Source organism: Manis pentadactyla, chromosome 10 (genome assembly GCF_030020395.1).
Source record: "Manis pentadactyla isolate mManPen7 chromosome 10, mManPen7.hap1, whole genome shotgun sequence".
NCBI classification, from domain to species: Eukaryota; Metazoa; Chordata; class Mammalia; order Pholidota; family Manidae; genus Manis; species Manis pentadactyla.
In genome coordinates, this window is record NC_080028.1 from 79,583,225 (window position 1) to 79,806,504 (window position 223,280).

The following is a 223,280-nucleotide window of genomic DNA, read 5'->3' on the forward strand; positions in this document are numbered from 1 at the left end:
TTGTCATTATATAGGCATGATTGATTACATCATTGACCATTGGCGATTGATTCAACCTCCAAACCTTCTCCCCTCCCTGGCATTTGGGGGTGTGGGACTGAAAGTTCCAACTCTCTATAATCACACGGGTGGGCTCCCCTGCCAACTAGCCCCCATCCTTAGGTGGGGGTCCCAAAGCCACTTCATTAACATAACAAAAGATGCATTTAGCATTCTCATCAGTTAGGAAATTCTAAGGGTGTGTGGAACTCAGCACCAGAAACAGGGACAAAGACCAAATATACATATTTCTTCTTAAAAATCACAATATCACACAGGGTTACAAACCAAATGTCACATGCACTGCTTGACACAGCGTTTTAACTATATTTGTTAATTTAAAATTACTTGCCATACCACATAATCAGAGTGTTTGCATAAAAGTCCCAACTTTGGGCTTCTCTTGAAAAATCGAGTGTGTTGGCAACCCTGGGACCTGCCTACTCCCATGGAGACAACAGGCTAGGACTAACCCCTGGGAGGTCAGATTTGGGCAAGGAACATAGCCTCAGCCATCAGAGGAGGGTGGGTAAAATTGTAATATTTCCAGAATATTTCACCTAGCTTTAGTGCATCCTCAGGGGTGGAGAAAAGTATGGCTTTGGTGCATCTGCATATCAATAGGCGTTCCTCAGGGGTGGATAAAGGTTCATCTCCAGATCAATGGGTAATTACCTGGGCAACTGAGGGCTTATCTGAACCTGAGAGGGGAGGGCTGGTTGGCTTCTGCTGGAGCAGGAGAGAGAAACGGCCCTGGACTGCAGTTTGTAAGCAATAAATGGGTTTTAAACTTTATTTCTCCCTTTGACTGATTTCGGTTTTAGAAGTATTTTGCCTCTTCCTGGACTTACAAGGAGCAAGAACTCATTGCTGTTACATTCTCTCCCATTTTATTGAGATGTAATTTGCATACAATCAAATGCACAAATCTTAATCATTCAGTCTAATGGGCTTGAACGATTGCATATACCCAAATGATTACCACCCAAGTTAAGATGACATTTCCATCACCCCAGAAAGTGCCCCTGGTCCCCTTCTCGTCATTTCCTGTCTCCCATTCTGTGATCTGTCACCTGTCTCCTTTCTGGAATCTCACAGAAATGGAATTGTACGGTATGTACTCCTTCATGTCTGGCTTCTTTGGCTCAGCATGATGTTTCTGAGATTCATCCATGGCATTTGTTCCTACTGAAGATTGCTATACTTTCTGTGGGGTATGAAGGCAGCAGCAATGGCTTGTCCGTGCACCTGTCAATGGATGTGGAGTTTCCACATTGGTGCTATCATGAGCAAGGCTGTGTGTGATGCACATTTGTGTACAAGTCTTGGTGGGAACATAAGTTTTCATTTCTCTTGATAAATACCTAAGAATGGAATTGATGGCCTGTAGGGTAAGGGTATGTTAACTTTGTAAGAAACCTCCAAAAAGTTCTCCAAAGTGGCTGTGCCATGTTCTGTCCTATTCTTCATAGCACTAAGGTAGGGCAGGGGCCTGGGATGAACTTTTCCTGCCTATGATGAGAAATGCTGAGATGTAAACAGTATGGTAAGAACAGGAGGGACCCCATCTTAAGGCTGAGATTCCATTTTAATAAGCAGAGAGTTGCTAAGTAAGATTCCTAACATAGTCTCTGGTAATCACACAATAACCCAGCAGCCTACCTTCAGGAGGGGCAAGCAGCCTTAACTGATACGTCCCCACTGCTTGAGGGTAACCACTACCTTGGAGAAGAACAGGATAAACAAATCCCTTGTGCTGGGTTTATTTAGCAGAATCAGCTGGAGGACTGACAATAAAGGAAAGGAGACACGGTGTCTCTCACTAGAGATAAGCACCTTGAGACCACAAGCACCTTGAGATAAGTCAAGCCTACGCCCAACAACTCCTTTCTCAAAGAGTGTTTTTTGCCCCCTTCTTCAAAGCTTTAGAAGACAGAATCCCCAGCCTTTCAGTGCGCCTCCTCTCTGAGGACGCTTCCCTTTCCTTCCCTTAAGTGCATACTTTCAAATACAGCTGCCTCACTGCTCACATTATTTCAGTTTTTCTCTTTGTTATTTTAGTTTATTTCCAAGCCTTCACTCTGTCTCCACTTTGCTCCTAATAAGTAGGAAGGGGCTGCTAAGAGCTCAGATTTGGGCCTGCGTGTTTCCATTGCCTGGGTGACCCCGACAGAACTGCTGCTGTGCAATCTGCTCTCAGTAGCCTACCTGAAAATCTCCTTTCCTTGGGAAGTTCTCAGAACATAATCTCACTCCATCCTGTGCTCCGCGGCTCCCCCAAATCCTGGGGTGGTTGGGATTAGACCCCATGCTGTGCCGATCTAAGCAGACACCGGACTCCAGGTGACCCTGGTGGCGAGATGATCTGCCGTAGGCCAAGGGCTTCCCCTCTTTCCCTCTGCACTCCTGCTCTCTGCTGCCTGCAGGGCAGCCGCCATTCCCTGCTGCTCTCGCTTTAATGAACTCCTCCCTTACCTACACTCCTCTGACCTGCTCGAGAATTCTTTCTCACGCAGTCAAGAACCCTCCCCTGTCCAGGCTGAGGTTCTCCTAGCGCTTCACCTAGTGTGCAGGGAGAGACCCCCCCAGATTCTGCCCAGCAACAGCACCATGAGGGTAGAAATCCCTGACAGAGAACCTGTCAGAGGTTATAAGCCAGTGGTCACTGGGCCACATCCGGCCCTCGCAGATTAATAATCATGAGACTTTGTACAAAATTCTGGACTTCTTATTTTTCTAGAACAATTGGAAGGTCCAATCCCACTGGGCCTGTGTCCCCACGGTTAGAGCTGAGTCATGGCTGTCCCTTTCAGCTGGGACACATGCACTCTAGTCACCCGCAGCCCCACCTGCCTGTCTCACTCACCGACATGCCTCCTCTCCAAGCACTGTGACCCTGGAACATGCCCGTGGCCCCCTGGACATGCCCCAAGCAGTCAGGCCCAGATCCCCAGCTGGTGGAACACTGTACCCTCCATGTCACCCTGCTGCCTCCCAGGTATCATCGCAGTCTTGTGCCATCTGTTCCCTGACCCAAGGTCTGTCCCCCTTCTCCAATCCCAGCTACTCCTTCTGTACATCTGTGCCCCCCACCCCGGCCCTGGGCATGCCACTACCCTGTGGGCCCTTGTTCATGCTGTTATCAGTCCAAATGCTGGTCTTTGCACATCTGGGCCCCCCTTCTTCCAGAGGGACACATCTCTCAGCCACTCTCCATGGCTCCTCTGGGTTCTAATCCTGCCTTTGCTGCATACAGCTGGGTTGCTTGGGGCCAGTTCCCCACCCTGTGTCCTCATCAGTAAAATGGGGATAGTCATAGCATCCGTCTTAGAGGTCCGTCAGGAAGACCAATGAGCTCAGACAGAAGCGGAAGCCCTCAGAGCAGAGTTTGGTACATATTCATTATCACTGTTTGGTGCCAAGGCTGCACCCCAGGGCCCAGGCTGACCAAATGAAGTAAAGACGTTGGGTCTGCAGTGAGAGGGGGTGGCCATGCCTCTGCTCCAGCCAGGGGCTGTCCTGTGGCCATGTGGGCCTGCTGTGGCCAGATCTTCAGGATGTTCTAGTAACTAAACAGTGTTTTGTGTGCTTTAAGCCTCCAGGGAAAGCCTTCTGCTGTCTCCCACGCCTGCCCTGGGGTCGTGAGCCAGACTTGCGCTCCTGTCTGTGGGTCGGTCACTCCTGACAGCACCTCTGGGCTCCAGACCCTGGGGTCCACCTTGCCCTGCCATGGTCTGGAAGGCACACAGGAAAAGGGGCTGAACAAAGGGTGGTCACTATTCCTGCTGCAGCAGCAGCAAGGCCACGTCAGAGAGTGCCCTCCTGGGACTCTCCCTCTGCCCCTGCCTCCCTGCCAGCGTCTCCCCTCCCCCTTCCCCCAGCTCGTCCCCAGCCCGCCCCGCTGGCGTGGAGGCGGGCCAGTGGAGGAGTGGTGAGTGAGTAGGACTGTGCCCGTGGCTCCCGAGGCCCCCTCTCCCTCCCGGCCATGGGCCTCTGAGCAGGTGAGGGCCCTGATGGGGGCCATGTGGGGGAGCTCAGGGCATGCCATCTGCCCCACAGGGGCATGCTCAGAGTTCAAGTTCAAGGGTTCAGGGCTGGGCTCAGCCTCTCTTCTGCTCCTGGGGAGATCATTCATGCTTCCTCTAATCCGTGCTGCAACCGAGACTGGAATTTGGAGTTTGACCAGCGAGGAGGCTGTCAGCACCATGCCGTGCAGGAGGTAGGGCCACCACCATCCTCACTGTGGCTGCGAGGCGAGAGGGGCCCAGGTGTCTCCCTTCTCAGAGCCATCTCTGCCTCCTGCTGCCTTGAAGCCATCGACGGGCTCCAGGGCAGGTAGGCCCTGTATCCAGGGGAAGGTAAGACTCCCTACCTCCACCTCAACCTGACACCCATTCTCCAAACTGGGAAAGCTGGTCTGGTGCCAGCAGGAAGGACTCTAGCTGTGAGCCATGGTGGGGATCTAGGGCGACACCAGGCACACGGTGTCTTTTGAGGGGGTGGATACAGCCAGTGGCACCAGTGTGATCCCAGCTCTTCCACTTAGTAAGTTCAGGACATTGGCTGATCGTTTTGCCTCCTTGAGCCTTAAGCTCCTCATCTGCCAAATGGGAACATGAATCTCAGCCCAGCCCAGTTCCCAGGTGTGGTGTACTCACATGGACCCAAAGAGATAATGTAATGAAAATATCTGTACAAACAGCAAAAAACTAGAGGGACATATCAGCATGATTGCAGTGGCTGTCACAATGTGCAGGGGTACAGAGTAACGGTTCTGGAAACGCCACATTTGTTATACAAATGTTTATTGAGTGCCTGCTTTGGGGACACTACATGAGCAAGATGGACATGGTCCCCACCTTCATGGAGCTTACAGTGTAGTGAGGACAGGCAGTAAGAGACTCGTACAAATCCAATGTCACGCTTCATTCAGTGGTGATGCAAAGTCCTGTTTGCTATGATGGCAGATGACTTAAGGACCCAATTTAGATTGAGGCCAAGAGAAAGCCCCTTAGGGGGTGTGGCAGCAGGGTGACATCTGAGGGGTGAGGAGGAGTTCATCAAGCCAAGTGCATAGAAAAGCATTCTAGGCAGAGGGAATAGAATGGCAAAGAACCTGAGTCCAAAAATAGTGCCCAAGGAACAGAAAGGTGGGTGCTGTGATGGCCCTGGGGTCGCACCAGAGTACATGTGCACAGAAAGGGTCTGATCTGATCTCTGTTCTAGTTTCCATGGGAGGGGTGGACTAGAAGGAACCAAGAGTGTCAGCATGGCAATGTGGGAAGTTCTTCCTCTAGTCTAGACAGAGGTGATGGTGGATTTGACAAAAGTGAAAGAATTAAGTGAGGGAAAATGGATAGTTTCAAGCTATGCTTTGGAAGTAGAATAGACTAGATCTAGGGGTCCATAGATTCTGGGAGCTGAGGAAGAAACACTATAGATTCTTTGGTGCATGTTTGCATGGCACAGCACCCGTGGTGTTGGGCACATAGTAGGTGCTCATAGATCACTTGATGAATGAGTGAATGAATGAATGCACAACTTAAGGCTGGCCCTCAGCTTTCTGGCACGAGCAGCAAGGCGGCTGCCGTTGCTATTTAGTGAAACAAGGAGGTCTGGAAGCTGTTGAAGTGTGACCTCTGCTCTGTATTTGGTACAGTTGACATGCCGCCCTGGCCTTTGGGTGCACAGATCTGGGGTTCCCAAGGTGCTCCTGTGATGTCTGTTCTCTCTAGAATCAGGAGGCAAGGTCATGACTGAAGGGGCAATTCGGGCGGAGAATCCTCCACTCACATCTGTTTACCTTCCATGGACTGTTTGGGAAAAGCTGCCTTATGGTGTCTAGAATTTCTTCCCTCCTTACTAGGGCTGTGGCTCCTCCTAATGCGATGGGGACAGTCCCGGCCTCTGCTTCAGCCCCAAGACCCCCGGAATCTGTCCTCTTGTCTCTTTTTCTAGAGACACACTCCTAAAGAACCCCAGAGTACCCACTGGCCTTCCACAGTTCTGGGTCCTGACGGTGCCTCTCTGCCTTGCAGACCTGGCCGCCTCCGTCCGGTTGGGCAGCTTCCCCCAGCAGCGTCGGGCATCGTGAGCTTGAGCCAGCCCCAAGCCCAGCTTGTGGCTGTGGGCTGAGCCGTTTCCTCCACTGCAGGCGAGCACAGAAGAGTGGCAGGAAAGAGGGTGAGTAGCTGCCGTCCTGGAAGGTGTGGCCAGTGCCTGCCCTTGATGTCACCTCTGGAAATTTTCCCTGCCAAGGGTCCACGTGCGGAGCAGCGTTAAGAGCTCATAGGTTAAGCCTGGGTTGGAGCCCTGGTTCAGTCATTTACCAGCAGAGTGACCTTGTGCTCAGGCCTCGGCTTTATTTTCACCTCTTCAGTGGGGTTAATCAGAGACTGACCTATTAGGGGCACCATGTGTTTAAACTGAGATTCACACACACCCAGTATTCTGGGCCTAATCATGTTATGTAATGAGCTGGCTTTATGCTTTGAACAAACCTGTGCCATGAGTCTGATTATTGCCCCCACTTCACAGATGGGAAAACTGAGCCTCAGAAAGGCCACTTGCCCAAGATCCCAGAGTTAATAAGAGGTAGAGACAGGATTCGAACTGGGCAACACAGTTATAATGTCTTCACCCCTTTTATCCTGACACATCCACTTCCTAGAGATTTGTTGCCTATAATTAAAATGTCTGAGCAGATGGTCACTGACATTTTTGGTCAGTGGGGTGTCCTTCCCTGGCCTGTCTGTCTGTGGGTATCTCTCATTCTCTGTCCCCACTAATGTGTTTGATGCCACACAGTTGGTGCCTAAAGAAATGTTTATGGAAAAGAGGAGAGAGAATGGGAGTGGGGATGGTGAGGCAGGGGAGGCGGGAGGAAAGGGAGGGTGGCAGGGAGGAGAGGCAGCCTACTGTCCCCCGCCGTGGATGCGCACGCAGAAGCCAGCCTCACGGACCAAGTGTAGCAGAGACAGTCAGAGTCCCCACGTCCCCTGCACACACGTTGCTCAGTCTTTTCCTCACACTGGGGCGTGGAAAATTCCCACATCTGCTGTGGCAAATTATGTAACCGGCCAAAAGGGAAGAAGAAAAAGGGTGAGCAGCCTCCCGCTTGCTGAGCTGCCTTTGTTCCCTGGTCTGCGGCTGAGGGGCAGGGTGTTCTTGCAAACAAAGCTGTTGTTATAGCGCCTGATTTGCACAGACTCCCGTTATTCCGGCACCCCTGCGCCCCCCCACAGGGAGGGTCCCTCACAGGAGGTGAAGTGGAGCCCACCCCCAGCTTGGCCCTCTTGGGGCAGTGCAAGGGGCAAAGGGCGCTTGGGGTCATTTCACTGAGAGGCCCTGTGCACATACAGCAAAGGGCCAGTGCCAGGGAGCCGTAAGGATGGGACCAGGTCCACCTGGCTCATGGCTTTGTCCTCCACGCCTGGTACACAGGCCGGCACACAGCTGGTGCCCAAAGAAGTATTTATGGAAAAGAGGAGAGAAAGAGTGAGTGAAGGAGTGAAGCAGGGGAGGAGAAAGGAAAGGGCAGTTGGCGGGAGGAAAGGCAGACGGACTAGCCAACACGGGCTGATACAAGGAGGTTCAGCGGGCTCAGCGCCGGCTTCAAATCCCACGTCTGGCATATGTTGTGACCTGGAAGCAAGTGGCATGGCCAGGACTGGAACCGAGCTCCCTTCCACCTCTGTGCCAGTTTTCCACTTGTAAAATGGTCAGGTAATAGTGCTCATCTCACAGGGTGGACGAGGACGAAATGAGACAGCAAATGTAAAGCGAGCCCATGGCAGGCACTTGAGTGAACAGTGCCCACACTGGAGGGCTCCGCCTGGGGGCGCATGGCCAAGGCAGCAGCCCTGGGGCTTCAGCACCTTCTCTGGTCCATGCTCCTTCTCCCGCCATGGACACGTGGCCAGTGCCTCCCAGCGGCAGGGCCCCCAGCTCCCTGGGACTCAGGAGGAGCCTGGAGTCGGCACCAGCCTGCCCGGAGCTGAGCGGTGATGAATAACTTGTTTATCTGCTCCCACCCCTCTCGGTGCCTGGCAGGCAGAGGCCTGGAAGGGGTAACTAGCTGGGGGAGGGGCTAGGGACAGAGGAGGTCTGGCTCACCAGTCAGCCCAGGGCCCTTCCTCCCTCTGTCTTCCCGTCCGCCTTTTCAGACCTGCTGCGTTCTAGAGCAATCCACCCCACTCCTCAACTCAGCATCCACCTCCACCTCGAGCTGCGTCCTGAGCTCCCTGCCCAAAGTACGTTGTTCTGGAAACAGCAGGTTGAAATGCAGGCTGTGAACTCAGGCAGATACGGGTTTGACTTCTGGCTTTGGACATGACACTAACCTGAGCCACAATGTCCCTGCTTGTGAAGTTCATTTACACTGCCTACCTTCCTTCGCCCTTGGGATAACCCTAGGGACCATCTAGCACACCCCTCCCGACGTCTCCAGAGGCTGCTTCCCTGCTTACACGCTCCTTTATGAGCCTTGCTCCACCCTAGAAGGGGTCTCCAGCCCCAGCTGGGTAAGTGTCTGAGCAGAGTTTGCCCAATACTGGCAAGTCTGCCCTCCTTCCCCATCCTTCTTCCTCTCTTCCATCCATCTTTCCTTTCCATAAATGCTGTGGCTCATGGTTGCTTGGGTCTTCTCTTCAGTGGAGAGGGCCGCCCTGTCCCAGGTCTGGGAAGCTGCGAAGCTCCTCCCAGCAGAACAGAAGCTAGGCCCAGCCCCAGGGAGAGTTCAAAGCTGTACTTAGCAAGGGAAGGGACTTCAAGATCATTGAGCGCCCCCCAAAGGCATCTTCTGTAAGTGAACATCCAGCTTCCTGGGGTGCTTAAGGCAGTGGTTCTCAGCCCAGGGGACATTTGTGCGGTCCCTTCTGAGGGGAGGGTGCTGCTGGCTCTAGTGGGTAACTCGCAGGAGTGCTGACCAGCACTCTGCAGCCCGCACCCCAACAAAGGATTATCTGGAGCAAATGTCAGTAGTGCCAAGGATGAGAAACCCACTCAAGAACAAGGCGCATCCTGCCCCAGGCTCTTAGGCTGTTCCATTTAGGGGCAGCTGTCATCAGACTCAGGAAATAGTTCCTCAGTCCTCTCTTATCCAGTCAAGTAATCACCAAGTCCTATTGATTCCAACCCATATTATTTCTCTAATCCACTCTTTCTTACCCTTCCCTGTACTTCCTCTGGAGTTGGGTCATTACAGAATAACCTTCCTGTTCACCTTTTTGCTTCTGGCAAGCCACCCCTTTCACCCTATCTGATCATGCCACTTTCTCATTCAGATTTCTTCAACGGCCTCCCTTAACTTAAGCAAAGGTGTAGGATGGAAGCGTAGCTGCCCATCATGAGATATTCTAGAAACTTATGAGAGCATTTTTGGTTGTCACAATGATTTGGAGGTGCTACTGGCATTCAGTGTGTAAAGGTCAGAAACACTAGACACCTTGAAACTCACAAGTGTCCCAGGCAGCAAAGACCTTCAGACATTCCATCAGACATTCCAGTGGGCAGAAAACATGCTGATCATTATCTGACACAAGAACCTTCCAGTTTATGTAAAACACTAAGTGTTGGGTTTTTTTTAAACATAATAATGTACCTGCTTTTATATTTTCACAACAGCTTCTCAACTATCTTTCAGGGGGCTCTGTCTTAAACTGAAAACATGGTACCTCATGGCAATTGCTTGGATTTCTTCACAACATTTAAAATCACAAAGCATGTTCACAAATTTAAACATTTGGTGTATACACTAGTTTCAATGCCAGGGTTTGTGGGCACATCCGCTCTTTATTCTTTGCTTCTTGCATAGAACGGCTTCTGATTTCCTTATTTATCTTAAAGTAAAAACTTAGTATCAGGTGAAAGTATCTGTGGTCCCTTTGTGTCTTCCAGAGGCATCAGATGCAGAAGTTGGCTGGTGAAGCATGCAGAAGTTGGCTGGTGAAGCATCTGTCACTTTCTTATAAATTGCCTTCCTTTTATTTCTCTTTTATATTAGAGTTAGAGCACCCTACTGATTTTTTAAAATGCATTTAGGTAGGTAACATTAACTCTGAATTTCATTTCAGTGTTCACTAAAAGTGGTATTACAAAATATTTTTTATAAAAGCAGAAGATAATATCTGATAGGCTGAGAACTACTGATCTCATAAATTCAAAATGCTTTGAATAGCATCAAATGGTGGATACAATCACCTTCATTTCTGATTAGTCTCACTGTCCATCTATCTTTGCCAAATCTTAACACTCAGGCAAGAATCTGGTGGGTCCTTAAATATGGACTGCTTATTCACACCTCTGTGTCTGTAGATGGTATTGTCCTGGCCTCAAATGCTCCTCCATTCTTGCTCATAAATATAGGGCCACTTACTCAATCTTCAAAACTCAGTTTATATGCTGCCATATGGATTCCCTCATTAAAATAACAGCAGCTACAATTTATTGAGCACATTCCTGCACAACACTGTGCTCAACACTTCATAAGCGTTAGCCCACAGCAACCCATGAAATACAAACTCTTATTGCTCCATTTAGGGAATTTGTCCAATTTCACCACTCAGCATCAGTGAATTGTGGAGCCAGCTGTGGGGCTCCTAAGCTTGAATCCTGAACCCACTGTCTCCACACACTGTCACCACGTGAAACATCATACTGTGTATTACCTCATGCGTGTGTTTTTCCATTACTGGGCTGCCCATCATGGCTGGCAGGGACTGAGTATTTCCCTTCCCAAACCCCCAGAGCGGAGTCACATTATAACACAGGAAAAGGTCAATGCTCAAGTCACTTATACTTCAAAATCACCCTTGGGAATTTTATTAGCTTCCAATTGTTGCTGTAACAAATAACCAGAAATTTAGTGCCTTGAAACAACATGAGTTTATTATCTTTGAGCCCTGGAGGTCAGAAGTTCTAAATGGTTCTTACTGCACAAAAACCAAGGTGACATCAGAGCTGAATTCCTTCTGGACTCTCTAGGGTACAATCTGCTCATTTGCTTTTTCCAGCTTCTAGGAAGCCACCTGCATTCGTTGGCTCATGGCCCTATTATTCTATCATCAAAGCCAGCAACACAGGGCCAAATCCTTCTACCCTGTCATCTCTCTGCTTCTCTCTTCTGATCCTCTCTTCTACTCTGAGGGACCCTTGTGATTGCATTAGGTTACCTCAGATTATCCAAGATAACCTCCCTATTTTTTTATTTATTTTTAATTTTGGTATCATTAATCTACAATTACATGAAGAACATTATGTTTACTAGGCTCCCCACTTCACCAAGTCCCCCCCACAAACCCCATTACAGTCACTGTCCATCAGCATAGTAAGATGCTGTAGAATCACTACTTGTCTTCTCTATGTTGCACAGCTCTCCCCGTGCCACCCCTACATTACACCTGCTAATCATAACACCCCCTTTCTTTTTCCCCGCCCTTATCCATCCCTTCCCACCCATCCTCCCCAGTCCCTTTCTCTTTGGTAACTGTTAGTCCATTCTTGGGTTCTGTGATTCTGCTGCTGTTTTGTTCCTTCAGTTTTCCTTTGTTCTTATACTCCACATATGAGTGAAATCATTTGGTACTTGTCTCTCTCTGCCTGGTTTACTTCACTGAGCATAATACCCTCTAGCTCCATCCATGTTGTTGCAAATGGTAGGATTTGTTTTCTTCTTATGGCTGAATAATATTCCATTGTGTATATGTACCACATCTTCTTTATCCATTCATCTACTGATGGACAATTAGGTTGCTTCCATTTCTTGGCTATTGTAAATAGTGCTGAGATAAACATAGGCATGCATCTGTCTTTTTCAAACTGGGCTGCTGCATTCTTAGGGTAAATTCCTAGAAGTGGTATTCCTGGGTCAAATGGTATTTCTATTTTGAGCTTTTTGAGGAATCTCCATACTGCTTTCCACAATGGTTGAACTAATTTACATTCCCACCAGCAGTGTAGGAGGGTTCCCTTTTCTCCACAATCTTGCCAACATTTGTTGTTGTTTGTCTTTTGGATGTTGGCCATCCTAACTGGTGTGAAGCGATATCTCATTGTGGTTTTAATTTGCATTTCTCTGATGATTAGTGATGTGGAGCATCTGAATTTCTTCTTTAGAGAACTGTCTATTCAGCTCCTCTGCCAATTTTTTAATTGGATTGTTCACTTTTTGTTTGTTGAGGTACGTGAGCTCTTTATATATTTTGGATGTCAGCCCTTTATCAGATCTGTCATTTATGAATAGATTCTCCCATACTGTAGGATGCCTTTTTGTTCTATTGATGGTGTCCTTTGCTGTACAGAAGCTTTTCAGCTTGATATAGTCCCACTTGTTCATTTTTGCTTTTGTTTCCCTTGCCCGGGGAGATATGTTCATGAAGAAGTCACTCATGTTTATGTTCATGAGATTTTTGCCTGTGTTTTTTTCTAAGAGTTTTATGGTTTCATGACTTACATTCAGGTCTTTGATCCATTTTGAATTTACTTTTGTGTATGGGGTTAGATAGTGATCCAGTTTCATTCTCTTACATGTAGCTGTCCAGTTTTACCAGCACCATCTGTTGAAGAGACTGTCATTTCCCCATTGTATGTCCATGGCTCCTTTATCGAATATTAATTGACCATATATGTTTGGGTTAATGTCTGGAGTCTCTATTCTGTTCCACTGGTCTGTGGCTCTGTTCTTGTGCCAGTACCAAATTGTCTTGATTACTGTGGCTTTGTAGTAGAACTTGAAGTTGGAGAGTGAGATCCCCCCCCACTTTATTCTTCCTTCTCAGGCTTGCTTTGCCTATTTGGGGTCTTTGGTGGCTCCATATGAATTTGAGAACTATTTGTTCCAGTTCATTGAAGAATGCGGTTGGTAATTTGATAGGGATTGCATCAAATTTGTATATTGTTTTGGGCAGGATGACCATTTTGACAATATTAATTCTTCCTAGCCAGGAGCATAGGATGAGTTTCCATTTGTTAGTGTCCTCTTTAATTTCTCTTAAGAGTGTCTTGTACTTTTCAGGGTATAGGTCTTTCACTTCCTTGGTTAGGTTTATTCCTAGGTATTTTATTCTTCTTGATGCAATTGTGAATGGAATTGTTTTCCTGATTTCTCTTTCTATTAGTTCATTGTTAGTGTATAGGAAAGCCACAGATTTCTGTGTGTTAATTTTGTATCCTGAAACTTTGCTGAATTCCGATATTAGTTCTAGTAGTTTAGGGTTTTTTATGTACAATATCATGTCACCGGCAAATAGTGACAGTTTAACTTCTTCTTTACCAATCTGGATTCCTTGTATTTCTTTGTTTTATCTAATTGCCATGGCTAGGACCTCCAGTACTATGTTGAATAACAGTGGGGAGAGTGGACATCCCTGTCTTGTACCCGATCTCAGAGGAAAAGCTTTCAGTTTCTCTGTATTCAGTGTGATGTTGACTGTGGTTTTATCAAATATGTCCTTTATTATGTTGAGGTACTTGCCCTCTATGCCCATTTTATTGGGAGTTTTTATCATGAATGGATGTTGAATTTTGTCAAATGCTTTTTCAGCATCTATGGAGATGATCATGTGGTTTTTGTCCTTCTTTTTATTTATGTGGTGGATGATGTTGATGGATTTTCGAATGTTGTACCATCCTTGCATCCCTGGGATGAACCCCACTTAGTCATGGTGTATGATCCTTTTGATGTATTTTTGAATTCGGTTTCCTAATATTTTGTTGAGTATTTTTGCATCTATGTTCATCAGGGATATTGGTCTGTAATTTTCTTTTTTGGTGGGGTCTTTACCTGGTTTTGGTATTAGGGTGATGTTGGCTTCATAGAAAGAGTTTGGGAGTATTCCCTCCTCTTCTATTTTTTGGAAAACTTTAAGAAGAATGGGTATTATATCTTCTCTGTATGTCTGATTAAATTCCGAGGTAAATCCATCTGGACTGGTGGTTTTGTTCTTGGGTAGTTTTTTGATTACTGCTTCAATTTTGTTGCTGGTAATTGGTCTGTTTAGATTTTCTGTTTCTTCCTTGGTTAGTCTTGGAAGGTTGTGGATATTGTTCCATTTGGATTGGTCACACAGTTCTCTTAATATTCTTTCATTCCTGGAGATCCTTTTGTCTCTCTGTCTCAGCTTCTCTGTGTTCCTGTTCTCTAATTTCTGTTCCATTAACTGTCTGTTGCATGTCATCCAGTCTGCTCTTAAGTCCTTCCAGAGACTGTTTTATTTCTGTATTCTCCCTCCTAACTTGATACTTTAGCTCTTGCATATTTCTCTGCAGGTCCATCAGCATGGTTATGACCTTTATTTTGAATTCTTTTTCAGGGAGATTGGTTATATCTGTCTCCCCAGGTCCTCTCTCGGGGGTTGTCTGGGTAATTCTGGACTGGACCAAATTTTTCTGCCTTTTCATGGTGATAGAGGTAGTCATAGGCAGGTGGCACATATGTCAGCCGGGAGAACAAAATTCCTTCCTGCTTGCTGGTTGCCCCGCTCCTCTCTGCTGCCTGTGTCGGTCACCCTCCCATAGGGAGCAGCATCCGGGTTAATCCTCTGAGCCACCCCAGGTGGGGCAGCCCAGAGCACTGTGGGAAGAGACAGGCATGTCGGGTGTGCTCTCCTGCAAGATCAGCACCTCTTCGCACCCTGCCCCATTTTCTTCTGCCTGTGCCAGGCAGCTGTGTGCTGGCGGTGGCTCCGGGTCTGTCCTGGGTGGCTACACATCAGGAGCAGGCTCTGGGTGGCTGCTGTGGGCACCGCCCCTCTCAGGCTGCTCTGCCAGGGCCGCGCAGGAGGGGGAATGAAAAGGAGGCTGTTTATTGCTGTGAGGGGCTTCAGAGCTACGCTGCCTCCCAGGGGGCTGGGGTGTCCAAAGCCCCTCAGAATTCTTAGCCTGCTGGGCTGAGTGTGCCAGACGGTTCTGTCCAGCTGTGAGGCCCCTGTCTGTTTAAGACTTTCAAAAAGCACTCATTTTTCTTTTGTCCCAGGGGAGCTGGCTGTGGGGACCTGCTCGCAGATTTTACTTTTCTGTTTCCCTAATATCCAGCACAACATGCAATGTGTGTCTGCGCTCCCAGTGCGGATGACTAGGGCTGGGTATTTAGCAGTCCTGGGCTCCCACTCCCTCCCTGCTCTGACTCCTTTCCTCCTACTGGGGAGCTGGGGTCGGGGGAGCGCTTGGGTCCCGCTGGGCCACGGCTTGTATCTTAACCCCTTCGTGAGATGCCGAGTTCTCATAGATGTAGATGTAGCCTGGCTGTTGTCCTGTATCTTCTGGTCTTTCTTTTAGGAATAGTTGTATTTGTTGTATTTTCAAAAATATATATGGTTTTGGGAGGAGATTTCTGCTTGCCCTACTCACGCTGACATCTTGGCTCCTCCCTCCATCCTCCCTATTTTAAAGAGAGCTGACTAATAACCTTAATTCCATCTGCAAATTTAATGGTCCTTTACAATTTAACTTAACATATTCACAGGTTCTGAGGATTAAGATTAAACATCTTTGATGGGGACATTATTCAGACTACCACAGAGGAACAGTATACTGAGAAAGAGCTTAGGATTGTGGTTCAAAGCATGGATTCTGGAGCAAGATTATTTGCCTTCAAATCCCAGCTCCACCACTTGAGCTATATTACCTTAGGCAAGTTACTTAACTTCTCTGTGCTTCTGTTTTTACCCATCTTTAAAATGGAAGTCATAACAATAGTGCCCCCTTTGCAGGTTTGTAAGCACTTAGAATAATACCTGGCATGTAGTAGGTGCTATAGAGGTGTTTATTAAATATACACAATACACAATGTTATGGGCCTATGCAGCATTGGAACACAATTGTAGTGTCTGGCTGAGACTCAGACAAAACTGTTGGTTTGACCCTCACCCAACTGTGGGGTAGGTACCTTGCAAAAGGGGAATGACTCAGGTGTCTTGTTTTTCTCTCACTCCTGGACACGTGCTTGTTAAGGGAGAGAGGATAGTAAAACCATCCATACATTTTAAACAGTCTATTTTTCTTAATATTTTGCCAAGTAAGTGGTTGAATTGATAAAAAAAAATTAGCTGTTGATTTGATGTGGTTTTCCTGTAAACATTTGTTGGATGAATGAGTGAACAGAGGGATAGATGGATCTGCGTCCCTGAAGGTCTCTCTCCACCGCACATTCCTCTGCATGTGTCCACTCACATGCATGATCCAAGGAGGCAGTGGTGGGCAGGGTGGGGACAGTGGCCCCAGGTTCTGGCATCTGACGGGCATTTGCCCTTCCGCAGGGTTGAGAGTTTGTTCAGGACCATGGAGAGCAGCCCCAGCAGCCCTCAGCCCACGCAGTCGAATTCCCCGGAGACATTTCCCCAGAGGAGCATGGAGCCAGCTGACATCGCAGTGCTGGTTCTGTACTTCCTCTTTGTCCTGGCTGTTGGACTGTGGGTAAGCCAGTCCAGGGAATGGGAGGGTAAGAAACCAGCTCAAGGTCAGAAAGTAATCTGAACTTTACAATTAACAAAAAATGCATTAAATGTTGACTGTGTGTCAAGAAAGTGTTAGGCGATTTCACTTAAATTATCTCACGTAATTTACACAGTTCCCTATGAGGAAGATACTATTACTATCCCTATTTTATAGATAAGGAAACCGAGGCTCAAAGAATTTAAGTCATTTATATCTTAATAAGTTAGCAGCACTGGAGTTAGAATCCATATCTCCTTCACTTTGAAGCCCATGCTCTTTTTTTTTTTAAAGGCAATACAGTCATATAATTCAAAATAAAAACAACTTAAAATGACATACTGTGAAGTCTCACTAACCTTCCTTCCACAAGTAGCCACTGTTATTAACTTTTTAGTTCATTAGTGTATTCTTCCAGAGTTTCTTTACGCAAATCTAAGCAAATACCACTGGTGTACTTACCTCTCTCTTAAACAGAAGGTAGCTTATTACACATTGTTTTTTACCTTGCTATTTTTGACTCATCAGTGCCTCTTGGAAACTTTTTTCATGTCAGTACATAGAAACTTCCTCACCTTTTTAAAAGTTGCATGGTATTCCATTAGATGATTTTACTGTAACTTATTTAACCTGTCTCCTGCTGAGGTCATTTGGATTGTCTCCTATCACTTACTATTACAAATTACACTGCAATAAACAAACCTTGTACACTCATTATTTTGGATGTGTGTAACTATAGCATAGGATAATTCTAAATTCTAACAACCTATGGAATTGTCAGATTAAAGGATATATGCATTTTTAACTATAATAACTTGTGCCAAATTGCCTTAAGTGCAGTACACATCATTCATATATGAGAGGAAAATCTATTTAATCACATCCTCACTAACACTGTATTATCAAATTTTTCTTTTGCCAAATTGACAGGGGAAACACAGTATCTCAATATATTGTTAAGATGTGTTTAACTTATAATAAGAGAGTCTGGACATTCTTACAATATGTTTAAGGACCATTTATTTCCTTTCTGTAAAGTATGGTTTGATGTCTTTTTCCATTTCATTAGGTTCTTGCTCTTTTATTTTCAATTTCTAGGAACTCTTCATATATTAAGGCGATTAGTAACTTTGGGATGAGGATGGTGCAGAGGAGGTGCTACTATCTGGTTTTCAGGTCACTTGTTGCAAAGGCCTTGAAAACTATAAACCAAGGTGTCCCCACGTCAATTGACTGTTTGTAGATCATTTTTCTACTCTTACTCCTTAGCTTTCCATTCTCCAGTTCATGAAGGGGATAAAAGGGCTAGATGTTCCAAAGATCCTAGATCTGACCTTTCTCTGTCTACCCCATCTTAGCAGGACATCTGAGATGGATGAGACATTTTTAAGGGGAAGAACTTTTGTGTCAGACAGCCCTGAGATCAGGGCCAAGGGTAGGGTTAGTGTTGCTGGGAATGTGTATTTTCCTTGAGGTCAGCCTTGAGATCAGGGTCAGGGGTAGGGTTGGTGTTGCTGGGAATCTGTGTTTTCCTAGAAGAACCAGGAGACTCTGATGTGTTACTAGATTGAGAAGCCCTGGATTTAGATTACCCCTTTGGCGAAAGGAGTTCTTTGTTCTTAAAAAATACTTCCTGTATTCAGCAGGAATGAGCCACAGTCTGTTCTCCATAGCAAGATCATTTGCAAGGATAAAAAGGTACCATTTCATGTCACCTCATATCCAATAAGAATTCAACATTCACACCCAGAGGCTCAGAACAACATATAACTCATATACTCAACTTACAACTCATCTTACAATGCGTTAAAAACTTATGCAAGATCATACAAACTATGTAGTGGCCAAAATATCTCTATTAAAACACCTTTAATGTCACAAAGCTCATTCCTTCTAAAGATGGTTTTGTAGCCAGCTAGGAACACAGGCTCCAAAGTCAGGCTGATCTGTGTTTGAATTCCTGGCCCTTCTGCTGTCTAGAAATAGGACATTAGACAGATGACTACCCCTGAGTCTCAGTTTCTTCATCCATTACATTGGCTAAAGACACCAACCCCAAAGTAGTTGGTAAGGATTAAAATGGAATAATGCTTTAAAGTGCTCAGCATGGTGTCTGACACTATGCTAGTATGACACTGTGCTAATACATTCAATAAATGGTACCCATTATGAGCCATGGGTTTAAAACTCAAATGCTTAGGAGGGCTAAGTAGGTTCATAAATGTGTGAAGCAGGGAGTTTTAGGGGTTGTGTTACCCTGAATAGTTTGTGTCTCTGGTAGAATCATTCAAATTAAAATCTTCTTAAAAACCATGGGCCAAACAAAATATATTTGATGTCCAAATCTGGCCTGCTGGCTTCCCCATTCATACTCCATGGCCTAGATCATTTGGGGGTGCCTCTGATTGTTAACATCTTCCCTCACCCATCCCTCTTCTTTGTTCCAGTCCACAGTGAAGACCAAGAGAGACACAGTGAAAGGCTACTTCCTAGCCGGAGGGGACATGGTGTGGTGGCCAGTAAGTGGTCTTGGTGCTGATGTCTGTCTAACCTTTGCTCTCTGGGGTCTCTTTGGTTGCATGATGTGTGGGAGTCACAATCTGAACTAGAGAAGGCTTAGCTCCAACTCAAACTTGTTTTAAAAAAATGAGAGCTCATTTGCCTCTCTCTGTGTGTCTTCTTTATTCTTTCAGCAGAGTGGCAGAGGTGGACCCATAGCTGAACATCTCCTTCCCCCAACCCCCTGCTATACACACATCTCCCTGGGTCACACACACCCAAACTAAGAGACCAGCAGAGATGTCCTATTTCCAGATTCTCGGGAGAGAGAGAATGTGATTGGTCCAGCTTGGGCCAGGTGCCCGGGCCTTGTCTGCTCTAATCAGCAGAGATCAGAGATTAGGGTCATTGGGTACAGTCTTGGCCACTTGGAGTTCTACTGTAAGGAAAGCTATCCACTTTGTTAAGTCAGAAGCAGAACTGGGGAATAACGCAGGGGGCCTGATTCTCATCACGAAGCATTCTCTACAATACCTGTCCTCCCCCTACCCAGTTTGCTGCATATGGTTGTTCAGGCTGTGCACTGCACAACCCTATGGGGCACAATTCACATTTTAGGCATAGATGTGCATATTTATTATGCCATCTCCTGATAGGTGGAAGTAAAAGAGTCTTGGGGAAGGAAAGTATTTTTCTAATTTGGAAAAAGGTGCCAGTTAGGCAAGGGATGGCCCTGCCTTCTCTACGTCTTCTGTCTTGGCCCCTTCAGAGTGTGGGAAGAACTGGTTGCAGGGGGAAAGTCCTCCAGAACTGAGATCCGAGATCTTACCTGTTCATAACCCCACAGGTGGGTGCGTCCTTGTTTGCCAGCAACGTCGGAAGTGGACATTTTATCGGTCTGGCGGGGTCAGGTGCTGCTGCAGGCCTTTCTGTAACTGCTTATGAGTTAAATGTAAGTATTTTACCAGAGCACAGACAGCTCACCATCTGCCTCATAGGTAGATCCTGGGAGTCTGTTGTATGATGCCCTGCACTTATAAAAGTAGAGCTGTGCTTTATGAGAAAAACACTGGGAAGCATCAATACCACCTCTGGTCAGCAAAAATCTGTTTGATCTGCAAGTGTCAAGTGGTCTCCTTGGGATTCCTTTAAGGGGGGGATAATGAGGCCAGGACCCCAACAAATAGATGCATGGAGAAGGTGGCTCAGAATTTCTCCCTTGCAGATGCAGGAGGAGGTATTGTGGGCCTGGAGGGTGTTGCTGTGTATTAGATGTCAAGTGACCATCCTCAAAATTAGGTGGTTCAGTGGTTCCTGACCTTTTGGCCACCCTGCAGACACACAAGAGATAGGACACACTTTCCTGTGTAGCGGGGCTCATTCAGGATATGATTTTCACTGGTGCGGAAGGGGGTGCACTTGTTAATAGTGATATTCATCTTTGTAATGATGACCATTTTACAAGTGCTTGCTCTATGCCACAGATGTAAGGACACTACATGCATGATCATATTATGGGATTCAGTTACAGGGTACAAGCAGACTGCCTGGGGCCACATCCTAGCTCCAACACTTACCAGCTGTGTGACCTTGGGCAAGTTACTTAACCTCTCTGTGCATCATGTATAAAATCGGGATACTACAGGTACTGCTGCATAGAGTCATTGTGAGGATTACGTGAACTAATGTTTGTAAAGAGTGTCAGAGGAGGGCCTGGTATATAAGCTGCAGGTCACCTATTTCCTTACAACAACCAAGTGAGGCACTGTTACTTCCATTTCACAGGTGAGAAAAATGAGTCTCAGAGACCTGTGTAAAGCCTTCCAGCATCACCAGTACTCACTGGCATGGCCTCCCTGGCCTAACAGCCTGTTTTAACCACTGCCCAAGGAGGGGAGGGAACACAGCTGGAGGAAGGGGATGACCTGGGGTTTAGAGGACACTGAACTGGGAGTCGCAGAGAAGCTTCTGTTTCCACTGTTCCCTACTTCATCTCTTTCTCCTGTTTAAACATGGACATACGACAGCCAGGGAGGGTGAGCTACTCAGCAAGTAATAGACTGAACCAGAGGTGGCGCCAGGCCAGGCTAGCCCAGGATGCAGAGGGAAACCCAGATGGGCACCTTGATGAGTAGGGAGCCAGTCCTGACTGTTTTCTCTGGCAGGGCTTATTTTCCGTGCTGATGTTGGCTTGGCTCTTCCTGCCTATCTACATCGCTGGACAGGTAAGTCTGAGGGCCAGGGGCCTCTGGCACGCAGAGGCCTTTTGGGAAGGTGGAGCCCATCCTTTAGACAGTCCCTGAGAGGCCCCAGAGCTGGTGAGGGCTAATGCACATGTGAGACTATTAGGAACCCTGGCCTTTGCAGTTCCCACCTAGGAATCAACATTAAAGATACCCACGGGGCTTTAGAAGCTAGAAAAAACGTGGGCTCAAGAATAATTTTTTTAATGCCAAAATACAAATATAAAACTCACGGTGCCTTTTATATGTTTAAGTCATAACATGTTACTGCTTTCAACTTAAAAACAAAACAAAACATGATTCAATGGATTTTTTCTTTGCACCAAACTATAAATAATTGAGTTATTTCTGGCTGATGTGAAATGTCAAATTCTTGTTACCAAATAATGGTTTCACTTTTTGAAAAGGTAATTTTAAGAATCATTTCTGATCTTACTGCCCGCTGTATGTCATCCATACTATCCAGGCAGAATTTTATTTTGGATGTCCTACCAGACAGGGCAAGACAATACAGTAGCATAGTGTTATTCTTAAAGCAATAACTTTAAGTTATTAAATAACTGGTTTTAACTTTTTATTATGGAAATTTAAAAAAAATACACAAAGTAGAACTGCTTAATGATCAGAGAAATCATTTAAAATCACTTTGCACCAGAAGTAGCACAGTCCTGTGTGAAGGGCAGTGAGGCAGGGATAAATCACCTCACTCGGTGATAATGCTGAGTGTGAATAAGCAAGGCCTTTGGTGAGTGGGGGCTGAGTTGGCCCAATCCCACCTGGGACTAACCCCACAGAGACAGATGTCTGGGGCATAACAACGCTGAACTGAGAGGGAGGGTTTCTATACCAAAGCATCAATATTCACTGAGCACCTACCATGGTAAGGCGTAAGCATGGTGGAGATGCTGGTCAGTTCACAGGCAGGGTGGCTGGATGTTCTCAGCTGACAGTTTCCATTTTCTCTGACAAGTGGAAGATCCTGTCACCTGTTGAGTGAGCGAGGAGCTTGTGGGCTGAAGATTGAGAAGAGTCATGCAGACTTGCAATGACTGCAGTAGCAAAGCCCAGGAGCAGCCACAGAGTCTATCAGTAGGGGTCTGAGCATCCACAGGAGGGAATGAATATTATGCCTTACAAGAGGGTGTAGTCGATAGAGGTATGCTATCTGTCAAAGGCTCTCCAAGATATGTTAGTCCATCAAAAGTTCCCTGGACCTAGATGTTCTATAGACAACATCTTACAAGTAGTCAAAGGAACGATTAAGCCCATACTAGATAATAAATGTCAGAGTGCTGAGAAATTATTAAAAACAAAACTACCCGATCCATTTTTATTGAGAAATAAAATAAAGCACAGAAAAGTGATAAAATACAAATATGCAGCCTAATAAACTATTGTGAAATGAACAACCAGATCACGTCATCAAACAGAATCTTCCCGATGTGCCCTTTGCACATCACACTGCCTTCCTTTCTCCTTTAACCCACTTAGTTCCTTGCTTTTCTTTATAGTTTTAATTATGCATAACTAGACAGTATGGTTTTTAATTCTACTTTTTAAAAGGCTGTATGTGCCAGTGGAATCAGGGTAACATATTCTTTTGTTGCCTGTAGCTCATGTGTTCATTTCTACTGCTCTGTAGCATTCTGCAGCAGGATTACACCCCAATATATTCACCCATTCTTTTGCTCATGGGCATTAAGGTGCCTCCCAGTGTTAGGCTAGGATGGACACTGCTGCTATGACCCTTTTTATACAAGGTTCCTGATGTACATAAACACTTGTTCATGAGAGAACCTACATATAAATAGAATTGCTGGGTTGTTGGATGTGCTTATCTAGTTTTATCTGACCTTATCTATTTGTCTGGCTTTGGATACTGCCCAGCTTTTCCCCAGAGTAGTTCTAACAATTTATACTCCCACCAACAGTGTATGCAAATTTCCTGTGCTCCATTGCTCCACATCCTTGCAAACACTTGGTATTTTCCAACTTTAACATTCTTGATCATCTGATGGGTTTGTAGCAGTATCTCCCTGGGCTTTCAATTGGCAACTCTGTCTACATATTTCCTGGCCAGTTGGATTTCCTCTTCTGGGAAGTTCCTTGTCTAAGACTTCTGCCAACCTTTTTGTTAGGTTATAACACTTCTCACTGTTTTGTAGTTCTTTATATACTCTGGAAATTAACCCTTAGAGTGGTTATATGTGTTGCTAGTATCTTTTTTTCCTACTCTGTGGCTTGCCTTTTGACTCTTTTAATGGTGTTTTTGATAAACAGATCACAAGTGTAATATAGTCGCATTTATCACCTTTTCCACCTTTCACGTCTTGCTTAAAAAATCTTCTACTCCCAAGTCATAAATATATTTTCCTATGTTATCATCTAGAATGTTTCACATTTATGTCAACTATCTGCCTAGAATTGATTTTTTTATTGAAGTATAGTTGATATATGATATTGTATTAATTTCAAGTATATAACTTAGTGATTCAACAGTTACACATACTCTTTTTCATAAAAGTGTCATTGATATACAATCTTATGATGGTTTCACATACAGCACTGTGGTTTCAACATTCACCCATATTATCAAGTCCTCACCCCCTCTATTAGCAGTCACTGTCTATTAGCATAGTAAGATGCTATAGAGTCGTTACTTGTCTTCTCCATGCTGCAGTTACACACATTATTAAATGCTCACCCCAACTAGTACAGTTACTATCTGTCAACATAAAAAGATACTACAGAATCAAAGGCTGTATTCTCCATGCTGCACTTCCACCCTCATGACCAACTTATATTATGATTGAGATTTTTGTGCCTTATCCCCCTCACCCACCCAACCCACCCACCCCGACTCCTCCCTCATGGTAACCACAAGCCACTTCTCAGTGTCTATGAGACTACTGCTCTTTTGTTCATTTTGTTTTGTTTTTAGATTTCATGTGTCAGTGAAATCATATGGTATTTTTCTTTTTCCACCTTGCTTATTTCACTGAGCATAATACCCTCTAGGTCCATCCATGTTGTCAGAAATGACAGGCTTTCTTTTTTTGGTGGCAAGATAATATTCCATTGTTCTATGTACTGCATCTTCTTTATCCATTCATCTATGGATGGACACTTTGGTTGCTCCCATATCTTGGCTATTGCAAATAATGTGGCAATAAACAGAGGGGTGGGTGTGTCTTTTCAAATCAGAGATTTTGTTTTCTTCAGGTAAATTCCCAGGAATGCAGTTATTGGGTCATATGCTTCTATTTTTAATTTTTTGAGGACCCTTCATACTGCTTTCTGAGGTGGCTACACCAATTTACATCTTCACCAACAGTGCAGGAGGGTTCCCCTTCCTCCACCTCCTCGCCAGCACTTGTCATTTCTTGTCTTTCAGATAGTGGCCATTCTAACTGGTGTGAGGTGATATCTCATTGTGGCTTTGATTTTCATTTCCCTAATGAGTGATGTGGAGTACCTTTTCATGTGCCTGTTGGCCATCTGTCTTTCTCACCTAGCACTGATTTTTGTCAACCACATTATAATGATAGGATAATGCTAAGAAAAGTAAAGATCAATTTACTTATGAATATGGAAAGTAAACCAAACTTCTTAGGGGGCCACCTGCTCTCTGTTCACAGTGTTCTTCTGTCAGTTCATTCACTGAAGAAGCATTCCTGGAGCTGAATGCCAGCTGTTATCCAGCTCCTCGCAGTGCCCCATCCTGGCCTGGCTCTCTGCGTTCTCAGGCCATGACAAGGCTTTCCCTTCTTGCTAGAAAGTTTTCCCTTTCTTTTGTGGGGTGGCTAACTTCTCTTCATCTTTCAAATCCCACTCTAAGCAACAATTCCTCTAGGAAGCCCTTTCTGGCCTCTCTGATTAGGTTAAATCTCCTCCTTCCCTGAATTTGCTAAGTTGCTGTTTTGCATTTGCTCATGTGACTATTAATGTGTCTCCCATGAGACCAGGGTTTCTCAGCCTCAGTGCTGGAGACATTTGTGCTGACGCATTCTTTTGCTGAGTGTGTAGGTGTCGGGGTGCACTGTATGATGTTTGCAGCAGACCTCATCTCTACGCACTAGATACTAGGAGCACCCTCAGCCCCCAAACCGTGGCAGCTAAGATGTTTCCAGACATTGGCAAATGTTCCCTGGGGAGGTACAAAATCTTCCTTAGTCAAGAACCACTATGCTAGATGTGTGTCTCTCCTGTTAGACTGCAAGCTCCAGGAGGTCGGGACCCATCTGTTTTCTCCTAGAATAGTGCCTGACATAGTAGTTGAGCAATAAATACTTGATGAAATGACTCAACAGCAGGGGTCTTATATGAATTCAGAAGGAATGAGGAGTGAGCCAACACCCAAAAGAAGAAGCACCAGTTAGGGACTGGAAGTCTCGGTCAAGTTCCAAAGCAGGGGTCATCAGAGCCAGCAAATGAGAGAACTGCACTGATGGAAAGTCTGGGCATCAGGGGTGGATGAGGCCCTGCAGATGACAATGGGCAGGTGCTGGTCGGAGAAATGGGTTGCTAACGTGGAAATGCCCAGTCATTGCTGGGGCTGATAAACTAAGATACTGTACAAGGTGTCGTTCTCGGCACTGTTCTTGAAGCTGCTCCAGACTGGAGAAAAGTCTAGAAAGAGAGGAAGTCAGCGAAGGGTATGGAATCCCCACGGAAGGCTGGGTCGGGCTCTGGGGTAAGGCATGGGGTTTTACATGGGAGTGGAATGTGACTGGGAGAGTACACAGGTGCTGGAACACCCTCCTTGCCCTCCATCCCCAGGAAGAGAGGGGTGTGTGTGTGGAGGGGGGAAGCTTCCAGCAGCAAGGCCTCAGGAACAAGGGTGGCCATCTCCCAGGGCAGCTGTCATTTACTGCATTTATTTCCTGTTAACACTCACCCCACGACAGCCAGAAGGTGGTTCCTGTGCTAACAGCCAGTCATTCCTCATCTCTTTATCTCTCTCTCTCTCTACCTTGCTTGCTGGCAAATTGCCTTCTTAGCTACTTTCCAACAAACAGCCTAACTGTTGTTGCTTGCCATCTGTCATCTAGCTTCATATTTCTCCCAAGAGTTTGATTTCTAGATACCAATGCTGCTCCCCTTCCGATGACTTTCCTCCCTCCTTCCTCTCTTAGCTCATTAGAAACTTCCCATGTGCAGAGATTGCACTGCTCTCTCTAGATTGAAACAAAGGTTGACCCATAATAAAGGCCATCAGGCAATGACAGGAGTCTAGCTCTCAAACAAGACCAGCTGGGAGTTGCCATTCATGGATGAGATAATGAATCTATCATAGGAAAATCCAATCCAGGGAGGTCTCTCTGAGAGCTAGGTGAGATCTCAGGAGTGGGTTCTTGATTCTGATAAGAATGAATGCACCAGTAGGTCAAGCAGGTCCAGCAAAGACTAGTTCAATAAAGCAAAAGTACACACTCCAGGGAGTGCAGGCATGCACGGTGGGGTTCGGGTTGGGTGGTTTCACAGCCGGAGTTTAAGCAGGGGGTGGAATTTTCTCAGAATAGGGAGGCTATTTCCAGGAAATAGGGTGATGCCCCCTTTTTGTCCTTAGGTGGTCTGCTTGGAACTGTCCTGGTGCCAAGAGGTGGGATTTTGAGTACACTAATGGGTGTATAATGTATTTGGAGGTGAAGTCAGGGTCTACTTCTTCACCTATGTTGGAACCAGCCAATTTTGGGCAGGTCTGTTATCTACACCCTCCTCCCCACATCCCATGGGAACAGTTTACAGGGAATGTTTAGAATGTAAAGGAGCATCTAACCCAATGTAAACACCAGCCGAAGTCCCCAAGCCCCTCCCTGCTCGTCCCTGGCCATCTCTACCTACTGTAACAAATCCATTTGAAGAGCATGGTTCTCAGTCCACTTACCTGATTAGACTGAAGTTCTTATGCCTTCTCTCTAATTAGCTCTCATACCATCACCAAGGCTGTGTCCCTTCAAAACAGTTTGATTAGCTCTCTCTATGTGTTATTCCTTGATAGAGTTCAGTACGACATGCTTTTCTGGAAAATCCCTTCTGTGTATGCCTTGCAGCAAATCAGAGGGTTCAGGCAAGACATTCATGAGGGTCAGAATCCCAAATTGCCCTTTTGGAGAAAGAGGGAGGAAAGAAAAGCTTTTCTCTTTTTTCCTATTTCAAAATGTCCATTCATTCCTGGAGTTCATTTTCTTTTCTTGGACAATGTTTATTATTAAAAAATTTTCAAACATACATCAAAGTGGAAATAATTTTGCACTGGACACCCCTGTATTCTTGAATACCCTTATTCTACGATTAACGATTTCATCTTCTCGAATCAAGCGTGGTCATCGAATGCCTCCCAATCTGCCCTCCCAGCTTCTTCTGCCTTCACAATCTGCCTTTAGGATGGATGGCCTGCCACTCATGAGCTCCTGATTGAGACTTGTTGGTCTCCTCCTTGCGTTACACTTGGGGACACCGAAGCAGCAAACAGCCCGGGGGAGGGGCTGCAAACGTTTCTGCAGATATCATTACTCTGTGCTTCCCTATCCAAGATCTAGCACCTCATGGAAGAACAGTTGTTTGAAGTCCCAGAGTTGAGACAATCTCAACCCTAAGGCTGGGTGTGAGACCGGGAAAGGATACGGCAAACCTCAAGAAAAGGGTCACTCAAATAATGCTTCTCAGCACCACGGCCCAGTCCCCGGGGTGTCCCACATGGCTTTGGGTCACCCACCCTAGGGCATGAGGGAACTGCCATCGTTCAGGGCCTCCCTGGTGAAAGCGGTCTCTGCTATCTCTGGGGTCTGCATATTTTGCTATTAGAATTTCTGGGCTTTTCCTGATAAACTGACTAAGGGCTTATAGTAGAGTAAATAACTCAAAGTTTGGGACATGGACAATTGGAGATTCTTGAGATGATTTTAGGCGTTAGACATGGGACCAGCAACACTGGATCATGCGGGGAAGTTATTTCCCTTTCCGCTGCCTTTCAGTTGTTTGAGGAACTCAGGGGAAAGTCTCATGTTAGCGCTAGTGTGCCTTTCACACCTGTCCAACACTTCTCCTGCAACTCTTTATTTTATTTTTAAAGAAAGAATGAGTGGACTCTGGGCCCAGAGTCTTTGCTGTGCACCAGCAAGTTGCTAGAAAAGAACAGAAAATAAACAAATTGTTATGTTATGCATGTGTTTCTTTTTGCTAGTTCCCTTAAATTCAGGATCCATTTTCCGTTAGAGTGGTGATTTGAAGTTCTCTTTTTAGGTAAACTTAAATATAAACAGCGAGTATGTTTAAAGAAAAACATTAAGCAATTAATAATACAGGAGATGGCAAAAATTGGGCTGGGGTTGATAGGCAGGTAGCTACCCCTGCTCAGAACCCTATTCCTTCACACCCCACCCCTTGTCCTCATTTTCTCCTCCCTTCTTAGGTCTGTGAGAATCCCTAGAAGACCCTCTGTACGTCCGAGGTCGGGGAGGAGGGAGTGTGTGTGGAAGGGTAGGTGCCCTGAGGCCATGTGCCCAGGGTCAGGTAGGTGTTAAAGCTCAGCTCTGGCCGCCAGGTCACCACGATGCCAGAGTACCTAAGGAAACGCTTTGGCGGCAACAGAATCCCCATCACCCTGGCTGTGCTCTACCTGTTCATCTACATCTTCACCAAGATCTCGGTAAGGCGGGGACGCCGCCCGGCCGCCCTCCTCTAGCGGCGCGAGAGCAGCATCCCAGCGGCCGGGTGGGGCGGCCGACCCCGCGCACCGCCGCCTCCCGCAGGCCGCTCGGAGGGGGACGCGGGCGGGCGCAGAGGGAGGCCGGAGAAGAGGCGGCAGGAGGCCTCGCCCACTCCTGCCACAGCTTCCTGGGCAGCATCTCCGGATGCCGAGTCACGGAATGGGGCTCCGAGAGCCCCGCCAGCCCTGGGGCAGGGCGGTTGTCTGCCTCCTGGGATCGCGTGGTGATCAGCTGTTAATCAGATGTGCTGACGGCGCCGTTGAACCTGCGCAACCCTGACCTTTGAATGGGCAGATCTCTAGAAAGAGGCCAAGGGCAGATGCTTGCAATATCCAGGACTGCACTGCTCAGCTGGCCTGACTCGCAGAAGTGGTCTTCTCTTCCAGCTGGGACTCGGGCAAAAGCTTGTCCTCTGTGAGGGGGCTATGGTGGGGCAGAGGAGTTCCATTCAGTCCAAACAATGACAGACTCTGCGCCAGCTTCAGCTGTGAATGCCAGACGTAGAATAACAACATCCTCTGGGCACTAGCCTGGAGGGAAGCTGCAGATGTGGGGAAGCCTTCACAAGGGAGGCTGCGTAGGAGGAGTCTGCCGATTAGAGAAAGGGGGATTCGCATCCCTCATGGATGGACTAGAAGAGGCAAAAGGTCAGAGGAATGGATGGACTGACTTGCCGGGGAAACAGAGCATTTCCAAGGGTCTGGAGGACTGGAAGAAAGTAACAGGAAGGAGGCCACACAGCTGGCACACCACCAGGCCCTGGCATGCAGCCCTAACTTATTTAGACATTATCTTGGGAGTGATGCAGAGCCACTGGAGAGTTTTAATGGGGACCAGGATGTGACTGTGATGGTATTTCTGAAGGTTGCAGTGGGGCAGAGGGAGGGTAAGAAGACCAAGAGTAGAAGCAGGAAGACCACTGAGGAGCGGTTTCAGATGTAATTGCCCACAAGGCTCTAGTCTGAGACCCCTGATCTGGGAAGGGATGGCTGCCAAAGAGACAAACATATGACTCTTCATTGGTGCACATGGTGTGTATGGGGTCACGGGGAAGACAGTGTAGGTTTGCTGGAATCTAGGCTAGGAGAACTTGTGCTGCAAATGTCTACTCATTCATTTGTTTGTTCATCCATCAACTTCATGCCTCTACAGGTGGACATGTATGCAGGCGCCATCTTTATTCAGCAGTCTTTGCACCTGGATCTGTACCTGGCCGTAGTGGGGCTATTGGCCATCACTGCTCTATACACTGTTGCAGGTATGACTGAACAAGGGGTGATGTTGGGAGAGGTGGTGGGCATGAGCTGTGAGCCACCCCGTCTTTTCCTGAGCCATGTTCAGATGATGCGGTTTGTTAAAACCATTTATTCATCACACTTCAATCTGTTTCCCCAGAGGATATGATTTCTCTTGGCCTTTGTCCAAAGGAAGAGGGTGGCCTGATAAGAGGGAGGATTTAAAAATGCACCACAACTTACATATACACAGTGGAATACTATTCAGCCATAAGAAAAGAAATCCTACCATTTGCAACAACATGGATGGAGCTAGAGGGTATTATGTTCAGTGAAATAAGCCAGGCAGAGAAAGACAAGCACCAAATGATTTCCCTCATTTGTGGAGTATAACAACAAAGCAAATCTGAAGGAACAAAACAGTAGCAGACTCACAGACTCCGAGAAGGGACTAGCAGTTACCAAAGGGGTGGGGCATGGGAGGGCAGGTGGGGAGGGAGAAGGGGATTGTGGAGTATCATGATTGGTGCACGTGGTATGTGTGGGGTCACGGGGAAGACAGTGTAGGTCAGAGAAGACAAATAGGGACTCTGTGGCATTTTGCTGTGCTGATGGGCAGTGACTGCAATGGGGTATCGGGGGGATTCGACAATAAGGGTGAATGTAGTAACCACGTTGTTTTTCTTGTGAAACCTTCATAAGAGTGTATATCAATGGCACCTTAATAATAAAAATCATAATAATAAATGCACCACAACTGCATACAGCTATTCCATCTATTTAAGAACTATTTATTGAGAACCTACATAGTGCTGAACACGTGTACTCTCATGCACTATACAAAGCTAGATCAAAGCTAGGCTGGGGCCTGGAAGAGTGGCTGGAGTACAGCAGCACCTTGACAATATCTGTTTCAAATATTCACCTTTTCATCTTCATCTGCTCTGGCTTCACCATTCTCTGCCTCCTCTTGGTATAATATAATTAATTCCACAAATATATCTATATACACACACACACAAATATATATAGTATACACACACACATATATATATTATACACACACACACATATATATTATACACACACACACACATACACACATATCCATGTATATGTATCACCTACGATATGCTAGATATCATGCTAGGCAATGGGATACGGCAGTAAACAAGATAGACAAAATCTCTACCCCAAAGGAAATTAGAGTGGGGATGGGGAGACAAGTAAGGCCTCTCTAAGGTGATATTTGGACCAGACTTAAATGATATCAGGAAATAGAAAAGAGAGTCTCAGGGAAGAGAATTCCAGGCAGAGGAGAGGGCAAATGTAAGACTGAGATGAGAACATATTTCGCTTGTTTGAGGAGCAATGAGGGGGTCAGTGTGGCTGCAGCTGGGTGAGCAAATGGTTATTCAGGTTGCGTCCCGCCTCCAGGGGGCTGTGCACACAGACCAGAGTGAGCGGCACGCCCATCATCAGGTGATGCTACAGCACCACTGGTGGGAGTGAGGCTTGTGTCCCTGAGCCTTGAAGTTAATAAAATAGGCCTAGATTTTGTTCTGCGCACCATGAAACACCACTGGAGGCTCTACACAGCAGACACGTGACAAAATCTAACGTATGCAAAGGCCCCTGATGAAGAAGGATCTTGGCTGAGGTCTCAGCATTCATAGAAGCCATGTGCCTGGAGCCCAGGGAAAGGGAAGGCTTTTGCAATAGGCAATTTATCTTTGTGTTCCCTCGTCTGGGGTCTGTCACCCTAATTAGACTGTCATCTCTATGAGGACCAGGGACATGAAGTTTTGTTTGCCAATGTATCCCTACCACGTAGAACTAGGTAGGGCACTCACCAGGTATTTGGTAAACAGTTAAATAAAACTCTAAACATCAATGCTGGTATAGAAATGGTGGTGGGTTTAAGTGGTACCAAACTTCAGGATCTCACCTCACTCAGGATGGCTAATTTCATGAGAGAACAGTGGAGAATTGGGGCCAGAATCTAGGCCAGGTGTCTCCCCGTTTGTGCCAGTGCCTTATTCCTGCTGGTGAGGAAGGAGGAATCATAGGAGAACACCACGCCCATGCATATATTTTTTATTGCACTGTGACTTTGCCCGCTAGGAATGACTGCCCTGCCCAGATGCTGATAGATTTGCTATCATTATTTTTATTACAAGGATTTCTCTAGGTGGCAAAACTGAGAATCACCCGAGGCCAAGGAGCATAACCCCGTTCAGGAAGCTTACTAGGGCTTGGAATATGTCCTTTCCCAATACTAAAAATGAAGACTTTCAGAGCTTGGGACTGTGGCCCAAGCATCGCTTTCTACGTAAGTTAGAAATTACTGTGTAACAAACCACCCACAGACATAGGGCCTTAAGACAACAATGGTTTATTATTCCCCACAATTCACTGCATGGGTCATCTGGGCGATTGTTCTGCTGGGCTCACCTGGCTCAGCTGAAGTGTAGTTGGAGGGCCCCTGGAGCAGCTGGCTGGAACCTGATGACCTCACCCATGCGGCGGGCTGCTTGGGCTCAGCTGGCCTTTCCCTCCACGTGGGCCGTCATGGTCCTTGGGCTAGACTGGGCTTCTGAAAGAAGCATGGTGGTCTCAGGGCAACACAAGAGCAACAGCAGAAGCCGCAGGGCCTCTTGAGACCTGGACTTGGGGCTGCACAATATTATCTCCACCATGAAAGGAGCAAGAAAGCCACACTGCAAAGTGGGCCTGCCCACAGGAAGGAGATACTGTGGCCCTCCCTGCAAATGTCAGCACTCAGGATCTCTCCAGTCAGGGGCTGAGCTTCCAGCTTCCCTCTGCCCCTCAGTTAACTCCTCCCCGTCAGAGTGCCTGACCTCACCTCAGTGCTCTCCCTCCCTTCCCTGCAGGTGGCCTGGCTGCTGTGATCTACACTGATGCTCTGCAGACTCTGATCATGCTTATAGGAGCACTTACCCTGATGGGCTACAGTAAGTGGGGTCCCAGGGTCACTTGGGTGGATGACAGAACCTCCCTCAAGCAGGGACGTCTGCCCTCAGCACTGTGATCATCAGACTCAGCTGTCAGAAGCATACCACTTGGGTGTCCCCGGTGCTTTGGCTGAGAATTGTGCTGGAAGAAAACTGTGCTCATCATGGAAACACAGTTTTTTTTAAAGTAAAAATTAATAGCTCTTTCTATATTGATATGGATGAATGATTAAATAATTACAAAGGGGAGGGGCACAGGGGCATCTCTTCCTTACAGAACAATTCCAATTAATAACTGCAGAGGGAGTGAGGGAAATAGAAAATCACCATTAGGACACCACAGTAAAAATTGCTAGAGGCAAGATCCAGTAATAAATGCTAAAGGTAGCAGGTGAGAGTTTATGAGGAAACAAGATATTTGCAAGGTCTCAAAGTGTCACATCCAGTGAAGAAACCCAGCACGTACCACCGTGACTAAGTGATCAAGGCTAACATTCCCAGTAATAAAGACACACTGACATCATGTGGCTCCTGACACTGCACACTGAGAAGGACACAGGACACACCAGCACCTCTGTGTCATTCTTGCCCAAAATATATAACCTCAACTTCATCACGGGTAAACATCAGACGTCCAAATTGAGGGACATTTCACAACATATCTAACCAGTATTCTTCAAAAGTGTCAAGGGCATGAAAAATAAGGAAAGACGGAGGACCCACACAGAGTAGAAGAAACCAAGGAGACACAGCAAATAAATGCAATGTGGGATTCTTGATGGGATCCCAGAAGAGAAGACAGAGAACATTAATGGCGAAATCTGAACAGTCTGTATGTAGTTAACAGTAATGTACCAATGTTAATTGCTTCATTTTGAGAACTGTAGTATGCTCATGTGAGGTGATAGCATGAAGTGGCTTATGGGAAAACTCTATACCCCTCAAACAGCTCTTCTATATGTCTAAAATTATCTCAAAATAAAAAGTTTAAAAATTATTAACTATTAAAACACCTGTGAACCAGGGGTATTAGCTCATTTAATACTCATAACAACCTAATGATATTGGTATAATTGTCACTTTCTTGATTGGATGAGAAAACCAAGGCCAACTGCTAAACAACATGCCCGAGGTCACAAAGCTAGCATTCAAAGCCAGGAACAAACCCAGGCAGACTGGCTTCAGATGTCATACCCTTCATTGTCAGACTGCCTGGTAATAATAGTGGGGAGATAACCCAGTTGTAACCTTTGTGGGAAGAGTCTAGGGGCAGGGGTCAAAGAGAATAGGCAGGATTTTTACCTTAATATTGTGGCTTTATGCACCATTTGAATTTTGTTTCTGTGTTACTTGTATCTTTCAAAGATGCGAAGAAGTAATCAAGGGAAAATAGTTTCACAATACAAACAGCAAGAAAAATTGCTTATTATTAACTCTAACAAGAAATGTTTTGGACCTTCAGGAAGAAAAATGTCACTAGTACATATAAAGAGGAAGTACAAGTAAGTAATAAATATATGAGGGACAAACGATTCAGCCTCACTAGATAAATGCTTGATGTGGATGCTAGCATCAATAGCAAAACTTTGACCCTCTCAGTGCTCCAGGAATGACTCATGACATTTCAGATTTTGGAGGCAAGAGAGAATCAAAAGATAAATCTTCACGTGATCTGTTATTCATAGCCACAACTCTAGATCTTTCTCCATGAGAGTATGGGGTCTCAATGGGGAAGTTCCATTACTTAATAGATTACATAATCAGTCAGGAGATTACAGAAGAACCCTTGATAATCTTCATCAATCTGTTATATCTAGTAGACCTCCTTCCCAGGCATTTGCAGGTTTTCACATGTTGAAAATTAATTTGACTATATATATGGGTTTATTTTTGTGCTCTCAATTCTGTTCCATTGATCTATGTGTCTTTTTATGGTGACACCATACTGTTTTGACTACTATAACTTTGTAATATAGTTTGAAATCAGGACATGTGGTTCAGTTTTCATATGATATATCTAGATGGAAATATATTTATCTTGCTTGGGATTTTCTGAGATTTTTGAATTGTGGTTTAACTACATTCATTTTGGATAATTTAGGGATATTATGTCTTCAAACTTTTCTTCTCCCCTCTTCTCTGCCTCTGGAATTCAAATGTCACAAATCCCAAAGTTCAGACCATCTGATACTGACCCACAGCTCTCTTTTCTCTTTGTATTTCAGTATGGTCAATTTGTGTTTCAGTGTGATCACTTCCTTGGCTGTGTTGAGCATATCAAGTCTACTGATAACCCCTTTGAAGGGATTTGTTATGTGTTACTGGGTGTTTTTCCCTCTAGCATTTCCATTTGACTTTCTTAGAGTTTCTATATCTGATGAAATTACCCATTTGTTCATGAATGTTGTCCACCTTTCCCACTTCAGCCTTTAGTCTATTAATTATAGTCATCTTTAATTCCCTGTCTGATGCTTCCAACACCTGGTTCATCTCTCAGTTCATTCATTACTTTGTCTCTTGACAGTAGGTCATTTTTTTCCCATTTTGTGTGTGTCTCATGTATTTTGTGGAATGTTGGACATAATGTGTAGGACAGTAGACATTGGAGTAGATTATATTTATGTTTGGAAATGGGCATGCTGCTTCTGCTGGGTCACTGATGGGGGAGCCACAGTGCTCAGGAGTTGAGCTGGGTTTAGATTTTTTGCTGTTGCTCTGGTTGCCTTCAGTGCACCATCAGCTTAGAATTCTTCTGGCACCTACTGTGCTCAGGATGCGGGTCTGGCTTGCCGGGGTCCTTATCAATGTTCATGCTTCCAACCCCAGCTTCTGCCTTCCTGTGTATTTGTGATTTGGAGAGGTCTCTGTCCAGGCTCTCGCTCCTCTCTCAGACGCAGATTGTTGCTGCGTACTCTCCAGTGCTTGCAGCCCTACTGCTGGGACACACGAAGGGCGCCACATTGTCGTGATCCTGCCTCAGTCACAGACAGGCCCTCTGTCCCTGGTCCCGGTAAGCAGTGAGGCTGTCTTCCTTCTCCCAGCAGGAGACTGGATCTGAGCCTAGGACAGTCTCCTGTGTTTACCCTGAAGATAACTTTGCTTTCTCCTTTTCCTTCCCCATCATGGGTCTGCACCCTGGGGCAACAGTTTGCTGCCCTTCCTCCCATGTTACTCCAGGATCTGTTTGAAAAGAATCAAAAATACAGTGGCAAATCAAATCAAGGAAAAGGGAGACAAACAAGCAGTGTAACTTGGAATGAGAAGAACTAAACGCAGAGAGAGAAAAAACAGATGATAAGAATTTAATATGCAAGCTTTAGGCTCATAAATATGAAAACTTGCTTGAAATCCATTTTTTCTAGGAAAATATAAATTACTAAATTTGACTCAAGAGAAAGTAGGAAACCTTAGCAGTCCAATAACTTAAAGAAGAAATTAGAACATTTGTTTTAAAAAAACACTCAAAAAGGGGCCCCAAGAAACACTAGCTACAGTCCCACTGGAATCAGAAACAGAGTGCTATTTTTGCAGTGGGAAATAAAGCTCATAAGATACATGAATTGGAAAGAAAGAGACAAAATTATTGTTATTTGTAAATGTTATGTCTTGTTACCTAAGAGACACTGAAAAACTGACCTAAAAAGGAGATTAGTAAAGTGGCTGAAATCAAGATTAGTATTCAAAATCACCGACTTTCCTTTATGCCAAGAGGACTCTGCATTTCATTTGGTACCCTGATGTCTCTGACATCAGTGCCACTCAAAGTGTGGTCCACAGACCAGCAGCATCAGTGTCAGCTGGGAGCTTTTTAGACAGGCAGAATCTCAGGCCCCACAGGGCACCTGCTGAGTCAGAATCTGCATGTTAATGATTCCCGGGTGATTCATGTGCACACCCTTGCAGGCGGTCCCTTCCCAGTGCTTCCACCTGCTATGATCTACATGCTGGGTTAAGAGCACTCGGATGAGTGGATCCAATTATTGATAAAAACATTATCTGCCCTCCCACCCCCACCACCCCAACTACCACAAAAATCACTATTCAGGGAAATAAAACATGACAAAAATTTATCATCACAATATTTTTTTTGCCCCTTGTAGCCATTGTCATCCACAATATTCAGCAAAGATAAACCAGGATGCAGGTTGTATATCACTCCTGCCCACGTGGTACCACCAACTGCCTCTTTTCCACACACAAAAAAAAAGTTTGCCAGAATATAATCCAGTAAGAGCAACATTATTTTAGGGATAACCTTGAATCCTTCCAATTAGTGAAATGAAGCAAATTATCTGCCGCCATAGTGCTTTATTATTTTTTAGAACAGCTCATGTTTGTGCCAGATGCTGGCATTTTATGTGCCTGATGGCATTCAGTGCTTGCTCCAGCCCAGTAAGATTGGTGCTGCATTATGCCCACTCGCAGTAGAGGAAACCAAATCTCAGAGAGAGGGAGTGACTTGCTCAAGGCCATGAATTACTTGAACCATCTTGCAGTACTGTAAATTGAGTGCAGCTGAGAAGTTCAGCCATGAAAGCATGATTCCTTAAAGGTGCGGTTTCTTAACCTGGGGTCCATGGGTAGAATTCAGGGGGTCCATGGACTTGGCTGAGAAAAAAAATCCATCTCTATTTTCCTAAAGCTATATGTGAAATTTACCACTTCTCAGTGGTAAATGTAAGCACCAAACCACAGGAATATCAGTGATACCTGTGACTTTGATATCACAAGATACCCCAGATGTTTTATATGATGATTTTATCCAGATGATTTTACAGTTGTTACAGAGGTATTGACATGCTATGGGTGCTCATGGCTACTTTGAAACTAAATTGTGACAAGACCTACTGCTAAGTCTTAACGTTTAATTGTGCAAATCAAGTATTATGTCATGGTTTATGTTTTGATGTTTTGATGACTGCTTTCAATGCATCAGTTTCCTTTACAATCCCTTGCGTTTTGTATTGTGCATTTAGCAAATTCTGAGAAGCAATCCATAGTCGCTACCAAAGGCATATATTTTAAAAAGGTTAAAAACCTTTAAGGGGACTTTCCTTGGTAAGCAGAATTTCACCACATCCAGCCATGCCCTCATCACTTGCTTGATGGGTCTGAGGTCCTGGCAAATCTGGGCTTCCTCTGATTTGCAGGTTTTGCTGCAGTTGGTGGGATGGAAGGCCTCAAGGAGAAGTACTTCTTGGCCCTGCCTAGCAACCGGAGTGGGAACAACAGCTGTGGGCTCCCCCGAGAAGACGCCTTCCATATATTCCGAGACCCGCTGACATCTGATCTCCCATGGCCCGGGATCCTATTTGGAATGTCCATCCCGTCCCTCTGGTACTGGTGCACGGATCAGGTACACAGCAGTGCTCTCTGGGATGCTTGTCTCCTCAGGGTGGCCGGAGGCTGGGGGTTTTCTCCTCCGTTTCTCTTCTCCTGTTTGCATCCACCTCCCCCACTGCACTGACTACTTCCTTTCTACTGCTGTACATGTTATTTTACCTCCTGCTCTTCCTCATGTAATAGCAAATCCAGAGCTACTAATATTTGCAAAGGGGAAAGCTTAATACATCCCGCTGAATGTCTGCAAAGATCCAGTAAGCAGGGAGATGATACATTTTAAACTGGAGGCTAAAACTGAGGTGGGATAGCATTTGCTCACCGAATAACCACTGGGTGTCCTCTGTGTACGAGGCACTTGGAAATCCTGCGGCAACAAATTAGACAGGGCTCTTGTCCCTTGTGGACACCTTCTTATAATGGGGGCAGAGAGGCAATAAATAAGTACATTGTGGGGAATGTTAAAAGGTGAGAAATGTCATTTAAAAACAAAGCAGAAGAGGGAAGCGGATTGAAAGCATGGGAATGCAATTTAAACAGGGCAGTGAGGGGAGGTGTGGTGGAGAAGTATCCTCTGAGCGGAGGCTTGGAGAGGAGAGAGCAGGTGGGCTTTCTTGGTGTGATTATTGGGGAAGAGAGAGCTCACTGTGAGGGAACACATATGGTGTGAAAAAAGAAACAAGATGAGCAAAAGGCACAATAGTGTGTCTAACAAGCCCTTTGTTAAAAGGGATGGCAGTGGATAGAATCAGTATTTGCATTTGCTGTGTATGTATAAAGAAACTAAATGGAGCGGATACCCATGGGTGGGGAGATGGGCATATCGGCCAGGATGGATGGCAGGTTGCAAACCCAACGATATCTCTCCAGTGGAAATGTGTTCTGTTACATTAAAAATCAGAGACCTGTGTGCCATTTTGGAAGCTGTATTGCTTAGCCATGGCTGATGAGAGTTTAATTAAGGGTCATGGAGTTGGACCACTGACTTGATGTAGGGGATACTGCAGAGCATGAGGCCCAGGTCCCCTCTCAGGCTGCAACGCCGCTGAGTGAAGAGCTCAGCATGAGGCAGGGTCTGGTGCAGTGCATAGACCCTCTACTTTAAGAGAGAGACCCTGTGCTCCTTGTTAGCAAACCTCAGGTGGGATAGACCTTGGGAGGCAGTTCAGATCTAGGCTCACAGGTGGGCTTTAACCTTAATGGGCCTGAAGTCAGGTTCAGGTGACACAACCTTTTTAACACCTCTGAGCCTCTGTTTCCTCATCTGTTCAGTGGAGTCACTAATGGTTATTAGTGAGGAATTCGGTCACAGCTCTTTTCTGCAGTGACATTTTAATAAACAGGCCATTAAAAGTGTTTATATTTTTACTGTGGCTCATGTAACAGCTCTTGACACAGCTCACCAGCTTATGCTTATTTATTTGTACAAATATTTCCTGAGGATCGTCAAACCCTTATTAGCTGGGGTTCCAGTATGCACCCCTTGGGAGCCACCTCCAACCCACGCCACACTGTTCAAGAGCTTTGAAGCTTAGCCAAAGAGGACTCAGTCTCCTTCCAAATGCTAAGCAGAGCAAGAGGGTCCAGGGACCCTCACCCTCCTGGGCCCTCGATTCTGGTCTTGACCACACGGTGTTGCTGCCGAGCTGGATTCTGAAGAGTCCAAAGACCGTGTTGGTTCACTGAGCAGTACTGCCCTGGGAAGTGCGCATCCTGGCCAGCCCTTTATCTAGGCTCATATCAGAACAGGAGGAAGGCAAAGCAACACGCAGTGTTCACCGACTGAGAGCACATCCCAGATCTTCCTAGGCAGACAGAAGAGCTAAATAACAATTGATAAGAGTAACGATACTTCAACATTTATCAATGCTGTACCATTTGGCAGCCACTGATCTAACCATTTTCTATGTATAAACTCCATTCATTTTCATAACATTCCTATGAGCTCTATTCCATAACTTGGGTCTGCATGTTGTCCTACAGAAGGACACCCTCCTCCCAGGGCTTGTGGGTTTTCAAGCAGTACAACTCTCTTGAAACTTACTCACCTACCTCTTCAATTCATATTTGGAGGCTCCACGTCATGGGGACAGAAGCCAGAATTCTCTTCGAGCATGACTTTGGATCTGCAGGAGAAAGGGCTCTGCTCTCCAAAGCTGTGAACTCTTTCCCCTCTGCTTCCAGGCGGACTGGCTAGGAGGGAAGCTTGCATGCCTCTTTCCACACTGTAGTAAAGCAACAAGAAGTATTCTACAGACTCTAATATCCTTACATTTTACTACCACATTCTTTTTTTTTTTTATTAAAGTATCACTGATATACAATCTTATGATGGTTTCCCATAAACAGTGGTTTCAGCATTCACCCATATTGTCAGTATTGTCAAGCCCTCACTGCCTCTACTGCGGTCACTGTCCATCAGCATAGTAAGACGTCATGGAGTCATTACTTGTCTCCCCTGTGCTGTATTGCCTTCCCCGTGAACTATATTTTGAGTGCAAATTATAGTGCCCCTTAATCCCCTTTTCCCTTCCTCACCACCCACCCTCCCCAGTCCCTCCCCTTTGGTAACCACTAGTCCCTTCTCAGTGTCTATGGGTCCACTGTTACTGTATTTCTTCAGTTTTTCTTTGTTTTTATACTCCACAAATGAGTGAAACCATTTGAACTACCACATTCTTAAGTGCTCTAGAAAGTCTCAATAGGTATATGTTTGAGTCATGAGCAATGACAGATAAGAGTCAAACCAACTTCTAAACAAGAAAAGCTAACTTCCCAGCTCTGAATTGAGGCTCCTCACTGCTCCTTACCTTTCCTCAAATAAGCCAATTCCACATTTTAGAGTCTTTCCATTACAGTATCCGAACAAATATAGTTTGTGCATGTAAGGGTACACTTGGTTGCAAGGGCCAGAGTGCAAATCAGACTTAAACTAGCTCAGGAAAAGGGTGGGGAGCTTATTAGTGCATGGAGTCCAAACTGCAGGTGGTTGAACTTGCCTTCAGAAACTGCTGGAGCATATTCCGGGTTCCTTCTCCATCAACTTTCTGTCTCACCGATTGGCTTCGTTATCTCCAACTGCAGACCAACAGGAAAGAAGCTGATAACTCCTTAGGTCCCAAATCCAAAAATTCTGCAGAAAGGCTCTGATTGGCCTAGCTTGGGTCATGTGCCTACCCCTGGATCAGCCAGCCGTGTCTAAGACTATAGGGTGGCCATATGGAGAGGGGGTGGGTTTCAAAAGAAAGGACAGGACACTCCAGGAAGTCTGCCCCATTGATGTCTGCTATTAAAAAAACGGGGGCAATTCCAGCTTTGCCCTGCTCACCACACCACAATGTCAATGATGTGGCATTTCATTCTTTGTCCATGGTTCACTGAACCAGCTCATAAAGGCTCTGGTAACTCACCAAGGCCCCTATAACTTTTCCAGAGGCTTCAGGACCCACAGCCTAAGAAAACAGTAGAGAAAGTTCTGAGCTAAATTCAGTCTGATTCAAGTAGATTCGATCTGAAGGCTGCAGGAGGAGTTTTGGCGACCAACCTCGTACTCAGAAAACACTCTGGAGCAAGTCATTCCCTTGGAGTGGATAAATCCTTTTCTTTTATTTGACATTTGTATATGTTGTAAAATGATCACTGTTATAAGTCCAGTTGATGTCCATCACCATACATAGTTATAAAAATTTTTTTTCTTATGATGAGAACTTTTAAGATCTACTTTCTTAGCAACTTTCAAATATACAACATACTATTCTTACCTTTAGTCGTGAGCCTGTACATTATATCCCATGTCTATTGTTTTTTTTATAACTGGAAGTTTGTTTTATTTTTTTTTTTGTAGATAATAATTTTTTATTGAAGGGTAGTTGACACACAGTATTACATTATATTAGTTTCAGGTGTACAACATAGTGATTCAACATTTATATACATGATAATTCTAGGTACCAGCTATCACCATACCAAGTTGTTACAATATTTTGACTATATTCCTTATGCTATACATTACATCCCGGTTACTTATTTATTTTACAATTGGAAGCGTGTACTTTTTTTTGTTTGTTTGTTTGTGAGGGCATCTCTCATATTTATTGATCAAATGGTTGTTAACAACAATAAAATTCTGTATAGGGGAGTCAATGCTCAATGCACAATCATTAATCCACCCCAAGCCTAATTTTCGTCAGTCTCCAATCTTCGGAGGCATAACAAACAAGTTCTTACATGGAGAACAAATTCTTACATAGTGAATAAGTTACATGGTGAACAGTACAAGGGCAGTCATCACAGAAACTTTCGGTTTTGCTCATGCATTATGAACTATAAACGGTCAGTTCAAATATGAATACTCATTTGATTTTTATACTTGATTTATATGTGGATACCACATTTCTCTCTTTATTATTATTATTATTTTAAATAAAATGCTGAAGTGGTAGGTAGATACAAGATAAAGGTAGAAAACATAGTTTTGTGTTGTAAGAGAGCAAATGTAGATGATCAGGTGTGTGCCTGTAGACTATGTGTTAATCCAAGCTAGACAAGGGCAATAAAACATCCACGTATGCAGAAGATTTCTCTCAGAACAGGGGGGGTGAGGTTCTAAGCCTCACCTCTGTTGATCCCCAATTTCTCACCTGATGAACCCCTTCGACTGTGCCTGTCTTAGGTTGTTCCTCCCTTGAGGAATCTTACCCGTCTCTGGCTAACCAGTCATCTTCCGGGGCCATACAGGGAAATGTGAACTTGGTAAGTGAGAGGGAAGCCTTATTGTTTGAAAAGGTTAGCTTTTTACTTCTTTGCATATTTATGCCCTGTGGCTTCTATGCCCAGCATTTGTCTTGAGGTATCTTTACCACTTGGAGGAGTTATGATACTCGGTAAATTTGATATGAGGCACGAATTCTATTTAAGGGTTGTAATTAGGAAGGAAGAAGAAAAGCTATAGAAGTAGCAGGCGGAAGAAAACATGGGAAGATTGATTATTTCTTTGACATATCTTCTTGTAGAGTAACTTCAGCGTATATAGGTTTTAAGCTACTACTTAAATTGCGCACACACATTAACATAATAGGAGTATAGTTACATAACCAAAGCATATCTGTAATTACCAGCCATCTCCAGTGAAACCAAGAAAACCAGTTAGGCACCTTAGGCATTTGTGAAAACTTATCTATGACATGGTGGATATTGTCCAACTGAACTTGAACAGTCTGAGAGAAATCAGACAAATTAAAACAACCCATTCCTGGGGACTGTTCACATGCCATATGTTCTTTTAACAGTAAATAGTCTGTAGTTGTAAGACTTTGGAGCGCTACAATTTGCACTTCTCCAAATTCTTGGTTGAGTTCCAACAGTATAGATCCAGTCAAATTTGTTGTTTTACTGTATGCACAGGCCAGCTTAGATATCTCCTTCCTCATCCCCATGGCAAGTCCAGGAACGGGTGGGATGAGTGCATCTACAGCTGTAGCAGTGCGTGGATCTTTGTTGGGGTTTTTTGATGATCATCTTCTGGCATGAGTCTTCCAGAGAGTGCAGATGTTGGAAGTTCTTTTTCATATCATATCTTAGTTCATTTTCGGGGCAGCCCAATTAGGCTTTGATCCTCTGTATAAACACAAACAGACCCTTTGCCTACACTTTTATATGCCCTTTATACCCTTGTGTAGAACTCGTTGGAGGTTACCACACAGGAACTGCCCTTTTTTTTTTTTTTTTTTTTTTTTGCTTTGTTTTTGGTATCACTAATCTACACTTACATGACGAATATTATGTTTACTAGGCTCTCCCCTATACCAGGTCTCTCCTATAAACCCCTTTACAGTCACTGTCCATCAGCATAGCAAAATGTTGTAGAATCACTACTTGCCTTCTCTGTGTTGTACAGCCCTCCCTTTTCTCCTACCCCCCCATGTATGTTAATCTTAATACCCCCCTACTTCTCCCCCCCTTATCCCTCCCTACCCACCCATCCTCCCCAGTCCCTTTCCCTTTGGTACCTGTTAGTCCATTCTTGAGTTCTGTGATTCTGCTGCTGTTTTATTCCTTCAGTTTTTCCTTTGTTCTTATATTCCACAGATGAGTGAAATCATTTGGTATTTCTCTTTCTCCGCTTGGCTTGTTTCACTGAGCATAATACCCTCCAGCTCCATCCATGTTGCTGCAAATGATCGGATTTGCCCTTTTCTTATGGCTGAGTAGTATTCCATTGTGTATATGTACCACATCTTCTTTATCCATTCATCTATTGATGGACATTTAGGTTGCTTCCAATTCTTGGCTATTGTAAATAGTGCTGCAATAAACATAGGGGTGCATCTGTCTTTCTCAAACTTGATTGCTGCGTTCTTAGGGTAAATTCCTAGGAGTGCAATTCCTGGGTCAAATGGTAAGTCTGTTTTGAGCATTTTGATATACCTCCATACTGCTTTCCACAATGGTTGAACTAACTTACATTCCCACCAGCAGTGTAGGAGGTTTCCCCTTTCTCCACAGCCTCGCCAACATTTGTTGTTGTTTGTCTTTTGGATGGCAGCCATCCTTACTGGTGTGAGGTGATACCTCATTGTAGTTTTAATTTGCATTTCTCTGATAATTAGCGATGTGGAGCATCTTTTCATGTGTCTGTTGGCCATCTGTATTTCTTTTTTGGAGAACTGTCTGTTCAGTTCCTCTGCCCATTTTTTAATTGGGTTATTTGTTTTTTGTTTGTTGAGGCATGTGAGCCCCTTATATATTCTGGACGTCAAGCCTTTATCGGATGTGTCATTTTCAAATATATTCTCCCATACTGTAGGGATCCTTTTTGTTCTATTGATGGTGTCTTTTGCTGTACAGAAGCTTTTCAGCTTAATATAGTCCCACTTGTTCATTTTTGCTTTTGTTTTCCTTGCCCGGGGAGATATGTTCAAGAAGAGGTCACTCATGTTTATGTCTAAGAGGTTTTCGCCTATGTTTTCTTCCAAGAGTTTAATGGTTTCATGGCTTACATTCAGGTCTTTGATCCATTTTGAGTTTACTTTTGTATATGGGGTTAGACAATGGTCCAGTTTCATTCTCCTACATGTAGCTGTCCAGTTTTGCCAGCACCACCTGTTGAAGAGACTGTCATTTCGCCATTGTATGTCCATGGCTCCTTTATCAAATATTAATTGACCATATATGTCTGGGTTAATGTCTGGATTCTCTAGTCTGTTCCATTGGTCTGTGGCTCTGCTCTTGTGCCAGTACCAAATTGTCTTGATTACTATGGCTTTATAGTAGAGCCTGAAGTTGGGGAGTGAGATCCCCCCTACTTTATTCTTCTTTCTAAGGATTGCTTTGGCTATTCGGGGTCTTTGGTGTTTCCATATGAATTTTTGAATTATTTGTTCCAGTTCATTGAAGAATGTTGCTGGTAGTTTCATAGGGATTGCATCAAATCTGTATATTGCTTTGGGCAGGATGGCCATTTTGACGATATTAATTCTTCCTAGCCACGAGCGTGGGATGAGTTTCCATCTGTTAGTGTCCCCTTTAATTTCTCTTAAGAGTGACTTGTAGTTTTCAGAGTATAAGTCTTTCACTTCTTTGGTTAGGTTTATTCCTAGGTATTTTATTTTTTTGGATGCAATTGTGAATGGAGTAGTTTTCCTGATTTCTCTTTCTGTTGGTTCGTTGTTAGTATATAGGAAAGCCACAGATTTCTGTGTGTTGATTTTGTATCCTGCAACTTTGCTGTATTCCGATATCAGTTCTAGTACTTTTGGGGTGGAGTCTTTAGGGTTTTTTATGTACAGTATCATGTCATCTGCAAATAGTGACAGTTTAACTTCTTCTTTACCAATCTGGATTCCTTGTATTTCTTTGTTTTGTCTGATTGCCGTGGCTAGGACCTCCAGCACTATGTTAAATAACAGTGGAGAGAGTGGGCATCCCTGTCTAGTTCCCGATCTCAGCGGAAATGCTTTCAGCTTCTCGCTGTTCAATATAATGTTGGCTGTGGGTTTATCATAGATGGCCTTTATTATGTTGAGGTACTTGCCCTCTATTCCCATTTTGCTGAGAGTTTTTAACATGAATGGATGTTGAACTTTGTCAAATGCTTTTTCAGCATCTATGGAGATGATCATGTGGTTTTTGTCTTTCTTTTTGTTGATGTGGTGGATGATGTTGATGGACTTTCGAATGTTGTACCATCCTTGCATCCCTGGCATGAATCCCACTTGGTCATGGTGTATGATCCTTTTGATGTATTTTTTAATTCGGTTTGCTAATATTTTGTTGAGTATTTTTGCATCTACGTTCATCAGGGATATTGGTCTGTAGTTTTCTTTTTTGGTGGGGTCTTTGCCTGGTTTTGGTATTAGGGTGATGTTAGCTTAATAGAATGAGTTTGGGAGTATTCCCTCCTCCTCTATTTTTTGGAAAACTCTAAGGAGAATGGGTATTATGTCTTCCCTGTATGTCTGATAAAATTCCGAGGTAAATCCATCTGGCCCGGGGGTTTTGTTCTTTGGTAGTTTTTTGATTACCGTTTCAATTTCGTTGCTGGTAATTGGTCTGTTTAAATTTTCTGTTTCTCTCTGGGTCAATAGTGGAAGGTTGTATTTTTCTAGGAAGTTGTCCATTTCTCCTAGGTTTCCCAGCTTGTTAGCATATAGGTTTTCATAGTATTCTCTAATAATTCTTTGTATTTCTGTGGTGTCCGTCATGATTTTTCCTTTCTCGTTTCTGATACTGTTGATTTGTGTTGACTCTCTTTTCTTCTTAATAAGTCTGGCTAGAGGCTTATCTATTTTGTTTATTTTCTCGAAGAACCAGCTCTTGGTTTCATTGATTTTTGCTATTGTTTTATTCTTCTCAATTTTATTTATTTCTTCTCTGATCTTTATTATGTCCCTCCTTCTGCTGACCTTAGCCCTCATTTGTTCTTCTTTTTCCAATTTCGATAATTGTGACATTAGACCATTCATTTGGGATTGTTCTTACTTTTTAAAATATGCTTGGATTGCTATATACTTTCCTCTTAAGACTGCTTTTGCTGCGTCCCACAGAAGTTGGGGCTTAGTGTTGTTGTTGTCATTTGTTTCCATATATTGCTGGATCTCCATTTTGATTTGGTCATTGATCCATTGATTATTTAGGAGCGTGTTGTTAAGCCTCCATGTGTTTGTGAGCCTCTTTGCTTTCTTTATACAGTTTATTTCTAGTTTTATGCCTTTGTGGTCTGAAAAGTTGGTTGGTAGGATTTCAATCTTTTGGAATTTTCTGAGGCTCTTTTTGTGGGCTAGTATGTGGTCTATTCTGGAGAATGTTCCATGTGCACTTGAGAAGAATGTATATCCCGCTGCTTTTGGATGTAGAGTTCTATAGATGTCTATTAGGTCCATCTGCTCTACTGTGTTGTTCAGTGCTTCCGTGTCCTTACTTATTTTCTGCCCAGTGGATCTATCCTGTGGGGTGAGTGGTGTGTTGAAGTCTCCTAGAATGAATGCATTGCAGTCTATTTCCCCCTTTAGTTCTGTTAGTATTTGTTTCACATATGCTGGGGCTCCTGTGTTGGGTGCATATATATTTAGAATGGTTATATCCTCTTGTTGGACTGAGCCCTTTATCATTATGTAGTGTCCTTCTTTATCTCTTGTTACTTTCTTTGTTTTGAAGTCTATTTTGTCTGATATTAGTACTGCAACCCCTGCTTTCTTCTCGCTGTTGTTTGCTTGAAATATGTTTTTCCATCCCTTGACTTTTAGTCTGTACATGTCTTTGGGTTTGAGGTGAGTTTCTTGTAAGCAGCATATAGATGGGTCTTGCTTTTTTATCCATTCTGTTACTCTGTGTCTTTTGATTGGTGCATTCAACCCATTAACATTTAGGGTGACTATTGAAAGATATGTACTTATTGCCATTGCAGGCTTTAAATTCGTGGTTACCAAAGGTTCAAGGTTAGCCTCTTTAGTATCTTACTGCCTAACTTAGCTCGCTTATTGAGCTGTTATATACACTGTCTGGAGATTCTTTTCTTCTCTCCCTTCTTGTTCCTCCTCCTCGATTCTTCATATGTTGGGTGTTTTGTGCTGTGCTCTTTCTAGGAGTGCTCCCATCTAGAGCAGTCCCTGTAAGATGTTCTGTAGAGGTGGTTTGTGGGAAGCAAATTCCCTCAGCTTTTGTTTGTCTGGGAATTGTTTAATCCCACCGTCATATTTGAATGATAGTCGTGCTGGATACAGTATCCTTGGTTTAAGGCCCTTCTGTTTCATTGTATTAAATATATCATGCCATTCTCTTCTGGCCTGTAGGGTTTCTGTCGAGAAGTCTGATGTTAGCCTGATGGGTTTCCCTTTATAGGTGACCTTTTTCTCTCTAGCTGCCTTTAACACTCTTTCCTTGTCCTTGATCTTTGCCATTTTAATTATTATGTGTCTTGGTGTTGTCCTCCTTGGATCCTTTCTGTTGGGGGTTCTGTGTATTTCCGTGGTCTGTTCGATTATTTCCTCCCCCAGTGTGGGGAAGTTTTCAGCAATTATTTCTTCTAAGATACTTTCCATCTCTTTTCCTCTCTCTTCTTCTTCTGGAACCCCTATAATACGGATATTGTTCCTTTTGGATTGGTCACACAGTTCTCTTAACATTGTTTCATTCCTGGAGATCCTTTTATCTCTCTCTATGTCAGCTTCTATGCGTTCCTGTTCTCTGGTTTCAATTCCATCAATGGCCTCTTGCATCCTATCCATTCTGCTTATAAACCCTTCCAGAGTTTGTTTCATTTCTGCAATCTCCTTTCTGGAATCTGTGATCTCCCTCCGGACTTCATCCCATTTCTCTTGCGTATTTCTCTGCATCTCTGTCAGCATGTTTATGATTCTTATTTTGAATTCTTTTTCAGGAAGACTGGTTAGGTCTGTCTCCTTCTCTGGTGTTGTCTCTGTGATCTTTGTCTGCCTATAGCTTTGCCTTTTCATGGTGATAGGAATAGTCTGCAGAACTGGGACGAGTGACGGCTGGAAGAACTTCCCTTCTTGTTGGTTTGTGGCCCTCCTCTCCTGGGAGAACAGCGGCCTCTAGTGGCTTGTGCTGGGCAGCTGTGCGCAGACAGGGTTTCTGCTTCCTGCCCGGCTGCTATGGAGTTAATCTCCGCTGTTGCTGTGGGCGTGGCCTGGCTCAGGCAGCTACTCCAAAATGGTGGAGTCGCGTTGGAGCAGGAGCTGCTGGGAGGCTATTTATCTCCGTAAGGGGCCTCCCTGCTCCCTGCAGCCCAGGGGTTAGTGTGCCCAGAGATCCCCGGATTCCCTACCCCTGGATTAAGTGTCCCGCCCTGCCCCTTTAAGACTTCCAAAAAGCACCCACCAAAACAAAACAACGACCACAAAAAAAAAAAAATTTAAATTAAAAAAAAAAATGTGGCCACTCGTTTTTCTTTATTCTCCGGTGCCAGCCTCAGGCATCTGCTCACCGGTCTTGCTGCCCTGTTTCCCTAGTATTGGGGTCCCTATCCCTTTAAGACTTCCAAAAAGCACTCGCCAAAACAAAACAGCAAAAAAAAAAAAATGGTCACTCGCTTTTCTTATGTCCTCCAGCGCCCAGCCTCCAGTGCCCGCTCACTGTTCTTGCTGCCCTATTTTCCTAGTATCCAGGGCCCTGCACTCTGGCCCGGATGGCTGGGACTGGGTGTTCGGCAGTCCTGGGCTCCGTCTCCCTCCCGCTCTGCCTGCTCTTCTCCCGCCGGGAGCTGGGGGGAGGGGCGCTCGGCTCCCGCGGGGCGGGGGCTTGTATCTTACCCCCTTCGCGAGGTGCTGGGTTCTCTCAGGTGCGGATGTGGTCTGGATATTGTCCTGTGTCCTCTGGTCTTTATTCTAGGAAGGCTTGTCTTTGTTATATTTTCATGGATATATGTGGTTTTGGGAGGAGATTTCCGCTGCTCTACTCACGCCGCCATCTTCCGCCCATCCTCCTCTGTTTTATATTTTATACTATTTTATAACTGGAATTATTTTATTTAATTATTTTATAACTGTAAGTTTGTACCTTTTGACCCCTTTCTCCCATTTGCCCACCTACACTCCTCACCTCTGATAACCACGAATCTGAGTGGATAAATCTTGACAAGACCTAGCCTCACCTTATTCAAGGGACAGGCCTTAGTGAGGGGGTCAGGGTAAGACCTAGGCATGCTGTATACAGTAACGATAATACAGGCCAGACACTCCAGTGCTGTTGGGAGCAATATCTCAGACCCTCTCTGTCTCTTAATTTATCACTCCTGCAAAGACTTTATTATTTCCAGTTCTCCTCTATTATCCTTCCTGCTCTTGCTTTCTTTCCTTGGCCCTTTCAAGACCCTTGACCTCCTCCACCACCAGGATGAAAATCATTCATAAAAACCAGCCATAGACAATTACATCTGCCCAGGTATTCCCCAAAACCACCTTCCTGCTGCCTTTATTAGCCCAGTGTTAGCTGTTTTCATATTTCTGTACTGTAGACCTGTGGCTCTCTGGTCCAGTTTCCAAGATCTGATTCCCTCTTCCATTAGGGTGGGGGGGGCCTGTTTGAACTTCTTTCTCTGGTTCCATCCAACACCAATAGCATCCGATGGTGATGACAATAATCACTGCTTTTTTCACATAAGACCTGCTAGGTGCCTCCAAACAAGTGCTGCTATTGCCCCCATTTTGCAGATGAGAAGACTGCACCCCATAAAGGTTGAGGGACTTACCCAAGCTCACAGAGAGCTGGTGGAGCAGGGACTCACAGTAAGACTGCGCTTTTATCCACTGTGTTCATTTGTTCCAACTCACTTGATACAATCAACTTGCTTGTGAGTTTTATCCAGAGCTTTGTGCAGGAGACAGCCCGCCCACAGCTGCATTTCTGTGTAGAAGCCCACTGCCTGGTCATCAAGCCCACCACCAGAGCTCCCCCTGACAGCTCTGTCCACCCCCTCTCCACCCCCATGAAGGGGCACTTTGTATACATTTGTTGGAGGAAGAGCAAATGAAGATAAGGTGGGTGATGACAGATGCCATGATGGATGCAGATACGGCTTGCTAATGCTCACTCCTCTCCACATATTTATATTACATCTTCGTTCTCTTTATTCACTTCTTAAAAATTTCAACTGAGATGGTACTTATAAAATGCCACTCAACTGCTATCCCTTTTAGGACAGTTATAGAAAACAGAGCCCTCAGTCTGGACAACCAGCCCATGGCTCCTCTGAGTTGGGACCGGCTGGCTGGGTCATGTCCAGTGGGCACAGGTGCTGATCCTTGAAACTTGTCCACTGGCTTAGTTTGTGTCACTGTCATTACCAAAAGTTGCACATTTTACCTTGCTTCTGATAATTTGGATGCCTTCTAGCAATTGCCTGACAAGGTCCAGGTCCTCGGGTTCTGCAGAGCCCCCAAAGGTGCCAAAGGTGACATTTACTGTGGGGCCTAAAAAGTTACTACGAGTGTGGTGTGGGGCTGAGGGCAGGTCTTACCTTTTGACACTCTTCCCATTAAGGATTCTTTGCTGATTTAGTGAGGATTCTTAGTTGTTTGTAAGGGAAAAATAGTTTAAGCATAAAACTGCATTTTTAAAAAACTTAGAAGACCGAGAAGCCAGAGATGGATAATGACAATGTTAACAAGTAAAGTTTACTCAGCAGTTGCAATGTGTCAGACACTATTCTATTATTCCAAATATATTTACTTCATTTAATTGTCAAAGCTATCCTGGTATTATCCCCTCCCCCATTTTATAGATGAAGAGACTAAGGCAAAGAGAGGGAAAGTTGCCCAAGGTCACATAGTCAGAAGTGGGGAGGTAGGATCTGAACCCAGGCTCTCTGTCTCCAGAGGGGGCACCATAAACCAAATCTGGCACAGCTGGATGGAGGGCTCATACTATGACATTAGAAACTGTTTTTCTCTCTCTTCGATTCCTGGTTTGCTTTCCTCTAGGATGACTTCAGTCTCAGGGAAGCTTTCCTGCTATGATGGCTGAGATGCAGCCAGCAGTCTGTGCTGCCTTCACAGTTAGCAGTTCCAGGAGAGGCTGTAGTTGGTAGGGTGCCTCTTCCCTTTGCCTCTATTAGGAAGAAGTTCCATGGAGAGTTGTAATTGGCCTGCTTTGGATTCACTTTTCCCTAACCAATCATAATAGCAAGAGAAGTGGAGTAATTCTATGGAGAAATCTTATTGGCCAGGTCTAACCCCAGCTGGACCATAGAGACTGAGAATAGGAAAGAGATGCTTTCCTTCTCTTTCCTCAAAGAGAAGCCAGGCAAGCCGAGATCCCCAGCCCACCATGCCTACCGCAAGGTTATGCACACTTAGTTTGCCTTAGGAGAAAGCCGTCTCAGTTTCAACTGCCCTGCTGTTTTCCAGGTGATTGTTCAGCGGACTCTGGCTGCCAAAAACCTGTCCCATGCCAAAGGAGGCTCTCTGCTGGCTGCGTACCTGAAGGTGCTGCCCCTTTTCATGATGGTGTTCCCTGGAATGGTTAGCCGTGTCCTCTTCCCAGGTGAGAAGTGGTTGGGAGGAGAGGTTACCTGCCTTTGAGTCTCAGACCAGTGAAGCGTTCTGTACATATCACTGAATGCCTTCAGAGATACGACTGGAATCCCTACCTAGTGATGTGACAGAGGTGTCTCCACCTAGGCACCTCCTGACCCTGTGCTGTTGCCTAACATTGGTTCAATGGGAACATCCTATTGATGTCCCAGGCTCGTGGAGTGGTGACTCATCTGGGGCCTGGCTACAAAACTGTTTATTTGGAACCACAAACTAGGTTAATATGTTGTGATTGCAGATGTTCATTCCCTAAAGTCTCATGTGAGAGGTCCTCTCATGCTTTAGTGTTTGAGCCCAGTGGTTGGTGAGTTTGGCCCAGTGGAACCCTCTGGGGGATGCTTAACAAAAATCAGGGATATCAAAGCCTCTAGGATATTTGCCTTTGAGTTCATTTTTTTTGATTTGGTAAAGTGATGAAGTTTGTGCCAGGAGGATAAGCAGAACTGGGTTTGGTGATGTGACTGGGAGCCCCTGTGATGTCAGGAACTAGTGATCTGTACAGAAGAAGGCTCTTTTCTGCCTCAAACGGTGAGCTTTCTCTCCCATATTCAACAAGGTTATTGTTAACTCAAAAGGAAGATAAGGTTGAAGGTTCATCCCCCTATGCCTTACCCTACATGGTGTCATGCAGAGGTAAAGAAAGGGTAGGATGAAATGATTAGTTAATTGGCCCAGAAGTTTTGTCAGAATAATTTAGGACAGTAAGTATTAAGAGGAAAGAGTTGGGGAAGGAAGTGGGGGAGTGGGGCATTGTCTGTGGTGCTAGACTCTGGGCTCATGTTCTTCCACCAAAGAGGGGATGAAGAATGCAGGGAGGCACTGGTCCTGTTTCCAGGGAGGGGGCACAAGGCATGGAAAAGCCAAGAGGAGAATAAGAAGTGGTACTTGGGATTTGTGGTGACTTGAAAGAAAATGTGCAGCTTGTGGGCTTGACACATGAACAAAGAATATGGCTTAAATCCACCAACATTCTTTGTGCTGAAATCTAGTCCCTGCATGAAGAGCTTCACCGTGCCGTGTGGTGGTGATGACTGTGGACTCTGATCTGAACTGCCTGGGCCTGAGTCTTGGCTCTGCCACTTACTACCTGTGTGACCTTGGATGAGTCACTTAATCTCTTGGCCTCCTTTTCCTCACTCTAAAGTGGGGATAATACTTCATTAAGGCTTAAAGCAGTTCCTGGCACATGGCAAGCACTATATAAGTGTTCACGCTTATGGTTTTATACCCACGTCATCTCATTTATTCCTCAAAACAGTCTTATGAATTAGGTACCATTATTGTTATTTTTATTTATAGGTGAGGAAATCAAAGCTTAGAGAAATTAATCCATCCTTTATTTATTCTTCCATGTATTCAACAAATACTTTGAGACCAATTATCTGCTAGAGCTTATTCTAGAGGACCCTGGGGATCCATAAGTGAATAAGAGGAATCTGGATCCCTCCTAAGTTAAGTGACTCACTGAAGTTACTTGGTCAGGGCTAGGTGAGCCTGGATTTGAACCCAGGTGCATTGCCTCCAAAACCTGACTCTTAATCATGGTACTGTTTCTCTCAGCAAATCACATCCTAAGCTTTGGATCAATGCCTTGAAAGGTCAACACCAAGACCCTCTCATCACTCTTAACAGTCAGCTAATCAACAATCATTATTAAATGAAATAATATAATGTCATGTTCCATGCCCTTAAAGACTTTGTAATGTGACAGATGTGTCTGGTAATTGTGAAGAAATAAGATAAAATATACATCAAAACACTCTTGCATATGGTACCAGCAACAAGTGCAAAGGAATCTAAGAGAGTGAAGGAGGGTAGAGAGGGAGGTGGGCATGGTGTATCTGAAGGCCTAGACAAGCACTTGTGTGGTCCCTCGCCCGGCAGCATCACAGTTGCCTTGGAACTTGTTGGAAATGCGAACTTCAGGCCCGTTCCAAGACCTGCTGAATCAGAATCTCTAAAAACATCATGAGGTTTTAACAAACCTACCAGGAGAGTGAGAAGCCCTGGTCTAAAGTGCCGGGCCTGGGGCCAAGCCCCTCTACCTGTCTATTTCCACTTCTCGCTCCATCTCAGCCCCATCAGCTCCCCACTGAATCTTCAGCTGGGTCTGGAACTGCCTAAAAGTTTGCTCCAATCCTGAGCTTTCATGAGCCCAGACAACACCCTCTTCCACTTAGTCCGACTGAGAAATGGCACCCTTTTCAAGGATCTCTAGTGGAAATTAAGGGAGAAACCAAACAATGCTCTAAATGATAAAATGCAAAGGTGTAGAAATGTACTTATTAATGCAGCCAATCTGCATGCCACTTGAGCTTTGGAATAAACCAAGGGTTTGAGCACTATCACGACACTTACTAGCTGTATGATTGGGAAGCTTTTTAGTCTCTCTGGGCCTCAGTTTACTTGTCTTTGAAATAGGTGTAATAACAATATCTTCCCCGTGGAGTTGTGAAGACTATATGAGGCATATGTACAGTGTTTATTTGCAGCATCTGAGTCATAGGTAGGCTCCAGTGAACACTGGCATTTGGAAGAAGGATGGTTTCTGCTGTTTGGATAAAGGAAGCTCTTGGCCGGAGGGTTCCTTATGTCAAGTATCAGAGGGTCTGACAAGAGAACACACTCCATATATGAAATGGTTGATTAATTAACCCAAGACTGGCAGGAAGATGTTTCTGAATAGGGGGTTAAGGATCACAAGGCTGTTGACTCCATTTATAACTTAGATGAGTCATCGAATTTCCCTATGATGAACATATTCTTTAGACTGAATGGACAAACATAGCCGCATACACATTCTTTATGAACTGTGTCTGTCACGTGATGGCTGAAGGTTGCATTCCCAGAAGGTTGAACAAAAACTTTGTAGTTAATTAACTATTTCAGGGAGAGTCCTGCTCCTTCTCAGTGTACCTTGACAGGAGGTTTTAGACAAGCAGCAGAGCCTGTAAGACTAGGGCACAAGCAAGATGTTTGCCCACCTGGGAGATGCCTTATAGTATCCTGGCCACAGAAATGAAACTGTTTTCTGATCTCCTAAGCTTTTTTGGAAGAGTCAGAAAAAGCCAAGAACATCAACCTCCCAAAAGCATTTTTCTCAACAAGATGGTCCTTTTCAGCACTTCTCATTCAATGTCACTGTTGGTCTGAAGTCTTCATTTTGCCTAAGGATGAACCAGAGGTTTGGGAGCATCTACTTCTATCTCATAGCAATTGTTATTGGTGTTATTAACGGGAGCCACAGCTCCCATTCCTCTCTCATTGGTGGAGGGAAGGTCCAGCCTTGAGAAGATGGCATGACAATGGCCAGTGGGGAGATTCTACAAAGACCAGGGCCCTAGGGCTTCCCCGTGGATGAAAAGCCTGGGGCTACTCGCACTTCACTTCTTAGGTTTTATGTTACCTTAAAAAAGAAAATAAAGATACAACAATATTGGATTTTTTAAACTGTGGTATACTTTAAATGATTACATTGATTAAATTAACAGTTTTAAGGCAGGTAGAAATGTAGAGACTAAGTATACGATCTCATTTGTAGATACTGTCAAACCTCTTCATTTGAGGCCACTTATGAATTCGAGGCCTCAGCTAACTAGTCATCATGACATTGACATTGCATTAGAACCAGGGGGGAAACCGGCATGAGCAGTGAAGGGCTCCAAGTTCACTCCTAAACTGAGGTCCAGGGAAGTTTTCACCTGCCATGGAAGATGGGCTGGAAGGCACCTTGAATGAGGAAGGACCAAAGCCTTTGGACTGAACAGAGGGAGGGCCTGGGAGTTACCTATCAGAGTTTTTCCTAGATCCACCTGGAAAGAGACCTGACAAGTACTAAGTGGTCTAGCTGGTAAGAGTGGTGCTGAGGGAGCAGAAGGTGATAGGAAAGGTGTCGTTCACACTGAGGTGCCAAACCTTCAAGAGCACACGGAGAGTTCTCAAGGTCCTGGTGGGCAGGATGAGGTCATGGGTGCGGTGACCCCCAGACTCATGAGGGACAGGAAAGCATCCGTGCTCTTGGCCTGCCTTCTCTGGGGAACTGGATGGGGAGTCGGGAGGCCTGGGTTTTGTTTCTGCCTCTGACATGACCTTGCTTGGTGTTTATTGTCAGGTCCCCTCTGAGACTTTCTCTTCATCAGTGACATGGTAAAAGTAATCTCTTCTTTCCTCATACAGTTATGAAAAAGGGAACAAGAATACTGGGGGAGCTAGCCTCTCCCCAACAAAAATTTACTGAGCACCTACTCTGTACCACACACTAGCATAATGTTTTTTTTTTTATTAAGGTATCATTGATAAACACTCTTGCAAAGGTTTCACAAGAAAAACATTGTGGTGTCTACATTCACCCATATTATCAAGTCCCCCCACACCCCATTGCAGTCACTGTCCATCAGCGTAGCAAGATGCCACAGAGTCACTACTTGTCTTCTCTGAGCTATACTGTCTTCCCCGTGACCGCACACACACACCATGTGCACCAATGATAATACCCCTGAATCCCCCTCTCCCTTCCTCCCCTCCTGTCTTCCCATACCCCTCCCCTTTGGTAACCACTAGTTCCTTCTTGGAATCTCTGAGTCTGCTGATGTTTTGTTCCTTCAGTTTTGCTTTGTTGTTATACTCCACAAATAAGGGAAATCATTTGGTACTTGTTTTTCTCTGCCTGGATTATTTCACTGAGCATAATACCCTCTAGCTCCATCCATGTTGCTGCAAATGATAGGATTTGTTTTCTTCTAATGGCTGAATAGCATTCCATTGTTTACATGTACAACATCTTCTTTATCCATTCATCTACAGATGGACACTTAAGTTGCTTCCATTTCTTGGCTATTGTAAATAGTGCTGTGATAAACATAGGGGTGCATCTCTTTTTCAAACTGGGCTGCTGCATTCTTAGGGTGAATTCCTAGAAGTGGAATTCCTGGGTCAAATGGTATTTCTATTTTGAGCTTTTTGAGGAACCTCCATATTGCTTTCCACAATGGTTCAACTAATTTACATTCCCACCAGCAGTGTAGGAGGGTTCCCCTTTCTCCACAACCTCGCCAACACTTGTTGTTGTTTGTCTTTTGGATGGTGGCAATCCTTACTGGTGTGAGGTGATATCTCATTGTGGTTTTAATTTGCATTTCTCTGATGACTAGCGATGTGGAGCATCTTTTCATGTGCCTGTTGGCCATCTGGATTTCTTCTTTAGAGAACTGTCTGTTCAGCTCCTCTGCCCATTTCTTAATTGAACTATTTGCTTTTTGTTTGTTGAGGTGCGTGACCTCTTTATGTATTTTGGGTGTCAACCCTTTATCAGATCTGTCATTTATGAATATATTCTCCCATACTGTAGGATGCCTTTTTGTTCTATTGATGGTGTCCTTTGCTGTACAGAAACTTTTCAGCTTGATATAGTCCCACTTGTTCATTTTTGTTTTTGTTTCCCTTGCCCGGGGAGATATGTTCATGAAGAAGTCGCTCATGTTTATGTCCAAGAGATTTTTTCCTATGTTTTTTTCTAAGAGTTTTATGGTTTCATGACTTACATTCAGGTCTTTGATCCATTTTGAGTTTACTTCTGTGTATGGGGTTAGATAGTGATCCAGTTTCATTCTCTTACATGTAGCTGTCCAGTTTTGCCAGCACCATCTGTTGAAGAGACTGTCATTTCCCCATTGTATGTCCATGGCTCCTTTATCGTGTATTAACTGACCACATATGGTTGGGTTAATGTCTGGAGTCTCTAGTCTGTTCCACTGGTCTTTGGTTCTGTTCTTGTGCCAGTACCAAACTGTCTTGATTACTGTGGCTTTGTAGTAGAGCTTGAAGTTGGGGAGTGAGATCCCCCCCCCACTTTATTCTTCCTTCTCAGGATTGCTTTGGCTATTTGGGATCTTTTGTGGTCCCATATGAATTTTAGAATTATTTGTTCTAGTTCTTTGAAGAATGCTGTTGGTATTTTGATAGGGATTGCACTGAATCTGTAGATTACTTTAGGCAGGGTGGCCATTTTGACAATATTAATTCTTCCTAGCCATAAGCACAGAATGTGCTAATTTCTCTCATGAGTGTCTTGTAGTTTTTAGGGTATAGGTCTTTCACCTCATTGAGTAGGTTTATTCTTAGGTATTTTATTCATTTTGATGCAATTGTGAATGGAATTGTTTTCTTGATTTCTCTTTCTGCTAGTTCATCATTAGTATATAGGAATGTGACATATTTCTGTGTATTGATTTTATATCCTGCAACTTTGCTGAATTCAGTTATTTGTTCTAGTAGTTTTGGGGTGATTCTTTAGGGTTTTCTATGTACAATATCATGTCATCTGCAGTGACAGTTTAACTTCTTCCTTACCAATCTGGATGCCTTTTGTTTCTTTGTGTTGTCTGATTGCCGTGGCTAGGACCTCCAGGGCTATGTTGAATAAAAGCGGGGAGAGTGGGCATCCTTGTCTTGTTCCTGATCTTAGAGAAAAAGCTTTCAGCTTCTCGCTGTTAAGTATGATGTTGGCTGTGGATTTGTCATATATGGCCTTTACTGTGTTGAGGTACTTGCCCTCTATACTAGTATAATGTTTTTTAAGTCCCCTCTCTGTCTTCTAAGCAGGAGGCCTAGGCTTGTATGTTTGTATCATCATAATAGGTAGAGATAAAGAACTAGAGATGCCAGGAAAGCTAGATGGATTTATGTTAAAAAATCATATTGCTTCCAACATCAACATCCTCTGGAAGAGTCATTCCAGAAGATGCCCATCAAAAAACTTCAACAAAGATCCTGGCGCTGTTGCAGTTGTAGCTGCATTCATCCCGCCAGTTCCTGAACTTGCCATTGGAATGCAGAAGGAGATATCTAAGCTGGCCTGTGCATACAGTAAAACAACAAATTTGACTAGTTCTATATTGTCGGAACTCAACCAAGAATTAGGAGAAGTGCGAGTTGCAGTGCTCCAAAATTGTGCTACTGTAGACTATCTACTGTTAAAAGAACGTATGGGATGTGAACAGTTCCCAGGAATGTGTTGTTTTAATTTGTCTGATTTTTCTCAAACTATTCAAAATCAGTTAGACAATATCCATCATATTATTGATAAGTTTTCACAAATGCCTGGGTTACCTAACTGGTTTTCTTGGTTTCACTGGATATGGCCAGTAATTGTAGGTCTGCTTTTGTTATGTATCTGTATTCCTATTCTGTTAATGTGTGTATGCAATCTAATCAGTAGTTTGTTAAAACCTATACATGCTTATATTACTCTACAAGAAGTTATGTCAAAGAAATAATCAATCTTCCCATGTTTTCTTCCGCCTCCTACTTCTATAGCTTTTCTTCTTCCTTCCTAATTACAACCCTTAAATAGAATTCGTGCCTCATATCAAATTTACCGAGTATCATAATTCTTCCAAGTGGTAAAGATACCTCAAGACAAATGCTGGGCATAGAAGCTACACGGCATAAATATGCAAAGAAGTAAAAAGCTAACCTTTTCAAACAATAAGGCTTCTCTCTCACTTACCAACTTCACATTTCCCTGTATGGCCCCGGAAGATGACTGGTTAGCCAGAGACGGGTAAGATGCCTCAAGGGAGGAACAACCTAAGACAGGCACAGTCGCAGGGGGCCATCAGGTGAGAAAACGGGGATCAGCAGAGGTGAGGCTTAGAACCTCACCCCCCCTGTTCTGAGAGAAATCTTCTGCATACGTGGATGTTTTATTGCCCTTGTCTAGCTTGGATTAACACATAGTCTACAGGCACACACCTGATCATCTACATTTGCCTTCTTACAGCACTAACTTATGCTTTCTATCTGTATCTTGCATCTACTTACCACTTCAGCATTTTATTTAAATAAATAAATAAATAAATAAATAAATAAGGGGGAAATGTGGGATTCACATATAAATCAAGTATCAAAATCAAACGAATATTCATATTTGACCTGATTGTTTATAGTTCATAATGGGTGATCAAAACCGAAAGTTTCTGTGATGACTGCCCTTGCACTGTTCACCATGTAAGAACTTGTTCACCATGTAAGAACTTGTTCGTTATGCTTCAGAAGATTGGAGACTGTTGAGAATTAGGCTTGGGGTGGATTAATGATTGTGCATTGATTCCCCTGTACAGAATTTTATTGTTGTAAACAACCATTTGGTCAATAAATATGAGTGGTGCCCTCTCAAAAATTTTTAAAAATAATTAATTAAAAAATCATATTGCTGCTCAGGAGAAAATGAACTGGTACCGAAATGCAGAAAGAGGAGGGAGAAATTCAGAGCCAGCATGGTTATCAGGTTTTCATGAGTCTAAAATGAGGAACAGCTGTTGAACTATATGAGCTATTGACAAGGAGGTAGGAAAAGGGATTAAAAAATGTTTGCCACGTGTCAAAGGATGGCATTCTCCTTTGCACCTCTGAGAAACTGCAGGGAAGTTGTAAATTGTTTATGTCCTGTTTTCGGGGCTCAGGGGTAGAGCCTGATGAAGACCACGTGCTGAGACTGGCCACCAGTGGTTGAGCTTTATGAGGTTACAGTGACAATAGCTGGAGTGTATTCGGCCCTTCCTGTGGATCAGACTCCATACTATGTGCCTATCATTGGTCGGTCCTCACTATAATCTTACAGAAAGTTATGCTATTGCCCCAATTTTAGATATGGCAACTGAAGTTCAGAGAAGTTAATAAGAAGATTATAGTTGATGAAGTCTAGGCTGCTCTTTATTTCACTGAGCTGTAATCTTACATATGATAATCCTGTCTCCTGGGGCTGCAGGCCTGGCCTGGGGCTCTGAGGGTCTGTCTGCTCAGTTCTGGGCCTTGCTTCCTCCGCAGATCAAGTGGCCTGTGCAGATCCAGAAATCTGCCAGAAGGTCTGTAGCAACCCCTCTGGCTGCTCTGACATCGCGTATCCCAAACTTGTGCTGGAACTCCTGCCCACGGGTAATGTCCCCTGGCCCCTACATCGAGTCCCCTAGAGCACCCAGAGAGGAGGACATCGGCCAGCTCTGATCTGAGCGAGGGTTGAGATGGGAGGGTGGTGGAAGGGCATGGGCTGAGGGACTGAGCCCCAGAGCAAGGGCCCCCAGATGAAGTGCAGGCCCTGGCTATCCTCAGGGGGACGCCACCCCTGAGTTCTGCTTCCTCAGAGTCGAACCTGCTGGGACCAACTGGCTGTGGGCCTGGGGTAACAGGTCATGGGTAAAGACAGTAGCTGTTAGCAGAAGAAGCCCGAGGCCCACAGACCTCCCTTCTGCCCCCAGGCCTCCGTGGGCTCATGATGGCTGTGATGGTGGCGGCGCTCATGTCCTCCCTCACCTCCATCTTTAACAGTGCCAGCACCATTTTCACCATGGACCTCTGGAACCATATCCGGCCCCAGGCATCTGAGAGGGAGCTCATGATCGTGGGCAGGTAAGGCCACCCTGGGTGGGGCCAGCAGGGGAATCCAAAGTCCAGATACTCAGGGAGGAGAAAGCTGAGCCCACCCAGAGGCCAAGTCCAGCCAGCGTCTCCTCCCGGCCGGCTCAGCCTCCCCTGATGGCAAAGGAGCAGTACATTAGGACTCCATGTATGAGTGTCATTCATGCATTCATTCAAGGGCTGCTCAGTGGGTGCTATGTGCCGGGTGGCCGGGCATGTAGCAGTGAGAAGCAAAGACTCAGTTTTTGCCTTCATGGTGCTAGAGCAAGAGAAGGGTAAGTCAGCAGGCCGTTACAATCCCAATGAGCACTAGGACTGGGAGCCAGGAGACCTAGGGGTTCAGAGGAGGAGCCCACAACCTGGAGTGGGACCTGATGGATGAGCAGTAGTTGGCCAGGTGAAAGGGAGGGGGCTGTTCGGGGGACTGGGGAGATGGTGTCTCTACCAAGGCTTCTGCAAGGTCTTGACATCTAATGGAGGGAATGGATAAGACCCAAATGAGTGGCATGTAAATTTTATGTAAAACACATGCTGATAAGCTTTCAGGGGCTCTGCCCCTCAATGTGCACCCTGAAGGCTGTATCAGGGCTAGGGAAAGAGTTCTTAGGTCGGACACCAAAAGCATAATCCATAAAAGAAAGATAAATTAAACTTCACCAAAATCTGTGTTTTCAAAAGACATCATTAAGTAAATGAGAAGACAAGTGGCAGATGGGGAGGAAATATTTGCAAGCCATATGTCTGACCAAGGACTTCTAACCTAGAAGAGTTTACAAAACAAGATTGTGATCTAGAAAAGCAACGTGAACTACTGCTGCCCCCCCACCCCCCACCCCCGCCCCGGAATGGCTGTGATCAAAAAGACAGACAAGGAGGGGGAGAAATCGCTGCCACTCATACACTGCAGGTGGGGCGCGAAATGGTTCAATTGTTTGAGACAGTTGCGCAGTTTCTTAAAAAGTTAAACATAAACTTACCATCCAACCTAGCAGTTGCATTCCTGGAAATGAAAATTTATGTCTCCACAAAGATGTATACACAGATGGCCATAGCAGCTTTTTAAACAATAGCCAAAAAATGGGCATTCCGAATGCCCACTGGCCAGTGAAGGATAAACAATGCTATACCCACTCAATGGAATACTTTTCAGCAATAAGAAGGAATGAAATTCTGTGATACATGACACAAGGATGAACTCCAAACACATGCTAGATGAAAGACACCAGCTGTGAAAGAGCATAAGAATAATACCCATTTATTTGAAATGTCCAGAAATGGCAAACCTATAGAAATGGAAGCAGGTAAGTGGCTCCTTAGGGCAGGACCAGGAATAAGCTGTAAGTGGACATCAGGGAACTTTCTGGAGTGATGGGTGTTTTAAAACTGGCTTGTGGTGATGGGTGCACAACTCTATACACATTTACCAGAAGTTACCTTTTTGTACACTTACAGTGGGTGAATCTTATGTATGTAAATTAAACCTCAATGAAGCTGTAAAAAACAGTGAGAAGTAAGTGTCCAGGGGAGAGAGTGCTAATGGGGGTCTCTCCCCGCCCGGCACCAGGGTGTTTGTGTTGCTCCTGGTGCTCGTCTCCATCCTCTGGATCCCGGTGGTCCAGGCCAGCCAGGGCGGCCAGCTCTTCATCTACATCCAGTCCATCAGCTCCTACCTGCAGCCACCTGTGGCTGTGGTCTTCATCATGGGGTGTTTCTGGAAGCAGACCAATGAAAAGGTAGCTCTGCATCAGCCCCCACTCTGCCGGAGCCAAGTGCTGCCCATGAGGAGGGGAGAGGAGGGGAGCGGAGCGGATTGGATGGGGGACTTAATGCCACGGGTGTCACTGGGGAGGCTGAGTTCTGTGGAGGGAGCTCCAGGGAGGGGAGCGTGTTACCTGGCCTTTGAAAAAAAAAGCAATGGGGGTTCTGGTTTGATGCACTTTGTCATTAAACAGGAAGCTGATTTAACAGGGGATGAGTAAGTTATGCATACTTCATTAGTTATATATGAAACATAAACAGATAAGTTGCTCCAGCCCTTTCAAATCACTGACCCCTGCAGTGACCCTTGCTAGAAAGACAAGCTCTTGAGACAGGCGGTGGAGGTTTCGGGAGGCCAGAGCCAGCAGCCCTGCTGCCCTGGACGTCTCTAAGATGGCCTTGCTCTGATTTGCAGGGTGCCTTCTCAGGTCTGATCTCCGGCCTTCTCCTAGGCTTTATTCGGCTGGTCCTGGACTTTATTTATGTGCAGCCTCGGTGCGATCAGCCAGATGAGCGCCCAGCGGTGGTGAAGGATGTCCACTACTTGTACTTCTCCATGATTCTGTCTGCAGTCACCCTGATCACTGTGTCCACCGTGAGCTGGTTCACAGAGCCACCCTCCAAGGAGATGGTACATTTGGGTTTGATGCTCTATCCACTGAGAGCCTGCATTGCAAGTGACAGAAAGCAAACCCAAACTGGCTGAAGCCAAATGGGTTGATTGTTCAAAAAGCTGCAAAAATACAAGGTTGGGCTTCAGGGACAGATTGATTCTGGATGCAGGAAAGAGCATCAGAATCCATCCCTCAGAATCCCCCATTCTCAGGCCCCATGCAGAGCCAGCAGCCTCTAGGGATTCATCCTCTTATTCTTGTTAAGCAAAAGGATAAACATTTTTGTCCCAGCATTTCCTGCCAAGTTTCTGGTTCCATTGAGGGAGTCAGCTCAAGACACATGTTCACCCATGAACCAATTTAGTTCCAGTGGTCAGAGAAATGGGTGAGCTGAATGGCTGACAGATGGGTCCCACAACACCCCAGGACTAGGGCTAAGCTTTGGGGACTAGAATGAGGGAGGGTGAGATCCCAACTAGGGCTGAAGAAGCAAGACGAGGGATGTATGGGTAAAATGTCCTTTGCTTCTGAAGTTTTGGTGGGGTGGAGTGAGAGGCCGAGGCTGGGAGCAGACTCAAACGCGAAGGCTGAACTTGGGGCTGGAGGTCCCCCTACCCACCACAACCATCCCATGATTCCTCTCTGCTCCTTAGGTCAGTCACCTGACCTGGTTTACTCGTCATGACCCCATGATTCAGAAGGAACTGGGGCCACCAACAGCTCCCCTGCCTCTTACCCTCCCCCAGAATGGGACACTGGAGGCCAGCGGCACCAACATTCAGCTGGAGATTATTGAAGAAAATGTGTCCAAAACCCACAGCTGTGAGTTGCCTCTCCTCAGTTACAGTAGGAATTTCAAGAAACACTCTGTGTTCAAGGGGCAATTTTTCTATCAAATCACAAGCCAGGAAAGGGGCCAGCTTGGAAGCTTGGCATCCCCTGACTTCCAGTGTCTGACGCAGCCATGGGGAGGCGGTTCCTTAGTAACTCTGAACCAGTGTCTCAGGTGGGCAATAACAGCAGACACTTGTTGAGCACTTCCTGAAACATGGTTTGTTTAATCCTCATGAAACCCCACAAGGTGGGCTGGAGTACTACTGGCATTCTCTAAATTACACTGGTTTCAAACAGACATATTTTCGTTTAGCTCACCTACTATTCTAATAAAATGTGAGCTAACGTTTTAAAATAGGGAGATTCCACATAAAATTCCAGATTTCCATCTTCTCTTGAAAAGTGGGATGATCTGGCAACACTGGGTCCACAGGTCTGCATGGCAGACATTGTCTGGATCCAAGAAGCAGATGCCCCTTAGACCTGGGATATGCCTTTCATGTAGCCAAGGTCACTATTCTCTCCCTTTCCTTGAGGCTGTGGTTGCTATTTATCATCACATGTGGCCTTTATTTATATGTATATGCATATGTATAAAGTCTAAAAACAACAAAGAGTTTATGAAAATGCCCATCTTCCAGAATTAAAGTCTTCCAGAATTAGACTATTAATTAATGCTTTCCAGAAAATGTGCTTGAAGTATTTATCACAGTGCATGGACACACACCCAGTTGGTCCCCTCTTCTGAGAGACATAGCCCTTCCTATGTCTTTTATATGGGTTCTTTTTAGGTGACATGACGCAAAAGCAGTCCAAAGTGGTGAAAGCCATGCTGTGGCTCTGTGGAATGGAGAACAGGAGCAAGAAGGAGCCCCCAAGCAAAGCAGACCGGGTCATAGGGTCCTTGGAAGAAAACCCCTTCGTGAAAGCCCTCCTGGACGTCAGCCTCATTGTCTGCATTAGCTGCGCTATCTTTGTCTGGGGCTACTTTGCATAATGTGGGGTGACTGCAGGGGTCCAAACTCTCCATTTGTTTCCAATGCCCCATTTTTTTTTTAATGAAAGAAAAATCATAATAAAGCTTCGTTTGTTTTTCTATGAGCCTTCAAAGGTGTTTATGGGCCATTTTCAACATGACATTTAACTCTTTTCTTCTTCGAAAGGAATGACGGTTAGAAGCTGGAAAAGGAGAGAAGCATAAAAACTTCTTTTTCCCAAAAGGCTACTTCTTCACAATCCCTGTCCATCAGGCAATATCAAGAGCCAGCTTCAAACAGATAAATAAGCAAAGACCCACGAACCCTCCCAGCCCAATAGCAGCCCCATCTTCCTGGTGGGGAGTGTTAGCCCTTGAACTTTCCCCAGCTCACCTTCAAAATGCAAGGAATGGGACTTGAATACTATCTCTTGCCTTCCACTCCTGCTGGCTTTGGGTGAAGGAATAGCCGGTCCCCAAAGGTTTCCTCATTGCAATCCTTGCTCCTTGATATTCTCTCTGGGAAATAGACCTGAGTCGGTTCCCTGCATTCTTGTGCTATAAGAAAACCAAGGAATTGTGTGCACTTCCCAAGGTCTGGTGTAGACTGTGTTTCCCTGCTTGATTCTCTGCTGTGCTGCTTCCCCACAACAAGCAACCAGAAGGATGAGCACCTCCACGACGACTCTCTACTGGCTGAGGGCAGTGGGGCTTTTGACCAGAAGAGCAGCCACCTCTGTTCTGGATAGAGCCAGCCATCCTAGTTTCTCTATTCTGGGCCCTGACGGGGTCTGATGGAATGACTTGTAGGGGCTGTGTTTGCAGCATACACAGGTGAGTTAGCTCTGAGACCATCTCTGGAGCAGCCCAGGGCCATGAGCTATTATTCTAGTCTTGGGATAAAGGGAGCGAATGGCATGGATTGGAACAACTTGCTAGCCTGACAGAACTGGAGAATGGAACAGTATCTCAATTTCCAGACTTCAGAGGATATGGACAGGAATCCCTGGGCTGAGGAGCCACCAGCTCACTTGTCACTCAGTGCCATCTTTTGAATTCCTACTTGATGCCCTCAACACCCAGGACTAGCCTGGTCCAAAGGTAAATATATTAGCTTGGGCCCTACCCTTTTGGAGGCCTGATCCAAATGGTAGCTGTGGGTTGGACTAAGGCACACTTCAGCCAGCCTAGAAAAGGCGTGCGTGATGACTGCTTGCTAATGTCGCTACGATCTGGCCCCCCATAACTGGCTCCTGGCAGGAGCCTGAGATGGGTTTCTGAGGAACTGGGCTTGAGGGGAGGCTGAGCGTCCTCTCCAAGAGAGAAGCAGAGGAGTGGAGGCTCTGGAGGCTCCACTGGAGTCCAGAGCACCCTGCCCGAATCACCCCCTAGCCAAGCTCCAGTGGCTGCACTGGCCTGTCACACCCAGGCCTCTGCTGCCTCCGGCTGGGTCAGAAGTGTGTTTCAGTGGGAGTTATCAGTTTGGATGTTCAGCTCACTGCCACCTCGCTCCTGGTTCACTACCACCAGCCTCCCGCTGGCCTTCCTGCCTCTACTCTTGACCATTCACCAGTCATAGGGAGAGAGAGTGAATCTGATCAAGCCACTCCTCTGCTCCTTCAGTGACCTCCCCAAACTCCCAGGATGAAGTCCACATTCCTTACTAGGAATGACAAGCCCCCTGATGGCAAGGCCTCTCTCTGGTTTCAACTAATTGCTCTCCTTCCACAGACTAAGGTTGTATCATATTCATGCTTTCCCACTCCTGTGCCTAACACAGTGGCTGGCATACAGTGGGCCCTGAAATGTATGGCTATAAATGTCCAATAAATGGGTTTTTGCCTCTGCTCTTCCCTTTGCCCATACTATCCTTCTTTCCTCTTCTGGCTAACTCCTATTCTAGGTGCATCTTAAACATCACTTCCTCCAGGAAGCCTTCCCTGATTATCCCATTCCTATTATGACATGTGCCTTCAAAGCAAGTATCACACTATATTATCAATTGCTTGACTGCCTTCCCAACTTCAGGGAAAGTTCCACAGTGGCAGTGTGTCACTCACACTTAGGCCTAGCACAGTGCCTGGTGACGGAATGAACAACGACCTTCAGAACCCAGATGCCCTCTCACCTTCACCAGCCACACCCCTCCCAGGCCCGGCTTCTGCCTATGACCAAGGAACACCCACTATTCCTGCCCCAGTTCAGCTCCCTGGGGTCTGAGCTCATGGGGGTGACCCACTGGCAGGACAGTTATCTTTGGAAACTATGCCACCTCAAAGCCCTCCTGGACAAGACAGTGGCCTCTAGAGCTGCCCTTCTGATCAGTTCTCACCTTCAAGAAAGGCCCACAGTCAGCAAATCATGTGACTCTGCCTCCCTAATGACCACGAGCTGATCTGCCCCCTTCACTCCCTCCCCGCTGCCTCTACGTTAAGCTAGGCTGGTATCAGCTCTCTCCTAGGGACTTTCTGCCTCTAGTCCTGCTCCACACCAGTCTGTGTTCTGTATCAGAGCCACCGGGGTCTAAACTACTGACGGGGCTGCTGCTGCCTCCCAGCGCCCTGAGCAGCTCCCTAGCCCTGGACACCTCCTGGACATGAGCTCTGAGGCCCCTGGTATTCCAGCGCCTCCTGGCCTCACCGGCTTTGTCCCCTGCCTGCTGCCGCCTCCCACTCTGTTTTGTGCTGGCGCTCACCCCACAGCTGCTGCTCAAGCTCTTCCTTCTGTCTTAAGTGCACAGCCCCACCCTCCAATCAGCACCGGGAGCTTAGGCCTTCCCCTTGTGCTCCCTCGGCTCCTCCCTCTCCACACCGGTCTGTTTCCCGGGTGTGCCTTCTGCTTCCATGTCTGTAGGGTTCGCATTGGCTCCCCAGGGTCCCAGGGTCTAGGCCAGTATATGGAAGAGCAAACCCTCAGTATTTACCTGGAGGACACACAGCAATTACTTAAAGACCCCACTTCAATTCTAAGGGTCTTTGTGTGAAAACAAAAATATTGAGTTTCTACCATGAAAGGACATGCAAATGTTTTTCTGGTCAAATATAATTTATTGATGTGCATAAAAACTCAAATTAAATACAAGCAGGGTGAAAGTGGAACCCTGGTTAATTTTTTCATTCAAGAAAAAATGTGGCTCAAATATACCCCTCACTTGTGATGACATTTTGATGTGTGTGGTTGAGGGACCCTGAGGTGACCTTCAGTGATGCCCACCTGCAGGTGTTCATGCCCTGGTGTAATTCCCTCCCCAAATGTGGATGCACCTGGCTTCCAGCCAGTCATATATGGCAGAGCAGATGCGCTGTCAGTCTGTGATTACATCACATCAGGTAAGACCGTCTTGCTAGTCTGCTAGACTGCAAAGGATTGCAGGCTTGACGAGGTAGTGGCCACAGTGGGGAAGCCCACATGTCCAGTAACTGCAGGCAGCCTTTAGGAGCTAAGGATGGCCTCCAGGTGATGGTCAGAAAGGAGCCAGGGCCCCCAGACCTTGTGCTTCCATGACTACGAGGACATGAATTCTGACAACCCAAGGTAACTTACATGTCGATCCTTCCCTAGCCCTGGCCGGCACCTTGATTGTCAGCCTTGTGAGACTCTATGCAGAGGACCCAGCTAAGCTGGCCTGGACTCTTGACCCACAGAAACTGTAAGGTACTAGATGTGTGTTGTTTTAAGCTGCCATTTGTGGTCACTTGTCCTGTGGCCATAGGTAACTGACACAGTGTGTGTGGTTTGTGAACGTGTGTGCATATGGGGTGGAGAGCGTGTGGGCAGAGGAGAGTTCACCTGCAAAGCCACAAGGGGTCAGTAAAGCTGTGTAGCTGAGTGAGCAGGTGGGGACAGCCTTTTAGGAGAGCCTCTAGTAGGAGTCATTTGGTTGCAAGTAATAGAAACAAACCCAAGAAAGTTTATGCAAAAAAAAAAAAAAAGGCAATTTATTGTCAAGGGGCAAAGGCAGGAAACGCAGAACAGCCTCAAGGACCCAGATGGGGTGTGGGTGGGAGGGCGGGCTGCAGAGACACCTCGAAAAGTGGCATCCAGAGACAGGTGCCCTGACTGCACCTTCTGCCTTGCTCTCCCCAAGCTGGCAGCTTAGACGGCCCGGGTCACGTCACTTTGCCTTTTGGTTGCATCAGAACCAGCGGGTCACCATCCAGCGGGCCTTCCCTCCTCCCCAGCTCTGTCACTACAATATTAGAAAAATGGAAGCCTCTGGCTTAGAAACATCCATCAGTGAGGTACCACCCAGCCCAATGCAAGACCCCTAGACTGTGAGTCAGAGATCACCTGGGATCCTGGACTGAAGACAAGGTAGAACAGGCTCTGTGAACAGAGGGTGAAGTTTCTGGAATCCAGTCACTGACTACCAGGCCCACAGTGCAGGTGGGAAAATGGGGGAATTGATCACAAGCAGAGAAGCCAGAAGGAGGGTTGATCTTAAAACCTTCAAGTACAAGCACTTGTGGGACTCACTGGACTCGGGGAAGCACTAGAAGCTGGAGTCCCAAGGGGTCAAGGGTCCACCTACGGAGCCCCCAGGAAACCAGGTCCACCCAGAAGGCCCAGGGGTTTGGTCCCTCCACTGCACCTGACTCTCGGGAATTCACAGGGTAGAACCCAGCACAATCAAGGCAGCCAGATGCCACCCACCCCCAACCCCCTGTCGTCAGTGGCAGGTGGACAGGCGCTGAATGCCGGGTGTGGGGAGAGGAAGGGACCCTGCCCTGGGGTGGCTGGGGGCGGGCGGCGGGAACAGGGGCCTGAGCACACGTGCTGGGCCGCCTGAAGCAGCAGCTCTGCAGGGCAGGGAAGGAGCAGCCCAAGGGGCATGGAGCTGGCAGCACCTTCCTGGCTGCGGGGTGGCCCTGACTTCCCGCTGGACCCCACCTCTCTGACCGTGGGCTGGGTCAGAGGAGGTGACAGCGACGTGGCGACCTGGAGATGCCTCCACTGTGATGTAGTGATGGCCCCAACTGCGCTGAGCCCCCCGACTGGGCTCACCCACTCAAGCCGGACAGGAGCCTCGATGCAGTATTTACCTTGACACACATACAAAGTCAAATAATTATCTTTCTTTAAAAATCGGAGCTGTTGGGGCAGGGAGATTGCTTTGAACAATGGGCGAGTGAAAACTGCCATTCTTAAATAATGAAGGTACAATTTGTGGTCATTCAGAATCAGCAGGAACAAAACCCATGCGACATGCTGGTCCCCAGACACCACCACCACCTCCTCAGCGAGCACGGTGTCCTGGCTGCCTCCTGAGCATTGGCAAGGAGCATCTCCAAGGTGCGGTGCCCAACTGGGGACAGCAGGCTGCTTGGAGAAGTGGCTCAGCACTGATGGGCCAATTGAGACCTCTGCTTTCCCCACAGGGTTTCCTGCAGCTTCTCTAGTTTCTTCCTTCTCTATAGCTAAAGCAGGGTACAGAAAGATCACACATGGATAGGGCATGAGGAGGGGACCTTAAGCAAACATCAATTTATAACATGGAGCAAAATGGGTTTCTAGAGACATAGTTTCAATGTCTTTGGAAAGTGTAGGAAGTACTTCGGGGCACAGGGAACTTTGAGGTAAGAGGAAAAAGTGATTTCCCTGTCCACTTTTCCCAAGTATTTCAATCCTGGGAAAGAGGTGATTTCCAGCCACTGGGAAAGGGAACCCCTTGGAAAGCAATGGCTCCTGACTCGTGCACTGAACCCGTGAGTTGGCCTCCCAGAGTCTACGTGTCCCGAGATGGACAAGGAAGGGTGTCAGGACTGCTACATTTGCTGAGGCACGGCCAGTGCAGGTGTCTGGGGCACCTGGCGGCTGGTGTCACTGCTGTGACGTTGCTGTTTGTTCACACCTGTACAGTCACAGTCAGACCCTCAGGTGTCCCAGTGACAACACGCACATACACACACACAATGCACAGTTCTGCCCCCAAGAATTATAAAGTTTTCATATAAACCACAGAATATATTTAATTCAAATTAAACATGAAACTAGAATAATGTTCGGTCCTTATCAAGTAGCAATTACATCGTTTAAAAAAAAACCCAGTACATTTCTTTCCACATCCTGGCAATCCACCAAGGCACAAGCCACATCCAGTTTGCTGAGGTGACAGATCCAGCAGTCACCATCAGCGCCCGTGGGGCTGAGGGGGCCGGGGAGACACCGACCATACTTCATACAAAATGATTCTGCGGCGAGCCCGCGGACAGGATCCTCTCTCTTGACGTAAAATCAAAGTCCCAGTAGCAGGAAGTAGGCGGCTTGCACAGTGGGTGTATTTTCTTAAATAGATAGTTGATGCAGAGCTTCTCACTCAGTCCAAATTGCCCCTGGCGCCGCCTGCATTAACTGCAGTGGCAGAAGCTTCCTATACATGTCTCGGCAATAATAATCTCTTCCACGCTACATATTTCTGTTCTTTTTAAAACCTTTTGGCGTGATTTCTGCCCCATGTAAAGAAAGCTGACTCCTTCAAGACACAGGTCATTTAGCTTTAAGTGTCGGCCTCCACTTGCTCCTCAGGCTGTGGGAAGGCTACCTTGTGCCCTCCACTCAAAGCTTCTCACTGTTTGGTCTGCAAAGGGAAGTGTCTGCCTGCCCCCGTCCCACTCAGTAGAGTGGGAGGGACGAGGGCTGGGGGTTGTCTTCACAGGGCGGTACTCTCGGTATCATTATCTATTTCCAGCAGAAGGCGTCCAGGCAGGTCTTTGCTTGCTGAGTCCGAATGCAGTTCAGGAAAGATGATGCGAAGCGGGTCTGAAATCCTGGAATTAGAGTCTGGACAAAAACATGAGACATGGTGTCAATATAAGGTGATGCCCTCGAGGCCACCCTAGAACACTCAAAGAGAAGCTGGAAGGTTCAAGAGTCAGCCCATGCACACACATTCCCCTACTGGAGGCACCATCTGCCCTCAGCAGTTGAGTCAAGCCTTTGAGACCCGAGGGGCAGCCACGTGGCACAGCCCCACCTCCAGGTGCTGGTGGCCTTTCTGTGAGCCTGTGGCAGCCCTCAGAGACACATCCTTGCAGGATCTGACTGCTCTGACTGAGGAAAGGATACCCCACTTTTACCAATGCCTCTAATGCACTAAGTGAAATGTCCTGACAACATCTGGGCGGCAGTAATAGATGAACTTCCCTGGGAAAAGCTTGTTCTCTGAGGCCAGTGAGTTCTTGCTCCTGTTGCTAATGCTACGCGCTCACCCTCGGCACTAGGGACATTTGGGGCTGGATCATCCTGGGTGCGGGGGCCGTCCAGTGCCTTGTGGGATGGACATCAGGTCACATCCGTGGCCTCTACCACATGGACGGTACACAGCTCTCTCCCCCAGTGTGGCAAGTAAAGATGTCCCCAGACACTGCCAAATAGCAGATGCTCAATAAATTTTGTGGCTGCTTGGCTGGTCAGTTGGCTGGCTGGCTGGACAGACAGGTAGATGGGATAGTCATCCAGCCTAACCATCTTTCTAACCCTCCCTTCCTATAGCCTCAGATAAAGAAGTAGCTGTGTCTGGAAGACAACACTGGTACAAGAAATCCATTGAGAATTCAACCCCCTTACCATTATCCTAACCCAACAAGACAGGTGCAACCAGCCAGGATCTCTTCTGTGCCCAGAGAGTTTAGAAGAAACTGTGGAACTGCTGTGCCTAGTGGCAGATGCATGAGGCAGAGACTTGTTCACACTAATCAGATTTCTGCTTGGTAATATCTGGGTTTACATGCAAACTAATACCTATCGGCCACAGATCCTTTTCAGAGGACAAACTTGCTATCCTCTTTTTCAATGTCACATATATAATTTTTGGATTTGCACTTTTCTGAATTTCCCTATTTATGATGAACATACATGACTTAAATATTCAGGGGAAAAAAATGTGTGGTAGGAGCACAGGGAAGCCTACTTCCCCTGCCTCCTGCCTGCCCCTCTGCTTTATCTGAGGTTGGCAGGTACATTTTTCTCTCCAGCTCCTCTCTTACTCTTACACAAACCACTTCTTGAAGAAAACAACAGATCCATTTACACCCAAGAAGCAGTAAGATTCACAGCATGTGTGCAGAGCCAGCTTTCAGAATGGGGCTGACCTTCATCGCGATTGCTGACATCACTGAGCAGCCACCACCCAGACACGGTGCTGAGTGCCCCACACAGGTCATGACATCAGCTCACCAACCCCCATGAAAACACCCAAGGCAGCAGGAGTTACCACTGCAGAGGTAAGAAAGGGGGCCTCTGGCACACTCAACTCTTCATGCAGGACCAAATTCTCAACCAACATAAAGCTATCCCTCCTCCCCAAAGGAGTTTGTGTGTCTTTGAGTGAGTGTCCTGGGAGGGAAGACGTATCTGAGGAGATAATGGGTTGAGTCTCAAGCACTCTGGTTCATTTTAGTTAAAAAGGAGGAAAAGGTTATTTTAGAAAGAGACCTGCAGGAACTCTTCTTTCTTTATTTTTTTTTTCGAATGCCTCTAAAAAACTTTCTGGCTATGAATTTACATAAGGCACCATTTTTCATTATATGCATTCCAAGGAGGGCTGGATTTTGACTATATTGCTTGGAGCTAAGTTCCTATGATTGATATTATATTAAAAGAAACAAAAACAAAAAAAAACAAGAGAGGAGGCCCAGGACACAGCCTCAGCTCACAGGCAGAGTGGGAGGAGGCTCACCATTGAGCTGGGTCTGGGACAAACATAACCAGCTTTCTTCCTTTTTTGAGTATCTGAAAGGAAGACCCTCAAGTGAAGGCGGTGGACCCTCTGAGGGCCAGAACTGGCACTCTCTAATTTAAAGGATGGTCCTAGAAATTTACGTGTCACTTCAACAATTCAGAATTTGTGCTTTAGGTTGTGAACCTACCCTTCAAAAAGCCCAAGGATACTGTGGATAGCCACTTTGCCAGGTAACAGATTTCAAATCCTTGAAATGAAACGTCTCAGGCACAGTTGCAGGGTGAATCAACTCCTCCTCCGACCATTCTCTAACCCAGAGCCTGGGAGAATGACTTCCTCTACTCTAGGCTATGAGAGCCTTGCCAGTCTCTAAGAGACTTTGAGTCAACTTTTTATTATTCTTGTTCAAGAAAGATGCTGTTTATATCTCACTGATGTTTACCTTGACATGATTCTGGTATTTATTTTAGAAATAAACTGTAAGTAAAAGCCACTTAAATGTCCAACTGACTTAATACATCTGCTTAATGAAATATTACTGAAATAATGAAATGAAATAATTACCATCATGCACCCTCCTGAACTTTGAGGAAAAAAATAGACTATGAATAGTGTACTTCAATTGTAGAAGGGTGACGTACTGTTTCTAGTTCCCAAATTTTCTTCAACATCAATGGTTTTTTTTTAATGCATCACTTTCATGACATAACAGGGTTTACTTTTAAAAGGAACACTATGAGAAGCAGCAAAGTGTCGAGTTTTTAATGACTGCTATGAGAGTGACTTGGTTTACCATCGCACAATGGACGAATGACTCATGGGTATTCTCAGGCTCACTAAATTAAGAAATACCTTCTACTCCTGAGTATTGTCTTTTTACCCAGTAAAGAACCAATATTAGGAAAAACAAGTAGTGCATCAGAATCAAAATGTGGATGCCTGGGCCTCAAACCTCCTGTGTCTAGATCCTGGAAGGCTGGGTCTGGGCAAACAAGCATTTAAAGTGTTGACATATGAATCTAATACATAACTCTGATCATTTCTTCAAAATAAAAGTGGTAATAAATAGCTACCATTTATTCAGACCCAGTGTATATTACAAACTGTAAGATGCTCTTCTAATTTTATCTGATTTAATCTCTTGAACAAAAATTCTCACAAAATCACCATTTTACTGAACACCCAGGCTGCCCCTTGCCTGGTGTTACAGAGAGAGCTGAAATTCTAATTCAGGCATGTCCAACTCTGCAACGTGCCTTCTTTCTGCTACACCTCAAGCCTGACTGGGATAGGAAAGGATGGAAATCAAAGAAGTAACCAGGTGACCACCTGTCAAACATCTGTGACCACACTTAGTACTCAGGGAAATTGACAACATGCACGAAGGAAGCCCAGCTCCTTTAGCACATGCACTATTAGTAGGGATGCAAGCAGGCGGGGTTATGGTGACCGGTTAGTAACAGGCATTAGTGCACAAATATGATCACAGAGTAGCAAAAATGCTTTGGCCAATCAGGTGCCTTTTCCTTACCATTAAATATTCCAATTTCAGTTCTTACTGAATATGGCAGCTCATACATCTAAATTATTTAATAAAATGTTTCAATTAGAACATTCTTGTCTAAAATCTATTACTTTAAAAACAGCAAGATGTAAACTCTTTTACTTGTGACACTAAAATCCTACTGCTTTGTAGAGTAACAACAAAAAGGAGACTCCAAATGACGCCAGAATCCATCCATTCTCCAGTGCTGGATGCTAGGAGATGGCTGCTGAACCTGCTGGGCAGCAATAATCTACCCCTAGAGTTTATCTTAATCCCCAGGCTTTAATTCAACTTTTTAGGATTAAATGCTCCAAACAAATAACCTGTTTTGGGGAATTTGTCTGTTTAAAGTTTTCCAAGTGAAAACATGATGGCACAGTGAAGGACTGCCTGTCCAAGAAAATTACTTTTTCTCCTTCTTGAAATACCCCATGGCTATATCCAAGAATGGTCATTAGCAGCATGACCTACACTAACAGATTTATAAACTCTAAATGCTGGCCTCTTGTGCACTCCGAATGGCAGTCCAGGGGATTTTAAGAAATTGAAAGTTAATTCTGTAATACAAAGGTAATTGTGGTGACCTGGAATTTGAGTTAGGAGAATTCATAGCATTGGTTGTTTTTTAAATATTTAGCTAATATCTAAAGGAAAAGCATTTTTAATATAAAATTTCACTTAACTCATAAAGTACAGAGCATTACAGTATTGTGGCAGATCAATAGAATAGCTTTCTGGAATAAATACACCCCAGGTAATAACAGTTTTAAAGAACAGATATAATTCTGGTTTGTAGTTTTCCATCTAAATATAAGGAAAGATCTGGGAATAAAATCTGGTGTGTCACCAGTATGGGAGTTGTTAAAAGGCTCAGCCTTAATTAGGGCTTAGTCACTTCACTCATGTAAATAACCTCCACACCCAACTGGGCAACCCCAGACTTCTGGGTTAGTCACCAAGGAGTCGGGAAGGCAGAGTCACGCCTGTGCCCGGCGACATGTTTTAAAGGTTGCATTCTTGTTTTCCTCTCTGGCTCCTACAGAAAGTCTTACTCAGACCAAAGCTGTGAGCACTCTAAGTAGCCTACCAAAGGCTCGAGGATCAGATCTGCTGATTAAGGCAAATGTCCATGTAATGAGAGCCTTCTGTCGCTCAGATGTGGACCAAGAGGCATGATTCACGTGAGCTCCCAGCGCCTTCTGAAAAGCTCATATGGTTTAAGAAAGCAAAATGGAAGCACGCTAGAATGCAAGGGGATTTAGTGTGGGATTTGTGCAGGAAGATGTTTTTTTGGTCCCGAGAATTTCAGACATCAAATTAAGAAGCTCCATGCAGTTAACTTGCACTTAGGATATAAAATTAAAAATTACAGCTCAAGACACAAGGGACACAATTTTCTGTGCTGACTGCAGCCGAGTGAGTCCTCTTTGGTTGGATGTGATGAGCCAGTCAGTGACAGGTGAATCATGCTGAGAAGAGCAGGACACTTGGGAAAGGCTTACCAAATAGGAGGAAGACATTCTCAGTATCTTAATGTAAATGGCTTGAAATCGGGCTCCCAATCTACTGACAGCTACCTCTTGAATTTAGAGCACTGCAGCTCAAAATGCTTAGGATAAAAACAAAAGTGATGTCTATGGGCTAGGAACTGAGGGCCTGAGGTCAAGTGGCTGCTCCTGAGCACAAAGCCAAAAGCACATATGCAAAACACGGCTAAGCAGGAGCATTGAGCTGTGGTGCCAGCTGCTGGGGGCGGTTACAGACCTTATTCCTGGAAACCTTCCCCACCTGTGAGGGCGCTAGGAAGGGCATCTATGGGGAAACAAACAAACAAACCAATGTGGCTCCGCTTTTTAGAAATTAAAGCAGAGGTGTCATCAGAAAGGTTATTACCCATTTATAACACATGCAAATTATGCATAACATTCCTGAAAAAAAATACTGTTGCAAAATAGAACAGTCATTTAACCCTCATCGTTTGGGGTACCAGGCTGGGGTGTGCCCTTGGCTCATTTTCAGCTGAGAAGTCACTCAGTATGGCTGGAGAGCCCAGAGGCAGATTTCAGCTTCTCTAAAAATAGCTCCACTTTGAAAATTTTAAACTAGGCTGTTGTAAGAAATAATTCAAAGCTCCCAATGACCATATTTGAAAACACATTAAAAGAAAAAAGTCTGTCCATCCCATCCTTAAATCAAACAGTATATTAGAGCACCTGGGATGGAGTTTCTTTTTTAAATCATAAATGACAAATGTTCTAGACTGCCATTGGGTAGCCCACTAAAATCCCACTGGGGAGCCCACTAAAATCTGTACAATCAGCACCACCTAAAACAGGTTTCCATGGCAATCATGGGACAATCCTGGTTTTCCCCTCCCTTACCACTAGAGGCTGGTACTCCTGACACGATCAGGCCCTGAGGTCTCCCTTCCCAGAGCAGCTAATTTGGCACAAATCACGTTTTTAAAGGTACACCTGAAATGCTTCACTTACTGTGAATATCTTTACTCTCAGAAGGAAAATAAGTAGTTCAATGAGGAATTCACTAAGAAATGAATTTCATGCTCATGTTGTATATAATACTGTCCACCTGCATCAGGTCATTAGACTTAGAAAAATAAAATTGTAGACAGGTCTTAAACACATGACAAACCTACAAAACAGGAGCCAGCAAACTTCAAGGGCCAGGTAGTAAATATTTTAGGCTCTGTGAGCCATATGATCTCTGAAAGGACTACACAACTCTGCTATTTGAGCACAAAAGCAGCCAGAAACAATATGTAAACAAATGGGTGGGACTGTGTTCCAGTAAAAGTTTATCCACAGAAATAGACCAGGGGCCGGACTTAGCCTGTGGGTGTAGTTTGCTGACCCCTGCTATCAATGGAAGCCTACATGAAGAGGCGTACTAGGAAAAGCAATGTAGAGTGGACAGGAGAGATGTCTGAACCGACTTCGTACTTACCCGTTACTATTTTGGAAGCGGTGGGAGCTGCGCTGGTGAGGCCACCGTCCCCAGCTGAGTGCGCACCAGGAGGCTGAGGGGGCGGGGGCACGCTGGGTCGGTTCCTGGGCTTCGGGACTGGTCTCGGCCTCGGCAAAGTGCCAGTATGTGCCTGTGCAGTCTCAGGGTTACTCGCCGCCTGGGTCTGAGAAGCTGACAGGCTGGAGTTCTGTTTCCCTAGGGGTGGAGTACTGGGGGGCGTTGGAGTCTGGGGAGGGGTGTGAGATGGCTGCTCAAGTCCATGCTCACTGGGCAGAGCCCCGGGGGCGGGCTGGCCCTGGCCACTTGGTTTGGCGTGCACCAGAGGCACAGCCTGCATCGGGGGCTGTGGCGGCGGGTGACTGGGGGCTTGTATGGGAGAGAGGCTGCTGGAGTATCTCCGGGGTGCAGAGAGCTGCGAGGGGGCAGAGGGCTGGCCTGGAGCCTGGCCTGGGTGCTGAGAGGGAGGAGAAGGGCTTCGGGCAGATGGCTTTGGTGACAGGCCAGGTGGATGCTGAGACGTTCCTGGAGAATTCTGGCTCCCAGGATGGCCAGGGGGTAGGTTTCCAGGTTTCGGAGGTGCTGGAGCAGGCTTTTTAACAGCTGTGGAGGGGGAAACACTTTTCAGTGAGACCAGCACAGCGATTGCCCACACCATCTCCACCAGGCGGCCTGGCCAGCAGTGAGCCTGGCTGAAATCACGGGCCCACGGGGTGCAGTTGGGAAGGCACTCCCCAAAGCATGTGGCCCCAGCCCAGCCAGAACACCTGACAAGTGAAAACTGAGAGGTTCCTTCAAAACGCCTGAGCAGCACGACTGCCCAGCCCATCAGGGCAGCGGGGAAACAGGGAGACTGTGAGACTGTCAGACCAGAGGCAGCTAAGGGTGCATGGTGACTGAATGTGGCGGTCCCCTAGGTGAGAGCATGCCTGAAAGAGAAAACAGCTAGTCGTAGAAAAACTGGTGAAATTCAAACAAAACTGGAGTGTAGTGGATAGTGATTAATGAACCACTGCTGGTTTCTTCTCTGTGACACATAAACCATGGAGATATAAGATGGTGACAATGGGGGACACTGGGCAAGAGGTATATGGGAACTCTCTGTTTTACCTTTGCAACTTTACTGTAAATCTGAAATTGTTTCCAAGTAAAAAGCATGGTTTTAAGAAACACGTTATATACATATAGGCCTCTAAAGACCCGTCATTTTCAAAGTTCAATAATGATAAGAAAAATCAGTTAACAGAGGCCACCCCCCGTGGAGTTGCTGCACTAGCCCACTCATCAGTACCCTTGTTCCATGACCTGAGATGGTGGGAAGAAACGGAGAAAACCAAGAAGTGCTAAGGGGTCGGCCCCCAAGCACACTGATCTGCCTGGATACACCATGGCCCCTTGCCCTGAGTCATCTTCTCCTACAGGGCTTGTTTTTGTTTGTACTAACAGCATTTCTACCAATTCCAGAATAATGTGAGCTAAGAGATGTGTTCTGGATAAAAGTACAAATCAGTCTGAGAGGTTGTCTTGGAATTTTTTCTCTAAGGAGAGTTGAATCACATCCTTCTCTCCCAGTGCCAGCTGAGATCAGCATCACCTAAGGGGTGGGAATTTGGAATAGAGGAGGGTGGGATGGAAAACAATGGGTCTGAAGACCTGATTTTTGGGCTGGGAGAGGCAGGTGGAAGGAAATACTTCAGCATTTTAAAATTTCTGTTGAGATCCTACTAATCTTCCCAAAAAGGAAGTGGGAAGTGAAGGAAAGAAATTAACACATATCATTTACCTAACACATCACCAAGTTAGGCCCTGACATACATTGTTTCCTTAAGTCTCATAAGCTCACTACAAGACAGGCATTCATATCCATTTCAAGGTGGAGAAAACTGAGGCTCAGAGAGGTCAAGTATTTATTTACAAAAGGTCACACAGCTAGTAACTAGCAGAACAGAGGATCACATCCATGTCCTGTGGACTCCTTGGGCTCTTTTCCCTCTTCCTCCTTCCTGTGCTGCCTGGTTCTCTGCTCATAGGGCCCAGAATTCAGGAATGACAAGGGTATACAGTCTCTCTGCTATGCTAGCCTAGAACTTGACCTTGGACCTTGGATGACCTTTTCCCACAGAAACAACCAACCAGCTGACAAAGGAAGGGATCTTTGGCATATTATCTGTACTCTGGTTACCAAAAGCAATCTTAGAAAAATCTCTAGTATTCTAAGCAATATTGACTATAAATTCATATTGAATAAAAGCTCATTCCTGACATTTAAGGGTACAGAGGGGCTTAGGAGAGGAAGCATGAGAGTAGTGTGGTGGGGCCAGGCTGGGAGAAAGGCAGGCCTTGTCTAAGACCCCCTAGGAAGGTGCTGGGAGGCTGAGGTGGGGGCCTTCGAGGAAGCCTGAGATCTGTGATTTCAGGAAGCAGGAAGCAGGAGAGACTCCTAATGTGGCTAGCATGCAACAGCTCAATCTGAAAAGGTTATACCCGGAATACAGGACATAATTTCCCTTAAGGATCAGCTGGGATGCAGATGAAGATGACAGTGGCTCAGAGGAGAGGATGGACTTAAGAAAGATAAAGTGGGGGTCTGCAACTAAGCAGTGCACCCAAATTTGCCTCCCTGCCTGTAATTTATACAAATTTCACCTAAAACTTGTGTAATGCTTCATAAAGACAGCACTTTCAAAGACATATCACATTTAATCCCTACAATGCACCCCTTAAGAAAGCATTTTTATTTCTACTTTATATTTGTAGGAATTAAGTTACGAAAGATTTAATTAGCAGCTTTTAACCAGCTATGTGACTTTAGGCAAAAGCTTTTGAGTCCAACACCTTTTCCCACTGATCACATTTGCCTCTCACCATGACCAGCATCCTGTGAGAATATCCAGCTCTGCTGACTTTGTCCATTCCTGAGGCCACTTAGCAGCCTTGTTTGTTCATGCTCCCTGGCATTGCGGGACATCCACCTCTGCTCCACCGGGCCTATCCATCTTTGTTTCTTACTAGGCCTTGGGGACAGTTGGCCCTGGGGGACAGGGACCAGTGTCCACTATTCCCCACTACAGTGCAGTTATCAGTGGCATGCATTAACACTCGAGACTTCAACAGTCAGAGCTCAGCCACAGAGTGGTAGGGAGAGAGACCAACATGTGAATGAGGGAGCAGGGCCGTGGCTGCTCCCTGGCCAGTCCCAGCCCACACACCTCCCTGAATGGGAGCATCTTCATTCTGACATTATTTTTGATTCCTGCTGAGCACACACATTTTTTTTTCAAGAGCAGCATTGCCCCTAAACTTGAGTCAATGACTGAGGAATTGAGATCTAACATGGGAAAAAAAACCCACCTAGTACCCCGGGTTTATTGAGCCTCCAATGGGGCACCTTTATGCAGATTCTCGAGAGTGATCGTGCTCATAGCTGACTTCTGTCCTATGGCTGTAAGGCCCTGCCTCTGGAGTTAAGAGGTGCGGCCTCTCAGTGCATGCTGCAGCTCGTCTCTGCCCAGTGGAATCCCTCTACTACCCGCCTCTCAGAAAGACCCGCCCACATACCTCCTTGGCTTCCCTCAGCACTGTCACTCATCTATGCAATATTATTACAGACTTGTTATATATGTGTGGCCTTCAAGTTTTTCCCCTAAGTATTTAGCATGTCTATTCATTTTCCCAAGTAACTAGAGGTTTTTCAATGGCAAAACTTATTCTATTTCCCCGGTCCTGGTTACAGAGAAGATGACAAAAAGAATATGGACTCAGAATTATATTCCTCGCCCATTTTAAAATTGCTTTTAAAGTGATTTTAAATCATTTCAAAGCAATTGAGTTGTATGAGTTCCTTATATATTTTGGATGTTAACACCTTGATTGGGGTAATCACTTCACAATGTATAAATATATTAAATCATCACATTGTACACCTTAAAAAAACATAAAAGATAAAAAAAATAAATGCAATGTGGGATTCTGGATTAATACTGGAACAGAAGGAAACCTTTACTGGAGAGACGGGAAAACGTGGTTGAAGTCTGAAGTTTTACTAATGGCACTGTGTCAATGCTAATTTTCTGATTTCAATAATTGTTCTATAAGATGTTAAAATTAAGAGAAGCTCAGTGAAGACTACATAGGGATTCTTTATACTATCTTTGCAACTCTCCTGTAAGTCTAAGATAGTATTGAATTCAAATTTTTTTTAATACAAAAATAAAATATTCTTCACTATATACAAAATGCACTTGTCATAATAAACTGTTTCTTAGACTACCAAAAACACAATTCAGTTCACAGTGAGGAACATTCACATTCTAATAAATGCGAGTTGGGAGTTAAGACATAAGACAGCCTAATTCACATGGAATTTAATTGGCTTTAGAAACATTTTCAATGACTATGTCCCTTTCTAGACCAGAGTTTCTCAACCTCTGCAATACTGACATTTGGGGCTAGATAACTCTCTCTGAGTTGGTGGGGGGCATCCTGTGCACTGCAAGATGTTCACCAGCACCCCGGCCTCTACCTGTTAGATACCAGTAACACTACCCTCCCCAGTGTGACAACCAAAAACGTCTCTAGAAATTGCCAAATGTCCCAGGTGGGGGAGAGAAAATCATCCCAAGTTGTTCCAGAACTAAGAGGCAGTTGGAGCTCCCAGACCACAGATATTTACTGAGTGCCCACTCCATGACAGGCACAGTACAAGAGTTAGGGATACCAGATGGCATGAGCTGGGTGAGCTCCCAGCTCTCTAAGAGCTACAATGGGAGACTGGCAATAAGCTAAAAAAAAACTTTAAAATGTTAGATCAAGAAAAATACTCCAATAGAAATAGTGATATGACAGAGAATTACTTGTGTGAGTGGTGGGCACGGGGCTGCGAGGTGTCAAGGAGGGCTCTCGGAAGAAGTACTCTTTGAGCTAAGACCTGAATGATAAGAAGGAACCATGTGTGGAACAGAATAGAGAGCCCAGAAAAAATCCATGCATATGTGGTCCATTGATCTTGACAGGGTACTAAGAATACACAATGGGGAAAGGATAGTTTCTTCAGCAAATGGTATTGGGAAAACTGGATATCCACGTACAAAAGAATGAAATTGGATCCCTATCTTACATATTACACAAAAATCAACTCAAAATGGATTAAAGACTTAAGTGTAAGACCTGAAACTGTAAAACTCCTTGAAGAAAACACAGGGGCAAAGCTTCATGCATCAGTGCTGGCAACAGTTCCATGGACATGACACCAAGAGCACAAGCAACGAAAGAGAAAACAGATCTGTGGAACTACGTCAAACTAAAACGCTCCTGCACAGCAAAATAAATGATCAACAGAATGAAAAGGTGACCTACAGAATGGGAGAAAACACTTGCAAACCATGTATCTGATATAGGGGTTAATTTCTAAAATAATAAGTAACACCTACAAGTCAATAGCAAAAAAACTAATAATCTGATTGCAAAATGGGCTAAAGACTTGAAGAGATGTTTCTCCAAAGAAGATGTACAAATGGGCAATAGGCAAATGGGAAGGTGCTCAATATCAAGACTTAACTATCAGGAAAACTCAAATCAAAACTACAATGAGGTAACACCTCACACCTATTCAAATGGCTGTTGTCAGAAAACCAAGACAAAAAGTACTGGTGAGGATGTGGAGAAGGTAGAACCTTTATACACTCTTGGTGGGAATATAAATTGGTACAGCCATTATGGAAAACAGTACAGAAGTTCCACAAAAAATTAAAAACAGAGCTACTGTATGACCCAGCAAACCCCCCTCTGGTTATTTATCCAAAATAACTGAAATCAGAATCTCTAGGAGATACTTTTGCATTCCCATGTTCACTGTACTAGTCACAATAGCCACAATATTTATCCAGATGACTGGGTAAAAAACTGTGGCATATATATCCTATGGCTTATTATTTAGCCTTAAAGAAGGAAATTCCACCATATATGACAACATGGATAAACCTTAAGAACATTATGCTCAGTGAAACAAGCCAGTCACGAAGGACAACTACTGCATGATTCCATTCACATCATGTGTGTAAAACGGTCAAACTCACAGAATCAGACAATGGAATGGTAATTACTAAGGCTGTGGGGAGGGAGGCATGGACAGGGGTGATGGCGAGCTGATCATCAACAGACATAAAGTTTTAATTTATGCAAGATGAGTAAGTTCTAGAGCTCTGCTATATACAACATTGTACCCACAGTACAATACGCTTAAAAATTTAAGAGGGTAGGTCTCATGTTAAATGTTCCCACCCAATGAAATTAACAAAACAAAACAAAACAAAACAAAAAACCTACAGGAAGATGTAAGCCAGGATGTTCTGGAAGAGAAAACGAACGTGTAAACTCTGAACGGGGAATGAGTTTAGTGCAACCAAGGCACAGAGAGCAGACCAACATGACTGAAGTGCAGTGAGACAGGGAAGAAGTAAAGCAGCCCCAGGCCAGTCCACATAGCAAGGTCTGCATGGAAGGCATTGGAGAATTCCAACCAAGAGATGACATATCTGCTTTGTGTTTTAAAGCAACTCCCCTGGCTGCTCAGCAGAGGACACAGGAGGCATGGGTGGGGACAAGTCAGAGTCTATGTCAATCAGAACCCAGAAAGCCCTGACTCCAATTCAGAGGGCACAGAGGCTCACAGACCCATACAGCCTGGCTTGTACAGAGGTGTGGCAGCTCCCAGAGTAAGGGCTCAGACTGCCCTGTTCCTGGGAAACTTGGAGTGTTCCTGGAGAAACGACTTTTTGGTTGTTAAGCTTCATTGCTTAAACATATTCTTAAATGCCTGCTTTTCATGCTTCCCATTTTTTCATTTCTCTTTAATGATTTTTCTATTAAATGACTGATTTTTCTGTTGCCTTTTTATAACAGGCATAGAAACGAACTGCTAGAAAGCCTTATGACCTGAATTCCTTCACTAGCACAAGGAGGAGGTCTGCACATGTCTTCCCAAGCACATGGAGAAAACGTGGCTACTTACCTCGGCGCAAAGCGTGAGGGCTGGGGCCAGCGGAATTGTGGGAACTGGCTACTGTCTGGGCCTGGTTTTGGCCAGCAGCCATTTGACTGTTGTTTCTCCCGGGTGCAGGAGCAGATGCAGCTGAAGAGTCCTTGGGTTTTGGAGGACTAAGAGGAGCAGAAGTCAAGTCAGATGTCAGGCATTCCCAGCTAGAAAGCTAAGCACGCTATAGAATATAAAATTCCAACCAGTTTTTACCTCAGGCAAGGAGGTGATCCAAAATTCTCAAGTTTACACTGGGCCTATGGAGCTAGAACTTGGTGCCACACAGCCTACATAGTTTATGAGATTCATTGCATTGAACTGTTTTCCAACTACTCTGCCACTCAAATATCATGACAGAGACCATTTCACAGCAAACAACAGGAAATTTTAAGTTCCAGTTTTCTTGCACTTAAATTGGGCAATATTAAAAAACATGAAAGGGCTTTTGGACTTCAAAATAAGGAGATTTTGACGTAAATATTGTAAAAAACTAAGCAAAAGCTGGGCAAATACTAATGCCCTAGATTATAAAGTTCTTGGTTATTATCAATACTCGGGACTTGAGGAAAGAGAAACTCTACGAGGCTAAATGACTGCTCGAAGCCCAAAGCTGGTTAGTAGCAGGGTAGAGATCAGATCTCAGGCTTTCTAATTCCTGGCTCAGAATTTTTTATGCTAAACTTAATAGCTACATTCTGTCAAGGTCACCAAAGAGTGAATGCCATGAGTGAAAGGTACACAAAAATATCTAGAGTATAAAAAACAAAGAGCAAATTGACAACAGGCATTCTATTTGTCCTGCCATGCAGACTAATTATTGTTTTTAATATATTTAGCCTTGATTAAACAAATTGAATGCCACAGGTAAGAGAAAATATGTGAGTTTGCTAACATTTTTCTTTCTTAAAAAAATTTAAGCTAAAACAAATACACATATGGAGCAGCAATTAATTTGTAAGACAACATGGAGCTTGTGATGTGCATATGAAGCCCTAGGAAGTTTGAGGCCTTAGTTATTTTTAACCAAAAAGTGAACTTCCCCAAATTATGTAAAACAGAATTCAGGAATGCAAAAAGCATTCAGAGTTCAGCTATGAGGATTTCACATGATTCTTATCTTTCAAGCAGCTGGTTTCACATACCATGAGGCACTCCCCCTCCCACCCAAAGAAGCTGAGGTGAGGGAGTTCTCCCAAGGCAAATTCATCTCTGTGGGGGGAAAACTGCAAGGATAAATAGGCCATCCCTGCTTTAGGCACTTATTTTACTTTATATATGATCATTTAGTGCTTTCTGGATGGCCAAGGTAGAGCAAATGACAATAAAAATCTCAGCACATACTCTGTACAAGGGCCCATCTTTCACAGCAGCTGCCAATTCTGAACCACCTGAAGTGGCCTCTGGTGGTCACCTGCCTGGGTCAGTGTGGAAAAATGAATCCATGCAAATGAGATAATAATCTCAAGTTTAAAGGAACTTTTTCTTAAAGTTGCTATATATTTGCACCCAACTCCAGGTTGCTAATCCAAAGGTTAAGTCACAAGAGCCTCTGAAGAAAATCTACCTCATATTTTCTACCTTGTACTCAGGTATCAACTGCCCTACAAGACTGAAAGCTGAGGGGTAAGGGGATCTTAGTCACCTAGTATGCCTAGATGAGTGTCCAGCACACAATCAGTACTCAATTTCAGTACAAGTGACTGAATGGGTAGGGAGGAGGAAGGGATGAGTGAGTGAGTGAATGAATTAATGAGTGAGGAAATGAATTAATGAGTGAATGGATGAATGCCAGGAATACTCTAATCTATATTTAAATGTTTACTAGTTAGCACACCAGATGACAACAAGAAAATGAACACAGAGTAAACATCAAACAGGTAAGAGAGATTTATAACACTGTTAAGACACCTATTAGCTTAGCTTCCAGCACCAGAGCAGTATGGCAAAGAATGCAAACAAATGTTGCTTTCTTTTGAAAGCAGGAAGGAAGCAGACAATTTGCAGTCTTTTCCCATCCTTTGACATCCAGAAGAGTGAAGGTAAGCCTGGTTCACTCTATGCTGAGTGATTTTGGGGCCTGGAGGCCATGCCCACAGGCCCACACCTCAAGAAGGTTGGGGCACTGAGCACCCACTCAGAAGCCGGCCTCCTTACCTGTCGCCCGGGCTTGGCCCCTGCTCCAGTGTGCCCGCAGAGGAGGGGACAGCCCCACCCCCTGTGCTGCTTTCAGCCCTAGAGCTCTGGGGAGGGGGCTCTGGGCCCGCTGGAGCCAAGGTGCTGCCATCTGTGGGCGGGAGTGGTGGCTGGAAAGCAGGGGAAATGTGCTTTCTATTTAAGGTGCCACCCCGCCGGTGGGCCTGGAAGTCCATAAGCTTCACACCAAAGCTACATAGAGAGAAGAAACAGTCAACACACCATGCAAGCCGACTACTGAGAAAGAAGTCCATCGGTCCACACGTGTTAAAACCCACATAGAGGAAGGGATACCCAAGTTGCCCAGCATGCAGTGAAGTGGGAAGAACCAGATCAGTGGTCATTCTTATCACCCAAGCAAGCAATTCAACTTGGCTTTAAACCTGAGCAAGCCAAATGAACCTGGAACCGATCAACGTCCTTTCTCAACTTCAGTGCAAGCAGCCAAAAGCACAAAGGCAGGCCTCATCTTGAGTGAGTGCCATCATGTCAGCATGTTTATTTGCACCTAATGCCCATCTCAAATCTGTGTGTTTGGGAACAAGGTGGAAACTGAGTGCAGAAGTCCTACCAGTGACAATGTCAGGTTGTCACACCACACTGCCTCTTAAGTTGAGATGCAGAAACACTCAACTGTGCATATGCAAAGGATATAACACTGGAAAAAAACTAGTTGCTTTTGGGAAGGGGATGGTGGTTGGGGATAGGGTAGAAGGAAGTTTCACTTAAGCCCACTGGTGTATGAACTTCAAAAATTTTCATTTCAACAAATAAAAAGACACATGGCTCTGTGAGTTCATGTTTACTTAGTCAGCTGGTGGGGAGAATCCACCCAAGCAGGCAACTGAGAATTGTTTATTGTGTGCCAACTGGATCCAGAACATTGCATTCTGTAACTTAAAATACAAGAAGGCTAATTTTGTTGTGGGCTGTCTGTCATCAGGAAGTGCTATCATATGTGTGAATGGAGGCTCAGGTAAGTAAAACTTCTGCACATAGTAAGTGTGGGTTTATTATGTGGGGACAGAATAGGAAAGTAAAGCACCTTCCTTTGCTATGGATTAAAACAAACAAAACAAAGCAAACAAAACAGAAAACAAACCTCACTATAAAATTGGGCAATTAAGATGAGAGCTTGTTTAGTTTTAATGTAGAACTACTTCTAGTAATATTATTACATGTATGCAAGAAGAGCACATTGCTTCACTCAGGCCTAACACTCAGCATTCCTGGGAACACAGTGGCATCTCATCACACATCCAGGATAGGTTGGCATCTGTAGGCAAAAATCACACTTACCCTTCATAACTTTTGAAAAACCCCCAGATTGCCCATGGAGCCTAGTACAGAGACACACTGTCTCTCACTAGGTCTGACACAGCCATTTTCTTCCTTCCAGAATTGGCAAATACTGGCATTTCTCCAGATGAACATCAGCTTTGGTGGTTGTCCTCCATTGAGGGACCAAGTTATACCAGGAATATGTCTCTTTAAACACCAAAACATACAACTCACCAGGAGAGATGGGTCATTCTCACATTCACTCCTGGACATATATCCACAATATTTAACTTTTTTCCCCTTTTCTCTTATATTCCCCTAGTCAAGTACATTTAGGTGAATTTTTAACATGTGCACAGTGCCATTCCACAGTAGGCTCATCACAGACCACCAAGCATATGGCACGGATGTCAACTAACAAGCCACCTATCCGCTTTACGGTCAGATTAATGTGTGGAATGAGCTAGAATAGAATCCCTTAAGCCACCTGGACACTAACAGTCATGGAAGCACAGTGGGTCAATGTCACATTCCAAGTTCACTGAGACAGTACCAGACATGGAGGGGCTGATTTCTCTACGTGACATCTACTGCTGCCCTGAGGGAACAGCTCTGAACATACCTCTCCTTCTTCACCAAGTCCCCTTCCATCACCGCCATGCTGGCAGGTCGCTTCCTTTCCAGGGACCCCGAGTCGGAGTCATTTCCAGTTTGGGTTGAGTGATTGGAATTTGGGGTGACGAGAGGTACAAATGCTTCTGATACATTAAATTCCACTTCTGCAAGGAGAAAAGAAACAAGTGTATAGGCATTCCTCATTTTACTGCACTTTGCGTCTCTGTGCTTCAAATATTGTGCTTTTTACACATGGAAGGTTGGTGGCAACCCTGTGTCAAGAAATTGACATCATTTTTCCAACAGCATTTGCTCACTTTGTGTGTCTGTGTCACATTTTGGCAACTCTCATGAGATTTCCAACTTTTCCATTATTATTATATTTGTTACAGTGATTTGTGGTCAGTGATTATGAGCTGCTGAAAGCTCCGAGATGGTTAGCAGTTTTTAGCAATAAAATATTTTTGAATTAGATGTGAATGTTGCATTTTAGACATAATGCTATTGCACACTTGACTGATTATAGGATAGTGTAAACATAACTATTATGTGCTTTGGGCGATCAATATATTCATTTGACTTGCTTTATTGTGACACTCGCTTTATTGCAGTGGTCTGGAACCAAACCTGAAATATCTCTGAGGTCTGCCTAGACAGGAGATGCACAGCACACAGGTGGAGAGAGCTTTCAAACACCCCGCCAGGGCGGAAGCCTCTTTCTCCCATCCGCATACCCTCCCTGTCTCACAAGTGGAAGCCCCAGGCAATCCATCTTCTGAGAATGGTTTATCAAACCAGGGGGAGGTAAAACAGAAAAGCTAGAGACAGGGGAGGAGGGATGACTCAGAGGATAAGTTGACACAACTCTCTGCTTTCCTTTTTGTAAAAAAAGAAATCATGAATTACGGCAGAGGACAGTGAGCATGGATTACTTATTTGCTTCATAAAAAAAATCAGAGATACTTACAGTTTGATACAAAATGCTACATCACCATACTGCCTATAGCAGCTTTGTAAGGCTCCTTTTCTCAAAGGGAATCTTAGGCAAATGCCAATATCCATTAATTTGTTGAGTAAGCTACACAAGTGAGGCATGGTTCTTTCTTTTTAAATTAAGGTATCATTGATGAACAATCTTATCAAAGTTTCATATGAACCTTGTGGTTTCAACATTCACCCATATCAAGTCCTCACCCTACCATTGCAGTCACTGTCTATCAGCATAGTAAGATTCTATAGTCATTACTTGTCTTCTCTGTACTGGACTGCCTTCCCCGTGACCTACCTATATTGTGATTGCTAATTATAGTGCTCTTTAATCACCTTCTCCCTCCCCACCCACCCTCCCCTTTGGTAACCACTAGTCCCTTCTCAGAGTCTGTGCTTTGTTCCTTCAGTTTTGCTTTGTTTTTTTACTCCACAAATGAGGGAAATCATTTGGTACTTGTCTTTTTTCACCTGGCTTATTTCACTGAGCATAATACCCTCTAGCTCCATCCATGTTGTTGCAGATGGTAGGATTTGTTTTCTTCTTATGGCTGAATAATATTCCATTGTGTATATGTACATCTTTTTTATCCATTCACCTATTGATGGACACTTAGGTTGCTTCCATATCTTGGCTATTGTAAATAGTGCTGTGATATACATAGGGGTGCATATGTCTTTTTTAAGCAGGGATCTTGTTTTCTTCAGGTAAATTCCTAGGAGTGGAATTATTGGGTCAAATGGTATTTCTATTTTTAGTTTTCTGAGGAACCTCCATATTGCTTTCCACAACAGTTGAACTAATTTGCATTCCCACCAGCAGTGTAGAAGGGTTCCCCTTTCTCTGCATCCTCACCAGCATTTGTAGAGGCGTGATTCTTGATGTGTGTGAAGATAGTGGTAAAGAAAAGATGAGGGTGCCCTGACATCATGGAACTTATACTCCAGTGGATGTGACAAAGGGCTGTTTTGGGCAAAGGAGGTAAGGGAGGGCCAGACTCCCAACACTTGCCCAACCAGTACCCCCAAAGTGGGCCATGGAATCTCTGAGGATACCAGGATTGTAATAAACACAATTTGAATATCTGTCACCGATAAGATGAAATCCTCATTCTCTGACACAGCCAACTCTGATCTTCACAAACTGGCCCCAGTCAACATTTCTGGCTCTGACACTTTTGCATAAAGTCAGCTATCTGCCTCATGAAACAAAAAGCCTTCCTCTAAGTGGAAAGCTAATATTCAATGTCACCTCTTATATAAAACAACCCCTGGCTCTTTGTGCCTAACATCTGAATTTGTCAAATCATTCTCCATCCACCTATCCTTCTAATTTGCCATGTATTACAGTTTCTCTGCTTATGTGGCCTGCTTCTCCAGTGGCCAAATTCCTCCAAGGAAGACAGCATGTCTTACCAGCAAACATATGGCACCTAGTGGGTATTCAATATACACAAGCTGAATGAATGACTCTAGTGTTAAGTGAAAACAAGTGGAAGACAAAAATAACACGGTTACCATTATGTTAAAATATGAATGCAAACAGTCTAAAAAGCAATATGAAAAAGTAAAACCAATTATGCCATCATGAAGGGATTACTTATGTATTTCCTTCTTTTTTTATTTTTTTATTATTTATTTATTTATTATTATCTTTAAAATTTTTTATTAAGGTATTATTGATATACACTGTTATAAAGGTTTCACATGAAAAAACAATGTGGTTACTTCATTTACCCATGTTATCAAGTCCCCACCCATACCCCAATGCAGTCACTGTCCATCAGTGTAGTAAGATGCCACAGATTCACTATTTGCCTTCTGTGCTACACTGTTTTCTCTGTGATCCCCCACACCATGTGTACTAAACATAATACCCCTCATCATTTTTTTTTAAATTAAAGTATTATTGATATATAGTCTTATGGTGATTTCAAATACATAACACAGGATTTCAGCATTCACCCATATTATCAAGTCCCCTCCAGTGCGGTCACTATACATCAACACAGTAAGATGTTACAGAGTCATCAACTGCATTCTCCGTGCTGTACTACTGTCCCTGTGACCAACCTGTATTGTGATTGGGAATTATGTGCCTTTTAATCCCCTCCCCCCCAACCCAATCTGCCCCAACCACTCCCCCTTGGTAACCACTAGTCCCTTCTTGATGTCTATGAGTCTTATGTATTTCCTTCTTTAAAAAGTTTTTTTATACTATCATACATTTACTGTGTGGCTCTGGCAGTCAGTGCAGTGGAAAGGCTGGTTACCTTCAGGGAAGAACCAGTCAGCATGCTGGATGATGGGCTCAATCACGGCAACCACGTGGACGGATGTGGCTGCTGCCATTTCAGCTAGTGTTCTGCAAAGAAGTTCACAGAGTTAAAATACTTCCCCTAGGCAGCCTCTAGTTTCTGCAGATGATGTTGGGGTGATTCAATTATCTTCGAACAATAAAATATTTAAGTACAAATAGAAAAATGAGATCCACAAGGCCTGGTCCATGACTGAGGCAATGATCGTCCAATAGGAAAATTACCCTGACTCAGCTGTCACTCCTTAGTCTGCACGGCGAGGGCTGAGCTAGAACAATGGTATGTCAAAATGCTGGCTTTCAACTGGTTTCGAACAGGGTTGCATTTTCCCAGTGCAACAGTATTGTCATGGTAGTTAGCTTCTAATCTCAAGATTACCACAAACCAATTTTGCCTTTAATATAACCAAGAGCTACGGAAAACGGTATAGAAATTCCTCAAAAAATTAAAAACAGAAATACCATATAATGCAGTAATTCTACATCTGGGTGTTTACCCAAAGAAAATGAAAACACTAATTCAAAAATATATATATGCTCTCCTATTTTACTGCAGCATTATTTATAATAATAACTAAGATAGGGAAGCAATCTAAGTGTCTATCAATAGATGAATAGATAAGGCAGTGGCACATATATACAATAGAATATTACTCAGCCACAAAATCTTGCCGTTCACAACAAGGTATGGTGATAGACGATAACTACACTTATTTCATGAGCATTCTGTAAAGCACATTGTAAATCAAAATTTTTAAATAAATACATATATAAAACCATGAGGATGCATTGTTTCAGTGTGCCTCTTATTATATCAGAAAACCTGAGCACCCACATTTACACACATTATTAAGCTTGTCATATCTATGGACTGGCCCCACTCTGTGTGTTCAGAAGCATGTTCAGAAGTTAGAAATATCCAAATACAGAACTCAAAAGGAAGAAAATAAATAGGAAACATCCCTGCTGTCAAGGAGCTCACATTCTAGTTCAGAGTCAGAATACCAAAAAGCACGCAAGCTGCAAAGGCCTGACATTTATTGAGCACCTTCCATGCTTCAGGGCTTCAGCTTTTTCCCCTCATGTAGTTTTTATAGCATGGGGACTGTTACTGAGGCTTGTTTTATAAATGGGACACTGAGTTCCCAAGAGGTTGGATCTCTGTCTGGCTGCCCCAAACCTGTCTCCTCTATCATCCCTCTGACCTCTCTTCCCACCAGGAAGACCATGTTCACCCCAATTTCCAAACAAGCAGAAGTCTAGCTCCTTTCAAATTCCAGCTTAAAATGTAAGCTCTGCCTGCAATCTAGCCTCCCTTCCCATTCATTCTTCCCTTCCACCCATCTGGATCCTGACCACTCCCATCTTAGAACCTGTTGGATTGGTGAAGAACTGCCCGTTCATGTTCTTCATCAAGTCTTCTTTTTGAGGACTGAAAATCTGTCTATTGATTTGCAAGACCTTTTTATGTTTCCCAGATATTTTTGGAGGAATTGCCTAATTTGTGAATTCCCATTTGTTTAAGGAGTTTTCTGACATATAGAAGTTTCTAGCTGTTATAGACCCAAATATATCATTTTTTAATGTGTAATTTGCACTGCTTTTATGTACAGAATTTTTTTTCTATACCAAAAGCTAGAAAATACTTACCTGCTATATATTTATGACATCACTTTTTATATTTAACTCTTTGATCTACCTGGAATTTATTTGCTATAGGTTATAATGTATGTAAGTCACCTTTGCATACGTATTTATTCTTAATTTTGCCTTATGATATTGGATCTTGAAAAATAATCATATAAATTCTTTCTGAAACAAGACTGGTCATACGTAAATGAATGAATTAATTAAAGATAGAAAGATTTGATTCAGAAAGTCACCCAGCTGACAGCAGTGCTCCAAGAATGTTGGCTAAATGGAAAGACCAACTTCAGAAGTGCATCCTACACTGAATATGTATCTTGAGTTATATTACTATTCTTCCCATCAGGTGGAAAGAAGTTAAAATAACAGTGTGGGGGAAAGATTACTTACCCTTCATTTTTGGCCCACAGTAAGTTAGGGCCTAACACGATCGCAATGTTGCTGGGAGTCATTTTATTAATGTCACTGGTCTGAGCAAGCTTTGCAAGGAACTTGATTAAATACCTGCAGAACAAAAGAGAAAGTGGACAAGCACACCTTCTGAAATATCTGCAGGAATAGTTATCTTCCTGCCCAGGTGCTCAGTCCTGGATTGCTCAGGTGCTAAATGCAGTGTGACTAAATCAGAATCTGGCTCTGGTTAAGCATTTTAAAAATTCCCTGTATTCTTTGTTTCAGAGAATAGTAGTTTAGAGCTTAGAAGAGGGAAACAACTTAAATGTAAACTTCAGTGATTCGATGTCTACTTGCTATATATTTCGAATCCATTTCTCCTTTATGCCTTATCTGCCTACCCCTAAATAAATTAAGAGTGACAATGGGCTCAATATATTTTTAAAGCAAACATAATAAAAAAGTACATAAATATAGGTATACTGCTTAAAGGAAACTATATTTGAAATGCTTTATAATTATGAAGATATCTAACTTACCATTTAGATATTACTCTCTTATGTACAAGTATAGCACTATAAAAGCAAAAAATTAAGAACCCATCTATCTATCAATAAGGGGTTGATTAAAGAAGTCAGAATATATCCTTACAGTGGAGTACCATACAGCCATAAAAATTATTACGTATTAAATGGAATGATATGGAAACATTTTCAGGATGTATAGTAAGCAAAGAAGGCAAGGAGGAGAATGATGTACACAATCTAAACTACCATTTGAGATGTGTGAGAGAACTGTATGTATATACAATGTGTATGGACATTTGATAGTGTATGCATCAACTCCTGATGAAAGAATATACAAGAAATGGAAAACATTGGCTGTGTCTCAGGAAAAGAGATAGGTAGCTGGGGCATAGGAAGAGGAGAGGAACTTTCACTGTACACCTTTTGAATTTTGAACCATGGCAATGTATTCGCTATTTAAAAAAACAATCCGTAAAACTTAAAAAGAGCAAAAATAAACAAAATAAAATGCTAAAGCTCAAAGTACCAAGAACTGTAGTTTAGTTTCCATTGTAAGATATTGAATAGGGTAAAAGCATCTGCAACTCAAGATGGGTGTGTTAAATGAATCAATAAGGGATATTATAAGTATTAACATACAAGTATTTAACTTAGTAAGAGAACCTAAGACTGAAATTGAAGTTCTAGTAACATGCAAGTAATTTTACCAGAAAAGTACCTGTTGTTTTGGACCAAGTCCTCTCCCTATGCTTCTTCAAAGTTACATTTTCAGTCAAAGGGAAGACAGAGATCGAATTCTAGAAATTTACTCCATAGTTAAGTTTTCTTAAAAACATAGTTATTCCATAAAGTAATATGTAATCTCCATTACTTGAAATTTTGTTTAGTAGGATGATTTATGTTCTGTTTAAATTATGTGCCATACATGAAAGATAGTACAGAAAGTACAAGTATTGATTAATATTTGCTTTTTACATAATGGACAATTTAGACTCCAAATCCAACAGAGTCAACCAAAGTTGTCACTATAATTTTTTCCCAATAGCTGCAGTGGTAAAACGATCCAGGTAGCTTACCTATTAATGCCAGACATGATGCTGATGCTTCAGATGCAACACAATAATACACATCAATTCCATTCCCAGAAAACCCAAGTTACTCTCCACAGCATTTTTAAAATGTGCCAAGCATGCCTGAATTAAATGGCCTTCCTGCTGCAGATTAAATCTTTCTTCATTCCAGAATCACTGCAGCTTGGTGGCTTAGAATGTCAATCATACATACCTAAAGTTAACAAAATTTTGTGGTGGCAACTTCTGACACGTTCTCCATAAATCTTGAAGTTTTTTGTCTTGATCCTGCACACTAATAAAAGAAAATTATCCATAGCCATTTATTAAAACACATTATTAGTAATACCTGTGTTAGTATGCTACATTAACAATGCCTTCATTAACAGAGAAAGCACAGTTGGAAAAAAGCACAGATTTTGGAAATACGCACATTTGGAGTCAAACAACAATGAACCATGAACAGTTAGTGAACCTCACCAAGACTCACTCTCCTAATGCACCCAACTGGGCGCAAGAATGTTCATTCCACCAAGTGACTGTGAGGGTTTGGGACATAACCACATGGAACCACCCAGACCAACGCTTGGCACACAGAAGACAAGATACCGCTGGCAATCTGTCTAGGAAATGAGCATATTCAGGTACAGCTTCGTGAAGCCCAGATCTCTCATCCCAAGTGCGGCCCAGCCACTAAGCTCCTAGGCCCCAGAGCCCCGGGTCTGTCCCTGCGCTCAGTAATGCTCAAATGCTCCAGGCCCAGAAGCAGCCCTTTTCTGCTGGGAAGCAAATATATAAGCTATCCTGCTATAGTTTCAACGTGGAAACTTTCACAGACACAGAAAAGGAAGACAACCCCACCCACCACCTGTAGTAAAGACTGCTGGGAGTTGCCTACACAATGTCTCAATAAAACATCCTCCATAACTGAGCCATTCCTGAGTATTACAGGTAGGAGTTAAAACACAATTATACCCTAGAGGCCTGTTGATGTGTCACCAGGATGGTATGGTGGCCCATGTGGACATTTCTCAAGTATAGAATCAAATCAATATACCAGTAGACAAATAACTGCTTTTAAAAGTTTATTCCCTCACAGGAACAAGTCTGGGAGTCTCAGAACAGAGAGAAGAGTCCAGGTGTAGAAGGAGTAGAGAAAACTACCCAAGAAAAAGCGATCCCAGAACTCTCCCCTACCCGGCCCTGATTGTGGGGTTCCATTTATTCAGCCTCATGAACATGGATACTTACAGCAGGCTGGGCCCCACAGTGGGTTCCCAGGCTATGACCATGACTAAGAACTTACTCTTACTTTAAAAACCTCACCATTACCAGGGACAAAGTCTCTCATTCCACAGCCACAGAGGAAAAGCTCAAACGCAAATGCCTGGTTAAAGTGACAAGAGATGGATCATCCCACTGAAGTACAGCTGACCCATTAACAATGCAGGGGTTAGGGACACTGGCCCCCCATGCAGTTAAAATTATTAATATTCTCTTGAGTATGACAAGGGGTAAAGCTGAGAATCCGTGCAGAACTCAAAACTCCCTCCAAAATTAACTGCTAATAGCCTGATGACCAGAAGCCTTACCAAGAACATAAACAATTCTGACTGACACATATCTTATATGTTATACATATCATATACTATCTATATTCTTACAATAAAATAAGCTAGAAGAAAATGTTTTTTCTTAAATTGTTAGCAATCTTCAAGAATTTTCCCAATATATTTATTGAAAGAAATCCACATGTAAATGGATCCTGCACAGATCCAACCTGTGTTGTTCAAGGGTAAACTATATATAACTGATCAGAGCAAATAGCTTCTTTTAATCATGGCCTATGTCACCCAGGTGACAGTGTCTGGAGATGGAGGACAAGGTAGGAGGGGAGGGGAGATGAGTGAGTCAGAACCATGAGGGACAAGGAGGACAGGCCGGCCAGCCAGAGAAAAGCCTCTAGAACTATTTGAACAAGGCTGCCCTGCTTAAAACCAACTACTCCTAGACAGACCGAAGTGGGGAGGGAGGGTAAGGGATAAAGAACAGAAGCACCATCTTTGGGTCAGATGGGTCCGGGTCTGAATTCCAACTCTGCCAATTACTTGTTATTACTCTGACCCTGCTCCTCCCCAAGCCTCAGTTTCCTCATTTGTGAAGTGAGGATAACAACATCTGCCTTTTAAGACACCAATTATGATTACAGCAGAAAATGGGTATGAAGATTAGTACAGTACTTAGTACACAGTAAATGCTCAGTAAGCATTAACCATTATTACTAACAACATCAACATCTTATCACTGCCCAGATGAGTTTCCACACAGCTCAACAAGCACACTGCCACGGGCCAGTATGACACCTATCCCCAGTCACGGGGCTTTCTTCAACATAAAAGGGGTTTCTGATGAGGCAGTCCATTAATGCAGGTACCACTTAATGTCTCCAGCCACATAATCACACAAACTGAAGCCAATGTGTAAGTGGTGACCTTCCCTCTCTAATATTGATAATACTCAATATTTTTACCCTGAACTTAAGAACTCAGGTACATGTTACTTAACACATATGCTATTTGTGTGTTTTTTTATGATTCCCCATAAGTAAGATGATTTACAAATGGAAAACAATGTTATATCATTTCCTTTAACTCTTCAAACTCAGTGCTTAAACCTACCTTGCAACTTGTGTCCATTCTTCATACAGATTAAAAGTCATCAGGGGTTCAGGCAGTTCCCGTAAATAGGACTTTAAAGCACCTGAAATTATTAACACTCTCTTTAAGTCTGATAAGCGGTAAGACTGGGAATTTCAGGACATATTATTTTGCAAATTGAAATTATCTCAGTCACAATCTTCCAAGATATATAGAACAAACTATGAATTGGCAAGAGTGGCTAGGGAATGAAATGCTCCTAAAACAAATGCTGTCTCTTACAAGATATATATTGAGAGATCAACAGAAAATAAAATTAGCTTCAAAGCCATCTTCTTAATAGATATCATTTCCCCAGGCAGATCGAGGTTTTGAAGGTGAAAAGGGAAGAAAATACAAGCAGGTCTCCAAATACTTAGATCATAAACTACATTTTTTACTCGGTAATCAGAAGGAAAAAAAACAGGAATAGAAGAGATGTGTGTGTGTGTCTGTGTGTGTGTGTCTGTGTGTGTGTGTGTACCCTTTTACAGTTTTATTTGTCATTTCAGTTTTGTCACTTAAACCTGAAAGGAGAGTTGGACTTTTAACTGCTGAGCTGTCTGAGATAAGACTTCCCCACCCACCGGAGGGGGACCCCTTGGAGCTTACCCGCTACAGCATGGGGGTCTGAACAGAACTCATCCAGGTGAGATGTAGAACAGTCTAATGCTGCTTTCAGTTTCTTTAGCTTGGAGGCCCCAGCCCCAATTCGGAAAAGACCCTAAAGACAATGAAAAGCCATTAGTATCAAGCTCAAGGTGTGAGCCATACACTGAGTGTCAGTATGTGGTGGAAGAGCCCTCTGCCCTGCACCGACTCCAGCACACCTTGTCTCGGAGCACAGCAACGTGGGCTGCCCTGCAGGGCTGTAGAGGGCTGGGACCAGGCAGGGGCAGAGTGACAGGCTGGCCAGCATTTACTGAATCTTCCAAGCCCCATTGCAAAAATATCCACGCCCCTTAGAAGTCTACTTAAAAGCTGTATTTTATACTTACACAAGGTTAATTATTATAGATTTTTTTTAACTTAGGGATATATATTTTTTAAATTGACATCTCAGGAAAAATTGCCAGATGAGGTTATGGGTCACTTTCACTGCCCTAAATGTTAAATGTTACTTAGAAAAAGGACAGAAAACACATGAAGGCTCAACAAAGAGGCAGGACTTTGAAGACCCTGGACCAGGAGTTATAAGACTTGGGTTTTGAGGAAAATTAATCTAGACAGGGCTTCCCAGCCTCAGCAGTGCTGGCATTTGGGCCAGGTATTTCTTGTTCCAGGGGCCATCCTTGGTACTGCAGGATGTAGACCAGAAGCCCACCAGATGCCAGTAGCAACTCCTCCCTGCCCATCCCACCCCCACCCCAAGTTGTGACAATCAAAAATGTCTCCAGACTTTAAAGGTCTCCTGAAGGGGAAAAAATTGGCCCTGGATGAGAGCGCTGATCTAGGCTAGCAGAAGCTGGGGTCACATCATGGGGGTGGGGAGAAGTGACTGGAAGTAAACACGGGAGGGCTTCTGGGTTATCTGGGTGATGATCACAGGCCAGCTCAGTTCGTGAAAATTTACCAAGCTGTTCACTTATGATACATACACTTTTCTGTGTGTAAATTCTGCTTCAGTGAAAGGTTTTTAAAAGGATCAAAAAGACTTGTGTTTTGCTTCTGGCTCCATCCCAGTGTGAACTCTGCGCTGCACTCCTTGTCTACACAGGAGAAATGAGACCTGGCGGGCTTGGTGCACAGGTGTTTCTTGGGTAAAGATTTCATACAATAAAGTATGTAAATGCCCCCCAAAAATTGCACAGTACTACACAAATGTAAGATTCTTGCTATAAAAAAACTAAAGTTCACAGAAGCTCTGGTCCATTAGTGCATCATAAAATTCATTTTCATGTGTCACAACCAGAGTCTACAATGAAACGATCATATGACACACAAAAAAGTCCAAGTGTGCTCTAAGTAGGAAAGGGAAATATTATTCCATGAAGCCTGTTTCACTTACAGTGCGCCTACACTAGATGTAATGTATAGGGTCTCAGTGAAACTTTAAAATGTGGGTCACAGTGACAAAAGTTCGAAAGCCACTGGACTTCATGGTTCCAACAGTGGCTATGTGAGAAAGGAGGGTGCTGTGGGCATGGAGACTCGGCATGCAGGACCCTGAGGTCCCCTCACCTCCTCCTTCATGCCTGTCCCCAGCAGCAGCATGACACAGGCTTCGATGGGAAGTGCGATCTCACGCCCACTCCGCTTCAGGTGTTCTTCCAAAGGAGTCCCGAAGGCTGGCTTTTCAGCCCACTTATCTAGAGCAGCAAGCCACTCAGTAAGACACCCAACAACCTCATGGCATCACGGTTATTTTCTCCCCAAACTACCACAAGGAATTTTTTTAGCAGGCTGGTAGAGTTGAAGCTTTGGAAAAAGGGAAAACATCTGTTTGATTCGCTTTTGTTATTTACCATTTATCAGAGCAAAAATATATGCGAAGCTAGGAGGTTACTTGCAGCACATAAGCCCTGCTCATGCCTATGTGGCACCCAAGGAGAGTGCCCCTAGATGTTGCAATGGCACTCCTGCCCCCAGCATCCTGCCCTCATTACACAGGACAGGCGGGCTGTTTCACACTAAAACCAAGGATTCATGAGTGCAGTGTTTTCACTGAAATTATTCTAGCCATGCAGAGCAGCACTGGCCTCCTACCTAGAGGACAAGAAATAGACTCCTTCAATGTGAAAAAAGGAAAAATTCTTTAAAATCTTAAACATAAGCCAAGCATCGTCATACAAGACTGGAGATGGTCAATGTGAACTTATTAAATGCAACATCTCTGTGACACGCAGTGCTTCCAAATCCGTATATGTACCCCCAAACAGGTCAAGAAAATGCTGAGTAGGAAAGAATGCAGTATCTGTGGTCCCATAGTAGCATAGGGGAAGGCTGTGCTAACAGCAGTAAAGCAATATTTTATATTATTTTTTGGGTCATATACTCTGCTTCATTCCACAAAGGATTTGAGGCAGCTCAGCAGAAATACAACAGTGAAGCAGTAAAATAGAAACAGGAATTTGGACAATGGATGCATTTAATTAGAATAAGGAGTATTTGGGTTGGGTTTGGCCTGCCTGTGGGAGCTGCAGAGATCAAGAAGCACACAAAGCTAAAGAGGGAAAACTAATTGGTTGAAAAATGCTCCACTGAGGAACACTTAATTTTTCCCCAGAGACAGGCAGGGTGTCACATCCCTCTCAGCACCATTCATAGACAGCTGTCCTTTAGCAGCTTTGCTGTTTAAATCTTGGATTCTGAGCAGGTGATACTCTAGTGTGTCCTTTTACACATTCCCCTGGTCAGAGCAGGAACAGGGCCATCACTTGATCTGCACGTAGGGGAGGGATGTCAAGTCCCACAAACCCACATCCTGAGAGCCTGTGAAAGTTACCAATGGATGGAAAGAGCAAGTGGGTAGAGGCTGAAGGAAGGGGTGAGGGAAAGGGAGGCAGTGGACGAAAGCAAGGAGCAGGCCACTCTCAGAACTGTCAGGTGCCCCCCTCACCTTGGCCAGGCCCCTGGCCAGTGTAATTCCTAATAGAAAACGCGTCTGGGGATTTTGCCCTTCTCAGAAGATAGAGCTCTGCGGAGGTCCTCTCAGAGGCCAAATCTTACCTTGAATACTCTGTCCCTTTTATCTAAAGCAATGATTCTCAAAAGAGGCAGACAATGGCCACATGACCCTTCCCACAGGGATACATCAGTCACCCAGGGGAGTTCTGCACACGCACCTGCCGTCACCTTCACCACATGCCTGGTGCTGAGAGCCAGCCGGGATCCAAACCCCCGCTGAACTTTCCAGTACACACTGAATGGTGTGCCCCCACCCCCCCGCCTCAGTGTCACGTGAGCAGAGGGCAGATGGGAGAACCACTGACCCAGAGACAACTGCCGAGGCAGACTCCACCCAAGGTGCTGGCCTCTCAAACAACAGACCTACTAGGTGCCAGGCACTGCAGCGGGTACCCAGAGGCACACAGATGCCCCACTCTCGGGGTGAGAGCAATCTAATCGTGAGGAAAATACAGACATACACGTAAACATGACAGTAATTAACAAGACAGGACATGTTTGCTAAGTCAGAGCAAAAAAATGGTGAAATGGTGTAGACAAGGGTCGCAAATGCCATTGTCCACAGGGGCCAGACAGACTCCTCAGGCGCTGACCAGCCAAGGGGGCATGCGGCCCATTATGGGCAGCAGCTGCTCCTCAGCACCAGACCACTGCTGCCGTGGGGGAGGCAGGTCTGGTGCCACCAGGCTTTCTGAACTTTCAGGAGAAGCCAGAAATCAGGACTGCTATGTCAAAGTGTCTGGTTTTTAAGCTAGTTAAAAAGATTTTTTTAAATGAGACATGGCTGTTTGTGACTTCTGGTGTAGACCATAAATGCTAGAGCAGTTCAAGAGGCAAAGTGTTCACTGTCAACTTCAGTTGTCAGAGAAGGCTTCTCAAGAGAGGGGCTTGGAGGGTTCTTAGAGGACAGACAGGAGTGAAACACACCAAGAAGACTGAGGCTGAGAAGAGTCGGGGGCCCTGAGTGTCAGAATTCACAGTTTACTCCACAGCTGGGGCACAAGGTGGTGAGGACAGGGGGTGGACCGCGACAGCAGGAGGCTAGAGGAAGGCACAGCAGCGGGTATAATGGGCAGACCTGGTGACAGAGCGTGAGAAGGGAAGAAGACAGCTCCGAGGTCTCAAACCCAGATGGTCTGGAGGAAAACGTACCTGGGAGGCGAGGCCAGCTGGTGCAGGGGAAGCTCAGCTTGCCTTCTGAGATGCAGTGGGTTTCAGGTGACAGCCAGTTCTCAGAGGGAACTGACACAGAGGAGGATGCCAGGACTGAGGCACAGGGGAGACTGAGGCTGTCAAATGAGGGGTTGAGGCAGAAAGTGGGGACAAGCGGGGGGAAAACACAGGAGCAAGGGCTGGACCTCAGAAAGGCTAACTCTTGGGGCGGGAACAAAAATGGAGAAAACACAGCCCTAACAATGAAAGGAAACAATCAAGTGATATGAGGGCAAAAATTTAAACAAGGAAGAGATGGCCCAAGGCATGTCAAATGCCAAGATGCGACAATTAAGAGGCCATCGGTCCACTAGAAATTGGAGTATTTTTTATTTTTAATAGCAGTGATTGGGACTAGAAGCCAGACTGCGAAGTGCGATGGGAAATGAGTCATTCAAAGAGCCTACCAGAAAAATAGAGGAGGAGATTAAATGGGACACCATGCTGACTACAGGCAGATACCCAGCTGGCCATGAGTATGAGTTCAGGGTGTGCAAGGGCACAGGGGGCAGAGGGGTCATGTTTGTTTAATTTTTTAAAATCATAACAACCCACTGAGTCTTCTGAGAACAGAGAATGAAAAGGAAGAGGAAGACAGCACCAAGATAAGAGGCAGACACAAGGACAGGCAGAGGTGGACAGGGTTGAATTCCAAGGCTCAGGTGAAGGCAGCTGCCTTAGAAAGAGAGATGCATCATATTTTCTTCACTGGATTTCCTCCCCAAGCACCAGCTTTCCTTGTTCCATCCTAGACCTCTTCCCAGCCCCCTTCCAGTTCCCTGTAACTTTCTGATATATTTCTCTAGGGAAATATATCAACAGCCTTGGGAAGAGAATAGAATGAGAGTTAAAAAAAGAAAAAGGACTGCTAACAAAATCCAGTCTTTCTTTCATGCTTGTTAGTCACCTCTTTCACCTCTGAAACACCTCTTTAAGACTTTAAGCCACTCAAAGGCTAAGATGATGATGTTTACTATTTGGTTCTAGGCAGGGCCCAGCACGCAGTAGGTATCCCATGAATGCATGCTCTGAACTTGCCCAGCATGAGTCTGCCTCTTGCAGGACTGAATGTTCTCCAGCAGCTTTATTCCTCTGCATGGTGACTCAACCTCGTCATTGACAAGCCAGGAAACTGGATCACTTAGGAAAAGAAAGCAAGGGCAGCTCATCCTACGAAGAGTCGCTGAGTAAATCAGACACACGGCACTCGCAATACTGAACATCTGGCTATGTGATCAGTCAAGATACTGAATTTTCTAATTCTGTTATCCAGAATCTTTGAGGCAAAGCCAGAACCTGTCAAGACCTCCTAAAGTTTAGGGGAGAAGAGGCATTCTTGAGGGTGCCGGTGTGCGTGCACATCCACGAGCCTGCCCCCCACCCTCCGCACCCAACAACACACACTTGCTCACGCTCTGTCACAATCAGAGTCACCCCACTCAGCACCTGGCTTGATCCTCTTCAAGACCAATGGTTCTGCAGGGGAAACCTAAGCTCCAAATGTTGGGTCTGAACCACAAGCAAAATAGTGTAATAGGCCCAAAGAAGACGGAGCAATTTTCTGCCTCTATGTTTATTATCTCTGTTGGCAGATGCTCTGATGGCAAATCAGAGCAAATGAGAATCAAAAGCTTTTAGTGTTCACTTAAAACTAAACATCCAGGGATAATTCAGTCCACTCATGACTGGTGAGTCAAACTGCAATGTGTTTAAGGATGGCAGGCAAAATATGAATGCTGATAAGAACAAGAGCCTTGTATACAAGACAAGGAAGAGGCCTGAAAGAAGTGGTTATGGGCTTACAATTCAGTGCCTGACGATGGGGGATCAAGAACTGGGCCTCTAAAATTTCTTCTGGAAACTCCAAAATATTTTCCCTAGAATATATGCTCTTGGAGTCAAAGGGCCAGAATTAAGCCCTGTGAAACAAATAACTGATTTGGAATAGGATAACTAGAGGTTAGTTTTGCACCTATTTACAAGACAGAAAAACATACAGGCACTCTCCAGAAGGGTCCAGCTTTCTCTTCAACTGAAAATTTCAGAAGAATTGCATACATTCCATTAGTATATTAATTTGCATTTGGAAGAAATTAGAGAATGCAGCCAGGAAAGATGAAATTATGCTGGGAAATAGTACTCCCCTAGGCAGACAGAGCTTTATCCAAAGGAAATGCATGCAAAGGAGTCAGGGTGAAGAAGAACAGAGGGAGAGGTGGCAGAAGGCAAGAGAGGCATCAGCCAGCACGAGGGTTACATTACCTTGATGGGCGCGCATTTCGGGAAGGGCCTTTTCTAAGACTGCTAATGCCTTTCTATGGTAATCTGCTTGGGCTTCTAATAACTGAGAACAGACCCACATTCAAAAACAAAAGTAACGTTAGCATTGGATGGACACACACACAATGGCTGAGCAAAACCAAAAATGAAATCTTTTGCAAAAAAGCTAAAATGACTCAACTTTTTACAATGTTTTAATATTTTGTCAAGGCAAAGTGCTTACCGTAACAAAGAATTTGCCGTACTCCCCTTCTTTGGCCATGAAGTTGTACATATCTGCTGCAAGTTGATCCTGGGTTAAGTGGAAAAGAAGGTATGTCACTGAAGAAAGAAGAGGTGAAAGAAAATGGCACCTGGGAATTAGTCTCCATGAGCTCCTAGAACAAAATGTGGTGGCAACAGCCCCAGACTGAATGTCCACCAACTGGCTGCACAGCCATACACTAGGACATCAGGAAAGAACAGGAGCTTATGGAACAACACGGAAAGATCTCCAAGATACAGTGCTAACAAACCTTGTTAAGAAGTGAAGTACAGAGCTCTATTTACAGTAATGTTACCACCTAGGTAAAAATGGAAAGGAAAAATGTCACATTTTTTATTGCCATATTTGTAAAAAAAACATCTCTGGAAGAAAAAACAAGAAATTAGGAATGGTGATTGATTACCTGCTGGCAGTGAGGAAATAAGGCAGGAGGAGGGCAGGGGTGGAAGAAAGACTTCACTTACATTGCTTTATACTTCTGATATTTGAACTAATTCAAATGAATTACATAAAAATTAAATAATTCATTTTAAAGTGATAGATTAGGCAATTGGACACATATTTTCAATTTGTATATATACATTAGAATTTATATATATATATATTTATATTTATATATATATTTTAATGAACTGCTTGTTTTCAGCATCAAGGTGTTCAAATTAACACAAAGGCCCTCTCATTTATGAACAAACCTGGAAATGCTAGTTAGGAGTAACAAACATCCTTTCAGAATAACAGGGAAAGTAACCAAGTAAACTCATGGAGCCTCACCCTCAGCCCCCAAAATAGAGAGAAGAGAGAGAGGGAAAGAAGAGAAAGAAAAAGAGAAGGATAAAGAAAGAAAAAGACAGAAGAGAAGGGAAAGAAAAAGCCAGGCACAAGCAGAAGCTGGGCGTGGCCTGGGGTGAGTCTGCTGATCTCAGTTGCCAAGGTGTCCCAGTCTGGCAGTCACACCGGACGAGGCGACGGACTGCGAAGCCTTGGGCTGGTGAGGTGAGGAACTGTACCCAAGGCAGGGACGCACGCAACACACAGAAAGCTACAGTTCTGCAGATACTTACACCCTCAATGAAAGGGTGACTTAGAGAACATTTGCTCAGCAGCACATGGAAATAATTGAGAGTATGTCTGTTCTGCACTGGGCTCTGGGTCTGGGAAAGAACAAAACATCTCCCTGAGATTTCACAAACATAGACCTGCTTTCATGAAGGTTTGACATTTGAGTTTATTAGACTATGTCAGGAATCCTCAAACTGAGAAAGTTTAGTTAAAAATGGCTCCAACTGATAATCTCTGGGGAGACTGACTCCCAAATCCCCAGGAGTCCCACAGATAAAATCCCTCTTAAAATGAGCTCACAGACAAAACTATGAAACACACGAGGAAACAATCCACCACAGAGCGAACTTCCACCGCTCCCACAGAGAGCTCAGGACACAGAGCTACCAAAGACTGTCAAACTAAGTATGCAAAATGGCTAAAAACATTTTAGAAGAAATAAGCTCTAGAAAAGGATAATGCACTATCAGAAAAGGCAGACTTGAAGAATTAAAACCTTACAAATGAAACACAGAGTAAATGAAGTTTAAAACTCAAGGTTAGTTAGTGAAAGAGCAGATCACACAAAGCTAGAGAGAGAATCAGTAAGGCAGAACTTAAACCTCAGGAAAGCACCTGGAGGTTGACATAAAGAGAGAAAGAAACAGAAAATACTTTCAAAAGTTTTCACCATTTGAAATGACAAGCCACAGTGTGGAAGTTGAGAGAAGAGACATCAGGCTAATGCATCAGTTCAGACTCCCCAAACCTCTAACCAAATTTATATCCAATAAGTAGCCAAGAGCCAAGATCTGGGTTAGACCAAACACAAAGAAGACTGTTGGGTAAATGACACTAGCAAACATACAACTCTTCTGAACAGGAATAAGCCAGTGTGAAACTATTTTATCAGAAACATGTATCTGGGTGTCATCTTTTTTTCTTTTTCCCAGTACAGTTTATTTATTTCCCACTTTATTATTTATTTATTTATTTTGGTATCATTAATATACAATCACATAAGCGACACTGGTTACTAGATTCCTCCCATTATCAAGTCCCCACCACATACCCCATTACAGTCATTGTCCATCAGCGTAGTAAGATATTATAGAATCACTACTTGTCTTCTCTCTGCTATACTGCCTTCCCTGTGCCCCGCCCCCACATTATGTGTGCTAATCGTAATGCCCCTTATTCCCCTTCTCCCTTCCTCCCTTTCCCTTTGGTAACTGTTAGTCCATTCTTGAGTTCTGTGAGTCTGCTGCTGTTTTGTTCCTTCAGTTTTTGCTTTGTTCTTATACTCCACAGATGAGTGAAATCATTTGGGACTTGTCTTTCTCCACCTGGCTTATTTCACAGAGCATAATACCCTCTAGTTCCATCCATGTTGTTGCAAATGGTAGGATCTGTTTTCTTCTTATGGCTGAATAATATTCCATTGTGTATATGTACCACATCTTCTTTATCCATTCATCTACTGATGGACACTTAGGTTGCTTCCATTTCTTGGCTATTATAAATAGTTCTGCAATAAGCTTAAGGGTGCATATGTCTTTTTGAATCTGTGATCCTGTTTTCTTAGGGTAAATTCCTAGGAGCGGAATTCCTGGGTCAAATGGTATTTTTATTTTGAGCTTTTTGAGGAACTTCCATACTGCTTCCACAATGGTTGAACTAATTTATATTCCCACCAGCAGTGTAGGAGGGTTCCCCTTTCTCCACATCCTCGCCAACATCTGTTGTTTGTGTTTTGGATGGTGGCCATCCTAACTGGTATGAGGTGGTATCTCATTGTGGTTTTAATTTGCATTTCTCTGATGATTAGCGATGTGGAGCATGTTTTCATGTGTCTGTTGGCCATCTGAATTTCTTCTTTGGAGAAGTGTCTGTTCAGATCCTCTGCCCATTTTTAAATTGGATCCTTTGCTTTTTGTTTGTTGAGGTGTGTGAGCTCTTTATATATTTTGGATGTCAACCCCTTATCGGATATGTCATTTATGAATATATTTTCCCATACTGTAGGATGCCTTTTTGTTCTACTGATGGTGTCCTTTGCTGTACAGAACTTTTTTAGTTTGATAGAGTCCCACTTGTTCATTTTTGCTTTTTTTCCCTTGCCCGTGGAGATACGTTCATGAAAAAGTTGCTCATATTTATATTCAAGAGATTTTTTCCAGTTTTCTTCTAAGAGTTTTATGGTTTCATGACTTACATTCAGGTCTTTGATCCACTTCGAGTTTAGTTTTGTGTATGGCGTTAGACTGTAATCCAGTTTTGTTCTCTTACATGTAGCTGTCCAGTTTTGCCAACACCAGCTGTTGAAGAGGCTGTCATTTTCCTATTGTATATCTGGATGTCATCTTTTTAAATGCAAAGGCTACGGCATGACTTTGTGAACTCTGTCTTAATTCTTACCCACATTATTATTTTGCAAGTCATTTTACTGCAGTTAACTGATCAAGATTTATTATCTTGAAGAGCAAATTATAGCATGACCTTACTAAACTAAAATATCTAATAAACTAAATCCTACCTAATAGGATAAAGAGAACACTTTTGAAAAATGTTGAATAGTAAGAGGAGGGAAAAGTCTAGGTTGATGATTCAAGACTCACCAAAGACCTGTTTCTTTACCACCTCAAATAATATTTGGAATAAACATCTATCTTCATATATAGATGCATGGAGAATGAGATCACTCAACCATCTAATCTGGAATTTATTTTATGAAATGAAAATTTATATTTCTTCCAAGTTACAAACCAATATTCCTAGCAAGATTTAAACAATAATCCTTCCCTTCTCTATGGATATATGATGACCCCTTTACTATATGTTCAACCTTTAAACAGCATTCATTCTAGAAAACCTATACTATTCCACAGATCTATTTTTATGCCTATTGTGCATTGTTTTAATTGCTGTAACTTTATGATATGTTGTGCTACGATTCTCTCTCCTTTTTTGCATATATTCTTTATTTTAAATAGGCTTGAACATTTTTGTAAAGTTTTAAAAAATATCCTAAGTTTTATTCTGACTATAAAGTCAGGTTTTGGAAAATAAATACAGAGAAAGAAGAAAATAAAAATCACTTTCACTATCATTCAGAGTGTTCTGATAGGAATTACAGAAAACACTGGTAATGTGCATTTATTTGACCTTTCAACCATTATTTGCAAAAACCAGATTGATGCAAGTACATATTTATGGAATTATTGTACCTTGCACTGTTCTACTTTATTTCCAGCTTCATCCATCTCTTCCTTTAGGGTATCTATTTTTGATGGAAGCCCCTGGAAGTTGGTTCCTGAAGATTTGTGAGCCTGGTTCCACCTGCAAAACATGGGGATAGTCGGTCTCTGAGATCTAGCAGTACTACTCAACCTTATGAAGTCAAGGACTTAATGGAGACAGACCCTCTCCCCAAACCTGATTCTACCTGGGAGACTTATTCAGTACCTAGGATGCCAGCTTGTCTTGAGTTTGTCCTCTAAGAATGGAAGCAGACAAAAAGAGACATTAGCCTCCCACAACACAGGACCCTGTTGTGCTGGGAGTATCTGTCTGCTCCAAGCAAGATCTACCATGTTTTGTCTCATACACACCCCACTGCTGAAAAGTAAGCCATGAAACCCTTTTCCTATAGTGTCCAATTATGGAATCCTCGCTGTGAAACACTCCCGTGCTCTCCTGCTTTGATATGGAATGTTTCTGTGCCACTGGGAGTCAGTTCCTGTTCTTGAGGACACCATGGCTCTTCCTGCTACCAATTCACCTGTGATTACTTTCAGCAAGTAAAAGAACGTCAGACACATAGCTAGCAATTGGTCACTATGAAAGCACTTTTAAGAATTAAAACCCTTGTAAGAATTAACATTCTAAAGACAATACCTACAGCAAATCTGAAAGATAATGTGGAATATTTATGTTCTTTTTATAGTAAGTCAAAAGGGCTAAAAAAAAAGAATTATACTGTTGCAAGAGTAGGGAAAGTGTATGGGGGGCAATATTCTAAAACAGTTTCCATTTGGTTTTCAAGTGTGCTTTAACTTCTGTTTGAATATGAGTATGTCTGCTCTTGTGAAAAGTTCTAACATTTTAAATTTAAGCACGGATGTTATATAGATGCAGCCCGAGAACCCATGTTAACAAATGATCAAGCTTCCCAGACTGCTCCATTGCCCCCCAAATGCTATGCTCTGCCCACTTTCACATTCCTGATGGGATGTACTCCTCCACAGCAAGGCCTCAGCAAGTCTGCTGAAGCAAACCTGGAGATGCTATGTAGCAGACCGCACAGGGACTTTGGAGTCTGACATGCTCAAGTTTGAAACTCAGCTCTACCTTCAGCAACTGTGTGAGTGTGGACAATGACCTCCCTTGCGCCTCAGTTGCTTCATCGGTAAAACTAAGATGATGAACACCCTCTGCCTTGAAGAACTGTCACAAGGTGAGAACAAATATGTGTGTGTGTGTGTGTGTGCGATGCCTGGCATATAATGGATTCCCACTTAGGAATTAAGTAGTAATTACTAATTAGTTATTAAAATTTTCCTCCAGAGAAAATCCAGAAATAAGTAAAAGTAAAGAAGTAATATTCAACAGTGTCAGTTTCTCTTAATTCCTACTTGGATAAATTGAGTGAATGAGACCATGAGTGCAGGATCGAGAGTGAGTGTTGCAATCCCCCGGGGGACACACGCACTGCAGGTGTCAAATTCCTGGCGGAGAAGCATCTAAGCATCACTCAACCCACTCCAGTGGGGGAGCATTCATGGCTTTGTTTAATTAACCATTAAAACATTCTTCCTTATCTTGAGCAAAGATCTACCTCACCGCAGTCCTGGCCTGCAGGATTCTAACCACATGGATACACATGACAAGGAGAAATGGACTTTACAGTCAGAATCCTAGCTCTGCCATTTATTATCTCCAAGGCATGAGGCAAGTGATACAGATACTCTGCACAGGCTTTTCCCTTATCTGTAAAATATGCCTCTTCTCAAAAATAGGGGTGTTACATAACCATTCACGTGCCAGCTCTCATGGAGGGGCCTCTGCATCGAGTACCCAGCACAGAGCCTGACATACAGAAGCACCTAGTCAGTACCTACTAAAACATGAATGAGCCAATGAAGAGGGATCGGTGAAGAGAATCGGTGAGCTGACAGCTCATGTATGCAGCTCAATACCAGGCATGTGGCAAAGTCCAGTAGGTGGTGACAATTATTTTTACCATGTTAATTCCCACATGTTCCTTTTATCATATTATCCTTTCTTAAATCAGGACATGTCTTAACAATTGATTTGCACATTTAATGGACAGGTGTTTCTTTTTTTTTCCCCGAAAAAAAGCAGATATTAAACCAGTCAGTGGTGCAAGTGATACTCAATAGCATCTTAGGCACAAGGAAATGAAGCACTGTTACAGATTTTCTAAATCTGTGATAAAAGCCTCTGACACATAGAAACTCAGTGAATGACTGCTGTAATTCCATATATTTGCCAAGCAGAAATAACTGTCTATCTACATCACAGGACTGCAAAGAGAATTAAAAGACCTAACAAAGCAGGGGTTGGCAAAGCCACCTGTTTTTGTAAATAAAGTTTTATTGGAACAAGCCATGCTTTGATTTATGTACTGTCCAGGACTGTTTTCATGCTACTACTGTAGAGCTAAATAGTTGCAATGGGACCATCTGGGTTGCAAAACTGAAAATGTTTACTATCTGGCTCTTTACAGAAAAGGCATGTCAATCCTTGTGATGAAGTAAGAGAAAGCACGGGGCTGGTGGCTGCCTCCCAATCCCCACTCTCATATGCCTGAGGAGAAAGTTGGTAAGTCACTGATACAAATGCTCAAGGATAGAGCTGAGCCTGGAGCCCGGCTGAGAAGCACCCCAGACTGCTCTTCTGACATCAGCCCACAGGTGGGCAGCCTTCTTAGTCCTAGGTGAGTGCACGTGATGGTGAAGGTGATCATAGCCACATGGGGTTTTGACTTGGACCCTCAGGAGCTGCTAAGATCACAGATCTATTTATTCCTACACCCTATCTCACAAGCAACACTCTCAGAGCTGTCTGCCACTATCCCCTCTCCCCTAAACCCTTACTTAGGTTTCTTTTTTCTTTTGTCTCCTTTCACCATCAGTTCACTAAGAACAGGATGTTCTAAATTACCCCCACTGCCATGCGTGAGGGAATGAGGCCTAAAGCAGGTGTAAGCAGGCTGTGACTGGGTCTATAGGTCAAGTGCATGAATCTGTGACAAATTCCATTTTGTCCACCAAGTGTTCTTCCTCTCACCTGTGTGCGGATGAGGATGGTTGCTGGGGAAGCGACAGAATACTGCACTACTGGTTATTTTTATGGCTTTACCTTACCTGGCTCTGACCGAATCCCAGTCTAGCACCAATTTAGCAAGCTGCTTCCTCTGCTTTTGGATGTTGGGAATCTCCACCTAGAAAGAAGAACATGCCACATACCAAACAGGATAAGCGTTGGGGGTTTTTGCTTAACATTTCAAAGTTGCAATATTTATTGCAATTTCTTTTCTCATAGACCAAGGCTTTTGTGCCCTCAATATACTCCCTTTATTTCCAAAAGGAAGTGTATGTTGAAGCTAAAAACCTCAATTATTTTACAATGTCAGATACATATGAACCATTCACCTTGCAGCCTGCACCACTTCTACACCACACAGCAAAAACTCACCTCTGCTATGCTGCACAGTGGGTCCACAATCTCTTTCTCAACAAAGACTTCGTGCTGAGAGAGTTCAAGAGCCAGCTGATTCTCAGCATCTCCACACATCTCCAGCATCTTCCTTTAAAAAGAAGACACCACACAACAAGCATATGTGTTCATTAAACTGGGTATCTGGTTGCCCTCCTGAGCCAGTTCCGCTGTTTATGATGGAAACAGAGTGGAGCACCACACAACAGAGCATGAAAAGTATCATAAGTTGACTGCATCTTAAAATGTGAGCCCACAGATTGGTACTTTAAAATTAGAAGACTACCTCTGGTATGTACTCTGTGTGTGTGTGTGGGCAGGGGGTGGGTGTGTAAACAATGAGGTCACAACTCATTCCAGGATCAGGTTCTAGATCATGTGAAAATGAAGATGAGGTGTTCTCAAAAGCACCCTGAAAATCTTTAAAATTGTACATAAAGTTCAATGCATGTTACTTTATGACTGTTAGTGAGGTCAGCCCAGGCAGGGTCTCCTCCAGGGTTAACGCTAGGGGCTAGGGCTGATTTTCTGCTGGCTGACATGTAAGGGCCATGTCACATGAAATCCATGTTTCCTGTGAGCATACAGCTGATGTCACACAAAGTATTCATGCAAAGGATATGGATGTTCTATAACTGTTCCTCCTTCTTACTGCCCCTCTCTCCTTTCCTTCTCAGCCCTCCCCCTTTAGCTCTCTGAGGGGTTCTTGTGGAATGAGAAATGTGTGTGGTAGCCATGGTGCTCTAGATAAGAACATGATCTGTGTGCCAAGCCACGTGAGTCTGAATACAGGCTTTGCTATTTACCAGCTGTGTGGTCTTGAGCAATTTATTTACCTTCTCAGTTTGTCAATTTCCTCACCTATACAATGGGGATGTCACACTGCCTACCTCCTAGTGTTCTGAGGACTGAATGAGTTATCACTTGGAAGGCACACAGACCAGTATTAGCACATAGCAAGCACGCCACCAACAACTGTGGTGATGGTGACAGCAACAACATGAGGAAGAAAAAACATGGAAGCACATTCAGGCTGGAGGAATGTGCCTAGCATGCAGGCCCAGAACCCCCAAGTATAGGAGCACACACAGCACAAAGGAAGGGTGAAGAGTGGGAGGAAACCATTATCCTTCAGAGAACAAAGAGAGACTTGTAGGGCACAGCGTATGGAAGACCCCAGGAAATGGACTGAGGAGACCAAAGGCCATGCCCAGCTGGGAAGCAGGGCCCCAGGTACAGCAGGAGAGGGCAGACAGGGTTAAAGGACCCTGGGCTCATAGAGAAGCAAGCAGAAGGAAGGGTCAACTTTCCCTCTTAAAATGAAAAGATACATTATTAGATTTTTAAAATGTATGTGATACATGCCCAATGTAAAGAAAAAGCTCCAAATAATACAGAAAATATGTGATCTGAGACAATCACCATTGACAATAGGGTGAACACCATTAAAGGAAGTGACTTTTAAGGACTGGAAGGGAGTAGTCAGAGTTTATGAATCTGCGTCAACAGCTGGAACAGGGAAGGGCTGAGTTCTTTATTCCCAAGCTTAGTGGAATAAATATTGACCTATCAATTACTTTTGTTAGTGGCCCTTTCTACCACCCAACTCTAGCCTTGCTGGTAGTAAAGGAAGTTTCTCCAGCATCCAGTAGCCTAGACCTCACTTGTTCCCACAGAGCCTGTGCTGCTCTCCTGGCAGATGAGCCATGCCATCACATTCATGATCCTTCTGTCACAGAGATGGCTGCCACGGATACCACCCATCCATCCACTTCCACTGACCCACGGGGCGCCTGGCTCTCTTCCTGAAAGTGGCCGACTCTTACCCCAGGAGAGACTCTTCCAGCTGGGTTGATGTTTCTTGCATGTTCTGCGCAAGAGCTGTCAGAGGGAGTTTTTTCTGGAAGAGAGAAGACAGTGTGTTTTTCTCATTATTATAGACACCCAGTCCCATTACCTGCTTCAGATCACCATTCACTGATTTCTCCTCCAGGCAAACTGTACAAGAGATAGCTTGTCTGGACTCAGGTTCTGGTGTAAAAAGTATGATTTGTGTGACTCCAACTGTGACAGTTTTGTCATGCCTGGAATAGAGGGATGATTACAGGGTGAGTGTCCAAGGACTGCCTAATGTCTAAAGGAGATATTCAACATCAAGTACCTAGCACCCCAGCACACGCAAGTACTCAATAAGTCTTAGCTGCTATCATTATTGTTGTTGTTGTTATTATTATTATTAATCAAGTGTGTGTTATGTCCAAGGCACTGCAGACATAAGACACTGACCTTGCTCTCTGATTATCATAACAAATAAATGCAATAAAGTGCTCAATTTCAAAGACTTTTGCTAGAATATTCATTCTTAAACTGGCTCTGCATTTGGCTGTAATCATAAAGATTTACCTTTATTTAAATATCTAAAAATATCTAGCTAAGTATCCAAAAAATTTTTTTAAGGTTGGTAAGCACAAAACCACTCATTTTCCAAGCAGAGATTTCTTTTTCAGCTGGAAATGACCAGCTGAAATCATACGATTAATGTCTGTACAGTCAAGGACCCTGAAGCTCAGGGGGGTGAGGTGGCCTAGGGGGGCACCCTGGTGAAGGGCTGCAGAGGCAACCCTCAGTGTGGTGGCCTGAGCCCCAGTTCAGTGTCTTTCCACCACCACCAGCTGATGGCTTATCTTAGAATATGCGTAGAAGAGGCCTAGAAAGTAACAAGTGGGTTGGTTATAACACCATCATCTGCTAACAAAAATTGCGTTTGATGTTGTAGCACCCCATGTCATTTTGCCTTCCCAGTAGAAAGGGCACTCATGTCAAGGACACAGCTTCGATATTGCTGCAGTATTGTTGTGCCTTGACCTCTGCATGTCCACCTGCCTTTCCTGCTTCTGAAGGGTTCCACTGATATACTTATACCTGCATTTGCTTGTACTGTAAAGGATATCTCTGGAAGGCTACCCAAGAAACTGCCTATAGTGGTGGTTCTGGTAAGGGGAATAGGGTGCCTGGGGAATAGGATGGGAAAAGACACTATGTTCTTTTATGTATTCGGGATTTTGACCACGTAAATATAGAGCCTATTCAAAGCAGGACACTGGCATTTAAGAATATGTAACAACAAATATAGTTACCCATCTCCCCTCCCCCGACCTTATTTTCTAATAAATAAATAAGTGGCTTCACCTGCCCCACAAGGAGATAGTCCCAGCTTCCATACTTTTAGACTAGGCAGATATCAGAAAATGGGCAGTGTGTTTTGATCCTGATAAGAGGATAATTCGTACATTTTAGTTATGCTTTTCTAAGGGAATTTAAATCTAGGATAAAGGCAATAATCAAGAGAAATATACTTTGTGCAACTCTGGATCTCTATGGGTCGATGGGGAAAAAAATAATAAAGAAGGGAGTCTACTCTGATAAACTCTACTTGAGTAATCATTCAAGCTCCCAGCTATAAGTGCCCTATGCCCTGACCCCAAAGCCACAATAGTCCTATTTCCTGATGTCCATAAAGCGCATTCTACTTAACACCTGAGCTGGTAAATGAAGATGCTGCCTACTACTATCAAATTCCTCCACAGATGAGGCTGAGCTCTTCCTAGGTGTGAATAGCTTTAGCACCAGGGTTTCCTTTAAAAGGCCCTAAAGTCATACTTTATAAAATTAATGCCAACTGAAGAGAAAGGAGTCATTCAAGGTCTCCTATGGGCGACAGTACAGCTCTGCCATGCTGATGGCCTGGGCTGAGAAGGCCACCTGCTCAGTCCCTCTTCCCTCCAATCCCTGCCCTTCACATGTGTGGGAGCCTCTGTGGGGTCTTCGGGGGGCTCTTTCCATGTACTCTGGAGCCCCGGAGACTGCTGCGATATTCTCCATGTCACAGGACCTCTGTGGTCACCTGTTCTTCTGTTATTTTCATGGCGACTCCTCTTCCCACATGCAGAGCGTAGACATCCTCAGAGCCCTGATTTAGCACTTTTGTTTGACGTTGGAAAAGGAAGGCCAAGGCATTAGGCTTTAGAAATGAGAGCAGGCACCTCTGCCCCTGCTGCTTATAATGCCCATCACCTGCCATTCATTTCCCTCCTTTATTCTGGGCCACCACCTCCTCCAGGAGGCCTCACCTGATTGCCTCTACTCTCCTATGGTGCCCATTCTTGGTCCTCCCAAAATGCCCCATGCATATTTTGTTCAGCATGTTGTTTTATAATTATCCACTTGTGCGCATCTCTGCACCAGGCTGTGAGCACCTTTAAGGTGAAGATTACATCTTATCCATTTTATATCTCCAGGTATATGTACATATATTCACTTTACACTTACTTGTACATAGTAGATGTTTGATAAATACTTGTTTTTTTTTTAATGAATATATGTGACATCTGGGCTATGCTTAAAGCAGCCAAAAGTAACAAGAAGACACACTATGTGAAGGACAATGGCAGATAGTATGAATGGGAAGAAATGGGAGATGACAAAACTGATAAAGGAAAAATGCAATCAAATTATCAAGGGCTTAACTCTGTTAAGAGATCTTGGGCTTTACGCCAGGCAACAGGAACCAGCCAGTGCTCCTGGAAAGAAGCACCACGGGCATTACAGGACACTTCCAGCAAGGAACTATCCCTCCAGGTGCTGAAGAACATTAAGTCCTCTTGGTCCTTAAATATCAGTACTGAGTTCCAGTCCCTATGGCAACCAACAATGCCTCTACAGATTTTCAAATACCCTCAGGAGTGCATCTGGGTCCCTGCTGAGAACAACTAAGCTAAGCTTCTTTTTAGGTAGGAGGATAGCAGGGTCAATTTGTTTTTCAAGACACCAACTCTGGTGATCAGGTTGGAGATAGGCTGGAAAAGAAGGAAATTAGAGGCAGGAAACAGCTCAGAGGTGACTTGACAGTTCAGGTGCAAGGTAAACAAGTCTTGCTTTAAGGTAAAGGTGGTAGAGATGTAGCAGACGTAAGGAATTAAAAAATATATTCACAGAGGATCACACGACTTGCTAAACAAGCAGCTATGGGAGGGTGAGGATAAAATAAAAGGGAATTTAAGATAACTATACATTTTCTAGCTTGCATAATACAGTGTGTGGAATTCAAGATTCAAAACAGAAGGAAGCACTGGTTATGCTTGCTAAAACAGACATTCAAGAGAGGAATTTTTTTGCTTGGTTGAAAATGATTCCAAGTCCCTGGCATAAACACATCAGTTAGAAACCATGAGCATAGAGGAGGAGACTGTGGGAATAAGGAGGAGAGGGACAGAATCTTACGAAGCAATGTTAAAAGGGTAAGCAGAGCAGAAACCATGGCAACGGAATGAGGAAGAGCAGCAGGGGCAGAGCAGAACCAGTGCACTGGGTCTAGTTCTGATGGGCAGGACCTGCAGCGAGCATTCCTATAATCACAGGTGTGTGCAAACTTCCACTCCTTTGATTACATTACTGCAGAAAATTAAGTATTGTGCAAGAGCAGAATAACCCTGCTGTCAAGATGTCGCACAAGTATCTGTTGGAAATATAAGAGTGGCATAGATCATCTGCATACCAGTTCTTCCTTTTGAGACATCAGACACAAACAAAATATAGCAACTCAGAGCTTTCTCGTATGCCACTGAAACTATCATCATCTTCATGTCATATGGGTTTCTGAGGGTTAGCATGTGCTCATACGGTAGGGACCAATGAACAAAAGCTGCTGTGCTCTGCTGGCTGCACATGGGGACCTTCTCTGAACAAATGTAGCCTAGAGTAGATATTTGATGGTCCTCCTTAGAGTCTACCCTTCTTTCTTTCTGTAACAGTATCCTGATTTCTCTTAGGAGTCTCCCCTGCTCTCAATAAAGCCTGTGATCTGGACATAGGACCACAGCCCATGCTCCGGGGCAAGCCCTGATTAGCTTAAGTCAACCAGCGCATCTCTTCTCCTCGCCCAACCTCACCCACTAGCCACAGTACCTAGAAGGGCACAGGAAAAGTCAGGAATGAGAAATATGACTCAGTACAAATTAGTGCAATGGAGAGGACTTCTACTTGCCAAGGGCTTGGAAAAAAAGGTTTTCTTACTCAATTAAGAAAACTCTGAGAAGAGGCATTCCCTACTCCTGCTGGACATGTATAAGGAAGTAAGTTGCTCATGGAAGCTGCTGGTAGCTAACTTGCAACTATGAGGGATGCCCATCTGGGGATATAGCAGACAATAAAGGCAGCAGGAGGGAGAGAAGGAAAAAACGGGGATTCTGATCACATCATTGAAATGCTACACCATGACTTAGCTCAAGTCCATCCCAACTTCTGGGCTTTTCAGTTAGAAGCCAATAAATTACTTCTGTTTTCTAAGTCAATTTAAGACAGATTTTCAGCTTTTTGCCATCAAAGCACTCCTAACTGACATGCCCGTTCTCTTATCAATGACAAATGGCTCACTGAGTCTTTAAAAGCACCTGGAGAAAATCATTGTGAACAGGGCTTTCTGCTCAGCAATGTCTTAAGCACAAAAGAATGTTCTGGTCAGGCAGGTGTCATGAGTGTGAATGGCAAAACAAGGTACAAGTTTGCTGATGCTGCTTGGGAAAAACCAACTGATCAAAGGGTGAAAAGCCTCACAGAGATATGAGAACTATGGCTCTGAGTCACGTCCAATACTCACATGTCTCCTCTCAGCATCAGTGCCATGCTGGCCCTGGAAGCATGCTATCAGGCGCTTGTGGGAATGGTGGCACATTGACCGCACTGTGTCCAGGCGCCGCTCAATCTAACCAACAGAGACAAATGAGCCATTTGCAGGTCTTAAGAACAAACTCAGCCTCTTCCTTATGTGACATTTGCATGTGGGCAAGAAAAGCATCCAACCATCTAATTTCTTGAGTGTAAATGGAAGTGGTTTGCACTCACCTACACCAGGGTTTCTCACTATGACATTTGGGGCCAGGTAATTCTGGGTTGTGGGGAGCTTTCCTGTGCTTCATGGTATGCTTAGCATTATCTCTGGCCCCTACCCACTGGATACCAGTAACACCCTACTCCCCGAGCAGTGACAACCAAAAATGTCTCCACACATTGTCACAGATGCCCCTCAAGGGCAAAACAGCCCCTGGTTGAGGACCACTGACCTCCCTTACACTGAGTGTTTTACACTCCCTTACACTCCCACAAGGCTGAATCCATGTGCAGGGAGAGGGGGCAGTCCTGAATAAAACTGCTATCAGAAAGAGTGGTGGCAGTCAAGTCATACATGGCAGCACAAACAAGGGCCCAGGTCCAGCCTGCAGAAGCACACATGAACAGCACAGGCCCAGACCCACTGCCAAGTGGGAAAAGCCACAAGGGCATTCTGAAGCTGAAGCTATGCCCTGCACGTTGGAGGGGAGCCTCCTGCGCACAGGACATCAGACAGAAGGGTCAAAATGAATGCTGACAATTAATTCAAGATCAGTGTTTTCAAAATTGTTCCTTATTGGGTTTGGGGTGGTTTTCTGGTTTTTTTTTTAATAAACCTCTAAGGTAGAATGGACAGCCAGCAGTAAGAAACACTGACTTAGGGGACCCACGCATCATGATTAGCTTCCCAAAATGTTATTGCTAGGATATAGCTGTTTATGGCAAAGAGAGCTGCTTTTTACAGGAAGGAATGCCAAAAATGTGTATTCTGATGACTCATTAAGAATGAGTGCGGGCCCTTAGGGATGCTTTCTGTTTTAAAGAAAAATCAACAAATTCAAAGCAGAATACACTTTACCCAGTTATGTGGGTTTTTTGTGCCTCTTTCTCAAAGGTCCTCAGCCCACCTGCAGTTTTTCTTTAGACCCAGGCTTGACATCACCTTCCCCAAATCTTGTAATGACCAGATTTTAAAACACTGGAAAACTAATATACACTCCTCATTTGCCACAAAAGGAGGCCAAGAAAGAACCACCCAACTTCACTGTATTTTGACTCCAATTTCCACTAGAATGCAAAGGGTGCAGGGACAGGGGCCTTGGTCTGTTTTGTTTACTGATTTATTCCAAGTGCCTGGAATGCTGTGTGGCACATGAGTGGAAGGTATTTACTCAATATCTGTTGAAAGGACAAGTATATACTGAGTCCCTGTGCAAGGTATTAGAAATACAACGGTAAATAAATTGTGGTTCTTGCCCTCCTGAGATTTAGAGCCTCCTGGGGAAACTCCATAAAAGCAAAATGAAAAGGCAGCCTCTTGTACTGCTCAAACAGGGAGCTGAGCAAAGAGGAGGAATACAGAGCAAGTTCAGGGGAGTTTCAGGGCAGAAACAGACCAGAACAACACAATCTCTGTGCTTCGCCGTCCACTTCCAGTGCTATCCTTGTCTAACTCATTAACTCCTGCTAACAACCCTATGGGGTGGTTGCAGCTGTTAGCCTCATTTTAGTGTTGGAAAATGAGGAACAGGGAGGTTAAGTTAAGCCCTGAGGCCACAAAGTTAGTCAGGGCAGACCTAGAATTCGAATCCAGGTAGCTAGGCACCAGAAGCTGCCCTTTTAAACATTACTCTCCTTCTTTATAATTAAAAAGAACCAAAACCAGAAGGGAAACACCTGCAGCAATTATGGCAGACACAGAGTAAGTTACAAAATAAGGAGTTCCTAGAAACTAGCAAACTCTTCAGGTCCCAGTGGATGTCTGGGCAGAGGGACAGGAGCAAACAGGTGCGGCCTGAGTGCTGTGTGAGCTCTGCCTGCAAGGCCCCCGGGCGTCATCTCGGCCTCAGGAATCCAGTGAGATAACGTGTATTACTGAAGTGGGATGTGGAAAGGACAATACTGACATGAAAACCTAGTTTAGCCTTAACTAAACCAGGTATTTCTGAAAGTCTAAAGATGAATTTGAAATTTATGATAAAAACCAATGAGGAAACACTAAGAATATGATTCTGTAATCTTTTTTTATTAAAAAAACCCTCCTAATCCTTAATAAAAACTTCTAGCCCTCAGAAAGAAAAAACAGGTGCTGTTAATATATATGTTACCTGCAGATGGCTGTCATAATCTAGAAGGATGTTTTGACATGGTGTGATGGAAGCAGCACTTTTCTAAATTATGCCAGCTCCTTCTCTCCAAAGGAGGAAAGAGAAAGTCACCTGGGAGCAGATCTTGGTCTTCAGAGACCCACTTGAGCAGACCTGCTGTAGTCTAGGGAAATGAGGAGCAAAGAGGAGGCCTAACAGCAGCCCCGGGGCAGGAGGGGTGCAGTCCCTCCTGGTGCATTCTGGGGTGGGTGGGGCGGGGCGGGTTTGGGTGAAGGGGTGTGTAAGTCAGGGAAGCCTGCAGGGAGACAGAGTGGAGTGGCGCTGGCTGAGGTCCCTGGCAGGAAATACCCTTCCCTGGGATCGGAAAGAGAGTCTAGGCTGATGACAGACCACCCTAGGGCCTCAGGGTGGTTCTGACAGACCAGACTCTACGGCCCTCAGGAGCCCACTCAGCCCAGCGCTGGAGAACAACAGCGTGAAGAGGGGGCAGGAAGTTAAAGAACTCTAGGCTGGAGCCAACAGGGCCTCTGCAGCAGCTGACAGGCCGGACCTATCAAGGGCACCTCACAGCCGTGAGCTAGCATCCCTCAGCCTGCCAGGGCCATGACCAGGCCACAGTGCCAGTAGGCTGGCCAGGTCAGCTGGGCTTCTTCCCCACCCCCGCCCTAACACCTGGCACTTGAAAGCAGGCTAGCCCCATATGAACTTCAAAACACGACACCGAAGTTTCAGATCTCCTTTTTATCACAATGCAACTCAACTGCTTTTCTTTCCTGCTCAAAACCATGCTAATCAATTTTATTGTTTCAGGTAAAAATAAATAAATAAGCTTTGGTTCTCAGCTATGGGGTTTTTTTTTTCTTTAAACAGAGTACTTTAAAAAGATTTTATTTTGTTACCTGTAATAGATCTTCACTGAGAACTTCTGTTTTCTCGGCTCTGTAGAAAAAATTAAAAGCTCAAGAGTTAGAAATTCAGAAATGAAAAGCAACTCATGAAATTTAGTAATTACTATCCTGGAGTTTAAAACAAAACAAGCAGAAATAAATGATAACAGGGGGAGACACTCCACCAGTTTTACATCAGAGGGCACCTTAAGCAAAACCAACAAAAAACAAACAGGAGTTTGCAGAGAATAGTGACCCAAGACAAGAACAAACAACCCAGACCCAGTGGTTCTCAGACTCACACATGCACTTACTGATTGAAAATGCCATTTTCCAAGTTTGGCCGCAAGAGAGCCTAACTGAGTAGGTCTGCAGCCAGACCCGACATTTTAAGAAGCCCCTCCTGCCCAGAATTCCACGGCAGGAGGCCTTTTGACAGCCTTTGTGAAAAGACTGCACTAGAGAAGCTTAAACTTCAGTTCTTAAAATGACTGTTTCTGAGTTTCACAGCCTTATTCAAAGAAGCCTGCAATGATACATAATAATAATTGAGAATTCCTTTCTTCAGATACCTCATCTTTACTTTAAAAAGAAACAGTATTTTCACAATTTCCCCTTATCTATGCTTCAGAACTACTGCTAACTTCACTGACTTTTCCAGAAAACCAACGTGACACCCAACAATCATCAGAAGAGCTTTCTGAGAGGCTGAGTCTCAGGTGCCAGATCCCAGTACCTTTTAAGAAGACTTTTCACTGCAATTCAAAAGGGCAGCATCATTGCTATGCATAATACCCAGAATTACTACAATCAAAGTGCCATTTTGGACTTCTGGTTCAAACAGTATTTAAGCTCAAACAGTGATTTAAGCCAAGTCATTTAGCATCCCTACCAAATTCCCACTGAAATGAATAGAAAATTATTACAGGGAAAAGAAAAAGTCTGTTTCAGCCCTGAACATTAAGGGAGGAGAGGGAGGGAAAGCCATCAATAAACCAGTAATGTTGAAGCGTTTTTATAAGACATAATGCAGAATGGAAGGTTGCATGATCTGGCCCATGAACCAATGCAAGAGAAGGAAAGGCTGGCCAGAACATGAATAGGACCCCCTAGAATGACCTGAACACACTGCTAAGCCCAGAGCAGCACCAGCTGCAAGAAGTGTGGTGGGGGCACCTCCAGCCTATGCTCAGGTCATAGCACAAGTAAGACTTGGGCCTTACCACAGAGGATTCAGATACCAATTGTCACAGCAGTGCCCCAGTTAATTCGGAGATGCCTACAGGAGTGGCTCACTCACTGGTTTCTGCACCTGACCTGCCTTGAATACCAACTGGGTTCAGAGGAGCAAAGCCTGGAGATGAGATCAAGGTTCTGGCTTCCAGAAGAGGCCAACTCTCAACTCTATGAACAAGTTCTGCAGGCAGCTGGCCAAAATATGCCATCCCAGCCCTTGCTTGGCATGCATGGTGCCAGGCCTGCTGAGGTGCCAAGCACAGGTAGTCATGCCAGTTAGGGAAGTGGAGTAGCTGACTAGGAGCTCAAGCAACCAGCCTCAGAAAGAACTCTGACAGTTGGCCTAGCAGGGACATACATGGCATGAGACCGCCGTAGCTTCACCATTACTCCTGTTCACCAATAGCTTCCTCCCCCCTTAGCAAAACACCACCACTGGATTGTGCAATTTTCACCTTGTCTTCTCTGGCCAGGACCCTGTACACCTCTGATGGAACTCTGAAACCTCCTTCTTCTCTATACAGACAAAAGTTCCCAAGGCCTATTAATATCAAAGTTCAAAAAGATAGATTCAGAGCCAGTATGCTTCCTTATGAACAAAAATATGTAAAAAAATGTAACAGAAGAGGAAAATTTAGTTTTAAAATCCCAATATGGACTATTATCAGGTGTGAGAGAGTCAGTAATAGCTCTAGTAGTTGAAATGAAAATCAAACACAGTACAAATGCAAACAATACAAATCAGGGCTTTTTTTTTAAGTGAGACAGACATTTATGAGCACAGCACTGCAATAGCCACAAAGAAAAATAAAACATGTAAAAACAAAGCAAATATTAACTTCAGAAAACACAAAGTCCACTGGAGAGAGTCCATTAGTCATAGTACACTACTATGCTCAGCTGCAGATAATTGATCAGATATAACAACGTAAATATCAAATGGTAATATATCAAAAAATTATAATACAACTATATTGGAAGGATGAGGGAGCAGAAGCAGAAAGGATGGTTACACAAAAGCCCATTTAAACTCTCATTTATCAAAATAAGAGTTAGGAAGTAATATCTAAAACTTGGTAACTTGAAGGACAGCATCTTACATATTATTTATAAATATGGCTATGAGTAAATGCCAGAATAAAAAGCTAAAATTCCAAAGTAGTTGCCTCTGGGGTTGATAAGTTGCAACTGGGAGAGTGGAGTTAGTAGAGACAACCCACTGTACTTTATGATAAGCCTTTTACTATTATTTGACTTTTAATAAATGTACACATTGTTTCAAATTTTTAAAAATAGCATGTTGGTTATATTTTTCAGTAACATGCCTGATATGGTTTCAAGTGATGCGTGACTTCAAGTGAAGCATAACTCTAAAGCGATGGGCCCAACCGTCAATCTGTACAAATGTACAACGGAACACATACTCAGAGTATCCAAAACATAAGGCAAATCAGTATATTTATTGTCCTTTTTTCAAATTAATAACTAGACCCTTTGCTTTAAGTTTAAAAGTACTTTTACCTAAAAAGTATCCAGAGGCTAAAAAGTCTATGGAACATACTATATGAAAATGTTAACATACTATTTGAAAATAAGTTTACCCTATGTTTCCTGCCTTTGTAGACACTCTGTTTATTGCACTAATTTTTGAAAATTAATTTTTGAAAGACATTCAATGCATCTTCTTAACTGAAATTAAAAATTACCTATAATCAGAAAAGATTAGTTCCCCCACAGCTTTACAGAGGTATAATTGACAAACAAAACTACACATATTTAAAGGGTACAATGTGGTAATTTGATTTACATATACATTGTGAATTTATTACCCCAGTCAGGTTATGAACACATCTTTGGCTCCCATAGTTAGTTTTTTTGTAATAGCTCCTGTGAGAATACTCAAGATCTATTATCTTAGCAAATATCTAATAAAATCTTACTAACTATAATCACGATGCTGTACATTAGATCCCCAGAACTTACTCATTTTCTAACTGAAAGTTTATACCCTTTGACTAGCATCTCCTCATTTCTCACCAACCTCTAGCACCTTTGGCTTTTTTTTTTTTTTTAAGATCCCACATGTACATGAGATCATTACAATATTTATCATTCTCTGTCTGGCTTATTTCACTTAGCATAATGTCCTCCAGATTTATCCATGTTACTGCAAACTACAAGAGTTCTTTCTTTTTCATGGCTGTTTAATATTCTGCCTTCATATAGCTATATATAATCACACACATACCCCTCACAGTTTCTTTATCCATTCATTTATCAACTGAAACTGAAGTTGTTTTCATATCTTAGCTACTGTGAATAATGCTGCAATGAACATGGGATACAGATATCTCTTTGAGGTTCTGATTTTATTTCCTTTAAATATATACCCAGAAGTGGGACTGCTGGGTCATATGGTAGTTCTATTTTTAATTTTTTGAGGAACCTCCATGCTGTTTTCCATAATGACTATACCAATTTATATTCCCATCAACAGTACACAAGGGTTCCCTCTCTCCACACCTTGCCAGTGTATGTAGGCCCTTTGTCCATTTTTTAATCAAGTTATTTGGTGTTTTACTATTGAGTTATATGAATTTCTTATGTATTTTGGATATTAACTCCTTATAGGATATATATTTGTGAATATTTTCTACCATTCTGTAGGTTGACTTTTCATTTTGGTGGTTCTTTCACTGTGCAGAAGCTTTTTAGTTTGATAAAGTCCCACTTGTTTATTTTTGCTTTCGTTGACAGTGTTTTAGTGTCATGTCCAAAAATCATTGCCACGACCAATGTCAAGGAGTTTTCTCTGTTTTCTTCTAGGAGTTTTATGATATCAAGTGTTACATTTCAGTCTTTAATCCATTTTGAGTTAATTTCTGTGAGTTGTGTAAGGCAGGGGTCCAGTTTCATTCTTCTGCATGAGGATATCATTTTTCCCAACAACATTTATTAAAGAGACTACCCTTTACCCATTGCATAGTCTTGGTGCCCTCATTAAAGATTAGATGACCATATGTGTGTAGATTTATTTTGGCCTTCTACTCTGTTCCACTGATCTGTGTGTCTGTTTGTATATCAATACCATACTAATTTGATTACTACAGCTTCATAATATAGCCAGAAATCAGGAAGTGTGATACCTCTAGCTTTGTTCTTGCTCAGGATTGCTTTGGCTATTCAGGGTCTTTTGCGGTTCCATATGAATTTTAAAACTGTTTTTTCTATTTCTGTGGAAAATGCCATTGGAATTTTGATAGGTACCCCATTCAAACAAGGCTTACACTAGGCAGGATTTTTAATTTTAGATAGCTTTAGTTAGCATGAATATTTTAATATTAAGTCTTCCAACTTATGAATATGGGATATCTAGGAGAGATTACTTTTAAGTGACAAATCATGATTCTGGAATGTAATATACAAATTGGGGTGGCTATGTCCTACAAAGATTCCCCCTCTGGCCTATGCTATCCCCATCTCAGTTTTAGGGAACGCCACTGGCCCTTCCCCCAATATGTGGCCCAATGCCCCAATCTCCCTCATCACTGTGACTGTCTGAGGCTCAGCCCTTCCTATCCCAAACTGCTTTGGAGTGCTCATCTTTGCCAGAGATACGGAATTTTTACCTAAGGGAAGTCCAGGAATTATTCAGGATACTGTCTAAGGTGCCTGTTCAAAGGTATTTACACTAGTCACAGAAACTTGATTTTTGCTAAAACCAAGAGTTATCTTTGATCCATTTTTTAAAAAATTCATTAACAAAGCAAAGAGAGGGAGCAATATATTGAGCTTATCAAGGCACCCAGGGACAAAATGATCCAATAACAAAAATAATACTTGGTAAATCATATTATCTGAAATCAGACATTTTGCTGCATGGACCTCACTTTCTTTATATATAGAGTTTTTTCTGCTTTGTCAGAGCCTTCTTTGTGTTCAACATTCTGTGCTTGAAAACACACTTGAATGTTTCCTGTCTATAACTGGAAAAACAATGCGCAGCAGGAAGACACTTCCCACTCACCATTTTACTCTGGGATTTGTTTTTTCCTATGCAAGCCACTGTGTAATTTCATTAGTCACTCAAAAAAGGCTTAACACCAGGCAGGGTTTTTCATTTACTTATCACTTTTTGATAAAGGATAGGATGTTCCCCCCCATAATTCCCAAAGCCAAAAAGCAGCAGTGCTGTGCTTGGTATATGCACTTATCCCGACTGGTTGTGGCAATGTCCCGCCTTCCAATCACGGGAACAGGATGCTTCACTCAGCCAACTTACCAGGCTAGGAGAAAGCAGAAGCATTCCCAGGCTGAAGTGTTCATCTTACCAAAAAAGACAGAAATGCTCCCAGTAGGAGACAAAGGTCAAAGGAAAATTTCCAATTGGCCTGACAATTTCCAATTTAATCGTGCAATGACTTCTGGAGTTTCTGTCAGCACTACACTCAAAGGCCAAACAACTCGATTGTGAACTGCCATTTTGTCTCTTGGGATACTGACTACTGTGTTCAGGGCCTGTACATTTTTTTTTTTGGTATCATTAATCTACAATTACATGAGGAACATTATGTTTACTAGGCGCCCCCCTTCACCAAGTTCCCCCCACAAACCCCATTACAGTCACTGTCATCAGCGTAGTAAGATGCTGCAGAATCACTACTTGTCTTCTCTGTGTTGCACAGCCCTCCCGTGCCCCCCCCCACATTATACTTGCTAATTGTAAGGCAGGGCCTGTATATTTTTATAAAGTATATATTATGGGAGCCATGGAAATAAATGTTCAAGACCACACCTTCAATGCATGGTGTGATCTCCCAAGGGCTAAGCATTACTGACCTCATCCCTGCTAGCCAGAGAGTTCCATGGTAGCAGAGACCAAGTCTATCTCAGCTATACCCACACCCGTAGCACCTCGCTTAGCACTTGCCTGCCACACAGGAGGTACTTAATAAATATACACTGAACGAATGAATGAATGAAAAAGTAAATGGCTGTCACAACAATAAAGGTTTAAAAAAAAATAACTTTCTGGGTTTCAAAAGAGGTAGCAGGAAAAAAATTCAGTAACACTAGTTAGAAAAGCAACCATCCACATGCAGAATCACCTTCCACAGTAAAATTCACAATGCCTAAAATTAAAAGACGATAATGCCTTCCAAAGTCAAAGTTATTTAAGGAAAAAAAAACAAAAAATAAAAAATAAGCCATCCTGTTACCAGGGGTCAGCAAACTATGGGCTGCAGGCCAAATCCAGCTCATCCCGTTTTTGTACATCCAGCATATTAAGAATAGTTTTTATTTTAAAATGGTTGAAAAAATCAAAAGAGGAATAAATGACACCTGAAAATTATCACACAAATAAAGATTTGTTTATGTATTATCTACAGCTGCTTTCACGTTTCAACAGCAGAGTTGAGTTGTTGTGCCAGACACCATATGACGTGCAGAACTCAAAATATTTGCTACCTGAAAGTTTGTCGACCTCTGGTCTATACCAGTGATTCTCACAGGGTGTTGTACAAACCTCACTAATAGGCTTTCCAGAATCACTATGAGGATTGGTATGTGAGGCTGGTCTGGAGGTATATTTCCTCTTCCTAGACATTCCGCCTCATGTTTGAGAAGCAGCTGCCAAAATGAATGGGGGTGGCTGACTCTGATAATGCAGTCCAAATGTGGAGGCACAGCCCAGTGCTGGTGACGCTGGTGACAGAGAGAATCAGAAATTATGTCTCTCCTCCACCTACCCACCTCCACCCACTCATCTCCCAAACAAACACTGAAATATCATAACTATTGTTTTCCTCCTGATTCCTACTTTCAAACATATTTGAAGACACGATCTAAATAAATACAATTGTTGTCAAACTTTTTCTGGAAGGCCAAATAATTTAGGCTTGCAGGCCATACTATCTCTGTTGCAAATACTCAGCTCCCCATGGTAACACAAAGGTGGCCATAGACAACATGTAAATGAATGAACCTGGCTATGTCCAATAATTAAAATTATTTATAGACACTGAAATTTCAATTCACATGACTTTCACATATCATGAAATAGTATTCTTTGTTTAAATTATTTTCAACCATTAAAAAATGTGTAAACCATTTTGAGCCTACGGTGGCTAGACTTAGCTCACAGGCCAGTCTGCTGACCCCTGTTCTATGCACAAGTTAAGTGCGTTAAGTTAATGTAAATGAAGCTCCAATCCTTCTAATCACTTCCAAGTTTTTCTCACTTTGAAAGGGGATTTCTGTGCTTTCCCCACTTGTGTTTTCCAAGTCAAGAGAAGGCTGGCTTTTCAAGACTTCACCAGATTGCTCTTTTTCAATCTTTTCAGCCTTTCTGGGTCCTTGAGAGCAGGAGCTCACCTTTCTACCATCCAGGACATCTCTACCCAAGGATGGCAAATGTGTTACCTGAGAGCCAGTTCTAAACATCAAGAATCTACATACGGCTTCCCATTGTCCCCAAGATCACAGTGCTGTTGGTTGTGGTTTATGAATTCACCCAAAAAATCACAGGACTGCTGGCTTTTTACTTACACATTCACTCTGATATACCAGTGAAAATGAAAAACAGAAATGGGACATGGAATTTTGAATAAACCGATTTTAAATTCTGGTTATCTGCCTTTATCTAAATGCATCTTTGATGCATAAAAGAAGCTATGAGCAATCTAATGAGGAATCTAAATATTGTACAAAGTGCAACGATACAGGGTCACTGCATGTAAGGGAATTTGCATTCGCAGTGAAATTACAGTGGCCAGACCCATTGCTAAGTGATGTATTTCACTCTGCTGGGAACGAGATTCTGTGCAACACTCATCTCCCATTACAAGTGTTTACAAAATCCTCTTGAGCCTTTGCCGTGAGTCTGGATGGGTTCATCTGATTTCACAGTGAGCCAGGGGACTACTGAGTTTTTCCTGTTTTATCTTACTAGATGAGCTGTCTTCTTAAATTTCTGGGAAGGGATCTAAAACCTACTTAATTGGATTATAAAAATAAAGGAAGTCTCCAACACTTAATAAATGAAACAATTTGTTACACATTTCACAAAATAGTTTAAAAAGTCTTAAAAGAGAGTTTACAGAACTCTTAAAGGGATAGTATGGGGAAAAAATGATTCCCATAGATGACACTGAAAAGAAAGAAGATATTTATCAGAGAGAAAATGATCAAATAAAAAGTATTTTGGTAATAGTATGGGCAAAATACACCTAATAGTTCTAGACTCTGAATTATTTTCCCAAATGATGAAGTTTGACCTCATCTTTATAGCTTCTCTAAGATAAATAACATTTATTTTTCACTTTAAACAATGACAATACCCTTAAGATTTTTAACTAAATCTCCATATCATTTGAATTCCAATCAATGGCTGAAGCAAACTGTTATACTGTGAAATAAACTGAATTGAGTTTTATTTTCCTGCACATGCAAACTTATCCTGCAGCTTTTTGTTTGATTAGTCGGCTTCTTTCCCCTGTGGCATATGAAATGGAACCTACTTGCCTCCCTGCTGTAACTACGTTAAGTCTAAAAGCCCCACCAGTGGTATCTGCTGGTGGCAAAGTCGGAAGGAAACTTCACTGCCACCACCACACTTGTGGCTCCCTTCAAGGGTCTCCCAGGGGACTCCAAGTGCCTCCCTCCCCAGCCTGCTCTAGTCATTTATAGTATGAGCTTGGACCTGGAGGTAGCTGAGTTTGAGATTTAAAAATTTATTTAAGCAGGCAAAATCCATGAGAAATATTTTGCAAAGTATCTCAATGCAGACAGTGCATGTGGAGCTAAAACCTATGGGGAGAGGGCTCAGGAGGGGCATCCAGTTTACTGTCAGCAACTCAAGAGGCCTGGAGGAGCTGAAAAGCCACACCAAAAAAATCTAAAGCAAAAGTGCCAAAGGCAAGGCCACACAAAGTCAAGGGCTCGGCTCTGACTCAGGCCTGGGCCACTGGTGGGGAGGTGCTCTGCATCTTAAGACAGGTTTGCAGGCTCTCTTTCCGAATGCTTCTTCCTAAATTGATGCAATTTGACTTTGAAAAGCATGTTCTCATAAGAAGCAGATTATAAAAGATCACTAAATTCTCAGCCCAGCTTACAAGGACCCATTCCACTTACAGCTTATCTAAAAAACAGTCCTAGTAGGCACCTACTGATTTCTCTGAACCCAGGGAACAACAGTAAAAAAAATCTAGGTGGGAACAGTGGTTCTGAACCATGGCTACACATTTCAATCCTGCGGGGGGGGGGGGGGCTTTAAAAATAATACACATGATTCCATTTACATGAAATATCCAGAAAAAGCAATCTACAAAGGCAGAAAGATTGGCAGTTAGCTGAGGATAAGGGTGGGAACAAGGATTAACTGTAAGGGGTCTGAGGGATCTTACTGGGTGATGAAGCTCTTCTCAGTAAGATTTTGGTGATGGGCAGACAACTCTGTCCATTTACTAAGAATCACTCAACTGTACACCTAAGATGGCTGAATTTTATGATCTATATATATCTCAATAAAGTTGTTTAAAAAACTGATCACTACCTGGCCCCCAACACAGAATGACTGAGTCAGAACCTCTGCAGGTGGGGCTGGTCATACTTTCAAGCTCCCCCAGGCTGTTCCAAAGCACAGCCAGGGCAGAGGGGTCCTGCGTCAGACGAGTCAGGGGTACCAACAACTGGGGGGTGTAACTACCAGGATATAGTGGAAAGAGGGTCCAGCAGCAGCACAAAGCAGTCTGAGATGTCACTGTAGAACTGGTCAGAGATGCACTCATTCTGGGTCAAGACTGCCTAGAGTATGTCTGGTGCATGCGGCTCACCACTGAGGTTACTCTCTTGCCTTCACAGGCAGAGTAAGCTGAGCAGTAAGAAACTGATGGATAGCGGATTAAGTTTCATTTTAGGCAGAGGTTAAGGAGACAAAATATGGTAGGAGCTAAGAGTTAGGGCTCTGGAGTCAGATGGACCTGACTTTGAATTCCAGGGGTGTTGCCTGGTAAGCTTCAAATGTGAGTCCCCATCTCCTCCACTGTAAAATGAATCACCCTGACTAAAATAGGAATCACAATGCAACTACTACCACAGGTAGTGCATGTTTAGAAACACCATTCATCTCATTTATCCCATTTATCTTATTTATCTGGTTAATATGGTTCCTGGCACCTAGTGAGGGTTCATGGAGTGTCAGCTGTTCAGAGAATCACAATTTATCTGGAGTTCTTTATTCAGAGAACTCCAGATAAGTCCCAAGCAATAAGTCTTATCTAAGAATGACCTTTCCACAGTTACCAAGCTGTTCTTGCTTCTCCTGGAAGAAGTTACGGTTGATTTGGGACCACACAAAGACAAAAGGGCTATGTCAAACTTACATCAGGAGCAGGGCAGGCTGTTCAATTAAAACAAAGGGTTGGTTGTGATAACACTGCGTGGGCTAGAGGCCACCAAACAGAATCACAGGCACACAATACACAGAAATTTAGAGACCGAATATGTGGTGAGTTAGCAAAACACTTCATCAAAGGATCAATGTCTTAAGCTGCTGTGTCTCTCATGGTTGGTAGTGAGTCTTCGGAAATGCCAGCTCTGGCGGTTCTCAGGTGCACATTTACAGAGCAGCCAAAGAACTCCCTAGATAGAAACCATCTTAGGATGGACTTAGATATTTAGATCTTCATCCATTCAGCCAGCATTCATGGAGTTCTCTATTTCAAGAACTGGGGAGGGAAAAATGGAGAGAAAGGAGCCACAGTCCCCACCTTGGGAGGACAGAAATGTAAGCAACTTTGTTCGGAGTTCTGGGAGACAGAAGTGCCACAGACTGTGTGGCCAGGAATGGCTTCACAGGGAAGCAGTCCATGCAGATCTCCGACGAGACAGAACGCCCCAAGTGCACAGGGGGAGAGACGTAGAGAAGGTCCTGCACTAGGGCACAGGATATGGTGGGGGGTGGGGAGGACCTAGCTGAAAAGGACCAGGAACTAGGAACAAGTGGCAATGGGGAGCCATTGATGGTTTCTCAACAATGGAGGTGCCAATCACATCTGAGTTTTAGAATGAAAAATCTGACAGCAGAGTACAGGATGAAGGCAGGAGAACATCTGGAGGCCTCTGCAGTCATTCAGTGACAAGAATGCAGACCCACAGCCCTAACAGCTCAATTATGGCCAATGACATTCCACTGTTTTAACAGAAACAGTGTGGCAGAATCACTGACTATAAACTATCAACTTGAAAAACACAAAGTTCAAGAAAAAATATTTATAAAATATGGAGCGCTTTGGTCAAGAAATAAGACATAGAAACCAGAAGTCATGGATTATAACCTACTTAATCACCAGATTTCTAGAACTAAATTTTTTTTAAAAAATTAAAGTTTGCATTTGTACATTCTTTTATGAAAGCACTTTCACAAGAATTATTTCATTTAATTACAGTACATGAACCCTTATGGGGCAATTTTTATTATCCCTATTTCATGGGTGTAGAAACTGGGGCAGACATCTACTAAATAAAAGTCTCTGGACCCTCAGAAAGTGTGCGATTTCAAGTTCATTGACTACACTCAATTAATTTCATTCTAGATTCTGGTTCTAGCTCTACAAACTGACCACATGTTCTAAAAATACCTTGCCCTTCCCATTCCTCACTTTACTTAGTATGTGCATTAGTAACCTCACACGACTTTTAAGGGACTACAATAGAACAGCAAACAAGACTATTTGGAAACTTTCAAAACTGTTCTTTGCAAATGTAGGACTGTATCTCTATAAATAATAATTAATGTTACATATTTTTTAAAAAGGCATATGATGCTGAGTGTTTGGCTAACTGTGGACTAAGTTTCTACAAGGAATATATATCACATATGTAGCCCAGAAGTTACACAATTAGCATGGCCCACAAAATGAGGGGAAAAAATATTTCACCTGGACCACTGGGGCTGAGGCTGCTTTTAAGAGAAAACGGATAGATTCTGGGTGGGGAACAACATAAACCTTCACTTGCCCTTTTCTAAAGGCCAAAGAAAAGAGTGTTCCAACCCCACAGCTTGAAGCATGAAAGGATGCTGTAGATGACTCAAAACAGAAAACGGATGTTTTTTTAAAGGCTTTTTCTCAAAAGGATATTCACAATAATGAAATGTTAACTGTGGGGAGCTATGCAGGCCATCACCAAATTCAACCACAGGCTGGTGTCATATATACTTTGCCGTTAACCTTTTCATTTGGTTAGTCATTGCACAAATATTTGTTGGGTTCCTTTCCATGAGCCATCATGAGTAAGACATATGGCTCCTGCTCTGACAGTGCTTGAGGTCTATCGAGGAAAATAAGCGATTATTCTCCAGTGCAATGAGCACTTGACCAGGGAAGCACAGGACCCCTGGAGAGTATCAGGTCATCATCACTGTTACCACAGCTAACACTGACTGAGCTCACAGCTGATGCTGGCACTGTTCCGGGTGCTCAGCAAGACTCAATCCCAACAGTTCACAGTAACTCCATGGGGTAAGCATTATTACCTCCACATTACAGATGAGGAAGCTAAGGCATAGAAAAGTTAAGTGACTTGCCCAAAGTTTCACAGCAAGGCTCTGAATCTGGACAGTTTTGCTCCAGAGATTCTGCTCTTAACTTCTGTGTTCCAGATACTTTACATATATTAATTCATTTGGTCCTCAAGATAATGATGGATCAGTGCTATGATCATACCCATTTTAGAGATGAGAAACCTAGGCATGGAGAAGTTAGTTAACCTGCCAAGGGTTAGAGATGATGGGAGGTCATCGAATGCCAGAAAGGTGTTCTGAAACCACTGATAGCTTTGAGACCTAACAGAGGAGCTGGAGTTATAAGCTTGGGTATTGGATAGCAGAAGAGTACATTAAGGCAATAAGGACAGAGGTGAGAGAGAGCATGAGAGGAGTGGACACAGGGGATATGGCTGGGGGAGAACCCTTGCCTCCCCATGAGCTCTGGTACATGGCGCCTGCTGCAGTCTGAGGGCCAAGCAAGAGAACTGAGAAATGTTCTAGTAGTCTGGGCCTCACACTGAGCACGGGTCCCCCACTGGAGGCAGGCTACGACACCCATCTCTGATGCCACCCAAAGCACAGGTGCGCAGAGCCTGCTGAAGAGCACTGGACACAACTGACAGAAACCCTGCAGGCCTCAGGCCTTAAAATGAGTATCAAGCAGTGCCTCCACCATTCGGAAGGCAAGAGGGCTGAGGCGTTCTCCTGAGGCAGGCACACTAGTTCTACCAAGTTTAAGGGCAAGGCAGGGAACTGAGATAAACATGGCCTGCCAACGGGAAAATTTTAATACCACCCTCAAAAAAGTGGACGCCTATGGGAAGCAGAATGTATCAGAAGCACTAACAAAGCTCAAACTCATGGAACAGACCAGACTGACTGAGTCTCACATGGATGACCTGGCAGAATAGGCACGGCCCTCTCAGTTTCTACACACATTGGCATTCAATCAAAACTCACAACAGGAAAAAAATATATATATAATATGCATTATCAAGACAGAATATAGTCAACAGAACTACATCCAGAAAGAGCCAAGGCACTGGAAGTGTCTTGCAGGGCCTTTAAAACAATTATGATAAATACATTAAAAGATCTAGTGGAAAAGGTGGAGAGAATGCATATGTAGTTGAGGGATTTGAGCAGAGTTTGGAAATTGAAAAAAGTGATCCAAACTAAAATACACAGAGGAAAAACTGGAACAAATATCCAAGATCTGTGGGACAATATCACAATAATTTTAGTGCCAGAGGGAAAAGAGAAAGAACATGGAGAAGAAATACTGAAGAAACAATGGCTGAGAAGTTTCCAAATTTAATGACCAGTATTAACCCACTGATCCAAGTTCAGACAACTCCAAGCAGGATAACCACAAAGAAAAACACACCTAAAAAGATGATGGTCCAATTGTTGAAAAACAAAAATAGAGATAAAATCTTGAAAGCAGACAGAAAACAAACAAGGCATGGCACTTTACATACAGTGGGGGTGACAATAAGGAAACAATCAGATGACAATGGACTGTCATTTTTAAGGAACTAAAAGAAAATTATTTTATCAAATAAAGACATTCCTCAAGGATACATACAGCAAAATAAAAGGTGCTTTTAGAGAGACAAAGGTTAAAAGGACTTCATCTCTTGACGATGTCACCACAAGACTGTGGTGGGGAGGGGTGGAGGACAGACAGAGCGAACTCAGGCGTATAACATCTATACTGGAAGAGTCGGAGGAGGGGAACCTCCTAGGGAAGGATGACAAACAGCTTTTACTTCCCAGGCCAATCCTGATTAGTCATGGCTGTCGTCTGCGGCCCTGGTCAAAGGACTGTGAGGCTGCGCCCAAGCTCCCTGGGAAAGAGAACCCGACAGACTGACAATGACAGAGTGGCAGAAAGATGTACCAATCACTCTAACTATGGAAATTTTTGCCCCAGGCTAAATGTCATTTTTGCCGCCACACCTTAAATTTCACTGTGCAGGCAGATTAGGAACAATGAAATGTTAGTGATTCCATCGACTTTCTAGTAAAGCATTTGGAGAGTTTAACATAAAGAACACTTAATTTTCAGCTTTCAAGATTTTAACTTCTGTCTCTGAGATCTCGGGAGATAAAGGAAAAGTTGTGGCTGCAACTTTGCTAGGCAATTTGAAGTTACTATTTTTCAACTCTAATTTAGACTTACTATTTCTCTGCACTATTGATATTTCAGTCTAGATAATTCTTTCTTGCAGGGGGTTGTCCAGAGCACTGTAGGATGTTAACAGCATACCTGGCTCCTACCTGTTCAGAAGCTTGTGGCAACATGGCCCCCTCCCCCAGTGGTGACAACCAAAACGTCTTGCCAAATGGAGGTAGGGGGAGCAAAACCACCCCGAGTTAGGAGCCATCTGGTTACCGCAAAGAATCTTCATGGTTGCCAGAAAGGCAAAATTGTGGCAGTCTTTCTGGGTGTGAAGAACAATGTACTTATTTCCATGAATGGGATAGAGTTTTGGAGGAAGAGGAAGGATGCTCCTCTGATTCTATAATGACCTAGTAAAGAACTTGTTCGATCAGTGCTATTCCTGATGGTGTATATTTGGGGGAGTCCTATATACTGGAAAATGAAAGAACACAGAAACTTGCTTTACTTCTTTTCTAAAGACTGCTTTTTTTCCCTCCCCTGAGACTTTTTATGAATTGGTGACAGTATTATATTCTTAATTTCCAAGAACTCTTATTGCTTTTTAGTAGTCTACTGTTTTTATTTTAACAGATATAAGCCTTTCTCAGGATTTTCCATACATCCTACTGTCCAGCTTTGACCAATGAATGAACAATTACAACTACACTTGCTTTACTCACCCAAAGACCGCTTCTTAGTAAGTCCCCTGGGACTTTTTCTGAATGGCTTTCAATACCATATTTTTTAATTTCCAGGAACTTAAAAAATATATTTTCTAACATTTCAATGGATTTTAGTGGGGGAGAAGAAATAAACACGTGTTCAATCATCTCTCATAAATGTCTCTCATAATATCTGAAGTTCCTCTCCTCATCAGAGAATTTTCCTACCATGAATACTTTCAGGAACCTGCCAATGGAGACAACAGTTCAATTTGTTGGGCTGTAACCTGTTATTATGATAGTTGTGTTCCTAAGATTTTATCAAATATTCCAAATTATAAAATCAAATTCTACAATGGCAGCAGGGAGGGCTGTCAGAATATGGAGCATGTTAAACTGGCACTGGAATTTCCATGGCATTACTGGACAAATCCAGGATTTCATCATTTTTGGATATCGCCCCAACAGGATGTTGGTCTTTTCTTATCATCAGAAACACTCTCACTAGTGAGAACATCTTATAAAAGCGTATCTCCTTTGCCACCCACAACTCTGAAAGCAGAATGGAAAAATACCCATTAAAGTATGAGTTTAGAAGACACTACGTCCCCAATCCCAGTGCTGGCTCCTCGTGGGTGGGTGAACTGGTTAGGAGGGACAGCCTGCAGCAAGTCTGCTGTGGGCCGAAGCCCTGTCCACCACCTAAAAGCTGCATAACTCTGAGCAGATTATTTAACATTTCTGTGCCTCTATTTCCTCACCGGCAAAATGGAGGTATTAAGAATTTCTAAGTCATAGAATTGAAAGGATTAAAAGTGATAATATATGCAAAGCACAAATTCCTAGAAGGCTCAAAAAATGTTTTTTGTTATGACATAAGCAGTTAAGAGCATAGACTCTGGAGACAGACTTCCTAGTTCTTACTAGTTCTGTCAAGACAAGTTACTGAATTTCTCTGTGCCTCTGTTCGCCTGTAAAAGGCGATAAAACAGCCTTGGCATTAAATGAGTCAGTAGTAGATGACTAGCACTTGGAATAGTACCTGGTACACAGTAAGCATCCAAAGAGATGAAAGCTCTCAGTGCAATTATTTTTTTCTGGAAGGATCTTTCTGGCAAAAACATGGAAGATGTATGAGAGGGAAGACATACTGGAGGGCAGGGAAAACGAGGAAGAGAATACTTAGAGACCCAAAAACATGAGATCCAAGTGAGAAATGACGAAGGCGCAGGGGGTAAGTAGAGGAGGTTAACAAAGAGTTATTACAAAGGTACAACAAACAGGACTTAGTGACATTGTGTGGATGGGAAGTGAGAAGAAAGAGCCCAGACTGATCACCAAGTTCCTTTCTTTGAATGACTAGTTGGATAGCAAGGCTCTTCACCTGGAGAGAAAATCTGGGAAGATCTGAGGGTGAGGTCAAGGAGGTCAGCTCCTGAAAGGCTGAGCTTAGGGAATCTGCTGAATGTTCCAGTGGAGTTGTCCAGTGTGTTTCTTCTCTGTGGTTCTGAAGCACAGAAGAGACATCTGGATGGGAAATTCAGAGCATGCTGTCAGTAGTAGCAGCAGACACAGATTTGGGGGAGTTCCCTCAGAATGCAGATCCTGCAGAGAAGGTGAAGGCTATGGATGGGAGCCTTGGGAACACCATGGAAGGACCAAAGCAGGGAACAGAAACGGAGGCCCCTGGAAGGGCAGGGAAGAAGCCGGGAGTGTACTGCCTGTGAAGCAAGGATAAGAGACTGCTTAAAAATGCAAACTGGGGAAATGCAGAGAGGACAGGGAAAGTGCGAGAAGAAATACTGGAAGCGGAGAAAGGAGGAAGCTGGGGACAGCAGCTGAGGAGAAGGAGCCAGACGGGAGGGGAGCTGAAAACACAAAGAAGACTAGGGAGGGCCCCGGGAAGGGGGCACGCAGGAAGGACTGAGGCAGATAGGAAGCAAAGATGACCACAAAGACTCATAAACTTGAGCGTCCGGGACTGGGAAATGGTGGTAGTATCCAGTTTTCTCTGGAAATTAGGAGGCAGGTCATCCGAGGAGAGTGGGTATGTCTAGAGTAGGGTGGAGTAGGTTTGAAAAAAGTAAGTCTGGCAAAAGCACTTAGGAAAATGGGATAGGAAACTCAGCCAAGGATTGGAAGGCAGTTTTAAAAACCCAGCTGAACTTGGAGGTGGTAGATTTTGGGCAGCCACTGGGTGATCTTTCTGGGCCACACCCTGCATCCCAGGTACAGGAGTGAAGAAGGCAAAAAGATAGATGAGTCAGGCTCGTTGGTATTCTGCAGAACAGGCAACAGAAAAAGGCCAGCCAGACAGAGTTCTGAGTGTGATGCCAAAGAGAGACAGATATGATTGCCTTAGGTCGGGGAAGGCGGACTGAATGAAGGGCAGGAGGGACCATCTGGGGAAGCAACCTGGAGGGGTAAGAGACTGCAGTCAGGTAGTGGACAGACAGAAAGTTGGGGGTAAGATCCTAGAGGCAGTTTTTAAAACGCGATGGTAAATTTCTTACTGGGAAGAACGTAAACGCCAGTTTTCATTCCCACCAGCAGTGGGGGACACAGCCTTTCTCATGTCTCCCAAGATGGCACCCTATCATTATTTTGACCCTTGCCAATTTGGTAAGTGAAAAATGGAGTCTCAAGCTGTGTTCTTCTCTGATTACTTGTAATTTTGAAAAGAGTTTCCTGCATTTATTGGTCACCTGTATTTTATCTGTGAAACTTCTGTTCACGGTATTTGCTCAATAGAGTGCAGTTCTTTTAGTCGATTGATAAGAGAGCTTTATACCTTATAGATATTAACCCTCTCTTGTGGCTGCTCTCATTTTTTCCAACTATTCCTTCACCATAATTTAAGTTTAACGATATATGACAAGAGTTTAATTATTATGTGGTTAAATTTACAGGTTATCTTTCATTGTGTGTGCTCTCTATACTTTTATGCCACAGCACAAAGTACTTCACATATTTTCTTCTATTTATTTTACAGCTTTATATTTTTACACAAAACTTTTAATCTGTTTGGAATTTATTTTGGCATATGGTGGAGAGGTGAAATCTAACCTATTTTCCCCAGTACTAACCTACTGTCTTACACTGTTTCCTCACTGTCTTATGATGCCTCGTTATCTCATGCCAACTTCTTAAACATACCAGGCTGGTTCCTGTGTGGTATCAGGAGCCCTGTTTTACAGGTGTGGGAACACAGCAGGGAGTCTGATTCCACCAAGGTTAGAGAGAGACCTAGTGAACAGAAGGGACTTCAGCTCCTCAGACTCTGTCCAGTATACTGTTTACTATACCCCAACAGCCCTAAAGCAGAATTTGTTAGTTTTTTTAAGCCCTCACCTAAAAGTTCTGAAAACATAACTGAATTAACTGCTAAAAAAAAAAGCTGATTATTAAGGAAAAGTAATTTGATGTGATCACCAAATCTCATCATCGAGAGAATCCCATGTCTGCTTTTTTGGGGAAGGCTCTCATACAGACCTCCAGTGTGCATTTTAGAAAACTGCAAAACAATGCAGACAGACATAGGAGCTGCACATCTGTAAACAGTGTTACTCTAGAGACCAATTCACAGTATGGGAACTGTAGCTCAGCATCTCTCCAATAACTAGCAGACTTCTTGAGCTGCTGACCACATAGATGGGTTTTCTTTAACGGTGGGGTTCTTGTCCACGGACTTGAATATACCTGTGATGTCCATGCAACTATATGCAAATGTGTGCATGGATGACTTTTTTTCTAGGGAGAGGGTTGTTAGAACCTCCATCTATATCTATGGAGACTGCTCTAAGCTTCAAAGATTACAACTAAATCCATTGCTCTTTGACCTGCTAACCACTTCTTTAGAAGTTTATCTTAACATATTGCCATATATATACCATTTAAACTCTCACCATTTCTCAAATTTTTCCAATTCTTTCTTTAGTCTAAAGACATTCCAATTGTTTTCTCCATATAGGTGGACTACTACAAAGTCAGTATTCTGCCTTTAAGACCTCCTGCCAATCTTATGACTAAGGCACAGAATAAAGGCTCAAATATCAGACATGCTGAAATGTGTGTGGCTCAAAAAAGAAGAAAAACGGCTCAGAGATTACTATTGGGAACCATTTGCTTGAGAACATTTGCATTTTATCAGGACATAAACAGTCCTTATCATGTTTCTGGAATGCCCAACAGAAGTGAAATCACATGTTCTTTATACAATATTGCTACAAACAATTATACAGCTACACATTAGTTTGGGGAGTCTAACCCATTAAATCAGGATGAAGAAATCACTGGAATATATAATAGGAAAAGAAAAAACAGAAGCATAACACAGATTATATTAAATACACAGGAATTCAAAGTAACAAAATTATCAGTTGTAACAAGTTTGGTAAATAAATACATATACAAACAATATCACCCATGTTTACCAACTAAACTAATTAGGCATTAACCCGAACAACAAGAACAAGAGAACACTTAGGAAGCATATAAAAGAGATGTGCCATGTTCAAGATATGAATCCTTCCCCCAAGGATTAGTTCATAGACATGCTAGACCAAAAATGCCTGTTTTATTTATTTTTGTATCCTCAGGACCTCAGCCCATAGCAGGCACCCAATAAATAGGATTTGGATGAGTGAGTTCCTAACCAATCAAAATCATAAATGAATTGTTCTAGCAATTAGAAAAGAAGTGATATCAAAATTCATTTTTATACAGAGCCAGGAGAAAAGAACTGAAAAAGAAAAGCTGAAGGAGACCAGCTCTACTAGATTTAAAACACGTTACAGATCAACAGTTATTCACACAGTGTGGGTATTAACAGATACAAGCACACCCAGACCCACAACATCAACGGAAAAGAAAGCCAAGAAAAAGTCAAGGCAGATAAAAGAATTACATGTTTTAAAAAGAGAAGCATTAGAAAACAATGGAAAAGTGAAGAATCATTGTGCTACCTATCTCAGTAAACAACAAGCAACCAAAACCTGCATCACCACAGCCCTTCCCTTCGTCTTTTCTTCAGTCCAAATGTTCTGGTGTTAAATATGTTTTCAAATCCATCTCCATTGTCTAAGCTCAAGCTACCACCACCTCTCACCTCGCCTGCTGCAATAGCTCCCTCATCAGTTTGCTTTTACCTTTTCCTCTTTCTCTTCCTCCATAACCCTAACTCCACCTACCACCAGAGTCGTCTTCCTAAAACACCAACTTATTTTCTCAACCTTCTGCATTTAAGGGCTCCCATATTCTGCTGTAGCGGTCCTCAAACCATGATCCCCCCAAAACTAGGATAGAAGCTTTCCTAATGCTGGTCTTCTACAGGGGAGAACAAAGCCAATCAATGTGCCTGTCTCCAAAAGCTGGTGTTCACAGTCATGGGTATTCAGGTATTTCTGTCCTGCCACGTTGGAATTGTTTGGAGAGTATTATTAATTCTAGAACGTCCAAAAATGCTAAAGCAGTGAGAATATTAAAAGGGTTGTAAGAGTTGATGAGCAAGTATAATGAAAATTAAAGAAATTCAGAGTTACACTGTGAGAAACGATGTCCCCATAGATTTTCAATGCACAACAAAACTCTCACTTTGGAAAATGATGGTCATCAGTTTATACAGGCAAAGAAAATAAGACTATGCTGGCTTTAAAGCTTTCTCAGCTTTGATGAACCAACTTATTCCTTCTATTGGATGGAAATGCATCAAGAGGCTTGGGAATTGAAATACTGCAGTCACTCTGTATCTACAAATGGCCATTAGGTCACTATCGAAATAATTTGAAAAATAAGAATTAGATAAAGTTTTTCTGCTAAGAATCAGATATGGCTGATTTTCTTCCAACTGAGACAAAACACATCAAGTTAAACAATAAAATTTTCAGTGTTAGGTTTCCCCTGAGAATTTTTCTCCCTCTTGGAATTCTCCACCATGTCGTCTCATCAAGATTGCTCTAGTATAACACATCAGAGAAGACTTCGCTGACCCCAAGCACATCTGAGAGACCCCATGGCTGAGCCCATGTTCCATGTGTTCTAGCACTCACTGCATCTAGTGAAGCCAAAATCCTTTGGTGTATTTCCCCAAGGTACAGCTGGCCATGGGTTCAAGTGGCCACTCCAGCCCATGCATCTCAAAGTATCCAATGACCACGTGAAATCCAAGCTAGTGGGTTTAAAAATGTTCACACTGACAGGTGACAGGTGACTGGGAGTTGTTGAGAGGAATTTCTGTGCAGTTCTGTACTTTCATTTATTTAAACATTTGTATTCATTTGAGCACATCTTAGTCTATAATTTATGGTTTAAACCCTTTAGGAGGCATAAATTTGGTGAACTCATGTAGAAGTATACTGAGAAACTATAGAAGAAATGCTAATGAAATATTAAAGGAGAGATCAAATTGACTACTAGACCAATACGTATCTCTGATAAGAAAGACACCTAAAAAGGAGTACTGTGAGAAAGGAGAGTTAGAGAGAAACATCTCAGGACTATTCAAAAGGAGCCAGGCAAATAAAATATCAATAAGCTATAATTAACATGAAATATCAAAACTTCGCCAAGAAGTCTTACAACCTGGAAGGCCAAGATGAACTTTATATTGTTTTCATATCATTTGCCACAAATAGGCTCACCCTATTCAAAATCAATTCCTTATATAAAAATAACAGGGTCAGATTTTCAGCAGCATCTGCTTTATCTAATGAAATTGGTATTAAACCAGCACCTAATCATGAATGTGCTCCCTCAAGATTCCATCACTGCACTATGTATCTGAGAACATGGATGTTAACTTGTTTATTAACCCACATGAATAAACAAGATATGGCATTAGTATTCCCTTACTAACACCTATAGGCAAACTGGCTATATTCAAATTATCTGTCTGTATGTCCATCTCCCCACTCAAGTTCCTAGGAACTGGTTATATTTTTGACCCCAGGCCCTAGCATTTGACAGGTCTTCAGTAGACATTTGTTGAATTGGTCATTGAACAAAATTGACAACTGAATATTAACTCCATTAAATAAAGATCATATAGAAAACTCATAAGGCAATATAAATATGGAGACACATTCATTTCAACCTTAGTGGAAAAAATTAAAATAGGTAGCAAGTTGTTTAAAAGACAACATCTAGTGTTACTAAGGTGATACTGAAACATAACATTCATCATGTCATGCATTACAGTGTAACTTTATTTGGTACATGTAAACTAAATGACAGCACTACCATCCTAGAAGCCAATTTGGTGATACTATGACTACATAAATTCTAATTTCCTACAAATGCAGATTCTAAACCCCAGAAATTCATCAGGAAAAAACAATTTAGAGGGGAATGGTTGTAACGTGTATATATATATATATATATATATATATATATATAAAATATGTGTAAATTAAATCATGACTGGACATATCAAACCAATGTGGAGGCTGAGAGGTCCCACAAAAGGAATAAAATCCAGCTCAAGCCAGCAAAGCCACTTGGAAGACAATTTTGAGTCCAGGTGGAAAAAAATGAAAGCTTGAACTAAGGTACCAGGAAGAATGGCCATCAAGAGGCAGAGACCAAGTCAAAAGATACTAAGGAGGAGGCAGAATTGCCAGACTATGGTGAGAGCCTGGACATAAAGAACATGGGAGATAAAGACATGGACTGACAGGTGTCCAAGTAGGTGTAGTGGCATTCAATGCACTAGTGCAGGTGTCAGAAAAGTCCTCTGTAAAGGGCCAGAGAGTAAACGGCATAGGCTCTGTGGGCCACATGATCACTGCTACAACTATTCAACTGTGCAGCAGCAATGTGTGGCTGTGTTCCAATAAACCTTTTTTATAAAACAGGCAGAAGGCAGGACTGGTCTGCAGGCCAAAGTGTGCTGACCTATGGACTAAGAAATACAGGAAAAGGAGGCCAATTTGAGAATGTAGTGGTTCATGAGTTGAATTTTAGCAGGACATTTAAGGGGAAATGTTCAAGGCAAAGATCAGTGTAGGGATGAAGAGATGCCAGGGATAGAGGCGTAAAACTGAATCATCAGCCGTTAGGTGGTAGTTGTAAGGCTGAGATCACCCAGGAGAATGGTATGAGAAGAGAGGAGATGAAGGACCCTTCCCTGTTCCAGTACAAGGGCAGATATGTGACATCACTTTGGATCACTGTGGCCCTGGAAAGGTAGGAACATTATGATCTAACCTTCCTCAACTTAAGCTTTTTAAAGACACTTATATTTTAACTTGGGGCTTTCATTCCATTTTCCAAGATAAATAACTTTAAAGCTTCAAATTCATAGGTGGAAAAAAAAATTTCCCTCTGGCTAGAAAATGAGACAATTCTAAAAGCATCTGTTAACTTTAAAATTTTATTATTAAATATTTTACACTCAAGATACATATAACACATATGTAAAGTACAATGGATACGAAACAAATGTCCTGTCCCCATCTCAAGCAGAAGTTTATTACCAAAACACCACTGTCCAACTTTTCATACCAGAAGAATCAGCCTCTAACCTAGAGGTCAAAGTAGACAGCCTAGGGCCAGATAAAGCCTGCAGATAGTTTTCTTTAACCTACAGTGTTTTTTTCATTTTAGTTGCCAACATTCAAATATCAAGAAACACCACATGGAAATCAGCATTCCGGAGTTATCATTAAAAATGGGAAGATGTGGCTACACTGCACCCACATTCACCATGGCAACAAGTGGCTCAAGCTGAAAGCAACTATTCCCTGTCAATAAAGGTGCTCAGGAGCTCACCACAGTCCTCACCATTCGCTATTGTCTTATGCCTGTTGCCACTTCACTTACTAGTTTTACTTGTCCTGGCACTTGAATTTGTCACCCTACTTACAGAATGTAAATGTGGTTTCCAACTTTTTGGAGTATAGGAGATACTATATAAAGTAAAAAAAACTGGACCCTGTCAATACAACATTACTAAAAGTAAGACAGGTCCATAATCTCTTATCCAACATTTTGAAATCTAAAAAGCAAGTTTTCTTGTCACTCATTTAGTGATAAAATTTGCCCTCAACTAATATGACGCTATTTAGAATTGTTATGTATTCCATGTACTGTGACATACATTCCTATATTTCACTATAGAAACAGTAACGTGTTTAATTAAGGGCTGTTGCCCCAGACCCTGACGGAGATAGAAAAGCATATGTGCATTATTACTTTTCTAAAATTTGAAAAATTCTGAATTCTGAAACTCATCTCACCCCAAGGGTTTTAGATAAAAGACTGTGGGCCTGTTGTACTTTTATTATCTAAGTTTAAAAAAATACACACACACACATATAAAGCAGATAGGAGTGTAATACTATTTTTAAATGGATTATACTTAATTACTATGGCATCTACCTCCCTTTGAGAAACAGAGATAGAATGACATTTGTAAAATACCTATATTCTGACAAGAATGTGTGGTGCACATACTGATTCTGGGGCCCTATGCCAGAAGTCAAATCCCTGGGGGGACTGCCGTGTACACAGTGGGAACCACTGCCACAAAGGTAATTCCATATTAGAATAATATGCTGCCTTGACATGTAAAAATGATGCCATATGACCACATCCTTTCAGGGTTCTTTTTTTTTTAGTTTTTTCACTCACCTATAAATACCCTGTTTGATGGTCTATGATTACACAATATGTAAGGTACATAATGAGGCCACAGAAGAAGCTGCAAAGATAACCAGATTTCTTGGCTCTATGCAGAGGCTGGACGGAAACCACTCACACTGAAGCAAAGCACAGCTACCTTCCCTTTGTCAGAAATACTGTTCAGAGCTCCCCTAGAAAAGGCAGAGGAAATCAGCATGAGTAAAATGAAGCAGCAGAGGAGGTGAGGGATGTAGGAAGTCACTGCTGGTAGAGTAAAGAAATGATTTGCGATGTCAAATATACGAAGGGCTATTATGTGGAAGAGGGAAGAGACCGATTCATCCTCAGCTCTGGCCTGCTCTGGAATGCACAGGCAGGGATGCAATTTGACTTACCATGAGAACATGCAATGCCCAGTGGGATGGGCTACCTCAAGAGGTAGGGAGCCTTCTACTCCTGGAGAAGATCATTAGATTTCTGTAATCAGGGAGTGGACAGCAAGGAACGTAGCAGAGTGAAACAAGCCAGGTAGGGACTGACTGGGGTGAACTGGACAGCTAATGCCCCACCCAGATGGGAGAGCCACTGCTCAGCTACTGTCACTTATACTGAGGAGGAATGCCAGATATTGCCAGGTCTTCCAAGATTTTCATTTTAGAAGAAGCCAAAAATCTAGGTTTTCATGCAAAAACTCCTAATTTAAATATTGGCCAATGACTGAAATAAATAAATACATACCTATGTGCTAAATAGGTCAAACAGAACAAATTTATGCCCTACAAGCAAACACTGGACCTTTGATTTTGATAATTCACATACCCAGATCCTGGAAGGACTAGACCAGAGTTTCTCAGTTTTAACACTCTTGACATTTGGGACTGGATAATTCTAGGTTGCAAGGGTGCCCTGTGCATTGATGTTCAGCAGCAGCCCTGGCCTCTATCTACGAGCTTCCAGGAGCACCCACACCCCCAACCAAGTCAAAATGTCTCCAGACATTGTCATATGTCCACCAGGAGGCAAAACTATCCCTGATAAGAGCTACTACAGCAAAATCCAACTCCTAGCCTCCAGGATTTTATGAAAGCATCACCCTAACTCAAACAAGAGTTTTCTCATTCCAGATCCACATGAAGTATGGATTTACAGCTGCTTTGGAAGCAGAAACCTGGGTTTAAATCCACAGCTGTCATTTACTAGCTTGATGACCTCTTAGTTCTGGTTCCCTCATTCAGTCAGCAACAAATAACATCACCTCTGAGAGGTGCTGCGAGAAAGCGGTGAGATAACTTGCATAAAGCACCTAGCCCAGCAGGTTTATAAGCACCAAAGCCATTTAACAAACATTAATCCTTTCCCGGTGAAAAGGCAGCCCAGTTTCTGTAGCAGGAAGCATGGGGGACCCAGAGTCAGAAGCCCTGGACCCAAATCCTGCCTCGGCCACTTGGTAGCTGTGCAAACTTGGCACAGCAACTTTCCTTTTTTATAAACTAGAAATGATCATCGCTGGTAGGCTAGAACCATGCCAGGTGGTTTGGTACTGTGCTTGGTAAACTAAACCACTACAACAGAAATGTTATTGATTATTACTATCAGATATTTTAAAGAGTCTGTAAAGGAAAGGATGAGGTCTTCAACAAATGAGGATGCAGTAATATCAGGGTAAGATACAGGAGAAAAAAAAGAAAAGAGTAACAGATGCTTAGCCTCCAGGTCCTTCTAGATAAGCATTTGCCAACTGGTGACCCACAGGCCAAATTTGGCTGCTGATATATCTTGTTTAGCCCCACACAGAGTCATGGTGATTGCTTAGTTTGCATTAAATGTCATCTAATTTTCATGAGGATCCAGATTACAGGCTTTCCTCCAGAAATTCCAAAGGTTGGGCCACACTGGGCTCAGATTCCCACATACCACTTTGGTGAGACAAGCAGGGTCCAGATCTCCCACAACCCTCACCTGGCCTAAGTCCCTCACTGATTTTACTAGCCTGGCCACTCCAGGCATTTGCATTTGTGCTTGTTTTGTCTAAAGACAACTATGGGGGAAAAGCATTCGGACCCCCAGGGAGCACGTCATCTCTGCAGAAAGCAACACCCAAGCCTCCCTGCGGTGCCTTCTCCAGTTTGAGTTCATCCCTGAGACTCCTTTTCTCCCTGACACCCCTACCTCAGAAAACCCTCCTCCAGCTCCTCAGCCTGGTATTCACCTTTCTCGACTCAGGGCATCACCTCCCCAAAATCGACACCTGAATCTACTGGATTGATTATCTGCAACAAGGATTTTCAAAAGACAAAACACCTTCCTTTTTAAAAAGCAAGACTACAAAAGACTCGACATTTATTGTTTCCCGACCAGCATGCCTTCTTCCCTCTGCTAGTAACAGCACCCCAGTTTCCCTTGGTGGAAAGCCAGTCCCCCACTCTCAGTCCATGTGGTTTGGGTGGGGCTGACTCCATTTCCATTTCCAGGGACAGGTCTGTGACCTGGTTAGAAGCATTCAGAGCTGGCCACAATGACTGGGATAAAAGTATTCCCTGTCCTCTGGGACATAAACTAAGGATGATGGATCACTGGGGATCTCCTTGTGAATATGGCCTGTCTAAGCGTGGAACCCCTGGATCCAACACAGCCTGCAGCCAACACTACTTTTGGACACTTGGTCACAGCTGAGCCAATTAATTCCTATCTTTGTTTATGGCAGTTCAAATCAGATTTTCTTACAACTAAAAGAGACCTAATCAATGCAAGAGAAATTTCAAAGAAGTGCCTCAAGATGGAAAAAAACATTGCTTTGCCCAAATTTTCTCCCTTTTTTTGTTGTTGTTGTTTGTTTTTTGGAGGCTTTTTTTGTTGTTGATGTTGCTAAAACAGGATCTGGTCAGACCTGGGTTTTGCTCTGTGCATGAGCTATCCCTTTATGAGCACTTATTTCATGGCATATAATTATTATTTTTGCTTGCTATCTCTTCCACAAATCTATTGCACTCCTTTAGGGCAGAAACTGTCATATTCACTTTTGATTCCTTAATACCTTGAACAATGGCACACAGTCTGAGCTCAACAAGTGTCTGTTGAAGGGATGGATCATCAAAGGCAGGTGGACAAAAGGAACTATCCTAATTCTCTTCTTTGGGAAAACCCGTATCAGGAGACCACCTCATAAGCCTTGCCCCTGTGATACACAAACCGTCTTCTGAAACAGACTCATCCACCCATTGTAAACAAACTGCATCGGGAGAACTCACTTCTTCTAGCCATTACTAATTCTCCCACATGTCCAGCCCAAGGAAGCTCACTGTGGGGTCACTCACAAGGTCCTCATTCTGGGAAGAGAATACTTCCTTGCAAGATACCACCTAGAACTCCATGAAATATTAATATACACAATGGGTATGCTGTTCACACATGTAACTTCTCTCATGGGGGGTGGAGGGGTGCTGCTTTGCTTTCTAGCCTTCACCTTGACCAGATACACTCAGAATCCTGATTCTGATGCTCACCAGTCAGCACCTGCTTCCATGCAAATAACAATTCTAGGCTCTCTCTGGCCTCTTTTCCTCCCTAGTCCCTTACAATTACTTAAGTGGGAAAAAAATACAAATATCTTAGGAAGTCAACAGCAGTAAAGTAACACAGTTCCCCAGTAAAAACAGTTTTGACTTTGGGTACATAATTGCCACACCTTTAATAGCTCTGTAATAGCTGCAGCTTCCACTGGCATCTAGCAATAAAGATTTTCAAACACAGTCAAAGGTCAGGGCCAGAATTACAGTCCTAGTATGAATCACCATTTACTCTATCCAGTTTTTGTTTTCCCATACTTGGGCTCACACCACCGGGGCGATCTAGTAAGAACTAGATTTACAACAGATTAACAAAATGTATTATCTTCCATGTGATAGGAACCACAGTAGACCCTTAGAATCACAAGTGAAAGACACAGCAAGGGCACTCAAGGCATTCAGTCTAGTGGAGAACGCTGACAAAGAGGCAATTACATTATAGAAAAATAGGTGCAATGTGGTATTATGAAAGAGCCCAAGAGAGACCTCCAATCTATGCTGGACATTAGAGAAGGTCTTTCAGAGGCAGAGACCTTTACCAGGAAACCTAAAGAATGAGCAGGACGTAGGCATAGGGCAGGTGTGGTGAACAAAGCTTCCAAGAGTTCCAGGTAGAGGTGAATAGGTAAGAAAGCATAGCCTCCTCTGGAAACTGAAAGTAGGCAAGTAAGGCTGGAATGTAAAAGACTGAAGGAAGAAGCTGCTACAGAGGAAGCAGGGGCCAGAGACCCTGAATGGCTTTGTAGCTTTAAAAGCCTCGGCAAGTTGTAAAAGGAGAGCAAACATCCCTTGCCTGATACAATACACAAGCAGGCAAAATGACAATCTGACCAATGTATCCTAACTCTAATATTGATTTCATGCTGCAGGTTACTAAGAACACTAAGGAGGTAGCAAATTCACAAGGAATTATCTTACAATTTGTTTACAGATCCTTGGTTGAAACGTTAGCCCTTACTACTACTCTGTCCCCTTCCTCTCAGCCTGATTTCTACCATTTTCCTACAAATAACAGAAAAGTAGCCACATCTAGGCTTTAGGGGACAGAGGTTAACTCTGGCAGTAGGATAAATGCACACCAAGATAATAGGGTGGGGTTTTCCCCTCAAATTAAACAAAACTAAGCAGAATTTGAGGGAAATGAAACAGTAAAAAGCAAATTTAGAAAACTCAAGAGGAAGTAAAAGTATTCTCAGACACAAAAAAAGAAGTGCACCCACGTGCTTTGGCCAAACCAAACTCCCCTTTTTACTTAACTGTAGGAAAAAAAAGCAAAAGCTGTGAAAAACTCACTTCCATATCTCTTCAGAGAATAAGCAGTAAATCGGTGCAGTACAGCTAAATGCCTAGAAGACCTTGAAATATTTGCTCCAGGTAATACAGCACATGACAATCACCTCAAGAAACTCTCAAAGCCACAAATCACTTCTGTTTCAACAGCCTGATCATCTACAAACTCTCCTCTATCCTATCATTTCACAAATCAATATGTCTTGTTGAGCATTAAAGCAACACCAAAGAAACATGGAGAGGTACCTGCTTCCAAATCCAAACAAAAAAGGCTTTTTTTTTTTAAATTGGTGCAAGGCGTTTCCTTAACCCTTTGCTTCCAATTTCAGATTTCTAAATGTCAGGAGCTTGCAGCAAACTAGTTCATATTAGCCCAGTGTGGAGACAGCACCACCTCTAAATTCCCTTAAAGGGCGTTCTGAAACTCACTAAGCAGACCCAACTGGCTTTCATCACCATTTACTGATTTATTGCTATCATGCACTTTAAGTGAAGGGTCTGCAACTGCCGGGGCAAAGTTGAGAATACCACCCCCAAAGCACAACACCTGGCACAGCTCCAGGCACACCAGGTGTAGGAGTTTCAGCTCCAGGCAGCGAGCCCTGGCCGGTCCGATCTCGTGGGAGGAGAGGATAAGGGTCAGGTCCGGTGCCCAGAGGGCGATGCTCAACCTGCAGTGGGAACCCCGAGGGCTGTGCGCGGACGGAGGCGAGGCCGGCCCTAGCCGGCCTCTGGGGACCAGGCGGAGGCCCAGAGCTCCACGCCAGGCCGCAGCGTGGCGCAGCCCCCTGCCCCGGCCCTGCCGGCCTTGGCCGGGCCGCGGAGGAGCCGTCCCGCCCCCGCCCCGGGCGCCCTCTGGCCGGCCGGCCCGGCACACTCGCCTGCCCACAGTCTGGTTGGCCAGCTGCTTCATGCGGTTGAACTGCTTCTTCATGGCGGCGGCGGCGGCGGCCCGCGGGGCTCCGGCCGGGCAGGACGGGTACGGCCTGGCTGCTCCTACATCGCTTGCCGGCCCTGGCGGCGGCGGCGGTGGCTCTCCTGGCCGGCGGCCCCGCCCTCTCGCGTCACTTCCAGCGGCGCCGCCCGCCGACGACCGGGAGGAAAGCGCCAGGCCCAGGCGCGACGATCGGCGAGGCCCACGCCTCGCCGCCCCCACAGGTTGGAGGCCGCCCGCCAGCCCGGCGGGTTCCCGAGGGGAGACCCCGACGGGAGGGTCCTGTGGCGGCCTTGCCAGGGCCTTGCGGTCCTCTGTGACTTTATGGCTTGTTGCTTATGGCTGGATTGAGACAGACAACAAGCCCTGAGTAGATCTCAAACGCTGGTGGGAAGCAGCAGACACACGCAGGCCCTGGGCCGCATCACAGACCGTGTGGGGCGTCCGCGAGCGGAAGGACACATACATCCCTGGGACACCCCCCCCCGCCCCCCCCCGCCCACACCCACAGCAGTGCTCCTAGAGATAAGGGCCCTGGGAACATGGAAAGGGCCGGTGAGGACTTTGGGGTGAAATGTTCCGCGTCTTCATTAGTGTCGTGCTTATCTGTCAAAACGCACCGCTGTGACTCAGGATGGATGCGCGTCACAGTGTACATGTTATTTCGGTTTTTAAAAAATGTATTGCATGGAGACACAAGCTGCAGGGCAATACCTACTGAGTGATACCACTTAGTAAAAAGCCAAAGGCAGTCTGTAAGTCTTCATTACTACGCATGCACACAAACACGCAGGTGAAGGAGGTTGGAGACCGCTGCCTACAGAGCAGCTCTCACGGCCCTGGGTGTGGAAGAGGCCAACGTGGCGCGTGGCACTGGGAGAGACACTGAAGCAGAGGGAGAAGGAGCCCCAGCCGCTGCAGTGGGAAGTCCTGGCAATGAGCGAGGCTCCGGAGGGGCTGGTCACCAGGGATGGGCCATTAGTAAGGTCTCAGGGCCAGGCCTGCTGTTGCCCAGTGCCCGGCCAATAGCAGGCCCCCGAGCAGGCGTTGCCTAGGAACGCCTCATTGTGTTGTGGTTCTTAGCCTCCCTCGGCAGCCCTTCTGGGACACTTGGCGGGATTGTTGGACTGAGCTGGACGCTTTTCACGGAGTAGACCAGGTCAGTTCTGCGGCCCGCAGCGATATCCTCTTGGCTTGGTGGCCTTGCCTCTCTGGATTAAGCCACTCCCCAGGACAAATGGGAAGTGGTGTGGCTTCCTTCACTGGGCACATCCCTAACTTAATGAGAGAAGTGCTGACGAAGGTAACAGGAGGTGGGTGAAGGGTCTGAATGTACTAAACCTGAGAGTGAAGTCTCTCACAGAAACCTAAAATCAGACAATGAGAGACTTAAACCTCATCTTAGTGGTCTAGATGAGAAGTATGAAGCCTCAGAGCTTCAAATAAAGCAGCAAACTACTAGTTACCGACTTCAACTACAACACAAAGAGGTAGAAACCGAACTCCTTAAAGCAAGGCAGACAGGGCTAAAGGATGAGCTGCTGAAGCTACAGTCAGCCCCAGTGTCAGTAAGTCCCGAGCTGGTGGTGTCCGGTCAACCACCGTATCGCCTTTATTAGGTTGTGATGTCAATCATGCTTCTGCTGTCCGTAGCAACGACATGGACTTTGCTGACCTCGTTTGATTGCAACAAGAAATAAACAGGTTGTGCCATGAAGTTCGAAGACTTGAGGCCGAAGTTAGTCATTGGAAGCATTTTGTCAAGCTTTTTACAGCAGGCAGGGCAAATTGCTTTTGTGTCAGTGAAACCTACAAACTGCAAACTACCATCAAGGAAATTGAACACACTCGAAATAAGGAAATGGAGGACCATCAGCTAGAAAGGGCAATACTGCAGAATGTTCATCAATAGAAATTGGCAGAAATTAGTCTTAGGTTTCAAGTCAATGACTATGAAGAAAGAATCGAAGAACTGGAACATATGCTGCAAGAGGGTGGCCTGGTAGTCTCAGAAACTTGTGAACCTAAAATTCATGAGATGCAGAACACTCTTCACGTTCTACAAGCTGAAAAAGTAGATTCTACCAAGAAAATCGAAAAACTTGAAGAACGAATAAAAGACATAAGTAAAAAATTGTCTTCTGCAGAAAATGAGAGAGATGTTCTAAGGAGAGAACAAGACCAGATAAGAAAGAAAAAGAGAATTGGAGAATGTGAACTGCAGCCTTATGTTAAGAGGCAAAGTGACACTGTGACAAATTCTCCCACGGAGTACATTTGTGAAAGAAGTGTTCAGACTGAAGCAAGCACTGTCTAATGCTGAAAATGAAATGATATGACTAACTTAAATCAGAATAACAATGTCATTGAAGACAACCTGAAACTTCACAAACGAGTCCAGGTTTTAGAAGAAGAGAATTCATAATTATGTCAAGAAAAGGAAGAACTGCAAGTGTCCTTTTTAAAATGGAACAAGGAGTGTGAAGTACTTGAACCTACAGTGACGAGACATGAATTTGGATTCAGAAGTAAATAAGTTAAGCTATGTCTCAGAGACGAAGAAACAGAAATCTCATCAGAGTCTCACTGAAAAGGAATTACAGACAGCTGAGTTAGGAGGGTCAGGCCAACAGAACCAAGAAGCTACAAAGCACGTGGTTTTGATGAAAGATCACCTATCTAAACAACAAAATGAAAGACACAGCATCATTAGTAAACTAAAACAAGAGTTAGATAACGAAAAAGGGAGAGTTTGTCAACCCAGAGATGATAAAATGAACATGACCAAAGAGCTAGATGCACAAAAAGAGAAGATAATTCAAAGTGAATCAGCTGTTCGTGATCTGCATTTAGTCCAGCACAGAAGCTTGAGGTGAAAACAGAAGATTTAGTAGATCAGCTACATCAGGCACAGAAATATAAGTTAAACCTCCAGAAGGAGAACTTTGCTCTTCAAGAACATGAATGAGCTTTCTGGAATTAAGAATAAGCTAACTCTGTCTCTTAATCAAAACTGGCAGTAATTTTACAGACTACTTACTTAAAGAAAAGAATGCTCAAGTTAGAAACTTAATAAAAACTATTCCGGAAATGTAAGAGGTCAGTGACAATTTAAACAAAGTTGATTTGGATCTCCAAACGGAAAACGAAAATTTGGTTTGGGAGCTTCAAGATTTAAGACATCAGTGGGAAGAAGTTATTGTTGCTCACAGAATTCTCTGGAAAAAAACACTATTATGGAAGCTTTAAAAATGGAAAAAGGACAGTTATAGACACAATTGTGGCAGGCAGAGAAGAAATTGTTGGAACAAACAAACAAGTATGAGCACACTATTAAAGAATTGTCAAATACATGTAAGCTGGTAGCTCTCCCTTACAGCAGGAGCGTGAGTGTTTAATTAAACTCAGACAAGAGAAAGACTTTGAAATTTCAGAGCTCAAAAAGAATGTAGAGTGGCTTGATGCTGACCACAAAGAAACTAAGGAAATTTTGTCATCTAGTTTAGAAGTGCAGAAGCAGTTAGCACTAAAGGAGAAAGAAATTTTTGTTGAAGAATTAAATTCAGAGTGGCAGAAGGAATTAAATAAGTGTACCCAAACCTTAAGAAAAACTGAAATTTTACAGCAAATCATAGGGGAAAAAGACAAGTCTCGCCTCCATAAAAGAAGAAAACAGTCACCTGAAAAAAGAATTGAAACAACTGAGAGAAAAGAGCTGAGGTGCCCCTAAAACACTGGACATTATTATGGAACTGGTATCTGATACATCTCAGCTGAATGTGATAAAAGGTAACCACGGGTGAAAAAATGAAAAATCATCAAAACAAACTGAAGATCAAAACCAGAGTAAGATGCAACTCCTTCAGTCTTCACAAGGACAAAAACAGGACATGGATGATCTTAAACACCACCATGGACAAATGCATTCTAAACACAGTCAGCTCTTCTCAGTAAAAGATGAGGAAATGAAGAATTTGCAAAACACAGGAGAACAAATCAAACCCAATTGCCTGAAAAAAGCCAGCACATTCAAACAGAACATTCTGATGTTTTTCAAGTAATAAAAAGTCAAAGTCTTAATATACAAAATGGAAGTGAAAAGCACTATTCACCTAAAACTGAAACCAAAAGATTGGGAAAAGGAATAAAAGAGCAAGAATTGGAAAATAAACTTTCAACTTTGCAAAGGATAAAGAATATTCCGTTCACTGAACAGATAGATCAGCTGTCCAAACATGAGATTGCTAAACTCACTCACATTATCTGGCAAAAAGATTTGGACAATACAGGGTTTGCACACCAGAATATCTTCACCTTCCTACATGCAAGATACTGGGGGGCTTCAGCAGCAATTGGAACCGTATGCTTTGTAAAGAGAACAAGCCTTGGCTGTTTTAAATAAGAAGATGAGGGAAAAAAGTCTAAAAAGAGAGAAGCACAACATGATGGATATAATTGTTGCCAAAGAAGCAGAACTCATGAAGCTGCAAGATGAAAATAAAAAACTGTCCACTAGGCTTAAACGTTGTGACCAAGATGTCTTTAATGAAACAATACACAATTTATCACACATCATTCGAGAAAAAGACGTTGAAGTTCATGAACTGAGGCAGTAACGTCAGACTTTATTGACAATTTTGCAAACTTGCAACACTGGTAACGAGCTTAGAGGTGTTCATATGAATCAGTTAGGGGAACTTCTACAGGAACGTGATAAATTCAAACAGCAAGTTAAGGGAAAGGAGGAGTGGAAACAGCAGGTGCTGACCACAGCACATAATCTGAAGAGTGAGTCAGCTCAATGTCAGAAGGATCTTTGAGAACTTCATGCATGCGTTTTCACTGACAGTAATAATTCTAAACTACCGATGAGTGACACTGACCTGATCCAAAATGATGAAGGGGATGCGATCAAGTTCAAGAATTTCAAGGTGGAATTATCACAAACTCAGCTCAGCATAGGGCAGCTTTGTGATGCCAGTGATCTTCTCTTAGGTCAACTTGACATTCTTTCACTAGAGCACTCTACCGGTTCGCTTCCTTCAGAGCCAACAGACTCCTTTAAGGCCACTCGCCTGATATATTGAGTGAGTCTTCTAAGTTGCCCCAAGAAGAGGTACAAGAGCCAAGAAAAATCAACACAGGAAAAAGATGCAACAATTAGAGCCCTCCAGGAAGAAAATCAGAGATTGTCTGATTCAGTTGCTATGACTTCTGAACTAGAAAGCCAACACCACGAGCAAAATGACTCAGAAATAAAGCAGCTCAAGGAGAAACAAGATGTTTTGCAAAACTTACCTGAGGAAAAGGAGCCCCTAAGCAAAGCAAAAAGTGATGGATTACTTTCTTTAAATGAATATTTAAATGAAAATTTCATCCACTAATGAAGTGGATGAAAATGAACTTTTGAGACAGGCAGTAAAAAACCTAAAGGAGAGAGTATCAGATTTTGAAAATGACGTGTGTCAACTAAAAGAGGACAATGAAAAACTAGTAGAAACATCTCAGGAGAAGGAAACTGAAAATCAAGCACTACAGGAGACCAATATGCGGCTTTCTATGACGTGGGGAGAGAAGAATTTCCAGTATGTTGGCATGGAGGAGGAGGCTTTTGCTTGTGAGCAGCGATTGAAAGACAGAGAACAGGGCCAGACTGGGGAATTCAGTCAGCTTTTCAATGCAGTGACATCACTGCAGGGAAAGACGGTTCTGTTTCAGGAGGAGAGGCATGAAGTCACGTTGGTACTGTGACAGAAACAAGTGGAAAACTGTGCCTTATGGAATGAAGTTCAACGTTTTACGTGACAAAGAATCACACTTAACCCGGGAGCTGGAGAGATCGTGTACCTGCGGTTTAGAACTGGAAGATGCCCATGACCGAGAAGCTGTGGTGGCAGAACAGAAAGCCGCTAAACTAAGAACAAAAGTGACAGCATTGGAAGAAAAGTCACTGTCGTCGGCTAGGGCGATGAAAAAGTTCAGCCAGAAAGCCGCTTTGCAGGTAGAGTCATTGAAGGATCAGTTGAATGCTGTCACCAAGCAGAAAGAGGAAACCATGTCACGGCTTGCTGCCTCACAAAAACAAGGAAAGCAGTATGCTCAAACCCTAGTCAACTCGAAGGTGGTACTGGCCGAGTGAATGGGAAAGGCAGACCGTCTCAAAGGAAAACTGAGCTCATTACAAGGACTTTTGAATGAAGTGCATGGACAAGCAAGTCGAAGAGATGAAGAAACACGATGAGGTCCAGCAGGAAGTGCTGGATGACGTACAATGGAACCCGACAAGAGTGCCAGAGTTTTGCTGACGAGACCTTTGAAGTCATAGATGTGTTCTCAATCCAGAGACGTGACAGTGCTTTAAAGAAAACCAAGGCACTGTGTGTGTGTGCACCTTACCACCAAATGGCCTTTTGCAAAAGGTCCTAATTTTATGCAGTTTAAAAGTGTTTGTCAAGGTGGATGCTTGTGAGGAAGAAGCAGGCTTGGGTGGGACTGGAGGCTGTGGGCAAAGGACACTTCAAATGTTGTCTGTCAGGCTTTATGTTTTTACAAGGAGCAGGTACTTACTGTACCTCAGGTAAGAAAAACATCAGCTTGTGTTAATGTCCAAAAAGTGTGAAGGACACAAGTGCACACTCCTTGTATAAGATAAAAGGTGAACAGTACATAAGTACAAGATGCATTGTTTGATGCCTTGACATCCGTTTAAACCTTGCTGATGACCCAGACTTTTAGGGAGCAGGAAAAGTTCTTCCCTCAAAAGTGAAGTTGGTCCTTGACCAGGAGGGAGGGGTGGTAGTGAAAACCATAAAGTATGTGAACTCCCACTGATGTTCCGTCAGTGGATCCAAAAGGTGTCCCCAGGTAGCCAAGGCGTTCAGTGGGGTGGGTGACATCTGCCAGCATCACGGCATCTGCAGATGGACAGATGACGGGGCAGGCCACCCTCACCTGCAGGCAGAACATGCCAAAAGGTTTGACTCCATCCTGTAGCAAGGAGGCCTTGGTGCCCATCTTGAGCTACTTCCATGACCCAAGTCATAAAGGACAGCTGGGTTTGGAGGCTTAGGGAGTGTGAAAGATACTATTTCCCGATGACACCAGTGCATGGACTGCAGTTGCTGCTCTAACAGTATATAATGCAGGGCCAAGGAAGGCATTACTTGCACGAGGCCAGTGGACAGCTTACAGATGTCATTTATGGTCCAGAGACTCCAGGAAGCATGAGAAGAGGTTGCTAAAGCCTCTTTCCTGGGCAAGTGTCTGAGGGCACTACTAGGAGTGCCTGCTGATTTTCATTTGAACACATTCTAGAGCCTTCTGTTGGTGGGGCCACAGTCAAGGCTGGCTAATTTATAAGCATCACCATATATGGGCTTAAGTAAAATTTGTAAAGAAGAAATATTTTTCCTGTAAAACCACAAAAATACTAGAACATACTGGACATTGGTGTACTTAACAAGTATATGAAACAAATGTCGTCAAAGGAGAATTTCATAAATGCAAAGTCATACCTGTTTTCCTGAAGAAAGGTAGATGCAGTTGTGATCCTGTCTGCAAAGACTGTGTGAGAGCAGAAGAAGAGTTTAGGTACCCTGTGGGTAAAAAGGTCAAATGTGTCCATTCAGAGGAGAAGGCACTGATGAGAAAAATGAAGAGTGGGGAGGGGAATGCAGTGTTCAGCTTCCCTCCCCATCCAAACCCCCTCAACACGTGGCCTTCATGTAGCGTTGTTGCTTCCCATCACAGCAGAGGCCTAAACTTGGGATCTAGGGGCTTGAAACCCACTGCAGCCATGGACATAGTGATCTTACTGGCTGTGGGCCTCAGCACTGGAGAAACCGACTGGCATCCCACAGATGCAGAGGAGAGTCACCTCTGGGGCCTGCCACCTGTTCCCTGTCCCCACAGCCTCCCTGAGGGTCTGTACCGCATATGATTGGGTGGGAACAGAAACAAAACCCCATGGCTTCACGTGGCTGGGAACAAAATGTCCTGAGGGCGTTTGTACAGAAAGTGGGCTGGGGAAACATTCACACAGCGTAGAATGTGGGGCTGCAGCTAAAGATGGTTTTGATCCATCAGCTTCTGGGTTACAGGCCCTGTGTCTTTCCTCTGCACCAACTCTGCTGTATTTACTGTCTGGCACAAAATCTCAATCTTCAGGGTTCTGAGAAAGCACCCATGTCACCCCTTGGGCACAGTGAGGGTGTTTATTTACAGCTAACATAAGCCTGGGATCCTTAAACCATACAGCCATTGCCATGGGAGCCCCTATGCCTGATGGTACTGATTTGAGACTATCTTGAGGAAAAAAAAGAGAAATACCAGCAGGGTGAAAAGATACTTCCGTATCCCCCATGTATATCCAATGACGAACCAACCAAAAAAAAGAGGACCTGGATATAGGGAGAGTAACTCCTCCACTCCTGCCTCAACCCTTAGGTGTCAGGTGAGCACAAGACATCACCAAGGAAAGCAGCCACACAGGAGACAGGTGACGTCAGTGCCTGGCTGTTGTCATCACAATGAGTGCAGAGGCAGCCAGGGAGACAATCTTAAATCTTCCTGGGGTTGTGGCCCTCTTTCTTAGCACAAAGACAAGGAGTCATACTCAGGACTGTGCTGCGGGCATACTTTTCCAAACAGTGGCTGTCTGGCTGCCCAAAGCAGCCAGTGATGGTCATCGAGTTAGACACAGTGACCAAGAGCGTGAACCCGAAACCCATGTGGGGAACTGAAGCGCCCACCAGTTAGGGAGGCTATTGTATTGTCCCTGTCCTCAGGTGGGAGCCCAGAGGCACCTTACTTCTGGTTACAGTCAATAATTCTTGCCATGTTGGCAAGAATGTGACCAGAGGGCAGCATCTGATGGGAACATCCATTTCAGAGAAAATAACATGTGCTAATGCACAAACTGGTGATTCTCAATTACATCCCAGATAGTAACTGCTGCCTAATGAAAGCAGTCAGTCAGCAAAGGAGCAGTTAAAGCTAAGCAGGTTTCCTGAGCTGAGTCTGGGCCACCCAGTTTGTGTTGCCAATTGTTTTACTCACCTCAGGTGCTCCACTGATGAGATTACTGCTCCAGACATACGGGGATCGCTAAACACTGGACAGATGGGATTGACGGCAGTTTATCAGTTTATCATGTATTCTCACAGCCCATGGAAAGAGGATACCACATACCATGCAGAGGTACACAAGGACTGCATTTGGAAAAAGGTTGACAAGCTAGCTTGGGAGGTGGACGTTGTAGTAGCAAGAGGTTGTAGAAGCAACAGGGTCCCTGCTGTTGCTGCAGGAGTGTGTGATGAGCTTTCCTGAATAATTCCCTTGGCTGATAGAGAACTGAAGCCTGCTACATGGGAATAAGCAAGCACTGTGTCTGATCTGTGATCAGAGCAGTTATTTGGCAAGGAGAACTTATTGGTGGGATAAGTAGTAGAGAACGTGCAGTTAGGCCTTTTGAGGACTACTTGATTTTGCCAGATGCCACAGCAGCCTCTTAATATTGAATTTTAATTTCAGCCTTTTATACCATAAGAAGTTGTTCTTCTTAGAACTTAGTTGAAATTATCAATGTCACAGTATGCAAACTAAACGTAAAAGTCAGTTGCATTTCTTCATAAAAGTAATCAACACGTGGACACCAAAATTAAAAATACATTTACATTCAATAGGAAAACTAAAATACTGAGGGGTAAATCTAATAGAACATGTCCAGGATTTCTGTGCAGAAAAGTGCCCCACACTGATAAAGGAAGTTAGTGGAGAGATATACCATGTTCAATGATTTAAAGATGAAATGTAAGAAAGATGTCATGTAGAACAATGAACCCAGAAATAGTCTGAAGAAATACACTTAATTGATTTTGAACAAAGGTGCAAAAACAATTCAGTGGAGGAAAGGTAATCTTTCTAAGAGACTATTGCTATTTAAAGCCTGTGAGGAAGCCACAGGTCAGATACTTGGAAAACAGGACCAGCAAAGAAAGAAGATAATTGAAGTACTACAAGGTGGCGATGGGAGGGCAGGGATAATTTGCACCTAGGAGAAGCTGCAAGCACCTGGTGACAGTTTCTTTCATTTTTCTGAGTTGAGTTGTTCCTGGCTGATTAGCTCCACATACTCTGTTCATTTAGCCATCAGCTCCCACACTGCAAACTCACGTGACCTCTAACTGAGCATATAGTGCTCCAGACCCCATTAGTATCATTCTCAGACTATAGGAGGTGGCAAGACAGCTCTCAGAAGCTCCAAAGGTACGTCCTTCCAGTTGAAGTCTGACGGAAAAGAGCTCCCCTAGACTTAGCAACTCCTGTTCAACTCAAGGGATTCATTTTGATTTGACCAACCTGGTTAGCAGCATCCCCCCACACACCCCTGAAGTGTAGTGGTGGGGTGATTCAGTATGTGATTGGCCAGGCCTTTGTTAGGTTCCTCTTCTGGTGTCTGGCATGGAGCCTCAAGTGATCCATGTGCTCTGGAATGGAGTTTGGTTCTCCAGAAGAAACTCAAGGTATTGTTATAGAGGAGATACTGGATATCTCAAGCAACAAATGTCTACTCTGGCCCCTTGGGGGGATATTTTTTGGATAATGCTCAGCTTTTTGTTTCCAGTATGAATGTTTAGAGGGGTTTTAAACTCCAGTTTCTCTTGACTTGTCGGAGGGTGCAGATTAGTTGGCAGTGACCTTTCTCTGGCTGGACATTCTTCACTAAGTACTCCCCTGTAGTCTCATATTTGAAGTCATCATGTAGCCTGACATGACTACGCTTGCCATATCCGGACTCCTCTTGAGTCATGAAGTCCTCATCCCTTGACCAGCAGCTAAGGTGGAATGAGATGGCCCTGTTCTCAGGAAGCCTTTGTGGTGTCTCTCAGTGAAAAATGCCTAAAGTCCTCTGAATCACCAGCTTTTTCTGAATCCCAGGCTGAATAACAAACACATCAAATAACCTAGCTGCATCAATGTGTCTCCAACTTCTGCCAGTCACCCTCAGCCTCACTCTCCACACCTCTGGGATCGATACCGTACACTACTTGCTGTTGACACTTATTCCAGCTAACACCCACGAATTGTGTACACTGCCAAGCTGGAAGACTCTGGTTGTTCTATAGTTTGCATTACCTTTTTGGCAGAGGACCAAAGGATGATGTATTTCATCGCATCAGCACTCCCCCTGGCAAACCTCCCTAATTCAGCCTTTCCCAGTGTCATTTCTACGTTGGGTATCAATGAATAGTTGGTTTTCCATTGAAAGCTAAGCAAATATTTGATATCTGATCTTGCCCCAAGATATGTGTACTGGGTTTCTGTTATCACTGTTTATGTCGTGTGTGTGTGTATGTGATTCAAGGTTGTTAAAGTTTGAGTGTTTCCGTTCCCTGCTCCTGATAATGAAAAGGAATATTCAAAGACACTTGCCCATTTACATAGAAAATGTTTTCTAAATAGTCCAGCCCCAATATATGTAAAGAATATCTTGAATATACATAATAATGAGACAAGTATGTGTGAACCCACCCCAGCTTGCAGAGTGTCAAGGTGTCCATGTGTATCTTCCCCATTCCCTTCCCCTTTAGTGTTCTCTCCTCCCCACTTTCTAAACGTCACAAATGTCCTGCTTCCAACCCTCTCCCATATTCCTTCACTTTTCTGTATAATGTCTTACCAGCTATTTATGGATCTGTAAACATGAATTTTGCTTGCTGTGAACTTTAAAAAAAAGTTTTATTTCCTTTCACTAAATACTACCTTTCTGAAATGCAGCATAGATGCGTGTAACTGGTGGCTCTACTTCATGCATTATCAGTGCTACACATTTTATCAGTGTAATCGTTTTCCACACATTCCTTCTTTCACATTTCAAAGGCGATCATGTGTGCAAAGCCCTTAGCACAGCTCCCGGCTCCCGGCGAATTCAGCGCTCAGTCTTTGTTCAAATGTTGAATGAGGCTGAGCACAGACTCACTGTAGCACTGACACTTGTTTTCCCGGCTGCATTGTCTGCCCTTCGCCCCAGTGCTGAGGGTCCTGCCTGCTCTTCCACCAAGACTTAATAGTTAAGAGAGCTTCGCGAGCAGCTCTCTGAACCTAGGGCCCTCCGCGGGCACCTACGCCTACAATTCCCAGAGAACATTGCGGAGCGCCTTTATGTCCATTTCGGTTTCCTTCCTCGTCCCGCCCCTGTGGGTGGGGACTCAGGAATTCTCCAATGAGCACCTCAGCAAGCGGAGGGGGCGGGGCCTTTGTTCCGGTAGTGTCTCTGCAGAGGCGCCAGTAAGCCGGAAGGTTGCTGGGGCGCCGGCGTGCGCGGCGTCACTGAGCTGCGCCAGCTGAGCGATGGATCCCGGCTCCTGTCCTGCGATCTCAGAGGCTCCCTCGGTTCCCTAACGCCCGCGGACTCCGCTCCCATGTCCTCGGTGCTTCCAGCACCCCGGGCCCGCCACGCCCATGGCCACTAGCCTGAGGAGTCCCTCTCTCATCCAGCGTTCTTCGTCCTCCAGCAGCACAGACGACGAGGGCGTGCGTGGCACATGCGAAGATGCTTCTCTATGCAAGAGGTGCCAGCGGGGCGTGGGGTTAGGGGTCGCCCTCCCGGGTCGGGGGTGTGCGTATGGTGGTGCCGGGGCCTAGGTGGGAGGCGAACCTGTGTCTGCGGAGTACCCCGGTGCGCCGCCAAGTACCCGTCCGCTCGTAGACCCTCGCTGCCCACCTGTGAAGTACACAGAGCAGTAGTTCATTTATTTATGAAGTCATAGGTACCTAACCTCCGTGTGCCAGTGCACGACTGGGCGTCCGTGACTGGGCGGAGTGCGCTGAAGCAGGCAGACGCGGTCGTGGCCTTCTTGGAATAAAGTCTTGGGGAAAGACATACGTGAAGGAAATAATAACTACAGTTTTGATGCATTAGGAGAAGTGCTGTTCTCTCTCTTTTATAGGCTGCGTTCCACTAGGAGTTTCACGGGGAGTAAAACCCGTGATGTGTCAGGGGAATCTGAGATTGGTTGGGAGTGGGTAGCAAGAGAATTAAGGATTGGTTGTCAGCCAAATGTGGAAGGCCCAATGAGTGTAAGTGAGGGAAATGACACGATCTGGGTTTGTGTTCTAGAACAATGCCCAGCAGCTGTGGGGGATCTGGTTTGGGCACACGGGGAGTGTGTTCCCTTTTCCTTGTCTGCTGCTGCAGCCCTTGCTGTGTCCTGCTCCCTGGAGCTCTTAGTAACACACCCTTACTGTTCCTCCTGCTCTAGTGTAGCCGCCGCCCCACTCCAGTGTTTATACTGTGGCAAGGGTGATGTTTCAGAATCACAGATCTTACCCCTTATCTTTGTAATGAAAAGTAAAACCTTTTCATTCTGTGTCAACCACAAGGTAAAAATCCACACCTCGTGCTCTTCTGGGTATCCCACTGCCAACTGAAAAACTCCTTTTAGGTCTCTCAGAATTATCTCAAATCCAGTATTTTCACAACTGTTTATTCCTCCTTGCCCTGCCCTTCCCCCTGCTGCCCGTGACTGGTGCCGCTATTCATTTACTTCATAAGCACAAACGGTGAGAGTCATCTTGGAACTGCCCTTTCGCTTACCCCTTGTGTGATCAATCCCTCAGACCTTTGGTTTTATCTACTAAATATTTCTGGAATCTACCTCCTTTTCTCTGCTCCTTCTGCCCACTCAGGCCAAGTTAAGGTCACCTGTGGACTGAGCCATGTCACTAGTGTGAGCCCTCCACTCTCCGGTCCCCCTGATCCATATTGCACAGCAGGTTTGGGCTTTTTGTGGATGCAGCCCCTCAGGGAAGCCTTTCTCACCCGTGCAGACTAGACCTAGCTTGTTATATGTTCTCATAATGGTCTGTGCATTTCCTCTGTGGCCATCAGTGTGGTTGTAACTCTGACATGTTGTTTACTGTTTGTCTTTCCCCCTAGCATGGATGTGAAGCAGAGCAGAGGCATGGCTGCCTTAGTGCCGCGTACAGTGCAGACACACAAGCACTGTTTGTCAGGTGGCTAAGTGATGAGGAAAGCAAATTCTCAACATTGTATTTCCTGATGAGGTCTTAAGATTCTAGTTTTCTATTTCAGTGGTTTTGAATGGTTTGTATGTTTTAGAAACCAGTCTAGGTGCTGTAAGGCTGAAATTCCATTGTGACAATCTCAGGTGTATCTAAAAATGTCCCCCCTGACTTAGGCAAATGGTCCCAGGATTGCTTCACGGCCATAGCCTAGGCCTCCCGGGACACTGATGGCATCTTCGCGGCTATTCTCCAGAGATCAGGGCTGAGATTTTGATGTGAAATATTTTGAATGCAGGTGCTGTTGTTTCCATCCTCAGAGAAGACACGTCTCTTCAGAATTTAGAACTAGAACATTCGGTTGAGGATAAATGAGCTGCCACAATTGCTCATCAGGAATGTCAAAGAAATTGTGGACCTTTTCCTCCCACCGTTTTATAAAAAAAGGAATGGATTACATTTTGGAAAATATCTGTGGAAGATAATGATCTTCGATGTAGAGTTGAATTTTTTTTCCTCTCAAAGGCTGAATTTCTCAAATGATGAAAGGGAATCTCTTTGTGCCAGTGCCACTCAATAGCCTAATCTAAACCTATTGTACATGTAACTTCACACATGGCCACATCATTCTTTGTATTGTACATACTGTACAGAATGTCATACTGTGGTGTTGCTATAGTTTATCATTCTCTTCATAATTTGGTTGTCTATGATTTTGCTATTAAAACAGTACTGTGATGAGCATCTTTGCATGTGTGTTTGAGTTTTCCTAGGTGGTGGATTTCAGGGGAGAAGTGTGTAGGAAATGGTCTTCCATTGAGGGAGCATCAGTTTCTGTTTGTACCCATGGGGAATGAGATGCTCATCATGGAATATTCTCTGTCTCTGAAATTGTTTATCAAGTGGCAGGTGGAAAAAATCCATCTTTGTAATTTGTATTTCTACAATCACTGGTAAGACTGGGCATTTGTAGTCTGCCCACTCTCACTGATACTTTATGTGAACCCTCTTTCCATATAATTTTCCATCTGGGTTGTCTTTTCCTTCTGGGTTGTTAGGTGCTTTGTATTTTTATTATTGATTTGTAAGAACTTTTTATATTGGAGATAGTAATCCTTTACTTCTGTATTTGTTTGCAGTATTTTCTCTCAATGTGATGCTTGTTTTTCTTTGTTTAGCTTGTACTATACATTTCATAATAGAAATTGTGACTACAATCTAACTTCATCAACCTGTGGTTTTTGGTAATGTTTTGAAAGCCCATTCTCAGTCATTACTGCGTTTCCTTTTCTGGTTTTGGCTTTTATGCTTGGATCATTCATCTGTCTTTACTATTTTGTAAGTTATAAGATGGCTGTTTTAACTTATTGTTGTCTCATGATATTATCCAGCTGCCCCTACAACATCTGTTAAATGGTCTATATGTCCCCCTTGATTTGAAACATCACTTGCATTGTATACTGAATTTTCATATACACTTTTACACAGCAATACATACATCATTCTTGACTTCCAGTTGAAATTGGTCCATTTTGATGCCTGAGAATTCTGACTCCCTATTACTTAGTTGTGAATTGATTCAGAACTCCCACAGCTGCTTTGCATGGTGAGGATAGTTTTGTCCCAGGAAATATCATAATTTTCTGAGTCTATTTCAGCAGCTGTGCTTCAGGAGGAAAGACAGAGAAGGGATACTAATGAAAGCCATGTGTCTGAGTGTGTCCCTCTTCATCAGGGAAGGAGTAGCTTTTCAGGAAGCCTTATTTACCCTGTAGACTTCTGCGTACTTCTCATTGGCCAAAAAGAGGGCATGTGGCCCCAGCCTTAGCTGCAGGAACGTGTGGGGAGGAAGACTTTCTAATGAGGCTTTCTGATTGATAGTTAGACAATGTTGGGGAACCCTTATGAAGGAAGGAGGAGTGAGTGGCTGTTGAAAAGGGAAGCTGGAGGGTCAGCTTACTTCTCTCATCTCCTAGCCTACGCCCCCAGATGCAGAATTTCCTTAGGTCTTCTTAACAGAGAGGGAGGGTAGGAAAGAAAATGTAGGTGGGAGAGAGGAGAGAGGGAGATAATTATAGAATAAAATGCTCAGGTCTTCATTTTCATTTTGATGAATGTTGACAGTTGTGTATATCTGTGTACCACCACCAAAACACAAGATATGAAATATTTCTGAAACTCCAAAAAGTTTCCCTGTTTCTCATTTCTAGTCTCCCTACCAACACCTGACAATCATTTTCTGATTTCAGCCAGAATAGGTTAGATTTGCCTATTCATGACATCATATAAATGGAACCATACACTAGGTATGCTTTTTTTCCAGTCTCCTTGCACTCAACATGTGCTTTCAATAGATCCATGTTGTGCACTTTGTCAATGATAAAGGCAGGTACTAGTATAAGTGGTAAGGACAGGTTTTAATCAGTAATGACTTTCGCAGTAAGGAGGAGAGTCCAGTGTGAACCAAGCTTAACTTCAGTTTGTACAGAGGGCACTTTAAAGAGAACGAGGGAGTAAGGAGTGGGGTGAATAGACTCAGACAGTTGAAAATTACAGAAGTGGGAAAGAGGAGTTGGTCCATGTGCAGCCATCTGGATTTGCTAACTGGGAGACAGGTCCTGTCTATAAGTGTTGGCTGGAACAAACAGTAAATGATTTTGGCAGCCCTGAGTTTTGTCAGGTATGGGGAACTAGAGTCCCTGTGGGGCTTCAGCCTTGAGCTGTTGGAAACTATGTTAGTATTTGTTCAAGCATTTATGCAATAAGCCAAGGTTGAAGCCTTTTCAGAAAGAGGGCTCAGACGAGCCTGGCGAGAGCATGGCCAGGGAGAGCATCTCTGTCGGTGTGAAGTAGTTTGCTCTGTGTTATGTTGTGTGAGTCTACCACGATTTGTTCATCCATTCCCCTGTTGATGGACATTTGCGTTATATCTATAATGGTTTTCAACCATTGTGAGTAGACTACAATGAATGTTCTTGTGTAAGTCTTCAATTTCTCTCCCATAAATATCTAGGAGTGGAATTTGCTTAGTCACAGGCTGGGTATGTATTTAGTTGCCAGACTAATTTCCATCATGGTTTATCAGTTTACCTTTCCCAGCAGCAATGAATCCAAACTCCAGCAGTCCCGTATCCTTCTTAACATTGGGTATCATCAGTGGGTGTGAAATGGCATCTCATGATAGTTTTAAGTTGCATTTCCCTGATGACTAATGACATTAAGCATCTTTTCGTGAGCTTATTGGCCATCCCTACACCTATTTTTGTGAATTCTCTGTTTAAGCTTTCTGTCCTTTTTTGTTGATGATGATGTTGGATTGGACTACTTAGAATTCAGTGTATATTCTGGATAGGAATCTTTTCTCAGATAGATGTACTGCAAGTACACATACCTGTAGAGGAAAAGAAAAGTTTTAAATACCATTTATAATAGCATAAAAAAACAGACTGTCTAGAAATAAATCTAACATAAGGCCTGAAACACCTTTACTTATAAAACTATAAAGGATTGCTGAGAGAAATTAAGGAAGACTTAAATGGGACATCTACACCTTTCATTGACTTGATGGTGTTGAGATTTTTTTCCCTAAATTGAGCAATAGAGTTAGTGCAATACCAATCAAAACCCTAGACTTTTTAAGAAGAATTTAACAAGTTTATTCTAAAAAAATATGTGGAAATGCAGAAGGTGTAGAAGAGCAAAAATAAATATTCAGAAGAACAAAGTAGAGAACAACACTGCCTAGTAGTCCTTAAAGATGTATTCTTAAGATGACAGTACTCAAATCAGTGTAGTATTGGCATAACAATGGATGGATTGATGAAATAGCATAGAGAGTGCAGAAGCAGGCCTACGCGAGCCCTGTTGGTTGATTTTTCCCCAGACTGCCGAGTCACTTCAATGGGGGAAAGGAAAATCTTTTTAACCAGTAACTCTGGATCAACTGGATATAGAAGTGGAGAGAAATGAACCTCGACCCCTACCTCATTCCATACATGCATATTAATTTGGTATGGAACATAAACCTAAATATAGAAGCGTAAAACATGAAAAACACTAACTATGAAAGAAAAATAGTTACACTAAGAAAATGAACAGACAAGCCACAGACTGGAGAAAATGCTCAAAATACAGGTTCTTATACTTTTTTTTTCCAGTAGAACTTCGATATTATTCAGGTGCATGCATCCTGTTGTTATATTCTGTATTAACTATTTTTGTTGCTGTTGTTAAAGTTAGGTAGGGGACATTGCACCAAGGGAACTTTCTGATTGAATTCTCCTATTTATTGCACCGTCTTTTGAATGTTGGTCCTTTTTCCAATTATGCCTTTCTGACTATTCGATGACTACTCAACAGACACAGTAGCTTTGAGATCATATTAATCCTTGTAATGAGATATTAAATGAAGCCAAAAGGCAGCACCAGTAGTCTCCTTTGGGAGGATTCTGCAGGCCATGAGTCTTCTTGGTTGTTAAGGCCCAGTTTTTTAGGTGACTCAATACTTCAGGCCTTCCGGATGTAGTTAGGAGAGCAACAGAGCTCACAGGAAGGGAAACAAATCCAAACTCTGTTTAGGTTTGAGTCTATGACCCTTAAGACTTTGCTTCCTCTCTTCCTTTTATAACCAAAAATGAAACCAACAGGGAATACGAAAGAAAAATATGGAACCAAAAGATGTAAGGGGATGATAAACTTAGAAATGAGAGAGAGAGCAATAATTAGAGACCACAATTAGTATGCAGTTAAGATCCTACTCTTGAAAAGTACTGTAAAGAATATTCAGTTTAAGAAAAATAAAAAGAATGTTTGGTTTATTTTTGTAATGGTGTATGTGTATACACACACTCACGAAGTGTATATACATACATACACACCCGTAGATAGGTACACACTATTTAAGCAACTGCAGTGTTGGGGAAGATCTAAATCCGGGGGGTAAATAGGTTTGAAAAGCAATAGAATTAAGTTCCCCACAAGGTTCCACAGCCTGGGGAAACTACCTTGCCCTCTGGCTGTAAAGCCACGCCTTCTGTTTGTCAAGCATTTAGAACAATGCCTGGCACATAATACGCTCTCAGTGAGTGTTAGAAGTAATGAACCATCCCCAGACTCGATCCACTTAGGATGGGAGAGCAGGGGGAGGACCTGCCCGTCGCCCCGAGGCCTCAGAGGAAGACTTGCCTGTCGGAGGGCATGTCACACCTTTCATGGGCAGTGCCCGCTGTTACAGGTGGCATTCATCCAACAGGACAAGTAAATGTTTCTTGAGTGAATAGCTGGTTGGACCAGATCAATGTTTCCCATGGAAGGAATGTGAGCTGATCTTAGGCGGTACCTAGATAGATGTGTTGAACTTTAATGGGTATTTATTACAGTGTGTGTTTAAAGAAAATATTAGGTGTCACATCAGGCCTGAGTAATAAAAGAAGTGGATTGATATAAAGACATCTTGTTAAACTGGACAGGTGATAGGTGAATGACATGAAAATTTTGAAAGCAGTAGTGAATTGAATGAACTGTGAGGAAAGTCTTTCCAAGTCTGAGATTTTTGATTCTTTGGGTTTTAAACATGAAATCAGAATATACAAACAGAAGGGATGTTCTCTGGGTTTGGGGGGCAAGGCCTGTGTGGAAATGGACAGCACACCTGGATGCCCCGTACGATGGTGTGTGGGTATCACCACCACTAACATTTTGGTGTCCACTCTGGGCAGTCTTCATATATGTGTGTATGTTCATTCGGACAAAATCAGGTATGTCCTGTATATAGGATTTTGTGGCCTGCTTCGTACACTTGATGCTGTAACTCAAGATTCAGGATTCAAACATTAAAATCTCTGCGTTCATTCTTGATTGTTTCCTGAGGACAACATTCCAGAAGTGGGTTTCTTTGCTCATTGTGTACATATGTTTTTCTGGCTACCTAATGCCAGCACGCCTAGCAGCATGACTGTTCCAGTTTACATTTCTGACTCACTGTCCCCTTCTTCGTAGTCTCCAACGTCAAATCCTACTGTATCTGATATCCATTCTGTGCCTCACGTGTTCTTGGACTTTAACCTCTGCAAAATCAGATGTGGTTTATTCTCAGTGTGTGCTGCAGTCCCTGTGGAGTTGTGGCTGAGTTGCCATCAGCCAGGCAAGCGGACTTGGCCTTTACTCCTAAGTACTGGGACGGCTGCAGTGGCAGCCCCTGAATGCTTCAGTCCACGTACTGCGTGGGGGCCCCTGGACAAAGGAGCAGAAGTCCAGACTGCTATTTGAAAACCAGGCATTGACACTTTCTGATGAACTCAAGAAGGAGCTGGCATGAAAACTTAGAGCATGAGGGTCAGTGCCTCTGGAAGGAAATCTCTTGGAGGATAACAGACAGCTCTTAAGAACTGCAGCCCTCCCAGTGCCCTTGATCCTCAGTGATCAGGTGGAGATTCACATGCATCCTGAAAGTGAAGCCTTAACTAACTCACTGAAATCGTTTTTTCCTTTTTGTGAGTGTCCGAGAGAGAGAGAATGATAATCTGTTTAAATAAGTCTAAAATAGCTTTTTCAGGAATCACAAAATTAAAATTCTGAGCAATAAGGTAAACATTAACAATTGGCAGTATTTCTTCTTTTCATAGACGTAACAGTTGATAGTGTTTTAGTAAGCTATATGGTTAGTGTAGAAAACTTTTAAAACAGATAAATAAAAAATTGAACATTAGAAACCTCAGAGATAATCACTGCTACACACACACACACACACACACACACACACACACACACACACACACACACACACACACACACACACACACACACACACCTGTTTTGGCCACATGCACTTCACCCATTTTTTATGTAACCTTTTTCTCTTAATAGTGTATCTTGAACATCTTGCCATGTCTAATCCTACTAGTTTATATTTGAAAGCCATTGGGTAGTATTTCATTGTACGGCTACCCTGTAACCTGTTCAGCAAATCTCCAAGTGCTGGCCTGTAGGTTCTCAAGCATGACGCTCATTTCCCCCATCAGCCCTGCCCAGTGCTTGCTTCCTATTCTTCCCAGCACTGTGTTGTAAAGCTTTCTATCATGGCCACTGTGCTAGGCAAGGTATGAGACCCATTTTGTTCAGAGGCTGGAAACCACTGCAGTCACGTCGGTTTGGGGACTGGAAAGAGACACGTTAGACACATTAGGAAGTAGAGTCTTGGGAACTAGTGATGGGAACTGTGTTACATCACATGGACCCACCTACCTTTTAGTACATGTGTGTCACTGACCGTGTCCACTGCACTGTTGCGCTCCACCTCAAGCCCCCGCCAGCCTGTGACTGACCTGCTCCTCTCTCGAACCTCCTGTCGGGTTTCTCCTGCGTCTCTACCTGCTTCCGGCTCCTGGAACTCTCCAGGTGGTTCCCACACGAGAGTTTTTCTGTCTGCTCTCCCTGGTGCTAGAATGCCTTTTGTGCAGCTGACTTTGTCCGGTTCTCAAGGGCTCAGCTCAGCCATCCCCTTTTCCAAGAGTCCTGACCTTTTTCCTTCTCTAAAGTAGGTCCCTCCATCTTTCTATCTGTGTACTGTTTTCTCCTTCAGTTGTCACCATTTGTTTATCTTTTTCTTCTCTGGTTTTTTTCAGCACTGTATCCCCACTGCCTGGCACTTAGCAGACACTGCATAAATACTGCATAACTGAATGAATAGTATTAAATCGACTGATAATATGGAGTTGAGAGGAATAGAAACTGCTCCTTGTTATGCAGGAGGTAAGTAGTACGTCCAAGGAAGAGTGCTTAGAGGGAGGCAGATTGATCAGGTTCTCCACAGGTAGAGTTGCTTAGGAGTGGAGTGAGTGCCTTCTTTGTGGGGAAAAGTCAGGCAGTGGCTTGCTGTTGTTACAGGATTCCTGGACTGGGTGTTGGGTGGACTAGCTCTTTCTAAGGCCCCTCCCAGCCCTTAAGCTGATGGGTGTTGTCATCACTGGCCTCCATTCTGGCTTCAGCTGCAGATCTGGCCTAGACCGCTAGATGGCACTAGATGATTCCTCTGAGATGAGTGTTCGCGGAAGTGCCTCCAGGAGGGAGAGCATTTCTCCTTGTACTTAATCCCCAAAACACGCTTGAAACAAAACTTCACGAACAGTCTGAACTCTTAGGATGTGTAATGCTTGCTGGTATTTCCTATTTTGCTCCATTCTGCTTCATTTTCTAAAATGGGGATTTGCAGACTCTTGCACCGATTTTATGATGTTAACGGGCCACAACTCATTGTTTGAAAAGCGCTATTTAGACAACCGAGCGTATTTACTCCTGTGAAACTGTGCGGGTCTGCAGTGTTCCCTGGAGAGTGTGGGCGTACAGCACATTGTGTCCCTCAGGGAGTTCTTTGTGCTTCTGTGTTGAGCTGCTGCCTTGAGTAGCCGAACATAGGTGCTTGCTTATGGGTGTTAGCGGATGTGCAGATGTGGATGCTAGAGGCTGGTGGGGGACATGTCTGCACACATTTCAGCCCGTGTTGCCATCCAGGCAGCAGTCGGCATTGTTGGTAGACAGAAAGAAGAGGTACAATATGTGCTTCTGGGAGCTCAGAGCCTAGCTGGGTGACATCCCACATACGCATATACATCTTAACTTCCAGCTTATTTACCAAACAGCCTGGAAATGAGTGTGTTACTCAGGAAATCACTTAGGATGTTTCAGGCTGCAGGTGACAAGCCCAAGTCCATTTGGCTTAAATGATAAAGACGTTTATTATCTCTCAATATACCCGATGACAAGCAGAGCTGGCTCCAGGCCCACAGTACCTGGCATGGCCTTAGGGGATCCTGATTCTTCCCGTTAACCTCTTGGTTCTAAGGCTGGTCATATGGTTGCCAGAAGCCTCCCACTGGTGATCCGGGCTTTAGCTTCCAGGCTTGGAGCACTAAAACTTTGTCTCCTTACAGTGTAGACCGTGGTAAAGAGAGTTTAGGCTACCATAGCACTTTCCAAATTGTAGCTGTTCTGCTGATTTGTTCTGATTTTCCCACCATGACCCTCTTACAGAGTGAAATGACTGGTACTAATACAGAGTCAGGCAAAATACTTAGGTAGTTAGGTGATATTTGCAAAATATTTCTGGGTCACCCTACTTCTGGATACAGAAATTATGCTTGAGTAGAGGTGATCGACTGCCTCTGGCCAGTGAGTTTGCCAAGTGACTAAATGGTTGCAAGTCTGCTGCGTGAAGTGTGAGGTGACATCATTTGCTGTTTAGGGTCCACGGAGAGGATTAGCGACTGAGGAAAGAAAGGTGGGAAATTCCCAGTGTGGGAAAGGTGACAGGCAGTGAATATCAAGTGGGTGGATGAGTCTGTTTAAATTTGTAACAGAGCACCAAGTGTGCCTTTGTTGACCTTTCAAGGGAGATCATTTTCCTCTGGTCCTTTTTCTGGTTCCTGGGACCTTGGCCGTGGAACCTTGGCCTGAACGTACTCGGCTCTGCTCACCTGCCTTCTTTTCCATCCCTTTCAGGTTTGCAGTAAGCATTGGCTACTGGCATGACCCTTACATCCAGCATTTTGTGAGACTGTCTGCAGAGAGGAAGGCCCCCGAAATTAACAGAGGCAAGTGACCATTTCCCTCCCAACAGCTCGTCATCAGCTGAGAGGCCTGAGGTTTTAGGTGTTCATTCTCAAAGTGGGAATTCCACTGGGTTCTCTCTCCAGGAGTGTAGGAAAGTGCTCATTTCCTGACATCCTTACCAACACAGTGGATTGTGAAACTTCCCATCTTTGTTAATCTGATACCTGGAAAATGGTATGTTATAGTAATTTTATTTTACATGCCTCTTCTTTGGGGATGAAGTTGAAGATCATTTTTTATGTTTACAAGCCATGTGTGTATCATTGATTGCAAACTGTTCACATAAGGGAATAGTTTTTGTTGATTTATTAAAGTGTTAGTACCACTATTAGGCTCAACAAGTAATTTCTATCAAGGAAGTCAAAGAATCTGAGACAGGAGGGTGACATGGTCTCCGCCAGATTGAGAAATTGAAGGAATGATCATAATTCTTGTGCATAGGAAATGTTACTCTTAAAGGTGGATCCTGTAGGTAGGTTTTATAAGAAATGTAAATACATTTTAAAGTGGTGGTTCCTGAGAGTAAGAACGGTATATACTTTGGGCTGAGGCTGAAACCAGACAGCAGTAAGAGGGGGCAAGGCCTGGCTAAGATGCCTTAGGCCTCCCACCTGTGCCCTTGATGCAGATTTCCAGGCAGAGGCTGCAGAGGCAGGGGCTCACCATCGCGACTGTCCCAGGCAGCCTACTGGCCCTTTGTCCTTCCTTTTTCCTGTCTGTGGGTTTGCATCTCTTGACTGGGGACCTGCAGCCCAAAGACAGTGCTCCCCAAACAGTGTGTGGTGAAGATCTTTTGTTTTTTCCAATATCCATCCATGCAGATGGGAATTTACAAAATGCAATAAGGATGGTTTACTAGAATAATAAAATGAAAAGGACATGCAAAATACAAGCCCAAACTCTTTATTAGGAGATTCAACAGACATAAAGGTTGTCAACTTGCAGCATAAGTTTATAAATGCCACTCTCGAAGTGTGTGCTTAAAACAAACTTGGAGTAACATAGCTTTAGAACACAGACTTTATCTTACTTTTTCCCTCTCTTGCTTCCCAGCTCCCCAACCCGAGCTTAACAAGTCAATTTATCAGGCCCTGTTTGGGTGTGCCCTCCCCTCGCCCAATCTGTGATGCCATTTGGTCCGCATGTGGCTCTACATACAGGGTGGAGATGGAGGGAACACTGTAAGACATCGGGCTTTCTTAGTTTTGACATTCATCTGCCCAGTTTCCTGACCTAAAAACATTATTTACATACAATCTAGAAAGTTTGAGTTTTACCAGAATATGGGGTGGCTTTCACCACAGCCATGAAAAAGCACTTTTCCAAGGGGAACATGTAGGTCAGATGTTTTGATGTAAAGTACTTGTCTCTTTAAAGTAAAATCATTAGACATTTTATTTTTTTAAGGTAGGTAATTCCACCATTACATACACTGTACTTACTTTGGTTCAAGAGATTTAAAAGAAAAACAGAGTATTTTGAAGTTGCTGTTTCACCTGTAGAATCTACTGATAAGCCACTGAGCCTGAAGAAGAGCAAAAGGTTGTGGTTTGTCACAGAACCCAAGAATGGACTAATAGTTACCAAAGGGAAAGGGACTGGGGAGGATGGGTGGGAAGGGAGGTATAAGGGCGGGGAAAAAGAGGGCATTATGATTAGCATGTATAGTGTGGGGGGGGCACGGGGAGGGCTGCGCAACACAGAGAAGACAAGTAGTGATTTTACAGCATCTTACTATGCAGGTGGACAGTGACTATGAAGGGGTATGTGGGGGGGACTTGTTGAAGGGGGGAACCTAGTAAACATAATGTTCTTTCTGTAATTGTTGATTAATGATACCAAAATAAAAAAAAAACACAAAAAAAACCCCCCAAAAAACCAAAAAAAATCCAGTATGGGTACAGCTACCCTTGAGCTTTGTCCACATTACTACTAATGGTGTTTTGCCCCAGGAGATTCATAATACTGCTAGAAGGATTTCCATGCTTCTCTGAACCTCCCCAGACACATCAGAAAAGCCAAAGGGTGACAGCCATCAGCTCAGGGGCAGAGCTTCCTCACAAGTCTACAAAATGAAATGCAGAAGGAGGGGCCAGAGACAACTGTCCCCTGTCCCAAAAAAAAGAAAAAAAAAAAAAGGTTGTGATTTGCTTTTCTGGTGTGAAGGGCTTTGTAGGGATCAATTCTGTTATCACTGAATAATAGCTTGTTTCTCTGTGTCTCTCTCAGGATATTTTGCTCGAGTCCATGGCATCAAACAACTTAGAAAGGCATTTCTATGGAAAACATAATGTCATTGTCAGATTCTAAACCTCGGGACTGGGATGGATACGACCTTCTGGAAATTAAAGGTAAGTTAAGACTCCCCCTCTTCTGTCCCCAATTGTTTTTTTTTGATGATGCTCACATGGTTCCAAATGTTTAAAAACATATTAAAAGTGATGCCGTGACAGCCTGTCTTCCACCCCGTGTCTGCCTGCCCTCCACAGCCACCATGTGCCTTCCCATCAGGGCCCTAGTGAAGGCTGTGTGGGTGGGTTTCTCATTTTGTGCTTCTACACACAGGGTTGTCATAAAAATCTTTGTGTACATTTTCCCCTGCATGTGTGGAAATATATCAGGAGAAAAAATTCTGTCAGTGGAATTGCTGAGACAGCACACACATTTGTAACTTGGATGGTAACTAAGATTTTAGTGTCATGTTAACAGTGTCTTAGGTAAAGTTTGTGTGTTTTCAGGGATGGGTGATGATAATATGATGTGATGCCATTTTGTAGCCATTCTCTGACTCGATCCTTCAACTGTTCTGTTAGGGATCAAGAGCAGGTATAATTATGCACATTCAGGAGAAGGAAAGGTGGGTGTGGTTAGTGGCAGAACCAAGGCTGAAGTGCTGGGCTTTCCTTCCTCGGCTGGAATTTTCCCACCCAGCCCTTTCCCTACAAAGATCTCTCCTGACCTCACTTCCATTTTTGTCGGTTTGTACAGATTTTTCTTGGTCTTCTATCACGTCAGCAGAGGACCTGATAGAAGTGGCAGTACTGGGTATGTGCATTTCTCTGGATCTCTTGCAGAGGCACCCTAGGTCAACTAGAGTGTGAGGGCACAACGTGACGTGCGTATATGTTTTGTCCTTTATCAGCTCACCTGAAAGGAGGCCGTTGGTCTTCAGAGCTCCCGACCTTTCTCTTACCCAAGTGAGAAATCAGTGGCCTCAACACGGCCTTAGTATTAATCGTGTGCCTCCGTGTTCTTCTTCCAGGATAAGATAACTGACATTTATGAAGCGCTTTCACACACATGACCTCCTAAGTTACCATGCGAGCTCTGAGGGGCGTTTACACACCCTGGGAAGGTGGGGCACCAGTGGCTCTGGAGCGGGTCCCCAGCACTGGACTCCATCTCACCCAATTCCAGATTCCTTCCTCTTTTCTGTACCACGCACCATCCTCGGGTTGTTTCGGGGGTCTTTCCTGTAACGCAGTGACCATGGTGCAGTGGAAGGAACCGGGGTGAGGGGTGTGCGGTGCCATTACAGAGGCTGCTGGAGAAAGCTTTTCTTTGGGCCTGACTCACTTTTGACTTGGTCACGCGGTTTGGTTTTTCTCCTTATGATGTAGGTGGGTTAATTAATAAATCTGAGATTTTTATTTTTGAGCAAGGTACTCCAACGTTCATGTGCCGTTTCCAAGCAAAAAGTGTTGTGTCAGGAGACGAGCACAGGGTAAGAAGTGCTTTGTGGAAGTTTTATGTTTGGGTTGGTAATTGTATTGTTCTGAGGGATTTTTAAAAATCTGAAGCTCCTTTAAAAAATATGTTGTGCTTGTTTGCTCTCTCAGAGCAGGGATTGCCTGGGCCAAATCCAACCTGCCACCTATTTTTGTAAATAAAGTATTATTGGAACACAGCCACTGCCATTTATTTACATCTTACCTATGGCTACCTTAACCCTGTGCCAGCAGAGTTGAATAATTACAGCAGAGACCATGTGGCCTGCAGAGGCTGAAAGACTCATTTCCTGGCTCTTTGCAGAAAGGTTGCTCATCCCTGTTTTAGAAACACACATGCTTCTCTAACAGAGTAGGGGAAATCTTGTCCACTGATGGTGTCCCATGCACCTTCCACCCGAATGGGCCCTGGGTGCACCAGCAGAGGCACAGCTCTAGTTGCAGGCTTTCTGCAGCCTCTGCTGCCTGAGCATTTCAGGGCACGGGGCACCTTGTTTCTCGCTACGTCTTAGAGGTGTGAACAGCTGCGCATGCAGCATGAGGCATGTCGATGAAGAGACCAGAAAGGGTGTTGTGACAGTCGTTGCAGTTGGTGACAGCGCTGAGGAGGAGGGGATGCATTCATGTGCAGTCATCAGGGCCGAGTGACTGGACAGGGTGGAGATGGAGCGAACATAGGATGGTCGGTGGGTGACTGGTTGGGGGTGTAGGCACCAGCTGAGCTCGGAAGCCAGAGTGAGAAGCAGAGCCGTGTGTGTGTGTGCCTGTGCGCACGTGTACATCTTTCCCAATGTTTTTACTGCAGCCCACAATAAAAAAGGAATGTACATCTCAGCAAGGACGCACATCTTTGTACCTGTCTGTAAAAATGAAGGCACGCACATGGTGCTTCCCAAGGTCAGGTCCCGTGCTGACTGTCTTGCCGGTTTCCTCATCCGTCCTCACAGTGCCACGAGGTGTTAACAATTCCTCTGCTTTTCACATGAGGAAACCTTGGCCCAGGGAGTTCAGCGACTTACCCAAGACCTCACAGCAAAGAAGTGCTGGAGCTGGGATTTGAACCCAGTCTCCTCAGGCTGCAGAGTGCCTGTTCATTACCACCCTGCTCTACTCTAATCACAGAAAAAACCAAATGTATCTGGAAATACTGTTGACCCTTGCTACATGTGATGCTTTCTGATATTTGCTATTTTATTCCATTTTATGCAGAAATGCTACTAAAAACCCATTGCATTGATTTCCTGACCCCCTCTAATTGATCTCAAGCTGCTTTTTGAAAAATACTGTTAGGTCTTACTTCCAAAGTGCCTTCCAACTTCTTACACATGCCCCAGTGGCCACTTCCCCATTGAGGCTCACCATTACTTGTTTTCTTTTATTTTTTTTGTAGTGTCCTTGTGATTTATTTCTTTACTTTTTATTAAAGTATCATTGATATGCAATCTTATGATGGTTTCAAATACACAACACAGGATTTCAGCATTTAACCATATTATAAAGTCCTCAACCCCTCCGGTGCGGTCACTGTCCATCAATGTAGTAAGATGTTACAGAGTCATTAACTGTATTTTCCATGCTGTACTACTGTCCCTGTGACCAACCTGTATTGTGATTGCAAATTATTGTGCCCCCTAATCCCCGTCTCCCTCCACCCCCACCCTCCCCTACTTCTCCCCCTTGGTAACTGCTAGTCCCTTCTCGGTGTCTGTGAGTCCACTGCTATTTTGTTCCTTTTATTTTGCTTTGTTTTCATACCCCACAAATAAGTGAAATAATTTGGCTGTCTTTTTCCCCCTGGTTTATTTCAGTGCACATAACACCCTTTAGACCATCCATGCTGTCACAAATGGGAGGATATCTTTTATTTTTATGGCTGAATAGTATTCCATTGTGTGTATGTTCCACATCTTTATCCATTCATCTATTGATGGGCACTTAGATTGCTTACATATCTTGGCTATTTCAAATATTGCAGGGATAAACATAGGGGTGAATATGTCTTTTCAAATCAGGGATTTTGTTTTCTTCCAGGAAATTCCTAAGAGTGGCATTAGTGGGTCAAATTGTATTTCTATTTTTCATTTTTTGAGGAACCTCCATATTGCTTTCCATAACAGGTGCACCAATTTACAATTACACCAACAGTGTAGGTGAGTTTCCATTCCTCTGCATCGTAGCCAGCATTTGTTATTTCTTGTCTTTTGGATAGTGGCCATCCTAACCAGTGTGAGGTGGTATCTCATTGCGGTTTCAAGTTGCATTTCCCTGATGATTAGCGATGTGGAGCATCTTTTCATGTGACTGTTGGCCATTTGTATTTCTTCATTGGAGAAGTGTCTGTCGGGCCCTCTGCCTATTTCTTAATCACTTTATTTGTTTTTTAGGTGTTTAGACATGAGTTCATTATCTTGGATGTTAACCCCTTATCAGATGAATCTTTTATGAATGTATTCTCCCATACTGTAGGGTGCCTTGTTGTTCTGCTGATGGTGTCCTTTGCTGTACAGAAGTTTTTAGTTTGATGTCATCCTGCTTGTGCAGTTTTGATAATTTTCCTTGCCCAAGGAGATGTGTTCAGGAAAAAGTTGCCCATGCTCATATTCAAAATATTTTTGCATGTGTTTTCTTCTTAGAGTTTTATGGTTTCATGACTTATGTTCACGTCTTTGATCCTTTTGAGTTATTTTTTATTTTTATTTTTATTTTTTTTTTTAAATAATTATTTTTTATTGAAGGGTAGTTGACACACAGTATTACATTACATGAGTTTCAAGTGTACAACACAGTGGTAGAACATTTATATACATAATTCTAGGTTCCAGCTATCACCCTACCAGGCTGTTACAATATCTTGACTATATTCCTTATGCTATACATTACATCCCGGTTACTAATTTATTTTACCATTGGAAGTCTGTCCTTTTTTTTTTTTTTTTTTTTTTTTTGTGAGGGCATCTCCCATATTTATTGATCAAATGGTTGTTAACGACAATAAAATTCTGTATAGGGGAGTCAATGCTCAATGCACAATCATTAATCCACCCCAAGCCTAATTTTTGTCAGTCTCCAATCTTCTGAGGCAAAACAAACAAGTTTTTACATGTAGAACAAATTCTTACATAATGAATAAGTTACATAGTGAACAGTACAAGGGCAGTCATCACAGAAACTTTCAGTTTTGCTCATGCATTATGAACTCTAAACAGTCAGTTCAAATATGAATATTCATTTGGTTTTTATACTTGATTTATATGTGGATACCACATTTCTCTCTTTATTATTATTATTTTTAATAAAATGCTGAAGTGGTAGGTAGATACAAGATAAAGGTAGAAAACATAGTTTAGTGTTGTAAGAGAGCACATGTAGATGATCAGGTGTGTGCCTGTAGACTATGTGTTAATCCAAGCTAGACCAGGGCAATAAAACATCCACGTATGCAGAAGATTTCTCTCAGAACGGGGGGGTGAGGTTCTAAGCCTCACCTCTGTTGATCCCCAATTTCTCACCTGATGGCCCCCATGCGACTGTGCCTGTCTTAGGTTGTTCCTCCCTTGAGGAATCTTAGCCGTCTCTGGCTAACCAGTCATCTTCCGGGGCCATACAGGGAAATGTAGAGTTGGTAAGTGAGAGAGAAGCCTTATTGTTTGAAATGGTTAGCTTTTTATTTCTTTGCATATTTATGCCCTGTAGCTTCTATGCCCATCATTTGTTTTGAGGTATCTTTACCACTTGGAAGAATTATGATACTCAGTAAATTTGATATGAGGCACGAATTCTATTTAAGGGTTGTGATTAGGAAGGAAGAAGAAAAGCTATAGAAGTAGCAGGTGGAAGAAAACATGGGAAGATTGATTATTTCTTTGACATATGTTCTTGTAGAGTAACTTCAGCATGTATAGGTTTTAAGCTACTACTTAAATTGCGCACACACATTAACATAATAGGAGTATAGTTACATAACCAAAGCATATCTGTAATTACCAGCCATCTCCAGTGAAACCAAGAAAACCAGTTAGGCACCTTAGGCATTTGTGAAAACTTATCTATGATATGGTGGATATTGTCCAACTGAACTTGAACAGTCTGAGAGAAATCAGACAAATTAAAACAACCCATTCCTGGGGACTGTTCACATGCCATATGTTCTTTTAACAGTAAATAGTTTGTAGTTGTAAGACTTTGGAGCGCTACAATTTGCACTTCTCCAAATTCTTGGTTGAGTTCCAACAGTATAGATCCAGTCCAATTTTGTTGTTTTACTGTATGCACAGGCCAGCTTAGATATCTCCTTCCTCATTCCCATGGCAAGTCCAGGAACTGGTGGGATGAATGCATCTACAGCTGTAGCAGTGCGTGGATCTTTGTTGGGGTTTTTTGATGATCATCTTCTGGCATGAGTCTTCCAGAGAGTGCAGATGTTGGAAGTTCTTTTTCATATTGTATCTTAGTTCATTTTCGGGGTAGCCCAATTAGGCTTTGATCCTCTGTATAAACACAAACAGACCCTTTGCCTACACTTTTATATGCCCTTTATACCCTTGTGTAGAACTCGTTGGAGGTTACCACACAGGAACTGCCCTTTTTTTTTTTTTTTTTTTTGCTATCACTAATCTACACTTACATGACGAATATTATGTTTACTAGGCTCTCCCCTATACCAGGTCTCCCCTATAAACCCCTTTACAGTCACTGTCCATCAGCATAGCAAAATGTTGTAGAATCACTACTTGCCTTCTCTGTGTTGTACAGCCCTCCCTTTTCTCCTACCCCCCCATGCATGTTAATCTTAATAACCCCCTACTTCTCCCCCCCTTATCCCTCCCTACCCACCCATCCTCCCCAGTCCCTTTCCCTTTGGTACCTGTTAGTCCATTCTTGAGTTCTGTGATTCTGCTGCTGTTTTGTTCCTTCAGTTTTTCCTTTGTTCTTATATTCCACAGATAAGTGAAATCATTTGGTATTTCTCTTTCTCCGCTTGGCTTGTTTCACTGAGCATAATACCCTCCAGCTCCATCCATGTTGCTGCAAATGATTGGATTTGCCCTTTTCTTATGGCTGAGTAGTATTCCATTGTGTATATGTACCACATCTTCTTTATCCATTCATCTATTGATGGACATTTAGGTTGCTTCCAATTCTTGACTATTGTAAATAGTGCTGCAATAAACATAGGGGTGCATCTGTCTTTCTCAAACTTGATTGCTGCGTTCTTAGGGTAAATTCCTAGGAGTGGAATTCCTGGGTCAAATGGTAAGTCTGTTTTGAGCATTTTGATGTACCTCCATACTGCTTTCCACAATGGTTGAACTAACTTACATTCCCACCAGCAGTGTAGGAGGGTTCCCCTTTCTCCACAGCCTCGCCAACATTTGTTGTTGTTTGTCTTTTGGATGGCAGCCATCCTTACTGGTGTGAGGTGATACCTCATTGTAGTTTTAATTTGCATTTCTCTGATAATTAGCGATGTGGAGCATCTTTTCATGTGTCTGTTGGCCATCTGTATTTCTTTTCTGGAGAACTGTCTGTTCAGTTCCTCTGCCCATTTTTTAATTGGGTTATTTGTTTTTTGTTTGTTGAGGCGTGAGAGCTCCTTATATATTCTGGACGTCAAGCCTTTATCGGATGTGTCATTTTCAAATATATTCTCCCATACTGTAGGGATCCTTCTTGTTCTATTGATGGTGTCTTTTGCTGTACAGAAGCTTTTCAGCTTAATATAGTCCCACTTACTCATTTTTGCTGTTGTTTTCCTTGCCCGGGGAGATATGTTCAAGAAGAGGTCACTCATGTTTATGTCTAAGAGGTTTTTGCCTATGTTTTCTTCCAAGAGTTTAATGGTTTCATGGCTTACATTAAGGTCTTTGATCCATTTTGAGTTTACTTTTGTATATGGGGTTAGACAATGGTCCAGTTTCATTCTCCTACATGTAGCTGTCCAGTTTTGCCAGCACCACCTGTTGAAGAGACTGTCATTTCGCCATTGTATGTCCATGGCTCCTTTATCAAATATTAATTGACCATATATGTCTGGGTTAATGTCTGGATTCTCTAGTCTGTTCCATTGGTCTGTGGCTCTGCTCTTGTGCCAGTACCAAATTGTCTTGATTACTATGGCTTTATAGTAGAGCTTGAAGTTGGGGAGTGAGATCCCCCCTACTTTATTCTTCTTTCTCAGGATTGCTTTGGCTATTCGGGGTCTTTGGTGTTTCCATATGAATTTTTGAATTATTTGTTCCAGTTCATTGAAGAATGTTGCTGGTAGTTTCATAGGGATTGCATCAAATCTGTATATTGCTTTGGGCAGGATGGCCATTTTGACGATATTAATTCTTCCTAGCCACGAGCATGGGATGAGTTTCCATCTGTTAGTGTCCCCTTTAATTTCTCTTAAGAGTGACTTGTAGTTTTCAGAGTATAAGTCTTTCACTTCTTTGGTTAGGTTTATTCCTAGGTATTTTATTTTTTTTGATGCAATTGTGAATGGACTTGTTTTCCTGATTTCTCTTTCTGTTGGTTCATTGTTAGTATATAGGAAAGCCACAGATTTCTGTGTGTTGATTTTGTATCCTGCAACTTTGCTGTATTCCGATATCAGTTCTAGTAGTTTTGGGGTGGAGTCTTTAGGGTTTTTTATGTACAGTATCATGTCATCTGCAAATAGTGACAGTTTAACTTCTTCTTTACCAATCTGGATTCCTTGTATTTCTTTATTTTGTCTGATTGCCGTGGCTAGGACCTCCAGTACTATGTTAAATAACAGTGGAGAGAGTGGGCATCCCTGTCTAGTTCCCGATCTCAGAGGAAATGCTTTCAGCTTCTCGCTGTTCAATATAATGTTGGCTGTGGGTTTATCATAGATGGCCTTTATTATGTTGAGGTACTTGCCCTCTATTCCCATTTTGCTGAGAGTTTTTAACATGAATGGATGTTGAACTTTGTCAAATGCTTTTTCAGCATCTATGGAGATGATCATGTGGTTTTTGTCTTTCTTTTTGTTGATGTGGTGGATGATGTTGATGGACTTTCGAATGTTGTACCATCCTTGCATCCCTGGAATGAATCCCACTTGGTCATGGTGTATGATCCTTTTGATGTATTTTTGAATTCGGTTTGCTAATATTTTGTTGAGTATTTTTGCATCTACGTTCATCAGGGATATTGGTCTGTAGTTTTCTTTTTTGGTGGGGTCTTTGCCTGGTTTTGGTATTAGGGTGATGTTAGCTTCATAGAATGAGTTTGGGAGTATCCCGTGCTCCTCTATTTTTTGGAAAACTTTAAGGAGAATGGGTATTATGTCTTCCCTGTATGTCTGATAAAATTCCGAGGTAAATCCATCTGGCCCGGGGGTTTTGTTCTTTGGTAGTTTTTTGATTACCTCTTCAATTTCGTTGCTGGTAATTGGTCTGTTTAGATTTTCTGTTTCTTCCTGGGTCAATCTTGGAAGGTTATATTTTTCTAGGAAGTTGTCCATTTCTCCTAGGTTTCCCAGCTTGTTAGCATATAGGTTTTCATAGTATTCTCCAATAATTCTTTGCATTTCCGTGGGGTCCATCGTGATTTTTCCTTTCTCGTTTCTGATACTGTTGATTTGTGTTGACTCTCTTTTCTTCTTAATAAGTCTGGCTGGAGGCTTATCTATTTTGTTTATTTTCTCGAAGAACCAGCTCTTGGTTTCATTGATTTTTGCTATTGTTTTATTCTTCTCAATTTTATTTATTTCTTCTCTGATCTTTATTATGTCCCTCCTTCTGCTGACCTTAGGCCTCATCTGTTCTTCTTTTTCCAATTTCGATAGTTGTGACATTAGACCGTTCATTTGGGATTGCTCTTCCTTTTTTAAATATGCTTGGATTGCTATATACTTTCCTCTTAAGACTGCTTTTGCTGTGTACCACAGAAGTTGGGGCTTAGTGTTGTTGTTGTCATTTGTTTCCATATATTGCTGGATCTCCATTTTGATTTGGTCATTGATCCATTGATTATTTAGGAGCGTGTTGTTAAGCCTCCATGTGTTTGTGAGCCTCTTTGCTTTCTTTGTACAGTTTATTTCTAGTTTTATGCCTTTGTGGTCTGAAAAGTTGGTTGGTAGGATTTCAATCTTTTGGAATTTTCTGAGGCTCTTTTTGTGGCCTAGTATGTGGTCTATTCTGGAGAATGTTCCATGTGCACTTGAGAAGAATGTATATCCCGCTGCTTTTGGATGTAGAGTTCTATAGATGTCTATTAGGTCCATCTGCTCTACTGTGTTGTTCAGTGCTTCCGTGTCCTTACTTATTTTCTGCCCAGTGGATCTATCCTTTGGGGTGAGTGGTGTGTTGAAGTCTCCTAGAATGAATGCATTGCAGTCTATATCCCCCTTTAGTTCTGTTAGTATTTGTTTCACATATGCTGGTGCTCCTGTGTTGGGTGCATATATATTTAGAATGGTTATATCCTCTTGTTTGACTGAGCCCTTTATCATTATGTAGTTTCCTTCTTTATCTCTTGTTACTTTCTTTGTTTTGAAGTCTATTTTGTCTGATATTAGTACTGCAACCCCTGCTTTCTTCTCACTGTTGTTTGCTTGAAATATGTTTTTCCATCCCTTGACTTTTAGTCTGTACATGTCTTTGGGTTTGAGGTGAGTTTCTTGTAAGCAGCATATAGATGGGTCTTGCTTTTTTATCCATTCTGTTACTCTGTGTCTTTTGATTGGTGCATTCAACCCATTAACATTTAGGGTGACTATTGAAAGATATGTACTTATTGCCATTGCAGGCTTTAAATTCGTGGTTACCAAAGGTTCAAGGTTAGCCTCTTTAGTATCTTACTGCCTAACTTAGCTCGCTTTTTGAGCTGTTATATACACTGTCTGGAGCTTCTTTTCTTCTCTCCCTGCTTGTTCCTCCTCCTCGATTCTTCATATGTTGGGTGTTTTGTGCTGTGCTCCTTCTAGGAGTGCTCCCATCTAGAGCAGTCCCTGTAAGATGTTCTGTAGAGGTGGTTTGTGGAAAGCAAATTCCCTCAGCTTTTGTTTGTCTGGGAATTGTTTAATCCCACCGTCATATTTGAATGATAGTCGTGCTGGATACAGTATCCTTGGTTCAAGGCCCTTCTGTTTCATTGTATTAAATATATCATGCCATTCTCTTCTGGCCTGTAGGGTTTCTGTTGAGAAATCTGACGTTAGCCTGATGGGTTTCCCTTTATAGGTGACCTTTTTCTCTCTAGCTGCCTTTAACACTCTTTCCTTGTCCTTGATCTTTGCCATTTTAATTATTATGTGTCTTGGTGTTGCCCTTCTTGGATCCTTTCTGTTGGGGGTTCTGTGTATTTCCGTGGTCTGTTTGATTACTTCCTCCCCCAGTGTGGGGAAGTTTTCAGCAATTATTTCTTCTAAGATACTTTCCATCTCTTTTCCTTTCTCTTCTTCTTCTGGGATCCCTATAATACGGATATTGTTCCTTTTAGATTGGTCACACAGTTCTCTTAATATTGTTTCATTCCTGGAGATCCTTTTGTCTCTCTCTATGTCAGCTTCTATGCGTTCCTGTTCTCTGATTTCAATTCCATCAATGGCCTCTTGCATTCTATCCATTCTGCTTATAAACCCTTCCAGAGTTTGTTTCATTTCTGCGATCTCCTTTCTGGCATCTGTGATCTCTTTCCGGACTTCATCCCATTTTTCTTGCGTATTTCTCTGCATCTCTGTCAGCATGTTTATGATTCTTATTTTGAATTCTTTGTCAGGAAGACTGGTTAGGTCTGTTTCCTTCTCTGGTGTTGTCTCTGTGATCTTTGTCTGCCTGTTGCTTTGCCTTTTCATGGTGATAGGAATAGTCTGCAGAACTGGGACTAGTGACGGCTGGAAGGACTTCCCTTCTTGTTGGTTTGTGGCCCTCCTCTCCTGGGAGAACAGCGGCCTCTAGTGGCTTGTGCTGCGCAGCTGCGCGCAGACAGGGTTTCTGCTTCCTGCCCGGCTGCTATGGAGTTAATCTCCGCTGTTGCTGTGGGCGTGGCCTGGCTCGGGCAGCTACTCCAAAATGGTGGAGTCGCGTTGGAGCAGGAGTTGCTGGGAGGCTATTTATCTCCGTAAGGGGCCTCCCTGCTCCCTGCAGCCCAGGGGTTAGGGTGCCCAGAGATCCCAGATTCCCTACCTCTGGATTAAGTGACCCGCCCTGCCCCTTTAAGACTTCCAAAAAGCACCCGCCAAAACAAAACAACGACCACAAAAAAAAACAAGAAAAAAAAATTTTTTTAATTAAAAAAAAAAATTTTTTTTAATTAAAAAAAAAGGTGGTCGTTCGTTTTTCTTTATTCTCCGGTGCCAGCCTCAGGCCTCTGCTCACTGGTCTTTCTGCCCTGTTTCCCTAGTATTGGGGTTCCTGTCCCTTTAAGACTTCCAAAAAGCGCTCGCCAAAACAAAGCAGCAAAAAAGCAAAAAAAAAAAAAAATGGTCGCGCGCTTTTCTTATGTCCTCTGTCGCCCAGCCTCCAGTGCCTGCTCACTGTTCTTGCTGCCCTGTTTTCCCAGTATCGAGGGCCCTGCACTCTGGCCCGGATGGCTGGGGCTGGGTGTTCGGCAGCCCTGGGCTCCGTCTCCCTCCCGCTCTGCCTGCTCTTCTCCTGCCGGGAGCTGGGGGGAGGGGCGCTCGGCTCCCGCGGGGCCGGGGCTTGTATCTTACCCCCTTCGTGAGGCGCTGGGTTCTCTCAGGTGCGGATGGGGTCTGGATATTGTCCTGTGTCCTCTGGTCTTTATTCTAGGAAGGGTTGTCTTTGTTATATTTTCATAGATATATGTTGTTTTGGGAGGAGATTTCCGCTGCTCTACTCACGCCGCCATCTTCCGCCCCTCTTGAGTTATTTTTGTGTATGGAATTAGACAATAATTCATTTTCATTCTCTTCCATATAGTTGTCCAGTTTTGCCAAGATCAGTTATTCAAGATGCTGTCTTTTCCCCATTGTATATTCATAACTCCTGTATGGTATGTTAATTGACCATATATATGTGGGCTTATATCTCGGCTCTCTATTATGTTCCATTGATCTATAGGTCTGTTCTTCAGGAGTACTTTATTTTGATTTCTGTGGCTTGGTAGTAGAGTTTGAAGTCAGGGAGCATAATCCTCCCCAGCTTTGTTCTTCTTTCTCAGGATTGCTGTGGCTATTTGGGGTCTTTTGTGGTTCTGTACGAATTTTAGAACTACTTGTTATAGTTCATTGAGGAATGCTGTTTGTATTTTGATAGGAATCTCACTGAATCTGTATATTGCTTTAGGTAGGATGGCCATTTTGACAATTTTAATTCTTTCTATCCATGAGCACAGGATGTGTTTCCATTTATTAGTGTCTTCTTTAATTTCTCTCACGAGCGTCTTTCAGTTTTCAGAGTAAAGGTCTTTCACCTCCTTGGTTAGGTTTATTCCTAGGCATTTTATTCTTTTTGCTGCAATTTTAAATGGAGTTGTTTTAAAAGAGTTATAATCTCTTTCTGCTAGTTCATTGTTAGTGTATAGGAATGTGACAGATTTCTGTGTATTAATTTAGAGTTCTGCAAATTTGCTGAGTTCAGTTATTAGTTCTAATAGTTTTTCAGTGTGATCTTTAGGGTTTTCTATGTATAATATCCTGTCACCTGCAAATAGTGACAGTTTAACTTCTTCCTTACCAGTTTGGATGTCTTTTATCTCTGTGTGTTCTCTGATTGCCATGGCTAGAACCTCCAGTATTAAGTTGAATAAAAGTGATGAGAGTGGGCATTCTTGTCTTGTTCCCAGTCTTGGAGGAAATGCTTTCACCTCCCGATCTTAGAGGGAAAGCTTTCAGCTTTTTGCTATTAAGTATGATAAGTATGATGTTGGCTGTGCGTTTGTGATATATGGCCTTTTTATGTTGAGGTACATTCCCACTACACCCATTTTGTTAAGAGTTTTTATCATGACTGGATGTTGAATTTTGTCAAATGCTTTTTCAGTATCTATTGAGAAAATCGTGTGATTTTGTCCTTCTTTTTGTTAATGTGATGTGTGATAATGATGGATTTATGAATATTGTACCATCTTGCATCCCTGGAAGAAATACCACTTGATCATGATGGATGATCTTTTTGATGTATTTTTGAACTTGGTATATTTTGTTGAGGAGTTTTGCATCTATGTTCATAAGGGACATTTGCCTTAATTTCCTTTTTTTGTGGTGTCTTTGCTTTTGATATTAGTGTGGTGGTGGCCTTCTAGAATGTGTTTGGGAGTATTCCCTCCTCTTCTACTTTTTGGAACTTGAAGAAGAATGGGTATTAGCTCTTCTTTAAATGTTTGATAAAATTCCAGCTGTGAAGCCATTTTACCTGGAGTTTGTTTTTAGGCAGGTTTTTGAATACCAGTTCTATTTCATTGCTGGTGATTGGTGGGTTCATATTTTCTGTTTCTTCCTGGGTCAGTCTTGTAAGGTTGTATTTTTCTAGAAAGTTGTCCATGTCTTCTAGGTTGTCCAATTTATCGGCATTTAATTTTTCATAGTATTCTCTAATAATTTGTATTTGTGTAGTATCTGTTGTGATTATTGCTTCTTTGTTTCTGATTCTGTTTATGTGTGTACACTCTCTTTTTTTCTTGATAATTCTGGCTAGGGTTTATCTATTCTGTTTATTTTCTTAAAGACCCAGCTCCTAGTTTCATTGACTCTTTCTATTGTTTTCTCTCCCTATTATTTTCATGCACTCTCTTTTTCCATCCCTTCACTTTTAGTCTGTGTATGTCCTTGGGTCAGAGGTGAGTCTCTTGTAGGCAGCATATAGATGGGGCTTGTCTTTTTATCCATTCTGCCACTCTTTGTCTTTTGATTGGTGTATTCAGTCCATTTTCATTTAAGGTGATTATTGATAGATAGGTACTTATTGCCATTTTATCAATTGTTTTCTGGTTGTTTTTATATTTCCTCTCTGTTCCTTTTTTCCTCTTGTATACTCTCCTCTTGTTATTTGATGGATTTCTTTAGTGTTGTCATTGGATCTTCCTCCCTCCCTTCCTCTCTCCATCCCATCCTCTATTGTGGGCTTTAATTTTGTGGTTACCAGAGTTTCAAGGATAGCTTCTGTCTTAAATTGTTGATGACTCTGTTTCAAACACAATTTAAAGGTACTTTTTTCTTCTTCTTTCTCCTTCATACTTTATATAAGAGTTGTCATAATCTGCACATTTTGTGAAGCCCTTGACTGATTTTGTGAGTAGTTGATTTTACTTCTTTTAATTTCGTACTTGCTTGGCAATTAATTGGTCTAGTCCCTTTACTGTGGGTTTCTTTTTTCCTGGTGACAGCTATCTAGCCTTAGGAACATTTCCATCTACAGCATTTCCTTTATCATATCTTGTGGGGTTGACTTAGTGGTGGTGAATTGTCTCAAGTTCTATCTTAAGATTATTTAAACCCTCCTTCAAATTTTTTTTTTTTTTTGAGGTAATTATTTTTTATTGAAGGGTAGTTGACACGCAGTATTACATGTGTGATAGTGATTCAACATTTATATACATGACAATTCTAGGTACCAGCTATCACCATACCAAGCTGTTAACAATATCTTGACTATATTCCTTATGCTATACATTACATCCCGGTTATTTATTTATTTTACCATTGGAAGTGTGTACTTTTTTTTTTTTTTTGTGAGGGCATCTCTCATATTTATTGATCAAATGGTTGTTAACAACAATAAAATTCTGTATAGGGGAGTCAATGCTCAATGCACAATCATTAATCCACCCCAAGCCTAATTTTCGTCAGTCTCCAGTCTTCTGAGGCATAACAAACAAGTTCTTACATGTAGAACAATTTCTTAACATAGTGAATAAGTTACATAGTGAACAGTACAAGGGCAGTCATCACAGAAACTTTCGGTTTTGCTCATGCATTATGAACTATAAACAGTCAGTTCAAGTATGAATACTCATTTGATTTTTATACTTGATTTATATGTGGATACCACATTTCTCTCTTTATTATTATTATTTTTAATAAAATGCTGAAGTGGTAGATAGATACAAGATAAAGATAGAAAACATAGTTTAGTGTTGTAAGAGAGCAAATGTAGATGATCAGGTGTGTGCCTGTAGACTATGTGTTAATCCAAGCTAGACAAGGGCAATAAAACATCCACGTATGCAGAAGATTTCTCTCAGAACAGGGGGGTGAGGTTCTAAGCCTCACCTCTGTTGATCCCCAATTTGTCACCTAATGACCCCCCTGCGACTGTGCCTGTCTTAGGTTGTTCCTCCCTTGAGGAATCTTAGCCGTCTCTGGCTAACCAGTCATCTTCCGGGGCCATACAGGGAAATGTAGAGTTGGTAAGTGAGAGAGAAGCCTTATTGTTTGAAATGGTTAGCTTTTTATTTCTTTGCATATTTATGCCCTGTAGCTTCTATGCCCATCATTTGTTTTGAGGTATCTTTACCACTTGGAAGAATTATGATACTCAGTAAATTTGATATGAGGCACGAATTCTATTTAAGGGTTGTGATTAGGAAGGAAGAAGAAAAGCTATAGAAGTAGCAGGTGGAAGAAAACACGGGAAGATTGATTATTTCTTTGACATATGTTCTTGTAGAGTAACTTCAGCATGTATAGGTTTTAAGCTACTACTTAAATTGCGCACACACATTAACATAATAGGAGTATAGTTACATAACCAAAGCATATCTGTAATTACCAGCCATCTCCAGTGAAACCAAGAAAACCAGTTAGGCACCTTAGGCATTTGTGAAAACTTATCTATGATATGGTGGATATTGTCCAACTGAACTTGAACAGTCTGAGAGAAATCAGACAAATTAAAACAACCCATTCCTGGGGAATGTTCACATCGCTTATGTTCTTTTAACAGTAAATAGTCTGTAGTTGTAAGATTTTGGAGCGCTACAATTTGCACTTCTCCTAATTCTTGGTTGAGTTCCAACAGTATAGATCCAGGCAAATTTGTTGTTTTACTGTATGCACAGGCCAGCTTAGATATCTCCTTCATTCCCATGGCAAGTCCAGGAGCTGGTGGGATGAGTGCACCTACAGCTGTAGCAGTGCGTGGATCTTTGTTGGGGTTTTTTGATGATCATCTTCTGGCATGAGTCTTCCAGAGAGTGCTGATGTTGGAAGTTCTTTTTCATATTGTATCTTAGTTCATTTTTGGGGTAGCCCAATTAGGCTTTGATCCTCTGTATAAACACAAACAGACCCTTTGCCTACACTTTTATATGCCCTTTATACCCTTGTGTAGAACTCATTGGAGGTTACCACACAGGAACTGCCCTTTTTTTTTGTTTTGTTTTGTTTTGTTTTTGGTATCACTAATCTACACTTAAATGACGAATATTATGTTTACTAGGCTCTCCCCTATACCAGGTCTCCCCTATAAACCCCTTTACAGTCACTGTCCATCAGCATAGCAAAATGTTGTAGAATCACTACTTGCCTTCTCTGTGTTGTACAGCCCTCCCTTTTCTCCTACCCCTCCATGCATGCTAATTTTAATACCCCCCTACTTCTCCCCTCCCCTTATCCCTCCCTACCCACCCATCCTCCCTAGTCCCTTTCCCTTTGGTACCTGTTAGTCCATTCTTGAGTTCTGTGATTCTGCTGCTGTTTTGTTCCTTCAGTTTTTCCTTTGTTCTTATATTCCACAGATAAGTGAAATCATTTGATATTTCTCTTTCTCTGCTTGGCTTGTTTCACTGAGCATAATACCCTCCAGCTCCATCCATGTTGCTGCAAATGGTTGGATTTGCCCTTTTCTTATGGCTGAGTAGTATTCCATTGTGTATATGTACCACATCTTCTTTATCCATTCATCTATCGATGGACATTTAGGTTGCTTCCAATTCTTGGCTATTGTAAATAGTGCTGCGATAAACATAGGGGTGCACTGATCTTTCTCATACTTGATTGCTGCATTCTTAGGGTAAATTCCTAGGAGTGCAATTCCTGGGTCAAATGGTAAGTCTTTTTTGAGCATTTTGATGTACCTCCATACTGCTTTCCACAATGGTTGAACAAGTTTACATTCCCACCAGCAGTGTAGGAGGGTTCCCCTTTCTCCACAGCCTCGCCAACATTTGTTGTTGTTTGTCTTTTGGATGGCAGCCATCCTTACTGGTGTGAGGTGATACCTCATTGTAGTTTTAATTTGCATTTCTCTGATACTTAGCGATGTGGAGCATCTTTTCATGTGTCTGTTGGCCATCTGTATTTCTTTTTTGGAGAACTGTCTGTTCAGTTCCTCTGCCCATTTTTTAATTGGGTTATTTGTTTTTTGTTTGTTGAGGCGTGTGAGCTCTTTATATATTCTGCATGTCAAGCCTTTATCGGATGTGTCATTTTCAAATATATTCTCCCATACTGTAGGGTTCCTTTTTGTTCTATTGATGGTGTCTTTTGCTGTACAGAAGCTTTTCAGCTTAATATAGTCCCACTTGTTCATTTTTGCTGTTGTTTTCCTTGCCCGGGGAGATATGTTCAAGAAGAGGTCACTCATGTTTATGTCTAAGAGGTTTTTGCCTATGTTTTCTTCCAAGAGTTTAATGGTTTCGTGACTTACATTCAGGTCTTTGATCCATTTTGAGTTTACTTTTGTATATGGGATTAGACAATGGTCCAGTTTCATTCTCCTACATGTAGCTGTCCAGTTTTGCCAGCACCATCTGTTGAAGAGGCTGTCATTTCGCCATTGTATGTCCATGGCTCCTTTATCAAATATTAATTGACCATATATGTCTGGGTTAATGTCTGGATTGTCTAGTCTGTTCCATTGGTCTGTGGCTCTGCTCTTGTGCCAGTACCAAATTGTCTTGATTATTATGGCTTTATAGTAGAGCTTGAATTTGGGGAGTGCGATCCCCCCCACTTTATTCTTCTTTCTGAGGATTGCTTTGGTTATTCGGGGTCTTTGGTGTTTCCATATGAATTTTTGAATTATTTGTTCCAGTTCATTGAAGAATGTTGCTGGTAGTTTCATAGGGATTGCATCAAATCTGTATATTGCTTTGGGCAGGATGGCCATTTTGACGATATTAATTCTTCCTAGCCACGAGCGTGGGATGAGTTTCCATCTGTTAGTGTCCCCTTTAATTTCTCTTAAGAGTGACTTGTAGTTTTCAGAGTATAATTCTTTCACTTCTTTGCTTAGGTTTATTCCTAGGTATTTTATTTTTTTTGATGCAATTGTGAATGGAGTTGTTTTCCTGATTTCTCTTTCTGTTGGTTCATTGTTAGTATATAGGAAAGCCACAGATTTCTGTGTGTTGATTTTGTATCCTGCAACTTTGCTGTATTCCGATATCAGTTCTAGTAGTTTTGGGGTGGAGTCTTTAGGGTTTTTTATGTACAGTATCATGTCATCTGCAAATAGTGACAGTTTAACTTCTTCTTTACCAATCTGGATTCCTTGTATTTCTTTGTTTTGTCTGATTGCCGTGGCTAGGACCTCCAGTACTATGTTAAAAACCAGTGGAGAGAGTGGGCATCCCTGTGTAGTTCCCAATCTCAGAGGAAATGCTTTCAGCTTCTCGCTGTTCAATATAATGTTGGCTGTGGGTTTATCATAGATGGCCTTTATTATGTTGAGGTACTTGCCCTCTATTCCCATTTTGCTGAGAGTTTCTATCATGAATGGATGTTGAACTTTGTCAAATGCTTTTTCAGCATCTATGGAGATGATCATGTGGTTTTTGTCTTTCTTTTTGTTGATGTGGTGGATGATGTTGATGGACTTTCGAATGTTGTACCATCCTTGCATCCCTGGGATGAATCCCACTTGGTCATGGTGTATGATCCTTTTGATGTATTTTTGAATTTGGTTTGCTAATATTTTGTTGAGTATTTTTGCATCTACGTTCATCAGGGATATTGGTCTGTAGTTTTCTTTTTTGGTGGGGTCTTTGCCTGGTTTTGGTATTAGGGTGATGTTAGCTTCATAGAATGAGTTTGGGAGTACCCCGTGCTCCTCTATTTTTTGGAAAACTTTAAGGAGAATGGGTATTATGTCCTCCCTGTATGTCTGATAAAATTCCGAGGTAAATACATCTGGCCCGGGGGTTTTGTTCTTTGGTAGTTTTTTGATTACCGCTTCAATTTCGTTGCTGGTAATTGGTCTGTTTAGATTTTCTGTTTCTTTCTGGGTCAGTCTTGGAAGGTTGTATTTTTCTAGGAAGTTGTCCATTTCTCCTAGGTTTCCCAGCTTGTTAGCATATAGGTTTTCATAGTATTCTCTAATAATTCTTTGTATTTCTGTGGGGTCCGTCGTGATTTTTCCTTTCTCGTTTCTGATACTGTTGATTTGTGTTGACTCTCTTTTCTTCTTAATAAGTCTGGCTAGAGGCTTATCTGTTTTGTTTATTTTCTCGAAGAACCAGCTCTTGGTTTCATTGATTTTTGCTATTGTTTTATTCTTCTCAATTTTATTTATTTCTTCTCTGATCTTTATTATGTCCCTCCTTCTGCTGACCTTAGGCCTCTTCTGTTCTTCTTTTTCCAATTTCGATAATTGTGACATTAGACTATTCATTTGGGATTGCTCTTCCTTTTTTAAATATGCTTGGAATGCTATATACTTTCCTCTTAAGACTGCTTTTGCTGTGTCCCACAGAAGTTGGGGCTTAGTGTTGTTGTTGTCATTTGTTTCCATATATTGCTGGATCTCCATTTTGATTTGGTCATTGATCCATTGATTATTTAGGAGCGTGTTGTTAAGCCTCCATGTGTTTGTGAGCCTCTTTGCTTTCTTTTCTATTTTTTTTTTATTTTTTTATTGAAGGGTAGTTGACAACAGTATTGCATTACATTAGTTTCAGGTGTACAATGCAGTGATTCAACATTTATATACATGATAATTCTAGGTACCAGGTATCACCATACCAAGTTGTTACAATATTTTGACTATATTCCTTATGCTATACATTACATCCCGGTTACTTATTTATTTTACAATTGGAAGTGTGTTTATATATATATATATATATATATATATATATATATATATATATAAACAATTTTTTTTTTTTGTGAGGGCATCTCTCATATTTATTGATCAAATAGTTGTTAACCACAATAAATTTCTGTATAGGGGGGTCAATACTCAATGCACAATCATTAATCCACCCCAAGCCTAATTTTCGTCAGTCTCCAATCTTCTGATGCATAACGAACAAATTCTTACATGGAGTACAAATTCTTACATAGTGAATAAGTTACATGGTGAACAGTGCAAGGGCAGTCATCACAGAAGCTTTTGGTTTTGTTCATGCATTATGAACTATAAACAGTCAGTTCAAATATGAATATTCATTTGATTTTTAAACTTGATTTATATGTGGATACCACATTTCTCTATTATTATTATTTTTAATAAAATGCTGAAGTGGTAGGTAGATACGAGATAAAGGTAGAAAACAGAGTTTAGTGTTGTAGGAGAGCAAATGTAGATGATCAGGTGTGTGCCTGTAGACTATGTGTTAATCCAAGCTAGACGAGGGCAATAAACATCCATGTATGCAGAAGATTTCTCTCAGAACATGAGGGGGGAGGTTCTAAGCCTCACCTCTGCTGCTCCCCATTTTCTCACCAGATGGCCCCCTGCGACTGTGCCTGTCTTAGGTTGTTCCTCCCTTGAGGAATCTTAGCCGTCTCTGGCTAACCAGTCATCTTCCGGGGCCATACAGGGAAATGTTAAGTTGGTAAGTGAGAGAGAAGCCTTATTGTTTGAAAAGGTTAGCTTTTTACTTCTTTGCATATTTATGCCCTGTACCTTCTATGCCCAGCATTTGTCTTGAGGTGTCTTTACCACTTGGAAGAATTATGATACTCGGTAAATTCGACATGTGGCACGAGTTCTATTTAAAGGTTGTGATTAGGTAGGAAGAAGAAAAGCTATAGAAGTAGCAGGCAGAAGAAAACCTGGGAAGATTGATTATTTCTTTGACATATCTTCCTGTAGAGTAACTTCAGCATGGATAGGTTTTAAACTACTAATTAAATTGTGCACACACATTAACATAATAGGAATATAGTTACCTAACCAAAGCATACCTGTAATTACCAGCCATCTCCAGTGAAACCAAGAAAACCAGTTAGGCACCTTAGGCATTTGTGAAAACTTATCTATGATATGGTGGATATTGTCCGACTGAACTTAAACAGTCTGAGAGAATTCAGATAAACTAGAACAACCCATTCCTGGGGACTGTTCATATCCCATATGTTCTTTTAACGATAAATAGTCTGTGGTTGTAAGATTTTGGAGTGCTACAATTTGCACTTCTCCTAATTCTTGGTTGAGTTCCAACAGTATAGATCCAGTCAAATTTTTGTTTTACTGTATGCACAGGCCAGCTTAGATATCTCCTTCCTCATTCCCATGGCAAGTCCAGGAACTGGTGGGATGAGTGCATCTACACCTGTGACAGTGCGTGGATCTTTGTTGGAGTTTTTTTTTTTTGCTGATCATCTTCTGTCATGAGTCTTCCCGAGAGTGCTGATGTTGGAAGTTCTTTTTCATATCGTATCTTAGTTCATTTTCGGGGTAGCCAAATTAGGCTTTGATCCTCTGTATAAACACAAACAGACCCTTTGCCTACACTTTTATATGCCCTTTATATCATTGTGTAGAACTCATTAGAGGTCACCACATAGGAACTGTTTTTTTTTTTTTTTAATCATTAATCTACTTACATGACGAATACTTTGTTTACTAGGCTCTCCCCTATACCAGGTCCCCCCTATATACTCCTTTACAGTCACTGTCCATCAGCATAGCAACCTGTTGTAGAATCACTACTTGTCTTCTCTGTGTTGTACAGCTCTCCCCTTTCTCCCACCCCGCTATGGATGCTAATCTTAATACCCCTCTTTTTCTGCCCCCCCTTATCCCTCCCTACCCACCCATCCTCCCCAGTCCCTTTCCCTTTGGTACCTGTTAGTCCATTCTTGAGTTCTGTGATTCTGTTGCTGTTTTGTTCCTTCAGTTTTTCCTTTGTTCTTATATTCCACAGATGAGTGAAATCATTTGGTATTTCTCTTTCTCAGCTTGGCTTGTTTCACTGAGCATAATACCCTCCAGCTCCATCCATGTTGCTGCAAATGGTTGGATTTGCTCTTTTCTTATGGCTGAGTAGTATTCCATTGTGTATATGTACCACATCTTCTTTATCCATTCATCTATCGATGGACATTTAGGTTGCTTCCAATTCTTGGCTATTGTAAATAGTGCTGCGATAAACATAGGGGTACATTGGTCTTTCTCATACTTGATTGCTGCATTCTTAGGGTAAATTCCTAGGAGTGCAATTCCTGGGTCAAATGATAAGTCTGTTTTGAGCATTTTGATGTACCTCCATACTGCTTTCCACAATGGTTGAACAAGTTTACATTCCCACCAGCAGTGTAGGAGGGTTCCCCTTTCTCCACAGCCTCGCCAACATTTGTTGTTGTTTGTCTTTTGGATGGCAGCCATCCTTACTGGTGTGAGGTGATACCTCATTGTAGTTTTAATTTGCATTTCTCTGATACTTAGCGATGTGGAGCATCTTTTCATGTGTCTGTTGGCCATCTGTATTTCTTTTTTGGAGAACTGTCTGTTCAGTTCCTCTGCCCATTTTTTAATTGGGTTATTTGTTTTTTGTTTGTTGAGGCGTGTGAGCTCTTTATATATTCTGCATGTCAAGCCTTTATCGGATGTGTCATTTTCAAATATATTCTCCCATACTGTAGGGTTCCTTTTTGTTCTATTGATGGTGTGTTTTGCTGTACAGAAGCTTTTCAGCTTAATATAGTCCCACTTGTTCATTTTTGCTGTTGTTTTCCTTGCCCGGGGAGATATGTTCAAGAAGAGGTCACTCATGTTTATGTCTAAGAGGTTTTTGCCTATGTTTTCTTCCAAGAGTTTAATGGTTTCGTGACTTACATTCAGGTCTTTGATCCATTTTGAGTTTACTTTTGTATATGGGGTTAGACAATGGTCCAGTTTAATTCTCGTACATGTAGCTGTCCAGTTTTGCCAGCACCATCTGTTGAAGAGACTGTCATTTCGCCATTGTATGTCCATGGCTCCTTTATCAAATATTAATTGACCATATATGTCTGGGTTAATGTCTGGATTGTCTAGTCTGTTCCATTGGTCTGTGGCTCTGTTCTTGTGCCAGTACCAAATTGTCTTGATTACTATGGCTTTATAATAGAGCTTGAAGTTGGGGAGTGAGATCCCCCCTACTTTATTCTTCTTTCTCAGGATTGCTTTGGCTATTCGGGGTCTTTGGTGGTTCCATATGAATTTTTGAATTATTTGTTCCAGTTCATTGAAGAATGTTGCTGGTAGTTTCATAGGGATTGCATCAAATCTGTATATTGCTTTGGGCAGGATGGCCATTTTGACGATATTAATTCTTCCTAGCCATGAGCATGGGATGCGTTTCCATCTGTTAGTGTCCCCTGTAATTTCTTTTAAGAGTGACTTGTAGTTTTCAGAATATATGTCTTTCACTTCTTTGGTTAGGTTTATTCCTAGGTATTTTATTTTTTTTGATGCAATTGTGAATGGAGTTGTTTTCCTGATTTCTCTTTCTGTTGGTTCATTGTTGGTATATAGGAAAGCCACAGATGTCTGTGTGTTGATTTTGTATCCTGCAACTTTGCTGTATTCCGATATCAGTTCTAGTAGTTCTGGGGTGGAGTCTTTAGGGTTTTTTATGTACAGTATCATGTCATCTGCAAATAGTGACAGTTTGACTTCTTCTTTGCCAATCTGGATTCCTTGTATTTTTTTTGTTTTGTCTGATTGCCGTGGCTAGGACCTCCAGTACTATGTTAAATAACAGTGGGGAGAGTGGGTATCCCTGTCTAGTTCCCGATCTCAGCGGAAATGCTTTCAGCTTCTCGCTATTCAATATAATGTTGGCTGTGGGTTTTTCATAGATGGCCTTTATTATGTTGAGGTACTTGCCCTCTATTCCCATTTTGCTGAGAGTTTCTATCATGAATGGATGTTGAACTTTGTCAAATGCTTTTTCAGCATCTATGGAGATGATCATGTGGTTTTTGTCTTTCTTTTTGTTGATGTGGTGGATGATATTGATGGACTTTCGAATGTTGTGCCATCCTTGCATCCCTGGGATGAATCCCACTTGGTCATGGTGTACGATGGTTTTGATGTATTTTTGAATTCGGTTTGCTAAAATTTTGTTGAGTATTTTTGCGTCTACGTTCATCAGGGATATTGGTCTGTAGTTTTCTTTTTTGGTGGTGTCTTTGCCTGGTTTTGGTATTACGGTGATGTTAGCTTCATAGAATGAGTTTGGTAGTATCTCCTCCTGTTCTATTTCTTGGTAAACTTTAAGGAGAATGGGTATTATGTCTTCCCTGTATGTCTGATAAAATTCCGAGGTAGATCCATCTGGCCCGGGGGTTTTGTTCTTTGGTAGTTTTTTGAATACTGCTTCAATTTCGTTGCTGGTAATTGGTCTGTTTAGATTTTCTGTTTCTTTCTCGGTCAATCTTGGAAGGTTGTATTTTTCTAGGAAGTTGTTCATTTCTCCTAGGTTTCCCAGCTAGTTAGCATATAGGTTTTCATAGTAGTCTCTAATAATTCTTTGTATTTCTGCGGGGTCCGTCGTGATTTTTCCTTTCTCGTTTCTGATACTGTTGATTTTTGTTGACTCTCTTTTCCTCTTAATAAGTCTGGCTAGAGGCTTATCTATTTTGTTTATTTTCTCGAAGAACCAGCTCTTGGTTTCATTGATTTTTAGTATTGTTTTATTCTTCTCAATTTTATTTATTTCTTCTCTGATCTTTATTATGTCCCTCCTTCTGCTGACCTTAGGCCTCATTTGTTCTTATTTTTCCAATTTCGATAGTTGTGACATTAGACCGTTCATTTGGGATTGCTCTTCCTATTTTAAATATGCTTGGATTGCTATATACTTTCCTCTTAAGACTGCTTTTGCTGTGTCCCACAGAAGTTGGGGCTTAGTGTTGTTGTTGTCATTTGTTTCCATATATTGCTGGATCTCCATTTTGATTTGGTCATTGATCCATTGATTATTTAGGAGCGTGTTGTTTAGCCTCCATGTGTTTGTGAGCCTTTTTGCTTTCTTTGAACAGTTTATTTCTAGTTTAATACCTTTGTGGTCTGAAAAGTTGGTTGGTAGGGTTTCAATCTTTTGGAATTTACTGAGGCTCTTTTTGTGTCCTAGTGTGTGGTCTATTCTGGAGAATGTTCCATGTGCACTTGAGAAGAATGTGTATCCTGTTGCTTTTGGATGTAGAGTTCTGTAGATGTCTATTAGGTCCATCTGTTCTAGTGTGTTGTTCAGTGCCTCTGTGTCCTTATTTTCTGTCTGGTGGATCTGTCCTTTGGAGTGAGTGGTGTGTTGAAGTCTCCTAGAATGAATGTATTGCATTCTATTTCCTCCTTTAGTTCTATTAATATTTGTTTCATGTATGTTGGTGTTCCTGTATTGGTTGCATATATATTTATAATGGTTATATCCTCTTGATGGACTGGGCCCTTTATCATTATGTAATGTCCTTCTTTGTCTTTTGTTACTTTCTGTATTTTGAAGTGTGTTTTGTCTGATACCAGAATTGCAACACCTGCTTTCTTCTCTCTGTTGTTTGCTTGAAATATCTTTTTCCATCCCTTGACTTTAAGTCTGTGCATGTCTTTGGGTTTGAGCTGAGTCTCTTGTAAGCAGCATATGGATGGATCTTGCTTTTTTATCCATTCTATTACTCTGTGTCTTTTGATTGGTGCATTCAGTCCATTTACATTTAGGGTGATTATTGAAAGATATGAATTTATTGTCATTGCAGGCTTTAAGTTTGTGGTTACCAAAAGTTTAGGGTTAGCTTCTTTACTATCTTACTGTCTAACTTAACTCGCTTGTTGAGCTATTATAAACACAGTCTGATGATTCTTTATTTCTCTCCCTTCTTATTCCTCCTCCTCCCTTCTTCATATGTTGGGTGTTTTGTTGTGTGCTCTTTTTAGGAGTGCTCCCATCTAGAGCAGTCCCTGTAGGGATGCCCTGTAGAGGTGGTTTGTGGGAGGCAAATTCCCTCAACTTTTGCTTGTCTGGGAATTGTTTAATCCCTCCTTCATATTTAAATGATATTCGTGCTGGATACAGTAGTCTTGGTTCGAGGCCCTTCTGTTTCATTGCATTAAGTATATCATGCCATTCTCTTCTGGCCTGTAGGGTTTCTGTTGAGAAGTCTGATGATAGCCTGATGGGTTTTCCTTTGTAGGTAACCTTTTTTTTCTCTCTGGCTGCTTGTAATACTTTGTCCTTGTCTTTGATCTTTGCCATTTTCATTAATATGTGTCTTGGTGTTGCCCTCCTTGGATCCCTTGTCATGGGAGTTCTGTGTACCTCTGTGGTCTGAGAGGCCATTTCTTCCCCTAGTTTGCGGAAATTTTCAGCAATTATTTCTTTAAAGACATTTTCTATCCCCTTTTCTGTCTCTACTTCTTCTGGAATACCTATGATTCTTATATTGTTCCTTTTCGTTTGGTCACTCAGCTCTCTTAAAATTCTTTCATTCCTGGAGATCCTTTTATCTCTCTCTGCATCAGCTTCTCTGCGTTCCTGTTCTCTGTTTTCTAGTCCATTAATGGTCTCTTGCATCTCGTCCATTCTGTTTTGAAGTCCTTCCAGAGCTTGTTTTATTTCTGAATTCTCCTTCCTTAGTTCTTGCATATTTCTCTGCAAGTCCATCAGCATGGTTATGACTTTTGTTTTAAATTCTTTTTCAGGTAGACTGGCTAAATCTATCTCCCCAGATTCCTTCTTAGGGGAAGATGTAGCAGATGCCGAAGCTGTCTGGGTTAGTCTTGTCTGGATCATATTTTTTTGCCTTTTCATGTTGACAGGTGCTATTGACTGTCAGCTGGGAGGGCCAAAATTTTCACTTGCTACTGGCCTTTCTTTACTGGGACAACTGCGACCCCTAGTGGCTTGTTTTGGGTAATTGCGTGTAGAGTGGGTCTTTGTGTCTTGCCTGGCCGGAAGGGAGAAATTTCCCTTTCTGTGGGCGGTATTTGTCTCAGGCTGCTTCTCTGCTTTCGCAGTGCCCGGAGGGGTAATGGATGGGGGGGCTGCTTGACTGTTTGCCTCCGTGAGGGGTCTCAGAGCTGTTGCCCAGGAGGTTAGTGCACCCGGTTTTCCCTGTAATTTCCAGCTGCTGTACTGTGACCTGGGTTGTTTCCGTCAAGCTGTTAAGTCCCTGTCCCTTTAAGACTGTCAAAAAGCCCCCGCTTTTCTTTGGCACAGGGGCATCAGCTTCGGCACCCGCTCAGAGGTCTTACTCCCTGTTCCCCCAGTATCCAGGGCCCCCTGGGCACGTACTGTGTCTGCGCTCTGGCCCGGATGGCTGGGGCTGGGTGTTGAGCAGCCCTGGGCTCCGTCTCCCTCCCGCTCTGCCTATTCTTCTCCCGCCGGGAGCTGGGGGGAGGGGCGCTCGGGTCCCGCAGTCCGGGGCTTGTATCTTACCCCTTTCACCAGTCGCTGGGTTCTCGCTGGTGTAGCTGCAGTCTGGCCACTGTCCTGCGTCTTCTGGTCTCTCTTTTAGGGCTAGTTGTGTTTGTTGTATTTTCAAAAGTATATATGTTTTTGGGAGGAGATTCCCACTGTCCTACTCACGCCGCCATGTTGGCTCCGCCTCTCTTTGCTTTCTTTATACAGTTTATTTCTAGTTTTATGCCTTTGTGGTCTGAAAAGTTGGTTGGTAGGATTTCAATCTTTTGGAATTTTCTGAGGCTCTTTTTGTGGCCTAGTATGTGGTCTATTCTGGAGAATGTTCCGTGTGCACTTGAGAAGAATGTATATCCTGTTGCTTTTGGATGTAGAGTTCTATAGATGTCTATTAGGTCCATCTGCTCTACTGTGTTGTTCAGTGCTTCTGTGTCCTTACTTATTTCTGCCCGGTGGATCTATCCTTTGGGGTGAGTGGTGTGTTGAAGTCTCCTAGAATGAATGCTTTGCAGTCTATTTCCCCCTTTAGTTCTGTTAGTATTTGTTTCACATATGCTGGGGCTCCTGTGTTGGGTGCATACATATTTAGAATGGTTATATCCTCTTGTTGGACTGAGCCCTTTATCATTATGTAGTGTTCTTCTTTATCTCTTGTTACTTTCTTTGTTTTGAATTCTATTTTGTCTGATATTAGTACTGCAACCCCTGCTTTCTTCTCGCTGTTGTTTGCTTGAAATATGTTTTTCCGTCCCTTGACTTTTAGTCTGTACATGTGTTTGGGTTTGAGGTGAGTTTCTTGTAAGCAGCATATAGATGGGTCTTGCTTTTTTATCCATTCTATTACTCTGTGTCTTTTGATTGGTGCATTCAGCCCATTAACATTTAGGGTGACTATTGAAAGATATGTACTTATTGCCATTGCAGGCTTTAAATTCGTGGTTACCAAAGGTTCAAGGTTAGCCTCTTTAGTATCTTACTGCCTAACGTAGCTCGCTTATTGAGCTGTTATATACACTGCCTGGAGATTCTTTACCCTCCTTCAAATTTAAATGATATTCTTGCCAGGTAGCATATTCTTGGTCAGAGGTCCTTCTGTTTCATTATATTAAATATATCTTCCCACTCCCTTTTGGCCTGTAAAATTTCTGCTGAGAAGTCTGCTGATAGCCTGATGGGGTTTCCTTTATAAGTGGTCTTTTTTTCTCTCTCTGACTGCTTTCAATATTCTGTCTTCATCCTTGATCTTTGCCCTTTCAATTATTATATGTCTTGGTGTTGTCTTCTTGGAGTTCCTTTTGTTAGCGACTCTTTGCGCATCCCCGATCTGAGTGTTTGTGTCCTTCCCCAGATTAAGGAACTTGTCAACAATTATTTCCTCAAGGAGGCTTTCTATCTCTGTGTCCCCCTCCTCCACTTGATACCCATGTTACACAAATAGTGTTTTATTTGGATTGTCACACAGCTCTTATTATTATTTCATTCCTAGAGATCCTTTTTTTCTCTGTGTTTTTCAGCTTGTTTTCTTGTTCCCTAATTTCTGTACTGGCAACTTCTTCAGCCTGTGATAATCTATTAAATCCCTGCATTGAATGTTTCATTTCAGATAGTGTATTCTTCAGCTCTGAGTGCCTCTTTTGCGCATCCTCTATCTTTTTGTTGAAGTCCTCCCTGAGACTTTGAATGTTTTTGTGTAGATCTGTGAGCATGTTTATGACTTTTACTTTGAAGTCTATCAAGAAGACTGGTGATTTCTGTGTCATTCATCCCTCTTTCTGATGTTTTGTCTAGTAGTTTTGTTTGGAACATATTCCTCTGCCTCCTCATTTTGCCACGTTTTCTGTGTTTCTTCCTATGGAGTAATAACTTCATGAAGGAGGTACCTTTTAGTGTCCAGGAGCTCAAGGCTCTTTACTGTGCCTTTCTGAGCAGCGCAGACTTCTCTGCTACAGTTGTTTTAGGGGGGCAGAGCTGCCTTCCGCTTGGCCTGCAACAATGGCATGGGTCACATGCAGGCAGGATGAGTGCCTTAGGGTGGAAGGCGCTCTTATGGCTGGCTCTTCCAGGCCTCCGTCTGGTTGAGCTGAAATGGAGCCAAGCAAGCTGGGAGAGTCTCTCTCTGCCTGCCAGGCAGCAAAGTCTGATATTACTGCTGGGCCAAGTGGGTTGTCTGCCTGCTGCATGTGCAGGGAGAAGCCTTGGGGTTACATTGTCAGAAAGGGGGTTGGAGTGTTGAGCTCCCAGGACTTGCCACCCTGTTGAGCTAAGAGTGGGCTGGAGAGGTATCATCCAACTGCCCTTTCTACTGAGCTGAGAGTTCCGTCTAACCCTCACCCCTCCAACTGCTGGGAAGTCTTTCAAACTGCCCGCTTTGCTTTTGTCTAAGGGGGACCGGTAGAGCATGCCTATTTTCCTCAAGTGGCTGAAATCTCTGCCCCCCCAAGTGTTCTGCCTGTCTTCGTTGTCCAGCCCCTCTAATTACCAGAGCAACATGTAACGTGGGTTTGTGTTCCTGGAGTAGATCTCCAGGGTCAGGTGCTCAGCAATCCTGGGCTCCTACTCCCTTCCTGCTCCATTCCTCTTCCTCCTGCCTGTGGGCTGGGGTTGGAGGAGGGCTTGGGTCTCACTGGGTCTTGGCTTTGCCTCTTTACCCTGTGAGGACTTCTCTTCTTTCCCAGATGTAGGTAGTCAGTCCTGCAGTCTTCAGGTCATTTTCCGGTTTAGTTGTATTTGCTGTACTTTCGTGTTTATGTGTTTTTGGGAGGAGGTTTCCACCTTGCTTTTTTACTCTGCTATCTTTTTCTTCCCAATGAGACTCCCCATTACTTCTTCCCTGGACGACTCCAATGACCTAACATTTCTTTTCCACGCATTCTCCATGCTGAGAAGAAAGTAATGTGAAAAATACATTCCTGACACACTGCAACTCCAGAGGGAAAATGTGTTCCCAGCTCAGGGCAAATAATCTTTGAAGCCAAAATCAGTCAAAGGGACAAATAAAGTGGCAAAAACCCATTTATTGTTTACAAGCTGTTGTCAATTTCTGCTCGCCCCTGTCTTTTGTGACCCAGCTGCAAAAGGGACTCCACCAAGGTTCTCTGGTCCCTCACTCCCCACCCTGCTTGTAATCACCTATTGATATGGGGATGGACTACTTCTCTCCCTGTCTTGGAAACACCTATTGATAAAGATATGTACTGAGGCCAGGTGAGAGATTCTGGAAATCTTACAAGTTTATCCACAGCCCACCCCTCCAAAAATCTTGCCTCACAATCTACTCGTTCCTCATCTTCCACTATGACCCCTATGTGAGAAAACTGGAGCACTGTAATCAGACTAATAACATACAGTAACAACAGCAATAAACTTGTGATAATCCTGGATGATTCAGCTAGATTCAACATTGATGAAGATTAAGTCCATAGCTTGCCCATTCCACAGGCAGCCAGTAGCTGAACAGGTAGGGAGTTCTGAGCAGTCATCAGGTGGCAGCTGCAGCCAGGGGGTGGGTCTGAACCACAGGGAATGTAGAAGAAAGTAATCTTAAGGGTGTTAAGATATGTTTTTTAATGACACCAGTATAGGCAAATCTTGTCCATCAGGTAGGATGCATGGAAGAGAGGGGTCCTGGGACAGGACAGTGGTAGGAATGGGATCTCGTCCTGGTCTAGTATACCAGACCTTTACCCGCCTCCCTGTGGGAATTACAGATGGGTCAATATGTAGGGCTACAGGAGGTACATGCACTGGCCATAAAGATAAAACATAACTTCCCTGTAAGATGCTCTTCCCTCCTGGAGTTTTTGGTACACTACCATCATCTTTGTGGGCCACTATGCCTTTACTCCAGGAATGCACAGGAGGCCAGTTTCCAGGCCTTTCCCCCAAGGTGCCAGAAGGGCCAACCATCGCCGGTCCATGTGTCGAAATGTTCAGGGACACGTCCACTCAACAGAGTTTCCATGGTTTAACACAGTTGGGGCTGGCAGCAGGATGTTGCTCTGCTGGCTATATCCTGGCTTCAGTAACTACTCTTTGGTTTGCACATACAGTTTTATGAGGTGAGGCAGCAGTGTGTGTTAGCGTGTCCACAGGACTCAATGCTCCTTTTCAGAGCTTCTCATTCAAATGCAGTAGCACTGTCCATAAGTGAACTGACAAGCCCTGTAGACTATTAGTGTCTGACTTCAGGGCAGATTTCAGCAAACCACTGTACCTCTCTATTGTGCCTGCTGCTGTAGGGTTATATGGTACACGAAACTTCCAATTTAACCTAATTGTTGCACCCATTCCTGTAACGCTGTAGCTGTTTCCACAGAGGTCATGGCATACCGATATCCTTCTGATATGGGCAGAGGCCCAATATAGTCTATCTGCCACCTGACAAGGGCCCTTGTACTATTGTCCTGTGTTGCTGCACAACTCGGTATAAGTCCCTCTTAGAGCACACAGGGCACTTCTTCCAGTCTCTGCTGACTTCCTTAAAGGTCACTGGAAAGCCCCACTGATGGGCTACAGCCCACATTTTCTTGCCCTGTGTGCAATAAACGCTGATATAACCAGGCCTTTTCCCCAAGGTACCAGAAGGGCCAACCATCTGGTGGGCTACACCAGAGAGAGGCTGCTTTCCTTTTAGCCAGTGCACCTGGGCCAGTGTGTCTGCTTCATCATGCCCTGGGGATGCCAAAGGAAAATGTCCCACCACATGACAATTGGTTACTCTCTTAGTCTGACCAGAGGCCGCTAGGTCTTGCCACAACTCTTGCCCCCAAAGGGGCTGGTGATCAACTGTCCGGTTGGCATGGTACCATGTTGGTAGCCAGGGTCAAGCCCCAGTAGACAGGCCAGCAGTCAGTGCAGACAAGTAGAAGGGATGGCTCCTTGGTGATCATGAGCCATACTGCCTGCAACTCAGCCCACTGACTGCTTTCCCCTCTCCAGCCTCCATCCATATTGTCTCAGTCTTAGGATCAAAAGCCACAGCCCTCCACTTTCGGGTTTCCCTCAACTGGAGCCATCTGTATACCAAGCATCTTCAGGTATAGGGGCTTTTCCCTCCTGATAAGGACTCTAGGCTACCATTTGGCTCAAAAGCAAGGTCTTCCTGCTTTCCACTGGAATATGTCACTGGACCCAATAGGCGTTGGAGTTCTCCACTTAAGGGGCTAGTGGAAAGGGTGCTACACTGCTGTATGTATGCGCCCTACTTGGCCAATGTATGTGCCTGTGCCATGCCACTCCATAGTCTTTGGGTCCAGCCTAGCACCTACCTTACGATGGGATAGGATCTTTTTTCCTTAGTTGGAGCTGTTCCAGCAATGGGCTCCATAGCCTGTGAGTTGTGGTACACAGCAGCCAGTTGCTTCTTTATCCAGGTGTACCAGACCTCTGCTCCTTTCCATTGGATTTCCAAAATCCAATAGGTTGGTGTGTCCATTCAAGCCGCTGCCAAAGGCCCCATCCATAAACATTTTTGATTACATAAACATCAAGCTCACAGGGGCTTGACAAATCCATTCTGCTCACAGCCTTTATGGCTTTGACTGCTCACTTAGCAGGAGTAAAAGCAGCTGCACATGTCTCACCCCAGTCCCACCTGAAGCCCTTTCGTACCAACTGGTATAAGGGCTTCAGAATTTGTGCCAAGTGTCGGATAAGCACTCTCCATTAGCCCCAAAGACCCCAAAACTCTTGTAATCCTGCCACAGTGGTAGGGGTAGGGAGAGCCGGGACTTTGTCTATGACTGCTTCTGGGATAACTTAAGGTTTCCCCAACCAGACAACTCCCAAGAACTTTACAGACAAACCAGGTCTCTAAACCTTGGTGCTGTTCACAGCCCATCCCTTCTCCTGTAGATGTTGCAGCAGTCTAGGAACTGCCCCTTCTAAATCTGCAAGAGAATCAGACGTGAGCATACCACCATCAATGTAGTGATACAGCCATACTGCTTGTGGTTTCTTCCATGCACCAAGCCCTGGGCTACACGTCCATGACAGATGGTGGGACTGTGGAGGTATCTCTGTGGAAGAAGAGTGAATGTCCACTGCCGGCCTTCCCACGTGAGGCAAACTGTTCCTGACTTTCCTGTGCTTTGTCAATAGAGAAGAAAGCATTAGCAAGGTCTACAACATAATGATATGTCCCTATTTCATGACTGAATGTGTCCATCAGAGCTGCTATAGAGGGGTCAGCAGCATGCAAAGGGGGTGTGACTTTGTTCAATTCCCTGTAATTCATGTTCTTACACCAGGAGCTGACTGGCTTTTTCACTGGCCACAGCAGAGAATTAAAAGGACTAGTGGGCTTTGTGATGCCTACCTTCTCCAACTCCTATAGAGTTTCTCCAATTTCTTGTGTCCTCCAGGCAATTTATACTGCATAGTATTTGTCACCCACTGAGGCACAGGCAGAGCTACAGGCAGGTGCTTAGCATGTCCCCTCAGAACTATCTTTACCACTCATACCCTCAGTCTGAACTCACCTGCAGTGGTCTGTAACCACAGGCCCTGCAGGATACCCACACCAAAAATATATTCAGGGATGGTAAAAATGCACACAGTATACTCCTTTGAGGGTATATGCCTCATCCCCAGTGGGCTTTCTTCACTCTAATTTCCTAACCCCAGAGCCATCTGTCACAGCAGTGGTCTCAGGAAAATGCTCAGGGTTGCCATAAATCAGAAAACATTAATATCCTGTGTCCACCAGCACCACAACACATTGTACATTCACAAGGGACCAATGAATTGCTAATTCTACCTGTGGCCCCCAGTCCCCACCATGTCCCCCAAGGTGGGGGCCTTGACACCCCCAGTCAAATCACAATGCCCAATTGTCCGCCTAAGGGGGCGAGCGCCCAGGCAGAGCCTGATTACTGTCCACCAGGATGTCTTGCAGGAACACAGAACAGACATGAGGGCTTTTTCTCTGGCTTCCATGTCCTGGACCTCAGTGGCTGGAACTGCTGCTGTGGCTTTAATTGGTGCCACAGTTCTAACAAGATTCTGTTGGGCTGTCCATCAAGTTTTTCTTTCACTACCCCCTCCTTTATCAAATCAACGCATATCGGTGACCTCAAGAAATTCATGGGGCCCTTTGCACCTCTCCTTTCAGTTGTAACCCGTACTTCCTTCTGTGCTCTTACTGTTCTGCCTCCTCCAAATCTGCTAAAGTATGAGTAGCTTCACTTATGGGTTGCCCTATGTGGGGGCCAAGAAGAGTCACTAGGCACCCAAAGAGAGATGGGCGAGCTGTATGGAGCACCAGATTTCTCATTCCTACAGTGAACAACTCATCAGGGCCCCTGGCTTTAAACCCACAGTCAAGGTTTTTCCCATAGTTTTAAACTACCCTCCTTCCCTCCTTTTTAATTAAATAAGTCATTTAAATAAAATCTTCATTCTTATATTTAAAAAAATTTTTGCTCACCATTAAAGTTTCAGCTTGTCCTTTAAAGAAGCCTAATCATCATAAACTAGAAATGCTTTTCAAGCTTTATTTTCTAGTTTATCCTGTGAAAACAAGTTTTTTTGTCCTTTTTAAATATAAAATTGTATTTTGTATTAAGTATGCTTTTTAGATGATAAATGGCAATTCTGACATCTGAGTATAACACAAAGCTAAGCTTCTAGGAACACTGGGTGAAGAAGTATGTGGGCTCTCAAAACAGAGACGGTTTCCTGGGGTGAGCACTGCATTGGCTTTTGCATATGGTTGTTGGAATACTGGATTTGGCTCTCCAATTTCAGGAAAGCCAGAAATGAAAAAAAAAATTCTATAGAGGTAGAGGTATAAATGTTACTGAACTTCAGGTCTGAGTAAGAATCAATTTTTTTTTTGTTAACTGTGAGAAATAATAGCTATCTTAAAAGTTTTGTTTGAGAAGAAGCAAGAGACTAGAGATGTGTTGAAAAACACTAGATCATTTGGAACATTCTTTCTAACCTATCTTCAGCTATTTCTAGGTATTTCATGATCCATTTGTGATCTGACATCAAATCCTGAGTATACTTCTGAGCTGACCTAACAAAGCCAGGGTCAGGGGTAATTAAACAGAAGTCCCTCTGGAGTGGCCCTTGCTTTGACAGGAGCGATGTATGTTTGCCATTTGTTTAGTGGGTGTCTGCAGTGTTGCAGTAATTGAACTATTCGACTCATTTTTCTCCTCTTTCCCATCTTCCCATAGATTCGAGCCTCTTCTATTTAAACCCACTGTAGAATTACATCAAGGACTTACTTCAAATAGTCACGCATCTTTAAGTAATACAGTGTGGGCTATATAACGATTTTTTCCTTTTTTTCCTCATTAAAGATTATGGTATGTGTGTGTGCCCGACCAACCCGGTGGTTCCTGTGGAGGCAAACCTGCCTGGTTGGAGAGGGCTGCCCGCCCAGGGCCTTGATGGCCTGTATCTTATGGCTAGACTGAGATTTATAATTCACAGCCCTGACTAGATCTCAAACACTGGTCGAAGAAATCAGACACACACAGACTCTATGTGGCATCACACACTGTGTGGCATTCATGAGCTGTCACAACTCATCCCCAGGACCCCCACCCTCCAAGCAGGTCCCTTAGATATAAAGACCTAGGGTGTATGGGAAAGGGTCTGTGGTAACTTTGGTGTGACAGAAATATTCCACGTCTTCATTAGGATTGTGCTTATGCACAGGGACAGATGTTTGTCAGATTGCACCTGTATGTATACTCAAGGTGGATACGTGTCACTGTGAACATGATACCTGTGTAGCTCCAGGAGTAAGGGACCCTTCCTGCCCAGGATAAGTTCCCTGTGAATCCGGTGAAACCAAAGTAAGATTAGGGAAGGACAGTTGTGAGAAAGGGGTTTATTTCTCACACAGCTTGCTTGAGTTTGCTAGCTTGCCTCTACTTTGTCTTTCTGGTGCTTTAGTTTTCCAAGACCTTTCTCCTTGGGCCCCCTAGGAAAACCCACTCTGTCCCCTGTGGACTCTGTGTACACTCTCCTCCCCCACCCACCCCTTCTGGGAAAAACTCCATGGGCAGGTCCCTGGTGACTGAGAAACACGAGACCAGTTAGGTACCAGGAACATTGGGGAGGAAAGAATGACTTTTTGTCCTCCACCCCTTGCCCTGGATCTACCAGAGGCTCTGCTGTTGTAAACATCTATTACTATGAAAATGGACTCAAGCCAGGTGGAAAATTCAGGAAATTCTGGGTGAAAACTTCCATTTACTCCACAACCCACCCCTCCAGAATTCTCGCCTTACATTCTGCAAGCCCACAATCTTGCGCTATGTTCCCTGTGCGAGAAAGCTGGACCACTGTAAACAGAATTCAAAGTCTGACTCAGATTAAATCCATACCTCCCACATTCCAAAGACCAGTGGCTGAACTGGTAGCAGCTCCAGGCATACTCAGCAAGCAGCAGCTGTGGCTAGGGGCAATGTCCAATCTGCAAAGACTGTAGAAGCAACTAACCTTAAGGGTGATAAAAAACATATGTAATGACACCAACGTGGGAGGGAGGTAAATCCTGTCCATCAGGTAGGATGCACGCAGGCCTGTGCAGGAACAGGGTAGATGTAGCGTTATTGGAAGCACTGACCACAATAAGAAAAAACTCCCTGCAAAGTGCTTTTACCCTCCATCCGTTGGGTGCACTGCCGTGACTTTGGGGTCCATTCTGCAGTTACTCCAGGAACACACCAGAGGCCAGTTTCCACGCCTTATCCCCATGGGGAACACAAGGGCCAGTCATCACTGGTCTGTGTGTCAAGATGTCTAAGACCACATAGTCTCCAGGCTGCTGTGGGATTCAGTCACACCTCCAATGTACTACAGCCCACATTGTTTTCTGCTCTGGACTAAGTCATCTGCTCCATCATTCCCTGGGGATGCCAAGGCAAATGGCCTGCAAGCTGCTGCCAGAGGCACCAGTCACGTGGACATCCATCTTGTCCATTTTGCAACAGAACAGCAGAGGTAACTGCACACGTTTTATCTCAGGCCCACCTGATGCCCTTGCGTGCCAAAGGGCAGAAGGGCCTCATAATTTGGGCCAAATGCAGGCTAAACTTTACTTTTCGGTAGGCTACAAGACCCAAAACCTCTCACAATAATGCTAGTTATCTGTAAGACGATAGAGTTAAACATAACATCATATACAACATTAGATTTTCCTACTCCCCAGGGTATTCAGGCTTGTTCCCCTCTAACAGCCCCAGTGCTGCAACCATTTATAACAGTGGGCGTCCTCAGGAAACCGCTCAGAGTTACAATAAATCAGGGAGCAATCAGCTCCTGTCTCCACCAAAATGAGGACACACTACTCATTCACTGGGGACTGATCATTTAGTCAACATGGGGCCTCTGTGGCCAGAGACCCCAGCCTCTTCCCCAAGGCAAGTGCCTTGACCCTCCCCTTGGTCAGACTGTGACACACAATCACCATCTGGCAAGGGTCCAGGTGGGTTCTGCATATCCTTCCCCAGGAAGCCCTGCAGACATACACACAAGACATGGGGCTTTGCCTCCAGCTTCTGTGTCTTGGATCTGATCAGTTGGAACTGCTGCTCCAGCTTTAATTGCTGCCACAGCTCTAGCAAGATTCTATTGGGCTATCCATCAAGGTTTTCTTTTACTGCGCCTGCCTTTTTCAAATCGACCCATATCTGGGTCCTTGAGACCTTCATGGGGCCCTTTAAACCTCTTCTTTCAGGAGTGGAGCATATCTCCTTCTGTGTTCTTATTTTTTCCGCCTACCTGAGATCTGCTATACTATGATTAACCTCACTTAGAGGTTGCCGTAGGTGGGGGACAAGAATAGTCACTAGGGACTCAAAATGGGATGGAGGAGTTGTATTGAGCACCAGGTTTCTCATCCCCACAGTGAACAACTTCTCTTTGGGGCCCCAAAGGTCCATACTGTAGATATGTTTCATGTCCAACTCCCCTAAAACATGCTAGAGCTTTGTATATGTTTACCAGCTAGTGGGGAAGTATGGTAAATCATCCTGGTTAGGCCATACTACTCGGAGCGCCACTGTCAGCCAGTCACAAAGTGCACCGTTTCCTGGGGTCTGATAGGCATTTTGTAACCTCTGCTGGAAAGAGGAGTGAGTTGTCAGGGAAGCCAGTTTACCCTTTCTGACCCAGACAGGACAATGCCATCCACTCTTAAATCCCAGAGACACAAAAGCCACATGGGCAGAGGCTCCGAGGGCTTCTGCCAAAACCGGGTGCTCAAATCCACCAGTTCTGTCTCAGTATAGGGGCAGAGCTTGGAGTGCTCCACAACCTGGGGAGGGCTGCTTCTCTCCCTGAGGAACCCGTGATTGCTGCATTTCCCTAACTTCAACCGGGCAGATTTTCAATACAGGAGGGGTTGGTGCCCCAGGTGGTGGCATCAGCAACAGCTCCAGCTTTGGTTCCACCCTCTCATCCTCCCCCAGCTCCTCCTCCCCTGACACTTCAGCTATCATTTCCCGAGCTGACGGAACCACCCCTTCCATCACCTCTTCGACGGCCTCTTGCTGTTCTCATATTTCTGCTGCACCCTCGCACGCCACTAGCATGTCCCTCAGCAGTGCAATCCAGTCCTCAATAGTTTTCATTCCTTTTTCAGAGCATCCCACAACTCGTCTCCCTGTACAGCTCCTTGCTGCAAAAGGGCATCACTCTCTTTAATAATTCTTTCTAGTGCCACAAGAAACAGCCAACCTACATTTCCTGCCAACTCATGTGCACTCAGTTCCCCTAAGTAGTCCCCAATTTTGTGGAGGGACAATTCCAGTGCTGCCAGCATCCCCACCCTTCCCCAAAATTCTGGGAAAGGGCCCACTCCTTTAGGAGGCACCTTACCCCAGACCAAATTCCCCGGGGAGAACTCTGGATGAACCCCCACCACCCACAGGGCGATCCCCAGGTTAATCACCATCCATACGGCGGTCTCTGAGTGAATCCCCACCACCCATAGGGGGCTCCCCGCATATCTCCCCACAACATTGAGGTGGTCCATGGGTATTTCCACACCATCTATAGGGGCAACCCAATGTATGTCATACCCATGAGGACAAATTTCTGATTTTTCGCATCTTGCTGATTCTACTCCAAAATGTAGCTCCAGGAATGAGGGGGCCTAACCTGCCCGTGATAAGCTCCCTCTGAATCCGGTGACACTGAAGTACAAAAAGGAGAAGGACAGTTAGGATAAAGGGGTGTATTGCTCACACAGCTTGCTTAAGTTCGCCAGCCAGCCCTTGCTCCACCCATGCCGCACGTTCACTTCCCAAGTCCATTCTCCCCTCCCGTCCCTGCTGGCATAACCCACTCAATCTCCAACAGCTGCAATGCGCACTTTCCTCACCAGCTCACCCCTTCTGCGAAGAACTCTGTGGGCAGGTCCTTCGTGGCTGACAAACACCAGATAGATTAGGTACCAGGAATGGAGGGGAGGAGAGAATGCCCATTTTCTTGCCAACTCTTGCCCGAAATCAACCGGAACTTCTGTTGTGGTAAACATCCATTGGTAGTATTCACCTCAGTTTGAATAAATGTATTGTGTGGAATCACAAGGTGCAGGGCAGTATGTACTGGGAGATACCACATAGTGAAAAAACAAAGGCAGTGTGTATTTCCCACTAACACGCATGCACACGCTAACACCGGTGTAGGAGACCGCTGCCTGCAGAGTAGCTGTCATGGCCCCAGGTGTGGAAGAGGCCAACGTGGCGCACGGCACTCAGAGAGACACTGAAGCAGAGGGAGAAGGAGCCCCGGGCACTGCAGCGGGAAGTCCTGGCAACGA

At 43.5% G+C, this 223,280-nt stretch overlaps 3 protein-coding genes and 1 pseudogene across 14 annotated transcripts; 3 read left to right on the forward strand and 1 right to left on the reverse strand.

Annotated features, from left to right (window-relative positions):
- The first annotated feature begins 3,967 nt into the window (after positions 1-3,967).
- Positions 3,968-69,687, forward strand: SLC5A11 (solute carrier family 5 member 11). 4 transcript variants are annotated; one of them, XM_036916916.2, is made up of 17 exons: positions 3,968-4,397; positions 6,078-6,222; positions 16,293-16,449; positions 18,915-18,986; positions 19,814-19,918; positions 21,132-21,191; positions 28,756-28,860; positions 30,074-30,179; positions 33,051-33,131; positions 38,282-38,487; positions 52,835-52,970; positions 61,847-61,954; positions 62,275-62,425; positions 63,999-64,167; positions 64,608-64,823; positions 65,460-65,628; positions 66,432-69,686. In XM_036916916.2, the coding sequence occupies exons 3-17, from the start codon at positions 16,315-16,317 to the stop codon at positions 66,635-66,637; spliced, it is 2,025 nt and encodes a 674-aa protein (XP_036772811.2). In that variant the 5' UTR covers positions 3,968-4,397; positions 6,078-6,222; positions 16,293-16,314; the 3' UTR covers positions 66,638-69,686. The 4 variants fall into 4 exon arrangements, 3 of the variants coding, with proteins under 3 accessions (XP_036772811.2, XP_036772813.2, XP_036772814.2); XR_005031066.2 differs by lacking the exon at positions 66,432-69,686 and having other exon boundaries at positions 64,645-64,823; positions 65,460-65,554; XM_036916918.2 differs by lacking the exon at positions 3,968-4,397 and having other exon boundaries at positions 6,034-6,222.
- A 2,872-nt stretch (positions 69,688-72,559) lies between these two features.
- On the reverse strand, positions 72,560-168,690 carry ARHGAP17 (Rho GTPase activating protein 17). 8 transcript variants are annotated; one of them, XR_008992148.1, is made up of 23 exons: positions 168,631-168,690; positions 164,165-164,245; positions 125,642-125,681; positions 122,405-122,509; positions 117,576-117,649; positions 115,729-115,840; positions 115,398-115,474; positions 112,236-112,347; positions 107,926-107,994; positions 107,685-107,766; positions 102,765-102,892; positions 101,196-101,307; positions 100,566-100,647; positions 98,102-98,182; positions 96,288-96,401; positions 94,207-94,298; positions 90,954-91,110; positions 89,012-89,242; positions 86,834-86,979; positions 79,807-80,427; positions 78,607-78,654; positions 76,828-76,876; positions 72,560-73,396 (listed from the first exon to the last, which is right to left on the reverse strand). XR_008992148.1 is itself a non-coding variant. In XM_057487054.1 (22 exons), exons 1-21 carry the CDS (start codon positions 168,660-168,662, stop codon positions 76,869-76,871), a joined length of 2,556 nt encoding a protein of 851 aa, XP_057343037.1. In that variant the 5' UTR covers positions 168,663-168,690; the 3' UTR covers positions 72,560-73,396; positions 76,828-76,868. The 8 variants fall into 8 exon arrangements, 7 of the variants coding, with proteins under 7 accessions (XP_057343037.1, XP_057343034.1, XP_057343038.1 ...); XM_057487054.1 differs by lacking the exon at positions 78,607-78,654; XM_057487051.1 differs by lacking the exon at positions 76,828-76,876 and having other exon boundaries at positions 78,631-78,654.
- LOC130685161 (thyroid receptor-interacting protein 11-like) lies at positions 157,193-163,017 on the forward strand (annotated as a pseudogene).
- Positions 168,691-168,944: 254 nt separating the features above from the next.
- Positions 168,945-184,203, forward strand: LOC130679145 (leucine carboxyl methyltransferase 1-like). Of its 2 annotated transcripts, none has more exons than XR_008992149.1 (3): positions 168,945-169,222; positions 178,298-178,424; positions 180,171-180,263. XR_008992149.1 is itself a non-coding variant. In XM_057487058.1 (3 exons), exons 1-3 carry the CDS (start codon positions 169,113-169,115, stop codon positions 182,570-182,572), a joined length of 264 nt encoding a protein of 87 aa, XP_057343041.1. In that variant the 5' UTR covers positions 168,945-169,112; the 3' UTR covers positions 182,573-184,203. The 2 variants fall into 2 exon arrangements, 1 of the variants encoding a protein (XP_057343041.1); XM_057487058.1 differs by lacking the exon at positions 178,298-178,424 and adding an exon at positions 182,511-184,203 and having other exon boundaries at positions 180,171-180,262.
- Positions 184,204-223,280: the final 39,077 nt, after the last annotated feature.

What these genes read in the sequence shown, in the direction of transcription:
- SLC5A11 (XM_036916916.2), top strand. Translation starts at nt 16,315, where the DNA reads ATGGAGAGCAGCCCCAGCAGCCCTCAGCCCACGCAGTCGAATTCCCCG. An exon ending in GGTACTGGTGCACGGATCAG is followed by an intron (nt 38,488 to 52,834) that starts GTACACAGCAGT and finishes GCTGTTTTCCAG; the next exon opens with GTGATTGTTCAGCGGACTCT. An exon ending in TAGCCGTGTCCTCTTCCCAG is followed by an intron (nt 52,971 to 61,846) that starts GTGAGAAGTGGT and finishes CTTCCTCCGCAG; the next exon opens with ATCAAGTGGCCTGTGCAGAT.
- LOC130679145 (XM_057487058.1), top strand. Translation starts at nt 169,113, where the DNA reads ATGGCCACTAGCCTGAGGAGTCCCTCTCTCATCCAGCGTTCTTCGTCC. An exon ending in GATGCTTCTCTATGCAAGAG is followed by an intron (nt 169,223 to 180,170) that starts GTGCCAGCGGGG and finishes CATCCCTTTCAG; the next exon opens with GTTTGCAGTAAGCATTGGCT. An exon ending in GGCCCCCGAAATTAACAGAG is followed by an intron (nt 180,263 to 182,510) that starts GCAAGTGACCAT and finishes TGTCTCTCTCAG; the next exon opens with GATATTTTGCTCGAGTCCAT.
- ARHGAP17 (XM_057487051.1), bottom strand. Translation starts at nt 168,662, where the DNA reads ATGCAGCCGGGAAAACAAGTGTCAGTGCTACA. An exon ending in TGACTGGTTCTTCCCTGAAG is followed by an intron (nt 91,111 to 94,206) that starts GTAACCAGCCTT and finishes TTCTCCTTGCAG; the next exon opens with AAGTGGAATTTAATGTATCA. An exon ending in GGGCCAAGCCCGGGCGACAG is followed by an intron (nt 86,980 to 89,011) that starts GTAAGGAGGCCG and finishes TGCTCCTCTTAG; the next exon opens with TCCTCCAAAACCCAAGGACT.